At 40.9% G+C, this 288358-nt stretch overlaps 10 protein-coding genes, 2 long non-coding RNA genes and 1 other non-coding gene across 18 annotated transcripts; 5 read left to right on the top strand and 8 right to left on the bottom strand.

Annotated features, from left to right (window-relative positions):
- The first annotated feature begins 4447 nt into the window (after nt 1-4447).
- Nucleotides 4448-5989, top strand: LOC115356304 (uncharacterized). Of its 2 annotated transcripts, XR_003927948.1 has the most exons (4): nt 4448-4509; nt 4786-4988; nt 5097-5114; nt 5151-5989. It is a non-coding gene; the product is annotated as an uncharacterized LOC115356304 (long non-coding RNA). The 2 variants fall into 2 exon arrangements; XR_003927947.1 differs by having other exon boundaries at nt 4455-4988.
- Nucleotides 5990-106970: 100981 nt separating this feature from the next.
- LOC115356332 (uncharacterized) lies at nt 106971-109071 on the top strand. Its single transcript, XR_003927954.1, has 3 exons — nt 106971-107081; nt 107323-107417; nt 108683-109071. It is a non-coding gene; the product is annotated as an uncharacterized LOC115356332 (long non-coding RNA).
- Nucleotides 109072-171546: 62475 nt separating this feature from the next.
- On the bottom strand, nt 171547-173685 carry LOC115356267 (alpha-1-antitrypsin homolog). The gene is made up of 4 exons (XM_030047366.1): nt 173043-173685; nt 172446-172716; nt 172017-172164; nt 171547-171738 (listed from the first exon to the last, which is right to left on the bottom strand). The coding sequence occupies exons 1-4, from the start codon at nt 173683-173685 to the stop codon at nt 171547-171549; spliced, it is 1254 nt and encodes a 417-aa protein (XP_029903226.1).
- A 2002-nt stretch (nt 173686-175687) lies between these two features.
- Nucleotides 175688-177382, bottom strand: LOC115356504 (protein Z-dependent protease inhibitor-like). Its single transcript, XM_030047700.1, has 3 exons — nt 177252-177382; nt 176149-176293; nt 175688-175916 (listed from the first exon to the last, which is right to left on the bottom strand). The coding sequence occupies exons 1-3, from the start codon at nt 177281-177283 to the stop codon at nt 175728-175730; spliced, it is 366 nt and encodes a 121-aa protein (XP_029903560.1). The 5' UTR covers nt 177284-177382; the 3' UTR covers nt 175688-175727.
- Nucleotides 177383-180143: 2761 nt separating this feature from the next.
- Nucleotides 180144-186525, bottom strand: clmnb (calmin b). Its single transcript, XM_030046865.1, has 11 exons — nt 186297-186525; nt 185557-185601; nt 185272-185333; nt 185083-185178; nt 184824-184907; nt 184591-184683; nt 184233-184459; nt 183743-183936; nt 183326-183408; nt 180867-182551; nt 180144-180623 (listed from the first exon to the last, which is right to left on the bottom strand). The coding sequence occupies exons 1-11, from the start codon at nt 186379-186381 to the stop codon at nt 180497-180499; spliced, it is 2781 nt and encodes a 926-aa protein (XP_029902725.1). The 5' UTR covers nt 186382-186525; the 3' UTR covers nt 180144-180496.
- A 2169-nt stretch (nt 186526-188694) lies between these two features.
- Nucleotides 188695-188975, bottom strand: LOC115356710 (small Cajal body-specific RNA 13). Its single transcript, XR_003927990.1, has one exon.
- A 153-nt stretch (nt 188976-189128) lies between these two features.
- prkrip1 (PRKR interacting protein 1) lies at nt 189129-190315 on the bottom strand. The gene has a single exon (XM_030046866.1). It carries the CDS (start codon nt 190282-190284, stop codon nt 189727-189729), a length of 558 nt encoding a protein of 185 aa, XP_029902726.1. The 5' UTR covers nt 190285-190315; the 3' UTR covers nt 189129-189726.
- Nucleotides 190316-190554: 239 nt separating this feature from the next.
- glrx5 (glutaredoxin 5 homolog (S. cerevisiae)) lies at nt 190555-195056 on the top strand. Its single transcript, XM_030046867.1, has 2 exons — nt 190555-190990; nt 193049-195056. The coding sequence occupies exons 1-2, from the start codon at nt 190693-190695 to the stop codon at nt 193219-193221; spliced, it is 471 nt and encodes a 156-aa protein (XP_029902727.1). The 5' UTR covers nt 190555-190692; the 3' UTR covers nt 193222-195056.
- A 729-nt stretch (nt 195057-195785) lies between these two features.
- Nucleotides 195786-208816, bottom strand: ints9 (integrator complex subunit 9). Of its 3 annotated transcripts, XM_030047792.1 has the most exons (19): nt 208719-208816; nt 207987-208227; nt 207491-207618; nt 207271-207331; nt 206372-206434; nt 206057-206196; nt 205407-205493; nt 204988-205108; nt 204683-204817; nt 203927-204038; nt 202706-202886; nt 201433-201493; nt 200892-201063; nt 199165-199289; nt 198226-198393; nt 197807-197905; nt 197508-197645; nt 196151-196259; nt 195786-195998 (listed from the first exon to the last, which is right to left on the bottom strand). In XM_030047792.1, the coding sequence occupies exons 2-19, from the start codon at nt 207993-207995 to the stop codon at nt 195859-195861; spliced, it is 2049 nt and encodes a 682-aa protein (XP_029903652.1). In that variant the 5' UTR covers nt 207996-208227; nt 208719-208816; the 3' UTR covers nt 195786-195858. The 3 variants fall into 3 exon arrangements, with proteins under 3 accessions (XP_029903652.1, XP_029903651.1, XP_029903653.1); XM_030047791.1 differs by lacking the exon at nt 208719-208816 and having other exon boundaries at nt 207987-208485; XM_030047793.1 differs by lacking the exon at nt 208719-208816 and having other exon boundaries at nt 195852-196259; nt 207987-208470.
- pla2g7 (phospholipase A2, group VII (platelet-activating factor acetylhydrolase, plasma)) lies at nt 208798-217076 on the top strand. 2 transcript variants are annotated; one of them, XM_030047794.1, is made up of 11 exons: nt 208798-208936; nt 209553-209680; nt 210111-210261; nt 210366-210459; nt 210574-210642; nt 213518-213689; nt 214044-214157; nt 214916-215007; nt 215365-215535; nt 215774-215922; nt 216035-217076. In XM_030047794.1, the coding sequence occupies exons 1-11, from the start codon at nt 208873-208875 to the stop codon at nt 216133-216135; spliced, it is 1305 nt and encodes a 434-aa protein (XP_029903654.1). In that variant the 5' UTR covers nt 208798-208872; the 3' UTR covers nt 216136-217076. The 2 variants fall into 2 exon arrangements, with proteins under 2 accessions (XP_029903654.1, XP_029903656.1); XM_030047796.1 differs by having other exon boundaries at nt 208813-208936; nt 209534-209680.
- Nucleotides 217077-217343: 267 nt separating this feature from the next.
- tdrd6a (tudor domain containing 6a) lies at nt 217344-232628 on the bottom strand. The gene is made up of 12 exons (XM_030047790.1): nt 232350-232628; nt 223880-229903; nt 223331-223449; nt 222768-222848; nt 222621-222681; nt 219893-219972; nt 219692-219743; nt 219356-219423; nt 219191-219254; nt 218864-218931; nt 218206-218263; nt 217344-218074 (listed from the first exon to the last, which is right to left on the bottom strand). Exons 2-12 carry the CDS (start codon nt 229821-229823, stop codon nt 217965-217967), a joined length of 6705 nt encoding a protein of 2234 aa, XP_029903650.1. The 5' UTR covers nt 229824-229903; nt 232350-232628; the 3' UTR covers nt 217344-217964.
- Nucleotides 232629-236096: 3468 nt separating this feature from the next.
- Nucleotides 236097-238987, top strand: sf3b6 (splicing factor 3b, subunit 6). The gene is made up of 4 exons (XM_030047799.1): nt 236097-236254; nt 237137-237255; nt 237752-237890; nt 238286-238987. The coding sequence occupies exons 1-4, from the start codon at nt 236225-236227 to the stop codon at nt 238373-238375; spliced, it is 378 nt and encodes a 125-aa protein (XP_029903659.1). The 5' UTR covers nt 236097-236224; the 3' UTR covers nt 238376-238987.
- A 1247-nt stretch (nt 238988-240234) lies between these two features.
- On the bottom strand, nt 240235-274864 carry vsnl1a (visinin-like 1a). Of its 2 annotated transcripts, none has more exons than XM_030047798.1 (4): nt 274590-274864; nt 266042-266211; nt 244315-244530; nt 240235-242600 (listed from the first exon to the last, which is right to left on the bottom strand). In XM_030047798.1, the coding sequence occupies exons 2-4, from the start codon at nt 266201-266203 to the stop codon at nt 242403-242405; spliced, it is 576 nt and encodes a 191-aa protein (XP_029903658.1). In that variant the 5' UTR covers nt 266204-266211; nt 274590-274864; the 3' UTR covers nt 240235-242402. The 2 variants fall into 2 exon arrangements, with proteins under 2 accessions (XP_029903658.1, XP_029903657.1); XM_030047797.1 differs by having other exon boundaries at nt 266042-266208.
- Nucleotides 274865-288358: the final 13494 nt, after the last annotated feature.

Here is a 288358-nt window from a genome sequence, read left to right as displayed (position 1 = left end):
GCCATTACCTTCTCAGTATGAATGGTGAGAGACCACAGTCGAAAGCATATGTAAAGGCTCAGTCAGCTAAAGTTATAGTCTTTCTTGTTGTTAGATCATATACAATGTAATATAAATTCAGTGTCAGATGTCCAAATCCTCTGTTTCTGGAAAGACATTTGCTGCTACTTGCTGGGGACCGAGAGTTTTCTCTCCCTGTTCTCCTTTTACTCCCCGGAGTACAAGTGCTTGCCCAGTCCCCATTATTTTTTAGGGACAAAGGAAAAGAACACAATCAAGCGGGACTGTACTCTCTTCCACTGAATCCCATATTGAACTGCACTGAAACAATGAAATACAGAGCAACTTGTGGTCAGTATTTCATTAATTACATTTTGCTTATGTTGGCTATGTTTACACACATAAATAATTCCACTCTTAACCCAGTTACTGGTTTGCGTCAACACGTTAACAGCTGGCTTTCTTCGATATTCTGAGGGATAGCATTTCACGGAAACATCTGTCTCCTTTTACTTTTGCTCTCAGTGTTTGTGCAAACCCTAATATTTACTGTAATGTAAGAAAAAGGCACTGAGCTGTATTTTCTATTGTTACTACCAAAACTGTTGGATGCATCATTTCCTTGCCTGATATTAGAAATGACCTTCTATTATCAAATACCTCCTGGGTCTTGCTCTTGGAAGAGGGCTCCAAGGCGAGGCAAAGCAAGCACCCTGAGCGTCGTTTTTGTTTGTGTTTCCATTGCAACCTGAGAACAGCAAAGTTGCAAAGGAGGCATCTGGTTATTCTGCGTCTCACTGACAAAAGCAAAACAGCAACTATGGAAGCTGTAGAATCTGTCATTATGTTCATGGATATTTACTACTCCACCTCTTTGATGTTGCATTTGGTTTTGGAAAAGAGACATGTGGAGGTCGAAAATGAGTTTGAGGAAGCTAGAAAAGCAGGAGCTGAAAGTAATGGAAATAGAGTGATGAAAATCAACTCTGACATGGCGTCCAGTTGCAAACTGAGATTAACAGTATGTTTTTTTCCTCTCAGTTATTAGCCAAATGATGTCTCGATTAGGGCTGTAGTCAACCAAAGAAAATCTTGGTCAACCTCAGCCACTGTCACTGTCAGCTGTCAACTTTAGAAACTGTTTAGCGCTTCACACAGACACTAAGCCCAATATAATGTTCCTACACTTAGCTAAGTGGCTAGTGGGCTAAGAGTGCTGGGGAAAAAAAAAATATATATATATATATATGCATCTCATAATGCATTTACCTTCCCTATGTGTATTTCAGCCAGTCACTATGCATTTCATTGGTCTTGAAAATGATTGCATCATCTAGAAATGTGCTGTGGCCGTAAAAGACACGCAAAAATACATCAAGTCTCAGGTTTTTGTGTCTTACATTTAATCAAACTTGGATGTTCAGTGCTAAATCTGCACCCCATGACAGTACTACTTCAGTTGGAGGGACAGTTTTGGTGATCAGTCACCCCCAGGCTAGAAGAAAAACAGGCTGGTGCAAAGACACATAAGAGTTCTTGGTTCCTCAAAAGAGTTCCTGTGATCCGTGTGCTTTCTCTACAGTGGAGAAAGGGTGAAAGAGGGAGGGGGAGGCTGATTTAATAGTAATTCATTCTATCTGTGGATGAGATTCCTCAGGTGGAAAGAATATTCTGTGAATTGGGTTATTCATGGCAACTGCAGTCGCAGGGTGACAAAGGTGCATGTAGTACAGACTTGAGAAGGACCTTAACCAGAGTATATCCAAAATACAATGTAGCCGTGGACTATAGCCGCACAGGACAACCTGAGCGGACATATAATGATATACTGTCAGTATTCTGTTTAAATCCTCTAATTTATTGCCATGCATGTCTCATATATTTGGTAACAGATATTTTACAAAGCATTATCAACACTGTGGTTTGGAACAAAAATCATGAGACATTTTTACCACTTGGGAAACAATTTCAACTCTAAAATGCAAGGCTATCAGACCATTAAACCTCTATCTCTCTTTTGCAGCATTGTTTGCATCAATATACCATCTTTACCCCTCTATGGTACAGTGTTAGCTGTGAATAACATCCTCTTCGCTGGCCTTTTACACACACATTAAGCATGTTAAACTTTGATGTAATAGTTTTTCAATGAAAGAGGGACCTTAAAAAAACAAACAAACAAAAAAAAAAAACAATAGGAATCTTAAAATTGGTCACGTGACCCCCCATCCCCCATTTTCACCTTTTTCCTCGGAGATGCCATTTTTGCTCATCAAAAATTGCATTAAATGACTATTTTAGAAAATGTTTTCATTGAAAAAAGAAAAAAAAAAACTTAATATGCATAGATAAGTGAGGATGGATTCTCTGTCATTTATCAAACCTTATATTAAAATATATAGTGGAAAAATTGGTTAAATGTATACTAGCCTCCATTTTCTTATAACCTTGGTATAGTTCTAATTTAGGCAGCAACAGTCGGTACTAAACATATTACACTGTAGTACACTGTACACATACACTTATTTCAAGAATTTCTAGTTTGTTTGTTTTTTTAACTAATTCAGTGCATCATATAGAGATGCCCATGCAAGCTCACACGTGCGCATACACACACACACACACACACACACACACACACACACACACACACACACACACAATTTCGGTAGATCAGCATCTAAAGTTACATCTTCCCTATGACAATACCAGGTTTCGAGGCTTAAAATAAACTGTCCCATATATTATGTCGTGTCTGCATTATCCAAACCACAATGTGTATTCTCTCTTAGCCCAAAAGGATTATTAACATTAGAGACCTTATTAAGCAAAGCCTGAGCCTGGGATGGAGCCTGGGAGAGAAATAGGAGTTTCGGGACAGCAAGGATAAGAGGATAATCCTGACATTTTTCAGGAGTATGCCTATAGCTGCCTCCATCTTATTAATTAACCCAGACAAGCTGGTTTGTTGGTGTTGTGTTCCAGGGTATTTAGAGAGGCTTGGCAACCTGTAGCTTTCCTCCTCATTCTTAACACCTGGCATGAAGCTTGACTTTTTATTTATTCTCCTAGGTGGATGAGAGATGATTAATCGTGTTCATTCTTAAGCAGCTGAGGTTTTCATTGGCAAATATGGACTGCTATTTTCTTCTCTGGGGAGAGGTGCCAAATGAAACGACTGAGGAAAAGATCGCAGGACAGATGTGTGGATGAAAGGATAGAGTGTCATTAACCTTTAAATGTAATGTGCTGCAGAGGTAGGAACATTTCCCATGTTTTCTGAAATTTTAAAGGTCACGTTGTCATTGACACCGGCTGTATGAAGGAGATGTGTTTTAGTGACAGCTTTCTTCATACCGGGCTGGAAAGGTGGAGAGAAGTGTAAGAGAAGCGACTTTCAGCCCTTCCAGCTGGGGAGCAAATACAGGCAAACAACAAGCACCTTATAAGACAAAAATCCACCTTTATACACAACACAATTTTTAAAATCCTAACACATTATGAAAAGACCAGGTATATTACATTAACTGACTGAACAGACAACTGAAAAATTGGGATCACACACATAGGGCTCTATTTTAAAGCTCTAAAGTCTGAAGAGCATGGTGCAAGTGCATTTAGGACATGTCCAAATCTACTTTTGCGATTTTAACGGAAGAGAAAAGTGTCGCTGCACCAGGCGCATGGTTCAAAAGGGTTGCACTTATTCTCTTAATTAAACATGGGTGTGTTCTGAGCAGAATGTGTAATAAACCATTCATAGTGCACACTCCCTTCACTTTAAAACCCATACATACTTGCACCTCGGCAGTTTGCTATTATAGTGGTGCATTTGCCAGGTAAGAAGGAACACTCCTCTGCAGAGGCAACGGATCTGCTCATTGTGGTGGCTGCGAGGTGCAAATCTAAACAGCAAATAGGATAAACACAGCAACAACTCACAAAATACAACTGCAGTTACACAACAACAAATTGCAAATCAAATTAACAAAAGAGGAAACACAATGACAAATCAGAATACAAGCTCTTGTGTTACCATGTATGTAAAGATGTCACCACTAGGAGGCTCCACGATCTTACAGGGTTTTTTTTAACGATTGTAAACACACTAAAATAACACATAAAGCACAATTATTAAAACTGACAATGCGAGAGCAAAACCTCAGCTCAAGTCTCCAAAACTCTAAACACATTTTCTGCCTTGCACTCTATTTTCAATTCAACTTGGCACTTTCTGCAACACACTGCGCATGGTTCTCCAGATAAGCACACAGCAATCTGACATAAAGTCACTTGTTTGACATTCCAAATAACACACCCATGAGCTGATTGGCCAAAACACGTGCCACCTGGCCAAACCCCTAATTGCATGATTGTTGACTCACCGATCATGATGCAAGCGCTATAAAAAGACCACAGGTGAGTACATTTTTACAACAATAATAGACGCTGCAGTGAGAGGAAGAGGTCGATGGAGTGGGACAATGAGAGGGGGAGGAAGAGTGAGAGGTAAGGCTGCTGAAGGAAGAGGAGGAGGAGACATTAGCTGATCATGTTATCAACCATGGATTGACGCTGAGAGCCCAACTTGAGCAGATTTACTGTTTCCTCTGTCATCCGGATACCACAAATCATCAACTGTTTGTTATCTGTTTACTTCATGAATGGCTGCCATGCCATGCATTTTATAACTGTACAAGAATCCTGCACAATCTACTGTGGGAGGAAAAAACTTCTTTAGGCTACACTGGCCATTTATGTACTATATTTTTGGCTTGTCGAAAGGACTGAAAGACAGCAACGAGGTGGTGGAAGGGGCCCAATGCTCAAAGCCACATCATAAGAGATAACACAGTTTTCAACAATATCCAGCAAGTCAGCTTGTCTATTTTGGCCCGTATTCTCCTCCAAAACCAAGAGCACATGGAGCAGCTCGATAGGGCGCCTTCTGAGAGAATGCCCAGAGAATAAAAAAAAAGTTTGTGGAAGTAAGTACAAGATTTGACTACAGCACACTACATACAGTCCAGCATTTTCTCCCAGTGTACTGGACTACACCATATTGACTGATTACTGTAACTACACTTTGTTTTCAGAGAGTACGGGAAATGGACGTTAATCAGATTCCACTTGAGTTTTTCATTGATAAGTCTGGTGTCACCCTCACAAAGACCAGGAGAAGGGGAAGAAACATCACTGGTCACAGAGGCATTGCAGATGTTCCTGGTCAACATGGTGGGATGTTCCTGGTCAACATGGTGGGAATATTACAATGTGTGCCGCCATACAAATAATGGTGTCCTCCACCGCCACGCCCCCCTCGGTCCATACAAAACAAACCACTTTCTCACATTTTTGGATAGACTGCCCAACATATTGAAACCAGCAGACCGCATGGATAATGCACAGGGGCACAGATGTGTTGTAGCATGGGACAATGTCAGCTTCCATCGTGCAGCCCTGGTCCAAACACACACAGTTTCTGGTTCAGTACCTTCCACCCTACTGTCCATTTCTCAATCCAATCAAAGACTTATTTTCGGCATGCCGGTGGAAGGTGTAACACCGAGGCGTGTGATGACACTGAAGTGCCGTCCAGGGCTGGATATGACATTCCCAGTGCTTCTTCCCTCGCTGTCTTGCAATGGAGGATATTTCATGTGATGTGGATGAGATGCTGTGACTGGACCCAGCAAGGTGACAAGATGCAGCCTAAATATTCTTTGCTGTTTTTTCTTTTTTGTGTGTGTGTGTATTTTTTTCTGTACATGCAGTAACATCCCAGGTTTCTTATCACTGTATTTGATAGAGCATATGTTTTTGTTCCTACAACTCTAATGCAGGATGTGCTGTGCATTTGCTTGAAAGATCTGAGTACTGGTGTGTCTGCACATTTCTGTGGACTTGAAAAATTTCTCTCTGTATACAGAGCTATGATGACAAGCCCACCAGAGATGAAAGTGCGTTCGATTGAGCGCAGCAGTGTGTAGTTTGGTGGAATAAAGTCTTATGATATGAATGAAGTGTTTGGCATTCGGTGCAAAAGTTTGATTTGGAGAAGTGTTGATCTTGTTTTGAATGCAGTGCTTCATGTTGCAGCATATATGAGATGTTTTGCCCCTTGGGTGTGTGGTTCTGTGAATTGTGTTATGACAAAATGAGCCATGTTTTAAAAATTGTGCCAAAGCAATGGTAAGAAAAAAAAAACTGTATTCCCATAATGGCGGTCACAGTGGGTCCGTTCTGTCAGTTTTCATTGGCTGTTGATGGGATCCGTTTTCAGATCTGTCGTGTATATCAAACATTTTAGATATAATTGTACTAACTGGCGGATATTAGACTGTGTACCTTTCATACACTTCTCGATTGTCTGTGCCAGTTGTCCACTCTGACTTCAGCAAAGTCTGCAAACTAGAGCTGATTAGCACAGATTCAGCCTGACTGGGAATCGGAACTATAATCAGGGGAAAAGCTGTTTCGTCCAACTTTTCCTATTTTGTGTCCTACTTTGGGATGAAGGGCTGTTGTAGTTTTTTGATGCACCTGTTTTTCACTTGTCTACTTCTAATACAGTTAGCAATTATATATCTCCCAGCATGACTTGCAGCAACCCCCAGAGAAGAACCATGAGCGTGTTCTTCAGCTATATGTATATACTGTATGTAGACACAAATATATCACAAGGGAGTAAGAGTTTTTTTTCCAGTTAAGAAAAAGAAAAATCATAGCCAGAACTTAAAGCACAACATGTTTTGCCATTATATTGCATTCGGGTGTATTGAGGCTACTATTGATGGAAAAATTGGTATCTGTGCCTTTTCTGCAATAGATTTCTCCATGTATGATTGATGAATGTTAGTGGAAAATTGTGAAGCCCTTGCTCTTTGATTTTGAGCGACTGACAGCACAGCCTGACATTTATTGTTGATGTTATAGATAGCTGAAAAATTGGCTGCTATCAAACTCCATTATAGCTCCACTGGAAGTGTCTCTGTGCCTTGACATCTATGTTTCATCAGTTAGCCTCAGGAAGCCGAAAAATACTCCGGCTAACAAGAAAATGGACCCAGAAATGCTATCTATTTATCTATCCATCTATCGTGAGCATAATTTGGTGAACTGGGGGTGCTCCAACCCATAAACCCGCTCACCTCACACCCTCAACCCTCACCTTCCCTCCCTATCTCAGGAACGGACCACAGAGCCAGATCTCCAGAAGCCTGCACTGATGAAGGGCCTCACACAGAGTGATGCAGAAATAAACAGGCGAGACCAATGTGGGACTGTCTGCCGATTGATTTTCAAGAGGCGATCCTTGTATCATCCTTGGCTATGATATCCTATCTGTCTCCGTGTCGGCCCCCAGATACCCATCTGAGATGAAAAAGCCCAGACACGGTGCCATGTAATAGCGCTTTGAACCCGGGGCACCAGGGCTTTTCAATCACACCCCAGATGGAACAAATGCCCTTGCGCGGTGGAGGAGAGGCATCAGCATTATTTATACTCTCACCGATGTTTCATGCCTTTGGAATTGAAAAATGAACGGACAGGTTTCTTATATTATTTCTTTAATATCAAATCACATCACCACACTGTGTCAAGATGGGTCCTTTTGAAGTAGAAAGGCTGACACAATACTAGGAAAGATGGTGAAACTGTGAGGCAGGGTTTCGTTTGTTCGTTCGTTTGTGTTTTTTTTTTTTTTTTTTTTTGGTTTTGTTTTTTTGGGGGGTGGTGGAAATTCCCAGAAGTTCACCTTGATGCCTGCCTTCATAGCTTCAAAGGAAAATTTCAGTCGTTGTTGAGAACTATAATCACAGCATCAGCTTAGCTATAAAAATGTATCATTCATCCTGGGCCCATTTCTGAGAACAGACCATTGATTGCTAAATGTCACGGAAGAGTTAGCTCTTTAGGGAAAATCCCACGATTCCCCTAATGCAACCCAGACACAATGCAACAGCTTACACTGAATTGGATAACGGCTTAAATCAAATTTTGCTCAAGTGTCATCACATTTAACAAGCTTACATTTATAGTCATAGCCAACAACATTATCTCTTAGTTAATCTGCAGGGAAGCAAGCAGAGTTTAATGCTGCAACACTGAAGTATTGGATCACGGGTTAGAGAGCAAATTGTTACATCCCCTCCTTTCAGTGAATCTGTGTACATGTCGCTTTATTGGCTTACAACGCAGTATAATCAGGGCTTGACGGTTCAGCCTTGCCTCATTTCTCACTGCAACCTTGAAGGCGGGTCAGGGATACTTGTCCTGGGGTTTGTCAGGATAGCGGCGCAATATTGCTTCACCTCCCAGTGTCTTGACTTTTAGATGCGTTTTGAATCGGACGGCGCCGTGCCCCCTGCCATCGGTCTACTACGGGGCCATGTCGGCTGATTTTGTGGGAAATCTTTGAAATGGTAATAAGGTGCAGAGAGGCATCGTCTTTCTCTCTTCAAGCACAGAGGAAAAAGGAGGTTGGAGGTTGGGGGGTGTGTGTAGGGGACAGGAGGGTATGGAAGCAGCACTCTGGGTCACAGAGATGTAATGATGGGCAGGGATGAGCCAGGGTTTGCCTGAGGATTACCCTCTGTCTTCATAGTTATCACAGCCCTCCAAAGCCAATGTTTCAGTCTCTGTGGAGAAGATTTGCTCCCACTGCCAACATGAAAATAGCAGTGCTGCATGCGTGCTGCAGAAAAAAGTGTTGTTTTTTTTGTTTTTTTTTTTTTGGTGTGAGAATTGTGTGTGTAGTGCAATCCATCTTTCAAGAGAGAACGAAAAAAATATGCCATTGTAATCTTTATGGTTGAACTTCAGCGATTACATCATGAGGAAAAATGTTGATATTGGCACCCAGAGAAGATATAGCGACTTAATCAAATCTGAATCAGATTCATGTTCTCGCTTTCCCATTTTATCCGTTGTTTTTGTGTTTTCCTGGTGTATTAACTAAGGCTAAAAACCTTTATAGAGTAAATAAAGGTGATTGAATTTAATATAGCTGAAATTACAATAATGAAATTGATTTGAATTCATACCGCCACTTCAATTAAATTCAACTAAGCCGTCGTCTACTGGCTTTTACTGAAACCCGACAGCCGCACAGCCGCAGCTTCTCTGTGCGGGACTGTGTGTGCACAATCCCAGCAGCAGTTGAACTTCTGACCACGATGCCGGTCAATGGGATGAAAAGACAGAGTGCATCCAAACAAGCTGAAGAGGTTCAGCTGTCTAGCAGCAAATGGCGATCTTTCTCCCTCGCGCACTCACACGCTCCCCTGAAAATCTGGAAGTCATCACTGTTCCCTCCGTATCTCCCCCTGGCTAGATATGATGTGAGCTCACATCATAAATATCTCCATTCTGTTTGATTGTTCTCCAAATAAGTCACACTGTTCAAACAAGCAGAGAGCACTGCTCCGCCGCCTCCCATTCTCTGGCTTTGAGCTATTGACGCTGCAGTTGACGATTTATTGTAGGCACCTTTCTCAAGTGACCGATAAGCATTGTGATGGATGCGTGATTTGACTGTGCCAAAATGGCTTTATCTCTTCCCTCCAAGCTACTATCTCAACAGAGCTGATGAGTTGTGCTCACTCTCTCTTCTCTCACTCTCTTCCTCTTCTCCCTCGCTTTCTCTGTCTTTCATCTCCCGGATGGCATCCACTGTGAGTCGAATCCTCCAAAGAGCCCATTTCACCAGGAACAAATGTCTTATATTATTTATTGATTTAGTTATCTATGCACTTTGTGGCTAGTTCCATTCTTTCCCTTTTATTTGCTTATGTGTGCCGCTTTCTGTCCGTGTGTTTGTTTGCGAATGCATGCATGTACAGAATGTGTGAATGCCTGCGTGTTTACAAGCATATGTACAGGCACGTGTGTGTTTTGTGTGTCAGCATTCACGGCGTGTGTGAATTGAGTCGAAAGCCATGTTTGTGTTTCCTCCCCTGCGATGCCGTTTCATATTGTTATTCCACGGTCTAGACACAATATCCTGCTATTTAGAAAACCAACTATCAATCATCTCAATTATTGCTGGCAAACTTCAAAGAGCTTTTGACTTGCTGCTCATTTTCTTTCTATTAGTAACAGTCAAGTGGGTAGCAATGCAGGGAACAGAAATAACACAATGTGGCATGTGATTGTGTGTGTGTGTCTGTGTGTGAGCACTGAAGCATGCACATGTTTGGAGAATGTTTGGAGATTAAAGGTGGTGGAAGTGTGACATGAAATGCCTTCACTTGTCACTTGTCACCAATGTCTTTTCCTCTCAACCTGATGTTTCTTTTTTTCCTATTTCAGGTTGCATGTATGTTGTGACATCTTTGATATTAAACTCACATTGTGTGTGTGTGTGTGTGTGTGTGTGTGTGTGTGTGTGTCTGTGTGTGTGTGTGTGTGTGTGTGTCTGTGTGCGTGCGTGCATGTGGGCAGGAGGCCATGCACATTTTGTCTCTTGGAGTGTATTAAACATGTTGTGCCTCTGCATGTGTGCATACAGGCACATCTCCCTGTGTTTGTGTGTGTGTGTGTGTGTGTGTGTGTGTGTGTGTGTGTGTGGGCGCTCGTGTGTCTTTACCTGTCTGTCTTTGGCAGAAATGCCTCCCAGCATGCAGACGCAAACAGTCCAGAGCAGCAGCATCACTCACCTCGTCTTCTGTCCTCTCCTTCCTCTCCGCGGTATTAAGTATCACTCACTGCTCCTCCAACACTGTCAAACTCAATTTCAAAGTTTTTCATCTGCCAAATCCAGCTGTATTTTCCGGCTCAGATTCTTGATCGCTCTGCGGTCGGGAAACAGAGCCAGGAAGAAGTCAGAATGATTGGCGAATCTCAACAAGCCAGTCTAGCATTTCAAAGTCTGCTATCATTCCTGAAAACATCAGCTCTGACCCATTTTGGCTCCCACTGCGCATAGAGAAGTGAATAAATTCCTTAATTAAGGGAAGGGTTTCGAATATGCTGATCACTCTTGCTTGCTGATGTACATACTGAGATTGATGTTGTGGATTTGCATTTGTTTATATTCCTTGTAATTTCCTGTCATCATCCATTAGTTACAAAGGGGTGTCTAGGTTAACAAAGTGCCCTCTGAAGGCAGTGGGAATGAGGCCGTGTCAATACAGAGAATGGTCTTCCAATTTGCCACTGCTGGAAAATATAATACACGCGCCAAGGCCGCTAATCAAAGCAAGCTGAAGGAAGAATACGTGCGTAATTTATGACATGTTAAATTTGGCTTATGTACTTCCCATTTCCCCTTCCCTCCATATCTCCACCCTGAAATAAATTTCATTCAAGTGGAACAACACAGCTTGGGCCGTAGATTTTTTACCATGAGAAACAATGTTTTTGAAATGATAAGAATATAGGGCAAGCTAGTCTATATATTCTCTGTTTTTTCCACTTGGTGTTTGTCTTGGAGCTGAAGGCTGCGAGATTCCTTCTGACCCGTGGCTGAGATCTCCTTACATGGGGTTCTGAAGGAGCGGTGCCTCCTCTTGACACCACATTGATTAGCTAGAGAGAGAAAGTGTGTGTGCGTGTGTGTGTGTCTGTGTGTGTGTGTGTGTGTGAGAGAGAGAAATAAGTAGAGGGATAGAAAGAAAGACAGAAGGAGAGACAGAAAGGAGGGAGATAAAAGCGAAAATCAGGAAGAAAGAGAGTGACAGATGGGAAGAAAACCGTGATGATTGGGGGTGAAGAGGCGGTTGCCTCATCTCAGTCTATCATCATTAAATCTATTTTATAGTGGACGCCCACTTTTCAGTCACACAGCTGTTCCCCCATAAACACTCAAGTGTCCTTCCTTTTGCCATGTCTGTTCATTCTATCATTTTCATATTTCATGACAACAGTGGGAGAAGGAATATGCACTCAATTTGGTGTACATGCCGCAATGAAAACGTTGAAATGAATACTTTTTATTGCCGTTGCTTTTGATGCATATTCCGCCTTTTCCTATTTTTGGAGCAGTTCAGTGCGGAAGAGCGCACAGCGATTACGATTCCAAAACCGTCCATTTTACTTTTAAAAAATAAATAAATAAATAAATAAATAAATAAATCTGGCAATGAGGTGACTTCAACTTGTTTCCAATGCGGTTTCATCTATTTTAAGACTTATCTTAAAATAGGGAAAAACATCTAGCAGCATCAAGATGTCAGCTGATATTGAATTATTAAAGAAATGCTCTCACCCACTTGGCAGATTGTAGTCATTATCTTATTCTATTTTAAGCTGATTATAAATTAAAGTGTAAGTATCCAAGTAAAGACGGGTTATGATATATAATTTAAAAACCTTTGTTTGTGTACATCCTTCTGAGGCGAACATGGCTTCTTAACTACAGCGATCTCGCAACAATGCAGGGCCGGCCACTGATGGAGCAAAAAAGACTAATTTCCTGTTGGAGAGCAGTTTGACAGGAATTGTTACTCACTTTCAAGTGGAATAAATCAGTGTTGTTTTGTTGTTTTTGTATTTCTTTTTTTTTTTTTCGTTCTTTTGTAGCGGTTTTTGCTGAGTGGCTTCACACAGAGTTCAAGTGGAATAGCAAACACACAAAGAGAAAACAAAGAGAAAACTGCATCTCTTAGATGAACATAGGACAGGGTCGACTGCAGTTGTGTGTGGGTGGGAGTGTGTGTGTATGTATATGTGTGTGTGGTGTCCTCCTCTTAAGCGTAAGCCCGTTTGAGTGTGTGCGTATGTGTTTGTGTTTGTCCGCATGTGCGTACGTGTATTTGAACGTGCGCACAACTGGTGCGTGTGTGTGGTTCTGTGGAGATAAACGGGACACGCTCTGAGGAGCGGGACGGTGGCCAGTGGACACAGCTGAGGAGGCAGCTGTGAGGAGGAGAGGTGGAGGGGATAGGAGGGAAGAAAGAAGAAGAGAGGGAGGGAAGGGAGGAGAAGAACACAGAGCGGAGGGCAAAGTGGCCTGACAGCCACAGGAGTCGAGGAGTGGGACCTCTCCCGGCTTGACAGATGGATAGACAAGGCTACGCCCCGCTGGTGGACTCTGACTCCTGATGCCAGTGTAAATGCACAGACACATCAATGTGCACACACAAGCATCCATGTGTGTATAGACACACACGCACACACATGCAGAAATGCCCCCATGCGGACGTGCACACACAAACACACACACACACACACACACACACACACACACACAAAAGAAAACACTAGGAATGCTGGCATTCAGTGGCAAACGGACACACTCAGCCTTCTACAGGTTGACAGAACAAACACCCATTATATCAGGATACCAACACAAAGATATAGCCTGTTTCACTTTGTTGTGTAGCTGCGGTGGTGAAAGGGAGAGGGTTGTCTGAGGCTATTTGTCAGCAGGAATGAAGGTGAAAAGTCCAAATATTTTTTATTTATTCAGCCAATTCAGGACAGCTCTCAAAACCCAGGAGGTGATTGATGGGCACTGGTTTGTGTGTAGATCAGATAGCCTTTGCTTTTCCATCCATCCACAGTGGACGAAAACGACAGTAGCTCCAGATGCAAAGTGCTTTGTGAAGCTTGTGAAAGTAGCAAAGGGACAGGGGGAAAATTCAATCAGAGTTGACCATCTGCCAGATCAGATGAAGTCGAAGGTGCTATTCTCCTGTGAAATATGACTATGCCCGGTCGGGGTGGCTCACATAGCAAGGCTCTGACAAAGTTTGACCTGAGTTGTCCTGTGCCACACAGACTGAAAAAAAAGCAGACTTCTTGTCCAACATTTTTATGTTTTTCATACGCTTCCTTGTAGCGCTCTGATCTGAGGAATGTGGCTTGTCTGGCAGTGATTCTGGGCTTAATTAGTTCAAGAGGTCTTCAAGAGACGTTGTAGTGAATCTGCTCCACATTCACACACACATACACACACAAACACACACACACACACACACACACACAAGTCCCAGCATGGGTCAATCATTCAGACAATTCCAGATGTCATTCATGATTACATGTTTATACAACTTGCTGAACTTTCTTTTTCTTCTTCCATAATGAATCGTATAGTCTTCATTCAGTTCATCTAATACATTCAGCTAATTGTTTACAGAATCCTATAAAAAGAAATAGAAACATCTTGAGTCCTATAAAAAGAAATAGATACACACATATGTTTGTTAAATATCCTTAAAAAAATTGAGTTTTAATGTAATGACTTTATACACAAAGAGGCATTTCGAGTAATCAAAGGGGGATTATATCTCATCCCACTGGAAGATTTGTTTTTTAAGACAAGCAAGCTTTAAGACTGAATATGAGATTAAATGACCCAAAAAATGACCTGAGAGTTTGTGCAGTCCTCCTGTCGCTCTCTTTTGTTAGCTAGCTAAAAACAAACACGGCTCTTGCTTGAGTCAGGACTCAGTCTCATGTATCCAGAGAGAAGATCGGTGTGATTTACCCGTCCACCACCCAAACCAGCTTCTGCCGTGATTGACTTTATCAGGCTTTATACTGCATCACCGTACGTCTGGCTCCAGGGTCCCATTTGACTGGTTAAGACAGACTGATGGTAGGAACAGATGATAACAGTGGAGACCTACTAACCCGTACCTGTGGCTGATAACGCCCGCTCAGTGGTGTGATAACGGTTGAATCAGGAGGTAATGCCCACTGGTATCAAGAAAATAAAACTCACTTCAACTAATTCTGGAAACAAGTTGATTAGGAATGGACATAAGTGGGATTATCTCACCCTACTGGCAGATCTTCTTTTCACTTGCTTGAGGAAAGCAGGATTTCAGCACGGAATATAAGCCTCAATCACTTGAAGATATCAGTAGTTTTTTTTTTTTGTTTTTTTTTTTTGTGCAAATCTATCTTTCTCTGCATTTAGTAGAGCTCATTAGAGCGACAGCGTTTATATTTTACAGACTCTTTGGCTCATCTTTTCAAATGGCTGCCAATAACGCTGGAAGGTGTTTTATTCCAGCAACTCTGCAAAGTTGGACTCTGTCTGGAGAAATATTACTGCAATCGCACCCTCCACTGCCTCCAGATTGGTCGATGAAGATGTAGGGCAGCTGTTAGGGGAGGACATCCAGGACAGCCATCCCACACAGTCTAGGCAGTCACAAAGGAGCCTAAGAAGAATTATCAATTAGAGGTCAATTACAGTATTATCATAAGTCATGAGTGAGGCCCGTGGCATTAGTTTTATGCCAGGCGTTGTGAATACTTGCTGCAGCCCTGTGGGTAACGTTCAGTAAGAATGGTATAAATTGTGCTGATTTAAGGAGCTCTGGCTGCAGCTATCACAGTTCATTGGGTCTCTTGTTGAAACTATCAGTGCAACTCCAAGCGATGCACAGATATTCCCTTTTTACTGTCAATACCAACTAAACAGTAAGTAGCAGCTGATACTGATCCACTGCAATCCATTATGTTGAATGAAGCCTTGGGTCATTAGTTTGGGGGTAATGGACAGAGCTGCTTGTAATATAGCATTGCTTTTTTTCTTATTTTCTTTTTCTCTGCACATGAAACAGCACAAAATTTCAGTCTGTCTAACCATGGCATAGGTGTTTTACCCCTGCAGGAATTTCTATGATGCCTTATTTTTCCCTGTTTGCCTTTTTTTTTTTTTTTTTTATGTTTTTAATTGAAAAAGAAAGAAAAGCACCTTTGTGATGAGTGATCAACAGTAGAAATCCTGTTAAAAGCAAAGCTGCGTTCTGCCCTTGCCACCACCGCGTACTCTTCCCCCGCCACCGCAGTGATCCACAAAACAGCAGAATGAAGCGAGAGAGAGAGAGAGAGAGAGAGAGAGAGAGAGAGAGATGCTGTGAGGCTGAAGATGAAAAAGGAGGTGGAGTGGGAGGAGAAGCGGAGAAGAGGCGGAGCGGACTTGATACCATTTAAATTGATTCCACGACCTGCGGGCCTGCATCCTGTCATGCTCCTTGCAGCTCCAATCCTCTGCCATCCCCTTGCAGAGAGCTCACATCTGAGGAGGCCCTGCACCATTTTCCTCCCATCTCCTCCGGCATCTCTCTCTCTCTCTCTCTCTCTCTCTCTCTCTCTCTCTCTCTCTCTATCCCTCGATATTTCATAGCTCTTCCATGGTCACCCTCACCCATTCTCTTATATTCCACACCGTGTCACAACCATTCAACTACTGTGGGCTTCAGCAAGGAAGCCCAGGCTGCATGGTTCACAGTGTATTACAGACAGATTGGCGGGGGGTCTTCCCTTCTCTCCCCGTTATCTGTTCTCTTCTTTTGTCGATCATTTTTCCATTCTCACATCACTGGTGTGCATTCTTTTTCTTCACCCCCGCTCTCCCACCCCTCTAACTTTCACTTTTTCTCTTTTTCCCTTTTCCGTTAATGAATTCTCTTCCCCCATCTCCCGTCTCTTCCTCTCCTCCGTCTCTTTCTCTGTCCCTCACTATCTTTGTTCTTGCCATCTTCACTCTCTCTGCCTCCGACTTGAGTGCCATTTGATGAGACCTGGATTGAGAGCGGTGGGGTATCGGTGCTGTGCAGCAGCGCACCCAGGAGAGGATGTCAGAGAAAGAGACAGGCCCTCTTCACATTAAATATCATCTGACACCTAATCTGCTGCACCTTCTGCTGCAGTGATGAGAGGAGGGGGACGGGACCGTTCCCCTGCTTGGAGAAACAGCCTCCGCTTCCTTCATGTATAGTGGAAGAAGAAGTGCCATGTAATTAATACATCAAGACAAAGGCTGCTCTAAGCCTGTCTGGTTTTGAGGACAAGAAAGAGAGAGGAGAAATTCGAACAGGCTACAACTCTGTGCAGCTTTCAAACCCCATGCCCACATCATCATGGAAGGAAATCAACCAGAGACGCAATTATGTCAAAGACAACAATTGAGGCTCCCCCTCCCCTCTCTGTCTCGGGACATCCTGCTATCTATTGCTAAGTTGTCACAATTCTGCATCCTATCAATATATCACATGGTTGATTTGGCAGCTAGATCATAGGTCTGCAGTGGAGATGCGGGGCAGTGGCCAAGAAAACAGCCTTTTTATGATTCAACGAAGGCTGTGGGTCTGTGCTGATGCAGTTGCAAATTGAAAAATGAATGAGAACTGACAAGCATCCCGGGGAAATCAATCCAATGAAATAAGTTCCCAATATGGAAATGCCGTGGAGATGATCACCCGGAAATTGTTGCAGACTATTTCTTATTTTTACTTTTTTGTGATAATGAATTAGTTTGTCATTTGGGGTTAAGGCCCTGCATAATCTAGGAAAAGTCCGCCAAGCAATGTTGATCAGTTTAGTAGTTAATTGGCAGAATAAGAATAATAATTGTCTTCCAAAAATACAATAAAGAGAACAAAAACTCTAATGCTATCAAGTGACAGGTTCATAGTGAAGTTGAGGGTTACCTAGTGGGCTCATTGAAGGCTTGTTTTAGCTTTTACACCTGACTGATTTTTATTTCATGGCAATAAGGGGTCGGGACTGAAAAAAAGGTCCTCGTATCCTCCAACAGTCACCCAGGGTGCTGTCACAGTACCCACAAAGTCAGTCTCCCACTAATTTTCCAATAAAGCAGCGTCATTTGATGACTTCAGAGACTAGAATTTGGGGTCTCCTGTTTCTAGTTCTGGGGGAAACTTGTTCTGTGCTCAAAATTGGCTTAACTTTCCAGGATCATAGGAAAAACATATGTGAATTTTGTTTTAATGTGGATTTTCGGTTTAAGAAAAAATAAATAAAACATTCCCCCTTAGCCATTGCCAGGAAATGGTCTTAATCATGAAGACATCATCCACTGCACTTAATATTGGCCATGTCTGGCCTTCCTCTTTGCTGAGTATGTTTGATGTGATTTGACAGACAGATGTGGCCCAAAACCAGCACTCAGAGGTTACCAACCAGCCATCCTGCCAGTCAGTCAAGTCTCCCACACCCAAAAGAGGCCACTTGACCTGAAAGGCATCAGTGTCTGGGAGTTCATAACAATGTGGCCCAACCTCCATCACAGCCATTTGTTTCTGCCACTTTGGCACTGGGAGAATTGCTCTCAATCTCTTGGAGGGAGTCTGGCATTCCTGCACCCCATCCATCACAAGCTCTCCCTCCAGAGGATGGACTACTTCCCCGCCTGCTTCCCTGCCTGCCTGTCCGCCTGTCTGCTGCTTTCCCCGACTGGATGTTGTCTCCGTGTACAACAGTAGTCCATCTGACTGTCTCCCTGTGCCTGTTGCAATTACCCTTTGCACAGGCATACATCACCCAGGACTTGTTGTGCACTGGTGGACACTGGATTCTTTCTTTTGCTCTGGATTGTGTCATCGCTGATTTGTGGCTGGAAATGCTTCCCCTGAGCAACGTACCACCATGTCTGAGTGTTTCATGTCTCACGTTACTGGAGATGTGTCTCTATGTATGCTACAATTTTTATATTTATGACTAAACTCTAGTAACCCATTGGTATTTTTTGGACGATCCTTGTAAATTAACCACAATTTTTATTTTATTTTATTTATTTATTTATTTTATTTACTAGGAAGGTCCCATTGAGACACAATGTCTTTTCTTCCAGGGAGTCTTGGTCAAAATGGCAGCCATTTTGACCAGGAAATATTTGCTGCTTTTAATTTTTTTAAATTTTTTTATTAGCATTTTTTTCCACGCTAAACTCATGTCAACTGATCAAGTCAGTGATTGACCTACAGTGAGGCTTTCTGTCACTGCAACTATAACACTTGTTGTATTAGAAGCAGCGTTCCTACTTTTTTCTATCCTCTTCACTTTGAAAATAGTAATTGCTAAATTTAAATTTGACTAATTTTAAGAATGCTAAACGACTGCTTATGCCCTTAACTTCCCTAAAAGCAGCAAGAGAATTGATTAGAACAACTAGATGTCTAAACTGTCCTGTTCAGCAAAAACCTCTGAATCCCTTGAATCCCCTTTAACTAACTATTTTTTTTTTTTCTCATCAGCTTGGTTTCGGTCATAATCATAACACTATTTCTGCCATTTTAATTTTTAGTCAATAATAATACTGCAGCTGCATTAGACCAATCAGCCAAAAACCACAGTTGAACGCTGAAAAGACAGTTTCTCTAATGTGATCTAGTGGTCCGCTCTAACTGAAAATCCCTTTCTACCACCCACCTCCATGCAAATCAATATGACCACAGCCCAACAACATGCTAAAAATACATTATATAGTCAATAAATTGTTTCCAGAAGGAGTTATGGTCTCAGTAGCTGATTGCACTTCTTCTGAAGTCCCTGTGTGGTGATTTTACAAATAATTGTGGCATTTAGAGGATATGACACAAGGTTGTTTGCCTAATGATTGACAGGTCACTTCTACATCACTCCACAGTGGTTCTGTGCTGCTGCCCCCAACAATGACAGTATGTTGGCAGTCATAAACTCACTCCCCTGGCTTTGATATGGCTGGTCAAAACTGGTAATATAATGCTCACTTCGCCTGTTGTTATTTACAGGCTATGCATTAAGCAATAGAAAACACTTTTGCTGCTCTTTTTGCAGATCTCTCAAAAGCACTTAATACAGGCCATCACTCTCCGCTTTGGTTCAATAATGCAAGAGCACAATACTTGGATTCTTAATAACAAAGCAATATGAAGCAAACTGTTTGGGTAGATGCATATGGTGGTGTGGGCGATGGTGAGCCCTGCTTAGGGTGAAATTGTACTCTCAGTCCTAGAGTTAATGACAAGTACCACTTGTGGGTTCACACTGCTTCTGGGTAAGATAGGTGGTATAAAATAGTCTTGGATTAGAAATCCAGGTGCAATCCCCAATAAAAACCATCCACCCTGCTGAGGTGTCCTTGAGCAAGCCGCTGAAACCGAACCAGGGCCTGGGCTGCTGTAACTGATCCTGCTTTCTGACAATCAAAGACAGAACTTCTACTTCAGGGATATAAAGCCTGTGCCAAGAGAGAGGGTGCTTGCTCTCACTCTCACACACACATACACACAGACAGGGCTAATGGTTAAACTCCTGCCTGCAGTCGCTCATTACAGAACCCCATGTGTGGATCTCCTAGTGTGTGTGTGCGTGTGTGTGTGTGTGTGTATGAGGGATAGAGAGGGAGGGGTTTGTTGGCTAGTGCTGAGAGAGGTTAAATTATTGCACATAGGACCAAAGTGCCACTTATAGCACATAAACGTCACTTGGAATGAGTTGGTCCTTGGTAGCCAGTATAATATGCAGTCTGTGAGTGTGTGTGTGTGTGTGTGTCTACATATATATGTATGAGAAGCAAATGAGGTTACTGTAAAAAGGTTAAAACAAGAGAAAGATGACTCAGTGAAGCCTCTTCTCATATCAACTTCAATTGTGGAACCTGAAAATATCCAAAGTTAGTCTTTTCAATATTTCTCATTATTTTCTCAAGTTCTCTTGCATAATAGTTTGCAAGTCACTAAAGTGCCATTCAAAAAAAGATAGATAAAAGCAGATAGATAGATAGACATGTTTATTGTGGTATTATGAATATTACTACCTTTGTGTTTTCCCGTGTCTCACTTTGAAGATTAGAGCTTTTCAGCGAGACATTGGATCAGTGAGGCCGGTTGCTCACACAAGCTCTGCACAAGCAGGTGATGATTAAAGGGTGACCTTACATTTAATTAGTGGCAACTGGGAGATTTCAGCGCTTGGCTATGAATCATTGGGGAAAAAAAGCGCCCGCCAGGGAAATGTTACCTAAGTGATTTGGTGAAGGGTGTAAATCAATAGTGCCGTTGACCTGTGAATTGAGTGGCGGGAGAGACTGAGGTGCAAAATGAAGATGGAAAAACAAATGAAAGGGCATGATTAATGCAAATAACCCACTGGTTCTGCTGGCTCATGAACAGACACAGCAAAGGTGTTCAACATGAGTTTAGAAACTGATAGCATGGCATTTCCTCATGTTTTGATTTAATATAAAAGTGCTTTGGTCATTGCTTCTATTGATACGTGTTAGGGTAACATCCTGTACAAATTCTCTATTAAAATGAGTGGTTAACAAGAATGGACCACAGTGCATATCACAACTCAGCATCACAGAGGACAAGATTGCAAGCTGGCAAGTAACAAATAACTGTATTTAATACGCCCCAAGGAAATTTGGGCTCTGTTGTCTTTTTCACACACATTTGAAACTAGCAAATAATCACAGCTGTACAGCAAGGAAGAGGAAACTTGCACTCATCTCCAGCACTCTGGCTGTGATAAAACAATTCATCTTATACCGAGCGCTCCTCCCTTAAGCTGAGAAAAGGGCCAAATGGCTCATTGGAATCTGCAGCTTTAATCTCTTCTGCGAGGCAGTCTGTTCCAAATCAGTAGTTGATGCTTCATTCCCCCTCTCTCAGCTCTAAATGGACTGAACTCTTTTTAATATGTAACCAAGGTCATGAGACACATTAGTTATTCAAGAGTGGAAATCAATAGCCAAACCGAGCCTCGAGAATGCGTAGCCTCACAGTGGCTTACTACAACTTAGCAAGCTACCTGTGTGTTCTCTTGTGTTCTGTGTGTGTGTGTGTGTGTGTGTGTGTGCACGCCATGTGCATGCACGCTTATGTGAAGCCATGCACCACACTGAAATCACTAACTCTATCACCCCTACATGTTAAGTATGTCTGCTGACAAAGGTTGTTCTGGCTCAAGGTAATAAGATTTGCATAGCAGAGGATAATCTGAACACATTACAGTGTTTGCCTTGCAACAATGAAAGGAATAAATTACAGTGGCAAAATGGATTACAGGACTGACTGTTAGACATTAAAACTTTCACTGACGAGGTGGAATTAAAAGGCTCTTTCATGCTCATCTCCAGTAGTAAATGCCACATTTGCAGGCCAGTTTAAATCAAAATCAATTTACCGAATCTGCTTGCAATTAAATACCAGTTCCTAATGCCCCATGAAAATATGGCCTGGGCGCTGGCTGTGTGATTCTGTCAATTCAGGTGCAGATGAGTCCCATGTGGCTCATTTCACATGCACACACAGACACACACACACATACACCTCTCAAAGTCCAGTTATAATTGACTCTATTGAGCAGCAGCAGCATGCGTTCTCATTGCTCCAGCACTAATTGGGTTCTGCGCCCTTACTTTTTACACGAAACACATTTTATGGAGCAATTTAAAATACGTAGTGCTGCATAATTAAAAAGAGATGAGGGAATGAGTGGGATGTGCACCATGACAGCAGCAAGATGAAATGTCTTTTATACACTTTGGGCGCTCACTGCTGAAGAAAAGCACTTGGCTGAAAAGAGAGAAAAAGCGGGTTTGCACAAAAAAAGTGAGATCACCTTCCATTGCAGTGTAAATACAGAGGGGACTGCACTGAGCTAGCCTCTAAAATCTGTCGGGTAAGTAAATCCAAATGGGGTCATCCATAAGTGATTTCGGAAAAGTGGGAGGAAGGAAACGCATTAAGGTAAATAATGATTAGCTGCTGCAAGCATATGCTGTTATTTTCATAAGCTGAATCCTAATGACTTATTTGGCGGTTGTTGTCTTGACCTGTGTGTACGGTGTAATGGTTCAGACACTGAGGTGAGACCAGATGTTTGGCAGACATGTGTACATTCATTCATAAACAACATGCACATGCACAAACACGTACTTGCACACATATGCTTGCACTTGCATGCAAACATGGACACACAAACACTTGCATCCGTGCACAAACACACACACTCCCTCTTTCTCACTCTCTGCACACATCTCCTCTGGGAGTCATTGGGGGAAGAGTCATTTTTTTTTTCCTTCCCCTGCTTGTTGATATTTGTCCTGTCAGCTCTCTAAACCAGCTGCTGGCTCCTGTACAGTCTTGAGCAAAAATATTCAAACACGGATACAAATATTTGAACTTCCTGAGGTCCAAATGATTCATTTTACCAGTCAGCTGAAGAGCCTCCACAACGGAAACATACAGTTATCATGAAATAAATGAACTGCTCTTATTGTCCTTTTGAATTTATCAAAATGTTTAAGACCATTAGAATTTGTCCACATCTGCCGCTACTGATCACAGAGCCCCACTTTTTACCGCATACTGTCTGCTCTGCAACTACACCATCACCTCACCCCTGAGACGACACCTTGAAAATTCAAGGTAAAAGTAATTGTCAGCTACAGTAGAGAGAGGCAGCCATCATTTTACAACACATATATTTTATTCCACTGTGCAGAATTCAAGAAGGAATTTTGTTGAGCAGCTAGGGGTGAATTACCACCTCTGCAAAATCATATTGAGGCTTCTGGAAAGGATCTTCTGTTGTTGTTAGTCAGTGCCAGTCTCATGCACTGCTGCTCCAATAAAACTATTGATGACTGATGCAAGATGATAGACAGATAGCTAGATAGATAAATATATAGATAGATAGATTAAGCACGCAGTGTATAACAAGAGTCCTTGAAAAAGATCACAAGGGAAAAAAATTTCCTAAAATGTTTCCTTATGCAGCACAGACATGTTCAGTATAAACAATGTCAGTGTAACCCAAATAGAGCTCTGTGCAGATGCTGTCTGCCAACACTAGTTACACTGTATCCTGCACACTTTGCTCATATTAAGTCAAGTCAGACAGCCCATGTCCATCTAGTCTTAACTCTATAAATTTGACAGCACTTCTAGGAAATTGCTTTACCCAAGTCTGCAAAATAACCTTTCACCCACTCAGGTGCATGGACTATCCAATTCACAGTCAGACATTTTGCCTGTCTTTGTTTTTGTTTCTGATATTACCCCTATTCCATCCAACTCACAGAAAGCTGTTTTGCCTGTCACCAATCCCATCGTTGTTTTCTTTTCCCTCCATACCTGCTAGCCACAGGGCCACTGCTATTAACAGAAGTGTACCCAAAGAAAAAAAAATGTGACAGTTTAGTTTAGTGAGTGTTAGGCCAGCTGTCTTCATCCCCTGTCTTTGCCACATCAGACTCACTGGCCCATTTATCCTCTTTGTGAAGCCTATAAGACTTTTATGGCATGTGATCTTGTGTGCTCACAATCCTCATTTTATCTTCCCAGCTTAGACCTGGTTAGATCAAACGGGGGACTCACAACTTAGAGATATACCCCCCCTCAACTTTGAAATCTATTACATCATTAGGGCTAATAGGAAAGTAAGGGAGTGGCTGCTCTGTTTTCAAAAAAATTCCCTGTGAGAAAATTGTTTTGGGGAGATCTCAGCTTTTGAAAATCTCATCCTGGTTCTTAAAAGTGATGTTCAGTGTCCTGTCCTACTCCTAAAATGTTTTCCTGGGTAAATTTGCAGCACTGATGTCCTTAGTATGTACAGATCATGAGTGTATGATAATGTCTGGCGAGTTCAACATTCATATTCAATTGCAAAGAGTAAACATCGGCATACTGATTATCTCTAAAGGTCAGCTTTATCTGTCAAATAGGTATTTCTGATTATCATTGTGTGTTTTTGATGCACTTATCCCAGAACAGGCAAGCACGGTCAAAACTGTCATACACTAACAAAAACACGACCATAATGCCTCAGCAGCTGAAAATTGTACTAGTTTAAACTATAAGACAGTGTTGATTTTGATGCTCTTAAAACAAAAAAAAATATTTCTGGCATGCAAAAAGCCTCTTGGAGCTGTAAGGAGACATTAAATGTGTAGAGAAGAGGCTGATGAGGGCTGAGCGCAATTTCAAGCTGCACTTCCAGTTCCACTTGGACGTTTGCAAAGACAAACTGCACAAATACAGCAAAGAAGGTAAATTTATGAGGCAGTCATAATTTTTTTAGGATCACTGGTGATGACAAAAACAAGGCCAAGCCCTTTTCTCCACATTTGACAATCTCATCATTCTTCACTCTCTATTGCCAGTGAGTTTGTCACCGCTATTAAATGTGAAGAATTTGCAGTATTTTTTTTTTTCCCAAGTCAAAGTCGTGCGCTCTAGACAGATTATTGTGATTTTGGGTTCAGCTGAGGTACTTTAGCTCTCCCCCTCACCATGTGTTTGTGAGGGTGCTTAAATCTTCCAACTGTCCCCTTGACCTTAATATTACCTTCTGTCAGTTTGTTTGTAATTGCCCGTCCAATAAAGTCTTTGCTATCATTTTCACTGTTGTTTATAAATTACTGATGTTGAACTTTGTTACTTTTGTTTTGAAGTGTTATACAAGTAAACTTATCATTATTGTTAATATTATTTTAGCAATCACAACTGGTATTGTCAAACCTCTATTGAAGAATGTCTAGATATGGGACCATATATGACAGTTTGCATATATAATATAATATGAAAAAAAAAAATTACTGGGCTGTCATTTCTCATAAAAGAACAGTAATAATAGAAGCTGGACAGATGTGAAGTCTGCATCTGTAGGGTTCATTCCCACTCTACTACCATAAATATGCAGATGATATGCCATTTTATATGTCATAATCCCTGAGTGACCTGAATCCTGTTGCTTTATTAATTGACTTTGTTGGGGAAATACGGTTGCTGATCTGATTTTACAAGCTTACTTTAACAGCTCAGTCACGATAACTCAGAAAAACATTAGCATGCCTTCATCGGCAGGTTAGATTATTGTAGATGAGACTATTGCAATGCAATGCAGCTGAAAATGTTCTCACACCGCCTGAAGAGGTCTGAAGAGTCTTTCTAAGTTACTTTTCAGTTTCAAAGTACATTTCATGATCTTACTTATGGTCTACAAAGCCATCCAACACATTTTCATTCTCAGGGCATCAAATCCCGAACACTTTGTCAAAGCCTTTTGTGTCTCATCCCAATGCCAAAGGGTGCCTTTGATGTCAGGATGAGACACCACTGGGCTGTCTTGTTTTTAGTGTCACGTAGAAGGATTTACCCAGAAAAACCACTTGGTTAAAGTTAGGGCAAGGTTAGCTTTAGACATAATATGTGAAATGTGAAGCAAGGAGTCTCACCTCTCGGTTCCAGTGGGAATAAAACTTGTGACCCATGCTTCAGGGTTCTGTAGCTTATATGGCCGCCATCCAACTCGGTTGCCTGCCTTACCTGACTTTCTGCTTTATACCATACATCACCGCCCCCAGTGTCTCCAGATCCCATTAGAAGCCGAAATGTGCCTTTGGCTTGTAATGGGTGCCTCTGGCGGTGGCATTAGGTGCAGAATGGCATGGAAAACAGTGTCAATATTCGACATCCTGGGGAGGAGAACCCCTAATATCCCTTACTACCTACCAATCCCATGAGTGGATTTAAACCCAAAGAATTTAAATTCCATTTTATGTAATGGTGTAGCCATAAAACTTGTTTTTGTCTTGTTTTTGAATATTTCACTCAGTGTAACTGTGATGTAGCTTCACTGAAGCTCGGCAACCAGCAGATAGAGAATGATAGAGAATATGTGACATGCTCATACAATCTGGAACAAGTGTTTTTGAAGATACTTAAGTGGAAATATATGCTGATCGGCTATGAGAGAGATCTCTCAGGTCATCAGGCTTCAGTCTTTCACACAGCCCTTCAAATACACATGAATCTGGTGAACTGCTCTTCAACCACTAACAGCCCACTAACCACTTCCCTGACATTAAGCTTTTTTTTTTATTCGGCATGGGCTAAATCCAGATTGTATCAGTGATTGTTTGTATCCTGTTTTCATGTGTCTGTTTGTGTGTGATTGGGTTGTAATTGTATCCGCTGTTTACTTTATTTATTCTCTTTTATAAGTCAATATATTGTGTTAGAGTTAAAGTGAAACAGGCTTTTAAATAAACTTGAATTTGAACATTGTGCACTAGCACTGATAAACCCCAGCATATCATGTGTGTTCCATAAATGGCCATGTGTACCATGTTAAATAACCTTATATGACCCTCATGAAGGACTTTAATATTAAAAGCAATGGTAATTATGGCAGTTATTGAAGCCGTATGGCCAGAAAACTGGGCCCACTAATACTCCCTGTTATTCATATCTGCTGTGGTTGCATCTGGTTTCTCTCAGGTTTGAATCAATCCTTGTCATGATTCACCCTGAGAAACCATGCCGCAGAGTGGAGGTCCTCAATGAGCTCATGTATCAGAATCAGCTCTACTTGCCAAGAGGATCATAAGCATAATGTTGAACAGCACTGCAAACTTAGCAAGTGTTGTTTACTTGTGCTCAGAATGATCGTGTTTACTGCAAAGTATTTGAACTCAAACATTCAGTCCTCCCCCTGCAGTGGCAACGCTGCACGTTTCATGCAGTGTTTGTCCACGATAATCAAACGTTCATGATAATTAAACTTGTCAACACACACTTAAAACAAGAGGAATTCTGTTTTTGTGCACACTTCTAAATATTTTGTTTCTGTCTTCATTTTGTTTCTGATAAGTTAACTTTTTAATAATCATCATTTGCAGACTTTATAAGTCCAGAAAATGTTCACTTCACTTGTTTTGCAAACTATCTCGCTATTTACTAAGCATCATAAATATGAGTCATAACAACGGCCCGTATAGTTTACAATATAATTTGTCAATCCTTTATTTTGTTAGTTCATAAAGAGTGAAAGTATTTAACCTGAATAATACAACATTTTAAGGATTAATTGATTTTTGTAGGTCTTATTTAGATCTAATGGACATTGTACATTACATTGTTTACTATTAAATACGAGTGAATTTTAATTAATGATGAATTCATCATTTTATTTGTGATTGTTATTATAAAATGTTAGCAATGCATGTTGATTTATGGTTCTGCATCAGCGTGTCACTGTAGCTAAATCATAACTGTCTAGAGAGGCAAGAGCATTTATAGTCCCAGGCTGGAGGGCCTTATGTGTAGTCCAGCACAAAGCAACATGGCAGTGTCAAATTTTATTACTTAGTTTGGATAAAGTGTACGTAATTTTGTGACATTTGGCAATCGTTATAATTTGTGGGTTCCATTTTGTACAAATGAGCATATTTATAAACCTCCTCAGCTCGCCTCTGTTCAGCTGGCTCCATGCTGTCTTGACAAGGAGTACAAATTAACCCAAAAGAGTTGGGAGGAAATACAAAGAGCGGACCAACACAGTTCTTGCGGTTTTGCATCACCATATGCGTGGGTAATGCAGATACCACAGACACCTATGGCACAGCCACAGCAGTGTTTGGACGCAGAGCGATAAATGTGTCTTTAGGCGCCGACAGAATCATGCCTCGGCGAGGATTTTGAGTATTTCAGTATCACTCTGTGCTTTTCATACCATAGCCAAGTACAGGGGGCATAGCTAAGCTGTAAAAAAAACAACAACAACAACAAAGAAACTTTAGGAAGTTTCTGAGGCGCGTGAATGTGAATATAATATTAGCCCTGAAATTAGTTTTGAATGCCTGTCTGGCGCCTAGAGTGAGAGAAAGAACATGCACCACTCTGCAAGGCAATAACAGGTCAGATTTCCCCAAAGGTTCTGACACCGGCACCAAAATTAATTGCACTGTTCTGAAGATGAATAAAGGCATTTGTGTTGTGATTAAGGAAGCCCAAGTGTTCCCTCCCTGCAGGCCTGAACTAACATTCAATAAGCCCACAGCACTGCCTGCCTGCCTGCCTGACTGACTTACTGCCATAGAGCTGCAAAGCTTGACAGGAAACAGAATGCTGTGCAGGTACACACACACACACACACACACACACACACACTTCCATTTGTGTACATGCCCAACAGAGAAACACTCCCAAGCACGAACACACATCTACATGTTCGCATGTGCAGGCGAAAAGCTCATTCACCCCCCTCTCTTCGCACACATACTCACACACACACACTGCACATATGCCAGTGTGCATAGAGAACATTATACCAAAAGCAAAAAATAAATAAATAAATAAATAAATAAAAATACTGGACTGTCATTTCTCATAAAAGAGCAGTAATAATAGAAACTAGAATAACTAGAGTACCTACTGTATGAAAATATGGGTGTGAATTGGAAAGGCAGCAGAAGCTCTTTCAATGAGGTTGTCAATGACAAGCCCAGATAAGAGAGTGTTTATGATACTGTATCTGAGATCTGACTGGGTCTGTCACTGTGAATGGAGCCGTTGTGTGATTTTAATCGTCACCTTGGGTGACAACAGGCCTGGAGAGTTTTATAGCATCTGGGAGTAATAAAGTGGAGAACAGATAGCAAAGCTATGATGGAAGTTCTGGGAACTGTCTGGGAAGATATAGGGTCGTCAAGCTTTTATGAACATAGCCCTCGACTTTATGATGGGAATATTTCAGAAAACAACATTTAAAGAAGATTTTATTATTTCTGTTAGTAGCAAAGTCCCTGCTGGGGGGTGGATTTCTGTGGCTGTCAGAAAATGGATTGGGAAAAAAAATGCGAAGGACCCACTGAAATTGAGTCATTTCTTCTGTGGACTTTCGGGAAGTTTGCGTTTTAGGAGTGGTGTTGTCTTAATGTTTTATGGCTGTTTGGACTGCTGTGTTTTGATAGTTTGGCTTCTTCTTACCTGGACCAGTGTCAAATCCTAATAGCCTGGGAGATTTACTTTATATGGCCAACCTCTCTAGCTCGACTGAATGCCATGCATTTGATTGGTCTGGTCACTTTTGCTCAGCTGCCAAACCATTTGTGAATAGTTTTGGGTTATTTTCGCTTCAATATTTTTTGTAATTCTCTTTCTCACGGTTGTACTTACTTATATGAAACTAATCACAAGCACTGTGCCCGATTCCTCCAGAATTTTACCAATATTCATTTTGCTTTTTTCACAACTCCTTAACCATTGTGTGACAATCATTTGTAGAGAGCTGCACATCCATTACATGGAAACTCAGCTGTTAAAAAGCTTTTGGCACTGACATCATTGCCACCCCAATATTTGGTAGTTAGGAGAGCATAATATTAAGGAATGCAAAAAGGAGTTAAGGAGTCTGTCTCCTTTTTCAGCTGAGCTCAAGTAAAGGCTAAAAGCATAGCCTTGGGGCTGTGGTGCACTCAAAGGACTGACATTTGCTGACATCCGGTATAATATCCTCCATTTTCTGCTTTTAAGGGTGCTCATTTTCCAACTCTGAAAAAAAAAATAAAAACTCTGAGATTTTCAACTTGGTTTGCCCTTGAATTATCCAATTGATCTCCACCCTTGGATCGTTCTCTTTCTGAGTACACATTTGGCTTTAATAGAAGCACTGCGATTATCTAATACAGCGGTTTTTCATAGACTGTGTTGAGACACAAAGGTGGTTCCTGGGACAAAATGGGCGACTAAATTCTTTTTTAAAAAAACTGGCACTCTAACATGTTGAGCTGAGTCGAGTTGAGTGTAATGTAGTGTAATTTAGTTTAGTTTAGTTTAGTTTAGTTGACTTTACTTTAAAACACACTGAGGGCCATGCTTTCTTTTACAGGTGTTCCCTGCACAACAGCAGAAACAGGATATAATGTAGTAATACAACACTGATTATGAATGAATAAACAAAGATAAAATGGCAATTTTTTGAGATAGATTAAAAAAAAAAACATCTTGTAATTGAAAAGTAGGATGGGAGGTTATTGGCCATTGAGTAACCAATGGCCAATAACCTCCCATCAACAAGGAGACTTTTAAGTTAGCTCAAAATGACTGAGCTCCATCAATAGTATCTGTGTAATTTGCTTTTGTATGATAGAGAAGCCACTTAGGAGAAATACACTCACTGACCTTGTAGACTGTTACACTTATGTTTTCATTTATGGCACATTTTGATGATTTTTTGACGTAAATACTTTCTGCACATGTACTGGAACGCACCAGGGGCGAATTGACAGCACAAGCCAATTCACAGTTAGCTCCAAGTAAGGGGTCCCTTTGTTTTCTCTCTGGAACTACTTTAGTTGCTATGTAGCACCGGGTTCTCGGGCATGGTGTGTGAAAACTGTATTTATTTATTATTTATTTATTTATTTATTTACTTGCTTACTTACTTGCCAGAAAGAGGGATCTCAGGGCTTTACAGCTCTGGTTGTCATAAATGTGCTGCAACTGCTGTTCCTTGCATCTTTCCTCACTTCCAGGCTCCCACTCATGTCAGGAGGAGCTCCACTTAACTTAGCCAGCACCGCTGCCTCAGAGCCTGCTGTCAGCCATGTCTCCTCAACGCTTCTGGTGGCATTCTCTGAAAACAAATTAGAAAATATATATGGTATATACATATATATATTTTATGGCATTTCTTCCTTCCTTACTAGACACTAGAGAGTACAGTGGAGAAAGTGAGGAGAGTGAGAAGCAATAACAACATGCAGGCAAAATGTCCCCATCTTAAAAAAGTCATTTAGTCTCATATTTAATGTTAAAATGCAGTTGTTGTTTTTTTCTTAAAACAAGCGGGAAAAAACATGCCAGTGGGATGAAATAATGCCACTTGTTTCCAATGTTGATCAACTTCATGAATTTTTTTGAATCAAGTGCCATTTTCTTGATTCTAGTGGGCTGATCTGCCTTATTCTGACTCATTTCAATGTATTTCTTCTAAAATTCCTGAAACTGCATTGGAAACAACTGGGGTCATCTAATCTCATGAGCAGAATTTTCCACTTTTTTTTTTTTTTTTTTTTTTTTTTTAGGAAAAACAACACTTAATAACAACATTAAGAGATATAAGAGATTAAATGGTTAAGATTCAGAACTAATAGTATTTGAAATATGTGACCCTTTCCTGGTTAGCCACAAGGTAAAACTTCTAGATAAAGTGACACGGAGTAATGTTGAAAGATATGTCACAAGGCTGAAACACTAAGTTAAGTTAAACATAAAACTGCCTGCATTATGATTGGAACCATAAAGGTGGTCTTTACAAGGTGGGGCCATCTGAGACTGTGAAAGAGGAGGTGTGACAGCAGCGGAATCACTTCATCCATCAGCAACCTGTCGGCCAACCTCGATGATTCATGGCAGCTATTTTGTGTCAAAATCTCACCACAAATCAGTTTCCCACAGAAAGGAGAATGACACCCATTCTGTCTGGAGACAGTCCACACAGGGACTCTCAAATATGTGTGTCAAAGATAGGGGGGAAATCGGGGGGGGGTCGCATTGAAAAAGTGAAAATGGGTTCAAAAGCCGGTACACAGCACGCACACTGAATGCTTTCATTTGCTTGAGACGCCGGCTGCTGTTTTCCTGCAGCTCTTTAATAATTCAGAGCCAGAAGACAGGAGCCAGCCATGTTTGCTGTATTTATCTCCATGTTTGTTACTTCAACACCATGCAATATAATTGTGTGATACTCCCATCTCCCAGCATGGTAACCTTTAAAAATTATTTATTAGGTTTCTATCAACAGAATGGAAAAAAATAAAAGTCCCTTTGGTCTTGAGTCACAATGCCACTCCTGTGCTCTGGCCACACTAGAACATGAAATATTTCCACTGGAAGTTTTTTCTCCCCCGGTTTCTCGTTTTGTTTTTATCACTTCTCAAGTTTTAAGTGTGCGCCGTCGCCCCCGTTTTCCCCATTCTCTCCTCTCTTTTGAAATGTTATGTTGGCAGAATAATGGAGAATTACCCTGTCTATAAAAAGCTCCTGAAGTCAGGAGGTGCATTACTGCCAAACGACACTGAAAGCAATTACCGTATGTTTCAACACCCTTTTCATAGGAAGGGATCTGTCTCGAGGGCCACTCACCATGCGTATGAGACTCATTTGGTTCCCATTACCATATCCTGCCGCAGCACAGTCAAGCCCTGCCTGTCACTGCCTCATCTATTCAGTGTCTTCTGCGTGCCACGGTCATGTCCTTATATCAACAGAGGATAAAGGAGAAAAAAACTTGAATGCAAGCATGTCTTTGTTTTCATTTCCCGAGCATTTCAGAAGTGTTCAAATAGTCGCCACTCAAAGAGTGATTGCCTGCTCCTCTAATGACCCTGTGTGTGTGTGATTCTGGAGCAGAAATATGATTAAAGAAAGGAAGGACATTCTTCTTCTCTTTGCTGTTTAGTATTGTTAGGGAAATGTGAATTCAGCAGAAAAAAGGTGAGCTTCACTGCCTTCCCTCTCAGTGAGAACAAAGCCATTGTTGAATGTCACAAAAGCAACTTGAGAATTCTAAAATAGGGGAAAAGATGGTGTGATTTGTTTCTCTCCTGCTGTTTCATCTCCCTGGATATTTCCACAGCTGCCCCCCCCCCAAGCCCCATACACACCCCACATCCCACAGCCCTCCTCCTCCTCCTCCCTGTCCCCCTCTGGTGCCTGAACTCTGTGTGGGTTTGCTGTTAATTGGATTCAGATTGGAGTAATAATATAGTCTTGTGTACAACGCCACTGGGCTGGGCTGCGTCGGGTTTTCCAGAGCCGGGCCTTGGAGTTGATTCTTTGACTGCAGATAAAGTGGGCAGTCATATAGAGCTGATTGTGTGAGAGAACAGTCTGCTATGCATCTGCTCGGCAGGCGGCACAGCCAGCCAGAGAAGGTCACCCAATCATCGACGCCCCGGGGATGATGTCATCCCGCCGTGTGCCGAACACAAGTCTGTTCCCCACACATGTGTCCCCGTCATCACCGCTGGCCTGCTGAGTCAGCTGGCTGTGAGTGCGCTGTGGCAGAGTGCAACTTGTGCTGCTGTGTTAGTGCTTGCATACTATGTTAGGGCAACAGTTTACCCAAAAAGGAGCATTTTGTCATCATCCAGTCAGCAGAAACACATGTCATATGGTTTTGTCCAGGCAAGACCCTGTACCACTTTACAATAAGACTACCCACTCATAATTAAGTTATTAATTAGGTTCATAGATCATTAATAAACAATTGTAAACAAGTTATAACACATGCAGATATCAGGATTGGCTGTCTAATAAAGGGACAGGATAAAGAAAGCCAATCAACAAGGCAGATCTGAGATTTAACAGAAGAGATGCAGTGCAGCGCTAGCTTTATCTTGCCAAATAGTGAGCTTGCATTAATGTATGAAAACTGTTTTCACTGTTTATAATTGTTTTTAATTATTTATAGTGTTTACAGCCTAATTAATAACCTGATTACATACCACTCATAAATCCTTTATAAGGAGGGTCTTATTGTAAAGTGGTACTCAAGACACATTTTTTAAAGTTTCAAAAAGGGAAAAAAAAAAAAAAAAATGACACCAAAAATACCTCTGAAGCCAATCATTTGCATTCTGAGTGGAAAAGACTGATATTTACAGCATTACAAGAGTTTCTTCACAGGTTTGTAGAGAGTGGAGCGTGGGCGGATGAGATGTGAACGCACCTTAGCATGAGTGCTCTTGCTATCAAAAACTATTGTGACGATTTCAGCTAAATAACAGTGTTGCGATGTGATTATGTGGATTCAAAAGATGTGGATCATGCTGCAAAAGCTGTTTGGGGCAATTTTGTCGTTTTTTTTTTTTTTTTTTTTCCCTTTTTCGACTCTAAAAAGTGTTAACCATTGACTTTATTTGTTTTGGAGAAGGCTGCTACAGAGCCACACTGGATACTTTGCTGCGTATTACGTTGACAAAGAAACTTCACCTATGTTTCAGCTGGCACAGAGATGAATAGATAAAGAGATAGACAGACAGACAGATGGACAGACAGATAGATTGAGAAGGCGAGGTAGAGAGACAGAAAGATCCATGAGAGGGACTGCATTAAAAGCTCCACATTTGTTTTCAATTTCCCGCAACGAAGCCTGAAACCAAATCAGAGCAATTCCATTGGAGGAAAAAATTGGCACACATCATGGTCTCCCCCCCCTCACCCCCGGCATCACCCCATCCTCCGGCTCACTAAAATAATATTTTCTTTCACAGGCAAAGAACATGTTTGATCACCCCTTTTATTAGAGACAAGGGTTGCCTCAGAAGTGCCTCTCCCCCTCCGTTTCTCACCGCTGTCACTGTCTGTCCCGTTCCGCTGCCCCACGCTGAGCCGCATGGCACAGGGAGAGGGGAGAGGAAAGCGGCCCGCGCTCCAGGGCTCAGATGTGGGATTCGGTGCCAAAGCGGTCTTGATTCATCCATCTGAAGGGTCATATTATGCTCAGAGATTGGCTTTCCGCAATGAAGCCGCTCTCCTCCTTGATCAATAAGACAAGTCACCCGTTTGCATTAATCCCACAAGCCGCCCACATGCAGGAATGTGCAACTCAGGGAAAATCTTACAAGATGTAATTTCTTCATGTCTGCAGAGACTGTGAAAGTCAGAAGCAGTGGGGAAGAAACTCGGAAAAGAGCTCCATAACTTTTACAGTTTTTATGTTTCCCCTCATTTCTGCTTTTTTTTTTTTTTTTTTTCCTCAGTGCAGGGGCTTAGTGAGCAAATTCAGCTAAGCGACCTCTCTCCACTGTCAGTGTTGCATTTTGAAGACAAAAGTTAAGGTCTCCTGTCTTTGTTTTCTGCACTCCAGTCAAAGTCCCTGATGATTTACACCAGGGTTAGGTCAGAGCTATTGTTTGAGCATTCCAACTGCATTGTCTGTTTCCTCTGTTTTTGGTGGCCGGCTCGCGCATCTTGACCATGAAGGTTTGAGAGTGCCTGTACCATCGTGCCCAGACGGACTCCTCAGGGACAAGAAGACAAAAGTCAGTTTCCTGGTTCCATTGTCCAAGGAGAATGTCCTGTTTATTAAAAAACTAAATGATCCCCAGAAGAATAGCTGGCAACACCTTCTACATTACTCATGTTTCAAATTAAAGACGTTTTAAGCAGATAAACTGGAGCCCCAAAATGGATAAACAGATGTCCGAAACGAAACAATTACTTTTCTGATAACCAGCCGACCTTCCTCTCCCCTTTGGCTTTTCCTTTGCCTTTACAGAGTATTTTAGGATTTGCTGCAGTCTGCCAATATTAATTCTCCTCTGCCTCCCAGCCATATTTGTTGCATGCTTGTTGAATTGCAAATATTTTTTAATCTTATTTGTAAATAAAAAAAGCCCCTCCCCTGCATTCACTCATGCATCTCACAGGCTCGAGAGGAAGCAAATGTTTATTACCGAGCTCTCTTTTACACTGATGGATTAGCTTGTAGAATTTACAGGGGAACCTATTATAAATCACTGCTGTACTGACCTTTCCTTATAAAATGAGAATCAAAAGCTGGAGCTGATTTCCACAGGAGCTTGGGTGTAAAAATAAGACAGCTTTGGCTGGGAGAGATCTGTCAAGGCATTTGTCGGACAAGGATATTAAAGCACTGATATAAAGCAGCGGATAGTAAAGAAAGTTGTGAGTTATTGCTATGGACAGAGCATATCCTGTTCCCTTCCATATACAGGATTACTGTTATTGACAAGCCCGGAACAGTGTGTTCTCACAGCACTTTCTTGTTGCCTCAGTCTGACGAAATCAGTGGATTTTGTGTCTAAGTGCCAATGAAAGTCAAACCACCATTTTGTGTCATGCAAATGCAGCAGGCTAATACGGCATTTTAAATTTCTATTTAACCACGAGAGATCCCGATCTTCTTCAAGGTAATAAAATCCTCAGATGAGGCAAAATATTGAACATGTTACACCAAAGAGGGGGAAACTGTTTGATAGGAATGATCCAGAGGAGACGCACCGCCAAGCCAGGATATTAAAAAAGGCCGACTTTTCCGCCATGCATTTTTCACGCCAGCAGCACGCAGTAAAATTGGTTACTGAGCCGCTAATGCACCGGTCTCCCCTGTCAATGGGTGATTAGCTGAAAGGGCTTTCATATTATGGCGAAAGTTGCGAGGCTCCTTGCAGACTAGAGTCTCATAAAAGTTCGGGAGGTTCACTTTTCTCATTAGGTCGGAGTCAGCTTCGATTTCCTGTGTGAGCGTGGAGTGGCAGGCCTTGGGTGACTGTGTTCTAAATGTAAATCATGGCTGAATGGAATTACGCCGACAGTCAGACATCTGTATTTTAATTGGCCCCCAGCCACTAACCCCCCCACTCTAACCCCCCACCCTTCCAGCCCATAGCAACAGGCTCCCACAAAAACATTAATTTATAGCCCCTGCACAAAGAATACACACCGCGTGTGTGTGCAGAACACGGGAAAAAAGCGCCTCTAGCCTACATGGCAAAAACAATATTTAGTGGATGAGATCACTGCTACCATCTCCATTGTAGCATCGGCATGAGAAGTCGGCCCGAAAATATTTCGCTTGGCTGGTCGCTGTGGGTTTCTGCACCCTTCGCCTGAATGTGTTTGTTTTGACTCGAGGCCGCTTATTTTCACTATAGGCTATCTGGCCATGGGCTGCTAATTGTGAGGGGATCTGGACAGAATGGTGTGTTTTGAGAAAAGGGATTAGTTCAATCAGGCTATTTCTCTGGCAGAACGTGTGGTGTGGGCTGGCAGTTGAACCAGGGTGGTCGCCGGCCAGTTGAGGGAGAAAGAGAGAGAGAGAGTGATAAGTAGAGTAAGAAATAAGAATAATAGCCAAATAATTTTGGAGATAAAAAGAAAGAGCCTGCTAGAGTCTGCTGTAGAAGAGTTTGCTGTGGTCCAGATGCAAAGTCCGCTGTTTTGTTTGTTAACAGCGGCAGACAAGCGCAAGAAACCACAGAGGGCTGTCTTATTTTGAGAGGAAGACTTGGTGGGGACGGGCTTGAGCTGAGACCTCTGATGGATTTGTGGATAATGAGTTTATTGTGCAAGCTAATTGTTAGAGGATCCAGCCTGCATGGTGCGTTTGGAGAAAAGGGATTAGCCTGATCAGTCTATCCTACTGGTGGAATGTATGGCAAAAGTCCAGCGCTCAGCCATGGGTATATACGCCGGACGGTTGAGAAGCAACATCTCTCAACGTCTTGACAGAGAGACCGAGGCAGAAGAGCTGAGGGATGAAGGAGGGAAAGAAATGTAAAGACAGATTTAGAAGGAGCTGAATGCAAACCCGCTGTCTTCAGAGCCCAAACCCACCGCCTTGTCACTGTAATACCAACAGACGACCACAAGAACAGAAGTCTCCGCAGCGCTGCACAGACGACTAAGTGAGGATGGCTCAAGCTGAGACCTCAGCTGAATTTATTGTGTGTGAATAATTGTAGTATGGATTTTCTCTCGTTCTTTCTTCCTATCTTTTTTTTTTTGCTTTTATTTATTTCCTTTAAGTTTTTTTTCCCTCCCATAATCTGCCATTTGCCGCAGGATTTACGTCCCAGCATTGAGTACACCCAGAGAACCACTCAGTGGAATAAGTCCATTACTCACTCAATTACTGGAACAGCATGGCCTGCTGGGTCGGGTTTGGGAGAAGCAGGAAGGAAGGCCTTGTGGCTACTGGAGGGTTTTCGTATGTCAACGCTCTTGGCTAAATTCAGCTTTCTGTCTTTCTGCAGCTCTCCTTTAGTGACTAAGAGGTGGTACGTGCACCGTGTACTTAGCCAACTCTGATTGCAGATTCACAGAGGTTATTTGTCATTTAATTTTGTGTTACACAACCATGTGGCGTTGAATATTAACATAATATGCCTTTTCCGAGGCACTCTGAAGTTTGCTTTCCTTTTCTTTTCTTTTTTTTTTTGACTTAGATTCTTTAATCACAGAGAAGAAAATGTGATGTATTGGAGAGTTCAGTGCATACGCTTTTCCCTAGGGCACTAATGAACAGCTTGCCATTGTTGCAATCTGTTTGATACTGTGTAGCTAACATATTGGGGTCCCTTCTCTGTGCAACCATATATAGAACAATCATTGGTCCAATTATTCCCTTTTTTATGGGAATCCTAGGAGAAAAGGCACACATTTTTGTATCTCCATCCTCCATCCGGTTGTTTATTTCACCAAGGCAATGCAGGAGTTATCAAACACTATCTCAGCTTTTGCGTTCAGATCATATAGCGAGGACTTCCTCTTGCTCAGTTTGTTCAGACATCTGGTATTGTAGACTTTAGGCTTGGGCCTCAGCTCAGGAGAACTCTGAGGAGAGAAAAGATGAGATTTTAGCATGTGGAGTGTGAGACGGAGAGGGGTGGGGGTGAAGGAGGGAGGTAAAGACAGACAGGAAGGAAAGAGAAGAGGAGAGAGTGAGAGAGGGGAAAGGCAGGCTCGCAGAGACACACGTGCATTCGCACACATGCCGCATAAATCATCACAGATCCAAAGATAATAGAAAATGGCAGTCCCCGCAGTCTGCTAAATCAAGCCGCTGCTTCCTCAGTCTATTCAGTAATTGCAAAGAGTGCTGATCGGGATGTTTTGCGGCTGCTGCAAAGAGCTAAACGAAAACAGGCAGGGACCAACAGATCCAGCGCAGGGCAAAGCATCATCTGTGGGTGAACTTCACACGGGCAAGATGGGAGATTCAGTGGCAGTTGTGGTCGACGGAAAACAGGGCAAGATGGAGAGAGATTGCTCCTTGCAGAGTTTTAGCTGATGAGGTTCTTGCTTGACAGTGGTGGATGCAGACATTTGTGGAATCAGCAGAGGTGTCACGGCCAGGTTTGCCAGGGCCTTGCACTTAATCTCATTCAGGCAGAAAGAGAGCTGCCCTCTTTTTGCAGCTGCAACCTGCCTATAGCCATTTGTAACCATGTTCAGCACAGTGCACTACAATTTTATTAATCATTTTGTTGTGGATTTGAAGGGTTCATCCAGGTAGCAGTCACAAAGTTTTGTACAAGTCATAATTTCAGCCTCCATCTCAAACTTTCAAATGTTGAGAAATCACTGTGATGGCACTGCTTGTCAAATATTGCCTGCTCAGTCTTATTCTGACCTCTGACCACATACAGTCACAATAACCTCATTTGTTGCTTTAATGGCACCTACAGACTGAAATTTCGTCAATCTTATAAGTTTATTGCAAGCCACACTGTGCAACATGGATCTAATAAACTTGGGTACAACATCAGTTTGTTGTATGTGCAATGATCACACCTGCTGAATTTTGTAAGCTATGATACAAATACAAAAGAAAATGTCATCTGCTTGTGTCACCCATCTGTGCTGCTGTAGTGGACAACAGTGAAGCTAAGCAAGAACTGAACTCTTGCAATAGTGATATTCATGTGTTTGGACAAAAATCCAAAACAGAGGGAGAGCAGGAAACTGGAAACTTCTTCTTTGTTGGAAGTCAAACCGTGAGACTTAATTTCTGACACTGTCAGAATTATTCTTGCTCACAAGACTGCGATAATGACCATCTATGAACTCTGTCACAGCGCAATGAAGGAAAACCGTTTTTGGAGCCATGTTTCTTCCACGCTGGTCATCTTTTGTCTGGGACAGCCCAAAATCATGCAGTGTATACCCAGCTTTAGGCAATAAAGGCTAGACAATACTAATTTTATCACAACTGAATGGCATGATATTGAAATAGTACTCTTTGGCCTTTCTCTTTTGGACTCATGAATATGAATCTGAACAAGCTGCTTTGCAGGGGAGCAGATATTTGAATGAATATATATATATATATATATATATATATATATGTGTGTGTGTGTGTGTGTGTGTGTACATATATATATGAAATCTATTCTGAATTCAAATATGAACTCTGGTGCAGACCCATGTGAACATGAGGATTTTATTAGATCTTTAAGGACAAGGATATTTTGATTGTTCTTCTCACCAGCGAGATTCATTGATCTCTTTGGTGGGAAAAAGGAAACTTTTTTTTTTTTTTTTTGTCTTTTTCTTGTCTTCTCCTTTCTCTTATTAATTCTTCAAAGTTTGTGCTTCCTCTTGTTATCATGATTATCATTATATGTGTGTGTGTGTGTGTGTGTGTGTGTGTGTGTGTGTGTGTGTGTGTGTGTGTGTATACATATACATATACATTTCATTGCATTTCAAGTCATGTCATACACAAGATTTGCTCACAGTCACAGCATGGAGTATTTTTGTTAGGAGGACTACTACACAGTTACAGTTATGCTAACTTGTATTAGTACTGATATTAGTTAGAGTCTCAGTCTTGCCAGTAGATAACTCTTTGACTGTGCTGCACATGAAAATGAAGCACTTTAGATTACAAGTTGAAAGAATTAGAAACTACATGTAGGCACTCAACAGTCTCTCTCATCCTTTAAGCCACCAGGGCTTCAATCTCCCTCTCTTAAGCCCAACAATTGAGGCGTCTCAGAATATTCCTTCATCCGATTGAAAGTTGGGACAAAAAGAGCAATGGGCTGGAGTGGGGTTTGCTCCCATTTCATTTACGAGCCTGGATGCAAAGACAATTATCAAGTTGTGGGCACTGTGCTCGGGAAGCAAACCACACTAAGTCCATGTGGGATGTGCTGCCTTTTACTAATCTTCCCTCCCTGAAGTAGGCCACAGTCTTCTCAACAAATTCAGAGGAATTGCAAAGAACTTTGCCATTTTCTTGACTCTGGGAGAATCTTGTTTTTCCTTCTGCTCGTGTTTTCCAGCAGTAGCAGCAAGAACTGAGGGTGGCACAAGGCCATTGCAATCAGTGTAATATAAACACTGATTGTGTATTTGGGACAGCATTATTGCTACTCTTCACTGATGATTATAAAGGATATTACGACAGCTTTTCAAAAGTAAATGATCAGCACAGTCTATTTATGTGAGCCTAAATCTGACCCGTCAGTGGTGTCACACAGAAGGTGATATTACCATCCGCATCATGAAAAGCACTGATTTATTTAATCATTAACTGATTCAAATAGAGACTCAAAGCCTTGTGAAATATGCCAAGGCTGACGACCATCAATTTCCATGTCATGGAATCTTCTTTGTTCACAATAAAGTACAAGCTGATTAATGTAAAATGACGAGCTGAGAGACATGGAACGTGGGTTTCAATTTGAGCAGTAATCAAGAGGGGTGAGAGTGACCCAATGTCCTGGCACCGCAGCAGACAGGCTTACAGCTGCCATTTGAGTTGTTTTTTTAATTACAGGCTAGAATTAATTAAAAGTTTCTGTGACATTTCTTAGTGGCTGGTAATCACATCAATTAAAACACGAGTCCCAAGCCATAATCCCGGGCTAAGAGCAACGTCTTTTTCACAGCTATTGAGGAGAAAATACATCAGCACCATTTATTAGCACCATGTAATTTAAACTACCAGATAAGTTGTTACTTTTTTTTTAATACTATTTTCCTCTTTGAAGACAACTTAATAGTTTGGCAGAATAAGATGCAGTTGTTTGTTATGTCAAGTTGACGTCATTTTTCATGGTTTTGAGCCACATTTAAAAGCACTGAGCCTATTTCAGCTTTACTTACTATCAATCAAGTTTCCATTTTCTAGGACTCGATGCCCTCCAAAACTGTGACTTCATAGTGGAATTACCCTCTGGTACTGTATCCTCAGAAGCCTTTTACATACTTTGAGTGAAAAGTGGAGTCACCGCCTCTAATATTGACTCGTTTTAAGATTTCAACTTGAAATAGCTTATAGTGAGATCTACTAAATAGGCCTCCTCTTATTTCCACACTGCCTGCACAGGACCTAGGAATAAAATTCTCATTTCAAGGAATCAGGCATTTTCAGCCAAGGCACTCGACGCTTCATATATTGGAAATCTGAGCTATTAAAATAAGTCCTGCATGGGTCTGATTTCTGACCCGTGGGATTCCTTCAATATGGAGTCAGTCTGAACATGTGCTTGCAAATGTCTGTCTATCACTGCTCCACCATCAACGATCAGCAGAGGTTTTGAAGTCTGGGCACAGCCTAATTGAGTTAGGTTATTGATATTGTACTTTATGTAGAATAGAAAGACCCCATTATGCTTTTGCCTCCGCTTACTCCAGGGCCGAGGATGCATTACCACAGCCCCATAAATGGCTGCCTAGCTCCAAACACAAGTTTAAGCACACTGTTTCGCTGGGTTTCTTGTTTACCTCTGTGCTGTGGCTAATTTTAGTAGGATCAGCAAGTTGCATTTCACAGAATGTGAATTTATTTGACATGTGCTTCAGTATGTGACACTGGAAATGTTTCTCTTCTGAGCTCAGCCGGTCCCTACCCGTGTGTGTTTTCAACCAAACACCTGCTAGCATAATTTTGTAAAAGCAACAAATTCTGACATCTGTGGTAGAAATGTGACATATACTGTAGAGAAATATCCAAAGAGGCCAGGAAATTTATTTTCAATATATTATTTTTGTAGGGTTGAAGTACAGATCAAAATAGATTTGCATGAGCAGTATATAACAGCACTCAGACACCTCCAGCTATTACAATATTATTTCAGCTCTTCACAATATAATTAGGGGATCCAAACGTTACTGGCCGCAAAGAATTCAGAGATGAAAGCGAGTACGATCGCACAAGCCAAGGGAGATCTCCAGGGAGCGCCGAGGCATAGAGCTTGTGTTAAGTTTAGGCTAGTGTGTAAACAATTTCAAACCTCAAGGGCCAGCAGCCTTTGGAAATAGATGCTTAGCCCAAAGTGAAGCACTCCTCTGTTGATGTACTCCCCGCCCAGAAACACTGGAACGGGCTGAATTAGCGCAAGGATCTTTGACACAGCAATGTAAATAAGAAAGACGATGGATTTACTGTGTACTTTTTGGCTACCTCAAACCACTCAGAGAACAAGAAAGGAAATTTATGACCCCCATTGACGGCAGAGGAAATGCCACAGAATGTAACCGAGTGTGCCTCAAGAGCGGAACACCTTCAAAACCCCCCCAAAGGAAAAGGAGAATGCCTCTTATCCTGTCGATGTCACCCTCCGTAATTAAACAAAACATAAAACCTTCAAAGGGGAAGCCGTAAATGTGCGACGAGTGCCGACAACCAATAAATACATATATTATTCAACATTTGTGAACGTGAACTCAAGAACACACCAGGTTGCACTTCCTAAAAGCTCACAGGGGCAGATCAAGTGTAGTGAGAGAGTTTGAATATATCGGTTCTCTGGATGAATTAGACATAACTGAGTAATAGACTTAATGTACTAAAAAAAAAACATTGAACAGACAGAGGGGAATGATTAGGGCATGTGTGTGTGTGCGTGAGTCGTTGCGTGTGTGTGTGTGGCACTGTGAATTTAGGAGAATACGGGGGCAGGTTGAGAGATGAGATAAATCAGAGTGCTGTACAGTAATGGTGCGTGGGCTACACTGTGCATGTTTTAAGTCAAGAGGGTGTCGGGGTGTGTGTTTCTTTTATCACACGCTCTCAGCTCCCTTTATTTTAAGCCATGGTGACAGGCAGGGAGGAAAGGAATTGAGGTGATGACTCACAGTAAAGGAGGAAAAGACATGAAAGGGCATCTGATGCGTTCTCAGGTGTCCTAGTCATTACTTAGGGACGCGAGGGGACATGAGAGTACATGCATATGCGAGTGCATCTTTCTTTTATGTGTGAATGTCAGACCTTGTGTCCTGAAATTTTGGAAAGACAACATCGTGTGTTGAAATGAAAACATGTGCCCCATGCACAAAGAGTGGAAGAATGATGTTTTCCCAGCACAAGGAGGTATGGATAGAAACAGGTAATTGACTGACACAGAAATAGCAGGGTGGAAAGGAAAGCTGTTCTAACCTCTACCTGTGTGGACATCATATCCACATTACTGTTGATTGTTTATCAAAACTCTGACTTGAGGCTGGCCTGAGCTGATTATCAGCCAAAATTATGCAGTTGTGTGAGGGGTTTACAAGCATAATTGTAATGTTACTGACTGGATCAGAGGCTCCCTGATGTTGAATCGTAAATATCAAGCATGTTTGATATTTACAACTGGAACCCTGTGGTGGAAAAGCAGCACTGACTGAAATCTGAGCTCTTAACCCCCAGTGGTGAAAGAGAGTGAGCTGACCATAGATATAAACCAGGAATCGTCACCAACCGGACAGGCCTTAACTTTCCCAAATGAGGCGCACAGTGGAAAAGGAGGACAAGTTTGTGGAATCATGGCAACAGTATGAGAGGGCTTGTTTAGTGTGTCATGCGAGACGTATTAGAAAATCCTCTAGTGTGCACCAGCCACAACCAGAGGCTCTGGAAAAGTGGAGGTGACGCGGTACTCCACCAGTTTTTGATGAGAAGGCTTGAAACACTAAAGGCAGTGGCGTCGTCAGTGTGAACCACTCTCTAAGATAATCACACTTACAGATTTTACACAATTGTGCAACTTTTATGTTTACAGCAGATTGTGCAAGTTGGGAGCAACAATGCTGCAAGGCCAATAGGTTGATGCAGGCCAGGACAAACCTCATGGCCTCAAGCCCAACCAAATTGTTTTAACTGCCTACCTTTAATCACAGTATTAGTTGCCCTAAAGCTTAAACTTAAAGAGTTTTACTTTCCTATATGTAACTTTTCCTTTAGCCTTTTGACTGGCTAACCCTAAACAAGGGAAAATAGCATGTCCTTTTCAAATGATCCCATTTGAGAGACATAACTCTCACATGATTTGTATCCACATAATGTGCCTTTTAAAGTAATCCAAAGGTTGAAACTTTCTGGCATGTTACATCTCTGGTCACACAAAATCATAATAATATCATAGTGTGGACACTGCCACTGACACCTGATGAAAAATCCTGTGACATCACTGACTGGGTGTTGCCAGAGGTGCAACATGTGGGACACTTTCAACCTTTTGAGGGCACTGCAGCAGAACATTTCTGCCATATGTGATTTTGTGTGTATATACTGTAAGTATAGGAATGCATGCATGTGTGAATGAATGCATGTGCCTGTGACATTGCCTTTTATTGTGTGTGTGTGTGTGTGTGTGTGTGTGTGTGTGTCACTAAAGGTGATATTTGCCTCTCGAAAATAAAAACACTGTTTATACCTTCCTGGGTTTGACCCGCACCAGACAAATAGGAGAGCTATGAAGAGATGTTTTGATGTCATAAATATCAGATGCAGTCTTCTGTTTGAAGTTAGCAGATGTCTAGTCAAGCGTCTCCTTCAGATATTCCAACAGTCTCTGCCTCTCAGTATGAAAAAGACTTCTGAGCACCGCACACTTATCTACTTAATACCCTCAAGCAATTTTACTTGACTAGAATTTCTGATTTGATTTGTTTTCTAATCCATACGGCGCAGTAGATGGGCTATTGATTGAGACTTAATGCAGCAACAGTGTCAATAATGGCCAATACTAATATGGCTTTGAAAACAGACAGGCGGACAGGTCTGCAGAGTTATTAATATCATTGCTATTGAGCTCCCAGGTCCTCCCTCTGCTTCAGATATGCTCGTTAGTATACAGGCTGGTAATAACATTGACAACTGCTGCGGTTTTGACAAGTGAGGCGGCCTGACACGAGGCCTGCTGTTGCAAAATCACCAGTCAACGTCAGCGATTCCCTACAACCAAATACACTCCCCAACCCCAACCTCACCATCCCCCAGCTCCCTAGCCTTCACTGGAATCAGCACTGACATGTAGTTAGAGCTTACTTAAAAACTAATCATTATGTGTGATGAACACACAGTGGGTCTTTTTTGAGGGAGGACTGTTATTATGAATAAACTGCCTGTGCACATCACATCAGAAATCAGAGAGAGAGGGAGGATTACCAGGGAGATTGTCTATTAAAAAGTGTAATGTAATCAGCCAGGAAGGAAAAGATACCTCCTTGGGAAAAAATGGAAAAGAGTATTAGACCCAGATGAGAGTGGGTGGAAGCTCTTTGATACTGATGACACTTAGCTGTCCTCTGTGGAATTACGGGTAGATAAGAGCCACTCTGGGTTTTTTGAGTTGCAATACAATTCCCAGACTCCGACCATGTGTCTTCTCCCTACAGGATGCAAAGGTTAACAATCAGTTCATAACATGACCTTTAGAAGGGCTTAGTCAGCGACATTGCCACATACACCCACCCCCACCCTTCACCTCCCTCTCCATCCCTCCTATCACTCAGACGAGAGGGTTTGGGAGGCCCTCGGTTGTCTCTGATCAAAGATGAAACAATGTTACCACATCCTCCTCCCTTGCTTCCTCTTTGTTGTCTTTTTTTCCAGCTCTTTGCCGCTTTAACTGGCTTTTCCTGTCCTGAACCCTCTTCTCAAACCCCTCACTCCTGCTCCACTCTCCTTGCCTTCCTCCCTATTAAAATGTCTTCTTTTCTTTTTGCTTGTCTTTTTCTTCCTCTGCTATTTTTCAAAAGCCACAGCACTGTACACTGTACTGTACTGCACACCATTCTCTCTCTCCCTCTATCTCTCTTTCTCTCTCTCTCTCTCTCTCTCTCTCTCTCTCTCTCTCTCTCTCTCTCTCTCTCACTCACTCTGTGTGTGTGTGTGTGTACAAGTGGACAAAGGCTGTCAAATCCAGCTGGGTGAGCACAGCTTCCTGTGGAGCACATTAAAGACATGAGGAGGTCAGCTTTTTTGAACTTTGACCTTGGTCAGTCTCAATATCTGTTTCTTGTTACACTGAACCTGCAGAAAAAGGAGTCATTTTTTCACACAGTTTCACTCACGAGTTTTGTAACTGCTGCTTGTTTTTACTTCCCGACCATATCAGTGAATTTTGAGATACGTCTATGGGTTGATTTGAACTTTTGAATACTATTGACTTGTCTCGCAAAACAGATGTGGTATTTTCAATTATTGGTCCATGTCCTTCCATGTGCTCTTTATGTTGAAACAACATATGCAAGATTTTTTTTTTTTTTTTTTTTTTTCTTAAGGTGAGGCGTAAAGTGGAATGAAACACGTCACATCTGGCTCAAAGCTGGCCCTGTGAGAGCCATCCAGGGGTTATCGCCCCTGAAAGCAGCCCTCCAGGTGTGCACGTATTATGACCATGCTGTAAAGACCTCTGTATTTCCACATCTACAAAGGAAAGAGACAGTATTGTTCCAGCCTTCACCCCAGGGGAGTCAGAGGGATCTTTTACAGGCTGTGGTTTTACTGTAAAACATCTCTCTTTCTGCACTCACTATGTGGCAGACAGCAGGAAAGGCTCGTCTGGGGTTTATTGGCAGTTGTGGATCTGCAGATGATGGACGAATGCCCCTGTGGAGCGCAGGTCTTATAAAAGGCAAAGGGCGGAATACCCTTTTAAAATAGTGTTTATTTCTTTTGCATGTCTTGTGTGATCTCTCTCTCTCTCTCTCTCTCTCACTCTCTCCCTCTCTCTCTCTCTCTCCCTCCCTCCCTCTCCACATCTCATTTCTTGTCAATCTGTCTCTGTCTTTGTATCCTCCAGCTGCTCTCTACATTTTTTTTTCTCGCTTTTTTCCTTTCCTCTCTCTGAATGGACAAGGACTGTCTCTGTGGCTCTCACTTGATGATTTGACTTTGACACATGTTATTCCTTCAGGCACTGTTTGTGTGTGGATGGAGGGTAGAAAACACATAGAACTCATGCTCTATGTATATTTCATACATCATGGCCACAGCATTTTCATTCATACATGTTCTAGTCGATTACGGCATTAGAACTGCAGATAAACACTGTCAGCAAGTACAAAGGTCTATACATTTATATCAAATCAGTGTATGTTTTGCCTTTGAGAGTTATATCTGGCTATTTTTAGCATTAATGACTCACAGAGTAAATGTTTAAGGTGCATTCAGCTCTTCCTACATTAACTACATATTAACTGCATTCCATAATGTGCAGTACCTTCATTTTAAATTTGTATTTATCAGGTTACATGATCCCATCTCTTCCCATGTCTTCTTGGGAGTTGGCAGAAATGTACCATCACAATAGTTAGACTGAATGAGCTGCATTCAACCGTGGACCACTGGATGAACAACTTGTAACTAGAGATCCTTCAAGGATACACAAATAGAGAAGCATCAGCTGTAAAAACACACCAACAAAAACTCGCCGAGAACAGCACTGAACAATAGCAAAGCACTTAATGAACTGGAACAGCAGTTTGAAGCCCTTTGAAAGGAGATTTTCCACTGAGTTATGTATAATTCTGAAACGGTCAGGCAAATAAAAAAAAGAAAAAGCCAAAGCTGCCAATGCATTATGAGAGACAGTTTGATATGTTACTCACACTGCATTTTCGTGTTAAGCAAAGACATAACATGATCACTTATTTATGTATTCAAAAAGGGTTATTTTTACAGTGTTGTTTTCAGTTGCCCCGCTTCCAGGGTGTAGTAAAGCATATATAATTTACTAAAATGCAAACTATATTATATTGGTAATTTTTACCAAGTGAGATATACACTACATTTTCTAAGTTTATATGTTTCTTAATTTGTGCTGGACTCCAGCTATCACAAAATGGTTTAGTCGACATGGTCTCCATGGATACATATCACTGGATCCATCTATTCACTTTATTTTCCATGGAAATGTGGACACAGCCCATTTACTTTTTTTGTTTGTCAGGTTGAGCGATTATATCGCTCTGTCAATTCATGTTTTGACAGAGCGGATTTTAATTTTGCTGAAATATGCAAAAATATTTATTTAAGAATATTTTACTAACCCTGTATCATATTGTAAGTTATATTATATAATACATAATACATACATACATATATATATTATATAAATAATGCAAAGAGCTTTTAGTGTCTTGGAAGTGCAAACGTAGCATTGAGTCCTGGCTGACTCTCATGAAGCCATAGTAGACAAAAGGTGCTGGTCTCCAAATGCAGGGTGTCTGAGTGCAGTCCCATCTGAGGGCCTTAACAGCAGAGTGGGGCAAGAGAGGCGTGCTAGGCCCATAACCACTGAATTGAAACTACCCTCTGCTGAGAGCCCACTCCATGTTCTTTCATGTCCACCACTCCTTCATCCCTGTCTTCAATAGTGCCATCATGTATGTAATGACCTCCTGTGCTGTAGTGCAGCGGTTCTCAACCTGGGATCCAGGGACCCACAGGGGGCCCTTGAACGGGTCCCAGAAAAATGGGTCACCAGAAAAATGGCAAATATTTTAATTTCACTATTATTTCATTGACTACAAGTTAGCCCAACGTGAGAAGGTATAAAAATGATTATTCTGTCCATAGGCTTCACACTCTTCACTGTTAATCTGCCAGTCTACAGTATGGACAGTAATGGGATAGGTAAATCTTATCAGATAGGGATCCCTGAGACTACATCTCATCAAATATGGATCTGCAGCCTGATGTGTATCAGTTTGACACCAAAAAGGTTGAGGACCACTGCTGTAATGGACAACATAGTGGTGCATCAAGACGGCTTCTGTTGGTGGTCAATACAGAGCTCTTATAATATTAGTGTTGCCATCATACTTAATTGCAATGCACTTGACACTTCTTCTGATTTACAATGGGTGGGTGTGTAACTAATAATTTGATTGATTATGAGTTGTATTAATCAAAAGGCCTGGGGAAAAAATGCAGTTTATGTCGATATGGATGAGTGGTCAATAACGCTGTTTCAAATCCCTTCTCCTCTACTGTGGTTGGAAGGTCTAAGGGTCATTGAGTTAGTCCATCTCTACCCGATTTACCTGGCAAAACCCTCAAGTATCCATTTATCTGAACAAGTGCCCAAACATAGGAACCAGAAGTCAAATGCATGGACTCTATACATGAGTCACAGCCCTTTTCAGACACTTTCACATCTTTATTGTCTCAGATCTTAAAAGTTCTTCTCCATCATCTTATGTACATCTTCATCTTTCTGACTGGCACATTTTAAATAAGGGATAGGAAGACTGCTTTTACCTGGATTCATGTCATCAGTGTATCTCATGACCTGTATAAATTGACTATGACTATGTATAAATTCTGAATTTTGTAAATGCAGACCAAAAATAAATTCAAAATTTCTAAATTAAAAGAAGAACCCCCAACTTGTTTATCATTTGCAGATGCAATACTGGCATTGTTTGCATAAAAAATAACAGTTGTGATTCATCAACAGTGCACATGTAGAAGTGCAGCTGTAGGTGGATACAAGCATACAAACATTTAGTGCCTAAGACCTGATGAGTATGTCTTATGTCATGTCATGTGTCAGGTTGTGCACACAATTTACTGCCAAGTGAAAGCATGTTTTAATTTAGGCACAAACATGGGAATTATTTTTAAATGTACCTACAGCCTTGTCTTTCCAAAGTCAGATGATGTTGACTTTGGAAACAGAAATTACACGGAAACACAAATTCAAAGGCATTTTCTGCATTAATCAGAGGTAGGGATTGCATTACCTGACTACAATGTATTTTATTTCACTTCATGAGGAGACTGAGCATACACCTTACACTCCAGTGGAGCTTCTGAACAGTCCAGGGTATCACTGCTATTTTCTGCACAATATTCACCTCTGGATAAACACAAAGAGTGCAGTGACAGGAATGATGATGGGGGAGGAAGAAGATGAGGACGACAGAACTCCCCTGGCCAGGTGTGGCAGGTACATCAGGGTTTGAGTGACACTAAATCCTGACTTTTTGGATTTGGATTGCCTATTCACCATAAGGATTATTAAAATAAAATCCACAGTAGAAATTCTGTGTAATATCTGTGAGCTATCTTTGAACAGAAAGTACTAAAAATATTTGATCACTTGGACTATTCACTGGATTATTCTGAAACAATAGATCAAATTTGTTGCATACTTGGAAAAAAGGAATGATGAGCAGCAACTATGTTATTGTAATAAGCGTCAAAATTGTGAGGGAGCTAATTTGAATATCAGCGGTTAATAAATCGCCACCTAAACTGGTAGCAGTTGCACCCTTTTTTCGGACAGGCAGCTGGTTTGTGCTTAATATTTTGTAGTGACCTGTTAGCACCATCGCCTCGCAATTAGGAGTGCTATTTTTTGAGGAGTTTGTATTTTCTCCTCAAGTTCACATGGTTTTCTCCAGGTGTTCTGTTTCCTTCCAGTCCAAAGACATGCGACCTTACCTATGGGTATGAATGTGAGAGTGAATGACCGCCTGTTTATTTGTATTAGCCTGGGATGGGTGACCTCTCCAAGGTGACTCCCCGCTTTCTGCCTAATGCATGCTAAAATAGGCTTCAGCCCCCTGCAAGCCTGAAAAGGATTACGTGGGTGGGGAAAATGAAATAATAAATGGTTAAAATCCTGTGAGCTCACCGCTGTTGGGAACATACAAGTGTGTCTTTTCCATTAGGCACAATAAGAAAAACGAAGGCAGTGCTGTAAAGAGAGGTTCCAGCTGGACACAGCCTAAGTGGTTTGCTGTTGGTTGAGGGATTTAAGGGAACTTGGATTCTGGCAGTTGACGGAGCCATCTTTTGTACCGTTGAAACATAATACTGTTTTATTCACTGTTTTATTTTTACTTAATGGGAATTAACTAGTTATACCAATGGTTGTGCGGGAAAGTATGTGATCATACAGCCCAAGATTAGAAATCTGCCAGAGTAATTGCACAACCATGAGCTTACATTATATCCCTTTAGTATAAAGACCTGCACTCCTCTTTAATACCACTGCTTAAGAGTTCTGGGAATGAAAACAATGAAAGCTTTATGTCAGGACTGGCTTTCAGACAGCATCATCCACCTTTCCACATAAATTATAACACAAATAGTTTACATCAGCAGCACAAGCTGCCATGATGGTCATGCCTTTAAAAAATAAATTACCTTAGTTTGGTGACAAGTAACTAAACCTAGCAGTAATGGAGGGAGTGACAAAAAATATAATCTCTGATAGGCATTTTTGGAGCACCATTTAACTGAATTAGCCAATTGATTGATTGCAGTGCACCCAAGGAAACTCCTACCTATCAGCCATACTGACATTTCAAAATTCCCTGTGCTCTGTGCATTTATATCCCCATCTGCACTGAAGAATAGATGTATCTCCCAGTTTTTTCCACTGCATTTTATCAAGAGAAATTCACAGGAAATTATCCATCACTCATTTTCTGTTACCTCCTTGCGTATACTTGCACAGGAAGTAGCCAGTCTCTCTACAGTCCAAGCATGTTTTACTGGTTAACTACCTCAGCGCCTAATTGCCCTTGCTGTCAAACCTGAGAAGTTCTGATAGGATGGCAGGCTTAACTCTTGATGGCCTACCTTTAATCATAATCCAAAGTAGAATAGTGAAAATACATGTATGCGTTTGAAAATGACAAATATCAATATTTAGTTCAAAATACAACCTGCTACCATTTCAGTAGGTACACCCCCCAGTTTGTGAAAACAGCTCATTCCTCCTCTCAGTGAGTTATGATTCAGTCTATAAAGTGTGCAGACACATCACTTTGATCGTGTCAGAAACATTGTATGTCAGCCAATTATGGTACACTATTATGTCTAGAGTTTATCAAGCATGGTGTGATGAAGAAAAAGACACTCAGTCAGCATCAGTCCTGTGGGCAAAAGTGCCGTCATCGTGCCAGAAGTCAGGGAGGAGCAACAAGAGTCGACAATAGTATGCAAATAACAGCTCAGTGCAACAGTGGTTTGCAATAGGGCATTTTAAAATGCATAACTTGTTGAAGGTTAAATAGGAAGGCTACAGCAACAAAGCTGGAACCCAGTTTTCACAGCTAAAAACAAAAAGATGAAGCCACAGTGGGCAAAAGTGGATGACCGCAGAGTGGAAAAATGTTACCTTGTCCAAAAAAGCAACATTTTCTGCCACTGCCTGCTGAAGGCATCAGAATCTAGTGTAAATAGCATGAATCCATGAATCTTATTTGCCTTGCAGGTGTGAAAAACACAAATTGCTGGTGATTGTGTACTGGTTCAGGGAACATTTTTCTTGGTACATGTAAGGCCCCCTTAGAGCCAACTGGCCCAATTTGGACACCATAGCGTACCTAAATATTGTTGCTGACCTAGTGGATCTATTCCTGGCTCCTCTTTTTCAAACTGATACAGTGCATCCTGTAGCACACTGTGCAATCATCTCAAGATGGTTCCAGAAAAATGACAACAAGTCATCTGTGCCTGAATCATATGCACACAGTCCCCAGATTTCAACCCAGCAGTGGATGTCCTGCCTCAGTCGCCTTTGGATTGAGGTGAAATAGGACATTCACAGCATGAATGTGCTACCAAAGCGTCTTCAGTGACTGTGTGCAAAGCTCCCAGCACCCTGCCGAATCTGCAACTCAAAGGATTCAGGACCCTTGGGGCAAACCCCATCACTGAAAAACAACATAATAGTAATGATTTAAAAAAGGTAAATCTGATTTTTTTTTTTTTTTTAATTTAAGTTAAAATTCAAATTTATTTAAAGCCCAGTATCACTTTTTACAGCCTCAAAGGGCTTTACATGCCCACAAGTTAACAACAAACAGGACAACACGCCCTGACTTAATCCTTATAGTGGGCAAGAGTGCTCCTCCGACTAGCTTGAGGTTGAAATTAATATGATTTGCATTGCAACTGAAAGATAGAATAGAATAGAATAGAATAGAATAGAATAGAATAGAATAGAATAGAGCTTCAAGGGTTCCTCTCAGCTGCTCACAAAAGGATAACTGTGATCAATTTCCACTACATTTATGCAGTATTTTCACATTTGGATTATCCTGTTCTTTTCTGTCTGTTTTTCAATGTTTAGTTACATAGATCAGTTTCCTAATGTCAACACCTACACAAATTTTAAGCATTGCTCAGCTGGGACAATATTCAATTACAGCAGAGAGGCACTATTTCCTGAAAGTGGAATCCAACGAGTTTCATTTCCACCAAACCAATCTGTCAGGAGTACTATCGAGACATTATTACCTTCAGATGGTTTACTTAATGCGTCTTTATCAACATTCACAAAGAGAATCGTTGTATTATTACCAGAAATGTGAATGTGAAGCAGCCCAATAGAACAGAGCCTTTTTTGTATTTAAACCCCTTAGAAACGAAGGTCAATCAGGAATATTAGATTCATTGAAATAGCAAACCACAGCCTTTCTCAAAATACAAAATGTGCATGCACAACCTATATAATCACAACAATCTGCCCAGCCTAATCCGAAGCCGAAATGCCTTTAGCCGGATACATCAATGAGGAAACTTCATCGAGCAGCATGCAGTTAATGGAATATCGTTTTTGCACAGCTGCAAAATCAGTTCCTTAAAGTCATTTGCTTAACTGGTTTGAAAATTTGTGGTTGGGCTAAATGAGCTTTTACTGTATTCCCAAAAGTCTGGATTTGTGTCCTATACTTAATTTACAGTGTGGAACCTGAATGCATGGCTCTCAGCTGTTCACCAGCAGTGTGGAGATAACAGTGGCAAAGAAACCCACTTGGGCATGTATTTAGTTTTCACATTTTTTCATCTGTTTGTGTGTGTGTGTGTGTGTGTGCGTGTGTTATTGTGTGTGTGCGCTTGAAAAAGTCTGACGCCAACACTACAGGGTGCCTGGTCTGTTCTCAAGCCCAATCCCCACCCTCCCTCCTCCCTCCTCCCTCACGCCCACAAGCACGCACACACACTCACAAACATACACACATTTTTCGCTGTGTGTTAATCCCATTGCTATGTAAGTGGCAGTACCATGGGAACTCTCATCAGCCTACCTGTCAGCCCCCTCCAGCTCAGCTCTCATGCGGCTAAATGCAAACACGTAGGAGACCCAGTGGGGAGCTCCACCTGCATCCAAAAGGCCAACGCCTCAGACAACCCCCATGATCTGGGGCTTCATTTTATATGCAAAACAAATGCATACATTCCACACACACACACACACAAGCTCAGAGCCATATGGGCGTTTGGAACAAATTCTGTTGGAAATCAAAGTTTGTCAAACAAATCCACTCTAAAGCTGTAGTGCAGAATTTTTACATTTAAATGAACCTCTGTATGTTCATAGTCTTGCCCAATGATAATGACAACACTACTGCTATTACTACCACTACTATACTACTTCTACTGCTACTACTAGAACTAATACTACTACAAGTGATAACAATAACAATAAATTGTCTTTACATACCACCTTTAAATGCAGCTCAAAGTGCTTTGCACAAAATATGAATAATGCTCAGAGCTTTACAGTGAGATAAATAAATGAATAAAAAAGAAATAAAAGTGCAATAAAATAGAATAACACAATGCATTTAAAAATAATAATAATAATAAATAGTCAATCTCATCCACAACCACTTGTCAACCTAAACATCCACAGACAGAGTCCACAGAGAATTTAATTTTGCAAACTGGCTAGTTAACCAGTCACCTGTTAGTATCAACCATTCAAAAACTGTGTTTTGCTGCAGGGCCACTGTTCACTAACAGCATGACGAGTCCATGACTTCACTTCTCCCCCTTCTGTCTTTCAGTGCATGGGAAGATTTGAGGTTGGCACTCCCATGTAAATATACATCACAAGAACATGTTGAAACTTTGTATATTTAGAGTATATCTCAATGCCAAAAGAGAAAGAGTTCCATACTGCAGGTTTAAAACAGCACCAAAATACAGTGCTTGTGACATTCCTCTGATATTTGACAGCTTAATGAGTATATAAGATGCAAAAAAAAAAAAAAAAAAAAAAACTCTCTCCCTAGTCAGGAGATATGGTCTTCTGATCAAATATGTTACTTGGACAGTATAAAAATGATTGTTTGATTGTGGTTTTACTTGCAAATGCACTTTTTGTTGTTTCTGCACCAGTTGTTGTGCTTTAGGAAACGATTGTGTATCCCAATAAAAAAAACAAAAAATGATCATTCACTATGAGTGAAACCACTACAGGATTTGTTTATCTCGTTTTGGCCTCCTTTCCAATGAAGAGTATGTGAAGGCAGTCAGTGCTTGAGTGCAAAACAAATACAGTGTTTTCCCTCCCACAGAAGCCAATGACAGGAGGAGCAATTGACAGTTTTCTAAATGCCTGCCTCTCCCTCGAACTCTCTTTCTGTCTGCCTCTCTCTTTTGATCCCTCTCTCTGTACTCCACACTCTCTCTCTCTTTTTCTCTTTTTTTCCATCCCACTCTCTTCCTCTCCCCCCACCAGTCTGCAGATGGCTAATGCCATATTAGATGTTTTCTTTTTACACATCAAACCAGAGGTCGCAGCTGCACTACTCCCAAACCAGCCACAGATGTGTCGGCACAGTTACCTGACAACCGGTGCAGATGGAACATTTTCTGAGGCTGAAGTGGAGAGAGCACAAAAAATTGCAGCATAAAAGTGTTGTTTAGCCAGAAACTACTTTGCCTCCCCTGGGAGAGCCAATGAGATCAGAGAGCCATGCAGATAACAGAGATTTTTGCAAACTTTTTGGTTGGAGTTTTGCCAACTAACTTTGTATTTATGGGGAGTTCATGCAATTTGTTGGGAATATTGACAGTGTAAGAAATTCACGAGAGGCAGAGGGTTAACTCTCCTACTGTAACTGCTTAGACAGTGTTGTGTGAAATTGACAAGGCCTCTCTTGGATATTAATGAGGAGTATCATTTATTTATCTTTCGCTGTTGACAGAGCAAGGCGAGCATGCTATCAACCTTGGCCTCTGTGGGATACCGAGGGGAGAAGGCCTTGTCAGCATTATGTTTGGTCTGTCAGACAGATTAACATGTTAAAATATGTACATACTAAAATCACACAACGATTTACATGATCAGGCAGTCCCACGGTGCTGCTCCGAGCGTGATTTCTGCATCTTTTCGGCAAAGAAAAATGGAAGAATGATATGTTCTCCAATACGATGCCATAATGTGATTTACATTCCAGTATTTGCATCTGCCTATTCTGATTTAGGGTATAGCAGGGCTGTGCGTGACTGAGACTCCATAATGAGCTTATTTAAATACAAACAGGACTTTTAAAATAAGTAATCACGTATAGAGGATTTGTAAATTTTTTTTTTTTTTTTTTTTTTTTGGCTTGTTGTAAAGGAAATTCCATTACACTCAACCTCTAATCAGAGCCTGATATCTGATAATGAAAAATATTTACTTATCATAGCCCAGTCTTGGATGTGTAATGACATGTGACACCTCCTGGGGCTGATAGTAACATTAATATTCCTGGTAAAGTCATTAAAAATGCATAGATGCAGCGTGATAGTCATGTCGATAAACACAGTCTTTATTTTTACAAGTCACTTGTCAAGGCTCTCCATTCTCTCTGTTTGGTAAATCGCTGATGGAGATGTCACTGACAGTAGCAGTTTGTGGAAAAGTCTCATTTTGAATAACTTTGACTGATCTGAAAATGGCTCCGTGTTATTCATGTTGAATAGATACTTTATATCATCATACAAAAGATAAGTACCTCACAGTCGGCTAACAATTCAGTGATTTGCTAATGCTCGGTGCTTAAAAAAAAAAACTGAAAAGAGAGGAGCGAATACACAAAGCAATGTAATGGTGAGAAAGTGGATAGACAAGCATGCATGAATGCAGGTGAAAGACTGTCAAGAAAACAAGTGATACTGCAGGCAAAAATGAGAAAACATGTGTAGCCTACTGGATAAGCATGATGTGCAGTAAACAGGCAAAATGTCTTTTTCTTGTTTTGTTTTGTTTATTATATTGTCTGTGTCATTGAGCACAGGCGTCTCTACTTTGATGATAAAAGATACACTTGCTGGCAGAGAGTCAAGTTTCCTGATGGTTCTTTGGACCAAACAAAGACAATGGGCTCTATTTTCGTTCTGGTGCAGATCAAGTGGGGTGATTTAGCTCGGGTGGTGTGTTAATTTTGTGCCTCACCAAGACATCGCCTGCACTGAAACTGGCGGGGAGTGCTGTGGAGGGGAGCGTTGAAAATCTTCTTGCGCCTGCACCATTTCAAACCAGCTCTTAGTGTAAACGCAGGTGTTCTGGGCTATTTCTGAAGGCTGATTCTGACTGGTATCTTTCATCCCCAACTGCTAATAGGCTGTATAAAGACCTTAACTGTTTCTTGACAGCCATTTGAAGGCTGCAGGACAATTGTGTCAAGTTAATGGCTGTGATGGCTCTTGCAAAAATACAGAACAGAAAAACGCTCTATCTATTTCATAAGACAGGTGTATGAGAGAAATGAGTGGATCAAAAGTTGCAAATAAACTCTTGCATACTGTCCAACTTTCAGTGGTACATTTATTGTGATGTTTTAGTACTGGACCATTTTGCCCGATGAAGGTCTAGCAGCGAATGTTGCAAAAACGTATTGACTTTCACACACACCAGTTTGGTTGGTTATAATTTGGCGGGCTTACAGTGCAAATAATGATTAATTGTCATTTCATATCTTCACCAAAAACAGTTTGGATTGTCTCCTTTCCAACAAATATACCAGAAAAAAAGTATCTGAAGAATGGTACTAGACCTGAGGCATGGCTGTAATTGTTCGGGATAAATTTGATGATTGATGGTGGCATGGGAAATGTGTCTGTGTGTGTGTTTGTGTGTTTAAGAAAACTCAAGTTTCACCGGTTCTCTCGGGAAATTGAAATAAGCAGGTTACTTCACTCAGCATTATTATGCAGCGCTGTCCTTTTAGGTTTATACAATCATCTAAATAGCTTTAACAGACTATATTATAATTTATTGGCAACTGTGGCATTATTGTGCACATTTTGTTTAATATATAACAACCTGTAATCAATCCACAAATAAATGAAGGTGCGTTTTATTGTACTACAACTTTTGTCATTAATATTTGTCATTTACTATAATACTACTACTAATAGCTGAAGTTTTCAGTATTGAATTGGTAAAATGGCACTCACTCACAGACACTCACTGTTGACTCACTGTTTTCATCCAAAACAAGAACACCCTAGCAACCATTGTGATATAAGTAGTAGTATTTGAAGTAGTCATTCCGGTACTTGAGGGTGCTTAAAAAGTAGTTGCAGTAATAGCAATGGTAGAAGTTGAAGTGTCTGAAGTACTGGAAGTAGTTGTTGAAATATTTGAATTACCACTGCCGTTATAACTGCTGTTTTACTTCTGTAGGCTACTATTGCTACCTCTAGTGATATCACTCTTAATACTTTTACTACTGCTCATGCTGCTGCCATATTAGTACCACTACTAGTATCTTCAAACAATAAAGCTACTAGGCTACCACAACTACCTCAGCTATTGCAACTACTACTTGAAAATTCTTGAATAAGCTGCTTGAAGTACTTCACATAGTGCTTCAAATACTTTTTTCAACCGGAGGCGAGCGCACAGCTACGTAGACACCACCGTGCACTTATGAAGCCTAATGTCTTCATGAAGCCTAACCCTTTCCTAATTGAAAACAAAGACAGTTTTCACAAAGCAACATTGCCTTGAAATTATTAATATTGGATGTTGCAAAGGGGTGGGTGATTGAGGAGAAGCTAACCACACTTGACACAGACAGTGCTGGACCATGACTGCAGCTGCCACACTGCTTACACTTAAACACCTGTGCTGCACGGTGCACAGGCTGCAAAGAAATGTTTTGCTACATGACGGTGGATTTGACATCATTTGTCTTAAGTGCTGCAAGATTGTAGCACAATTACAGCCCATCAAATGTTCAGTAATCAAAGAAATATGTAATGATCACAGAATTCCAAGTTCTGGATCCAATGAATTTAATCAGCTGCAGACTTATCAACTTATGTTTTATTAATTAACTAATGCATTTATTTATTAAAATTTGCAATTTAGTGTACTTCTCATGAGTCACATCTGTGTCCTCATTTGAGAATATGCTATTAAGAAATGGTATTGAATTTGATATTTTTCTTTCTGTGTTGCCTTGACAGTACCATAGTGGATTATTTGCCGGTCTTAATCATAATGTAGTCAATAATGAACTAACACTTGTTATTTATTGGTGTGAAAATGATGCCTAACCAGTGCCTAAATACTCATCAAGTTTTTACACTTTTTTTTTTTTAAATCACTTGTTATCGACTTTTAGAAATAATGATGCACACGAACTGAGACACACATCGCTGAAGACGTGTATTCATCGATGTCCGATGGAGCCAGACTGGATGTAGTCCTTGACCCTGACAATCCCTGTGGGGTGAGGGTTGGAGTCTGGCCTATTGGAGTTTCCGCGCTGCCAGTCAGTCAACACTGCCTGAGCTGCCAGGAATACAGCTCCGGCTTCACCTCTGACCCCTGGTGCTGCTCTGTGGCCAGCCAAGCAGCCAGTCAGGCCAGGCCTCCAGAGGACAAGGTCTGTGTGGTCTGCATGGAGCCCTTAGAATAGGCTAGGATCACGGATAAAGGTGTGTGTGTGTGTGTGTGCGTGTGTCTGTCTGTGTGTGCAAGAGTGAAAGAGTATATGTGTGTATGCAGTCTTGGTACACACATCAGATATCACATTTGTGTGTGTGTGTGTGTGTGTGTGTGTGTATTCACATGGAGACCTTGCTCCAGCCATGATCATATCTTTCACCGATTCTGTTCTCTCCATCCGTTCCTTCCTCCCCCAGGCAGACTTCTAATTACAACCAGTTTGGTTAACGGGAAATGTGAACCCAGGAAGCAATCCACTGCCAAGCTCGTTTGTCCCTCAGTCTGATCGACCCACTGGCCGATAGGCTGGCATCTATGCTGCATTATACGATGCAGCATAGATGCCAGACGATGTGATTGGTCAAACATGCATTCCAGCATATTCCAATTGTGCTGATAATTCCCTGCAAGCCATTCTGTCGGGTGGTATGACTATTTCTGTGGTAACTACTTGGGGTGTAATGATTAATTTATTGTGCTGATGCACTGATGATAAATTCTATGTATTCAACTGAATCAATCTGCTTAAAGAAATAAATAGAATGAATTACTCTAACTTTGGCCTGAATCAATATGAAATGAACTGAATCATTCCCAATGGTTAAAAAGCAAAATAAATAAATAAAATAACAATGATGAAATAAATAAATAAATAACCAATGATCTAACAGAATGTTATAGATTTTTTTTCTTTCTTTTTTTTTTTTTATTGAATAAATAATGCTAAAGGAATTGAAACACCAGCTAGTGAATTGTGAGTCAGTTTCAATCTATGTTAAAGATTCACACCCCAAATTACCAAAAAGCTACTTTGTAATCTTATGTTCTTTTTTTCCCTTTCATGTGTATATCACTTTCCCATACAAGACAATCTTTTTTTTTTTTTTTTTGTAACTGCATAATATACTGCATAATGGTCCTTAACGTAATTATGCATAGCTCAGTGCTGCTAATGGTACCTGCCATATCTCTTACTTATCACCCTACAGTTGTTACAGTAACCATGGTATTCACTGGCTCCATCGGTATTAGTGATGTCAATGTATTCACTGTGCCCTGTGTGATAAGTGGGAGAAGTTGAGATGGGCTAAAAACCCAAGAGTGACAGTGATGCAGGGACTCCACAAATTTGCCATCTGTATTAGTCAAAAATGAGCGGTGTTATCTCAGTAGTCAGTCTACTCCACATGTGTAATAAGGACTGCTGGAAGCCTTTCAGACTGCTGAGAGCAGCGCGGGCACACATCTCCATCCAGCAAACTTCCAGCTGACAAGCCTTCCCACGCCCCCTTCCACCAATTAGCTTCAGTATTAGCATATGCACTCTATTTGCATGAGCAACGACTAATTCCTGGTGTCATCGCACAGCTGTCGAGCCAGATTAGCCAAACTAGCAGTCAGCGAGATCCCTTCCTTATCTCCTGTTTCTATGCTGGATCAGGATACAGATTCGTCAAAAAATAAATAAATAAATAAAAATAAAGGCATGTACGTACATCATCATCATTTTCATCTTATCAGCCACGGGGAATTTTATTGCCACTTCTGACAAGATTTCAAGTCTCTAGGCATTTGAAGATTTATTCCTGTCAAGGCACACGTGCAAGGACTCAAGTGTGGATTTCCGTAGACATCATCGCTGCAAAGTGAGGGATGTCATGCCGATGCTGAGATAAGGTAAGTGGAGGCTGGAGGTATATCCTGTTTGCTTTTCTGCTGAATAACACTGGCCTGAATTTCTGCCAGGGTAAATATTAACTAAGAAATATTTATGACGATGTCTTAAGTGTTTGTGCATTGCGACCGGTCACAGTGGTTGTTTGGGTCCGTTGGAAGAGGGGGCTGAATGTATTTGAGTATGTTTGTGTTTCCATGGGTAGAGATGTATAATTTGTGCTAGGGTCCCCTTAACACAAGTGCCATAAGAATGTGCCTTTTTTTGATTTCATGCAACTGTGGGGTCTGTACCATTTTTCCATTAAATATTGTTACTCAAAGCAAGTTTCATTTCACCCTCCTTCTATGAATTTCCCTTCCACAGTCACACTCAAATAATACAGGACAGCAAAATATTAATAGAATGTATACACGTATGTGAAAGCAGAACTGCACAGTATGTGGGAGGTATTATTCACCTCTGAGTGTGTGCAATTGTGTGTGACGTCAATCGTCTTTCAAGTGGTATCGATCATTGCAAAATGTGAGCAATGTATATAATTTGCAAAGACGTGCCTTGAATTTATGCTGTAGAACCTGCAAAAGGCGAATCAAACAAAAAAGGATCCATTTTGTTTCCAGTGGTGTAAAAATGAATGTGGATCTAAAATGCTTTCTTTGAATATTGACATCTTAGCAAAAACACTGCTCACCACTGACGTCCATACACATTCACAACCTATAGCCAAATGACCTTGACGGCTATTTTTTAACATAGAAAGGCTTGTAATTGTTTTGTCATTTCACTTTTTTTTTCTAAGATGATTCGAGTTTAAAAGAAGAAAATCATCAGAGCAGAAATTATATGTGTTGTACAAGCAGTGTCATTATTAATAAAGAGCACATTCTTGCAACAGGGCACAACATTTGTTAGAAAAAATATTTTTCTACATTTTATAAATGCCATATAATATGTAAATATCATGTTATATGGTATTTTGATTAATATTACTTAATATGTTTGTACAGCAATGTGACTGGCTTACAGGATTCATAAATCCTATTCATTTCTGCCCCAGGCGAAAAAACATAAGGATCTGGAAGAGTTCCAAAAAGCCACAAAGTGACACTTTACAAGTCTACTGACACAAAAAACATTCTTTTTATTTCTCTCTCACTCTTTCTCGCACATTTCCTCTTTTTCTCACACACGCCCACACGCTTACATACACATCCTCAGTTTTTTTTTTTTTTTTTTATTATTGTCACAACAATAAGGTGTGCAATAAATATGTGCTGTTATTAATGTCAGAGGAGTGTTAAATGTTGCTGTGATTGATGATGTTAATGGCAGGAAAAACAGTTTTCCGGCCAAGGACTTCTCTCAGGAAAGAAAAACAGAGATGTTCACTGAGATATACTGTAATAGAAAGAATGAAAAAAAAAAAAAAAAAAACCTTGGCTGCATCAGCTGCTAAACTGCTTCCTGTGTTTACCATGTTGCTTCATTCTCATCCCATTTAAATAACAGAGATGAAACACTGTTTCATTAAAAAAGCTCTTTTCCTCTGGCCAAAGGGTATTTTTTAAACTTGTGTCTACAATTCTGTTGAAAAAAAAAATTGCGTTATTTGAAGCTGATGCTGTAATATCTCACCTATTCACGGTGTCACTCGGTGACACTGTGAAACTTTTCTTTTGAAAATAGGATCTGTACAGCGTGCCACACAGTTCACCAACAGTGGCAGTACATTCAGCGGCGAGGATATTTTCTCTCCAAAGTCTCAGAGGTCTAACTGGGCTCCAGCTAGGAGAAAATACATATGCTAAATGGTGAAAGTCCTAACAGAAGACAGGCAATACTGCAGGAATCTCTCACTAAAGTAACAGAGAGTCGGAAATGAACCCAGCCTTTGTGTTGGTTAGCTTGATTTTCACTTTGATCTCAATCTCAACACCACGAAGCCACTGTCTGAATGATACAAGAATCATTACAAGGTACGATAGCGTCTCTCCCTGTCTCTTCCTAGTTGCCATCGCACTGTGATATCTGATAATTAAGATCTAATCGTTTCCAGCAGCTCTCACAGCCAGCCCACCGCTGATCAAGATTACGAACATTTACTTTGATTCCCGAATGAGAGAGGAAGAACTGCCATCCCCATCCACTCACATTACCAGCTACACTGCAACAATCTTTTATCCAGCTAATATTATACTTGGCACAAGCTTCAGATAGACATACAAAATAATGAAGGCAGGAAGACAAAGAATTCCTTCACTCTCTGCATTTGGAAACTTTGACTGTTTTCAACCCCAACCCTAGCTTTTGTTCTGGCCTTTGCCTGTTCAATAATAAATAATGCATCTGTTTCATTAGATTGTGCACTCTGAGGTGGACCGGGGAACTCTGTTTCACCTCAAGGTCATAAATCAGGGAGAGAGACCTGTCAGGAGTAGAAACTCAGAGTCACCAACTTGCCTTTGCTGGTTCAATGTCAGATTACAGGGCATTTTAGTAGCCAGATATTACTAGAAGGCATGCCCCTGCTCAATAATGATCAACCCCAAGACAAAAAATGTGTTGGAAATGACTGAAAAACATGAGTTGTGTTTGATTTAGTTGGCTTTGTGAAGCTGTATTTCAACCTCCAAAAGGCTGGCAAGTTGAATCTGGCAAGCACACCTAAGTTTTCCAGGAAGCCCTCAGTAATGATGACGGGAAAGGACCAGTGTAGGGGCAGCTGGGTAATAAAGCTGCTGCTTACATTAGGCGGTTATTTTTCTGGACATTACACTACATTTGAGTTGACCCCATACGTGGGTTGCGAGCAGCACTGCAGGTTTGTTTGCATCCCAAGACCATCAGTGTTGACCGTCTCTGCTTTTCCCTCGTCTCCAGCTCCCCATCTGCTCCCTGCAGACACTTGGCCACTTTGCCATGCACTCATTACTTTCTATTAGGCCCGATATGATGATGCCACTCTTTCCATGGGCCCCGACCGAGCCATGCTGTCGCTTTGGCACAATGCTGGCCAAGTTCTGTGTGTTGTAATGTTAAAAACGTCTTTGGGGAGCCGGCTTTTTCCAAATAATTCAGTTTAAGGAACTCATCTTTCAATTAATTTTTCAGTTTTTTTTTTTTATTCACTCGCCTAATGTGTGGTTGGGACATCGAGCAATGAAGCTCTATATGTGTTCCATTCACCCATCAAGACAGACACTGTGTCTAAGTTCATTCAGTGAGTTACTATACAGTTTGTTGGCTCCTAGCTGTGGTCAGATGACAGAGAGTCAGCCCACATTTTACTGCATGACTAGATGATGCTAGATGATGCCTTAATTAGTCACTATTCATTGAATTATTACTCAAGGTCTCTAAAAAAAGGTTAGTTCAAAATAAGCCGCACGATGGTGTGTATGTGTGTGTGTGTGTTGCCTGTCATTTTTCTGGGTCTGTGTTGGTGGCAGAAGCCCAGGGAGTTTTGCTCTCATTAAAAACATCATGATCTCAGAAAATACTCCATTCAAGACCAAAATTTCTATACAAGAAATGATGAGTGTGTAATAAAGAGAGGACTGACTTGTATGGGAACAGCAAGTTCTCCACAGCAGACTGAGTGCCACATCAGAGTTTAGTGTTAGAAGAATAGAAGAATGTGCTGGACCAAGAAATTGTGTCTCCCAAACTGACTCCTACACAGGATAGCCCTACCATGACTATATTAGTCATAAGTCATAAGTCAGTTTATTCATATAGCACATTTAAATCCAACGTGCTCCACAGCATTGGATGGAGAAAAACATTAGAACAAAACAAGTTAAAAACAAATTAAGCGCTTCAGCACCTGTATTGGAAGTAATATCACTATATTTTGTCATGTACTTTTACAAGAAACATGGATTTGGTAACATCAATGGCATACAGTGCCTGTTTGAACCCAGAGATTTGTGCATAGTACATCTATTTCCACTTTTACATTTTTTTCCCCTTTACTTTGGACAACCCAACCAAAAAAGAAAAAAGAAAAGGTGACACCGTTTACATTTGCAGAAGTCCTGAACAGCATATTTCACCCCCAGGTTAACTGGAGGTCTTCCAATCTGACTAAAACACAGTTTTTTCTCCAAGTTTCTGCCATCGCTCTAATTCATTGTGACTGCTCCATGAACATTACTCTGAGTCTACTCCAAAAGAAAACGATTTATTGGTAATTTATCATATTAGGTAGGTTTAAGTTACGCTGAGGTTAGGATTGTGTACCTAAATTCTAAAACATGTCCTGTATCATTGTGCCAAATTAGCGAGTGATCCGTTCATACCTCTGCCAATCGCAGCTAAAGCTCATAATCACCCAGGACAGTTGCAGGGTTCAGACCGCGGGACTGAAATGCAGGTTAACTTGTTTACACTGAGCTGAAATCCCAGATGGAAGTGGGATTTTAGGTCAGTGTGAAAAGGTTCCTACATGAGCACACACTCTAAATAGCACAAGTGAAAATTATTTCAGACCCAGTGTAGGTGGTGCATGCCGTAATAAGACTTGTGAGACTGTTAAGACGCATGAAGCCTGTAAACAATTTGTTCAGACGCACCCAGAGGGCCCTGGGCAAGTCCTCTCCCCCTCACACTTCCTCTTGAGGCCTGCTGTCAACAAACAAAATGCATTAATAATTTGCTTCCACCTGCCCTTAATATCCTCTCACATACAGGAAAAAAAAAATGCATAGGAAAGTGGGCGTTGAGACACCTGTTGTAGCCCAGTTTGATGCTCAGTACCTGGAAAAAAAAAAAAAAAAAAAAGTCTAACAGGAAGAGCTGGAAAGAATTTGATCTGAGCCAAGCCCATCTGTTAGATCCATGAATTATGGAGCAGACAAGTGGTGAAGGAGATGTGAATATCGACTAATCAGCCTGGTGATTGGATAAGGGGGTATGAGTGTGTGTATGTGTGTGTGTGTGTGTGTGTGTGTGTATGTGTATGAGAGAGAGAGAGAGTGTGTGCATGCTGGAGTTTATATGCATATATGTGCCTATCTCTGTGTAAATGTCGCGGAAAACTAACAGACAGCCTATCAGGCAGACACTTCCATGCATACATCCCCCCACACACACACGTGCACGTCACCGCTGACATCTGCTGCGTGTCACACGAGCGGCTCGCATACAAACTGCCGCCTGTGCAGCTGCCTCCCGTCGCCGCCGTGCCCCCCGTCCGCCTGCCGACAGCAGAGAAAACAGAATTAGTCAAATCAGAGCCGGCGCTGATGAGGGAAAACACAGATCCATATCCTACACATCTGCCAGCCAATCAGAAACAGGCCTGCCCTGGGAACAAAGACGGCAACAGAACAGCAAAGTAGGGGCAAACACACACGCACACTCACACACAAACACACACACACACACACACACACACACACACACTCTTTGACAGAACAGAACAGAGCAGTGCAGGGGCCAACGCATGCCCACACATGCACACACACACACACGCACACTCGATCCAGGACTGAGCCAGATGGGGTGTCGGGTTGCGTCTGGTCGGTGTGTGTGTGTGTGTGCTTGTATCTGTGTGTGACCAAGCCTCGCTGTTCTGGCCGGCTCTCAGCTTTCGCCCCGCTCGGCCCACTTGCCATGTGTGTGTGTAAATGCGGAGCCCTCAGCGGGTCAGGTTCCCTTCTCACCAAAAGACACACAATGCAACGACAAATAAGAGTCTGATTAGTTCCTTCCTTCCTCAGCGGCACAAAACCTGACCTAATCCCTGAGCAAACACGCTGTCTGTGGGCCGCAGGAGGGAGGGAGGGAGGGAGGGAGGGATGGCGAGGTGGGGAGAAAAGAATCTAACCTGTAGAGAGTGTTTGTCTGTAGGAAAAGCAGAATGTGAAAATATAGGACAAATGGATGGATTCATGGAGTAAGGAAGGGAAGCAGGGCTCAGTGATGGAGGGAGAGAGGGGACGGGTAGAAGTAGTGAACAATGGAGGGAATGAAATAGAGTAAGAGGGATGGAAAATGGAAATGAAAAGGGCAGGAGAATAAGAGAGTGGGTACATCAGTACATCAATCAATAAATCGCCCCTGGATTAGCCTGACATGATTTGGGGATGATTCTCAACTCATTAAATGTTCCAGCTGTTTCAAAACTGTGATATTTTAGGCTTGGTTGTAGTCCATTTTCACCATTTGCACCCCTCTGAGGACTTCTCATCTTCAAAAACAGAGGGTCGAGATGGATAGAGTGCTAAAAAAAAAAAAAAAAAAAAAGATGGTGCATGATTAAAAGGCAAACTAACTCTTGCTATCATCAAACTGAATGACGTTTTGTTGAACTCACAGTTCAACAGCATTAACTTTCGATAGACTTGAGGAATCGTAATGTAATGCTATTAGCTTAGTCTTATTTTCTTGCTCTTGAACACTTTCAAGTTGTATTGATGGGAATCTCTCCAACCACTTTCTTCCCCATAGTACATGTCATTAGATCATTCTTGGAACAGCATAGCAGTGAAGATGAAAATAATAATAATGATGATAATAATAATCATATGAAACAGATCAGAAGAATAATATATATTTTGATACAAGACTTGTTGTAATTCAAAATCCGGGGCTAACCACAAATCTCTAGAAATAGAGGTCCAAACATGTAAATGTCGGCGTAACAGAGAAGACTGACTTGTGGAGCCGTTGTGTTTCCTGTGCAAGCGGAGAGAGAATGGGAATGATGTGAGGAGGAGTTGGAGGCAAAATGGAGGAGTGGAGGGGCAGACAGCCGGATGGAGAACAGTGAATTAAACACACAGGAGCCCACGTGGAATGGCATCACTCACGCTGACCTGTGCCGAGGCTCAAAACCTGTCAAGGAAATGAAACAGGACCGGAGCTTGATGAATAGGATTGCTATTTGCTGAGGCTAATACTCCTTGTTCAAACAGCCCGCGGTATGCAGGGTGTGTGTGTTTAGGTGACGGCAAATTCTGAGGGTAGTGTGTAATTTGTGTGTGCTCAAGCGTTTTAGGTATCCATGCGTGTCTGCAAACTGTGACTACTGTGTACAACATAAGCTATCCCTGATATTATTTTGCAAATTGTTACAGTTTGCTTTTTTTTTTTTTTTTTTTTTTAATATATTAAAGAAGGTGTCAAGCGTCCATATGTTGCACACATATCCTCGGTAAAACAGAATGACCCCGCATTCATATTTTCGAGTGGGGCAGGTCGCGGCCCTTATTCACAGCAGCAAATCCAACCTGTCCCTGATATTTCACTTGTCAAAGACGAGTCAAGTGAGTGCAAAGGTCAAGAGACCTCGCTGAAAACTCCATGTGCAGGTGTTAAGCAATCGCAAGCATAGAGACACCAGCCGAGAAAAAGAAAGAAAGAAAGAAAGAAAGAAAGAAAGAAAGAAAGAATCCCCAAATTCCCACAGCTCATCACAAATATGTGTGGAAATAAATCAACAATAATGTAATTTTTTTTCTCCATTAGGCTACAAGCTAAATTTATAAATCATTCAGGTGGAAGCAGTGGCAACAAAGCGGACATGTTTATTTGACAACAGCAGTGGTTGTTCAGTGTCTGTGGGACCAAAAAATGGGACCAAAATTCTTTTTGAGCAGGCTGGCTGATCCTGTCGAATGGAGCTCCCATGTCATGAATTGTTTACGTCTGTTCCTCATGATTTTTCTTTGTAATGTGAACGCCACTATCGGAAAGGAGAGAAGACATTTCTTAGACTACAATGCATGTCCATCACAAACATTGGACCCCAATTCACTCCCGTTCATGTTCAAAAAATGTGAAAAAGTGCATCATGAAACTGAAGCTATGCAGAGGTAAGTCTAACATGGGATCACTTGGCATGCACTTTTGCTAGAGTTATTTGTTTAAAGCTTAAAGGAACTATTTTTTTTTCCAGCCCTATTCAAATTCTATCAGTGGCCCTCTTCAGCTAGGGAACAAAAATAGAAGAAGAAGAAGAAGCTTAGTTTAGGCAAATAAGCAACAAGTGGACCCCAAATTCTCTTATTAATGCACAAATTTTAAGTGATTATAACCCAGTGAACCAGTAATTCCAGTGATACGTGCTGGCAAAGTATCCACAAGATAGAATAATGGTACCTTTGTGCAACTGGAAAGTTTAACAGAGCACTTTTTCATACGCTTTGAACATGAATGGGAGCGAATTGGAATAAGTAAGCCTTGACTTTTAATCAGAGCACACACTTATGCAACTAAAATAATAAAAATAAAATCACAGCTGTTTATGAGAAGCCAGAACAGGTCCGGTGTGGCCCTTTAAAATATAGATATCATTTATTTAATTATTCTTATGCACATTTAATTTGGGCATTATTCTTTTCTCTATAAAAGCATTATTATTCATCAAAACTCTAATAATATAATTGCAGTGAGTTTGATTACAGTGCTTCCAGTGGAAGTCAGTACCATGGTATTTTAGGTCTCAGAGTAGCTTTCTCACTTTCTCTCCACCTCTCTCACTCTCTCCGCTCCACAATCTCTGCTGACCATTATAAACAGGAATTATAATCTTGAGCTGCAGCAGGATGTTGTGCGAATGTGTCCTCTGGGTTTGTGTGTGTGTGTGTGTCCACTAGCACATGTTATATACAATGTGTGTTTATATTTATCCATGTGTTGAGAGTGTGTGTGTGTGTGTGTGTATGGTAGGTGTTAGTCGTTAGCAGAGGAAATGGATAGTTGCCACCATCGTTCATAGTTCCCTAATGAGGTGGCTGGGCCCTTGGTTCTCCTCATGTCACACTGTTTTATACATTATGCCTGGCCAGGACTCCTTCTCATCTCATGTCCTCAGAGCACCCAGGGGCCTCATTACCCTACCGCTATTGTTTATTTGGAGGGAAGAAGGAAAGACAAGGAGAAAGATGAAAGGGAGGTCTGTGATCAAGCGTTTCCTGTCGCAAAGCTCTCACACCAGGCCAGGTTTCCCTCCGTTCACTCAGGGTCTGCTTTAGAAGACCCACCACCCTGTCTCAATGTGTGTGTATTTGTGTGTGTGTGGCGTTCATGCATGCTTTTGTGCGTTTATCTGTCTCCGCATGTGTGATGTGTCTGCATCTATAGTGTGTGTGTGTCTGAGTCCCTGCATGTGATGGAATTCGCTTGATCAGGACCAGACTGTTTTTGTTTTTCGATGTCATCTAATCCTTTCCGAGGATTACCGTTATACTATTTTAAGGAGGTCCAGCTCCCCTCCCCTGTGAAGTCTTCAGAGCCCACCTTGATGATGATGATGACGGTGATGATGTCATGGTTCAAAGCGGAGCCCTCGTTAGGCGCAATTAAAAATGAACCGCTTCTGATCACGTTACAGGATCATATTGTTACAAGAGCACAGGAAACAAGCTGTCAACCTGACAAAGAGGGACAAAGGGAGAAGGAAAAAGGGCAGGAGGGATAAGCAAGAGACTGAAGACAGAGATGGGGAATCACAAGCAGAAGTTGAATACCTCATCACAAAATCTCTTTTCATATCACCAATTTACAATATCTAGCAGTTCAAGAGCATCTGAGGATGGACGTTTCTTTTAATTCATATTTTACAGTGCCTTATAATTGCATGCACATTGTTATTATGCATGCATATACTGACAAGTTGTGATTGTCTTTTTATGCTGTTACAAGAGAAAGTATTGGAGCAGTGTAAATGAATGTCATTGTCAGATGAGATATCATGCATACTGTGCAGATTCACTGTTCAGAGGTCACCTTGGAAAAACAGTAGGACTGATTATAATGATTACCTTCAGTGTGCTGCTGATGACGGCGATGGGCACTGTTTCTGGTGTTCTACTGTTTCACTCAGGTGTAAAACAGCATTAAAGGAACAGTTCACCTAAAAGAAGAAAAAAAACATTTTTTGTCCCACTTATACGTAATGCAATCTATTCATCCAAATCCATCCAGAGTTTCTGTGTGATTTGGCAAGGACAGTCGCTGTCTGTGTCTGTTCAACCTTAGTTAGAGGTATATACGGTTTTTCGACAAGAAGTAGTTCTGAGTGGAACTGCTCACTCCTGAAGGCTGTGGATTATGCCAGGTATCAGTGTCATTGATTTTGGAAAGAGCTGTTGTTGTTGAGTTTTTGACATGTAAATTTTTGATCTCTACAAACGAATATCCAACCAGCCCCACTGTGCTGGGTCGAAGGAAGACAAACTGGAAACTTTGCCAAATCACACAGAGACCAATATGGATAGACAGTTTGTACTAGGGGTAAGGGTGAAGATGTGAAGATATATATATATATATATATATATATATATATATATATATATATATATATATATTTGTATTTTGTGTGAACTGTTCCTCTAAGGACTCATTTTGTTCACTTCAGGTTTTGCCTTGTGGAGATGTTTCACATATTTCTGCAACTTGATTGTGTCTGTAGGTATATACAGAACTGAATGTGAAAAACCCACAACGTTCATTACTGGATTGGTCCCAAGACTGGAACTGACAATGCCAACCATAAGCGGGGATGTCATTGAGTCAGAGAGCTTTACAAATCTTTCCTCCCATCTTTCTGCGATGAAAGCCTCGCAAATCTCTGGAAATGCATCAAAGTATGAGTCAACTCTATGTGATGGAATGATTTGCATTTCACTAGCTACTCTTGTCTCACACCCACATTTAAAACCTTTCAGTGAATCACAAGCCATTTCCATAATCAGGGCCAGGGTAATTGAAAATGTAGCACTGTCACAACCGCTGGCGGATTTCAGCAGGTCAAAATGTTTTAAAAACTCAAAAACTGCAGCTATTAAAAATGTAGCTGATACTATAGACCAAAATTATTCAGTGCTCATTATGAGAGATACTTCCCTGTGCTAATATTAATGTAATGCATTATTGAACCAATTGGGGAAATTGTCTTTTCCTTTGGCCTTTTCCAATGAACAGCCACCGTGTAGCTGGTGGGGAGATAATTACAGATAGATGGATAAGTCAGTGTGCACAATGTAAACTACAGAGCCTGGAGTGGCCACGGAAAAAAAAAAAATGTTTTGCTGTGTTGTGTTTTGTTTCATGCACACAATGTACTAAACCTTGCCCACAAAAGAATAAATCAAGGTTACAAAATCTGTGTGCTCTCAAACTGACTCTTTGAACCTTCAGATTCATAAAATTATCCCCACATTTTGGTTGTATTGTATCCTCATATAAAGGAAACAAGCCCACAATGCAACTCCTATTGGATAAACTGACAGCAATCATCTGTGTGGTTACAGATACAGGTTCTTTGAGTAAGGTGCATTTTGACCAGATTTTGACGTGGGGATGCGTTGCTGAGATATATCGAAAGCTCTTGCCTCTCGTGGTGTTATAGTGAGCAGGAGGCAGACTTGTAGTAGCCAAGTCCAGGACTCGGACTCAGTCTCGTATTTGTGCATTAACTGGCTTTGGAAGCTGTTGTTAAGGACTCAAACTTAATTTTCTTTTTTCTTCTTCTTTGTCTCACAGAGATGTAAAGACTTACTTTACTTCATGAATAAGGTAGCAGACATGAAAATCACTGCTCTCACTGTTTTATACTTTATGCTGCATTGTGTGTTCAACTTCCTCCCACCTGATCACAGTGTGCAGCATTTATCACTATGTTTTGAAGCACATCCAATTAATAAATGACACAGCTGTCAACAATTTAGTTGTCGTTTTTGCTTATTGCATACCTTTTTAAATGTATGTCAGCTCTTTCACTGCAGCAGAGGAGCTACAGAGTACCAGCTTACACATCAGTTCACACAGGTGACTTGGGCTCGGGGACAGGTAATGGGGACTGGACTTGGATGCTGCATAATGGGGACTCGACGCAGACTCAACATTGGCGACTCAGATTTGGCCTTGACTTGAACCCTGACTCAGACGTGAGCTCCAGCAACTTGACTACAACACTGGCAAGAGGACTCCAACGAGGATCCTAAGGGTGCATGGCCCTCATTAATACTGATTTCAGTCGGGTCACTGAATTTATTGTACACCACCTGCAAGATAGATTGCATGGCTTCAGATATACACAGAGTTTAAAAATCAGTGAATAATTGCATAATTTGTTATGTATTTTTGGATAAGCTGGACGCAGCAACCTCCCAGGACACAAACTCAACAGTAGGGTCAATTTAGTTCACAAAAAAAGGAAGCTGTTCATACATTTTAGGACTGGATGACCCTCTTGTAGTATTTGTGAGCACGATTAAGTACACTGTGGGCACAAAATTTTGAAAAGAAGTTATACATGGTTTTCTAGGGCTCCATAGTAAACACACAACATACTTTTCTGCAGTTTTGTGGACTTGATGGGGGATTATGTGTTGGTGCATGTGTGTTTGTTTATTGTCAGAGTTTCCACATCTTTAGGAGTGAAGGCATCATGTCAGCTGTCCACTTTGCCTCCTCCATGCCCTCCTTCCCTACCAAAAGCTTTCTGATGGAAAGAAGCATCTCCCTACCGTTGTGTATTGTTACCACTACCTTCCTCCCTCCTTATTCCTCTCCTCAGTCCTTCCAGTTCTCTTTTGCCTCCTTCTGCTGATATTCTTTGCACGTCCCTTTTGCTTTTGTGTCAAAATAGTATACTGTCTGCAGGTATGTTGGATTGATTTGTGCGTGCTGATTTGCTTTCTCTTCTGCATGTATGCGCCGGATGCACGTATGTGTTTATGGATAATGTGTGCATGTATATGTGTGTGTGTGTGTAGGCGTGTGTGCACACATTGTACATGCATCTGCCTGTGAAGTGGCAACTGAGTGCTCAGCAGTAAAACCGTCTTCTGTAAATCAAGCTGAGTGCCTTGTGACTACCGCTGCCTCTGTCCTGATTTATTCATTCCCCACAGGGAGCCACCTCGCTCTCAGGCTGCAGAATTATCAATAAGCGATACACAAAAAAATGCATGTTTTGCTTTAGGTGCTATAGGAATTCCTTTGTAACCGCAGAGATTAAAGCCTGACTTTTGGCCTGAAAATTCAGGCTTGACCTGACCCAAAAAAATCAAAAACATTCTCTCTAAAACCGATCCAAGCCTGAGGGTAATGGCTTTTTCTCAGCCAAACAGGTCCTGCGTGAGCCACACCCAGGCCAGAGAGTGGGAAATTCAGACCGACCCGACTGCAACTTATCTGTTCCAGTCAAGTCCTGTCGGCTTCGCATATGAATGTCAAGTTCCAGTGTGAATGGCTGCTGAATATTTCTGAGTGTTTCTGGGCTGTTCAGAGAAGCGTGCTGTCCTGCTGGAAGGGCTGAGTCTGGAAACATGTTCTCTTTCTCTCACTGTGCTACTTCGCATTGGGAGGAGGATGGAAGCAATTACCAGCGCCAGCAGCTGAGAGACGGCCAAGCCTCTGCACATCAATCAGTATTACTCCACCGCCACTGTGCATGCGAGGGAAATCATGTGAAAGAGCGCCTCCCAGTGGTGACATGTTTCATAACATGCAAGCAGCAGGACACCATCACAATCACAATCTCTTAAATCTGAATAGAAGTCTTTTTCCCCCCCTCTAAATTAATTTTCACCACCTAATTGCTATGTTCATTACCAGGGTACAATAATGTCAAGAAAGCACAGTCCTGATTTAATTTCCATGGCTGAATGCGAAATGAGTCGGAAAAAGAGGCAAAGCTCTGCCTCTGCTGCTTGTCATTTGCTTCATGTTGAACAGCAAAGCAGAGGCAATTTGGGTTAATGTGGAATGAGGGGGAGGGGAGAGGTTACAAAAAACAGGGGTAATTTGGTGTGTCAAATTGTAGAGTCATCTTTTGTTCTGAGCCCCTGACTGACAAAGAAGCCAGCCAGTATTAGCGTTAGTGGAGCGGGAAAGTGTGCTGGCACAAATTTGTCTCTCTGTCACTCTCTCACACTCTTCCTCTCTCTCACTCTGTTGTGTAGTTCTCCCATGTTTAGCTAATTACCGTTCGACTAAGCCTGAGTGTGTCAACTGTGACATTTTCACTGTTGGCTTAGCAACATTAACGCGGCACTGCCATTATGTCCGCATTAGGAATATCTCACATTAGCCAAACTCTCCTCTGGCTGCACTTAACTGAACAGGGGGTGGGAGGGTGGAAAAAAAAAAAATCAAAGCCCTTTGACTGCCAAATGCTTTCAAAACTTCCTTTCTCTTCTGAATTCTGCAATGGCACTTCATTTAATGTCCCTAAAATTACACTGCCGAAAGGTGAGAGGGAACAATCATCCTTCCCTGATTAGTTCTCTGCTCTTGGAGCATGGTTACCTTAGCGCCCTCACCTCTCATGCATACTAAATCCATGAAAATAACTTATTCTGCTTTGTGTCTCTAAGGTAGAATGAGTTCAAATAAAAGTCTGTGTTTTTTTGTTGTTGTTGTTCTGGGCATGTTGTCTATAGAGAATAGAGGAGAGCCGAGGGTGTGCGCTATCGTATTCAGGTCGCACGTCAAGGCCAAATTGGAGCGAGATGAGAGGGGGAGAGCAGGGACACTCTGTCCCGTGCCAAATGATTGTGAGATATAACTCACTCCTAAAGATAAACAAATAGCCCTGAATCTACATGGGATAAATTAATTTGAGGATCTATTATCGAGACGATGACAAGACAAAGCAGTCTGTAATAACACCACAGTCGTCTCCCCCTGAATTGTGTATTATTTGATTTACCCCTTTATTTAATGCTTATTATGCTGTTGATTGTGCATTATATATTATGATTTGGAATACAGAGCACTGAACAGTGTGTGACAAAATCCTTAGGCTTCATGCAAGAATTGTAGCTTTGTCACATTCATAAATGAAAATGCCAGATATAACTACATGCCAAAACATGTTTTCATATATTTTGTGTCAGCACGGACAAGCAAAGTGACTTTGTGTTGGCAAAGAAGGTTTTTTTTTTTTTTTTTTTTAATCATGCCTGCACCCGGTCACTAATTTTGTGGCTCACCGGGCTTGCTTGAACTAAAATGCTTATGCTTGCACATAAACTTTGATATCAGATGATGGGGCTGTACAGTATATGAATGCTATGGGTTTTGTGTCTCAGAATCACAATAACCATTTTTGTATATTTTCTATCTTACTTTGGCATAATGTCTCACAATAATAAATTACAGGCAACACACATGTATCTGCACATGTTGTTATTGTGTGAATCATTGTCTTCCAGGGCGAGCACACAATGTGAGAACCTCTGCTCACCAAATTACCAAAAATGTGTTGACAACACCCAAGTGAGCTAATGCTGTGACTTTGTGCCAGTGCCTGCATATTCCTAACACTTCACTACACTTAAATGGCAGCATGCAGCGCTGGCAGGGAGGAGGGAGAAGGAAACACCAAAAACACACACACACAAAAAAAAAAAAAAATCAGCTAATGAAAAATAAGGCATAGTAGCTACAGGAGGAATTGTGAAGCTATGTGTTTCCCTAAAACATCTTATATAAAGATGGTCTAGAAAATGATCCTAGATCTACAATAATGTTGATGGCTCAGTGTGTCCTAACAAATTCACACACAAGCAGGAGTCATTTGGAAACACATGTTTTAGTGTGTGAAGCTGTGAATAAAAGTGGTTTTTGTTGCAATGTCACACTCCAAGTTTACATTTATGTGTGATTGCGCCCTTAATGTAATGTAATTTACTTGCTCAAATCAAATATCCAAAATGACATTAACACAGTCTACATGCTCTTGAATGACCGTCAGTTTGCAATAATATTCATGCAACTAACAGTTGGGCTTCTCATGTGTTGCTCAGGTAGGCGATATATGTGTGCAGCCATACACTGTTACTGCTTTCCCCTTATTCGTCATGCAATATGGAAACATATTGCTTGACAGATAGCTGACTCAGCGTATTTAAATGGCAACTCTGGAAATTGTGAGTTGGGTACAGCCCTAAACCTTTCGCTCTAAGAAAGTCCTCTTCACCTCTAAGATTAATTGTGATCAGGAAACAGATTGTGATCGGTGATGGAGGGAAAGAGAAAGCATAATTGTTGAGTGCTGAAATTTCACAGAGAAAAATACAACTGTAGCTGACTGTAGGCAAATTTATTCAGACGTTTCTTGTGAGTATTTAACGACCTTGAAAATGATGTGGGTCCTATTGACATGCAAACAGCGCTTTTCAAAGACATCATGCCGCATGAAGCAACTGACACCCATTCAGTGAGCTTGCATTTGCTCTTCAATTGCTGTCCTTTCCCTTTTGCATCTCTTTTGTCTGCTCTTAAGCGTCACATGAGTCATAAAAGTAGTTTGAAAGAACGCTGCAACCTCTTATCCCATCTCGCTCTCCATATATCTCAGTGTATATTCCCCGCTACTTACCTCTTAGAGTAACAACTTCTGAAACAATGGCCGTAGCTTGACAGAGGATAAAATGTACTCTTCATTTGTCATCAGCATGATTCATTCTGTTGTTCTTTACCACCCTGGCGAACAATGCTCCCTGGTGTTTAACCCCTTATTCAGTTGCATCGCCTCGAGGCTCTGATCACAGTCAATGAAATAACACATCAGTCATCATGTTTCCTTAAGGGCAAGGTCTTAAGTGGAAGGACTCTGAGACGGAGAAAGCAAGAGCCAGAGAGAGGGGGGAGGGCCCGTATCGCTGACTCAGATGCTGGAAACGACCTGCGTCAGCTTGGCAAGGTCTTCTCACTTAGCATACACATATCTGACATCGAATGGCGCTCTGGGAAATGTCCCTGGTCAGTCTCACTCATTCTCACAAGAGCCAGTGGAGGGGACTATAAATGTGAATCATCTGGTAAAGAGCTGTTCATTCCCTGGCGATATCGCTGGCCTAAAAATAATGTCACCAGAGGTGGTTTTTAAAGATCCTTTTGAGGAGTGATTTGTGGCTGAAAGAAATGATGAAGCAAAATACACACCAAAACAGAAAGAAAGAAAGAAAAAAAAAGACAGTGAAAGAAAGAGCAAATATCTAAAGTTCATTCCACTTATGTAGAAACACAGTGAGTAAGGCTCAAGGGCCCATTCTGACAACCTCGAAAACTTTTAAAAAGACTTTTGATTACATCTCACGTTCTCTGCCAGACTGCACAACACGGCCCCGCCTGCATCTTGAACTGTGGATGCTCAGATCACTGTAATGCTGGCTTGCTTTGGAAAAGTGAATAACTCAACTTGTGAAATAAAACACAAGCCCTCTAAGATATGACAAGATGCTATTCTTATTGAGAGCTGAGAGTGAAAATATTGCAATCGCTTGATACAGTATGCATTCAGCTTGTCGATGTGCACTCACGCTGGGTTTACATCCTGAGCTGAACCTCACAATGTGCAGAGATGCTGTAATGAATCTAAAAATTGATGCGACGCAGTCACAAGGGACCAGTTTTTGATGCTTGTTAGCATTGTAGACCACAAGGAAAATGTGGAAAATCTGTGGAGGTGTACATAAAAATGTTATATTATACTTGTCTCCAAATGTAGCTGCACATGGTGGCTCCTCTTAAAGATGTTGGAAGTAGGCATGAGTCCAAGTTTTAATAGTTCTGCAGTTAAAATTGCTTTAGGCACATCTTAAATTGGGATCTATATCCTTGAACAGTTAATGTACAAGAGGGAGAAAGACAGAGAAGGTAAAGTGTTGCGAGTAAAGATGAGGTTGAATGAGGACAGAAGATAAGGAGTGTTGGAAGGGGTGTGTCTGCATGTGCATTTTCCTGTGCGTACATGCAACCATCATTTCCAGCCTGAGTAGCTCTACAAGCAGCAATATCTCAAGGAAGAGAGGGAATGTTTTGTTCCACCCATCAGCAGCTTCACAGACAAGAAGCAAAGCAGGAGATTGAGAACGGCCCCTACTCTCTCTGAGAGAATCTTTGATGAGGACTCTTTTCATATACATGTCATTTTGAAGCTCTAGTAGATATATCAGATATCAAATGGAATATGTTTCTGTGATGCAACTGATCTAACATCAGACTCTGCCCATGCATATCATCAAGTAAAATGAGATGCTGAATCAAGATGAGATATGAGACCTTATACTGTGAAAATACTTCATTTTTCCTATTACTTGATTTGTGGTTGTCCCTGCACAGCCTGAGACAATTTCAAAACTACTGAAAGAGTATTGTGAAATGTCAAAAATGCAAATGCATTTTAGCAGAAGTCAGCCCATTTTTCTCAGCCCCTGAAAATCTGACCGAGTAGAAGGTGTGAACAGAAGCAAGTCCAAAGTGAGGACTACAAAGCAATGAACACAATATATCAAATAGGATTGTGTCAGATCTTTTGCCTGATTACATTTGATCTAACCAGGGCCAGACGAAGAGGCTTTGAGAAAAATAAGGATGGTGTCAGAGACAATGTGGTCTTTTTTAGTTCAGCCAAACCAACACCAGCTTTGTCTTTCAGTTTTCTTTGGATTCTTTCAGATCTGTTTGGCCTCTATCTTTCTGTCTCTAAAACTCCATAATTTCTCCAGTTTTGCTCACAATTAGATTAGATTAATATTTTTGGCTAATCAGAAAAAGAAATATCAACTCATTAGAATAAGAATAGTTAGATTCAATTTTACTTTCACCAATGTTTGTGTGCTGAATGGTGGCCCAGCCTTGGAAAATGCTCTTTAATACCCTTACTAAACTTTGAGGACAGTGAATGGTTTTTAAATATAATTGCACAGGGACAGGAGGCAGAGTTGGTTATCGTCAGAAAGAATAGGAAGATAGATATAGTCTGCCTTGTGGCATGGTTAAATTCTATCACCATTTACATAATGTGCGATGGGGCATCCATCAATTCTGATTTGACTTTGGGCATAAAGGCATAGCTCAGACCTAGATCAAGGCCATGTATTCTGCATTCGCATTCTACATGTATGTGAACTGGTAATATTGCATGGACACACTCATCTCAAGAGGGACTTGAGCTTCCCTCAGGAGACATAATTAGAGGGGAAATTTATGACGATGAGAAATGCTTCCAGGGAGATTTTCAGTGCGGGGTATACGGGATTCACTGTACATTACATGGGCATCTAATCCATAGGCACACTAAGCCAGGAATTAGCATGCATGATTAGCGTTTTAAGCCGGCTATTAGATGAGAATAATACTGTAATCCACCTAAAATGACTTGCAGTCCTTTGACTGCCCTATAGCCTGCGCAAGCTGTTCCTATAACCAGTAGTGGAGGAAAAATGTAGATTCTTTTCTTTAGTATGAGTGGGAAAATCCTGGGGCAATGATACAGGTAAAAATTATTTTTAAAGTTTGATTTATCCCAGGATGACTGGCTGAGCTTCCTTACTATTTTTCAGCCAAAAGTTGTTTCTCACTCACAGTTATGCATGTGCACATCTGGGTGCCGCCCAGTAAAACCAGTCCTGTATTGTTGGCTACTGAACAGCTCCTCAGGAGCAAATGGAGGTTATTGATGGCAGCTGTTGGGAGAGAAGAGTATTTCTCATTCACTTTCCCTGCTCAGTTAACCAGATGGTCTGGGATTTGAAGTGGCCCCTTTCTGGTCACAAGCCCACTTCTCTATCTTCCAGGCTACTGCTGCCATTATATAGGAGGATTTGTGATAAATGTAGGAAAGCAGAAGAAACAAAAGTCAGAGTTTATATCCTTTATTGAATGCTCATATCTCAGGGTGAGGAAGTGCTCCATCTTCATCCCATTAACCTCAGTGGATCATGCTTAAATCATTGCTTGTCCATTTATGCTTATTCTGATTGATACCTTGTAAGAGCTAGCTCACTAAAACTCAAAAAGCATCATTTTTGTTAACTGATCAGATTTTGTAAGTGCAAACGTTTTTTCTTGCTTCATGAAATGTCACCACTTTCAGCTGCTGTATTTAAGACTACCTTGAGGTTCACTCTTTTTCCCTTTCAAGACAGAACAGTGACTGTCCATAAACAGCCAAGTCAATGAAATGCATTGGCATGACAATAAAATGAGTTCATGAAATTCAGTGATAATATAGACTTCAGCTTAAAAACTTATAATGGAAAACTTACAGTTGAAAAATAAAATCAGCATTTTTTTTTTTTTTTTTAGAAAAACATCAACTTTTGTACAATACAGGGCATTTTACATTTAATCCCTACTCAAACACCATGTACAGCTTTTCAACTCTCACAACCCCTCCTCCATACACACACACACACACATACACACACACACACATACACACACACACACACACACACACACACACATCACTCCACCTGCCCACCACCCCCCCCCTTCATTCTGCAATATTCCTGCTATCGCTTCAAGAGGAGAGTTAAGTCCTGCAGCCTGTCTCTTTAAGAATTCATCCCCCGGCCTCCGTGCTCTGAGTCTCTCTGAGTCTCTCTGAGCTTGTCTTGTAGGACCCCTGTTCTTGAATCAGTATTCACAGTCTGAGCTCGCTCTCCCTCTTGCTGTATGATTGTGTTCCTGTGCAGGGAATAAGATCTGATGCAGCTGCCTGCAGGTGGACCAGCAGTTCCCCAGGGTCTGGCCACCAGAGCTCAGTTCAGCCCTGACTCCTAACATTGGATTGTGGAAAAAGGAGTAGGTGGTCTACAGTTGTGGTTTTTGTGTGCTTGCATGTGAAAAACAACGAGAAAGAGAGAAAGAGAGAAAGAGACACATGGACTGACAAAGAGGCACACACAGATCAAAATCATGCAGAAATGTTTGGATCCAGATATAGCAACACAAATGTGCACACACTCCAACAGGCAAACGCACAGAATGTACAAACATTTGGATTCAATCATCCATAAACACACAGACGCAGGGACACACAATCACAGATCTGCCGCCATAAAATCACCACATTACACACAACACAATAATTAGGAGGGTTTTTTTTTTTCTATCGCTCAGACACCCTCACCCTCTTCAACTCTGGAAGTCTCATCGGTGGTTTTGTCATTGCTGTGTAGCCAAGCTTTGTTCAAGCTCACAGAACTTTATTTTAAATTCTGGTGGAAATCCCAAGGCTTCCAGGGATACCAAATATACCCAGCTGAATTGCAGGGAAACATGTATAAAATGATGCACAAGACATCTAGATATTTTCTAGTTGACAAAGCGGTGAAGCTATAAAACCATGGCATCTTGGGTTTGAATCCTTGACTCAATATAAACGTGTTGTAGCGCTGGAACTAACAGATACTATGACATGGGAAACATGGCCCCACATGCTCATAGGGTTGTCACTTAGATTGAACCATAGCAATTTTAGATGGTGAGTGTGCCTTTAAGAAAATAAAAGACATATCGGCCAGGCCCCTGTAAACCATAAGCCACGGTCTGTAATTAACCATGACAACACTATACTGTCGACTGAGCAGCCTCCTTCCGTGGGCTGTTTTCCACTTGCTGATGACACTGTCACCCTTTAGCCAGCCACAAGTGGGGAAATTACACAGAAAAAAGCCACCAAACCATTTGCCATCTATATCTTGAAAACATACCGAAATGCTGTGAAATTAACTGACTCCACCTTTAATCACAAGTGGACTGAGACACTACTTTTGGGGAGAGAGGGATGACAGTGTGGTTGTGAGTAAATGTGCTCTGTGTGTGAGAGAGAGGAAGGCGCAGGGAGAAAGAGAGAGATCAATGTGCTTTTGACCACACTGTGTTTAATTACATCCTCAGGAATAGAATATGAAGGCATCAATTATACGCACTCACCTACCAAGTCTTCGACATTAGGTAAACGGAAGAATACGGTTTACTCTTGACAAATGCGCTCCAGAGAGCATGAATAATTGTGAAGGGCACAGCCTCTGCCTTACAGAGATTAATATTTAAGAAGGCAATTTTGTCTTCTAATTCTCTCCGAGAGCTGCGCAATACCCGCAGTTTATAGGTGTTTATTGCAAAGAATCGAGCCTCTATGGAGGGATATAACACAGTAATTCAAATGTTTCGGTTTTCACTCTTTATTTCCTACTTAAAGCAGGTCTGTGCTTGCCCTTTGCTTGGCTGAATGCCCAAACCGAAAATGGATCTAAGCTAACATCACCTTATATTATGTGAGACAAGAAACCCTGTCTTTCTCTCTCTCTCTCGCTCTCTCTCTTTCACACACACACTTACACACACATACACACACACACACACACACACACACATCCATGATGCACTGCTGAATACTCCTCATGTTTTGTCCTAAATCAGCTGTAGCAGCACATTATTTCAACTCTCTTGTCTATCTACATCTGTCTGTTGCTCAGTCTTAACTTTCTGGTATGGAAGTGAACAACTTTTTACCCATAATTCTCAGAGCTCATGCACTATGTATGGCATCGATCAGAGAACAAACACAACACTTCCATTCCTCCTCTTGGTTGCCCCTGGAGACATTGTTTATCTTGTTTATATGTTGGGCCAGTTGCCTGGTCTTGGTGCAACTTGTTCGTTGTTTGTTCCCTCCCCTGGCAAAATCACGGACTGTGAAGCGCTGAACCTGGGCATGAGCAGATCTCATTTCCTTCTCACGGCCGCGTTTCAGTCTCTCAAACTGCCAATCAAAGCATCCTGATAGAAAAACATCAAGTGAGCAGGTGAGGACAAAGGGATGGGTAATGCCCTTCACTGAGAGTACAGTAAGGAGAGCTCTGGATTGGGAGGGAATTTGAGTTTGTTTGTTTTTTCCCTGTCATGCTGGCAGGTGGAACAGGTTGTTATACGCTCATTGCCAGGCTGCCTCTGCCTCCCATCATCCCTCAGGTCAACAGTAAAATGCACACCTACACATACATACTCACACAAACACAGGCAGTGTCTCTCTCTCTCTCTCTCTCTCTCTCTCTGCTCTCTAAGGCAGAAGTTCAGATTTCATCGCCATATAACTCCTAGACTGGACCAAAGGAAAATATATCATCGGGATCACTCGTAATCGCTTTGTAATCGCAAGTCGTGGCATCACATTTAATTCCGTCGACATTTTTACTACAAACTCCAACATGTAGCACGTTTGGACCTCCCTACCCACTCTAGAATTAACAGCAACATCAAGCCCCCCCTCACCCCTAACCCCCCAAATCTGGGCTCCCCACTTTCGTACATCCGTTATTACAATCCAGGACATCCAGTTCTTTCATGGAGCCCCACGGAAAGTACAAACTATGGAAATCTTCTTGATGAATTGAAGCTGCTTTTGTGCTTTAAGCTTTAAAAATCCCTCTCTAACTCATATCACCTGCTGCTCCTCCAGGGAAATCAAGAAGGGATTGTGGCTTTTACCTGGGTTCATCTCATCACAATAAGGCAGATTAACCCACCGGTATCAAGAAAATGACACTTGACTCAAGAAAATTCTTGGAACAAGTTGATTAACATTGGAAACAAGTGGGATTATCCCATCCCACTGCCAGATTTTTTTTCTCACTTTTTTTGAAGAAAAACAAGGTTTCAGCTCTGAATATGAGACTAAATGACGTGTTAAGATGGAGATTTCTTGCATTGTACTTTCTAATTTCCTAGCCTGGCATTGCCCGACCAATTCACTGCACTCTCTCAGTACATTTCTGATTTCCAAGGGGTGCTATCAACAGTCACAGACCAAAATGCCTCTGAACGCAATTGGATAGACGCATGTAGCACTGAGCGACCGCTCCTCTGTCAGTCATCGCTTTAAACCCCGCCCCATATCAGATAAAAGGTTGTGATTGGCCAGGCTCGGGCCAGGATCGATGGAAATCTGTCTGAACAGGCCGGGAGCCAGACCAATCTGCTAGAGCAAATAACATGAGCTCGCAGATTCGTCTGGTTCCCAGGCTACTAATTTTCAGTATTCACATGACAGTTACTAATAGTGTTACTTGTGTTAAACAGAGAAATTCAAAAGAATTATGACACAAGGCAATGAATTAGAACAGCCAGTACTGAACTTTTTTCATCTTTAGCTCGGGGGATGTAAACAAAATAGATGTGCAGTGGCAGAAAATGCTGCTTTGATAAGTGGCGGCACTCTTATTATGTTGAAAGGACATCCGTAAGGAGAACAATATCACCGTAAAATGTAAGTTATGTCCAAGTTAGAAACACCCACTCACAGCTGCAAACTCGACAAGCAATCTGTCCAAGCCCTTAATCAGACAACACCGCCACGTAGCGAAACGGTGAGAATGCCTCAGCCCCTCCTGAACAGGTAAAGACTGATTGTCCTTCAGCTCTGCAGGTAACACAGGGAGGCATTAAGAAGCTTGTGGCAGCCAGCATAGTGGGAGAAATGCTGCCCTTGTCTGGGGTAGAATCACCATCTTTCAGACAAATTTAAACAAAACACCAGGAGGAAGTGCCAGGCAGAAGGAAAAAAAAAAAAAAAAAACATTTGCTATTAAAGAAATGTTTTGAGAGCTTTGAGAATGTAGTACGTGCTTCTGCAGATATTTGAATCAACCACAACAAAAGTTTTCAGCACTGGAAGGCATCTAAAGCCTGTAAAAACAAATACAGTGATATAGCTAGTGAAATAGATCAACCTCATTCAAGTCAGTTTTGTGCTTTATAAAGCCTGAGATAGGAAATAATTTGTATCCATCAATGTACAGCACTCTACACAGTGGAGAGGATTAAGAATGACTTCAGAAAGTTTCTTAAAATTAAATTAGCAAATAATGTGATTACTTTAAAAGCTGATTGCTTTGTCAAGTGATTTCCCTAACATTGGTGAACAGTTGGGAAATTTCTGCAATAATTATAATTCAGTCTACCTTCAATTCAAATGGATACTAAGGAATTATTACACTCTTCCCTAAAAACTGAAGCCTGACTGTGAGTATGTCACATTTATGTCCAAGGCTGTCCTAGAATCCTCTCCACTGCAACCCAAACTCCTAAAGTTTTTTAGATGGTTAGCAGCTCTTTGAGGCGAAGTGTCTATAAATGTAGAAATTCAAAATTATACCCACCATTCAGCAACCCTCTCTTTACCAATGACTGACAAAAAAGCAAAAGTAAAAAAGTAAACAACTGACTAAATAGTGACTTACAAATGTTTTCCTGTTTTATTGAAATAAATTGAACTTAATGCGTTTCCCCCCTAAATTGATGACAGTGTTTTGGAAATGAGTTCATGAAAAACAAAAAACAGCCCACACTGCATTTGCACTTTGAGGCAGAAGGGACCCAGTTTGAAGGATATAGACTTTAACAAGCATTACTAAAGAATACGTGGGCCGTGTTAAATGCTTACTCATATACAGCTCTTCCTGTCTTAAATGTCTTAAATCACAGGCATCTCAGCAGCAGCTGGAAGTCGCTTCTATTCAAATGCTGCAGCTCCCCCGAGCGCACATGGCAGATTGTTAATTACGACAAGTCTGGGGGAAAATTACTTTATCGATTTGCATCAGGCCTACCTCTGAGAGAGAATACAGAAGAGGTGAGGCAGAACTTGAGAAGACAGAATCAGATCTTTATATAAACTACCTCTTCTATCCAAGCTGCCGCAGCTTGCATTTTATATCATCTGCGACAAACTCACTTTGCCTCCCATAACTTCTTTATCAGCTGTGCATCGGTGGCAGTTTGCTGTGGCGGAACGGGCTGCAGAGGGGGGAAGTCGCCCGGCTAAGGTGCAGGGCATGCCTCCATATTTCTGGCGCTGTTTGATATGGCTCTGCCGGCTGTTTGGCAACAACACCTCTGGGAGTGCTGTAGACTTTCAGAGAGGGAAAAGGGGAGGTTTGCAAGCGGGGTTTAGTGGTGAAATAGAGCGCAGTGAAAGAGGAAAAGACTGAATGGAGAGAAAGAAAGAGGTGGAGTGAGACAGAAAGAAAGAGAGTTCAGGAACCCAAGGGAGACACACACACACACAGAGAGAGAGAGAGAGAGAGAGAGAGAGAGAGAGAGAGAGAGAGAATCTAAGGCGCCAGGGTGAGATTGACAGAGCTACTCTGGGCAATGGAGACATCAGGAGTGACAGAACTGGCTGCTGTCCAGGTGAGAAAAGGCAGGCTGTACGGGGAATTAACTGAACGACCAGGGGCATGGCTTCAACAGCCACGTCAGGAGAGCTGACAACTGCAGATGAGCCAAGAGACACTGAGGAAATATGTCAGGCAATCAACTACAGCTGACAAGCGTAGTCACGGTTGCTAAAAATCTATTGACTCTGAAGGAGCTGACTGGCTGATATTTTTCTCCAGGAATGTTTTGGCGAGGTGGGGGCAGTGTGGTCATTCCAATATCATCTCTGTTTTACATTTAGAATGCCACCAGGATTCAAAACCCCACCCAAATTTGCAAATCTGTGTGAAAGGTAATATCATCGTCTTCCTTTACAGCTGTGCCTGACGTGCATGCACATCGATTTCCACCTGCCAATTTACACGGTCATGCACAAAGCACACACAGATTAACCCTCACACACTCATATGCACATTTATTTTCCCTGTATAGTTTTAGACATGAATCAATCACATCGTGACATGAGAGACAGCATGTTAGAGAAAACAACCAAACAGCCCAGTGTTATTAATTTATAATTGATCTGATATGGGAGTGATATTTTGCCCTTGGCTGAGAACAACTTCATCATTTTTCTGACATGGTCTCATTCAGTTTCCAAGAATGAAAACATTTTTTTCCTAGTTCTTTTTTCTTTCTTTCTGTTTTAATTCATTTGATGAATACATATAGCATAGCAGGTGTAGCGACTGAGCACTTTCACAAATGCCTCAGAACAAAGGAAAGAAATTCAACAGATGTAAAATGCATGATCCAGATGAAGATGTCAGCATTAGAAAAATTTGAATCAGGCAATTATATTAGACTGTGAAAATCTCACTTTTAACCAAATGGAGTCCTGCTCTCTCTTTCAGTGTTACATCTTGTCTTTGTTAAAATAAGAATAAGAATCTGCCCATGAGGTGAGATAATGGCAAGTGTTTCCAATGCTAATCAACTTGTTGTCAGAATTTTCTTAATTCAAATGTAATGTTCTTGATCCCTGTGAACTGATCTGCCTTATTCTGCCTTCTTCCAGCATTTTTATAACAAGTGAAACTACTATGGAAAGTGGGATTATCTCATCCCAAAGGCAAATTTTTTAACCCTTAATATTAGACTAAAAAGGTTTGTTCAGATGGGTATTTTTTTGCATTAAATTTACCACTACTAGTGGCAGCATGACCTGGCTGACAAAATGGTTGCTTTGATTTTTGTGGATAGAATTATCCATTTCTGAAACACTGTTGGATGAAATTTAGCTTGCAAAATTGTGTCATTTATGGAAGTGTTTTGGACTGCCGACAGCATCTTGTGCCCTTGTTAAAATTCCAGCAGACGACCCCTCAGCACTGTGAATGTTGATGAGCGCTGATTAAACACGCTCCATGCAAAAACACCTGTGACATCCGCTGATATTCACTGGATGTTTATCTACTTCAAAGCAATCTTATTATCTCATTATCCCATTATCTCGGCATTCCGGTGAACCTTCATTTGCTGCATTGTGCTAAATGAGTCTTATTAACTCCCGCCTCTGTCCTTGAGAAAAGAGAGGAAAGACAGAACAGGGTAACTGCAAGGGATAATCTCCACTCTATCCTGTCTTGAAGTAGTGATTTGTTCACATTTTAACAAGGATGTTCCTGGTAGGGCATTATAAGGCACTCTATTCATAATAAGCACATCATGAGTGGATTTTAGTGCGGGCAATCAGTACGTGACAGAAGTTATTGTGATAAAAACAAAACTCTCAAGGTTGAATACCTCCTGGAGTACCGGTATAGACAATTACAACCTCATAATACAGTCTTAATGTGCTTTTGGTATTGATATTGGGCAGTAGGCTTGCACTTGCATTGTTCATTTATTGAGAAAGGCAGACACAAAGCTGGAAGCAACACAGAATGGGGAAGACTTGGGTCCTGATGGAATTTGAGCCTTGGCTGATAGGGGCCCATTTATGTCCAGAGAAAGGGGTCTTAAGCACTACACCATTATTAGATCTGGCATAATGAACCTCGATGCAGTCCAAAATGCATGATAATTACCTCAGCCAACAGAGTTGGATGGTAGTTTTGTTTTTGTCCCATTCCGTCTGTTTTTCAGTTTGTCTGTTGCTTGGCAGGATATCGCGAAAAGTTATGAATGAATTTGCATGAAACTTTGTGTATAAAAGGTCATGTGTCCGGGAAGAAGTGCTTTTTTCACATTGACTGGCCACAGTGTGACACGGGATATGAGTATGGCTGTCGATTAGGATGTGTGTAACTTCCTAACGGATTCAATATCATTAACATCATTAAACTGGTTCAATCAAACAATATTAGGACAGTGGAGGGCCCTGCTGAGTCTCAACATGCTAATTTTATAACATGGTACATCAGTAGAGGGACATCCCTAAATTCCACCTCACACACACCTCAATATAGCACTAATTAATCATACCATTATCTGCTACCATGCTTTGAAGTGGCTAGAATTTGAACTGGCATATCTCATATATCATGTCAGGTCTAATTTTGATCGCTTGATGTGAAACAAGTTAGTAATGGGGCATGGAATAAACCACTTACTTTTGAGGAAAATCTGATATGTAGAACTATATCATCTTGACAAATGCATAGCACTGGCAAAGATGAAGTTATACTGAGTCTCATCAAGTAGTGATATAATGTAATTTCTCTGTAATATCACAATGTGATATAATTAGGACAAACTGTGAACATATCTAATATATAAACATAGCTTATCATTGATGTTTGATGCCTCAAAGTACACACTTGTGTTGATATATCATTGACCATATCATTGATAAATAAACCATGTGTGTGTGTGTGTGTGTGCGCGCGCGCGTGCGTGTGCGTGTGCGTGTGCGTGCATGTGAGGAGCCAACTTTACTTGATCAGAGTTTGTGGTGGCCTGCCTACCTCTAGTAAGTCGGCACTCTGCAAAGATAGAACTTATAAAAATGACGTGACAGAAGTGTTTCCTCACGCCTACCCATCTATAGAATAAAACACGGACTACATTTTGTCCACTTCATTATTTTGTGCTTGCAGATGAAACATTCCTCCCATAACGTGTGTCTGTTTACGATGGCAGGACGTCTATCCCAAGTCAAAGTTGTCAGCTGGTGGTGGGAAGACAGGAGGGACAGGGGATTTGAGACTCTTACTGGGAGAGACTTCTCTATTTGGGCAACCTGATTAGACTGAGCCCCCAGTGGTTCCTGTATTCAACAATGGAGAGAGAGGAGAGAAAAAAGGGGGGTTTGGTGGGAAGGGATGCAAAACCTGAGACAAAGCAGAAAGGAACAACTAAGGTGTGCCTCAATACTTAGCTGTAAAACTTCATATAAAAGAGTTTGGTAAAGTTTAAGATAAAGGTAAAATCTGGTTAAAGTAAAAATTCCATATTTGGTGTATGTGTAAATTCAGAGATAGTAGTCACCTGATACTCAGCTGAGATAAATGTTGTTGACAGTCAGCTGCCATGTTGTACAGTCAGCAGCAGACTCTCAGAGTGAAGTGTTACTCTGTTGCCTTGTTCTGCCAGACACAATACATCCACACCAGCACACCATCAAACCAGGCCTCTGCTATGCCTCCCTATTTTCTCCCACTACATTAATGTTGATTCAGGATACTTTGTTAGTGCTGAATAACAATGCATGGCTACTCAAGGATTTCTGTCTCTGTAGGCCTGCTGCATTGCTCTCACTCCTCAAAAAAAGCTATTATTTTCTCTGATAAATAATCCACCAAACTAGCAAGAATCATTGTAATTAAGTATTGATCATTAGGGTAGATCAAGTACTCAGTGACTACTAAGCCTTGTTCTCTGGACAGATATTTCTCTAGAGGTTTGTCTAATGATCTACCTTGATTTTATCCATGATTGAGAATATGAGGATTACCATTTCAATTTGAGCTCACAGTCTTGTGTCTATTTGATGAATTATATGTTTAAAGAATGAGTGACTCTGTATATCCAAGGCTAATATAAATCACTGCCAATGAATTTTTCATTCTTGCTAAATCAATTTCAGTCCCTCTAAATTGTGCCAGTGCGAGTGTCTTTGAACTGTGTGCACTATGTAAAATCTTGTCTGAGTGTACAATATTATATCTGCACACCAGAGAAGAGGACAGTGAAGAGGAGAAAAAACACTTATGTAGGTTTGTGTGTGTGTGTGTGTGTGTGTGTGTGTGTGTGTGTGTGTGTGTGTGTGTGTGTGTGTGTGTGTGTGTGTGTGTGTGTGTGCGCACGCAAACACCGTCAAGTACTGTTGTCTGCTACGACCCTGTTTTTATAAAGGCTGTATTTTTTGTGAGTGGCCTTTACAGCATCTTCATAGTTAGGGAGTGTTTTACTGCTGATAGTTTTGGATCCCTCTTCTCTTGTCCCTTTACAGCTTTACACCCCTCTAATTTGGCCAGCACGTACTGATACAACAGACATACTTCAAGATTATCCTTACAAGCCCTGTAATATAGTCTCACATAAATGTTTTCATGGAACACAAGTTTTTGTTGCCCACTCAAATAAGGAAATAAGTGGCTTCAGTCTTCACTGTTGGGTGAATGTGAACTTTAGCAGCGAAAGACGAGAGAAGACCAGAGAAAGAAGTTCCACAGCCCCGCAGGACAGGACAAGCACTTTGACTTGAGGCCTTAATACGCTCTTAGTCATTATGGGAGCTCACCTTTTCCCATGGATTCAGGTTAAACCTTCTCTAAAATGAATCTTGTGCAAAACCCACAGGTGCAAATACAGAATTGCTGTAGCATGAAAAAGAGCCCTGTCGCTGTTTTCATACAACTAAACTGCATTCTCAATTATCATTCAAGAGGAACGTATCTTTGTCATGGATTACATTAGTTTGTAACGTATCGCAAGAACGTTTTTAATCACCTGGTCTGAAGACTGCACTAGGAGGCAGGTGAGGTGATGAATGGGTCAGACAACTGATTTTCACACAAGTCACCCAATGTCGATTCCATCCTGAAGTGATATAATGGTGTTCATTTTGTGCAAATGTTATGTTCCATTATGTTACCATAACCTTCTATGCTCAAACCTAACCTTTTCCTAACCTGAACCAAGTACTTTTGGTGGTGAGTTCAATCACCCCAAACAACCCAAAAGTACCCAAAACAACCCAAACGTTCCCTAAACCTATCAGCGCAGATACCCAAAGCACCCAAAACTACCCAAGACTACCCAACAAACAAAAATAGCTGAAATGCTGCCCGACACAATATACAAGATATGTTGTTTAGAAAAATATGTACAGTCTGTTTGATCCAAGAAACTACAGCATGTTGCATTTGTTAACAAGATGCCATTTAGAATGTAATAACTTCTCTCCAAAGGAATGGAAACTTTCAGGCATGTTGATCATCTGGCCACACCCAATCAGAGATGGCAAGGCAAGTATTTTGCCATTAGCTGCTTCTCAGAGCCTGGACTGCAGCCGAGGGGGGTGGCATTTCTCGGCTGCTACATAACCAAAGCTTTTACCTTTCCATTTGGAAGGGTGCACTGAATATAGCCGAGAAACACAACTTTCACTCAGCTGTTTTCCAGGAACTTGTAAAATGCATCCTTCCCAGCTGAATGCATCCCACAATCCTGAGCACACTCCAGAAGCAGAAGTCCATTTAAAAAAAGTAAAGTGCAGGATGGCAGAAAGAACACGCTGCTGCTCTGGTAGATTCTGTCCTTAAATTTAAGTTCAATTACACATTATGTAAAATTGTATTTCTGCTATGTTTTGTCAATATGCATAATGCCTGAGACATTTCTAAAAGGCCGTACAAACACGAAGAGCATTGACATTTTCGGCCATGCACTTTCCAGTGGTGGATGTATTTGGCCTTGGTCGATCATTTCAAAGGAGAAGCTTTCGTAGGATTCATGGTGAAATGCTGCTGAGGTCTTGTCTTTCGTCAGCTGCAGCCTAGGCTTTGAGAAGCAGTCATAAACAGAGCTGGGAAGGAACCAAGACAGTTCAATCACTGGCTACCTGCATCATCATTTCCAGAAAACAGCATATGTCAATGCCAAAAATGTTTTCTTCCTCTACCAGTAAAATTACACAAGCCTTATTTGTTTGAGCAGCATATTTGAAATACAAATTATATATATCTCTCTCTCATGTTTTAAATTGTAGTTTAATGTAAGTTCAATCAGGGAGACCACCTGCACTGTTTTTACTCACTCATTATCATTCATATTGTGTCTCATTATCCAATCAGGAGCTTCTCTGCTTCACACACGAGTCAACTTATTTTCCCACGGGCCCATTCATATTTTCTTTCCATTCCTTTTAAGGCAGTCCCCTCTCAAGCTTACTTTAAGGCCATCTATCAGCTCATCTGCCTGTGAGTTTGTCATCCAGAGAGCCAATCAGAATCTCTGCCTCTCACTCACCTAATTTCAGGTCTGATTCATCGTTTGCTCCTCCACTTCCCCACCACCACCACCCTGCAGCCTTTCTCAAGGGATCATCCTCTCTCCTTTTGAATGATGCTCCCATCCGCTGGAACCTACTCCCAAAATCTTTATTCAATAAAATGTGTCATTTCGCTCAGCAAGTCTCTTGTTTTGCTCATTCAAAGTAGTCTCTCCTTGATTGAAATAACAGTTGGTTCAGTGCTTGAGGCACAGCAAGATTACACCATGCTGTGCCAAGGACATTATTTGGCCTATTTGGCCAGAGGCATTATTTGGGTAGTGTGCAGTTCAAACAATGGGCAATACTTATTTTTGTAACAGTCATAAAAAAAAGAACCATTTCAGCCCTACCTTGATACACCCAGAAATGCCCCATCTTTTCATTCAAGTTCTGAAAGTACAACACGAAGATATGCCTGCATTGCACCACTGAAGAGCCAATGAGCTCATAAGCAACTGTAATGTATTTCTATTTAGTACTTTGGTCCAGCTCTTTTGAAACCAGACAAACCAGACATGAAGCAAATCCAACAGGGAGGGCAGAAGCATTGTCTTGCATGGCTGTCAACTTGGGTGTGTGAATGTGTGTGTGTGTGTGTGTGTGTGTGTGTGTGTGTGTTCCTACATTATATACTGTACTGTGTGCGTACATTATTATGTAGGCATGATGGTGTCTGCAAATGTTTGCATGACTGTGCTTGCATGTACACTGTACGTGTGTGCGCCTGTGTTTGTGTGTGTGTAAATGTGGAGAGTATTAGAAGACAGACTGCTTCCCTGCTGTTCCCCACAGAGACCGTGATTAGCTAATCTCCCCATGACAGAGACCTCAGCCAGCATCTGTGTTTGCTGCTCTACAACCTTATTGATGAGCTATGAGAAGTGTGCCTTGTGTCACGGCACGCCTCTTGTAGTGGGGGATCATGGACAGAAACAAACTTTTTTTTTTTGTCAACAAGCCACAGTGGCAAGTGGATTAAGAATAAAGTATATAGAAGAGGATTTGCTTGACAAACTCATAATTGACCGGAAAAGATGATTATACCCAAGCTGGACACGTGCCAAGAAGCCAGTAAGGCTGTAACTTGAGACACAGTTTGGGGTTTGACTAGTGTCTGCCTATTAGAATTCACACAGGTAAGACTTATGGAAAACCACTGAACCATCAAAATCAATGGAACAATAAAAACGTTCAAAACTATGATTGTGACCAAAATCATCATTATTACGATGATTACGATTATTTAAATAATTACTAATTCACAGTGAAATCCACTTGTTTCACCTTGTTTTGCATTGAAAATCACAACTTAAATTTTCAGCTACCCATATTTAAAAAGTATACCACCATATGCCATATGCTAAGAAATAAAATACAAAACATAAGTGCACAGTTGTGTACATTTGATTATGGTTTGTCTTAAAACTGGTTATCATTCAGTCTCTAACCCCTTTTCATTCCTTTTGATAGTAAATTACAACTACAAACTTGTATCCCTTCCCCTGCTGATTCAAAACAATTTCTCTTATGGGTGGAGCAAATATACAGTAAGAGAGCAGCAACAGCGGAAAAACAGGCGACATGTTCACCCCCGTTTACCTTTCCCTGGCCATGAAGGGAGGAGGGGCGCTCAGCTGGTGGAAGATTAGAGTCTGCAGTCTGCTGAACCACAAACAAACAGGAAATTGAGGTTATATAAACAAATCCATAATGAAAAATGGTATGCACTGCAGAAACAAGAATGGTTGTCTGGTCAGCTCACACTGTCACGCAAAAACAACGTCGCAATGTGTTGTGAAGTACTTTTTTTTTTTTTTTTTTTCACTCCATGTGTTTTGGCATTCAGTCACACACTATGTAAATGGCACATGAGGCCACTCTAGTTCTTGGTAGGGAGCAGCTCTGTGTTGAAGTACGATGTGTCTAGTGGGATGATAAAGGGACGATAGCATTAGCCCTCTATTCATCCTATGCTACTTATCTGTCCATGCATGTGGATATCTATTCCCACAGCACAGCACCTCTTCTGTACACACAGTGGACATTTTATCTGGGAAGCACTGTCTTCACAGAGGCACAGATGATAATATCAGCCTATTGTATCCCTCTGTTCTCCTGCCTGTATAAAGAAGGGTAGACAAAGGAACGCAGTACATCTGAGCAGGAATAAATCATCTGGCATTTGCTATTGTTATTATTCAGCTCTACTGAAATGGAAGGGCAGCTGAATGGATGTAGTCCACTGGCAAAATATTCTATCATGTAGGCCTAATGACTGCAAATATTCTCGTGTTAGTATTTGGTTTATTTTTTTGCCTAAATTGGAGTCTTAAATGTTGCGACTGATATTCTTTTGTGACCGTGAGCACAGATTATGATAGTTTCTTTCACCCCGTTGTCACCAAAGTAAATATTGGACCCATTTTTCAAAAAACGCAACATCTTCTTATTCTGACACTAATATGGCATTTTTTAGACAAACAAACCTGGAGAAAATGAACTTTGTTTTAAGACCTGTCGCTGTCTCAGCAACACGGTCTCCTAAGATCTGGTGACACATATCTCCCCTCTCTGCTGAGCTGTCTCTGGTTTCACAGCAGTGCTGCTGACGTCGCTTTTTCTACTGGATAAACAGAAATTTAAAGGGGCTTATGAGTGAAACCATGAATTCATAGTTAAAACTGAAATAGAATTTGTGTTTCATTGCTTAAAATTATTAACTATTATTACTATTATTTAACTGTTTTTGGAGGAGAAAAAACAGAATATTATTACTAATATGAACTTGCACAGGGCTGATATCAGACATTAAGCTGGTAGATAAAAACGAGCTGCAAAATAAGGTGCAAATATTAAATTTACACTCTACCTAGTGTTGTATTGTTTTGATGTGGACAAGCAATAGTCCGTCAGTCCATCAAAAATGCCCAAGCTTTGTGCAGTAACAGGCTGCGCAACGTTCACACAACATTCACCACACCAACTGTCCCTGACAACACTTCCAAACAAGGTGGGCGGGGGGTGAGGGGGAGAGACAACCACTCCCATTTCGGAGACAGGAAGTGTGTACCATTTCATACAACTGGCATGGCTTGCATTACATCATCTTTTGGCTAAAGCGTCTTTGGCTTTGACTGGATGCAGAGCAGCTGTGCAGCACGGAGGCCTGACTCCAGCACACCTGAACACACTCAGACAATGACACAGGGAGACACAGTGAGAGAGACAGGTTCGAGGCTGAGGCGCACACCATGACACAAACACGCCACTGCAAAGAACGGGTGTTAAAGAAAGGAGATGAAAAGGGGTTACTAATCCTCTTATTAACACAAATTAGAAGATGCAAACCTCCTTACTTTAAAGAAAGGTAAGAGTGTAATTCCTTAACCTCTCATTATTCCCTTTGTGAAATGTTAATAAATCAGCCACTGCACTGTATGTTGATTCCAACTTCAAATGAAAGGCTTGTTTTCTAATTTAATGCTGTTGCACATCTTCCAGTAAAAAACTGTAGCTTGCCAAAATGAAATTTGTTAATATTTTTTCACGCCGTATTCAGATTTCTCAAGGACAATGAATTCCTCTTAACAGTGATTCCTTAACTGATTGCCTCGTATTACAGCTGGCAAAAAGACTGAATGTTATGACAAGGAATAAATAAGCAACCCATTTAACGGCCTTCTAGCCATATTTGCCACATTCATCATTGTGTGCTTTACCTTGAAGCGAGCGGTTGGTACAAGATATACGCAGACACAATAACGCAGACACAGGCCCACTTTACATAAACAGAGCCACAATGTTGATGCTTGTTTTCCCGATGGAAAATGCAGCAGACCACAGTGACACTAAACCTGGTCGACTTTGAGAACAAATGGCAGCGGGAGAGTGTATATGCGCAGCCAAGGTCCTTTCTGCCCCTGTGGCTGCTCACTGATCGCGGATGATAAATGGCTATACATGGCCAAATCCTCATTTGGCTCTCACGGCATCAGGTGATAAAACCAGAGCCCTTGTCAGAGATGGAGTCTGCTCTGCACTGCAAGGACAAGGCCTCACACCCACTGAGACACTATAGGAGAATGGACTTAATATTCACTGCAGGCAGCACATTAGGGAGCCAGTGTAGGAGTGGAAATGCAGAGGATCTGTCAAGATTGTGTAGCGCACTTTAGAATGGACTGTGATCATTGTACTTATACTGTGGAGTTACTATATATGTGTGTGTGTGTATATATATATATATATATATACAGTACAGGCCAAAAGTTTGGACACACCTTCTGATTCAATGCGTTTTCTTTATTTTCATGACTATTTACATTGTAGATTCTAACTGAAGGAATCAAAACTATGAATGAACACATGTGGAGTTATGTACTTAACAAAAAAAGGTGAAATAACTGAAAACATGTTTTATATTCTAGTTTCTTCAAAATAGCCACCCTTTGCTCTGATTACTGCTTTGCACACTCTTGGCATTCTCTCGATGAGCTTCAAGAGGTAGTCACCTGAAATGGTTTTCCAACAGTCTTGAAGGAGTTCCCAGAGGTGTTTAGTACTTGTTGGCCCCTTTGCCTTCACTCTGCGGTCCAGCTCATCCCAAACCATCTCGATTGGGTTCAGGTCCGGTGACTCTGGAGGCCAGGTCATCTGCCGCAGCACTCCATCACTCTCCTTCTTGGTCAAATAGCCCTTACACAGCCTGGAGGTGTGTTTGGGGTCATTGTCCTGTTGAAAAATAAATGATGGTCCAACTAAACGCAAACCGGATGGGATGGCATGTCGCTGCAGGATGCTGTGGTAGCCATTCTGGTTCAGTGTGCCTTCAATTTTGAATAAATCCCCAACAGTGTCACCAGCAAAACACCCCCACACCATCACACCTCCTCCTCCATGCTTCACAGTGGGAACCAGGCATGTGGAATCCATCCGTTCACCTTTTCTGTGTCTCACAAAGACACGGCGGTTGGAACCAAAGATCTCAAATTTGGACTCATCAGACCAAAACACAGATTTCCACTGGTCTAATATCCATTCCTTGTGTTTCTTGGCCCAAACAAATCAATCAATCAATCAATCTTTATTTGTAGAGCACTTTTCATACATGACATATAGCACAAAGTGCTTTACATGTTAAAAACACCCCCCGCCCCCCTCCCCACCCCAACCTCTAAACCCCCACCCCACGATTCTCTCTTATATACACACATAGATACACACACACACACACAGGCGGGGGCGTAGCGCAGATGCGCTTCGCCAACTGGGTGTGGCCAGGCGGATTTTCCAAGTTTGGCACGCCGTGCTCGGTGGCGCAAGTACTCCGCCGTCCGTCCTACCGGCGGAGGGGAGGAGAGAAGGCATGGAGTGGGTTTGACACAGCCGATTCACATGTAACCAATCAAATGAGCCCCTGTCCTTGCCTTTAAAATGCGCTGCGTGAAGGCGTAATGAAAGTTTACACAGCTGACATGGAGGTCTATTGCCGCAGGCGGAGCGGAGCTCAGGAGACAGGCGCGGAGCGGAGACCGGCGAGCAGTGCGGACACGTCACCAAAACCTCACAGGCAGGCTTCCGGAATGTCAGACACATGAACGATGCAATAAATACCGAAAAAAACACTATTCAATGCTACGATCACAATCAGCACATACATATATCTCCATATCAACTGTCCCGTCACAACTGATGTCAGATCAAAGGAGATTGGCACCGTGCTGATTGTGAGGTTTTGGTGATGTGCGCCAGCCAGCCAAACTTCCACTGCGCCAGCCCCGCTCCGCCTTGCGCTGAAAGTAGACGTGGTTTCAGATGGCGAGCTTTTGGCGCACCTCGGCGAAGCCTTTTGGCACGAAACTGTCACTGCACCAAGCCGAATCTGTCGGCACCTCCCCCCGCTGCGCCGCCACTCCCATCTCGGCGAACCTCCGCCTGCGAAACTTGGACACTGTCCGCCTCTGCCGCTTCGCCGGTCGAAACTAGCTCTGCGCGGGGTTCGCCTCACTGCGCCACCCCACACTGCGCCGGGAAACTAGAGCCCATAATGTTTGTTTGGCTGAGTACAGAGGAACCAGGTCAGGAAGCGCTGCCATCTGCGCTGGGGACTGCCCACGGCCCAGGCCAGGACGCCACAGCTCAGGGGCCCACCAAACTACAGGTAGGCAGAGGACCCATGGCACTGCAGCGGGGCACCGCCACAGAGCCACAGAGCCCCCACCCACCCCAGCTGGTGTGCCCCACGAGAAGAGACATCCCAGCCCCAGCCGAGAACAGCCCCCAGCGCAGAGGGCCCCCACTGAGGAAACACTGGATATATGGGATAAAAGTATGAAAACATATAAAATAAGAATATAAAAAAGTATATAAAGAAATAAAAACATATAAAGTAAAAATATATAAGAACATCAGTAAAAGCTAAAATAAGCATGTATAAACATATAAGAACATTTAGGTAAGAGCCAAAACAAAAGGTATAGGGTATAAAAAGAACATTAAATAAAAAGTCAGGTTAAAAGGAAGAGCATATTAAGAGCATGGGTTAAAAGCCAAATTAAAGAGGTGGGTCTTGAGCCTATTTTTAAAAATATCCACGTTCTCTGCGGCCCTCAGGTCCTCCGGCAGGCTGTTCCACAATCGGGGGCCATAAAACTGGAAAGATGCCTCACCGTGTGTTCGTGTTTTAACTCTGGGAATACATAACAGGCCGGTGTCGGAGGACCTGAGGGTCCGCGAGGGTTCATAACGTAAAAGCAATTCAGAAAGATAAGAAGGCCCAAGACCCCTAAGACATTTAAAAACTATTAAGAGAACCTTAAAATCGATCCTGAAACATACAGGGAGCCAATGCACTGCCTTCTGGTCCTCGTCAGTACTCGTGCAGCTGAGTTCTGTAGAAGTTGTAAATTTGTGATGTTTCTTTTAGGAAGACCAGAAAGCAGGGCATTGCAATAGTCAATATGACTGGAGATAAAAGCATGCATCAACATCTCTGTATTTGCCCGAGAGAGAAACGGGCGGACTCTGGCTATGTTCTTTAAATGATAAAATCCTGTTTTTGTAACATTTTTAACGTGTGGAATCAAATGTCTTCTGCTTGTTGCCTCTCCTTAGCAGTGGTTTCCTAGCAGCTATTTGACCATGAAGGCCTGATTCGCTCAGTCTCCTCCTAACAGTTGTTCTAGAGATGGGTCTGCTGCTAGAACTCTGTGTGGCATTTATCTGGTCTCTGATCTGAGCTGCTGTTAACTTGCGATTTCTGAGGCTGGTGACTTGGATGAACTTGTCCTCAGAAGCAGAGGTGACTCTTGGTCTTCCTTTCCTGGGTCGGTCCTCATGTGTGCCAGTTTCGTTGTAGCGCTTGATGGTTTTTGCGACTCCACTTGGGGACACATTAAAAGTTTTTGCAATTTTCCGGACTGACTGACCTTCATTTCTTAAAGTAATGATGGCCACTCGTTTTTCTTTAGTTAGCTGATTGGTTCTTGCCATAATATGAATTTTAACAGTTGTCCAATAGGGCTGTCGGCTCTGTAGTAACCTGACTTCTGCACAACACAACTGATGGTCCCAACCCCATTGATAAAGCAAGAAATTCCATTAATTAACCCTGATAAGGCACACCTGTGAAGTGAAAACCATTTCAGGTGACTACCTCTTGAAGCTCATCGAGAGAATGCCAAGAGTGTGCAAAGCAGTAATCAGAGCAAAGGGTGGCTATTTTGAAGAAACTAGAATATAAAACATGTTTTCAGTTATTTCACCTTTTTTTGTTAAGTACATAACTCCACATGTGTTCATTCATAGTTTTGATTCTACAATGTAAATAGTCATGAAAATAAAGAAAACACATTGAATGAGAAGGTGTGTCCAAACTTTTGGCCTGTACTGTATATATGAAACTCATCATGAATGGCATCGGGTTACTTTTTAACTTGGATAAGGTCATGCTACACTTGCTTATCAGGGAGACAAATTAGCCTACACTGATGGTGACTGGGGGCAGAGTGGTGAAAATACCCCATTTCACAAGCTGATATACTGCCACACTGTTTATGCCTGGTGATAGATATTGAAAATGGCAACAGTTTAGCTGTTTACAGTCCAACCACTGCAGCAGAAAGGGCAAGGCCGCTTGGCGACCACAGCGTACTTTGGAAAATGTTTAGACAGCTGATTAATTATCTTAGCGGGCCTTACCAGGCTAATCACTTATCAAACAGCCTTGCATAATACTAATCCAATCCAACAAAGCAAAAAGGAAAATCTTTTAATTAAAGGAAGCAAGCAAATAAAGCAAAAGCCACGGCTAATTATATTCAATCAGTTTGCAATCATAATGTTGCATGTCTCAATTATAGGATTTCAATGCCCTCCTCGCTGTAATCACACATGGCGTGTTTGGATTTGAACAGCAAGCCTACTCTGTATAAAAATGCCCACCCAGCTTCCTATTATAGCCTGCTGCCTTTGTGATAATTGATTTGGCTTGATTTAAATAGAAGATAGTGGACAGGAGGGTCTCAAAGGAAATAGGACTGTCATCCGCCTTCAATTCTAATATAACACATCGTACCGTCACCTCAATCTCCTGATCTCTAAAACTAATGAAGCTGTATTTGCATACAGACTGGTGCCACATAATACACCAGGGTTGTTGTTGCATAGAGGAGACCCTTGACAATGATTACCCTCTCTTCAAGAAAACATGCATCTTTCCCCATGACAAATGCTGTTGTTGTCTTGTTCTGTCATGATGATAACACAGAGATCATATAAGTTAATAACAAATTCAGAAAGATACCATACATATCTTTTCAGTTTTCAGATAACGAGTGATGTTTAGCCATCTGATCCAATACATTTAAGTTTGTAAAATCCAAAGTTATTTTCAGGTGATGTGCAGAATTCAACCTCCCAAATCATTTGCATGTACAACTCAAGAAATGTCAGGGTGGAACCGATATGACTATTGAAGGCTTCAATAGTTAGTTGGGTTTACATGGAAATAGAAAAAGATATTTGACTGTGTACCAACAAAAAGAATGGTGTACCTCAGCTAGCACTGAAGTAATATTGCATTTCCCATCAATTACACAGGAAAATAGCACAGACTGCTGGTAAAAGCATCTGACACAGTCCAGTCAGTGCTCACTGCCTGTATCACTAAATTATTGTACTTTAATGTCAAGAGAGATGGTTTAGTATCAACTTAAATATCTTCTCACCTTTAAGTATGCAACATTTTCATATTAAAAGCAGACTTTCGCGGGAACTGAATTATAGGGTTTTTGTGAAAGTAATGATTTTCAGCTGCCCTGTTGAATGGCGTGTTAACCTTTCTAAATGTTGCGGTGCTTTTTAAACATACGCCGCTCTTCACTTGTGGTCATTTGGCAAATGCATTTCAAACTCAAAAACTTTCAAGGTCGGGTCATGAGTGAATACAACAATGGCATTTCAAACATAATATTGCAACATGTGTCTTGAAACTGTGTCTGCATATGGCATTGCTCATACTGTATCACGGTTCAACGAAAATAATGGACTTGTTAAATATTTGTGTGGTTGTTCTGGTTTTCCTTCTAATCCACTGGCTTCTCTTGTAATCACTCATTCACAAGTTATCGAGACACTAACTTCTCATGCCAATTTTATCAATGCTCTAATTTATCCCCAATTACACCATTGCACTATGCCCAGTATTGGCCATCTGGCATGATGGAAGGGTGCGGGTGGGGGTACAAATCAATCCTAACTGCATAATAAGGATATAATTGTGAATGATGTTTAATAGGCAGTCTGCTGAAGCTTTTATCAGGTGGAATTTCTATAACTCATTATCCTACAGGTTTAATAACTGTAATCACCCACAGAGAGGAGCGGTGTAAATCAAGGCTATTCATGTTTAGAGGATATACGGGCCCTGTAACAGTTGTTTATTAATTTATGATGGATGGGTGTGTGTTGGCTTGTCACTGGTCTTCTGGTACGAACCGTGGGAAAAGGGGGAGAAAGAAAGCCACGCCAGTCTAGAAAATTATGTTTACTCTAGTTATTATCGAGAAATCAGTGGATAGAGAGATGAAAACAGACTGCATGAGTGTGCATGTGAAGAATTGTGTGTGTTTGTGTGTGTGTTATGCATCATTCTCATGAACACATGAGAATGATGCATAATGATCTTAAGGACAATTTTTGATTTTAATTAAACCTGGAAAAGCTTACAATGGATTCCGTCTTTAAGTGTTTACATAAATAGGCCACATAATCATTTCATGTGTTACACTACCTACTATATTATCCTGCTATCACTGAAATGCCAAAGTGTGCAAGCTCAGCTTTTTAAAACTGGAATGAATGAGTATGTGAGAGATCAGAGCAAGAGCGGAACATAATTTTGGTTTTTGGTTTCACAGAATTTCTCCTCACAACCGTCTGACATTCCCATACTCTGACTAAGTGCTCACATCCAAACTCTTTCCCATTTGACTCGCAGTCACTAATGACAGATGTGAACATTGCCTACAGAAATGCAGGGATTATGCTAGCATAGTCCTATATTAAGTTTGACATTATCGATCCAGCATCCTTTATTGTAATAAAGGCTTTGCAAATTGTAATCCTCTTATTGAGCCGAATGGACTTGCCAAATGTAACTAAAAGGCAGTGCAGCTGATGTCATGCGGCTGTTGTGTTTGTCTGCACATCAGGTGACATTTAGATGAGTCATATAAATATAATGCAGCAATGCCATTCTTTAACAGACTCTCATTACTCAAGAGGCAGGAATAAAGCGGCCAAGTTGAGCTGAGCTACAGTGTTACAGGAAGTTAAGGGGAAAATACTCGTGAGGTCCGAGTTCAGTTTATGTCGGCTTGGTGGTGACTTAAGTGGACTGTCATTTTCTCAACTTTATTGCCACTTTGTTTATTCTCAGTTTACTCTCAATAGGCTGATGAGGCGTGGCCCTGTCAACATGATTAACACCACCAGTTTATTTGCTGGCCATTGAGTCCAAAGTGAGTGCATCTAACATTAAACACTTACTGAAAATACTGTAAATGGTTGTGGTTTACGTTTCACAAGGATGCAACTGCTCAAGCGGGCTAATGACAAAAAGGAGAAGAAAAATGAGCAGAAAGAGATAAATTGCATTTCAGCACTAGAATTTATATAGGTGCTGCTTTTCTGTGATGGAAAAATGTGGCATTTTTTTCTGCTTGACCAGTGAGTTTTTGATCCATTTTAAAATCAGACAATGGATGTTGTTCTGCATATGAAACATTGCTTTACTTAGTTATCTGTCAAGCATATATGGATATTATTGTGTCAGCCTTCATCTGCTTCATGTAGCAGGAAGATGACTGTCTTGTTGACAAAATTTGATGATAAAAGATAGTGGTACATTGCTGTGTTGCTTGCTTTAGTTGCTGGAATGCCAACTTTGGCATAGAGAACAGGCAGAGGGAGGGAAGAAGGAAGAAAGATTTTCATGTGAAATTTCATTAAGTGGTAACTTCATTTCCAAGTCATACTAAGCTTGCACATTACATATCCCTGGTTCTGAAAAGGTTAAGGAATCAGTGGTATGCTGACAACATTTGTCTGCAAGTTGCATTATATGTTACAAATATCTAAAATAGTAAACAGAAATTCAACAAACCATAGAAGCGTATGTAGTGGGGTCAGCAGGTCCACCTTAAATGTCACCCCCACCATAAATGAACCACACCTGGCACCCGCTGGAACATGATCAGGCTGACTTAAGGTGGGCTGACATTTACGATGGACCAGCTAATCCTACTATAACCCTGAAATGTTAGCCCACCTTAAGTGAGCCAGATCAGGTTCCAATGGGCACCAGGTGTGGCTCATTGTAGTAAGCCTCCAGCTAACCCTACCACACATATAATGGCCTAATCATTATTGAAATATTGTGTAGCCTGTTATCTTCCATCATAGAGCTGGTGGTTGCAGATGTGGCTCCGGTGACAAAAATATAGACCTGCTGCTGCTTGAGTCATTTAAACATTGCAGAGCGAACACAGGTAAGCGCTCCCTGAGACGTGCACTGGTGAATCATCAGAGGAGTTCAGCATAAAGCGTACTGGATTGTACATGGCTTGACATTCAACTGATAATTATAATGAACCTCGTGTCAGTTCATATTTCAGACTGTGTTGAATAGCACACTATTAGTGTAAAGTGCAGTCAGAAAGTACAGAACTTAGTTTGTGCTTTCGTGGCCTTACACTGGCTGATTGTGTATTTTCCCCGTACATTCTTCAGAGTGGAACATAAAGTACCTTCATGTGGATAAACTCTATTGTAGATATGGCCGTACAGAACACCTTGTGCATCAAACGACAAAGAATAATCCAAAGGTAGGATTATTTTTCTGTGCTCCATTATATGAAAATGTTACCACGCTGTATTTCATCTTCTTGACGGGCGCCACCTCTGCATTCGAATCCTTTACATTCAACGACACATGTGGCTTCTTAACTCTTCATACCTTTAAAATCAATTTAAAATCAAAAGAGGCCAAGAGGAGGAGGCATGGTTGATGCACTTCAGTCAACTTTCCACATGTGTATCAGTGACAAGCAGCATTCATATTTTCATGCCTCTCATATACAGTTAGTTCCACTTGCAATGACATTCGTAATAAAAATGCTTCCACTGTAGCTGTATAGTTTTAAACTTGATTTTCAGGGATGTGCATGGTGGCAGCCTGAGGAGCTTGAAATCCACTGTAGGTAATACATTAATGCTATTGTGTACCAGTGACAGTAATTCTGTATCTCTTCATTAATGAGGGCAGAGATGTTAATTGTTCCCAATCCTGTTAATCCATTAATCTGTTTAATGCTTTAAGAGGGTACTTACATGACAATTACATAGAAAACTTAATATTATGTTAGTTATAATGTTAGATTTGTGTTAACCTGGGCTACTTACTGCATGTTTTCTGATACTATAATGTCACGACTGTTTCATTTCAGACCACACCTATATGCTTCACTCAGTTGCTGGAAATAAATTAATCCTTTCTTAAGAAAAGAGATATTTCTGCCGTGTGCAGACCCATAGCCCTAACTTATCTTATAACTTACTTACCAAACTTACTTATCCTTTAGAGTGAGCAGTGGTCACGCTTTAATTTACCTAAATTGTTCTCATGCACACGCTTTACTCATGTAAAGTTAAGTTAATGTAAAGTTCAGATCTTTGTGTATTTGATGCCATGTATTACTAAGAATCATATTGTATATTTGATTCTGATCACAACCATAGTTTTTCACCATTAGCAAATCTCCACAACAATGATAGTAAACATATTTTGGTAATTTTGTGTTAACATGCCCTTTTTAAAAATAATTCCCTGAGACTGGGAAATACAATTCATAGCGCTGATCATAAATAATTTACAGTTACATTGACAGTTTTTTACAGCTCGATGAACCAAGCACACCTCTAGCAGCACCATTTTTAAAATTATATTCCAGATGCATTTTAGGATCAGTTCTGTTTAATTCCTCTCCTTACTCAAGTAAGTTTATAAATTTGAGCTCCAGCAAGAAGCTGACATTTGTATCACTTCATTTGAGAAGTGCTAATGGTAATTTCATCTCTTCCCCTGATGCAGGAAGATCTTTAATTGCAGCAGCATGGTGGCCTGTGAGTGTATCTGAAAAGCAATGAAGCGGCAGTAAAGCTCCGGTCCGGAATTAATTTTGCTTGCGGAGCGCAGCAGTTGTGCGGAGTAGTGCAACAACACAAGGGAGTGTTGGTTTGCATCTGCAAATTTATAAACTGGAGGACAGGAGGACGATTCCATTGTGTTGCTGTGATCAGGAAGAGAAAACAAAGCCTCACGAGGGGATGGGAGAGAACAAAATGTAATCAATGTAATCACAGAGCTATAGTCAGTGTTACTGTAATCTCCGCCTCCTGATCAATTACAGCAAGCTGTGCTTCATAAACTCTGATCCGACAAGAAAAAAGGCAAGTCTAATAAACTGCCTAGTGAAAGCAATGAAATAAAATACTGGCGTGGCAATGCAAGTTTTGTGCATGTTGTAATCTGACTGCACTGCTCTCTCTCTCACTGCTTCTCTCACCCTCAGTTTGGGTAGCAGATCTGTAATTATAAACATGGAATAATCAAGATTGTTATGGGATCACTGTAAATGAGACGATATTGGCTATAAGGAAACAGTCCGTAGGATCATGATGGGACAGGACTGGACGAGACGGGAAAACAATTTCACCCCCATGTGGCCCTCTAACCCAGTCCACTGTATATGATTTGAATTTACTTTAGTACAACAAACAGAGAGAATGGCAGCTCATCACTCTTCAACTGATTAGCGCTTTTCAGGTTTAAAGGTTGACTTGTATAATGCCTCTCCAATGTTGATTTGACTTTGGCTTTATCCTGTATAACTTGGTTTGTAGTGCTTTTTTTCTGCTGTAGGATTTGAGTGGGACATTCCTCTGTTTTGCTATCATCCTGGAGTGCTCTGTTTACAACCTCTTCTTCTTCTTCCTCACCTTCTTGATGTGCACTGGCAGCTGGCAAACAATGAAATGGTTGCCGCCACCAACTGGTGTTAAGTGTGGTTACAGGCCTGTCAGCTGTGTGTGACCCGGTGAGCTGTTTGTAAACCCCCGCTCCCCCAACCCACCCTGAGATGATCCTGGGGCAGACTGGGAGCATATAGGGGCTGTCGTTTTCAAATCCCCGATCGGAGCTTTAACCTCAAGCCATTCTGCCTCGTAGGCCACATAAAGAGAACAGGGAGACGGGGTGATGACATGGAGAGAGAGGTAGTAGGAAACATGATGGTGGGATGTGGCAAAAGAGACCAATCACAAGGTCAGAGGCTGAGATTAATTGAAAATGACCAGCCTTTGACATCATGGCAGCTGTTAAGCTGATAGTGTTTGGTCTCTGGGGGCTGATTCAAAATGGCTGGGCACAGCACTAATGTTAACTTCCTGTAACACTGTAGCTCAGGTGCTTTGTGAGCCATTGTAAACATGAATTCCACGCATATATTTGCTGTTATTATGCCATAATCATATCAAAAGTGTTACCCTAAAAAGAATTCAATCCCTATTGTCATTTATAAAAAAAGGTTTATCATAAGAGTTTTGCACAGAGTAAGCCATTTCCTATATGTAATCACTGTTAGAAGTATTGCATCACTGTAGTCCGGATCAAATGGCTGCTGCCTATAGTTACATCACATGCATTGATATTGGCGAGTGTGCTGCTGGTTTGCTGCAGCACAGTAGCTGCTGAACTGAGCAAAGTATGCATGGAGTCACAAAAGTAGCCTATATGAAAACACCACCATGTGGAAAATGTGGTGACACAGTGAGGGAGATCCTCTGAGATCATTCTGAAAATCCGCTCACTCGCTTGTCCCGATCATATTATTTTTGAAAGATATCGATTCTCAGCAGGGGAAATGTAATGCAGCAGCTGAGTGTGGTGGAGGGTTGATCCAACCAGCCTTTCCCCTCATTTTTATTCCTGTCCTCTGAAGGCGATAGGAGCAATAATGTTACACAGCCTATAATCCATCCATACACTAAAAGATTGATGAAGTCACACACACCACACACCACTTTAGAAGATATTTCTGTGTTCATCTGAGCTGTCTTCCGAGTTTGCTCAACACTGCTGCAAATGCAACTACCATCAGTAATGTTGAGAATGATCTGGGTTTTAGCAAAAGTAAACTAATTAGTAATCTAATTGCATTTAGGGAGAGTAATTAATAAACTAATTAACATCTTCATCAGATAACCTTTTTTTGAGCCACTTCCTGTGTCTAATAGAATACACCCTAAAAATACATGACTATAGAAATATTTATTCACATTCACTGCAGAAAACATCGGCTAAACAGAGAAAATGTTATTTGATAGAAAGCCCTATCACTGCTAGAATCTAATTTTGTCCCCCCAAGCAAGGTTGCAAGATGATTACGACATAAGCAAAAGAAAAAAAAAAAAAAAAAAAAAACATATTACTCTTTTTTTTCAGTTTTCTTATGAGATAGTGAGTAGTTTTAAAATGTGACGCCTCTTCTGATAATTGGACAAATGAACCAACTTGAACAAGTGGTCACTCTTGAGGTGGGCTGGTCAGCACTCTGCATATGCAGCCTGTGAAGGGGGGTCATGAGTAGGCATTGACTGGTTTGAAGGGGTCCTGTCCCCCCAGACTGAGAACCATTAGGTCTAGACCAATTAGCGCATACATCCGAGGGTGTTTCAGCATTAATAATGCATTGTGTTTACTTCCATAGGGTGTGTGTGAGAGAGGTCTGGCGGCGCCGGCACTCAAGCAGGCAGGGAGGCAGTGGTGTGAAGCAGAGGCTTGACAGACTTTGGTCCACAGCCATTTTGTAAAGCAGTGTAATCGTCTCCTGGGCTGCTCCTGAGGACAAAGAAATCCTATCAATTGTTTTAGCACTTTCTCACTTTAGCAGCTATCTAACTGTCTCTACTGCGACAGGGAATGTGGTCCAAACCTGTCCATCATGATAGAATGGCAGGTTGATTGGTGTGTGTGTGTATGTGTGTATGCATGCCAGCACATATACCTGTGTGAGCAGATTGATTGGCAGATTAGTGTCTCGAGGGAACACCACAAAACTGTCACTCCAGTTGGTGCTCAGACGTGTGTTGTGCAGACGGGAGACGGTTTGTGCTTCACAGACTGGAAGACGAGGACCTAAAGTGTTTGGTGGGTTTGGTGTGTGTCCATCTACTGTTTTAATATCAGTGATTGATGATGTGAACCAGCAATTTCCTCTTGACATTTGTAATATCACTACAAGCTGGCACTGCTGCTGGATAGGTATTGATGTCATATGATTATTGCATATGTTATACGATGGCTTGTTTTGTGTTGATGTGATATGCGCAGCTTGCAGCCACCCAAGTTAACCCCTGTGTCTACCGCTAATCCCATTTAATGCCAAGGGTTTGGATAATGCACTCAAATGGGTGATTCTAAATAATTCACAAACTAGTTCAGTGTAAAAATTCATATTATATAGATGTTGCCAGTAGAAATTTAAATGTCAGGAATGTGTCTGATCTGTAAATAACAATCCACTTTCATCTCAAAGAGATTTCAAAGTCTCGTCTCTTCCAGCCTAATTATCTTTAGGAAATAAGAGCATAAGCAATGAGAGCAGTGACATTTTTGTGAATTTTCAATTTGTGCTCACTCCAAGTTTCACTTCTGTGCCTTTTGAGGAAAAGTTCACCCAAAATGAAATGCAAACAGTCAAAAAAAAACTATTTTTCCAATTATCCCTACGGCAGTGTATCCATCCCGATTGTTTCCTTGTGATTTGACACAATTTTCCACTGTGTCCCCTCATCCCAATACAATGGGACTGGGTTCAAACCTGGAAAGGATAGGCTCCATTAGGGGATTAGTGTTTTATGTTTTTTGATTGATTGGTTGATTGATTGGTTGGTTGATTGATTAAGCTATTCCTTTAAGGTCAAAATAGTGCATGTTTGGGTGTAAATGTGCTCTTCAGGTACTGAGTGTACCCACATGGCCTGGACATGAGCCATGAACCTGAGACTGCAGTGCGTACTGAGGCCTGTGTCAGTTTGTTATTTCTACCACATCATTCGGTGTCTTCTTGACGAAGGTCTGACATCTTTTAACTACACTCATAAAGACGATTTGGATAAGCAACAGGCAAACAAATGCTTACCTTTGTACAATCCAGTGGACTGGCATTACTTCTTTTGGCCTCACAGACCAGTTTTCACAACATTTCACTCTGTATTTGAAACAGGCTGTGGAGAGAGATTATCATTAATTTATTATAGCTGACAATTTATTATCTTGTGATATACCAATTTATAAAAACAAAGTAGTGCTACATTTTTCTGCTATTTCACGAAGTCTTTTTTTTTTTCCTTGGTGCTGCTGTCAACAGGGTTGAAGAGTAATGGATTCCAGTTGATGAAAGCACAACGATCTGATTGTAAAAGCAAATTAAAATCTCTGCAAAAACACTGCAATTAAATTAGACATGTTTGATAGCGCAAAAACAATATTTTAAGGTAAAAAGGTAATATAATGAATGGTATTATTGTTGATGTAAATTTGATGACAACACTATATAATCGTATCATTTATATAATGATTCTTATGTAAGCTACAGCCTATAAATTAGATTCAATTTTGCACTTAATTTTGTACTTTTTTTTTTTTTTTACATTGTTTTCTATATTTTCGAGGACAAACTCCTTCAAAAGCAAGGCTGATCAGATTAAATTTCTAAGAATTTAGCATTACAATAGCCTGCTTGCAAGCTTATGTAGGTGATCAGTAAAGTCTAACGATTTTCATTTTGAAAATAGCCCCCTCAACCCCCGGCTGTCAACGTGACAGAGCTGTGTACCTGCTCTCTGGTGTCTGTCACTATACGCTGATTGGCAGGTTGCGTTCTGGAGGCGAGCCATGAAGCTGTCATCTCATCAGGCGCCTGGGGGCCCGGCTGTAGTGATATGATTTATGTAGGCACTGATTGTGTCAGTTGCTCTGCAAATTGATCGTGTCACTTATTCCTGTAAACCTGTGCCCTGCCGCGGCTCTCTCAATGCAGCAGTGAAAACCTGAGACGGGAGTTTCACAGAGAACGCTGGGACCAATTGGGGCTCCTTCTCCCCAATTAAAACTTGTGATTTTTTTAAAGCGATGTTTCAAAACCTTGACCGCAGTCTCAAATTGAAATTTTTACTCTGAGGTTATTGGTCATCAAAAGCTAAGATCAATGTGTCCGTGTGGCTTAGAGGGAAGCAGAAGCAAGAGAGCACCATGTAACCAAACACATGGTTCATCAGGCTGTTCAATCTCTCATTTGTCTCTGAATCACTCAACTCGTGCATCAGGCGGCTGCAATCAAGGGAAGAGAATTTCGATGAGTGCTCCTCTGGCCCTCATTTGGTTTTATAATTCACTCAGAGGACATCTGCTGTGGGAGAGGAGAAGAATGTGTTTAAAACATGAGTACAGGTTGATGAGGCTGAGAATCATGCCAGATCACAGACCCAATTTGGGTTAAATGGAAAGGATTACATCTCAGCCGAAATCTGGTTTTCTGGTCTTGACGGATTTCATGAGCACAAATATTTCACTACACTTAGGTAACATGTTTGGACATGTGTGTGTGTTCCTCCGTAATTGGGATGCAGCGAGTTGCCGACTGAATATCAAAGCATCACCTAATTTCGAAACTTCCGAGGTGTGGTAGCAAATTATTACAGTTATTACATTCGAAACTGAAGAGCCACAAGCTGTCACTGCAATTAACTTGCATCTACTTGCATCCTGGGTCCAAGTGCGACCAAAGCAACATCTTGTAGGAACTCTTGAGGAAATCCTCATTATACCGAGCATGTATTTGTGAAATATAGATACTCAAAAGTCTATGTAAATCAATCCATCATCAAATAGACCAGTCCTAAAAATAAAAAATAGCCTTATAAGGTGCACCATTATGGCCTGGTATAATAAGATTTGTATGTTTGATTGTATAACTCATGAAATTTAGATGCCACTGCGACACAAAACCCTTTTGTAATAGGGCTAAACCACTTCAACATGGAGTGTTTCAGAGACCTGCTAAGATGATCGCACAGACAAAACTGAAGTCCTGAGAGTCTGTTTTCCACATCTGTTTTTCCTCCAAGGGCAGCAGCTACATGTTGAGGCTGATGGAGTTTTACCCAGGACCTTGCGTAATTTTACAGCCGTAGACGACACCACTAACTGGGTGACTGTAAAAAATGTTACTGTATGAATCTCACCTACGACAACAAGCCAGAATTAGCCACACCACTGAGGAATGCACTTGCTACCATGCAGCTGTCACAATACCCACCTGATGCATCATTATTTCCACGAAGACAGCCCCTCCTCCTGCAGACAGAGTTTGATAAATGTTTATGCTGAGCTGACATTTCAGAACCAGACCAGCCAAAGCCATTTGCATTCAAGAGTCAATTTGCTGGACAAAGAAGGAATTGATGCAAAATGGTATAACAGTTTAGCTGTCATGTCCTTGTTTCTTAAAACTCAGTATCATGTCAGCCGAGAAATTCTGTGTGTGTGTGTGTGTGTGTGTGTGTGTGTGTGTGTGTGTGTGTGTGTGTGTGACATTAATACTTTGCACATTGATGATTTAACCCAGCATTATTTAAAAGGGCATTAAGTAGCACCATCTTGCGTCTTTAAGCGTCTAAAAATGCCAGAATGTGGGGATTTGTTTCCAAAACAGACTATGGGCCGCAAAGTGGGTTTTGAAAGCCAGAAATCTCAGCGCCTGGCAGAGTAATCTCTGAATCGCTGGTATTGATCATCAACACTATCAAGTCATTTTGTGCTATGGGGCAGATAAAAAGAATCTTACTCAATGCACCTTTAACAGTACTAGATGAGCACCACTTTGAAAACAGGGCTCATTACCTCAAAAGGCTGGGGGTTCGATGCCGGCTTGATCCAAACTAGAGGCAAAGTGGGACTGGATTCTCTCTGCTTGGCATTTGGAATTGACGGATAGAGACTAAAAACTATTTTCAAAGCAAACATGTCATTGCAGGGGCATAAATTAAACCTCCACTTAAAGCAGCATGTCTTATGTCACAGACTCTTGCTTCAACCTGCCTCTGCTGGACTTGCCTGTTTTGTTTTTTTGACACGACTCTCACCTATCAATAGAAGAAGAAGCGCCGCCACCACAGAATGTCCCGGACACACCCTGACAGCACATCATGTGTGAATAGCACAGACATGACAAGTGTGTTTCAGCACAGTGCAAGCTCTTACAAGGGTACTGTGTCCAGCATCAGCTGTACAAACCAAGGCTGCTTAAGGACATATACTTAGTCCCAAAGTGCTGCTATATGACCCATGCTGCTTCAAGCAAGCCCCACTTTCTACTGAATAATAGAACACAGAAAAGGCCAAAGTTCAGTCGCATAACATATTGTGGCTGTCAGCCTCTATGTCTATATTTGTGTATTCATGCCCTATTCCCTTGGTTCTCATTTGGATCCCAGGTAACCTTTGCAATATAATTCATGTTTGGGGCTATATTTCCATTGTTGTAGCAATGCTGCCAGCTTGGCTCCTTTTGAGACTGGTTTTGAGGAGTATTTGGGTCATGCACACACTACCTGTTGTTCCCTAATTTGTTTTCCCTTGAGGTATATGTCCATGCTGATAATGCACTCCCTAGAGTTCTCATCTCAGTATTCTTTTTTTTTGTTTTTTTTTTTTTTGAGACATTCAGGAAAGCAGATACTTTGTTTGAGAAGCTGCATATATATATTTTTAGTGGGAAGCAGCCTAACCATTACAATGCTGTGTTGACTTTGAGTTTTCACAAGCTGTTTCTTTGCTGCATTCTTACTGCTGTCTTCCTGATGTCGGTATGCAATCAAGATAATTTCCAAAATCAGAGGGTTTTGCTGTGATTGGCTTGATTACATTACCATCTCCAAGCAATAAGAACAAGTGAATTGTAGAACCAAGACACAGAGCAGTCACATTTCACATTTCCTTTTCAGCTTTTCGGGAAAGTTTGGTAAAAAGTGATGTTAATTACGTGACTCCTTTCCAAAATAGTAAAACACTATGAATCATACACTCACACATACATACCTACATGAGATATCACACTTGTGATGAGCATCGGGGCTGATTCTGCAGATTTTGTCAGTCACATATTACGTGTCTCCCCTTAATATTTCTGTGTCATCGCACCACATCCCACACTGCAGCCAGCATTTCACGACCTGATATCTTGCCCACACACTGTCACATACTTGTCAAGACCTAAATGACTGCGCTGATTTGTCACAACACTGCAATGCATAATCCATAGGGTTTGTCGGTCATGTCTCGGGACTGTTTGCATGATGTAAAACTAAGAAGCTATAAATGTAAGAAATGCCCTCAGGCCGCTATTTCAGAGGCGCTGTTGTTTTATAATGGAAGTAACATTTTGGTGCTAGGGAAGATTAATGCCTCAGGCTGGCAAAGCAGTGCCATCTAACAGGATTCAACTTCATTTTGGAGGCTAAAAAACATCTTCCACATCAGATACCGTATATGTATTGCTTAAATGTATTGTTAGAGGGTTTTTTGGGGGCAATAAATCTCTCTGTGTCAGTCTTTCTCTGTGAATCTCCATCCTTTTCTTCTGGATTTTTCTCTCTCGCTATCTTCCCGCTAATCCTCTTCTTCAACAACAACCAAAAAAATTCTGCAAAGCTCTTAAAATATAGAGCATGAAGATGACGAGAGGGATTGGCTTGCTGTACATGTCTGAGAAACAGCAAAAGAAAGAGGACTTGGCAGAAGTATCATCCCGCTGCAGAAATTCAGCATGCAAAAGAGGAAGCAGAATTCATTTGGCTGGGGCCAATTAGACCCAACATCAAAGAAAGAGAACAAATCACTCACATGAATTCATCTAGAGCTGCAACAACAATGTCCCTGTGTCACCGATGTCAGCTCGTCGAGCCGTGTAATTCGGCAAAACTTGACTAAACCTGTGAAAACTCGCTCGCATCTGGGCCACCGTGGGAAGCAAAGAACAGGAGACAAACTCATTTGAACCTCCGCAGACAGTTCCAGGAACCTCAAAGCGCCTCAGTCCCAAGACACCATACACAATTAGAGAAACAGAGACATGAGCACACACACATATATATACACACACACACACACACAGGCTGCACCGCTAAGCTGATGAGAAGCTCCCGATGGCCAGACCTGAGGTCTCATCAGAGGCGGTGTTGCCTGGCTACATGCTAGGTTGCCTATTACTGCGGCCATGTTAAAGCACCGGTGGAAAGGTCAGCCACAGGGTCCTGCCAAGTATTTTATCAATCACACAGCAGCGTGACTGCGCAACAGAGTGCTAAGGTTGGAGAGGGAGTGTGTGTGTGTGTGTGTGTATGTGTACACATGTATATGTGTGCTCTGCAGCCCACTTTTGAGTGTGAGTGCGTATTTGTGAGGATGCGTCTGTAGAACGGGTATGTTGGTGTGAGAGTGAACATTTGGAATCAGTTGGATAGAAGTGTGCCTGCCAGAGTGTATCCATGCGTTTGATGTTTTCTTTAAAAGCCAGCACTTCCGAGGCTATTCCTGTTGCTGCTATTCTCAAAAAAATACATGCCTGCTCCAGCCATGACCGACCGTATTTCTTGCCATCAGTAGGAATTAGCTAATGCTGTGGAGGGAGAGAGAGCAACAGAGACGGAGAAAGAAAGAGGGAGTTATTAGGGGAACAGCCCCATGCAGTGTGATTGTGTTGAGACCGTAAATCCCATCAGCTTTGGGGCTTTAGGATCCAGCCCTCCTCCGTTCTCTGATTGGAACGGCAGAGTCCTCTGAGGTTTCAGGGAGAGACATAAGATAGAGAAACAGTGAGAGAAAAGGCAGAGGAAGAGAGTGAGAGAGTGAGAGAGACAGAAAGAAAAACAGAAAGATGACGTGTGTCTCAGTATATGAGACTGAAGCAGATGTGAGGACACAAACAAACAGAGATAAGCCTTTGCTGCCAAATCAACATAGAGATGGCATAAGTGGGTTGCATTAAATTGTGCTCTGTCAAGTGTGACATAATCATACTTGGTGTCATACTCTAAATAGCACACATCCACTACCTGTTTAACATGGGAGCAGCTTTATGATAAGTATGTGGGAAGGTGTTCATGTTGCTGTTTTAAAGATCTTTATTAATATGATCCCTTCAGCGCAACGTTATGTGTGTTTTCAACAAACTGGCAAATCCGAATCCTCTCACAAATGAACTCTGGCAGTTTCAAGGTCTCCAACTCAGGAGTCCTTCAGAGCAGCAGGGGTCCTGCCAGTGAGTGCTGCAATAAGAGGACTCATCATTAACTCAGTATCAAAAGAGGAACAGCGGTGTGCCGTTCAATAAAGCTGTTATGGCACTTGAGTAACCTGTCAGGATATTGTAAAAATGCTAATTTTAGTCTGACACAGCTATCCGACACTCGCTCAGGAGCAATTCTCTTTTTTAAAGTGCAAGGATCCTCCTTAAAGGTACACTGTGATGGAGTTATGGAGTTTTAGCACTATCTAGTGGCTAATCCTGTCTGTGTCTCTATACACACTCAAGAGGGTATAGGTTATAAGAAAAATAGTATTATTTATCATAATTATAAGCAATATTTTTTTTACACCACAGCACAAGTCAGGCTTACATGTAATGTCAAAATGTTCCAAATGTTTAAAGACTAACTCGACACGACATAACATAACACAGAAAACTGCTGCTGCACTGCCCTCTAGGGGTTGAAACTTTCAGGCCTGTTCCACTTCTGGACTCAACCAATCAATGATGTGGTAGCGGGTATTTTTATGTCAATGGCATGGCACCTGCAGCTCCATCACTGATTGGGTGTGACCAGAGGAGCAACATGCCTGAGGGTTACAACCCCTAGGGGGCAGTGCAGCTGACGTTTTACACTGGCATTGAGTCCCTCTTAAAAGGAGCTGCAGGAAGACTCAGGTCAGGAACCAGCCATAGAAGGTAAACATATATCTCAGGCTACAACAAGTCATGGTGACCTTGCTTGCTGTTTTGAGTGTGTTAGGGCTTGTGTCCACCTTGTCCACCTAGTTTTCCTTGTTATGATATTGTCTGTCTGACAGGTCAGGGTGACCCAACACGGCCACAACAAGTTTCTCCTCTATTTTCCTGGTTGTTCAAAGTTAACTCTGTTGCCTAAGTGACGAGTTGGTCCCGGCGACCATATGATTGGTTGCCTGAAAAGTCAGCATCACCTTTCTGAAAAGTTTGAGATTTTCAACTGGAGGTGCTCGCAAAAAAGTCAGAGTGCTCTGAAAAAAGGCGCTGGGTGCAGTGCTTTTTCTCTAGATGGCCACATGCTGCCACAAACGCTGTCTCCTCAATGTGGACAGTTGGGAAAAAAAGGACACTGGCGCTCAGGGAAAAAAAACACTTCTTTCGAGAGATACAAGCCCTTACTTGATATAAGTTTATAAATAGGATGAGAGCAAAGGAGAAAGCAGAAGCAATAGTATGGCTGAGGAGATTCTTACAGCATATGTTCCTCACCTAAACAACAAATGGAGAAGCCGGCCCAGTTTGGCCACTTGGAGAGCTCAGAATCTCAGCAGGCATCGAAGTTAAAAGAATCGACTGGTTCTGATCGTCAGCACTTGTGAACCCCTGCTGCTGTATTCTGGTCATTTGTGGTTCGTAGATTTCAGCAAGTAAATTACATATTGCACCTTTAACTCGGAGCACAATTTGGAGCTCATTATTTTTTTCTTTCAGCTGAGACGACCCAAAATGCTCCTTCCCCCTAACTCTCCCATGTTTCATTGTACGTGTCTGTGCACAATGAAGTGGCACTACAGCTAATGCAAGCTGTTCAGTTCCGCAAGCAGCTTGGTAAACATTCATTCACATTAGTCACCTAACTGCTATTGTCTCAAATCCGTTCATTTTTTATGACTGCATGCGTTAACAGCAATGGCACAACAGACGCCAAGGAACGGGAGACTCGAGAGCAAAAGTGCACAGCTATTGAATAACCACTTTCTTGCATGTTTGGCAGATATAGCGCTTGCTGAGAACGAGGAATGTGAGAAAGCATGAAGTGTGACATTGAAAAGGCATCAGAGAGATGATATGACTCAACTGACAGCCCGGTGATCCCTGGAATACTCCATTGATGTAGTCTACCTTTTTTATTCTTCGATTTCTGTATCGCTCCCCGCCTTTGTTCGCCCCCTGCTTGGTGTGGGTTTGCCTGGCATAGACCCCACGGTTTTCTCTATGAATATGTTTAGAGAAGCCCCTCTTTGTGAAAATGATGGATGAGGATGTGGAAATGCTTTACATTCGCCGCTAATGTTTTCTCTTCACACACACTTGCTTGACCCGTTCTTATGACACGGTATATGTCTATATTTTGCATTTTAATGGGGTTTGGCAAAAAAAAAAGAAAGTAAGAGCTCTCTTTTCAGCGGTTGACAAGCAAATGCGGTTCTTAACAAAAGAGGAGCGCTCTGTGCATTTTCATAAACACCATCCTTCTCCCTGGAGAGAGCCCAGTCTCCCGTGGAGGGGGAGGAAAGGGATCGACAAGCAATCAGCCGAGTCTGAGAAGTGCTTACTTAGCCCCATCACTGTTACTGAACTGTGGTGGTGTTAATACAGCTCAAGGGGTATTTAAGAATTTTGTCTGTGTGTGTGTGTGTGTGTGTGTGTGTGTGTGTGTGTAGGAGTGCTTCAGAATAGTTTTTGCCTCATTGTCTCCTCTCCTCCTGTGATGTTAAGCCAGTCAAGTGAGACGTTAGTGGGGGCCAATACGTCTTCAAGGCTTCAAGGGTGTGACGGTGTTCGGGAAGACATTTATCCATCAAACCGAGAGCCACCTAAGTTAATTTTATTTGACTTTATTTTTCGTCAACCGGCAGTGTTCCTGTCATGCTCTCGTGCATACAGTCGAATGTATGCGGTGTAAAACCAGCCTCCAAAATGAATGGTCAGCACGTCTTTCCAATGCAACAGAGAGGCAACAACAGATGGGATGCTGTGTGAGTTGAGATATTAAAAATTCACAGAAGACTCCTTGAATGAGCCATGTTTCCTGTTGGTAGCAAGTAATTGCGTCAACATTCCTGTCAAAATATGCAAACTTTTCTTTTTTTTAGTTTGTGTATTAGATGTTTTTGCACAGAAGTCTACAGCAGATATGTAATCATTTAGAGTTAGCACTGAACGTGCCCTGGATAACACTGAATAGGGTTACATTTATATGTTGTGTATAGGGGATACATTATAGAGCTTTATGGAGGCTCCATGCTGTTGCGTATGTCAACTGTGAGGTAAAGACACCCTTTCCTTTAGTTTGCAGAGTTTATTTAGAGAATCAGAGGGAGTGTGACTGCAGCACGTCCGCTCCTCATTTCTCTTTGCAGTGGATGGATGAAATCTCCGGTTCCATTAATGTTACTGTGGAGAGCTACCTCTTCACTGTGCGCAATCCTTACAGCCATCTTTATTGGTCTGCAGGGAGGTTGTGGCGAGGAGGTTTTGACTTCAGACCAGAGGCTTCAGCAATGAGGGATAGGTTGAGAATTCATTAGGTGTTCTGCGTTTGCGTGTGTATGTGTGTGTGTGTGAGAGAGAGGGAGAGAGAGAAAGAAAGAGATTTACTATCCTTTTGCCGCTGGTACAAACAAGTCACTGAGTTGTGTGCCTCTCTCTGCCCTTGACTCAGAAAAAGGAACAGCAGTTGATCAATCAGCCGCTAATACAATCATTTGGGTCACGCATTGTCATTCCATCTGGTCGACTTAATCTGTGAACCAATGAACAATTCAATCACACTTGACTTGAGGTGCTGCTGATAAGGGATTATAACACATCATAAACTCACGATAAGAAGATAATAAGGACATTAGCATTGTTATAATCAGATCATTATATAATATTCGTAAAATATGCAAAACCCGGAGGGATTTAATACTTTCTACAGCAACAGCAAGGCTAATAACATTTACATAACACTGTCTTTCTGGGTTTCTAATGTTTCATCATGGTGCGTGTCATCTTTTCCATGAGATTGTAATGGAGTGACATTCATATGTGCTTATAATGGACTTGTGATATTCAAGTGAGGTGTTAGATTTCACACACTTATGACATTGTAACTGTGAATAGTCATGGAAAAGTGACCGTGTGTTGTAGGATGAAAAATGACACTGCTTTGGGAGATGAAATCTAATTAAAGTCTGTATGACCTGATTGAGGACAAAGATGTAGAGTAATTTACTTAAAAAAATATCTACTGATGAAGACCAAGCACTGAAAATTTTATGGCTCCTTTTTTTTTTAAGAAAAAAAAAAAAAAAAAAGGAGAAGATGTCAGAAGCAAAATAATGAAGCAGAAAATATAGAGGCTTTTCTTCCCTGCGCTCATAAAACTGGTTCTGTCATCGCAGATGGTGATGGAGTTAATTCACAAGGCGTTCTCTGTGCATAATTGGGTCACCTAAGCAGTTGAACAGTGTCTTGATATGGGCTTTAGCAGACAAGCAGTCCCAGGGAGCTTGAAGTGCACAAACATTTTATTTGCCCATTAACGTGGAGGATGTTCAGACAAAACTTTTACAAAACAACGCTCTCCCTTTTGTCCTATGGTGGTTAGTGGAGAAGGAGGGGAGATTAGAGAGGCAGTGGGGAGTTTTAATTTAGGAAGGCTCATAAACACAATGTGTATCCACTGGTGTTTACTTACTGTTGCAGCTGCTGCTACTGCAGCTGCCTATCTCAACTAGAGCCTGTCTTTGTTTAGCCTGAATAAATTGGGGAAAAGGGATTAAGCAAATCTGCCTATGAGTTTATCATTATAATCATATTCATTGTTCATTGTTCCTCGTTCATTGGCATTATCATCATCACCTGTGTCATCATCTGTGCCGGCATGGTCAATTTAAACATTCCCGTATGATGATGATCTGGCTTTCTCTTCTTCATCATCTTTTTCTTCTTCCTCATCCAACTTTCTCACTCGCTGCTGTTCACAGATTGATTTTCTCAGTATAACAAAGGACTTACACACTGGACCAAAAGCACTAAAAGGCTTGTATTGGCGATGAAATCAGTGGTAAATGCTGAGCTCTCAGACATGACTACAGCAGAGTGTTACACATTGTCTACACTTACAACAATATCTGAGGCCACCTGCAGGGGGCAGCGCACAGCGCTAAAACTGGGCTAAACAGAGTGAAATGAACAGCAGTCTTTGGGACTTTGCCACAATATCAGCTCTCTAAATTCTTATTTTATTTTATTTTTACTTTGGTGAAAGTCTGTGATTGATGAATGAAACATGGAACCTGCAACCAGTAAAAACCACATAGTGTCAACACTTGTGGAAATCTTCTAAAGGTTTACAAACAGTGATTACACATCAGCTTACAATGATGTCTTCATTATAATTAATTGGGAAGTTTAACAATGACAGTAACAGTCCATTATTCATAAATACTCTGAATCAAATGGAGAGATCATTTTATTGCATTTCACCTGCAGAAATTTTGTGGGGCTAGAAGGGTTACTTGGCCATTTGGCTTGCACATAATACAATGGCGATTATGGTTAGTTGCTATGGTGACAATGCAAGTCAGTGAGGCTATGAAGTGTGTCCCATTCACTTGTGAACTATGATTGTGTTTAGACTACTGTGGCTATAGTTTAAAAAATGGATAAAAGTAGGGTGAACCTTTGAACATGTGCACATTTGAAATCATCAAATGTACCTTTTACATAACATTACCTGTGAAAACTGAAAATGAAAGATGAAAACTGTAGTTTAGCCTATTTTATGTGGAGAGGAAAATGTTTGTTAACTTTAGGACAACTGTGCCTTAATTACAGCAGCTTCCTGCAAGATAAAAATGGCTGCTGCACCAACCATCCAGTGATGCTGATTTGAACAGGAATGGCCGCTCTACTCCAGTCAAGTTGTGTAATTTCACCTCATTGACTGGAAGTATTCTAAGTGCTTAGCACTGCCCCCAATGGCCAAAAGAGTGTACTGCACTTTTTTTCCTGCCTCACAGCAGTTGCTGCCCCTGGTTTATCTTTCTCTCTCTATAGCCTTTGGACCACAGGTCAATTCTGATTTGGGCATGTGGGCACACTTTGTCAAAAAAAAAAAAAAAAAAAGAAAAGAAAAGAAAAGGAAAGAAAAGAAAAAAGAAATGAGAAATTATAGCTGCTGTGCAGCGATGGGTCGGGTCCGGGCATTTTTAGGCAATTCTAAGCAACAAGCAGAAGAATATGAACTTAAATACAAACTGAACTGATTGACACACCTGGTAAGAAAGGGGCAGGACAAAGGCCTGGAGGGGACAGATGATTGGCCGGAACACAACAAAGACATGCAACACGGGGGCGGGGCTAATGAGACAATGCAGGGCAGGTGTTAGGACAAACAATCTGACAAAACTATGGAGGAACAATAGGGACAAAATGAACACAGCAGACTGAAATACAATAAACGTTATAGCTGCTGCGCAGCAATGGTCGGGGCCAGGCAATTTTAGGCAATTCTGAGGAACAAGTAGAGAATAGGAAGATGAAAAGAAAGGTGGTGTTCTTATGTGCATTTTGCATCATTTGAGAATTGAACTCATAGTTTCTGGCATAAAGGACAAGGCTTTAGCTCACTGAGCTAATTGGCAAGTGTCAATTGATGTGAGGCTTCACAAATTGACTAAGCCAGTCACATGATAGCAGCCACTGATGCATGGAAAGGCAGATTTCAAACCACTGTAAAAAAAAAAAAAAAAAAAAAATCAGTGATCAAGACAAAAATCTGACAATTATGATCTGGCATGGGACTGGACCTTTGTGCAAAGTTTGGTGAGTTTTCACACATGGGAATGTTGCACAAGCTGAGGCTTGAATTAACAATCTTCAACACTGAGGACTGGCCTCTATCTCACTGAGCTAAAACTTCCCATGTGGCTTCACAAACTGACTGAGCCATTCACTGACGTGCAGGACAGCAGCCATCCATGCATGCAAAGGCAGATTTTAAACAGCTGTCAAAAATTCAGTTATTAGGAAAAAAATCTGAAAATACACATATTGCATCTAGACAGCATGGAGATGTTGGTAATTTGTTTGTAACAATGACTGATTTGCTCCATAAGTGAAAAACTGATGTTTAAAATTGCCATTTTTACATTGACTCCAATTGTTCACATTTGAGCAAAATTCAAAATGCTGTCAAAAATTCAGTTTTTGAGATAAAATTCTGAAACACATCATCTACCATGACTCCAAAATTTTGTCCATTTTTTTCATGAACATTGAAGATTTATTTAGCATGAATTTGCATGTGTATGTTTACAGTGCCATTTACAGTCAAACATTTTGATGCACTGGAGGCTCAATTTTTGATAAATCAAAAATCTGTGTGGATCGTTCAGAACAGTCTGAAGATGCTCTGTAGCAAGTTTGGTGTCAATTGAGCAAAAATTGTGGAAGGAGAAGTTTTACAGTTTTTGAAAAAAAAAAACAGAGTGATGAACATAATTTTTAATAAGTTTAAATGAACAAAAGTTTCTTCAGTATTGAGGCTACAGTTTGATGAAAGTTGCAAAGCTGTAGCATGCATGGTTGATTTGTTATGAATTTCCAAAGTTTTTAACTTTAGAGGCTTGCTGTAGAGCCACCATCAAGACTATTGGCTTCAGTTTGCAGCTGAGGTAATCTGGCATGGGACTGGACCTTTGTGCAAAGTTTGGTGAGTTTTCATCCATGGGAAGTATGATTTCCTCAGAAGAAGAAAGAAAGAAAAAAGAAAGAAAGAAAGAATTCCTGGAAATACAATAGTGGCCTGGCAGCTTAGGCTGCCCAGACCCTAATGAGAAATGCTTGTACAGTTCGTACGTCAAACATCCCTCTCCTTCTCAGCAAAGGAAATATATATTTTATTATCTTGTTATCATTAGGAATAGGTTTTGGGGGATGGATTAATCTCCAGTTGCTGCTGCAATGGCTTTTTTGTTGTTGTTTGTTTGTTTTAAGCCTTCAGTGCACTTTCCTGTTTATTTTGTGTTTTAACAGTGAAAGACTGTTTGTTACTGCACTTTTTGTTTTGTGCGGACCATGACTTAATGATTAAGGACAAATGTGGACCCTGAAGCTAGACCAGCTGTGAACCACTGCCTTACAACATGAGCCTTTTCAGAGCACTGATTGCCCGCTGAATATTGTGATAAATGTGCTTGCAAGGCGAGTGCACTTACGCTCTTACTCATACTTAATGTTATGGATCGTGTCACCTCATCGCACCTTACAGTCTTCACACCGCACAGAAATATAGCACATCAACACAGTCATCTCGCTGAAGAGCAGGTTGCTGCTATTTTTCGAAACAATGCCATATATTGTTTATAAGACATTTGCATTTTGTCACACCTTATTTTCCCGACATGAACACAAATTACGTACACACGCTGCGCTTTCTGCAAGCACATATGACTTTAAGTTACCCCCAGATTACTGAGTATGCAAAATCTATTGAATGAATTTGTTTATCAGCCATCAACGTGTTTCTGAAACCAAGTGGTGGCCAGTTTCTGCAAAAGTATATGAGTAATCTATTTATTGTAGGGGATGGGATTTTCAGCAACTGTAATGATTACAGCCACAGTTTTTCTTTTTTGTTATCAGATTACTGTAATCCTATTAGCCATGCATGTATGGCTACAATAGGTGGAGATCAGCCATTGTGCCGTAAGCCAGCTCCAAGGAGGACGGCTTTTTCTTTATATATTTACTTTTATTGAACCTTCATGTAACACCCTGACAGATGCTTGGCTCACTCTATGTCTGACCTAAGTTCCTCTTTCCTCTCAGCGGGCACAACAACAAGCTAATCTCCTTCCAGCTAAGTTGTCCTCACAGCCCATTACAGTCGACTCACAGCAGGCCGTGCCACTGGGCCCAATGACAACAGGCCTGATAAGCTATGAACATTCCTCTGATTTTGTCAGCCTGATTGCCCGTCTGGCCTATCACACCCTTTCAATGGATCAGTGCAGGTTGAGCACCCGCAAGAAAATCTCTCCCCTCTCCGTTGATTTTCAAACTCACTTATATTTTCTCATTACTCACCCGTGGCTCATGCGAGGGTAAAATGTCTGTCTTTAAAGTGGCCAATATATGGCTGCAGATTGAAACAGAGATTGCCAGGCTTAGCATCTGCGACCCCGTCCTCCTCCCCCTCCTGCTCCCCTTGTCTGTTTTGAAGCTATCCCATATTTCTGGCTCCGGGTATTTATCTGTGGCCCAAATATGCAGCTCGTGTCATGCAGGGCAGCAGGCGTTTCAGCGACACCACAAAGATGGATTAAGTCATGCGTTAAATTGCCTCTTTGAAGGAAATGAATAAATAAATTTGAGGAACTAATTCCTTGACTGTGCACCAGCTCTTGTGTGAATGTGATTGCATAATGCCGGTTTAAATATTCCCTCTGTTCTGTTCTGTCCTGTTCTGTTCTGTTCTGTCCTGTTCTGTCCTGTTCTGTTCTGTCCTGTTCGTTTCTGTCCTGTTCTGTGCTGTGCTGTGCTGTGCTGTGCTGTGCTGTGCTGTGCTGTGCTGTTCTTTTTAGGTCTGTCCTGTTCTTTTTTGGTCTGTTCTGTTCTGTTTTGTTCTGTTCTGTTCTGTTCTTTTTAGGTCTGTTCAGTTCTGTTCCTTTTAGGTCTGTTCTGTTCTGTTCTGTTCTTTTTAGGTCTGTTCAGTTCTGTTCCTTTTAGGTCTGTTCTGTTCAGTTCTGTTCTTTTAAGGTCTGTTCTCTTCTCTTCTCTTCTTTTAAGGTCTGTTCTGTTCTGTTCTTTTAGGTCTGTTCAGTTCTGTTCTTTTAAGGTCTGTTCTCTTCTATTCTGTTCTGTTCTCTTTAGATCTGTTCTGGTCTGTTCTTTTTAAGTCTGTTCTGTTCTGTTCTTTTAAGGTCTGTTCTCTTCTATTCTGTTCTGTTCTCTTTAGATCTGTTCTGGTCTGTTCTTTTTAAGTCTCTTCTGTTCTGTTCTTTTAAGGTCTGTTCTGTTCTCTTCTGTTATTTTTAGGTCTGTTCTGTTCTGTTCTGTTCTTTTTAGGTCTGTTCTGTTCTGTTCTGTTCTGTGCTGTGCTGTGCTGTGCTGTTCTGTTCTGTTCTGTTCAGTTCTGTTCTTTTTAGGTCTGTCCTGTTCTTTTTTGGTCTGTTCTGTTCTGTTCTGTTCTGTTCTGTTCTGTTCTGTTCTTTTTAGGTCTGTTCAGTTCTGTTCCTTTTAGGTCTGTTCTGTTCAGTTCTGTTCTTTTTAGGTCTGTTCTGTTCTGTTCTTTTAAGGTCTGTTCTCTTCTCTTCTCTTCTTTTAAGGTCTGTTCTGTTCTGTTCTTTTTAGGTCTGTTCAGTTCTGTTCTTTTAAGGTCTGTTCTCTTCTATTCTGTTCTGTTCTCTTTAGATCTGTTCTGGTCTGTTCTTTTTAAGTCTGTTCTGTTCTGTTCTTTTAAGGTCTGTTCTCTTCTATTCTGTTCTGTTCTCTTTAGATCTGTTCTGGTCTGTTCTTTTTAAGTCTGTTCTGTTCTGTTCTTTTAAGGTCTGTTCTGTTCTCTTCTGTTATTTTTAGGTCTGTTCTGTTCTGTTCTTTTTAGGTCTGTTCTGTTCTGTTCTGTGCTGTGCTGTGCTGTGCTGTGCTGTTCTGTTCTGTTCTGTTCAGTTCTGTTCTTTTTAGGTCTGTCCTGTTCTTTTTTGGTCTGTTCTGTTCTGTTCTGTTCTGTTCTGTTCTTTTTAGGTCTGTTCAGTTCTGTTCCTTTTAGGTCTGTTCTGTTCAGTTCTGTTCTTTTTAGGTCTGTTCTGTTCTGTTCTTTTAAGGTCTGTTCTGTTCTGTTCTGTTCTTTTTAGGTCTGTTTTGTTCTTTTCCGTTCTGTTCTGTTCTGTTCTGTTCTGTTCTGTTCTGTTCTGTTCTGTTCTTTTTAGGTCTGTTCTGTTCTTTTTAGGTCTGTTGTGTTCTGTTCTGAACAGATGGGGGTGATGGGAACAAATACATCCTATCACCCCGATTTCCAGTACAGTTACACATTTTTAGACTCATAGTGGGGGAGTATTAAATAACAGAGCAATTACAGTGATTAGATTACAAGAACCTGGAAACTGCAGGTGTTTGCAGTCACTGGGAGAAGTCAGCGTTTAAACTGTGCGTTGATTAAGAGACTGACAAAAAGCTTGATTATTTGTTGAGATGAAAATGTAAAGAGAAAGAGGCATTTGGACTGCAAGATACGGTGATGGCTGGCAACAATGACAACTGGTCAGTTCTAACATCCATTTATCTTCATAAGTTACACATGTGGGAGGTCAGAGAATTCAGCAAATTCAAAGGCAATGGATCTGATGGGACAAGAAAACCTTGTTAGTATATCTGCAGGGTTGACTGACTGGTTGGTGTTCAGCAATGATTCAACAGTTTCTTCACCATACGCTGAACTTTCTGGTTTACAGAACTCACTCTTCCATACTCTGTTTTCGGAAGCAAATCGCCCTACTCACCAGAATGTCAAGTCGTTCCCAATTTCTTCCCACTGGCTTTCCTTTTCAGCAACCTTTGATGGAGAATGGTGTTGCAAGTCTTTTAGTCAGAGTAAGTGAAATGCACACGTGTATTAATAAAGTGCTGGCTGATGAAAAACAGGTTAAGAACAGCTGCACATGTACAGCTCTGATGCGATAATTTACTGAGACATTAAAAAAGTTTCAACAGTTAAGTTGTCATCATCAGGGTTACACAGTTCATTCTAAAGCTAACTAAACAAATGATGAAGTAACATTATTATTACAGTAAATTGCATGGTGATTTATTTCCTTTTTTCCTCACAGCATTGGTCACCAATAGAGGGTGATAAAAGTTACTCATATTTTAAGAGAGAGCCAACACTAGGCAAAAAAATTCCACTGTACTGCCCTCTAGGGGTTGAAATGTTCAATCAAGGACCAATCAATGATCCCATAGTTGGTATTCTGCGATTGACAGCTGATGGATTGTACCTGCTATGGCATCACTGATTTTGTTGAGGTCAGAACTGCAACACGCCCGGAAGCTTCAGGCCCCCGGAGGGCAGTGCAGCAGAGGCTCCCTGCCATATGTGATTTAATGCTGACTTACTCATTAATGTCCATATAACAGAGAAGATCAGCAGCTTCAATCCAGGTGCCATGAGGTGCAGAGGGTATGCAGGTTTTTATTCTAACCAAAGACGACACTGGCTGATTAGTTTCTCCTCTGTGGGTGAAGGTGTGCTATCAGTGAAATCACCTGGTGTTCTACAATATTAACCTGAGTCATGCAAACATGGTCAAAACGACCACAGTTCTTCGATTTATCTTTGATGAGTTGTTGTTTTTTTACTGTCTGTTTCTATCATATCCCCTCATTTCTCAGTCAGTCACCTGCTGAGAAAGTATGTCATTGTCATTTGCCAAGCCAGTGGCCCCTTTGGTCTCAATTTAGTCACCAAAAAAAAAAAAAAAAAAAAAGAGTCCTCTAACGCTCATAAACCATTTTAGGGCCATGTGCCATGTTAGGACCCTATGTGCACCCAGCAGGTTGAGAGGCTGGTTAGGGGGGCTGCCTAGGAGCAAAATGTTTGCCAGCTAAATCCCAAGCACCAACCATGTGCAATACTTCCACAGTAGCCCCATAGGCAAGCCATCTGAAAAAACATCTGGCCAGGTTTGAGAGTTTCAGCTGCCTAGACAGTAGAGAGGGCAGAGAGATATCAACAGCTTGGCCTATTATCTGGTCTAATGGAGCCACTTCTGTTGGAAACAAAAGCCTTGGGTTGTTTTGTATCAACTCCTCTGATGATTGGCCACCAATCGTCCCATGTCGATGGAGTCAATTAAAGGCTCCATCCATCAAGCGGCTCTGGCTGCTCGACTAAGCCTCGATGGGAAACGCTGTCACTGTATGTCCCCTTTCTTTCTGTCTTCCTTTCTTCCTTCCTTTCTTTCTTTCTTTCTGACACACATGCTCCAAAAAACAGCAACACACCGTCTCAACCCGCTCTCTCTCTCTCTCTCTCCGTAAGTCATCATGCCTGAATTCCAAAACCAATTTCACCCTCCCCATGTTGTCACGCTCTGTGTGCCCACGTTCCTATTGTCTGGTTTCAATTGTAAATTCTGAATGGGAAAATTTCAATGCATAACCTAAATATACAGTATATGATGTATTTAGAGGGGCGGTGGCTTGAGTCACCAAACGTGTGAATCCTTATACTCATCAAAAAATGGCCTTAAAACAGAAAATTAAATTGCTGCGACCGTACTGTACAGTGAGAGCCATTTAGCGGAAATAAGAGTTATAACAATGGGCTAGTAAAATTCACCTCCACACATTTGTATTTCTCCCTAAGAGGATTAGGAGAGTTGCTCCTGCCAGTTTTGTGATATTTGGGATTAGCTCCAGTATATGCCTGCCATGGCATGAGAGCTCTAGGCCTGCATTTTGATCATGAGATGAGAGAGTAGGAGGAATTTGGGCAGATAAGAGAGAATGGCGGCTATCTATGTGCCCTTGTTAGTCCCCCCAGATTTCCAGGGAGGAAATAAATAAATATATCAGCAGCTGGTTACCTGTCAAAAACTGCAGTCAAAGGTTTTATATTATGGCCTTTAAAAAAAAAAAAAAAAAAAAAGAGGAAGTTAAATGACCAGAATTACAGAATATTGTCTTTAATCATAAAATAAAGTTCAGGTCATGCTTTTTACATTTGGCAGCATTTTTGCTGCAATAGCAAATAAAAGTAAAAGGGCAAAATGACAAAATGCTCTCAGTGAAAAAGTCATGTTCATGATAAAGCATTGCACCACAAAGTATTGCCGTCAAGTACACAAACTAATATATGATTGTTTTCAGCTCTTCAGTGCATATCTCAGTGACACATAGACAGCATAATCTTCCTTCTGAAATCCAATAAAAGCATAAAAATACAGCCAATTGCCAGTTTGACCAAAAAAAAAAAAGTTTTATTCAGGAAAACATATCCCTTTTGAGTAAACACACAAAAAATGACTGTAACTGAGATATCAGTGGGTCAACAATTTCATGCCCAATCAGTGAATAAACTTGTCCACAGCTGAATCTCTGTGACGACAGTGATGGGAACAGGAGCAGGAAATCATCTCAGCTGACTGCCAGCCTGACAGAGACACAATACACTTCAGATAGATCGCTTAACACAGCACAAGCTGCAGCAATGGCAACTTTGAGAGGAAAAAAAATCTCGCCCACATATATTTTATTTGCCTGTTGAAATCTTCTGAGTGAACCCTCGTCAGATCTGTTGCCAGTCTTCTGACATGGCTGCTGAGGCTTTAGGCTGCAGCTTTCCTATCTGATACCGATGCAAATACAGTACAACACAAACTACTTCATGTTTATATGCCAAGAATAAGTTCAATTTTTCAACCAAACCATTTTTTAAATCAGCACAGATATATGACATTAGCAGCACAGGCATTGCGGATAATTTACGTTTCGACAAAGACCCATGAGAGCAAACGTTTGCAAATGATTTCCCTCCAAAGCAGTCATTCTTTTCCTTTAAGTTCAGTACCATCAGCAGACATTTCTCTTGTGGCTCTTGTCAGAACTGTTTCTTGGTAAATTGTTATGAATATTATGATTACAAATATTGTTGCAAAATACTATTTTATGTTATATATGCATGCAAGTCTGTGTTTGCCTATATGAAATGGTCTCCCTTCCCTTTCCCTTCCGTTCCTCCATGCCTGTGTGACTCCACTCTCAGTTTAATATTCAGTGTAATCGTGTTTTATTAACAATAGCCAACAGAAATCAGCGAGAAACATGCTAAAGACATAATAGTGAAAGTAGACATAATTACATTTCTTGATTATATACAGTGCACAAGATGCTATGATCAGACAACTATTGAAAACAAATTTAGAGCAAGGGGTAAAAAACTCAGGATATTAATAGAAATTAATGGACATGAACTGGTTCATATTGAAGCAAATCAAGCCAGAGTCTTGACATGCTATGAGATTGCACATCATTTCCTCAAAAAGTGGGTTGATTATATTCCCTAAATCATCTGGAAACACCTAAAGGACAAGTCGGTCTCGGGAAGACAGTGCCGTGATATAAATCTCACCCTATTTCCCCTCTGATACTTGGCAACAGAGTTTAAATTGAGTGCATGAGGCCCATTCATTCTGACCGGCCCCAATCATCAACTTAAAAACTATATGAGCCCCATTGATTAAGTCCAACATTAGCCTTGTTAACACAGTGCCTGAAAAATGGAGGGACTGCCGTCGGGTGAAAGTAATTAGATGAATTCGAGGTACTTTTGAGTGAGAAATATTGTCCCGGAATTTGTAAGACTTCCCGCCCAATATCCACTTTGCTGACGGTGAAAAATACGTTCACTTTAGCTGTAATGGCTGTTTACAATACAATAGATCATGATGCTGGAGGGAGGGATGAAATGAGAGGAGGGAGGAACTGTACAATACTCTTATCTGGCATCATTATTATTGTGCATTGTAGTAGCAGCTGCACTAATAATAGTAGAAACTGTAGTAATCTTTATACTTAAAAGTATTACTTGGTATTGGTATTGTTTTAGTAATAGTGATATGCAAATTCTTTATAGAGTTAATTCTTTTTTATTAGCAGCATTTATTATTAGACACCAGAGCGCTTGGCAGATTCGTGACCTAAAATCCAAGTTTTTACAAAACTGAAAGCATGCATACTCCTGAGACTTTCGCACCGCCTGTTTTATAAATTTCAGTCGTCATCAAACTGCACACATGCATGAGCACAACACCACTCCAACCATAAGTCAATGTCAGGCTCAATCTCTCCTCACTCTCACAAACTGAGAGCCATAACAGCCTATTGATTGATCACACATGAACAACTCTAATTTATGATTTGGTGTGCGCTTATTGTTATTGGGTGAAAAACTTGTCAGCCTATTCACTCATACCAGAATAAAAAAACATACTTGTAGAAAAAAGGGGGTTTACACATCTAATTGTGCAACTGTGCTGTAGAATTCCTATTAAATTCAATTCAATTAAAGTAAATTTTATATGAAACTCTACTTAAAGTTAATAGGTTTATTACTGTACATGAAACTCTAGTGAGACATAATGAGGTGAAGAGATTAAAACTCCTCATGCTATGTGTGGGTGAATACTCATTTCTGATTGGCTGGATTGTGTGTTCAAATTAATGTGTAATGCACACATATTCCAGCTCAGCTTTAGTTACTATTCTAAATTTGCATGTTGCTAAAGTTTGGAACCAACATTAATCCACCTGTTCGTTTCCAGCCAATAGAGAATCTGATATGTTGTGATGCTTCACGTCCATCGGACTGCATCACAATCAGTCACAAGAGGGTTAGGATCGTGTTTGCTGTGGAGCTAGGACCGCTGCTCATATCAGCAGCGATGAAAAAGTGTTTGAGTCAAAATTGAAGCCATGAGGACAGCCAAGCAGCGAAGCACCCGGAGGACCCAAGAAAACCAAAAAACTCCCTCTGATGAAAGAGTGAGCCGCAAGAAGGCATGAATGGTAAACCTGTCCACAGTAAACCAAAAAGAATATTCCAGCATGCACCAGGATACAGGGATTGACACTATTTTATTAATAGATTACATTAAAACAGAGGGGCCCCTTTTGCTTTAATGTAATCTATTAATAAAATAGTGTCAATGCTAGTATCCTGGTGTGTTGCTGGAATATTCTTTTTGGTTTACTGTGGTTTACCCTGCAACAGCTTGTACCCAGGAGAAGAGCCCTGCTGTGCACAGGGTATCTTTGGTTTTTTGGTAAACTTGTCCATGTTGGCTTGGCAGGATGCTAAAAGCAAAGGAGCCACATACAGTTGCAGAGGAGCTCATATACCTCCACTTGTGCTAATACATCTCATTACTGGAGTGTCCTGAAGCCCCTGCCATGACAACAAAAAGCTCCCTGTTCTTAGAAATTGTGTGAGAAACAGATACACATCTCATTCACTTACAACAGAAGCTGCCATGATTGTAAATAGCAAGAAAAGACCAAGATCTGATGTAAATCAAAGGCTCTGTGCTTCTGTGATGTTTTGAAGAAGAGGTATAATTGCTATGTAGTGTTCTGCAGCACTGTGGAGATAATGCTGCTCCCTAAAATTAATTATCTCCTTTATTTTTATTGTCGGCAAGTGGCCATGGTATAAGTGGGATAATCCATGACAAGATGTAGGTTAAATGGTGTATGCACGAAGTGGAGGCAAAGAACCACCCAACACTTGGAGGCTGGTTCTTTGGGTTCTTTGTAGAGAGGGGTTTATCACTTACAAATAACGACGTAAAGCATGCATAGAGATACGCAGTCCCAGACCATATAAATGCCAATTTCTGTTTTGCACACCTCATATGAACACCTGTTTCCTATAGCAATAATGATAAGTCTCTAATAAGGAGTCTCATCTTTCTTTGCAACATTTTTTGTTGTTATGTTTTCTATGGCGCCATGCCTTTGGTCCAGTAGCCGATTATTCCAAAACTCCAATAGTCTGAAAAATGTCCCATTGGACCAAAAGCCCATTAGTCTAATGGCCCATTATCCCAAAGACAAATGCGAATTGCTTGGGAGGCCTATTGCTTTGAAAATACACACTCTGGAGTTGTTGGAGTTTAGTGACTGCGGACTGTTATGCCAGTTTTGCATACATGCCGGGAAATGCATCCACCCCTTTTTACCCTAATCTTAACCTGAGGAGACCCCTGCCTAAACTTAAACAAATTTAAGGAGTGGACATCTTTGGGCTATTGGGGTTTCAGAATAATGGACCTGCAGCCCAATGGGCAGTCCCTTTTTCAACAAGGCCCACTTGAACAGGAGAGCTTGCAATTTAATGGCCATCTGTGGTTATAAGGCTTGAATAGTAGGAAATAGATCATAACACAGATGTTGGATACTATCATCAGGGTGTCTTTTATCATCAGATGTTAAATATTCCGCAAGACTGTTGATGTAAGTAATGTGTGTGCTGGTAAATGTCTCCAACAGAGTGGTCTTGTGACTGGTGTGAGCAGCCAACATTTGGGAATGACCATGTGACAGCTTGAATAGACAGCTGATGGATGTAATTCATCAGAGCCACCACGGACTAGCATGGCAACAGTATCCAAGGCTGGCTCAGCCTTGGATCCTGCTAGTAAATTGATGGCCAGGTTGTCAAATTACATATGGCTGATGGTTGAAATGACATCCTAGATCATCAGCTGTTTCAGTCACACGGCACGCGTCTCCTCCCAGCTATGCACCTTATGTGTTGGATGTGTGCATTTTGGGGCGCTCCTATGGGGCCTCCAGATAAACTCAACTAAACTTAGCTATGCCACATTTCACCACAGAGAGAAAAACAACCTAGACAACCTACAGTGTAGATATAATGCAATATATAGTGTATTTTCTTGTACTTTGTGGTGTTTCTATGTGTCTTCCCGCTCTGAAACATGGAAAAAGTAGGAACTGACGGCAGAAAAAAAATATCAGGATGGCTTTTATTTGATGGGAATCAATGATGATGGACAAAGATTTTCAGAGCAATGCAGAGTATGTGTGTTGTCTCCTAGACAAGTAATGAACCTTGTTAATTCTTTTGTTTTTAGATGTTGTATATGATTTTCATTTAGTGGCACATTATGTTGGACATAAAATATTACAAAAAAATGTTCAAAAGTTTTAGTTTTTGAGTGAGTTAGCCAGTGTAAAAACCTTTTCCCATATTCATGTCCACAAAACTAATAGAGACTTTAATTTTGCATATAGGTGCAACAGTTTGCCAGTGTTTTACCAAAATGGTAATAAAGGTATCATATGGCCACACTAATGACCCTATCTCATGTGTAAGTCGTGATACAACAGTGCAGTCTAAATAACTTTGTAAAATGCCAAATAAAATGACCTCATCATTTGTTGATGTTGTCTCAGATGATGATGATGACTGCCATGTTGCTACATTCTGCCTTGTACCATTAGATGCCGCTAAAAATTGCACACTGTTACACACACCTTTAAGTGGAAACCATCAATCCTAATATGTTAATGCTCACTAATCATGATCTTTGAGAAAGAGTCACACCCATCAAGGAATATTTCAGGCTAATTACGAGGCATTTACTTTGACCATTAAACTGACTATTAAACAGTCCCATCGACCTGCCCTTTTCTATCATGGAGCACTACTCAGCATTAGCCTTTCTGCATCTGTAAACATTAACCTTTGCCAGTATTACTGCAGATGCTAATCAAGTTAGCTGGCTCCAGTCAACATTTGCTCTGTCATTTGGCTTCAGACTTCCTCACTGATTTAGTGTGCAGGTCTTCTCTCTCTGCACATACACCTAAGCACACATGCACTGTGCAGACACACGTGCACACACACACACACACACCAGTACATTTAAGCATGCAGTCTGTTGGTTCTGTGCTGAAAAAATCATCATCTGATAGCCTTTGGACTGTGCTTATCTACTTCAGGGTCATCAGAGAAAAAAATTCTCCCGCTGTCACTTATCTTGGCTCTCCGCAGCTATCCATCAATCCATCCATCTCTGTGTCCCTCTAGCTCACTCACTCGCAGGCTCGTTCACTTTTAACTGGATTTTTACATTAGAAAGAAGTGATTTCTCAGAACTAAAGAGTGTTTAGTGCTGCTTTTAGACAGTGGTGGACAAAGTGCGCAATGCCATTACTTGAGTCAAAGTGTAGATGCTCCAGATCAAATATTACTCCACTACAAGGGAAGGTTGCTAAGTCAAATTTTTACTTGAGTTAAAGTAGCTACAAGAGTTCTTGCTTTAAAAAATGCTTTGGTATTCAAAAGTGCATTTTCTTTTTACTATCAAAGCATTGCTGTATTGCTTTCACAATGCAATTACATAATACACAACCTCTCTGAAACAAATTAATGACAAGTTTGCTTGCTAAGGACAAGGCCATGAATATGAATATGAGCTCGATTGCTAACTAGCTATAAGTTACCTCTATATGCTTTCTCAGGTTTGACGGCAAATTCCTGTATGCAGATAGCGTGTTGGTCTGTTGTGAGCACAATAAACATTTTAAATTATGAAAATGGTTTTTGATCTCCAAAAGTGTGAACATGGGCTTCAAATATGGCTGTGGGTGCTCTGGTGGTTGGGAGTCCTCTGCAGAGGAAGCAGGGTTTTTTTTTTTTTTTTTTTTTTTTTTTTTTTTTCAACTTCGTCATCATGGTTGGTTGACTGGGTGGCAAGCAACAGAGCACAGGGTTCAAAGAATAGTACTAGAGTCAAAAGCACATTATTTGTCTTTGAGATGTAATGGAGTAAAAGTCATATGTTTCCAAAAAACAAAAAGCAAAAACTTAAATAAAGAGCACATACTCAAATGTACTGCGCACCACTGCTTTTGCAGCAAGACAATGTGTAATTTCATGGTGTGCTGTGCATGAACATTACTGATGTGCAAACATTTGAAGGGGCAGAAGCCCAGCATAGTGTGTAGGAAAACTGTGTTTCAACACCATTAACAGCAATTTTGCATTCTTTCTGGCCACTGTGCAGTTCTGAAATGGCAAAAAAAAAAAAAAAAAAAAAAAAAAATGTGTCAGAGAGGAAGGATTTCTGGTTGGCTTTGATTGGGATAGAGGAAGAGGAAGTGAGAGGTTTTTTTGTTTGGTTGTATTTTTTTTTTAAATCAACATATCTTGTAGGACAATTGTCCTTGAACATGGGTGCATCCCCACCTGAGTATTGGATGCTTATTTCACCTCACGAAGGGCAAATCGAGCCACATCTAGTGAGATAAATATGGTGCCAGTACATTTCCACTAAAATGTTAACAACTAAGTAGTACTTAATACCGGTTTACAGCTTTAAAAAAGTTTTTTAGTGTGGAGTTACTTTTTAAATTCTTGTATCGCAAGGATCTGCCCTGTCCTTGACACTGAGGCAGAATTCATAAAGCACAAAATCTGTAGCACGGTAATTTGAGGTGACTCATAAAGTTACCGTGGCGGAGGCTACCACTGCACAGCCACTTTATTGTGTTGTTATTGTCTGTGGTGGCCCATCTGAAAACCAATGAAAATCAATACGTAACACCCTTAATCATCCACGGCCATGTGCAGGCAGACCTCCAGGGCCGTATTAAGAGAAGAGATTGTGTCACACAATGCCAAATTTATTACCCACTAACAGCTATTTTACAATAACAGCACTGAAACACCTTGGCAAAACATAGCTTTTACATACATTTTGTCTATTAATGAAACAAGCATATGCTATTTTGTTGCACTTAGGGGAAATGCAAAAGATTAGAGGTTTGGTGCCAAAATAAGTCACACAAGCAGTAAACCTGCAGAGGGAACAGAGAAAAAGCTACTGTTTTGCTGTAAGTCCTGCTGTAAGTTTGCTTTAGGAGTAGCTGCACCCTGTCCAGGGTTGGTGTTCTGCTGCTGATCCTGACCTCTGACCCCCATGGAGGAACAAAAAAAGAACAAAAGAACAAAAGAGCAAGAGCAAAAATACAGTTTTCCTGTAGGAATGAATCAGGCGTTATTTCCTCATTATATTTTCCATTAAAAAACAATGGGTTCACATAAAAAATATTCACATTAGAGTTCTGCTGTGCAGGGCGGGCAGGCTTGGGGGTCCTACAAGTGTCTTGGTGAGCAAGTTTTCTTTCATTTTTTTCCTAGGCAGCAGACAGGCATGTTTGAAAATGTGCTCATGATGGCTTTTCACAACTCCACATCAAATGAACCCACCTATGTCTGTCATTTGATTGTGTGTTGCTTAAATGAGACCCAGCTCCGCAACTGGGTGGGGTTCTCCATTTTTTCAGTAACCAGTTTGTCCAGTGAAATAAAGCCTGCAGTCCACCATGTCCAACATGCAGCACAACCCATAGCACAATGTGTTTTGAATATGACGCATGACACTTTTTTCAGTAAGAACAACACATTCTCTGGCTGTTAGCCGCTGTCAGTGTAGTTAAAGCTCCCTCCACCTAAGCCATAAAACTAATGGCAGGCAATTTTCCGGGGTTATCAACAGTCATTCTGGGAAACATAAAATTGTAAACTGCAGTAGGACAAGACAAGGCACATTGAGGGAAGATGAGTACAACAAAAATGATGGAGTTATAACACTTCAAAAAAAAAAAAAAAAAAAACCTGAATTGCACTGAGATTAACAGGCTTGAATGTGTGATTTTCAAAAAATGTAAGAATCAAAAAATATTATAAAAAAAATAATGAAAAATATTATTGACACAAAACTTCAACTTATTATGCTTTTGCTTAAGCTAAATTCTAAATTATATCCATTACAGTACAAATTTTGAGTGCATTAAACATCAGAAACTGCACCAACATGAAGTGGTAAATTGTGTGATATTGTATGATTTGTTGTTTTTATAGTTACAACATCTGGCTGGAACTCTGCTGTTGTCCTTAACTTTTATTCTGAGAACATTTTAAATGTGCTACTTTTTAACTTTCGCTTAAGTAGGATTTTTTTTACGATTTAACTTTACTTCTACTAATGTAAAATTTTAGCAGGGAATCAGCACTTCTGCTTGATGAGGATGTTTCAGTTCCCTCTCCACCCCTGCTGCTTAACACTCCTCAGGAAAAGCAAGTGGCTTACTCTCTCTCTTACTCAAGTCTCTCACTTAGTCAAGTCTGACCCTATTTCCCATCTCCTGTCTCTGCTGTCCAATTCTCCCTCTCTCCCTCCCTCTCTCGAGTGGACTCAGACCTCTCATTCACTCCCAGAGATAAAATCAATGGTCTCCTGCAGAGCTGCAATCAATAGCCTGGCCTCCACTGCAGGGACAGAAAGGGCTAGCAAGAGCCTCCTCATTATCTACTGTATGTTTGCATTTTTTTTTTTTTTTTTTAGGGGGGGTGAGTGTTGTGACTCTTGATTGACTAAAAAGATCATTTTCAAGCGCAGCAAGATTATAAGATTAAAGAAATAGTCTTTTTTCTAAGTCGTTCAGGGTGTGTGTTTTGCAAGCCGTACTTAACCTTGATGTTGGATGTTAAAATGCAGCTATGAGTCAGGAAAGAGTGAGGTGACAGAAAATCTGTACTGGGCAGAAAAAGCTTTTCTCACTATAAGCGACTCACTTTAAAAGTAACTTAGTTATTAGTGCCTTGAAAAAAGTAAATGTGCAGTATCTGTAGGAGTTGGACTATCTCTCATATTAATGTAAAACACTTTATCACCTATGTTTTAGGGTGGTGCTATATAAATAAATTGTTTCTTATTTATGTACTTACTTACCGTTATTATGTCTCAATGATACTGTACCTCCTCCTATTTTCGATACCACACTGATGGAGATTAATATTATGAGTTAAGGATTGATCTCTGCAAGACATTTCAGCTATGAAAGCTAATGATCCTTGCTCTCAAACCAACATGGTCAATAACAAATTCATATGATTATTACAGTATTTCAGACAATGATATTTTAACGTTTCCCAGAAGATTTTTGATGGAACTCTGCTCCACTTACTTAGTTTACTCACATCTACTATGAAGATGTGGCTTCATCATTAAGTCAGTTACAGACCACTTTGAACTTTGCCACAGTCCTGTGAGTGGCATTGCATGTCCTTGGTTGTTCACATACACTTTAGTCTTTTTGCTCTGTGGCTTTTGATGATTCAATTCAAGTCATTTAAAGTCCTTTTTGACCACAAAGTTGGTGAAAAGTTGTCGTTTTGCATCTGTGTTAGCTCTGTGTGAGCATCTATGAGCCAAGGAGGTTACAGCTAATTATTATTACAAGAAGCAGGATATAGTTTCTCAGGTAGAACTTTTGAATAATTCAACTGCAATGTGATATTTCATGCTTGAATCTTAGACCTTTTCCAGTAATAAATTATTTTATTCATCTGGATGGCGGATTAAGGTTACATAATACCAACCGGCATCACTGCAATTAAAGAGGCTCTCCATAGATCACTATTAAAAATGTTTGACCTTGTAGGACAAAGGTGGGCTGTGTAGTTGAGTGCCGCAATCCATTTGGCATACCTGCTAGTCTGCTGAAAGAGCTTACACTCATTACACTGATTTTTACTCAGCCCCAGAGCTACAGGGCATGCACTCCACCAGGTGAGCCATGACATTTTTGTGTAACTTTATTACAAAAGTAGCCGTGATTGAAAATAGCTGCGGGATGCCGTTTTTACTAGATTGGGAGCTGTTTAGCTGACAGCAGTCAAGTGGCTGCTGCAACTTCTTTGTTGTAGCCTGATACACATTTTAACAGCGCCGGTGGGGAAGTCGGGGAAACACCAGATTTCAGCTTGTAATCTGCTCAACTAGCTTGAATGAGTAATTTTTAACACCCGTTTTTACTCGTGTATTTCTGGAACATTTGTTCTCAGTATCAACATCTGGCAAACCTCTCGAGGTACAAGAGGAGATGAAAAGGCAATCCAGTTTAGGCTTGATGCCTTAAAGATTTAAACTCTGCTGATGTGCACATCGTTGTGAATATTATTATGTGCATACCATAGACTATAAATAACAGTGGACAAAGTCAGCATGACCCATATGTTACTGAGCGGTCATTGTGTTTATGATGGCTGCCATGTTGTTACCATCATAGCCAGAATGAAGAAAAAGGCAGAGCCAAGGTGGGCTGGTTAATCACTCGGCAAACACAGCTTGAAACATCCCAGGGTCGGCCTTTTAGTCCCACTTTACAATGAGACTACCCTTATAAAGTGGTTATGAGTGGTTTATAATCAGGTTAGTAATAACGTTGTTATAAATGATTAATTAACAATTAGAAACAACCGTTTTCATAGATCAGCGCATGCTCACTATTTGGCAAGATCAAGTTGCTGCATCTATGTTGTTGAATTGCAGATCTTGTTATAGCTCAGGTTTCTTTATCTTGTTCCTTTTTCAGGCAGCCATCCCTGGTATCTGCCGCACAGTGTGTACGCATACCTGCATGTATTTATACTGATGTGTGCCGATAGTATTTGTGGATATTGAAATGATAGTGAGGATGCACTGAATCATTCTTTTTTTTTTTTTTTTCTTTTTGTGAGGTGTGTTAATCTGTATTCTAGTTTCTGTGCTTTTATCTGCCCCGTGGAGGGCTGGATGTTTTGTGTCAGTCTGGCAGTGCTGTGTGTGTAACACACCCCCCATGGAAACAACAAGACATACAAGGTGCAATCTCCTCAGGGCAAGGCTGGGGTCACGCTGCTGCAGTACAGTCTATTTTTCTGCAGTTTACCAAACCTAACACACTTCAAACTCTGGGCAAGCACAAAAGTCTTTTCTATGTGCATGACACATTTAAGCATCGCCCTCTGTGGTGATTCTGTGTTTCCATTCATGGTACAAAGCCCTTTTTTGTGTAGTGCAATATTTATTTGGCCTAGTTGATGATAATCATTACTTAAGCACCAAAATGCCACCCTTTCCATATATTTGGTGATATATTTGAAACATCAACATTTAACATCATTTTTGGAGTTCTCCCCTTAGAATCAACCAGCAAGAGTGCCTTTCTAGAGTCACCAGTTTGCACTGAAGATCAGACGGGCTGGGTATTACAATGCATGGGTCACAATACAATTTGTATCACAATACATTGAAAACCTTTACAGCTGACAGTTTATAAATAGAGCTACACTACTCACTCTGAAACATTTGAGAAGACTAATGAAATATACAACATACTATATAATGAACTGAGTAAGAACCTAACTCAAAACAATTTAATTTTAAATTGCCCATCCAATTTATTAAAACAGAAACAGCACAATGCACTTATTTACCATGATACCAGTCTAAAATATAGATGTCATAACACATGAAATTGAAATGCATAAACAAACATATGGAGACAACAGGGAATAGAATTGATACAGTATTGTGAAGAGCAATATTGTAATACTCAGCTGTACTGATTTGTTTTTTGTTCAGCTGTTACCATACAGCAAGAAATCTATTGTAGACGAGGCAGACACCAATAGCCTCTTTAGTCCATAATTCAACATGGTCATAAGACGTTTTGCCTCTTGTTTAGGAACCTCTTGCTATTACGATGCAATCACTATTTGTCACTGCTCCTACCTATAAAACCAACGGCTGAATATTACATTCAGGTACATGCTTTGGAGCTTGTTCTAGAAAATGTAGGAAAGCTCTAGCTGAAGTAGAGGGAAATGAGGCAGCTCAAGGCTAAATCAGCACAATAAAACATTACACTACAGCATTTAATATTGAAGCACAGTAGCTGATACTGATACCTATGTAAAGGTGGAATCTACCTTTAATTCCAGTCTAGAGTCCTTTACCAGTATTTTGATCCCTGTCATTGTGAATATCAGCAGTGTACAACGTAACTTTGTCTTTAGACCTGTTAGAGAGTTCTTGCAAACCATCAAAATGCACAATTTGCCTTGACTTTTGTCCAGCTGTGACAGAGCATGGAGTTTCCAGCTAATGAGCACAGTGGGAAGTACTGAAGTAATTAAAAATAGCACATAGTCATATGCTGTTATACTCGTTACTGTTATAATATACGTGTGAAAAAAGTAATTCTTATAATTGTCCCAGAGGATGGCTAGAAATTAGTGGTAGTTGTTATGATCAGTAACGTGGAGTGGGGAGCGGAATGTGTGATGAAGGTACAGGTGACCCCAGTCACACTGATACTTGAAAATCTGATCCTGTCACAGTGAGCACATTTACATGCACCATATTCCTGTATTTTTCGGAATATCCTCAATATTCCGGTCGTGCACAAGTCATGTAAACACGCACCGAACCCGATTAAGGTCATATTCCGGTTGGAGAATATTCCGAATAAGACCCCTGGCATATGCCTGTTCCAACCGGAATACTGTGGCATGTAAACACCTTAGTCGGAAAATGCCCCGTACTGGAATATTCAGTTACATCTGCGCATGCTCGATTCACAATGAATCCTGGGGCGTCTTTGTTGCTATGGTTACCTGCAAGCGGGGAGAACGACATGGCGAAAAGCATGGCGAAAAGCAGCAAGAGCCAGCATTTTTGGATTGAGGAGGAGACTGCAGTCTGCCTTCAGCTAATGAAAGACTTTAATATCATGGAGTATATCGATGGGAGAAAACACAGAAACACAGACCAGACGCCTATACGCGTGCTGCTGCCCCCCCCCGCAGCTGAGTGTCGCATTATGTAAGAGAGCGGAATACGCCGAAACATGGGAACATGCCAAGTAATATGTAAACGGAATATTCCAGTTGCCGCAGCGCAGTTACCTTAACCGGAATATTGACCCAAACCGGAATATGGTGTGCATGTAAATGTAGTCAGTGTAATCATTTACTCTGTGGCCTTCCTATGTGCTGGTGTACATTCATGAGCTGTGAGGCAAAACGTGGAGCTGCATACGTGTGTGTGTGTGTGTGTGTGTGTGTGTGTTTGTGTGTGTGTGTGTGTGTGTGTGTGTGTGTGTTTGTGTGTGTGTGTGTGTGTGTGTGTGTGTGTGTGTGTGTGTGTGTTTGTGTGTGTGTGTGTGTGTGTGTGTGTGTGTGTGTTCACTCAATCTCCTGTGAATCCTCCATTCAATTGGAAATAAATTGCATTAAATTTGTACATTCTTGTGGATTGAGTTGTATAATCCGTGAACCCAGGTTGAACAGGTCGCAAAAGGAAACCCATTCAATGGATGTTATTCATTTCAATTGGAAGTATTGTGTCACGGCATAAAGAGCTATGAAGTCTGTGTAAGGAGGCAGGTGGAGGGCAGGTTGCCTCAATCAAAGACAGGACTGTCACTCAGAAGACTCAGGAGAGTTCATTTCCCACGGAAAGCAAATGTTACCTAACATTACATATTACATACCACATATATATGTTTGTGTATATGAGTGGCCACATGTTCTTCATAAGTGGCTCATTTGATTAACGAGTTCAGCAGAACAGATCATCAGGTCCACTCTTCAGTCAGAGCATTACATCACTTGATTGAAAAGTGTGTGTGTGTGTGTGTGTGTGTGTGTGTGTGTGTGTGTGTGTGTGTGTGTGTGTGTGTGTACTTGTAAATGCTATATAGTGAGGGGCAGAATGTGTTTTTTAACCAACAGAGTCGGGACAGTGTTGGGAAGTGAGGACATTTTGGCTTGTCCTTACACCTATTAATTAAGGTTAGGATTAAAGTTAGCCTTATGTTTAGATTAAGGTTTGGATTAAGGTTAGAATTAGTCTTTGGTTAAGGTTGGGGCAGGAGTTTGACTTAGACAAGCCAAAGGCTGTAGAAGGCTATAAAAATGAATAGAAGTCAATAGAATATCCTCACAAGAACGATAGAAAATTCACTTGAAACAAGTGAAAATTGTCTAAAAACAAGTTATTACAACAAGTTATCTGTCATGTCTGGATGTTTCACACGTCACATCAGTAACAATTTGCATCGACAAAGAGTTCGGTAAACAAGTTCTCTACCTGTGCACTTGTCTGTAAATGTCTGTGTAGGGTACATATAAAAATATGTATAAACAACCTCATAATATTGTACATACTGTAGCAGAGTTTTGGTAATTAGTTTCTGTTTTGGTGACTCTCCATTTAGCTATGACATCTTTTTCATTGTCAGTGATACACAACAAATTAAGTCTCACTCCCTTGGTTGTTGTATTTATTTAGGGCCTCATCAGCACAAATCCTAATCTGCAATTATCTCATCAAACAAAAGCCATGTGTCTCTTCTTTGTCTGCAGATAACTATGACTGAAGAAACAATATTTTTAAGCTCGCTTGGACAGACGAGGGTGGCAAGAAAATTGCAATGTGTTCACTTTTAAATCACCATTAAAAACAAAATCCATTGCCGGAAGGTTTCCGAGTTAAATGGCCTGTATTATTACTGGGCTCAACTTAAAGCGGAACTGAACTGTGGTAGAGAGCTGGGCTGTGTAGTTGCCTGGCTGTTACGTGAGTCCACACGGTGGTGAAATATCCTCATTAGATGCTCCCTGCTCCCCTCGGCTGCTCATCCAGAATTATTTGTATATCTCCATTCACTTCCATAGTGGAGCAAAACAGGTCCCCAGAACAGCACTTTTTTTGCATAAACAAAACCCAGCAAAGCAGATTATGCCAATATAAGAAACAATAAGTCCCAATACCCTTTGCTTTCATGTAATTACAATTATTTGTTAAAGTACCATCAGGTTTGTTTCTTCTTGGTGCAGTGCTACTATGCAGATGTTTCCTGCAGATGCTACCTGCCAGATCTACTTTCCAATTCAAACAGGAAAACTGCAGGAAAACAACTATTTAATTTCCTCAAAAATGGGTATAAGGACTTGTTATTTGCTATATTGCCATTCCTCTGTGAGCTATTCCTCTGTGAGCTAAAAGTGTTATTTTCTATGTTGAAAAACATTAAGTTGGATGACACAAAGGAACATATTTTTATTGTTTTAATATGTTTTAATTAAACATGCGCTGTCCCTCTATGACACTAATTGGCTGTAAGAAAAGTCTATCAAAGGAATGTCTCTAACTACAGAACATGTTGACTTTTTCTTATAATGATGATGTACGCAGAGACCACCAGGTGATTTGTTTTTTTCGCTTTGGAAATAACATTCACAGAAAGTTTCTAGGTGTTTCAAATAATAAATTCCATATGTTATGTAAGACCTCACACAGTGTAACATCTGTTGGTGTTGAATGAAAGATTACTCAAAAGAAAAAGAGGAGAAAGGCAACAATGAAGACGGAGAGAGAAGGTGCTGTCAAATTCATTAGGTCGCCTGTACACAGAGTCAGCTAATTAAGGACCTTAGCGGCAATACGTGCCTTTGAATTAATGTGGCCTCATTAAAGTGGAAAAGCTTGTCGCTTTTATTTCCCGATTTTTCTCTCCCAAGCTGCTTCTCTACATCGTTTCATCTGTGCATAACCCTCGCTTCGCACAGATTTTTTCCCCCACCTTGTGTGTTTATTCATTGTTTATCCACCCAATTTAAGCTGATTTAGGTCCGATCATCCTGTCGCCATATATTGCAACTGATTGGTTTATGCAATTGCAACTTGCCGTCAGGATGAGATGTGTTTCGCCAGGTTATGTTTGTCGGCATGGAAAAGTAAACCAGATTTGATCAAGGCAAGGGATTCAACTGTTTGTTTTCAGTCAAATAAAATTGTTTGCCTGAGGTCAAATGACTTATCTTGTGTCTTGTTAGTTCAAAAATGAGGGTGATACCTCTGCAAATTCCTTGCAGTGAAATTACATCCATGAGAGCATATCATAAATTGGAAGAACAAAGTGAAGGCAGAATGAAATGAATGAATTCAGCACTATCAGCCGGAAGAGATTTGTCTGACCTCCACTTATTTTTGCCCTGTTCTCCTCTGTTCTCACTTTATGCGCCCTCAAGCTTCACTAGTATCATTTTGAGAGCACAGTCCTCTGGCAAGATGAATCTGTATTCTGCAGCCATTTGAGCTGGTATAGGAACACAGTGATTTTTTTATTGGTCCAATAACACTGTGGCTTAATAAGTGTAATCTGTCCACTGGCCCAGAGGTTAAAGCCAGGCAATATATCAGTGTCCTCCCGTTATATTGCTGATATTTAATTGCTTTGCTGCTGGCTTAATTGTTAAGGTGTACATAGAGATCATTTGGAAATGATCCATCACTTAGTAGTGTAATAATGAGTTTTCAATGGTTGGTTGGGCTGAAGTTGCCTCCCTTGCTCCCCACAGAGGGAATTGTTGAACCAGAGCTCTGCAGACTCCTCACTATGGGGTGAGATGCAGCAAAGTGGAACTGAGTGTGTGAGGAGGGTTGGGGCTTGGATTTGCTTGTTTGAGTGTGTGTTACTCCCCGCAATGCTCCTAATCAAACCAGCCCTGCCCTCTGATTGCAAATACAAGCCTGGACGGCACAGAAACCAAGACACTGCTGATTTGTAGTCCATGAAGCCACATCACTTTTTATTACTCAAACAAGAGGCTGAAAATGGCTGTATCTTGTTGTATCTTGTTGGCTTTTTCTTTTTTTTTCTTTTTTTTTTTTTTTTTCTTCAACTTTTTCATTTTCTGGTTGTGTGTGTTTTTGGGGGGTGGGGGTTTCCTAGTGGTGAGTTTAAATAATCATTCATACTTTTTTGTATTCTGATCATTTCTACTGAGTTAAGTCGTTGTGAATTTCAGGTGTTTGTTATCTTGCTGAAGGTCCCGAAATTCCAATTTGAAAATCACACACCATGAAACTTTGACTAGATTTAGCTTTGCTACATCTTGTCCCCTGTTTTTCCCCAATTTTTATGTCTCTTTCTAATATATATTACCAGAGAAAATATTTAGGTAAAAATGCTTTATTAAACAAGAGAAAACTAGTTTAGTGTCAGCCAGTCATGATGCTGCCTCCAAAAAGCAAAACCCAACACACAGATGCTTGCCACTATAAGTGGCTTGCCTAAAAAAAGAGGCCAACAACTTTGAGTATCCAGCCTCGGGGATGCAGCTTCAAAATCACTTCACACCAGATGCTGCTTTCCACCACTCACCCAGTGGACATACAAAGCACTCCAATTTGCAATTTTCATGTTTTAAATGTCAACCTGCAGTTGATTATGCAGTCTGCTCTGCCATGAAAGTGACTTTTGAAAGGAATTTAATGTACTTGGGGTGCAAAGGTTACAAGGTGTGTTTTTTTAAAAGGTGGCCATTATCATAATAAAGAGCACTTGCAAACAATTTATAATATCAAACAAGCCTGCTGTCACCACTTGGCCCCCCGCACATGCTGCAGCAGGTCCTGGGGGCCATTCGGAGATAGCACTACAGCAGAAATTTCTGTTGCGTCGATTGATGACTGAGAGAAAAGCACTCTTTTTTTCTTTTGGCTGGAAATTCATAACATGATAACTAACGATGGATGGGATGTCAGAAACAGAGCCTGCTGCGTACAGCTTAGGGACAGTTGATAGAAGTTGCTGCTGTCATTGTGAAATATCGATATGAGACACCATCTTCAAAACCTGCGGTATCTCTGGTGAATTCCCAATATGAAGTTATAAAGTTGTCTGTCTTGTGTCTACTCTGACTGAAACAGTTTGTTGCCTAGATCTTTCCCCACCACGGTAAAAAGGCACACTGTAATGACATTTTCTGTTTTTTGTTGTTGTTGTTTTTTTTTTTTTCCAACCAAATAATGAGCAGCATCTGCTGTCTCCACTGTGCAAAATATATACCAAGTGGAGCTTACAGGGGTCACCAGAGGTGGTGCTAATATGGTGTGATGCAAAAGCGGGATCCTTGCAGGTAAGTCAAGAGACAAATACTGCAGGATCGAAATAGAAGCAATAGATAAATGCACCTTAAAGGCAAAATAAATTTTTTTCCCCATTATCCTATTTTCTCCTCTATTTGTTAAAGGGTGAGGTAACTAAAATATGTCTTCTCTTTCAATGCAGAGAGAGGCCTAGCCTATATAGCGATTCCTTCTGACTCAAATAAGCAGTTTTGCAGGGGAATGATTAAAAAAATGGTTTTCATCTGGAAGAGTGGGAGCGATCCAATCAGAACACACCTTCAGTTATTAGTCCTCCTGCCGCAGTTTGATTGACTTCATCTGCTCCTGCTGTTCCGCACAAGGCTCATCACATGCTAGTGAATAACAGCAGGTCAACAGTTAGCTCATTAGGACACAGATTTTATGCTGTTTCTGCATATAAATCCACCATATTACCGAGGATTATTTCACCAACCTAACATTATGTCAGGGGAGGCGAGGGCTTGTGTTTCAAGTGGGCTCGACAGCAATTTTAAGCTAGAAAAACATTTGCTATTTCAGTTGCAACAAGCAGGATAGTCTCACTCTGCTGGACATTCGGTGGCTCTTACCACAACTCAGATAATATTGTTCCCCTCAAGCACACTCGACGCTGCTTCAATGTATTACTGTAGAAAATGCAGCCTTAAAACTCTGTTTCATTAGAGTTATTGACTTTTGGGAATGCTCAAATCTTACTGTACGATGAAGATAGTACTCAAGAATAATGTGCATTTTAACTGTGTTTATGAGCCCTTTAAATCAAAGTCCCATTACTGTTAGTCCCTGGAAAACAGGATATTTTGAGTGGTTATTAAAAAGAGACAATGCTTTGTTTGTCCCGGGGACAAACAAAAAAAAAGCTTTATTAACACTTGCATATATCATCTAGAAGCATATATTACTACATTACAGTGCATTTTAAATCAATGCTCTCCACTTGCATTTACTTGTACCACTGAGCACTGCTTAATTTTGATACCACAGGGTATGCTCTGAACAAGTCATTTCTCTGTACAATTCAAACTGTCTCATTTCTCCCCTCAAAACTGGAGCTATCGAATGAGTGATTTATATCTTCCTTGTGTGTTTCTTCCCTCTCCCTCCTCCAACTTTCTGACAGCCTGAAATTGCTTTATTATTCCCCCGGAGTCTGTCAAATCCCTCAGCAGCCCCAAACTCATCACCCATCACTGGCTCTTTGTCTGAGAGGAAATAAAGTGTTGGGATTTCCTGGGTGACAGATTTGTGTAATAGTCCCTCGTTCAGACAGGGAGAACAACCCAGTGGACAGAGGAGGAGAGCAGAGGAGAAAGGGAATGAGAGAAGGGCTGGATGCAGGGAGGGAGGCAGATCACTTCCCTTTTTTTTTTTTCAAGTGAAAATTGAGTTTCTTTGAACGTGGAGACTTTCAGGCACCGAGGGCCAGAGACCTTTCCTTTTGAATCTCGAAAAAGGAGAAAAGGCGCCCTTCCTCACCTCAATTCAAAATGTTATTATGGTTCGGCCAACAAGAAAAGAGAGGGAAGCATTCACACTGCTGATTCTTTCGCACTATTCTGGGGCATTCCACGACTTTAACCAACAGCAGAGGCATCAAAATATCAATTTGGATGTTTTATGTGGAGAACACAGTGCACTGGCTTTGTTAGTTTCAAGTGATACCTTAATAGTTTAGGCTATTTATCGTATTTTCTCACCTATTTTGTCTATAACAGAGACAGACAGAGGCAACAACACGGAGAGAGAGAATGTTCTCTCAGTTCAAACTGATTGTACAATTGTCTGTTGGCCAAGACATAGAATTAACTTCCAGTGCTATGCAGTTTTTAGCAATTTATCATCTTTCATCCACTCTGCATAACTTGATGTACTGTGCACAATCTGCTGTGTTTTGGTTTGTAATGCATTGTGACTGGCTGTATTCGCTTAAGAGCAATCTACTGCAAAAATTAAGAGTAGTTTGTAGTTTGTGACAGCCAAAGGCGCTAATAGTGCACACAAGGAAAAGCAGGTCCCGGTTGTGCTTACATAATATGGCGATGTAAACAATAAAACTTTTTTTCTAATGTTGCAAAATGTGGATTCACAAATGTCTTTTGAGGTAGAAAATGAATTCAGGACACAGTGACACAAAGAGGGGAAACAAGTGTGTAAAGCTACATTGGGTACCTTTAATTTGCATTTCCACTGTGAGCGGCTGAAATGGTTGGTTGATTCCGAGTGACTTTTGGTCCAGATGTAGTAAACACTGACCAGACTCTGCTGGGGTCTGTGCGGGCTAAAATGATGCAGTAGCAGACCTCAGCAGACATCTGCCTCGGTATGTCCGCACAAAGCTCAGTTTTTGTGACTGCGTTTACCTAGTCTTCACAGATCGGTGTCACTGAAATATGGCTCAGCATGAAACTGTTTCACATCAACATGCATTTCATGTGGCAACAGAAACACGCTGCTTGCATGGAGAAGGAGGTGGAATACACAAGCCAGGCAATGCCAGGTTTTTGTTTTCATCATCTTTAGACAGAGCAGCTCCTCTTCCTCATCTGTTGGCGACACCATGCTGTTTACAGTCTGTAACCTCCGACAGAAAAGAAAACTGACATGCAAACACAACATTTGCTTGTTTGATTGGCAAAATTTGTATCTTGTTTCAAGCTAATTTTTACTTGTTGCAAGTGAATTTTCACTTTTTCCACTGGCAAATTTTGCCAATGAAACAAGCAAATTTTCACTTGTTTCAAGTGAATTTTCACTTGTTTCAAGTGAAAATTCAAGTCACTTCTGAGTTACTTCTGAGGTGATCATGTCTTATTTTAAGTGTAATGAGATATTTTGACTAGAAATAAGACATTTTGACTTGAAATACAACAAATATTCTTGGTAAGATTCAGAGTTTTTGCAGTGAAGATTGTTGGAAATGTGGGCCTTGGGTATGCTTTGGTACTGTCTGTCACTGGTCCATCTGCATGGTGTATGCATCATTTACCTCAAGATTATTAATACACCTTCACAGTTAGCAGGAGCTAATTAGGCATCATTAATCAAAAATGAGCAAAAAAAAGACCTCAGCAACATGACTTCAGAGCTAGCCACTGACCAGCCGTGCTCCACTCCCATTTTGAGACATTTGTTGTAAGTCTGAGAAGCTTTAAATGGACCTAATCAATTTTTTATATGAGTGCCCTTGTTTGGAAAAACTGAATGATTTGAATGCTGACAAACGATGACCGCAACATTTCTCAGCCAACAGGTTCGCTGACCGTCCACACATCAGCTGAGCTGCCTCGGTCACTCAGCTCTGTATGAAAAGAATGGACTTTGCCTCGTCATGTGAACACAGCATTAACTGCTAAAGACTGTGCATCAGATTGTAAAGGATGACCTACACTGCCACGCTTCTTAATTCCCTTAAAATAAACTCACTATACACATTTGAAGAAAAAAAAAAAACACAGGCATCGCTGTTAAACAAATTCAGACAACACAGGGCTTGAACTTTGTAAATAGATACTTTCCCACAGAGTAGTAGTTGTTTTTTTCACTTGTCTCTAGAGAAGGCAGGGATTCTGTATCTTGTTCAGGGGTAATTCAGCAGGGTCAGTGCTTACTCACGCAGGGTTTGAACCCAAGGAAACTGGCTGAACAATGGGCTTGCTGCTTAGTGCATGACTCTACCTGTCCAGTTACCATACTTAGGAGAAATATCACCGAGGGACCCTGCATTTAAGACGGTCTGACTTAGGGAGCAGTGGACCCAGAGGGTAATGGTGGTCAGACAAAAGACAACCTGCAGAGAGGCTCGGGTTGTGCTCGCAGTTAGCTGCAGCCGTCTGCATTTGAGGAGAATAAAAAGGCCAGAGGCTCGACATTATTTGGGGAGTGACTCGCCCAGAATTCCCTTCATATGCAGTAAAGAAGACTGAAGGTGGAATAGTGGTCAAATCAATGAGTCAGGGGATAAGATAAGATATGCTTATGTTTCTTTTTAAGTAGATAATACATTTATTTATTTTGCATGTTAATTATTTTTTCTTTTGCTTATCATTTAATCCTCTTGCAACCCTGAGAAATTATCTCCTGACCCCCAGCTTGACAACCACTGGGATATCCACTCATTTTGTCTCAAGGATTTGTCTTCAGTTGATGCTTTACACCCCGGGATGTGATTTTAAATGGAATTGGTATGGATGTTTTGATTTTTTTTGTTTGTTTGTTTTGTTTTGTTTGTTTGTTTGTTTGCTCTTTTTTCCAACATGTGTGCAACATCACATGCATATAAAGCATGCCGTACATTTGCTCTTCAGTTTCCCTCTAATGTGTGTTACAGCAGTGCCATCGTCTCTTCCTGGAAATCAGGCCACTCATGTCATGACCGTGGCTAACGTGCATTTACCAAAAAGAGGCATCGTCGTCTCTGCTCTGTGCCATCTGTCTCCTCTTTCACATTTCATGGTAAGGGACGTTTCCATTTTGTTGGACACAGAGCATACATGTAGGACTGGAATATATCAACGCGGTGACACAATGCACTGTGGTGATCAGTCCTGTTTTGTTAACTTTTTACTTTTTCATGGCACTCAAGCTGATATACAGAAAAAGCACCATCAGTGCCCTTTTCCAAATGAGTGGATAAAATAAACCAAGGGCAAATTATTTCCACTGAATTTCATAATTTATGCCTTTTCTTGATTATTGCTTTATTCATGAATTTATTACCTTTGTCTGCACAAACAGCTAGTCCGGCCCTATTTTTCATTCGCTTCTTGTTTGCTTTGTATTTTACTGCGATCCATCCTGCTTCCTCATCTCATATTTCATCCTGGCAAATTTCTCATATCTCATATTTTTTTTTAATATTATTATTATTTTGATTCTGTATATTCCTATCTTCCTTGAAGCTCCTTAAAACCAAAAAAATCACATTTAGATCTGCAATCAAAACATAATATTGAAAGGACTTTAAGTTTATTTTTAAGTACATGAAAATAAATTTAATAAACACAATTGTTTCATCTGAGAACAAACACAATAATTCTAATCTGTATGCATGCGATACACCCAGTTTTCACAAAGCATTTGGCTGGCTCGATACCAACACTGATAAATCATTTCCCCATTTGAGGATGAGTATGCCCCTAAATTTAAAATTAGATTAAAATGAGTTGCCCTGTGACAAGATTTGCACTGCTCTTGTCTTCTCCTGAAAGGTTCACAAGAGGAGTCTGATCCACCAACTCGGTTTAATTACGCTGATGTGAGAACCCAGTGAGAGCTTGTTAAGCCTCTCTGATTGTTTGTTCTCCTCTGGAGCCCTTCGCCTATGTTTCCCCCGACGACGACACTGCCCGGCATTACACAAGCTCAATTATCTGTGAAATATTCTCCCACACGCGTCTTAAGATGACGCATGACTTTGAGAACGACTCTTATTGTGCTTCCTCTCCTCTGCATGAACATCAGGTGATGTGGAAACAACCGGAAGGCTGATTGCTTTATGTCACTCGCCTTTCATTTTCACTATGTTTGTTGTTTATTCCCTTTAATTAGCAAGCTCATGATGAAGTGTTTGGTGGCTGCTTTTGGCCTGGTTCCCTTTCCCTCATCAGCACGAATCGGTGTCCCACTGGTCACTGTTACCATGACAACAGCAGGGACACCAGCGACTTGTGGGGAAGTTTGCTTTTCATGGTATAGATTGGCTCTATTGTTGTCTTTACATTGCAAAAGGGATTTTTTGGGGTGTCCAAAAATACAAACGCAAGACAAAAATAAGTTTTGCTCATCTAAAGTGCAGCGGGATGTGATATGAATGGCATTTGTAGAAATTTGAAGTGATCCAGCTCTTTGTCATTCACCGCCAGATTGAGCAGCACTCAGATAGCACAACTCCAGCCTCATCTTTAATTCATGATTTACCACTTTAAAAAAAAAAAAAGCTTTTTTCAAAAATAATCCAGTGCTACAGAAGCCATGCATTTGAAGCTCCAACTAAATCTCCCTCTGTGTTTAAATCAAGATGTTCCTTGCTGGAAGAAATAAATAAAGAAATAAAAAATGAGCGAAATAGCAAACGTAGCTGTTGCGCGACAAAAGGTTTTGCATCAAATGGAACACAATAACGCTGCCGGCAATCACGCAAGGCGCACCTCTGGAGATTGTCGGAGGCTGTCTGTGCTGACACTAGGACTTCACAGCCCATTCATCCGCTGCTCTCTCTCAAGACGACACAACAGGACCACCGTGCAGGGGCGCTTTGTCGCCAGAATGCACAAACACACACACACACACACACACCTCGCAAGGTAGAAACAGCAGAGACATGCAGGGGCACTTTGTCTCTGGAATACACAAACACTCTGCCGAGGCATGGATCCACATTCAGAACTAAATAAACTGAGACAAATACAGACACAGCTGGCACATGCACACACACACACACACACACACACACACATGCTGTCATTACTAAACAGTCAGAGTGTTATTGGCGTTTAAATTTTACCACTTTAGCTGGCAATCGTTGACTGTGGCTTTGTTGATTCTTAATGTTCTGATGCTGAAAAGGAAAGGAAGTGGAAGCTAATGTGTGCAAGAGCAAAATGGTTGAGGAAATGACTTGTGAATTATGGTCTGTGTAATATCTGTCAATTTCTCCGTAACACACACACACACACACACACACAGACACACACACAATCAAACAGACACCACTTGAGAAAACAGAAGTGGCAGTGCTTGAGAGAGCAGAAATTACTCAGAGCCATTTCAGAGGTTAAACTGATATGAAAGTTTAGTAAAACACTCGTTTATGTTCTTGAGCTCAGATCCGGTTCACTGGATCTACTTTCTGGATCACGCTTACAATGGGTGAAATACTCAAACCCAACATGTCGTTGTTTTATGGCTGCATCATTACATCAAATTGAAAATCTGTAGATGTTGTGCCTCATTATATACACATTTTCCTGTAATTCTGCACGACATATTTCCTTGGAAACCTTGGGATCCTCACTTGAATTTAAAGTAAAGCTCTGTGTCTTTGAACAAAGCAGTATGAGCTTGTAAGGACAAACCCACAGATGGGACCGACAGGGTTGAAGAGCTTCCTCTCTGTCCTTGTGCACTGCTCCATCTCGACTTGAGAAATATTCTTAAGTGGCAGGGACGCTCAGAGCATATAAGGCTGTACAATCACTTTGGGGGATCTTTTTTTTTTTTTTTTTAATTCAAATCATTGAGGGTTTTTTTTTTTTTTTTTTTTTTTAAGTCTCAGACCGATCACCTCGCATTGTTGAAATATTCAAAAACATGAGCACATTTTAATTGAATTTTGCTCTCGTCTAGTTCAGAGTGGATTTTCTCTCCTCGCTGTGTTTTGCTATGCTTCAGCACGCTACCTGCACCAGGAGGAAAGTCTGGCTCAAGCCCTTATCGGGGAGGAATTATGGCAGGGAAAAAAATACATTGTGTTTACTTCTTCAAACAATCACCAGGGCAGCGCTTAAAACCAGGATATTGACGGACGTTGTGTGTGCATTAGCTAATCTTTGTTTACTGTTGGACCCACATGAAACACATGACTGGGTGTGATACAAGGAGCAAGATGTGGGTCAGGGGGAGTGATGGGAGGGAGATCAATCGGAGTTGACCAATTCGTCAGATTGAGAGCCAAAATGGGAGCGAAATCCCTGTTGGTTCAAACCAGGAGGTCTGCTCTTTGCCGAGACTGTTGAAATGACTTCTATTACCGTAAAGATCTGAAACATATTACCTTTCCCTCTCCTGGGAATGAGCTTGAACTGATTTTAGCCATAGATATGTGTTTTCGAATTCCTCACAACCAGAAAGATCCATAGATTCGGCTGCCTTAAGTCTGGCACGGAGGTGATCAAAGAGCTCATCATTAAAAACACGATCTGGTTTATATGAGGTGATGCAAAAATATCAGCATCAGCGGAAGTGGATGAGGGAAAACAACTGCATTTACATCAGCAGTGATGAAATTACAGTTAAATCAAGAGCTGCTAGGCGGGAGGAAGTGAAAGTAAGGTGAGCGTTCGGTGCTTTGTTTGCTTTGATGATCATATTTCTGCCAGATATAGTGTGAATCCATCTCCAGAAGTGTAATTGAAAGTGAGCATGAGTGTTTGAACCACACCATCGGTCTCAGTCTGTCACACTAATAAGCTACAATCCAGCTTTGATGTCGAAGTGTGTCACCTTCTCAGGAGAGGAGCAAAAGGAAGGACTCCCCCCTCTCTCTCACCCTTGCTTTTTTATCTCCGCCACTGGCAGCTATAATCTGTGAATCTGCGAGATGCCATCTGAAGTGAGGACACACACGCAGACACACTGTTCTGTACATCAAATTATTAATCATCCTAACAAGGAATCATCAGCAGCACCCACAAACTGGCGCAGAGGAAAGTGACAGTTCCGAATGTGACTAAAGGAGAGATATTTTCATAATTTATTCGCTGCAGATACGCGGAACAGGCAGCTTACATGAAAAATGGCTGAGGATAAAGGACAGACGTAACCTGTGAACAATAAGACTGAGGAATAAAAGTCAACATGTGAAATTAATATTTCATCCTGTTGTCAGAGAGGCAGCGCTCCTCTTCTACTTGACAGTTGACAGATGTCTTCCACATCTATGTCCTCTCATCTCTCATTCCCTCTCTCCTCACTGTCTCCCTCATTAGCGCACTTCTCAGTCCTGACATATAGATGACATTTAAATATAAATCACAAGAATTAACATTTATAAACATCAGGGTATTATGATGTCTGGTAATGAGGTATTAGAAATCCCAGGCCTACAGTTCACACTGACAATGGATATAGAAACCAGCAAGAGCACTTTAACAAGGACTGGAGTTAGACTCTGCCATCACACACACGATCAATACCTGAGATCCACCTGAGACACTAGACAACTGATTTATGTCTCCAGACTGGAGGTAACACGCATACATACTCTAATTTATAGCTTGTCAACTCATGCATTTAAATAGTTGACAACTTGAGTAAGCCCTGACTGCAGTCCGCAGATCAAGGAGTGGCTCAACGTGGGTGGAGCTAAACATTTGACTCCGCCCACTTGCTCAATAGCAAGCGACCGGAAGAGGCTGCTAACCCTAACCCTAACCCAACCCTAACCCTAACCTTAACCCTTCACCTAACCCTAACCCTTCACCTAACTCTAACCTTAACTCTAACCTGATGGCGCCCGGGCGAAGTCAAGCGTTTAGCTCCGCCCACATTTAGCCCAACTCCGACCTGCTAACTGTAGTCACCACACAGAGTCAAACATTTAGCTCCGCCCACATTTAGCCCAACCCCGATCTGCGGATTCTCAGTCAGGTGCAATTGGACAACTTTCTTAACAATGCATGACATGGTGGTGGTATGATATGGGTTAAAGTTATATTCTGGTACCACAAAAACAATGCCAATGCAATTAGGACCCAAATGACCAGTCATCCTGGTTTGTGAACTTACACATACTGTATTATATACCAAATGTTCAGCGATTAGGCTGAATCTAATGGAGCCTGAGTTGAAGCTTCTCTACTTTGGATGTTACGACCCTCAGAAACTGGCAACATCATGTTCAACATAGATTAGCCTGCAGATGATGTTACAGTCAGCCATTTAGCAGATAGGCTGCACTTGTACACACAGACAAACACCTTGCCTTTTGTCTTAAAAGGTATCTGACAATCACTACATATGTTATATTATACCAATGCAATTCTTGTTTTGTGTTTACTAGTGTTTTTATGCAGTTTTCAATTATGTTTTTGTGGATTTGGAGAGAAAAAACAATTTTTCATCTGCTGAGGCGCTGTCCATGGTCCCTAACTGTGCTAAAATAATTGTCCCCCATCTTCATGAAAATGTCTATGGTACATGCATGTTTACATGTATGTGAGCATGCATGTGTGTTCAGTGCAGTTAAAGATCCCAGTTTTAGGGATCTTAAAGTGCACGATTGATGTAAGCATACTGATGTAAGCATAAGGTGACAGCACCAATCTTTACCTTCCCTAAACTTAGCAAAGTCATTTTAGTACTAAAATATAACTCGTTGGTGGCGGAAAGTCATTTTAACCTGTGGTGTTGACACATTTTCTCCTAATTGACTCTGTATTGGTATTGTTTTCATGTAATGGTATTGGCATTGTTTTCATGTATTGGTATTGCATTTCATGTATTTCTGTGAGATCAATTTGCAGCTGAAACAGACACAGAGCAAAAACAATTTAGTACCCTAATGGAAAAGAGGTATAAAAGGGAACTGGACAGTGGAAAAAACAGCTATAAAGGACAGTTTGAATGATGCTTGAGCAAGGAAAACCATTATGTTTCGGTCAATAGCTGAGGCCAAGCAGCCGGAGTATTAAACTGATCATGACATCAAGCCAAAGACAGCGAGGCCCTCCGAAGACCTCCGACTGGCAGCGCAACATTCATCTGCACCAGAGCTTTTTCATTAAACACTAGAGTTTTAGATGATCCATTGATCCTTTTTTTTCTTTCTCCCCGTGTCTCACTCAGATCAGAGTATTTCCATAGACAAAAACTCTGCTGCCTCTCAGAGCTTTTCTCTGTAACGACCTACCGCTGCAATCAAAAAGGAACATTCATCTTTGAGTATAGTCGCCTCTTTAAGACACAGGAACCGGCCCTGTTATGTCTATTCATCATGTCACTGTCTGCCTTAACAGCACCTGGGGTGGCTGTAGATCACAGACTGCAAGGCAGCGGTTCCCAAACCCTCTGAAAACGCAAAATCCAAAGGTACGTATAATTAATTTTTCACAGATGTCACATAAAGCGTGTGATGAGGTTAAAGCAGGGGAAGAAGGTGAGAGGAGGGATTGCGTTTCGCCTGAAGCAGTTCAGGTTATTTCCGGACAGAGGGAGTGACTCCGCAGCCCAAACAGCTGTGGGAAGAGTTATTCTTGTTGACAATGACACTGTGTTGTCTGACGATGATGTCTTTTAAATGTGAGCTGAATCTCAAAGCACACTCGAGCTCTCTCCACAGCACACTGTTGAGTTTTGGAAACTGCAGAGTCACAGCTATCTTACAGGTTGAGGGGCAGTGTGTTTTGAATCTTTCTGCTTTATGCCTCCATGTTCCTACAGAAGCAGCATGTGCATGTTAGTGGAAGTGCAAAATGATCATTGCCACGTCTCAAACACAGGATGTTAGGTTAGTATTTTATCAGGAGCTGCACAGTGTATTCATTTTCATGTGTCCCAGTACCAGTTAATTCAAATATGAAGTACTTACTTATGCCTTTATTTTTTAATGTATGTAAAGTGGTATTAGTTTCCATTCCATGAAAAATAGGGTGTATTTGACCCAGATGGGGACATCACCTGCCGCCACAGACCTCTTTTCATCATTAGAAGTCAGGCTTCACACAGATTTGGGGTTGGGGATTAGTCTGTACAACACACACACACACACACATATATATATATATATATATATATATATATATAGATAGATAGATAGATAGATAGATAGATAGATAGATAGATAGATAGATAGATAGATATTGGTCCTGTGTCATTTAAATGTGTTTAATCATTACAAAGATCTTGCTTTGGATTAAAGTAATCACAAAAGATTGCGTAAGAACTTTTACTTATGTGTAAATGACATGGATGGATTGTATGGATTTTATTTTTGACTTTTTTTAAGAACATAAAAAAAAAAAAAAAAAACACCTGAGTTGGGGACCACCAAAAACATGAGTCAGCAAAGCTCATGAGTCACACAGCGAGGCCTCATCAAGCAATGTCAAAAAAGGCTCCCACACCTTCTGGAAATAGTTTTGTGAATTCCCTGCGCTAAAACGAATCTGTTCCATCTTTGCAGTAGAGAGCATACCGTCAAGCCACCTCCTGAAACATGAGGCCGGCTTCCAGTTTAATATTATTTTTTTAGCTGCAACCAAGGCTGCCTTGAGAGCCTGTTTTTGGTGGGAGGGAAGAGAGGGAGGAATGTTGCCAAATTATAATCTGGCTGAATGTTTATTGTATATTGTTTGGAAATCCAATTAAATAAATTAAATGCCAGACCAAAAGTTACCTAATACTGGACAGTGCCAGAATAAGTGTGATAGATGGTTCAGAAATACCACATCTATCACATATAGGAGAGACTGTTTCAAATATCGTACGAAACATATATGGATTTGTAAAAAAAATAAATAAATAAGCAGTTTTCAGCTGGTTTTGCATTGCATTCCTGTAATAAATTCTGATATTTGAAACAATATCAGCAACACACTTGGCAGCATGAGCCATGAGGATACAGCATGTGTTGAAGTAGGCAATGCACAAGCATCCACACACATCGAGTTACTTTGAATGAAGAATAAATTTGTAACTAATCACCGTTTAAAGTAAATATGACACTAAAGTAACTCACTACTTTTCAAAGTGACTTTCCCCAAGACAAATTCTAACACGTTTCAGTGTGTAATGAATAAGCAGCACTTTGACAACTGATCTTTGCCAGTGTATCCTGCTGCGCTGCACATTTTGCAGCCATTTTTATTTGATTGCATTATTGCACTGTACTCATAATGCTGTGTTGTTTACATAACTACTTGATCCTATTCCCTGAGGTACACTCTTGCCAAATGACGCGTGCAACTCTGTGAGCAGAAAAGTCTTAAGCTCCTTCGTATCGGTGCACACGAGCACACCTCAGGGAGGAGAGGTGTATTTGGGATGCTTATGTCAACACCTGTGGTGTATCCATTATGATTTTGTAAATCTTATCTTTAGCAATTGCTTTTGTGTGTGTTCGTGTGTGTGTGTGTGTGTGTGTGTGCGAGCATGTGTGCGCGTGCGTGTCCCTCGCAGGCCCGCAGCAATTTCACTGCACATTAGAGATGATGGATCAGCTAACTTGCCACACAGCTTACAACTGAGGTCAACACATGAATCAAGAAAGCGGGGAGGAACAGTGGGATTCCTTAAGGCTGATGTGCAACGACACAGGAATAATAATGAAACATGTTTGCTGTCTCACAAGTGACCTGGATTGATACATTCACATACAGAGGCAGTCAATCCTCTCACACAACGGGGTGTCTGGTGAAACGTGTCGCGCCTGATCCCATTTATCAACAGCACAGACAAACTTCGATTTCATAACACTGAAGAACCTACAGCGCATTCACACACCTCTACAGCCACCCGTTGCCTTTCAAAACAGCATTAACACACTGTAACACTGTGTGTGTGTGTGTGTGTGTGTTAACATCTGTGCACATAGGTCAGTGCAGCTGGTGAATGATACGCATTGTGCTGTCAGCATGAATTATAGTAATAAGGCATCACAGCAAAATCCTGTGTATACACTCTCTCCTTCTTATTGTGAATTTTGAGTTTATCCTCTTTCCGCCGCTGACGCCTTGACATAAAAGATGTTGGTTTTCTTAGTGTGAGCTCCGCATCAACTGTACACCTCTGTTTTCTTTGGAAAGGCAGTGTAGACATAAATAATAAACATTCTCAAAGATTACTATTCGTCATTGTTTCTCTTTGATGCAGGAGCAGCCTCCTTCTGTCAGCCAAGCTACTGCCTTTTTGGTTTGGCTTTGATTCACATTTAATGAGGTTGTATCTAAGCGTTCTATATACTGGATCTGTGTTCGGTGCTTTACGTGCTTTATGTTGGTGGATTGTGTCATTGTCACTGCTCAACTCGGCTGACCCGGGTCCACTCTTGTGTAATCAGAAACCATTGTGTTTTGTTATTAATGTGCCATTGTCCTCCAAGCGGCTCAAGGGCTCTGGCTGATTGCAATGCCAATACATCCGTGAAGAAGGAGTTGAGTTTAATGTTTACTCCAGACGAGACTGTTTAATGGGAAATCCACCTGAAAACAGAGCTCTAAACTATTACCAATATGGTGCTGGATGGTTTAATCTTGATTCGTGCAAACAAACAAGGCTCTGTGGCTGTTCGAGCAAAGAGCCAAGATGCTAATCTTCTGTCACACTCTTTTGTGCTCTGCCACAGACACAAATTAGCACCGCGGGTCTCTGGACTCCTGCTTCTGGAGAGGATTGTACCTGTTTCAATAATGTTTACACAGTCTAAGTTTATTGAAGAAAAGTTATGCCCTTTTTGGGTGGATTTCCCTTTTTAATGCCTTCTCTCTGACTGATACTGCTGGCTTTGTGGTTCAGCATGCAGATGATAACAGATGACGCGAAAGAGAGAGCCTTTCTATGACCTTCCAAGCATTCAACTCATTTGACTTTGATGTGTAAAATAGAGCGATGAATGGAGGGGCGGATGTGCTTTAATTTTGCACTAAATTACAAATCCAAATGAGAGCAGCAATAACTGAACAATAGCAAAGGTGCAAGGGCCTTCCTCTCTTTTTTCCTATAACACAACAGTGCCACCTGCTGGTTCCTGTGTGTGCATGTGTGTGTGTGTGTGTGTGTGTGTGTGTGTGTGAGTGTGTGTACGTCCATGTGGCTGCACTCACCTGTATCTAGGCACTTGAACAATGTATATAAAGCTGATTTCCGCTCTGCCTCTGCATAAATCACCCCCCATTTCATTCAAATTCCGCTTTGAACTTTTAAATAAAGACAGCAGAGAGAAATAAAGACCTAAAGAATCATGAGGAACGTTGAAAGACAAATCTGAGGAGCCCTGCTGCAGCGGCTGCCAGCTGTACCTCAGCGAGTCTCTCAAAGCTGTTGCTCGGTCGCCCAAATTGGACTGTTGTGTCCTCATCCATCACTGTTACAGTAACAAAAGGGAATGCATGCAAAACACTGTGGTGACATGTGGGGCACCAGCTACTCTCATTCCTTTTCAAAAGCCCGCAGATTGCTGGTAAAATATGATTAAATTATGGTGAATCAGGTCTTCATTGTATCCCCCATCACAGAGTGATTGAAAAAAAAAAAACGAAGGGAAAACTCTGGATGTCATCAGGGAAGAATCTCATCTCTTCTCTATTCATACTACAGAGGCTGCTGTAACCCCTTTATTCAAATGTTTTTAAGTAGTGCTGAATGGGAATGCCATAACACAAGATCTGATCCTCTAAGTGCTAAAATGTGGAATACATACAGCCGTGATAAGTTATGTTTTTATATCTTTTTCTGCGTCTTTTTAGGCCGATCTCTCCATCAGATCCAAGAGAATGAGAGGATCTTAGGCAGTCATGTGAGAGAGGCAGACTGAAATAACTGGCTCCACTCGCATAGCCTCGACCTGATGGTGTATGCATTATAGATGCCCACTTCAAGCTGTGTGACATCATGTCATGATTTGCATGCGCACCATGCATTTGATCTTTTTTAAGCAGGAATAATAACCAAAGCAGAGAGATGTGAGAGATCTTCAGTGGTCGTAGAGGGAGCACTGCGAAGCTTACCGCTAATGAACAGAGCTTTGTGCCACGGCTCAGAAATGATCTGGACTTTGTGGTGTTTCCTACAGGGTGCCGAGAACTGCAGTGCACACTAAACTTTCCTAATGTTATTTTAATTTCAAAAAATTTTTTGGAGAACAACTGGGTGGCCCAAACATACTTTTATGTTGTCAGTTTACATAATAACTACTTTTTATAAGTAAAATCCATTTTTGGTAACACTTCATAACAACCATCATTATAAATATTAAATTATTAGTTAATTACATCTTAGTTAATAGTTAATTTTAGCCAATTTAACAGCCAACCAATTAATGTTTACAGACATTTTACAAGCCAGCAAGTGTTATAAAATATCTGGTCCATCTATCTAAGTAATGTTTGTGGATGTTTTACTTAAAGGTTCACAAATCATCAGGAAATCATCAACAAATACTTAATATAGTATATGAAATGTTATAATGTTTGAAGAGTAAACTGTTAAGGAGTAGTTTACTTCATAATAAGTTAGCATTATTAATGATCATTCATTGTTTGTTAACTGTAAAACAACAATTAACTAAAACTTAAACTATCAACTTAGTGTTTATTAATGATGGTTATTATGAAGTATTGCCTGTTTTTGTGTTTGATTGCTTGTTTGTTTGTTTGTTTAGATCTTTTAGCTCTTAGCTGACACCTCTGACCAGAGAAAACTTATAGTGCAATCCAATCAGACTATATTAACATTTAGTACAACTGCATATCCACTAATTTTCCCATTTATAGATAAATACAGGCTGTCTGCTGACTCAGGATCAATGCCTCTCTTTAAGACTGTTAGCTGTGTGTGAGTCATGAACAGAATAATCAATATAATCTGAATAAATGTAGCACCAAAAACTCACATCATTTTGAGTTTTCACAACATCGTGTCACATTTGTTTCACAGCTTTTGCTTCCTTGCCTCTCAATGACAAGCGTTTTTAGACATAATGTATTATTCAGGATGCTTGTAGGGCATTCAGGCATTTAGTAGCTTTACAGTATGTGTGAGCAGAGCAACTGGAGGCTGGCAAAATGTGACAAAATTGTGTTTTTATCTTTCATGTGAGTTTTAGGGTAAAACCTCTAAAGTGTGTCTTCTGAATAATGCTCCTGAATAAAATGAAAAAGGTGAAATTGTCTTTATGTAATGCAGGACCTCAAATCACCTCCTGCTATGTGAATGAGATCCACTTAAAAGTTTAGTGTGAAGCACCAGGCTCGTAAAAGTAGGCTTATCAGTCCAGTTTGTCTGAATTCAGTCCAGAAGGAGCATGGTTTTCAAAGATAATAAGCGAAAATAGGTGAAGATACTTGGGGAAAATAGTTTCTCTGAGAGCTTTAGCGGTTTCTGCCTTCATCTGATCATAGATCAGAAACAAAGCTGTTTCTGGCAGAATTTGCCGCGGCTTGGGCTGCATTTAAAATTTTCAACACATCTTCATGGGCTGCCCACTCTTTGTGATTCAGACGTTTGTCACTCATGTCACTCTCATGAGTCAGTGTGTGTGGGGGCTGATAGGGGAGACAGAGTGCATGTGTGCTGATTGTGTAAACGCCTCAGCGGCAATTTGTCTGTTGACAGGTCAAAGGGCAAGAGGTCATGTGAGGCCGATGGCCACCAGGTTACACAGCTTCCTTCTGCTGTATCTCTGCTGAGTAAACTTTGTCATTAAACTGCCTCACTCAGGATTCAACACTGTATGTTATTTGCTGAGGGCAGATTTACAGCTAAACTATGTGGCTGGAATTGCAATGACAAATTAAAATGAAAAATTACTGAATTTCCCCGAATGAGCGCAACTAATACATGATTTATGACCAGCTGGGGTTATGGCATCCATCAAGTCAACTATACTGATAGGGAAATGAGATAGGACTTGGAAAATATGCAGAGTGTCATGCAAAAACAAATGCCTAATTATATATATATATATATATATATATATAAATATAATATAAATATATATATATATATATATATAAAAAATATATAAAAAGCCTTTATAGTATTCTATAGTATTCTGTGTTTGATGAAATGAAGATGGTATGCTGTTGGCATTCTGTTACACTACTGGAAGTCTCTCCTGTTTTAAAAAAAACTCAGACATGGAAAAAAGAGAAATTTTGCACAAACAGTTTTGTTTTTTACTTCTATTAACAGACCATATGTCTCACAAAAATGGAATGTAAAATGGAGTGACAGTATTTGAACTTGGAGGAACAAATATTTACTGGATATGCACGTCACTTAATCCTTTTTTGGGGGGAAGAAAGAAAAGGAAGAAATGAAATGAACACCCTCTGTGAATCATCAGAATTCACTGATGAGTGTGTGACAGGGTGTGAGCTGAATGACAGATGTGATGCAAACTGGTCATTTTGAGGTAAGTACTTGCATATTAAAATGACTTTGCCAAAATAAAATCAGACATGAGACACACTTTTGAATTTGTGTAACAGCTCCTTACTTCCTTCAACAGATTCTTATATGTTAATGACACTATCTTCTCCCAAGTTACTCGGGCACGGGCGTGCTGTATGTTACCGCCGAGAAGAGTGAGAGTCGATGATATTGATCATGACAGGATCATCATGATGACGCTGCAGTCGTAATTATCCGTTCTCTCGCCTGTTCGTTTACTTGGCTGCGGGATCGCTTTGCTTTCCCATGAAGAGGCTGCACTTGGTAGAGTGCTCCAGGACAAAGACAAGGAAGTGTGAAGGTTGAGTTTAATGGTGTCAGGCAGACTCGCTGGCACACTTGTGACAGTGGTGGAAGATGCTGCCTCCGTTGGTGCTCAGCATGGGCTTGTAGGATGCCTGCAGAGGAACCAGGGGGAGGTCATCAATGGATGCGAGTGTTTTGGATCCATTTTCTTGAATGTTTTGCACATATGATAAAGCTGTGGAAGCTAGAAAGCCTGTTGAAATGCAACATTTTGGCCCCTCTGGCAGGCACAGCCTCACGATGGCTTTGTTGGTCCATCCATCTATCCACATGTCTGTCTGTGTCCATCGGTTCAACACTTTACACACTTTACATAGACAACTTTACATGATTTCCATGCAGTTTGATGAATAACCACATTCATGATCCCCACAGGATGAACTGTCAGTTTTGGTGACCTTCCCTCTAGCTCAGAGCCACCAAATTTGGAGCCTAGGGGCCACATTTGGTCCACACTCCCTTTGTTTTAGCCTGCCATGGCATTTGACAAGCTAATGCCTATTCTCCTCTTATTTTGAAAGTGCTGTAAAATCCTAATGACTATGAAATATAAATGTTGCACAGCTAAAAAGTACATCATCTGAGTTTTATGGCCATGTGCAGCATGGTGCTGTTGAGCTTCCCTATTAAATTATGTATGTCTATTCTATGAAAAATTATGGTATTACTTTTCTATAAAATGTAACACTTTTTAATGTACTGCAATTTCACATAACATCAACATTTATGTATTATTATTATTATTATTGTTATTATTATTAGTAGTAGTAGTAGTAGTAGTAGTAGTAGTAGTATTTAATCCAACTAGATTAAGTTTTGGTTCATTATAGGAAAGACTTTGGGCACCTCTGTTTTTGCACCACTGTTAGGTTTGTCTTGTGCACCATATCTCAAAATCTATCAGGATAACCATGGAATTTGGTGTGGACTTTATTACTTTGCCTGTAGGCCAGAATGTCCAAACCCTATCCTCCCACTACTTGCATTCTCCTGACATGCAGCAAGGCAACAGGGTCCAGCAGTGGGCCTGCACTTGTTTGAAAATCAATCTTCCACTGTAGGATACCTAAATATCAAACAGACATTACCTCGTGGCTCACAGGCTTTTAAAAATGATACAGTGGCAATATTAAGGTGCTTTAACTAACCAAAAATTTTGAACAAAGGACGAAGCTTATCGTCAATGTCCTCTTTGCCTGAGACAGTTTGGCAGAAGCTCTGTCATTAAATAGCTCCAAGAGAGTCAGCTGACCGGTCTATTAAAGATTAAGCAGGCCCAGTCCCCACTCCCTGTCCTGTACATGAGATCTGGTCTGGCTATATCTGATGCAACACAGCTCACACAGCACTCAGGGGTAAAGAACTGCTGGTGAGGTAGTGGGTTTTGTTCTGAAAATGTGGGTTAAGAATCTGCTGCTTTTTTATTTTTATTTTATACAGAATTTCATTCCAACATGTACATCCATTTTGGCTTATATGTAAATTTTGCATTTGTTACCATGTGCTAAAATCATAAAAACTGTCATGTAATTTTTACATATTATTCATAAAACCGCATGAATGAGTATTCTACATCATACAGACAATAGCCAATAAAGTGTTGGGTCATTTTTCTGTTGCCTCATCTTGAAAACAATGAGAGTTTAAAGTTTAAAGCAAAGAAAAGAAAGTGTCAGCTTTTCATGATTATGTGTCTTTACTTTGCTCCCATTTTAACAATTCATGTACAGTGAAAAAGTGACATACTATATTTTTTTACACAACACGTTTGTGTAAAAACTTTTATTAAACAACCATATTTCTCATAAAAATGGCAAAGTATTTGTAATTGGGGAAAAGAATATTTACTGGACGTACACATGGCCCTCAGTCCTTTTTGGAGAAGAAAAAGAAAGACAAGCATTGACCAGTCTGTGAAGAGGTGGGAGCTGGGTGACAGATGTGATGGAAAACCATTTTGAGGTAAGCAATTGCATATGAAAATTACCATGTCAAAATAAAGTTGACTTTTCAATGTAAAAGACAAACATGTACAACTATACATGAACACACACTCAAACACACAGACACAAACACATTTGTATTTGACTTTGTGTAACAGCTCCTCAGTTCCTTCAACAAATTCTTATATTTTAATGAAAATAACTTTTTTAATGTTACTTCTTTTGTGAAGTCAGCAAACATTCCCCTGCTAAGAAAGATACTCGGGCACAAGCATACTTTATGCTAAACTGTAAAGGGTGGTCGATGAGATACAATGGTAATCAGTTCCCTCGCCTGCGCCTTCACTCGGCGGTGGGGTTGTTTATCTTGCCCATGAAGAGCACGCTCTTGGTGGAGTGCTCCAGGATGAAGACGAGGAAGGGCCTGTCGAGTTTCATGTTGTCAGGCAGACTCATTGGCATGATCTCGGCAGTGGTTGCAGACGCTGCCTCTGTTCCAGTCTCATCCACGCTCAGCACAGCTTTGTGGGACACCTTTGAAGGAGCCAGGAGGAGGTCATGAATGGATACAGGTGTTTTTGCTTTATTTTCTTTCATAATATATTATTATTTCACAGCGTAAAGCTGTGGCAGCTAGAATATAGTGAAGGGTTTAATACAGCACCTATTTGATTGGGAACATATTGATGTTCTTCTGTCAAATCTGATATTTTTACGAGGCCTTAATAATCTACTACATGGTGCCGTAAGCATTATTTCCATGTTCATAAGGCCTCTTTTTTCCCATATGAGGCCACACTTCCCCATCCTACCTTTGAGACTTTGAGCTTGACCTCCTCAGAGATGCCACTGAAATCGGCTGTGTCTCCGAATGCGCTCACGATGCCCATCTCTTTCAGCGTGTCAGCCAGGGAGGCATCGGCTGAGATGGAAAATTTAGGCAGGTACAACTCCACTGAGCTGAGAAAGAAAACAACATAATCAGTGACAGAGGTATCAGATTTACTTTAATATACAGTTTGCTGGATTAGATTGGGCTGTGCTGGTTCTGTGGACGCATTACTTGCAATTTCAAAGTAAGCCACACACACCACATGTGCTCTAAATTTACTTGATCACAAGTTCACCCAGTCAATGGTTACACTGTCTGTGTAAAAAAAAAAAAAGAAAACACTGCACCTAAAACCTATTTTTTTATACAAAATATAAAATCTTCAAAATAAGTGAAATCCCTCTCTTACCTCCTGAAGAGTGAGTCATGCCAGTGCCTGATGTAATCCTTGTTGATGTAGCCCTCCACCTCCGCCATCTTGCCCTCATCGGGCAGGACGATCATCATGGAGGTGTTGCTCTTATAGGGCAGCATGATGACGGTGGTGTGGTTGTCCTGGTCCTGGTAGAAGTCGTAGCGGCCGGTCCTCTTCATCATGTCCACCTGAACAGTTGTGGCGTCATCCACGTGGAAATCTGCCTTGTGTGTCTGTTCGGCATCGAAGGGCTTCTCCCACTTCCCTGTATGAAATGTTGGAAGGTAGAAATGGATATAGCATTCATAGTAACATTTAATGATTTATTATTATTTGTTGTCAGATTTTGTGGTATAGTTAATGCTCATCATACACCATATTTACAACATTAAGAGTGGGTAATATTGCATATGACTGGCCATGTTGTCAGCTGTCAGTGTACAGAGTTTGTGTTTACACAGCCACAATGACACCCTTGATGTATTTGTATGCATATACTTGTGCATGCGTGTGTGGGCATGAATGTCTACCACTCCTCCTAGCTGGCTATCTGTGTGCATGCGAGTATGTGTGTCTGTGTGTCCCTCCTACCTCTGAAGAATACATAGTTGATCAGGACCATGGCTGTGTCAGGGTCCAGCGAGCTCAGCATGTTATCGATCTTGTCGTGTGTCTTTTTGGCAATGAAGCTGTTGATCTTCGTCACGGCGGTATCAGGGGTGTTGAAGTCAACATCGAAGGTCTCTCCAGAGTAGTAGTCCTTGAGGTCCTTCATAAACTTCTCCACGGGATTGAAGCCAGTGCGCAGGACTAGGGCATTGCCAACTTCCAGCTGCTGAGCCTCCTGGCTGTGACCGAGCATGTGGAGAAGGTGCTTATACGCTTCGTTGACCTGGTCTTGAGTCATGCTGAGGGGGCTGTAACCCAGGGTGGTGAACATTTCGCTGTGGGTGGCACCATGGGCCCCCAGGGACAGCATGGACAGGACTGTGGCGATGCCCAGCGGGGAGTAGAAGATGTTCTTTCCGGCAGCGGTCTTGGCATTCAGATTTTTGTAGAGGGCAAAGGCAAAGTCAGCATTGGGAGGGGATATCTTGTGGCAGATATCCTCTCCCTCATGGCTGTGGGCCTCTCCAGTGGCACTATGGCCATGGTGGTGCCCCTCATGATGGTCAGCCCATGCTACTGACAGCAGCAGGGCTGCAAGCACATAACTACCAGAAATACCACGCATCTTTATCACCTGTTCAAATGGAGGCAAAAAAATAGGATTTGATTTGTTAGTTGAACCAGATCGACTTTACAGTAGGTCAAGGCTGTAGTTTATAATCGATTTAAATCATAACTAGAACTGGAAAATGCAGCAATAACAGTGTAATTACTTTGAATAATAGGGAGAACATCTTAGCATATAATATTGGGTACTGATTATAAATATTAGTTTGATAGCTACTTAGGATGGAACATTTTTTAAAAAACCATGTCATGTAAAAAATAAATCTGACATTAGCCTGTGGCTCTCAAGCTTTTAAAAAGAACTCAGTGGCAAGATTAATTTGCTTCTGAACAGCTTTACACTTCCATCACTTACTATCATACATTTTGTCACCACGTTGCAAACTTTCTAAAATTAACTTGTTCCAAATTTAACTTACTGAAGTGTAAATCATCCACAGATGAAAGTTATGTAAAATGCTCAGCACGTTTGAATAAAGGGCGAAGCTTACCGTCAATGTCCTCTTTGCCGGAGACAGTTTGGCAGCAGTTCTGTCATTAAATAGCTCCAAGAGAGTCAGCTGACCGGTCTATTAAAGATTAACCAGGACCAGTCCCCACTCTGTGTCCTGTACAGTGAGATATCTGGCCTGGTTATTTCCACTGATGCAACACAACTCACACAGCACTCAGGGGTAAAGAGCTGCTGGTGAGGTAGGGGTTTTGTTCTGAAAATGTGGGTTAAGAATCTGCCTGCTGTCTTCTGTCTTGCATCATATAGCTATAGTAATCAAAGATTCGAGAAACATTTTCAATTGTTGTGATCTCACCATATAAAACAACAAATGATGGACCAGAAATCAGTGGCCTTCGACTTGTACTGTGCAGAGATATGAAGGGTTTTATTGCAAAATGGGAATTCATTTCGACAAAATTGTAAATGCATTTGGATTTGTGATATTTTATTCATAAAATTAGTGACATTTATTTAGGGTTTTTATGAATGGGAATTCTAAATTATATAGCCAGTAATCAATACAGTGTTAGGTCATTTTGCAGTTGACTCATCTTGAGTATATTGTCAATTAAAATGTTGAAAAATTGAACTCTGCACGCTGAGTCTTTTTCCCCTCTATGTTAAAATCATGTTGAAACAAGTCCAACTTGGCAGTAGATGCTTATAGTACAGTACATATACCAAAGCCTTTATTCATTGTATTGTACAGCCATCAGCTGTATTCAGTATGTGACATATTTACATCTTTGAACACCTAGCCAGGTTCGCCTCACTCTATATTAGGCTCCTGACTGGGTGATGCTGGTAATAAATGTGTCATGGTGAAAGGCTGGGAGCAGATTAATAGGCTGACATTTCTGTTACTTGTGATAGATCTGTTGTCTTATTCATCAAACTATCTGTGATTCATCATCTCCCCATTGGGCTAAATATCACTGTGACATCTCCACAGTGTTGTGTGATGGGGAAGTAAAAATGAGCTAATGTCCCAAAGCTACTGAACCTCACAGCAATGTGAGAATGTAAAAGTACATTATGGGAGTTTTATTTTTTGACGCTGAACAAGTCTCGGTGTTCTTTCAAAGCAATTTCCTATAACTGCGTAAGGTGATAAAGCAATGTAAAGCAGGAGTATATAAAGGAGTATATAGAGGAGTATATAGATTGTAGAGTGAACAAAACGACAAAAGAGAAAATGCTTTTGTAATGGAAGAAAAGTGTTTATGTTTTAGCTGGAAAAGAAGCAGAGATTAAATCACAGAGAGTCAGATTACTGCCATTTAAAATGTCCTCCCTTTTCATCATTTTGTGAAAATGCAGCAACAAATGAGAGACTTATAAATCACACTGTGCTTGGGATGTTAAGACATGAAACAAAGCACACTCTGTTATTTGAATGACGTTGCTTGAAATGGGCAATCTCAAAAGCAATTTTTCCTCCCCCAGAATTACACAACATATCAACAGAAACAACAACTGTGACATAATGAAAGTGAATGCACCACCATATAAACAGCTAAGAAAAAGAGTTTGATGTTCACTGACTAGATGTCTTTAGGATTAGTAATTTTCCCCATTAGAAGAATGAACCTTGTGAGTTCATCGTAGATTATGAGCAGGAATGGTCTGTCGAAGGTAACCCGCGGTGGGACAGAGAAGTCCAGGGTCACGTCAGATATCCCTCTGTCCTCTGACATGGTCTCGTCCACCTCCAGTGAAACCTCTTGGAGAGCCTGAAAGTAAAGAGAGAGAAACAGGGGGACTGAGGAAATGGAGGTATACAGATCATAGAGCGAAAGAGTGAGAGGAGTGGAAGCAAGCATATTCATCGCAAATGGTCAACTCAGTCCATAATATGATACTGAAAATAGATTCAAGGGTCTCAACCTTTTTCTCCTGGTAGTTTCATGCTACAGTTCCCTTTTCTAATAAACAGAAATGGGATGTTTTCGGTTCTTTTCCGACCTTGACAAGTCTCACTGTCCTTGGCGACACCCCCGAAGAGTCGGCTGAGTTGGAGAACACAGATGACACCCCAGAGCTTCTTAGGAGGCTTTTTAAACTGCAGGACTTCCTCAGCTGGAACTTGGGGAAACGGATTTCTGCCCGCCTGTGAAAATAATAATCAGTGTGTTAATGGATTTGCTATAAGCTGTCTTGTTACAACATGTGGGACCCATGCCGCAGGCTTTTGCTCACTGATAAATACAGAGCCGTAATTATTGCCGACTCAGAATTCATTCAGCCCCATTCATCATGTTACCGCACAACAGAAAGCAACAGAGAGCAACGCAGTTGCTCTGTACCATGACGTGGATCAGTATATACGTCCAGGGATAAGCAAACAAACACTCATAGAGGACACACATACGCACATGCACACACACACATACTGTATATATATTTATATATGAACTCTAAATCAAGCTTCAATCTCAGAATCCTCCGCTACACACCCATACAAGCTTCAAATGTTTACCTCTTCACTGATCTTACAAGGCACCACACCACAACCACAGCGCAGCATTTGTAAATTATCTGTGCTACATTACAACCGCTGAATTTTCTCAACAACTCCTCCTGGGCATTTGAGAAGTGGCCCTTCAAGTATAACTACACAGTGCCATTTACTCTCACTTGATGTCAGAGCTCCCATCTGAGACCATTTTTCAGCAGCTGCTCTGCATTCACCTTAGCAGGAACATGGTGTAATTCAGCTACAAAAGGGCACAGGTGAAATCAGTCCATGCTCACTTGAGGCTTGATGATGTTGAGAGAAAAGTTTATGCAACCTCTTAGAGAAAGTGAAATGTGACAGATGTGACAATTTTGTTACAAAGAATTTTTTTTACAAACTGAAAATAGCTTCATTTTCCCTCGGTCCTATGTTCCCTTAACAAAACATGCATGGACATTAGTCCTCTTTTATGTTGAGTGAATGTGGCTGTGTTCAGTTTGAAGATTTTATTTTGAGGGAACATAGGACCTTGAGAACATAGGGTGAGACCCTTTCATGTTGATTTGGTTCGTGCCTCATCTGGGTGAGCCAAGCGAACATCCCCACCTACCCGGGCTTCAGGTTTTTGAGCCAAAAGCTCATGCGAGTGTCAGAAAGGCAGTCTTCCAGGGGCCTCAACTCTGCTTTAGGTAGTAGTAGCAATGAGGCCAAGCTTCCAGAGTAAGGCAGCTTCACCACTGTGGTTGAGCAGTTGGTATCGTACAGCATCATCACTTCAGACGAGTCGTCCCTGAACATCATGGGGACCTCCACGCTGGCCGTAGCATTCATCTGGAAGCTGCGTTGCACCGTGTGGCGCCGCTCAAATGGCTGCTCCCACTGGCCTGATTTATGTGCAGTCAACAGAGGGAAGAGGTTATGGATGAAATATGGAGGTAAATTGGATAAAAGTAGAGGTTTCAGACCTGCAACAAGCACCTGCTGTGTAAATTTTTGTTGCCAGCTGTGACATATTGAGCATCCATTCTTTCTTTAAAAAAAAAAAAAAAAAAAGGCTAAGAAGAAGAGCAGGTGTGCTGTGGTATGCTCCGCAGTAGATGGTAATGAACCAACACAATCAATACGTATTTGTAAGTATACAAACAATACATCTTCAGTTTTTCTCCAAAATTCATTTTCAATTCAGCTTTCACTTCATTCCAGCAAATTGCTTTGTTTTGAAGGTGCTTGTCTCCACACTTTTCCCAAGAGGTGAAGTAAACAAATTTTGGATCCATGTGATGGTTCATACCACCAGTACACAGCAATACATTCCCAACCATGTATTGAGAATATCAGCATTGATGACCAAAATAGTAACTGCCACTCCAGACAAAACACATCCTACAACAGGAAGCTACCTTTGAAATGTGCATAGCTGATGAGTGTGAGTTTGTCAGAGTCTTGTAAATCTTTCATCAGCATGTCAAAGCTGATGTTGAAGGTGGAGTTGGCAGGCCTGATGTTCAGTGGGTTGGTCAGGAAACTATGGTAGACCAATGAGCGTTTCCCATCCACATGTAGGCTGTTCCAGACTCTCAGTTGGACCCCAGCTCCAGTTACAGCCCCCTGTGCGTCATTCCCAGCTCCAGTACTCCGCATTTCTCCCCATTCTCCCCTTGTCCCGTTTTCAGTCTGCTGATTGTTAGCTCCACCCTCAGCCTCAACAATTTGAGGCCCATCCTCAGACCCATTTCCAACCTCTGGCCCAGCTCTTGTGTCAGTATCACCCTCTGCCCCAGCTGCTGCCCCTGCCTTAGCCCCAGGCCCAGCTCCTGCCTGTGCCCTCTGAACCTCTTGCCCAGTCCCTCCCTCCTGCTCTGTGAGGCTCTCTTGCAGCCCTGCAGACAGAGCAGATATGGTGGCCGCCACAGTCTGCACTGAAGAGTTAGCTGCCAGCCCCAGGGCTTCCAGGGCCTGGCTCCGGCTCTCAGACCCAGAGACCTGGGACAGCAGGGCCAGAGCTGATGCCAGACCCAAGGGTGAGAATAGGAGGTTATGTTGTTGCTCTTGTTGAACTCCAAGTTTAGCAGAGGTTCTGGTGGCGAGGTCACGGTAAGGTTCAAAGGCTAAGGCTGTGTTTAGGGCTGACGTGTTAAGCTGCTGCTGCTGTTTGACCTCTCGCTCCTGTCTGAGAGGCTTGTTGAAGAGCTTCTCTGGCTTTGGTAGAACAGACCCATCCGCTGAGACGCCTGTGAGAATAGCTAACACTGTTAGACACGTAATACAATACATTATGGAGATCATTGTTTCTTCTCTTGCCACCTGGCCTGGCCTGATCCGGAGATGCTGCAGGTTGATCTCATGTAAGACCGGCCAAACTCCAGCTTTGGGGGAGTGTTGTTCTCCCAGCTCCATGCGGGGGTGGTGGTGGTGTTGAAAGGATATTGATCTCCGAGGCTGTGCTGTTGACCCATCGGCTGAGCTTCAAGTAAACAACATCAGTCTGCTTTTTTAGTTTCTCAGAAATCCTACAGCTGTGGGTGTGTGTGTGTGTGTGTGTGTGTGGTGAACAGAGAGGACAGGACACACTCAATCCCCCCTCAATACATAACCTGGTCAACACGGATTCTGAACTCTTATGTAACTGATGCATACTTAAATAGCCATCTTGCTTTACTGAGTGCATTCTGGCTCTTACTCTTTCTATTTGAAATTCTAACATTATAAAACTGGTCTAATATGCCCATGACTAATATGTATAAACTGCCTCTTACTCTAGCATTCTTACACCTGATGCTGTTTAACAGAAAGAATCAAAAGATATATGTCCATATGCCCACATAACAAATATTTCGTTTATTATTTATATCTTGCTGTCATAAAAGCAGATAAAAAAAAAAAAAAAAAAAAAAAAAAAAACATAAAAAAAAAATTACTGGCAAGCTTTATCTACCTGAGATGAAAATAATGAAACAGGATATTTTAGGAGCAGCAATTGACACCATGAGAATCTGTGCAGCGACAAAGAACTCATTAAATGCTATCAGCTTAATTTCACCACGCTTAAACAGCAGATTAGGCTACATGGGATTCTCAGTAGTCAATAGGATGCAATATAAAGAATCAGCAATCTGCATGTCATGTAAAAGAGCTACTGCAGTGATGCCATGATGCCACCATGTGGCTGAACTGTAATGCAAGTGTGAACGAAGTCTGTGTAGGTTCTCAGTCATCCAGGTCATGGTTTTCTCCACGTTGGGTTGAATCAAGATCAACTGGACTATTTGTAGATTCCTGAAGATGTTTCACTTCTCATGCAAGAAGTTTCTCATCCAAGAAGTTTCTCCAGCTCAGAGCCAAAGAAGCTTCTTGAATGAGAAGTGAAACATCTTCAAGAATCTACAAATAGTCCAGCTGAACTAGATTCAACCCTACGTGGATAAGTTTGAAAGAACTGATTTTGCCTTATCCTTTTTTTTCCCTGTGAAAAGAGAAAAAGTAAGCACAGGGTTTTGTGTCTTCACTGAGTATAAACTCAAGTCAAACTCTAATATAGTAGTTTGTGCATGTGAAAGTTTAAGAGCATGCAATCGCAATTCAGAGGAATAGCTTAATAGTGGTGCTTACTAGACCAACTAAAACTCTGTATAACATGAGGATAATAGCATTATGTGTTTATGTGAAAATACGGTCCAGGTAAGAAATCATTTCTGCTGGCAGTAAGAAGCAAACATAATCATTAATTGTTGTCTTGGGGGAAATTTAGAGACATAGATAAAGCATGAGTCAGGCCCTAGGTGTCCCTGTTTGGCTCATTAGTGGAAACTAGGCTAATGAGCATGTCTTAGCAAGAAGGGAACAATGGACTGGAACTCAAGGGTTCATTTGAGGTAAGATGAAGTAGCAGTAGAGCAGGATCCACAGGACTAAGAGCAACTCCAGCTCTAATGGGGTTACTTCACAAGAGGCTGCCAAAGTTTGGAGAATCACGCCTCCCTCACTGTTGGAAAGCAGATAAAACACAAAAGTATTGGATTAAGACCCATTAAAGCACATTACAGAAATATGAGGAAAAATAAATTACATAAATGTGATGAAGCCACAGAAAAAAATGCAAGGCTACAGTGACCTATTTTAAGTTTGCGACACTGAAAATTATTATCTGCAGAAACTTTGTGAATGCAGCAAAGAAATACAGGTGTTGCATGTATTTACTGTGCAGTAAAGGATGGTGATAGCCTACCTGAATGACTGAGGGGTAGCACTGCATGCAGAAGTCCAATCTGGATTATTTTTACCATCATTTTGAGGATGAACACCTGTCTTGGTGAAATTCTGGATGACAGGATGACCTGCTGCTGTTCCCTTCTCCTCTGTTACAGTCCTGTGTTTTTTATTTTCCAGTTCCCTGTCCTTCTCCACTGTAGTAATGTCCTTGAAATCCTTTGCGTTCATAACTTCATTATAATGTTCCTTTTGCTCTACATCTCCATAGTCCCTGCGTACATCTTCTTCCTCCACCTTGGTTATATCTTCAGTTCCAGCAGCGGTTGCCTCACCTGTGTTAACCCTAACCGCAGTTGTCCCTCTGACCTCATTCACAGACTCATTTGTGAATGTTTCCTGGTTTTCCATGTTGAAACTTTCCAAACTCATAACTATCTGCTCCTCTGCCCCCTTTTCCTCTTTAACATTGTCTTCTAACGTCTCGTCTCCCTCCTCCCCTTTCCCTGCCTTTCCATCCTCCTCCACTTTTTTGAACTTTAACAAATGTTGTTCCTCCGCCTCTTTCTCTGCTACCCTCATTTCCCCCGCTTGTCCAAAATTTTCCTTCTCCCACCTCGCAACTTCAAAATACTCTTCATTCTCTGATTTTTCTAGCGGTGTCTCTCTTTCACCATCACCCTGCCTAACAAATGTACCACTTTCTCTCTTCTCCTCCTTCACCTTCTCTTTCTCCTCATAATTGGCATCATTATTCTGCTCCCTCACAACTCTTTCTCCCTCCTCCTCAGATGCCTCTTTGCTTCTGCCTTCACCCTCTGACTGTTCTTCCATATCAAACATCTTTCTATTGTTTTCCGTCTCAGTGGATCTTTTGGCCTCTCTAATCCTCCGCCGTTCATTCTGAAAACTATTTGCACTTTCCTCCATGTCGGTGCTCCCCTGATCCATTAACTTAGCCGTATCCTCAGCTTCCCTTTTAAAGTCGCCGTTCTGTGTATGCAACTTCTCCTGATTTCGGAAGCAATATTCAGATCCACTGTCCAGTAACACCTTTGATTCATTTTGACGTTTTAACTCCCCTGTCAGCTGTGGTTTTGAGATCACTTCTTCTGTTATTCCCCCTCTAAACTTTGGCGCTTGTCTATTAAGTTGATTATACGATTGGAAAACATCTTTGTTCAGATCCAGGATGTAGTTGTAGGCATCTTCCTCATCTGAGTCCAATGTTGACAAGCTGTAGATCCCTTCCTCGGAGCTCAGGGAAAAATTACCCTCATCTGTTCTCTGCTTGCTGGATCTCTGATCTGCGGAGGCTTTCTCCATCCACAACCGGATGTCCTGGTCAACATTGCCAATGTCCAATGGACTGATTGGTTGGAAGACACCAAGAGACCCCCGTTTTTTGTATTGTGAGGTGGTGGTACGATCCACAGTTTGATCAATGCTGCTTTGGAGATTATGTGATGACATTGACAGATCAGAAGTAACTGGCTGATGAACCAAGGTGGCACGGGGTCCCCCTGAAGATCTTCTGGACCAGCGTGTCCACAGTAGCTGCTCACTGTTTTTTTCCAGATCTTTCAGTATGGCTTGAGCTTCTGGGGCATGAGAATCGGTCTCTCCAAAGCTGATCGACTCAAGTGATGAAAAACTTGGGATCCCAGGAATATTTGCTGTCATTTCAATATCTGTTGTGTCATCCTGCAATTTAGGGGACAGTAGTATATGAAATAATATTTTGAGGTAATGTCCAAAAAGAAAAATAAGGTCCTTTGCATAACTGTATTTATGTATGCAATTGTCCCTTTCATTAAAGTCCCCCTCCACACAAAAATGTGTTTTTACATGTCTTACATTCGTGTACCTTAAAATGTCTGACCTTGACTGACTTGTATCTGTGCAAAGTTTCTCACTACAGAGTTGTTCTCACAATCCTCTACTGAAGGGAAAGGTTACTGGGAAAGCCTCTAAAATTCAGATGTACCCCAGGCCAGCTAGATTTGGCATATCACAAATCCAACAGCCAATCCAATCAACTGATGGAGTTGTGCTTTGCATGCCATTGGCTCCCCCTCTGTTGGTCGTGGTGCTGGTGCTGGGCTGCTGGTTGTGTTTTCTTTTCAAAATGAAACCAACAAAACCAACTCAAAATGGTTGCTTCATATGAAGAATATTAGTCTAACCATGACATTTGCTGAAAAATATTCATGGTTAGTTTATGAAACACAGCACAATTTTCCTGAGTGTCTCCGGAGAGGACTTCTATGAACAGAGCTCTGCCACACAAGTGTTTCATTTTCGAAAAAAAAAAAATCAACAAGACCAACTCGAAATGGCTGCTTCACATGATATAATACACAATATTGGTGTAACTAAGAGATTTGCTGAAAACAATCATTGATGAACAAAGATTTTTAGGGGCTAAATTAATGACTGGATGAGGACTTTAAGATGAATAGGAAGAAGTGTACCAACCTCATTAACAGCTGAATAATGCTGCAGGAACATAGACACATAGGTAATGATGGACCGCTCATCTGGTGAAGTGCATGTCACATCTGTGGGAAGAATTCACATGTTTTACATAGCAGCATCTTTGTGAATACAGAGACTGTTCTTCAGTCAGTGGTCTTGTTTGAAACACAGTGAGATTAGCGCTCATTGCTCATTTGTGGTGAGATCGAGCTTGAAATTGGAGTGGGATCAGCGCTTCTGATTAACTCCTATGGTCTTTGATAGGTGGTATCATTACGCCCTGCTACTGCATCCCCACCATCTGGTGAGTATAAACACAATCATAAAATTGCTTGGCCAAAGGCACTGGTTGCTTGTCTTTGTGAAGGAAAACGGACCGATGTGCAGCACTTTTTTTTTATTGAGTATCATTCTTACCTTCAGGCTCGAGGAGAGGTGGGATGCCAAAACTGTGCTGAGCTATCATGAAGGCTTCTTGTATGATCTCCCTGGGTTCTCTGGTCAGGCTGCCCCTCAGGTCAACCAAGGCTGGGTCTATAGACTTGATCAAAGCTAGGAAGGCCAGTCCACTCCTCCAGCTCTTCCCAAAGTCACGCACCTCCACCCCAAACCTGGGAATTTGAACAAATAGTCCAATGGAAAATCAAAACAAAGGTGGAGTGAAAAAAAATCTGTGTGATCCTAAGAATTCTAACTGAACTTCTGGTCCAGATCCTGTGAGGTTTTACACTCTTTTTCAGGATATCAAATCCAACTTTGGATTCACTACACCTGATCAGTGAAGCAGTATTAAATCTTATGCTTGCATGCGTTCACCACTCATATTCTGACAATGACCTGAAAATTTCTGGCAATGACAGTGGCTTGTTTAACCAGATTACTTTTCTCATTTTTCATTTTGACTCACTTTGATGTGCATCTTTGGACCCAGAGCAGGAGCATCTTGATCACTTTCCCATGGTACTTATCTGTTCTGGCAGCTTTTCTGCCTTTAGTCGGCAAAGTGCTGCTAGAATACGGGCTGGTGTTGATGGACAAAGGTGAGAGGTCACCGGAGGAGTCGTAACTGCTCATGGATAAGGAGGAGAGGCTGGAGGAATAATGTCTCTGGAGGCCTCCTGTCGCCTCCTTTATCTGTGTTGGAGTAGAATGGGTGTTACTTAATGTACAGAGAAAGACACTGGCAGGAGGGAGAGATGAGGAAAAAATGACAAAGTGAAGAATCAAGAGGAGGTGAGATTCATAAATGGTGAAAAACACACTACCTGGAAATATAGAATAATGTTCCAGACAAGGTTAAGAACAACAGAGGGGATGCCATCAGCAATACCAGAGGCATCAATGCCAAGCAACTTGACCTGAGAAACAACAGGGAAGAGAAAAATGAAATTACTATTTTTTGCTGGATCTAAAGAGCTCCAAAAATACAAACACAAAATAATAGTTGTCAGAACTGCGTCAAGTGGCTGCTATTAAAGCTTTTGGCTGACAGACTTACATGCCGATCATCCAGGAAAGCCAGCGCCTTGGCAATGTTGTTCAGTCTGAAAATACGGTGAGATGACGGCCTAAACCTGTAAACCTATTAAATTAACAATTACTGAGGATGTGTTTCTAATCAGTACTGTCATATCAAGCCTCATATCCCTTCTTTTTTTTAAATAGCAGTGTATTTTGAATGGTAAAAAGATATGCACTAGTGACTATACATACAGAAATACAGAAAGAAATATTGCTTTTGACTGGTATACGCTTACTAGTTTGCAGCCTGATAATTCCTCCAGCAAGGCCATCAGCACTCTGCCATCCTGGATGTCTGTGAAGAGGTCATGCACCTCAACCGGAGGCTCACACTGGGAACACCAAAACATAAACCTCAACGGTGATTATATTTGTGGGGTACGGTGTGAAAAAAACTAAACCAGCATATTATCACAGTGCCTTACTCTCTGCAGAAAGACAGTCATCCATCTGGTGAAAGTTCTCTTTTGTACAGCTTCCCGATAACCTGTGGAAAATAAAACACGGCCTTGGTGAGAAACACAAGGCTGCACATATAGTATTGCATCAGTGTTTTCAAAAGGCCTCCTTTTTAAAATATATATCATATAGCTGATTTAGTGTTTGCTGGGCTATGTCAAGCACGTAAGAGCAAGAATCTGTCAGAGCCTGGGAAATGTTGATGAATGTGTTTCCCTCACAGAGGAATGCAGAATTGGAAAATATCTCACTTTTATTAGGACTTCTTTTAGCCAGTGGCGACTCTTCCAGGGAGCCTGAATTTTAGGGAATAATTCAACAATACAATAAAAATAAAAACAGGTGAAAAGTTATTACAGGATGCATTCATAGTAAAAAAAAAAAAAAAAAAAATGCATTAATGTGTTACACTTAAAATACTTCAAAGACAAACAGAAAAAAAAAAACTTTGTCAACCTTCTCTTTTCATTAAGTGCAAACTTAACTAAAACAATGCATCACAAAGGACACTCCATAACCCAGCACCTATATTACAATATCACCCTTATTTCATAAATTACAGATTAGTGATTAGTCCTAGTACCAGGAAATAGTTTAATACTCTCCTGGTTAAGATGCTGGTATGCACAGATAGCATGATCCATAGAGCTATTGTTGCGTAATAGGATTTTTTTTTCTACATTTGCCCAGTCCCATAAAACAAGAGTTTTGCAATGCACCAGGTCCGGTTTCACAGGTAAAATATCAGCATGTTAAATTATAGTTACTGACTGATGAACCAGATGCCTCAAAGCCTGGGGCAATTGCCTAATAAAATTAAAAGACTGAAAACTAAGGAGGAAAAGGGCAACAGAATAGAGTCTTCTGTCTTTTTCCACTTGCTGTGAAAGTCTGACCTGGGTGTGCAGCACATTCCTTCAGCTGATCATGTAAATAGCAATCATCGGTATCAGAGAACAACTTCTAAATATTGATCTGATTATTACTGTACCTTCAGGGCACAGTGCTCGTGGATCATTGATCTCTCCCACTGATTTCTCCTGCCCGTCCAACCTGGTCTTGTCCTGCATTGCCATGGATTCACTGGAAACTGTGGGACTGAAAGCTCAGCTGCTCTTGGTCCATTGAGGGTGTTGGAGGGGAATGCAGCTTAAGTGTAATGCAGTTGTAGTAATTTGAAGTTCATTACAGAGGTAAGATGAGGAAATGGCAGCGTGAAGGCAGTGTGTCTTGCCTGAACATGCTGACACCTCCCTCTGAAGTGTTGATCAACATCGGCACCACTCCCCCATGATCTGGGAACTCAGCATGAATCTTTGTGGGATAGGCTGTGGATTGTGTCTCCTCACCATGGAGACATTCATACAATGCACTGATGGTGTTGGATTTCTTAATACGTGAGAATGAAGAAATCAGCTGGCAATGTGTTAGGTTACAGGCTGTGAAATTTTCCTGTAGACAACTCCCACTGTGCAAAATTTCATAAGACTTTTCAGTATAACAGAACTCCATTGATTCTGAGCTCATTTGTACATCTTTTACAGCCCAGAAAATGTCCAAAGGATTTAATTGTTTTGCATTTTCACTTTGCCTTTTTTTTTTTTTTTTTTTAAAAGAAATTGTTATCCTTAAGTGTCAACAACAAAATGCTTCAGATGTTTCACTGTGCTTTTATTGAAAGTGTTTTGGCCTTCTGCATCATCTGCTGGTGTGCAAATGCCACTAGGACGCAGAAAAAGTCTGTTAGAAAAATGACTACAACAGCCAGTAAACTGGATTACGTTACCAAGTATAGAAAGCATCTGAAGAGACAGACTGATGAATAAGGCAAACAACACTGTGGGCGACAACAGGCACCCTCTTGCCGTCTCATTTGAACTGTTGCCATCTGGATGATGATATTGCCCCCTGCTATTCCCTAATAACACATCCAAATTTGTATTTATCCCACAAGCCATTAAGTTTTTAAACAGGCAATGCTTATAATTAATAAAGCAGGATGGCCAGCTGGTCTGGGTAGGAGTTTGCCCCATCTTCACCATGGCTCCCTTGTTTCTTCCTTTTTGCTCCTCACCTGTGAGGTATTGTATGGATGTGTGTATGTGACTTTGTGATGTTGTCATGAAATGCCTTGTGATTGTGCTGCAAAACAATTTCCCCACAGGGACAAATAAAGTGCCAGACCAGACTCATCTTGCTATGATCACCTTATCAGATGACTTACTGCACCTTTTCACTAAACCCACCATGAAAAGACAGCCACAAAACTCCACCCAAACTGTATCCCTAAGCTTCACCTCTGAGGGTGTATCAGAACTGATAATACCACTTGATGCAATTAATGGGTAAAACACACTGTATAATTAACTACAATGATGCAGTGTCGCTCTTTTATTGTTATTCTCTGACAGATCTTCATCAGGGGACTTAAACCCCACATCTTAGCCAGTCTCTGACACACCTCTGGACAGAACTCACAATCAATTGATAAACATGCATGAATGGTTCTTGGTAATGATGCAGGCCTAGAAAACATTTAACCAACACAATAGCTCCATTTTGATAGTGGTGGTGCAGTTTGTGACATGATGATTCATTCATAAAACACAACACCAGAATAAAGCAAACTAATAAATAATACTTTATTTTACCCATAGTGCAGAAATGGTGTAGAATCAAAGTGGCAGATTCCTAAGAAGTATTAAAGTGTTATACTAATATGAAACAACACACAACTGAAGAATGTTATTGAAATATAACTAAGAGACTCCTATTGTAGCATCCATGTTGTTTCCACGTGCACAAGATGAATTTAAAGGCTTATTTGTGACACATTACTTTAAGATTAATCTGTGATATAAAATACATTAAACTCACACTTGCAAAGTCTGTAGCCTTAGATTGAAATATCCTGATGAACTAATCCTTCACCTTTTTATTTTCATGAGCTATATTTCCATTAGTCCTTTGAAATAAAAGTTTTACATGGGCTGGCAAGAACTGAACTAAGGTGAGTAATCAATGAGAGGTGCATTTTTTTTTTTTTTTAATTTTGTTGAAAACACAACTTAAGGAGTGAAAAAACAAAAGTGAGATGGGCCAATAAAAAATGTTAGACAAAACAAGGTGTTCATAGGGCCTGAACTACAGTTGGTTATAACCATGAGGCAGCTGTTAAGGGTGATTTTTAATCTGCTTTAATCTGCCGATACTGCAAACTGAGCCAGTTTGAATTTGAGGTACAATCAAGTGGAGCGCTTGATCAATGACAGAAAATTAATAAAGGTTACCAAAGCTGCACTAGTGTTTAATACTCCCAGTGCAACAAACGGCTAGCACTTCCAAACTGACATGAGCAATGTTATGTTAATTACAGATTGAATGCAGTATTATGTGACAGCTGTAAGTGTCTGACAGGAATAGCTTTCCCTGTTGCAAACAATATCTGGCTGCCAGGTTTTGCTTTACCTGCCTCAAGAAAGGTGAGGGCTACAGGAGGAGAGCCTCACCACCGTGGAAAGCAGGCCTTTCTCAAAGTCTATCCAAGGAACATCGCACATGAAACTCCTGATCCTCCAGAAGTCACGCCTTTTCATTCCTTGTGTTGTTCTCCGCAGCCTTGTTGGGCCACACAAGCAATCCTCCTTGCAAGGGGCAGTGTCACAAAGCTGCGGTGAATGACAGTATCATGATGGGTCAGCTGTAATTTAACCAGTCTTCATCAAGACACAAGACCTCATAATGTCATTTAGTTAAGTAGTGACTAGTGTAGAGCAGGCAATTTAGCTAATGAAATGTAATTAACTTGCACAAAACATGCATATCAATGTATTTACACTTTTATTAAAACGTATGCATTATTGTTTAAAAAATATAGGATTAGAATTGTCAAATGTAACACCCCACTAAATCTAAATTCAGGATGACTGCTGTTTTCAGACATTTACACAGAATCAACACTTTTTAGCAAATTCAAGAAACCCCTGAACATGACAGAATCCCAGGCCTGCTAACTTAAACAGGAAAAAGCATACTTAAATGTGGTTACCTATATTAAAATCACGTATTCATTAATATACAACAAAGAACCAGTATTGTTGAACACATCTCGTTTTGCGTAATTTCAGTCTGGGACACAATATTCCCCGTGTAATCATTTGGTAATGGATTGGCCGCATATTAACTAAGCTGTTCATCCTGTTATTCCTGGGCAGTTCACAGGGGAATATCAATATCCAAATGCATTTTCATCTTGGCAGTGCAGTGAACTTTTGAGTGAGTTTGTCTGGACTCTGGCACTGGTTGTCTTTTTGTTGCCTCTGGATGCGGCTCTGTAATTGTTAGGTGATCTCTGGTCTCTTAAATCTCCACTTGCTGCCCAAAATAATCACTTGATGTGTCCGGAAAGCAGGGCCAGCAGTTCATTTCCTCCCCATGACGAAGCTAGGCACCTCAGCATCATCATCAGCTTCCCTCTCCTCATCTTCATCTTCACTGCTGGACGAGCTCTTGTCGGCGTCGTCTGTCTTCTTGGCGTCTTGTTTCGCCTTCTTCGCCATCAGCTTTTTCTGTTTCAGCTTCTCCCTTTTCTTCCTGCGCTTCGCCGTCCTCTCCTCCGCGTTCAGCTGGTTGCTCTCCACCTTGTCTAAGTATTCCTGGTCCTTCTTCTGCTTCTCTGACATCGCGTCCAAGAAGTCCTGTCGCTGGTACTCTCTGCGCCGCAGGTGCCGGTAAACATGAAACTCCCCGCTGCCGGCCCCTGCGCTGGAGCCCATCACGTCCCGCACAAACTCCGGCGGAGCCCGCGGGTTCCACTCTTTCGGTCGGTCCGGGATGGGAGCTGGTTTATCCGGGTTGCGCATCAACCTCTCCAGCTTTAGACGTTGCTCCTCAGCCGGAGTTTTGGCTATTATCAAAGGTTGCGCTTCTTTTCCCCCGGGTTTCCCTGCTTTGCCATTTTTCTCCGTGTGCGCCGCCATCTTTCAAAATGTTCTTCTTCCTCGCCGTACGCGTCACACCGGAAATTAAAGCCTCTCTGACCTAGAAAACGTTTATCTTATTTCTATTTTTTTAATTTGTCGTTTAAAAAATGCAAATGAACTATTATATTTGGAACACAATTGACACGATAACAGTTATTTCTTGCAGCAGCACTGTTCTAAACCATTTATTTCTTGTGTAACCGACGTGATTGACGTGTGGCTCGACCAATGACAGAAGGGGATTTCCGTTGAGAGGCGGCTGTCCAATGAAGTTTCTGGTTCTTTCGATCTCGTAACACCCAGTCTGTTGTCACCGTGACTTGAAGTGTGCTGGATTTCCCTCTCTCTGAAGCAAAACAGGTTCATTTCGTTTCTCACCAACAAGCTAAAACAAACCGAAAGACTATGAACAGTCTGATTAGGTCGACGGCCAGGTGTTTGCGGGCGGGCGTGGCGGTCTATCTGCCCGGGCGAGCCAGCGGACCGGTGTCGCTGGCCGCGGCCCGGTACCTGTGCGCGGCGGCGGACATACAGAAAGACCTTGGCGAGATGGTGAAGAAGGACAAGGTGGTAGTATTTATGAAGGGGACGCCGGCACAGCCCATGTGTGGCTTCAGCAACGCCGTGGTTCAGATCCTCAGGATGCACGGGGTGGACGACTACGCTGCGTACAACGTGCTGGAGGACCAGGACCTCAGACAAGGTCAGCGACAATCATGCTGGCCAGGAATCATGACAGCAACAGCAGTAATACTCTGAGAAAAATAAAACAAACTTGGAGCAATAGTGGTACTTTTATTTTGGTCAATGAACTACATGACTTTGCTGAATCCGGTTCTTAGTTGTGGCTCCTTGACCAAAAATAAATAAATAAATGAACAACTATTTTTCATCAGCTAATGGCTCTCAAACAGTGGATGTGTTTGTGAAGCTACTCTTTTCATCTCCCAGTCCAAAACATACTTAGTGGCCACTGTATCAGGTCCACCTGTACGATCTGATGCAATTCATTGCAACTCTGCCATAAGTTCCACCTTTTAAGAAACTTTCTGATGTTCAGTTTTTGTTGACATTGTGGAGAATGTGTAAATTTCATTCTGTGTTTATTACTGAAGTTGTAATTTGTAGAGGAATTGTGCTGGACTACATTATACAGAGAGGTGTTTCTAATTTTTTGTCCTTCCTATTTATATACATGAAGGGGGACAGAATATTGGAAACACCTTTCAGTAAAATGCAGTCCAGCACAACAGCAGCCCCAATGCCAAACATAGAATTGAACTAAAACCTCTATTACTGTGACAAAAAGGAAACCTGAGCATTTTAGGCATCATAACAGGAAACTTTATGGCAGAACAGTTGTATTGGATTGTATTAGTTTGTGCAGGTGGACCTAATAAAGTGGCCACTGAGTGTATAATGAACAGTCAGGGTTGGGTAAGGTCAGGGTGTACTTTGTAGGGTACACTGTGTATTGAATGGTTGATTTTTTTGCGGTTTGGTTTTACACCTGCACATCCCAACTATACCACCAAGAGCAGTGGACTGTCACTGTGCAGTGCCTGGGGACCAACTCAGAAACCCACAAGAGAATTACCTCAACATACATGTTTGTGATGGCGGGGGAAACAAGCGAAGCACCCGCAGATGAACTTTTATCAGTGTTGTGCAGCAGGACTAACAGGGTGTGGTGCTTCCAGGCAACGTTGGACCATTATTTTTGCCGTGTGGCTCTCTACAGCATTTCTACTCCAGCTTATTGTGCTTTGCCACAAGCAGCTCTTTTTGTTAGATGTTTTGTTAAATGTCAGTAAATGTGAATGAGTTTCAGGAACAAGGAAGTGTTTTTTTCCCCCCACTTACATCACCAGTACACATTATAATGGGATTTTTGTCATCGCCGCTTATCCTGCCACAGCAGCACAATACTAACTCGTCACACACAGAAAGGAGGCTGACAGAAACTGTAATCCCATCTAGGCTGATGTGTCCAAACTCCATTTGATTGATTTAGGATTTAAATTGAGGTTTAATGTGGAGTTCATTATGTTAAGAAATAAAAGACACCACCATATTTTTTGTTGGTTATTCTTCAGTTTTGTGTTTAAATCTGAGTGGAACTGTGTACTTTTGTGTTCAGCTGTAATTGTGGCTGTTACTCATATTAGCTATCCAATTCTTATTCACTTTATTCCAAACAAACCTTTTTCGCTGCAGCTGGATCGCCTCTTGACTTGTAGATGATTTTTCCAAGCAGTGCTTACTTGACATGGGGCATTCAGAACACCACGCGTAAAAGCTTTCATGAACTGTCATGGAATTTATGGAAATTCATGAAGTTTTGAAGTTTATTCCAGGCAGGGAATGTCAGGGAGTTTGATACTTTCTTCAGACAAGTCATGGGATATTACTCTGTTCATGAGTTCACTTCCCCTGAAAGGTAAAACAGTAATAAACCCCTGAATATAAATGTGTTTAAAAATTTGGTTAATGAAGAAAAATGTCTTCTTGCAGTTGTATAGGTTATGGAAATTCAACATGTTAGACATGGAAAAGTCAAGGAGGTCTACATTTGACATTGTGCAAGAACTCACTGTGTTACTTCATTTGGCAACAGAGTGTTGCACAGTAGGCATTTACTTGTAAAAAAAAAAAAAAAATTCTATAACTTTCGGGAAATTCTTTGATAATTCCCTTGACATTTGACACTGCATCCATTTTGCTGAATTTCTCTTACCCCAGCTTTACTTACCTTCCACAGGAGTCAAGGTCTTCTCCAACTGGCCGACGATCCCTCAGGTGTACTTCAATGGAGAGTTTCTGGGAGGCTGCGACATCTTGCTCCAGATGCACCAGAACGGAGACCTGGTTGAGGAGCTGAAGAAACTCGGCATCAAGTCTGCGCTGCTGGATGCCGAGAAAGAGTCCAAGTAGAGGACCAGGGGTAAACCTCAGGCAGCTGACAAGACAAGAGGATACATTTAAAAGGTTCAATCCCCCTGCGGCTGGCGCAGAAAAGGTCACTTTCTAGCCGGCCACTGACAAAATTGACTCATGCTTTCCGAGCTACAAGGCGCACCAAGAGTCCAGATCTGAGAGGAACTGATAGGTGTAAGCAGTTTTTGTGAAAGCCCTGTATCGCATGTCATTAGCGTACGTGCATTACTGTGTTACAGTGTGAATACAACCGGCTGGGCGAGAGATACGGAGCTCTTACTGCACTGCTTACACATATCCAGCCCTACAGGATTTGCACAAATGAAGTGCCTGGGAGGTGAGGACTTGAGTTTTGTGGCATATGAAGTGTTGGCTTGGTGTCTCTTCCTCAACCCAAGCCTGTGTAACACCAGCACATGGACGGGAAAAAGAGTGGACAGTATTGTCAGTGTGGCAGGTTTCCAGAATTGGGAGTATTAAAGGTTTTACCCAGACCTTTATCCCATTTCTGTGTTTTGATCCTTTTTTCCAAATTTAATAAGAGGAAAAGATGATGGGGATGCTAAATACCTTTTACCTATAACCCTTTAATATTCCTCGTAAACATCCAAGTTAAGCCCCCAGAAATTAAATTCCTGTTACTTAAACTTTCTGAAAAACAGTGTCTTAGTAGGCGTAAATAAAAATTTCAACCAATTGAGTCCTCACAAAGTATTTTTTAACAATCCCCTCCCTCCATGCAGTTCATTAAAACAAAACGGTTTCTCTCTGAGGAACATCCTGTTCTCACAGGAAATAGATCAAAATCAAGGAAATAATAATAGGGGGTGGCATGTTGATTTTTGCCTGCATATCTTCTGATCCTGCCCTCCAAAACAACCCTGTTTCCTCAACTGTTCACTTTTTTCCCCCCTAAGCCACAAGCTGTTCAAGACCAAATCAGCCTCAGCTCAGCTGGCACCCGGAAGTGATGTTATCATCACACCGGAAACCCTCCAAATGCACTGCCTGTCTTTCCACTTGAAGGAAGAATGAAGAGTGGGCAATACTGTCGCAGCCAGTAAATACTGATGGTACAGTGCATATGCAGTGAAACCAGGCCACTTGGTCATCACACATTTTCCCCATAATAAGGTCTAAAGTGGGTGCACAATGTGTGTCAAAGGTTAATAATGCTGATATGGGAACCTGTTCACACAAATAGCTTTAATTTCACGGTTCAGATGTCTGTCCAGGTCTGTGCAGTTCGTGAATGTGTGCCTGGTTTACTAGCCTGTCATGGGGAGGAATGTCTGAGAATTGGGTGCAGGCAAAATGTCCCTTATTTGCTCTGCACACATTTTATATCAGTTCTAACTGGTTGCGACAATATTGTCTCCCATGTACTCCTCCACCTGGTAGCCATGTATTGTCTACTGCTGAAGGTATTCATTTACAAAACACGTACGCTCACTTTAAATGTACACACCCGCTCAAACGCAACAATGTTTTCCTCCACCTTTCTCTGCTTTTTCTTCCTTGAAGATGACTGATTTACATTAGTGTGTCTAGATAAAGAGCTTCATCTTCAGCTTCATCAAGTGATCTATCAACAGATCAAGTGTCTATCCAGGTCTGTGGTATTTGTGAATTCCTCAGTGAATGAAAGGGAGTTTTTCTTTTGTTTTGAGCCGAATCCCTGACACTTACCAATCATAGCAGTTCCTTCTGCTGTATACAGTTGTATTATCAAAGCAGTGCTCATGTAGTACACTGTAAGATATTGTATATTGAAAGTATATGTATTTTAGCTGCATGTAATGTATGTACCAATTAAATATTTTGCAACACAACTAGTGGCCTGAAATCTTGATCTCTAATGGTGCTGAAATTAACCTTTTCAAAGCTGTGAATATGCTCAAAGTGGCACAGACGAAAACATTTAGCCAACGTTTAGCTCTAGGTTATTCCAAGTTGGTTTGTTGGCACAAGTTGGTCGTCAGCGCCAACTGTTGGGACGTTAATCTCCACTTGTTCTCATTGAACAGTAGCCAAACTGGCACCTTACACATACTTAGGCATGAAATGTTGCTTTCTGTTGCACCAAATGCAATTTAAGTATTCAAGATCGGTGAGAACCAAATATGTCCTTCAGGTTACCTTGGGTGTTACCAACCACAGGCATTTTAAACTTGAATGAGGGCCATTTTAGCTCCAGAAATAAATTGTTTATCCCAGAACCACTTGGCTTCTATCAGACCTATAAAACATTGACTAACACAGCTTACAAACCCTTATTCTCAATTCTTACATCTGATAACTTCTAATGTTGCAATGACAGCCACTTCACAGCAAACCTTGTAATACACAGATTGCAAATGTTATTTAACGGAACTTGAGAAGCTTTGAAATGTTTACAAGTTGAACTGAAGCGACCCCCTTTTTTTTTTTTTTTACCTCGTTTCACAAACCAAGCAGCTGTTCAATTAGCCGTTTTGTTAAAGTGCATGAGGTTCAGTCTTATTGCAACAAGATCTGACTTCTTCATGACAACTCAGTGTTAGTGTAGCCACAGCCAGGTGTTCTTGAAAACAATCTGTTTTAATACAAAATACTACAATTTAATACAAAATACTATTTTACAGCCACTCAACTTTACAGTAACACTACTGTAAACATGACAAAGATAAATACATGTAAATGGTTGCGGTGGCAGCACTCCATGGCACAGTAGATGAAAGCACATTTCACCATTGAGTCTGTCACGCTCCTCCTCCTCCTCCTCTTTCCCTTCACTTGTGTCTCTATCCACAGTCCAATAAAGCAGAAACACACTTGTCAAAGTAATAATCAAGGAGGACACGTCGAGAGGATTCAAGTCAGAGTTTCTGCAAGAAGCGGAGCACCAGGTCTCGCAGGGTGGTGCGCAGTGGCTCATTGTTGTCACAGACGATGTGCGTCCCATCCTCCTCCAGCTGGATCAGTGTGTCCTCTGCCTGCAGGTGCAGGATGTGTCCGTCCGCCGTCTCCTCCACCTTCACCTCTGTGATGCCATGCTGCGGAGGAGAAGGAGAAAAATGCACAATCAACTTCCTCCACATGATGAGGCACTTGATGTTCATTCTGACCATCATTTACAGCTGTAAGATAATCAAAACCAGGCAGGGAAATAACCACCATCCAAATGCTGGCTACTTTTGATTATAATTTAGAATAATTGGAAATTTCATGGATCCCTGTGGGGAAATTGTCTTATTTCTTGCTCCCCCTCCAGAGCAAAGATCAAGGTCAGCTACAGCGAACAAAGGAATCAAAGCAATAGCTATTTAATGAATAAGCCATCCTTGCTTACTTATGCCTCATTTTTAAGTGCCGTCAATTACTCCTGACCCATTGCACATCCATAACTGTCATTTCTTTCAGCGGACTGTAATGTGATGATAAGAAATCTGCTCAACGCTTTGTCGTTTTAGTTTTTACTATCAGAAAAGCAACCTTGATGTCGCAAGGTTTTCCAATTGTGGGCAAATGCAAAATACAAATACAAATACAATACAAAAACTATACGATGGCATGGATGCAGTAAATGCAGATAGCCTAAGATATGACCGAGTCATTTCAACATGAACTTTTTCACTGATGATGAAAATATATTAAGGGAATTGGGGACAGAAAAAAAAAAATCATATGTCATTCGTTTATAGCTTTTTTCTGTTCCTTGTAGACGTGCCATCTGCTGAATAGCAAAAGACTAAGCTGCTACTGTTACATAATTATTTTTAGGACATCTGAACACCTTCCAGTTTCAAAACAACCCAAATGTTCAGGAAGAAAAGGTTCCCGACCCCTGGCCTAGTGTGTTGTTCGAGGACACTTCAGCTGATTCTGATTCTCTTGCTGATTCTCTTTAAGTAGACACAGTTGACAGGCCACCCTGCTTCCTTTTATGTTTGTGCTACACCCTGGAAAGTAAGAATTGTTCACTGTTATGTGTTTCTATTCTAAAAAGTAAATGAGGATTTTTTTTGTTTGTTTGTTTTGCTGCTCTAGTATAAACTATGGCAATGTCATAAAGCCTCCATTGCTTTGTAGACTCAAGAATCTCATTTCAGGTGGGATAAAATTCAGGGCTGTACTCAGTTACCAGCTACAATCACCAGACCTCCTTTGGTGCTACTAAAGCAACAGAGAGTGACTGATGCTTCTTAGATCAAGGAGGGGGAATGTACACACAAGTGAAGCTGAACTGCTGGCTGGTCTCAACATGACATTGGGGTTCGCATTGGTGCTGGCACATGGCTGACCTTGTGTAATGTGGCCAGGAAAGCTTCCAGGGGCACAGCTCCACTAAGCAGGGGCTTGGGGGCCAGCACCTCAGGGGGCTCCTCAATCACACGCTTCCTCTTCTTGGTTGGAGGCACTGGAGGGGGTTTAGGTACCGACTGGCAATACATAAGAGAAACTGTCAGTTGGCTGTGCAGATAAATCAACTTCAGTCAGTCTTGGTGTTGGCAATATGTTGTGTTTGGCTGATTTTATCTCACGTTATATACATCAAACATATTCATAGGACAGACACACACAGATACACACAAACACACACCTGCAGTGTGTGCTTGTTATCCTTGGAGTGCAGCACGGCAGACACAGTAGCCACAGAGATGCCAGGTTTGATCTCTGAGGGCACTAGGGAATTGGCCAGCTATGAACAGGAAAATCACACATGAAGTTGCTTAGACATGGAAATTTTCCACCTGTTATTTGACAGGAGTTTGAATATCAATCTTTAATTCAGGCTTTCTAAGCACCAAAATGCACCACATCACACTACCATTCACCCAACAACACACTGAGAAAATTTGAGATGCATGTGCTCACCATCTGTTCCCAAAGGTACTGATTTCTATAAATTATTCCAACAATGTCAGCTGACTTTACTGAGCTCTTTAACCATACGTGAAGAGGACATATTCGTACTCATGGGAACTAAACTATACTGGCTACAGCTATTATGTGTCTCACCTCGGGCAGCAGGTGGATGCGTTCGTAGCGCCGTCTGAAGGGCAGGCTGAGGACAGAGCAGCGTCGGTAGGGCATGGGAGGGGGCTGCAGCTCCAGCATCAGATCCGAGCGGTGGGACTGGGATGGTGGAGGCTGGGTGTACTGCTCTGGGCACACCACATGGAGGGGCTGCAGGAGCGACAAAGGTTAACTCCTGTAGGGTACACTAAAATAGACATTTAACAAGAACAAATTCACCTGGCTTTCACAGACATTCTGAAATATGATTTGATTCTGCTGAGTTGCAGAAGTGATGGTGAGAGATTTTGAAAGGATTACTTTCTTATTTTAATGTACAAATTTTCTGCAATATATTTCAGGACTTCCTTATTACGGCTAAAATAATGTCATCAGGATCTGCACTATGTACCTTGATTTGCCTGGTCTGTTGTGATCAGATCAATGCTTACAGACAATCTGTCAAAGCACTCTTCTTTGGTGCTGGCACAGACCACATCTGCATGTATGTTTCTTTAAAGTCGTCTCACTTTTCTTTGTTTTTCTGCCAATTCACAGAGCGCAGTCTGGCTTCTTAATTCATTTAAAATTTTGCAGACTTGGCTGGGCTTAGCTATGACACAATGCACTAAAGTAAACACAATAAGTAAAGCAAAATGGCCCTTTACCCCAGTGTTATTGGCTAAAAGCCATTGTTTAAAAATGAAAAAAGGATCACAAAATAAAACAAAATCTGGAACAGTCTGACTATGCCAGACTGGAATTCATTCAGTCTTCTTATTGAGTTGTGTGGCTGGAACATGCATACGCTTAATAAAGGACTCATCAAAATTACTTATTTTTCCAAAATAACGTTGACAGGCACAGCAACATGCAGGAATCAACAGAAATTCTGATTCTGTTCCAGCTCTAGATTACTGTCAGTGTGGACAGCACACACACCTGGACCTCCTTGAGCAGCTTGGACACCTGGTGGAAGTTGAGCCGTGTGTCTATGGGACAGTAGACACACTTCATAGCCAGCGGCTGGTAGGGAGCCAGGGCATCCAGGTAGGAGAAGTCTGGCTCTGAGATCGAGACGGAAAAATCAGAGGCTTTTACAGAAACACGTACCAATTTTCCATTTCCAGTATGCCAGCATCAGCCATACTACTAGATTTGTTTACACTCTATTGTTTAGAAATACATGACTGATTTTTTTTCTTTTAAACTAATCTCCTAGTTAAACCTCTTTCACAGCAGGCAAACATAGATGTAATGATTTAAGTAATGAGGTTAATTAAAGTTGTGCTCCATTTAGGTCTCACAGAGCCGGGGCTCTGGTGTTGTGAATGTTAGCTCGCTGGAAAAACTCAGCTACACTTAATCAATGTTATTACTAACACCTGTGCTCACTGAGCTAAATCATCTCAAAATGCCTGCTGAGAAAAAGGGCTCTCATATAAGGTTTTGAAATACAATCTAACAGTATGTTATGACTACAAAGTTTAACAGCACATGTATTCTTTGACACTGGAGCAAAGCAGACTTCTATTTAGAGTTACAGAAAGCTGCAAAGTTTATTTTCCATCTGCAAATCAAAAGAGTCAAGAACAGAGGCAAAAATGCCTTCTGGTTTACATTTAAAAGGTTAGAGCAACTTTTGTTTATCTCTGTTTATTTGCATACATGGATGACAATCACTCTGAAGTTGTTACTGCATTGGGGTCAGTAAGTTTACTCTTTATCTTCTGTATTTTATGTGATAAAAGAAAGAGAACCTAGGGTACTCTGTTCTTGCTGATGGGAGGGTACATATAGTGAAGTAAGTGTTATATATGTATAGAAGTTGGCATGGCCTACATGGATCGATTCATCTCGACCCACAGAATCTAGGAAAAAAAAGACTTGTTTCAGAGCGTTCTGGTTCAAACACAAAGTTCAGTATTATAGTGCCACCATGTGGTCAACTGATGTTTTTTTGTTTGTCTCAATAGTTGGTGAGAATTCCAACCTGTCTGCCAAGTTTGAGCATTGCACCTGTTACGGTTTCTGTGATCACATTTAGCAGAGAAGTAAGAAACAAAAATTTAATCTGAAGATTAGAGGGCAGTATGTAGACATGCTTTGACTTATACCAGCTTGACATGGTATGTATTAGAAAAACAGGATTTTGTCTAGCATTTTTTAAGAGGTCATAAGGTCTCCTAATTGGAACAACCTGCCTGTGGAGTTCATCCCGGCTAAATGTATATCATCTTTAAGACCCATTTCTGAAGACTTATGTTTCTAGACTTGCTTTTATGCGATGACCTGCTATTATTGTTTTTGACCTCCACTGTGTAACACTTACAGTTCTCACCTTGTCTTTTGCTGTAGATTTTCACTGTTTTTAACCTTAGACTATTTTTGCTCTTTGGATTGTTGCAGCTACACCTCAAAGAACAGACCACACAGAGTAGTAGCTGATCACTAATGACAACTTCTCATTAAACAGCTCAACAAAGGTCCATTTCAGGTGGTTTACAGGACCCACAAAGTTGAGATAAAAGCAAAGATTCACCAAGCCACTGAAGCTTCTGGGCTACATGTGTTTCTTACCATCCCAGTTTTCCATCTGAAAACAAGCAAGCTGAGAAGTAAGACATAGAGGCAGGTAGAGAATGGCTGCGGCGTGCTTCATTCCTCACCTGTAAAGATGATGGTGTTGAGGCTGGACTTGCCCCACAGCTCCATGAAGTGAACCACATCGCCGAAGCGCAGGGAGGGGTGACCAGTGAACACCACACACGGCTGACGAAACTCGCTGCTGAAGTCTCCGTGAATACTGGGGTAGTGCTTCAGCTTGTTGGTTTGGATCAGCTGAATCAATAAGCAGGAAGCATAAGAAACAAAAGCGACATCAGTGATTCTTCTCTGATGACTCAGCAGTGGTGGGCTAGCTAGCTACACTTCAGCTGCCTCATATGATACTGACATTTAAACACCTGTTATTTTATCTGGAGAAAAATACACAATCCATTTTTAGAATAGAAATTTGGATAAGAGAAAGAACCATTTTCACACTAGAACAAGCACCACAACATTACATCTCCAATACTGACAACTTGTGTAGAAGTGTTTTGTTTTCATGCTGAATGATTTCTCTCATACATGATAATATGAGGAGAGTATGATAACTGACTGATACAAACAGGATGAATATTATTGCTGCATCCCAGTCACACTTACCTCTGCATGGGGGAAAGGAGGCTCTGGAAGGTAGACCTTTGATTGCTTGTTGTGGCAAAGCCTGGTGGAATGATAAAAAAAAAATTTTTTTTGAACTCTGAGTAGTTTTTATTTTCTTTTGCTGTCTTTTGTATAAAGATGCACAACCCACTTTAGCTTAAAAGACACTATTACTTTAGAACAAAAACTGACAAGTAATAAATTCCATAACATGATCACATCGTTATCAGCTAACTGTAATGAAGGACAGCCTCAGCCAAAAAGCATTGTTTTTAGCAGTGTTTTCCCTTTTCTTGGCTGTCTGGAAATGCCTGTGAAATAACATTAAGATCGTGTGAAAGCACAGCTATTCCAACATAACAACATTGTTGTCACAGTGTAGGGTATTGTCAGAAAACAAGGACAATATCCTGACAGTCCCCTGATCAATGTGGTCAAATTATCAAGGTATTTGACTTCAGCACTAATACCAGTTGCTGTATCACTGCTCTGATATGATAACTGACCAAATAAAACAATAATGTCTGCCTGATGAGTTTAAAGTGAACTGCTGGTGCTACTAGTAGACTTGATTAATGACTTGGGGTGCTGGTCTCAGGGTGAAATCACAAGCAAATGATCCCAACAAACAGATTCACCACTTGCAGGGTTAACAATTTTAAAGGCATAAAATTGGCAAAAAAAAAAATTGACAACAATCTTTTTCTGTACATCTCTGTTCGGATGCTCTGAAGAAGACTGTTGACTAAAAATGCATCTGCATTTTCTGCCAACAGATTTACCTCTGCAAGTGGTGGGCGTGTTTGTTGGGAGTTCAGGACTACTTTTGTACTAGCAATATTGTCTGTTTAAACCATTACTTGACAAAATCGATGCAAGCAAAGTGTGTAAAGAATCAAATGTATACGATGATTTGCACTGTTTCTAAAAAAAAAAAAAAAAAAAATCATTTTAAGATCTTTAGGGCAGTTTTATGTTGTTTCAGGATATATATCAGGGCAAATATGATGCGTCGGATGAAAAAAAAAGGGATGTGGCTGAAATATTTCTTAAATGAAGCAAACAAAATAATATTCCAGCGCAATATGAGTACAGTACAAACAGAATGCAGTACAAACGGTATAATCATAATATATATTTTTCTTTTTACCTGGGTCTGGCTATAAAACAAAATCCCAACAGTGATGCATGTCAGTATTTGACTTTATCTTATTCTATCTCTGTGTAGTTGTGCTCTACCTTCCTGAGAAAATTTGGGGTAATGGTTCCTTACCACTCAGCAAAGATCTGAGAGAACTCCAGCGAGCTGTTGGCGACAGGTGAGATGAAGTAGAAGGGCGTGGTCCCCAGGCTGGCACTCTCAATGAACTGGTACAGACACTCCAGCAGGTCATATATCACCCCTGAGGAGTAGCACGGCACCAGCACATTGCCTCCTGCACGAATCGTCATGGCTACAGAAACAAATGTTACAACAGCCAATATCATTCCTCAAGCAGTCAAGCATTACTTTAGGTAAACATGCGTGATTATGGGCAAATCATGAGAATCACTGTGAAATATTACAGTTGTTAATAATAGGTAAATTTGAAGGCTTTACTCCAACAGGCATTACCAACTTGGATCATTTTGCTAGATTTTGTCATCAAAATTTTAAACTGTCATGACTGTTTAGATAAATTTGAGAAAATTATAATGCACATCTATACATGCATAATGGTGCATGCTGGTGTCCTCTAGACTGCTAGCAGCATAGAGGAAATGTGATGAGGCAATTTTCTTTCAGTACAAACTGCTACCCACTAACTACTGATAAAACACATAATATTAATACTGACTCCATTGAATGAATCTAATGACTTTTGACTATAGCAGAATATTGTGATGGTATCTTTTTGATGATTTGTCTGAATTTAATGATGAACTGAGTCCAATTCAAATGTGTCCCTGGTACCTACACCACCCTGACTCGTGGACAGGGACATTTGTGTGCTCAGAATAAAAAACATAAGCTGTAATGGAATTTGCTGGCATCTGAGAGAACAGCTCTCACAGATGAGATCATGACTCGATGTGCTGATAAAGGAGAGGCTATTGCTGTTCAAGATACATTCGCCTACATGAAAGAGACAAAAAAGAAAGCTATCTGATAGATCAGTATACACTGCAATTGAAGTTGAACTAACTTACTATTAAGTTTGGACAAGAAATCAAAGGCAGTCTTAAGCATTATGCATGTGATGGCTACTTTACAGACAATTAATGTAGAAAGTCTCTGGCTCAGTCATTCATCAGTCATTTCCCAGTTTGATGACTTGATGATTTTTGAAGAGACTCAATCACTGTGGTGTTTGTTCCACTGATATGCTTTGTGCCTTGGACATATCAAGTCTACATTCAGAGGAAGGGTGTCTTGCCCTAAATGTCTATGATGAAATAAAGACAGCATTATTGGAGTGTTCTCCTGAACTCTATTTCTATATGTAACACCCACCCAGGTTACTGCAGAAATCCCCCAGCATGCCATCTGGGTTGGCGGTGGGCATCTGAGTGAGGCCCGTTAAAATCAGAACGTCACTGTTCTTCAGAGAGCTTTGGTCCATTGGCTGGGAGATTGTGGAGAGAGAGAACACCAGAGAATAAGATTCACACCAAACCTGTGAAAAAGTAGCTTCACAGGACAGACTACCGTGTAAATCGATCACAGCATGAGCCATGTCCGGCCTCTTGGTCCCTTCCAATTGTCTCTAGGAAAAGCTCACAAACATTATCTAACTTCCAAAAGGATCATCTTCCAGATTCACCTTAATCCTTGCCTTGTATCGACAGGGAGGCCAAACGTGTCACACTCTGCTTAGCGTACAAGGTAATCTGATTTACAAGGCAGCTGCAATATTAGTTGAACACTTTTTGAATTCTGCCATTAAGTTTTTCAATTAATACATAAAAGGAGAAAAAAACATTCATCTCATTTTCTCAAAAATTTGTAAATAATTACAGCAAGTACATCAGGTAATGGGTCTTACTCCGGGCAGCAGAGCAAGGGCTGCTGGTAAATTATTCGCAAATAAAAACTGAAATACATGGAGGGTTTGATTCATCTTCCAAGAGTACTTTACACAGATCAAACATTTAATCAAAGCAGTTTTCTAATTAAAACGCTAGCACCACATAGATTGATAGAATATTTTTATAAGGTTAAGCTTAGACTACTAAGGTCACACCAGCCCCATGTGTAATTTCATCCTACCTGTGGATGTGTAGTGAGGAGGGACGAGCCGGACACATAAGCAACTTTCTCATGATGAGACTGGATAATCCAGTTGGAGCTGCCCAGTGAGTACCCAGAGCTAAGAGGGGAGACCTGGACAGCCCCAAACAGCTCCTGGAGAACAAGAGGAGTTTCAATATGAGAGAACAGCAGAAAAACTAACAAAGAGGCAAATATGTTAGACAGTCTGTGTAAAGGCAGAATGATCCTGCATTTGTTGCCTACATGTAGCCTTTACATATCCCCAGGCAAAGACTTTAGGAAGAAAAAAAAACACTTCTTACCACTTTCTGGGAGTAACCCACAAGCTGCACTTTGCTGAGGGCAGAGTTGACTTCTTGCATACTGTAGCATCGCTTCCACGTCCAAACCTCCACTGCATCCTTCAAAGGGCCAGGAAGCATCCTAATATAACATAACAAACATATCTGTATCAAAAACAAACAAAAACACTGTTCACGTGTTCAAGTGCCTAATCAACTTAAAAGAAATGGCATTATCATAAAATAATGCAAAACAAGTAACATTACATGTCATTTTATGTGTAGTTGCTTATATGTGCAACATTATTATTATCATTATTATTATTATTATTGCTGTTGTTGTTATTATTATTATGCATTTCGTCAAACAGAATGAATAATGTCAGTTTAAGGACTTCAGACTTCTTCCCAGAGCAACAGACAGACTACTTCATGCCTACCTCTGTATTTCCTTGTTCTTCCAGCAGGTGGCAGACTGGGCTTTGGGTACTCTCTCCATAAAGTTGACCAGCTCTTCCATCAGCAGTCTGAGTACAAAGGAGCACAAACCAGGCAACAGTTCTTAAAATATGGCACCCCAGCCACTTTTGTTTTGGGCGACCAGAGTAAGAGGACATAATTCAATAAATAACAGTCATTTGGACCACTAGTTGAAAACTGAACTAATGAAACAAACAAACTCATAACCAAATATGACTAAAAAAAACTTATAAGTAGGTTATCATTTCCTTTCACTGAACCATGATTTAAAAAAAAAAAAAAAAACATTGCCATGCACTACTCCCTATAAACAAATGCCTGTGTTTCCCTGTGTTCAATAACAAATTATGCAGAAACACACCAATCCTTTGTTTAAAAAGAATGATGCCACACAGCTTCACAAAGTAACACTGAGCAGGAATCTACCTCTATTCTTTGTTCAGGCAGTGAGAAAGTGGAAGGAGAGACAGAGTAGGGGAGGTAGAGTCAATAAAGAATTCACTCCTAGGCCACCAGGGAAAGATATGTGGTTCCAAATGCAGGGAAATGTAATTTCTCACCTACAGTAAAGATATTATCATGGATGTTTTCTTCCCTTGAGTCTCCCTACCTGCCTATCTGCAGCGTGGGCTCTGTGGCGTACACGGTCCCAGTGAAGCCTGTGTGCTCAGTGATGTAGGGCAGAGCCATCATACAGTGGTAGTTGGAGATGAGGATGACGTCAATGGTAGACAGATCCAGCAACTCTTTCTACGATGCATATCAGTGGAAAGGACTAGTTTAGATATTATTATTTTCTGGATTTATTGTAATTATCATTATTATTAGTAGTGGTAAAATTGTAGTACAAGCACTGATCACAGTAAAGTACAACAGTGTTTTTAATCAAGAAAACAAATGTTTGCAGTGAAATTCAGTTTAGTACCTCAGGGAGACAGAATTCTGGTTGTGAGTCCACAAACACTCTTCCTGCACACTCCTTCAACTCCTTCATAATACACAAAATCATATTTAATTATTTAGTTAAAAGGTGTGGCAATTTTAAGGCTGACATCCATATTGGTTATTAGAAAACTCACTGAACAATAGCTGGTATTTTCCAACAATAATCATTAACAGTAAATGTAAAAACATCAGTGTTTTAAATAAAAGCATAGAGCTGCATTTTAATGCGCATGCATGTATATATACGCATAATGCATATGCTAAATATTTCGAAAATATTGAGTGTTTATTTAAATTCATGAATATCAAATTTCAGTATGGATTTATTTCCCAGTGGGCACTACACTAGAGGCAGGAGGGAGCAGATCTATGCCACTTTTTTTTTTTTTTTTTTTTTTTTTCAACTCTCTGATGCATGAATTATGAAAACCTGAGTCAAGATTTTTTTTCTTATGTGTTTTTACTCTTCTTAGGGCATGAACATTTCTATGAGTCTCCATACTTCTTCAAGGATGCAGGACTAGTATTACCATGTCATGACAGTAGTATTAACATGTTTTCAGCAACAAGAATTGACAGTCTCTGCATAAACCTCAATGGAGGGGTACAACAGAGATCATTCTAACAGCTGATATGCAATTCCACCATAGAAACCATTGAATTTAGGACTTTTAAACAGCTGTCCACTGTAGTGACCGCTATGCGCCAGGGGGTTAAAGTGGTCGGCTTATTGGCGAAAACAACCAACACTGAAAATCTAGCAAAGAGCAAATAGTGGAGCCGATAATCTACCTCAGACAATAATCGGTCTATCCCTAGTAGCAAGTCCATGGATAAATGTTTCACATATCAGAGAGACCACAAATTAGATTCCCATACCTTCTCTAGGTTTACTGTTCCATCCTTAGAAACCCAACCAGGAAGCTTGGATAGTCTTGGGCTGAAGGACAAAACACAAGTCTTCAGCATAATACAGAAAAACGAGATGTGAAATACTAGAATATTCCATTTAGATCTATATAATTCAAATTGTGTGTGTGCATTTTCTCTTTGAGAGGCAATATGCAGTATGAAGCGCCAGGTGCTGCCACTGACTCACCTGTGCACCAGAGGCAGGGGCAGGAAGTTGAGGACTGAGGTAGTGTCCAGCCCACAGTCCAACATGATGGTAGTGGATTTGAATTTGAGGACATTGCAGGGCAGGGTCGGGTGACCGGACAGACAGTACTGCAAGGCATAAGAGGAAAGGCAGAATTAAACACAACACTGGAGAGAAACTACTACAACTGTGCAGACAAGACAGTAAATGTCTAACTAACACTGAGTGCAGGGCAAACCTAAACAGCACCTCACATGTGTTGCAGACAAGAGTGCTGGTCAGTGTGTCTGATGGGTATAGCAAAGGAGAAACTCACATCACATTCATCATCAATTTATATTCTTCTGGCTCTGTGTTAAGGACTGCCAAGTTTTGCTAAGTTGTTAGCTGCTAAGCTAACGTAGCAGGTGCTGATTTATAAAAGTAAGGAATAAAAGGAATATTGTCGTCGGTGAGAGTTATTTAAACAGTAATACTACTAAAATGATTTACTCACCAGTTTCATTTTTGACACCAACGGGATAATAATGGATAAATCGGGTTTAGCTTGTTGGCTTTGCTAGCATAGCATCACATCCTCCTGCAGTGGTTTGGGTTCACACTGTCCTCCGCGGCGTTGTCACTGCTTACTGCCCCCTACAGTGCTGGAGTGTAACGTTTCCGATACAGGACATACTCCCCCAAACCACGGACAAGCCAGACACGGAGCGAACCACCAAATGTTTGCTTGTCTGTCGCTACACAAAGAAAACCAGCGGGCAACACAACAAAATGCCAATCAAAGCGTTGCTGACGCTGTCAACAAACGCACGTGCACGCTGGCTGCCTGTGGCCCCGACAGTCCCACACCCAGAGCCGTACATCCGAGAGTTTGGTCAAGTCCAAGTCAGCCAACTTAGCTGAGTTGAAAATAAAAATTACAAACGAAATAACAACAACAGCAAATGAAAAATTCTAAACTTTAATAACTTTGGGTGACAATACTAAGTGTAAAGCTCCAAAGTGTCGGCTGCATGCAGGTAATGTATTTAACACTGTAACAGCGGGATGCCAGACACCGTAAAGCCAGACTAATACATGTATGAGTTAAACTCCACTATAAACCCCTGCAGTGGCCAAACTCTGCCTACCGGCGGCTCTGCTGCTGCTCCGTGATGCTAGCTAGCAGGCACCATGGGCTAGCGAGCTGTCAAACCTCTCTTGAGTCACATATCAGAAGTTAAATCACCTTGTAATGTTGCGAAACTGATAATTGTTACGTTAGCGCCGACCACGCTCCTTTACATCCGGTAGGCGTTGTTTTGTTCTTATATCTGATTTTTCTTGGCTGTTGAGCGGAAAAAAGTTACCTAACTAGCTTGCTGGTCAAGCTGTGGAGGTCGATGTTTTCTAATGGAGGATTCGTACAGTTGCTAGCCAAGACGATTTACGCGTGGACAAGGACAGGTAAGGATGAGCCCGTTTACATTTCATGTCAGTGCAAAAAAAAAAACCCAAGGTCTGACGAGCCCTTTGTAATGAGTGACAGTGTAACTGAGCTTGAATTCTGAATTTGTAAGTGTGAACAGTCTACTGACAACCTACAACAAGAGCTGAAGGACTTAATCTAAGTTACATCGTAGCCAGTTAGCGAAATAAATCTCTGTGGGTGTCTCTGGGCCAACATAAGGCTAAAATAACCTAAGTTCCACATGTCAGACATCAAAACAAAGCCACTTCATCTTCTAACATGTCATTATAGTTAGAAACTGATGGTATAGAGGAAAAAATACACATCCTCATCCTTGGGCTTTTTAAAATCATCCCCGAATAATGGTCTGTGTCTGACTGGTCAATTAAAAAAAAAAAAAAAAGAAAGAAAGAAAGAAATGGATTAGATATGTGTTCAGTTTCAGCTCACATGTATCATTTGCTACCAGGAATTAGTGTTGACAGTGCAAATGTGGGTATAAGTCACATTATGTCTTGCCATCCCTGTCTAGTCACCCGCATGACATTACAGTTGTGTGATCACTGGCTTTGCCCTTTTGTGTGTCACATAAGCGTCTTCGTCGTTTGGTAGATCAGAGGAGGTGCAAGCTCTGTGTGTTTACCATGGGGAACGCTTGCAGTAATAACCTGGGGATCCCTCCAGCCAAAGGCCCCAATGCTGTTGGATGCACAGACTTCATGATGGATCACACCACACAGGTAAAGCTACCCTGTTTCAGGTGTTAGATTTCTAACATCAGGGTCTAAAGTATGATTGAACTGGAATACCACAGCTTGGGGTTTAAAGCCTAAAGCTGTCGGCACGCACAGTAAAAATTAAACACCTAAAGAGGGCAAGTCTCAGAGTATTATTGCATAATTCCCCCTAGTTACAGCTAATATATTGCCATAAATTGCAGTGATTAAAATAACACTCATCTGAGGACAACATTGCCCTGTTCACTCTGGCAGCCACACCAAACAAGGACAAGGGTTCAAAGTTCAGCTTGAGTTGAAACAGGGACCATACAACAAAAATTGCATTCAACCATTCTATTTCAGCAGCCCGTTTGGTCTACACCACTGTTAATCACATCACAGTAAGCAATAGTACTCGGTTTTCTGAAGTTTTTATCTGTCCTGCCAACAGGGCACCTTCTTCCGGCTTTACTATCCTTGTCAAGAGTCAGAAAGTGCAGAAAAACCAGACTGGATCCCGTGCAGAGAGTACTTCAATGGTCTGGCAGACTTCATGAAAATCAACAGATCTCTCAGTGAAAAGATTTTCAACTACCTCTTCGGTGAATATCCCCACTCAATAATGGACACAAGATAACAAGTGAAACATACTTACACACACGTCTGTTGTTGAAACTGATCCACATCAACTCTCTGTTTGTTTAAGGATCCTTTAAGATCCCAGCCTACTTGGACGCTCCATTTAAAACAAATGAAAAATGTCCAGTAGTGATTTTCTCTCATGGCCTTGGAGCCTTCAGGTACACACAACACGATTATGACTCATCATGTTGTAGTATCTACATACTGTTATAAGCTAAGCTCATTTATCACTCATCCAGAATAGTCTAATTTAAATCTCACTTGTTTTCCAGGACTTTGTATTCAGCTATATGTGCAGAACTGGCTTCTCAGGGCTTCATTGTGGCCTCGGTGGAACACAGGTATTTCTACATTCATCACAGTTAATGCTCCCCAAGTTTGCATATTATCTTTCTATCTATTAATGTAATGATGTATTGGAATATGTGTCAGTGTTGGTGCAAAAATCAAAAGGGCTTCTTTATAGTACTCAAATGAAGATAGGATCAATCTGTAATCATTACTCTGAGCACAGTATACAATATATAACGTATAGGGTGTAATTAAGTGTCAAAGTCATTAACTAATGGAATTATAAACTATAGCTTCATCTGCACTCAAACTTTCAATCTAACTCTACATGCCAACCGGAGGAAATTGTAGTTAGCTGTACAGATTAAGCACACCATACCAGAGGACACTCTCCATAGACAGGCGGTAGTCCCCCCCCTCTCTTCTATAAGCGGCTGTCTGTTTATCTGTGGAGTAGGAGCGGAAAGGGTGTGCAGACAATGGTACAAACCAGGTCATCACATTTCTTTTCAGTATAGAGTGCAGGGGACCATATGGAGATGAACATAATGGCCTGCACACAGCTAGTCGGTCACTCATGTTGATTGAAGTGGAATACCACTGCAGGTTAAAGTGTAAAGCCACAGAATATGTATGGACAGACAGGGCATATTGGAATGTATCAAGGTAAACGCCTTGGTTACAGCTAAAGTGGTTGCCCATAGCATTTTAATTGTGTTTCTGTGGAAACACGGCCAGATGCAGGAAAGTGCTATACTAAGAATTTTTTTCTTTTTAAATTTTTGTTCATATCCAGGATTTGTTCTTACTTTGCCAGTATCCACTGATTTCTGGGATTCACCATGTTTTCTTATTTTTGCCAAATGGTCAAGAGCATTTTTACCAAGATAAGAAAAAGCTTTCTCATTGTCACAGTCCACAGAGTGTTTGTCCAGCACATGGAAACTTTCATTTTAAAACTGAATAACATAAAATAATGCATTAAATGAATATAACTTAATCACATTTTGATAATTTTATGTTTTGAGTAATTCTAAGAATTTGAATATTAATAGCAAATTAGGAATAATAAATTAATTTTAGAGCATTTATACAGATAAACTGCATCTCTGTCAATGTCAGGGCTTCATAAACTGTTCTGCCTTCTTGCAGTTGTCACCATGGAAACACTCCGCTTGGGCAATGCATTTTTTGGTCTGCATTTTAATATCAAACCATTTTTATTGTATTTCAGCCACTGTACATCCCTCTGCCAAGATAACAGTCACAGCATCACAGATTTTTTTTGCCATGGTTGGCTTTTTGACATTCCTGTAACGATTTTCTGGAAAGTCACATTTTCTATTCTTTTATTATTATTATTATTATTTTAAGTTCATTTAGCAGAACTTCAGTTTCATTCAGTTCAGACCCTTATTGAGGTAGAAGTTGAAGTAGAAGGGAAATTTGACTTGGCTCAGCTCAAACCACACAGTCACAATCAACTCTGTTTTCAGCTGAGGTTCTCTTCCTTCCTGCAGACTTGTTGTTTGATGGCGTCTCCTGTTCTTGGCCATGTGCCAGAGCACTTTGCACACGGCACAGCAGCCCTTATATAGAGTCAGAGGGCATTACCTTATGCTAATAACAAACACTGGGACACGCCTCCACGTTGTGAGCAGGTGTGATTCATCATCCAGTACACCTGGGAAAGAGCAGATTTGGATGGTTAAGAACGGCTGGTGCATCTGGAGTTGACTTCTCTTACTTTTTCTCATAACAGAGAAACAAGAAAATATAAGAGAAATTTAAGAGAACGTTGCTGCATCTGGCCCGTTGTTCCACATGCCTGCAGAAGATGAAACGCTGGGCTGTTCACGTACTCACGACCAGTGGTACCCTTGTCACACTGATAAATTAGCTTGCTTCGTCTCTAGCAAAAACAAAACAAAACAAAAAAATAATTTCCATTTAAAGCATTTATTGTGAACTACTGCAGCCCTTGTTCACTGAAAGTTCAGCACGAGTTGAGGCAAACTAAACTATGTCTCTCACACAGACGAGTAAGACTAATGATTAATGTGCAGATCATCCAACACCAATCATTCATCAGATAGGACTTTGAAACCTGTGTACCATTTACAAATACACCAAGTAAATTCTGTTCTTTTTGCTTTTGGATTCAGTTTTGGGGAAGAATAACGGCAAGAGTCACCATTCAAAACTGAAGCTGTTGTACCAGCAAAACAACCGTGACTTCCTGTCATCCTCAAACATAAAGTATATGACCAGCATACCATTATAAGCAAAATATGACAATTCCGGCAACAGAAATCAGTGTAAGCGTGATCCCACAAGTCAGCCTTTATAGTCGTGATGGGCAGGCTACCTCCTCCTCCTCCTGGAGATGAGGAGGGTAATGGCTGCAGGGATGAATTGAGTCTGGACTGAGGAAGCAGGAGCCAGAGGGTAGTGTTAGAAGCTAATGATGAAGCGGTCAGACCGGATGGAATTTGGCCTCTTTACCACCTGACAGTTAATACACAAGACAGGCTAGTCTGCTGCACACCTATAATTTTGCTCCTTGTATTCACTGTTTTAACCACTGCCTTCTTGGGTTTGACATTTAGACTGCCATACCGACAGATGAGGAAAAATGATAAAACTGATTCTATGTACAATTTGTAAAAGAGAGTCATCAGGGACCTGTCAATGTGAAACTTCGAGTTTCCATAGGTAGAAAAACCGTTGTTGATTTCTCCTACAAACCATTTCAGGGTTACGTTCAAAAGTGAGATTGCTATCAATGATTGATCTGAGGTATTTATAGCTGACAACAGATTCCATCTCTTGACCGTCAGTGATGGTGCTCTGAGTGGGAAGAGGGTGTCGCCTGAAGGCTGTACACATGATTTATAACCGTGTCATGTTGTCTTTTCACTGCAGAGATGAGTCTGCCTCGGCTACGTATTATTTCCGTGAAAAGTGTGAGTCAGAGAGGAGAGATGAGCCCTTGCCTAAAACATCAGTGTCGGCACCAGACAACCTGGTGGAGGAGTGGATGTACTACAGAGCTCTGCAGCATGGAGAGAGCGAATTCCCCCTCCGAAATAAACAAGTATGAATTAAGTGTTTTCATCATTTTGGGAATAAAACCAGTGAAACAATGCTCATTAATTTAATATTTCAGGTATACTAAAGAGCCCCACTAGAACAAAATGTTGCCCTGTTATAAGCACTGTGAAAATAATGTATGCTGTGTTATTTGTTTGTATTTTGAAAAAAGAGGCTCACATCTTAGTTTTAAGCTGTTTAATTTCCTATTATTATAGACATTGATCCCTGCCATTTTTAGTGTTTTGAAATATTTCATCATATTGAGTTTGCGTTTCAAAACTGGGATATTATTGGAAATATGTCTTTTTTTTCTCTTCCCATTTGACCCTATGGTATTCTTTCTTGTTGTTTCCAGGTGAAACAGAGAGCAGACGAATGCATTCGAGCTTTGGATAAACTCATTGAAATCAACTCAGGGATATCAGTGCAGAATGTACTGCAAACACAGTTTGACTGGACGACATTGGAGGTAATAGATTCTCATCTTTATTCTTTGAAGATAACATTCATTTGTTATATCTAGTCTTGGAGAGGATTTGTATTTTGCAACAGAAAACTGGCCAAGGCACCAGTAGCACATTTAGACAAAAAAAGAACAAAAATATTTAATATACAAGATTTGCCTAGTTGTGTTCAATTTAATATAATCTAAATTATAGGAATTGCCACAAAATGACAAAAAAGATATTGAGATAAACTCATGTACACTTTAAATAAACAGAAGGAGCCAAGAAAAGGCACATATCAGCACCCACAGGAGGAGGAAGAAGACTTGCAGACAAAAGCAAAATGAAAAAAGCAGGGAAAAACTGTTGTATTAGTAAACAAAATTACAAGAACAAATTTTAAAAAAGTGCTTCCATCTGTATCTTATAAGTTGAGGTAGTATAAATTTCCACAGTGGACTGGCCAAAACTGACATTCACTTATGATACTTGATGAGAAAAATTGAAATGCTGGCAGCTAAAGTTTGTATAAAAAAAAAAAGGCATCGGTAAGATTAAGCACTGGACTGCACAGTATCAGAAGATCAGAAGTATTTCAGTAATGTGTGATGGTCATACAGTGCACAATTTCTCATCAAGACTTTATCTGAGCTCCTTCCATCAGTTTAGTCAGTAGTTGCATCTGATTCTGTGTCCAGATGGCAGAACTTCCACTTGATCAAGTCAGTCACAGTAGCATCTTTTCATCATCCTGTCGCTTGCTGTCCCTTTCTCCCAACAGAACTCCATGGACCTGTGCAGGATAGCTGTAATCGGACATTCCTTCGGGGGTGCAACAGTGATTGAAGCGCTGTGCAAAGAGGTTAAATTCAAGTATGTACATTTCAATGGTCATCCAGGTCTCCGTGTTACACCAGAGCTGCAGTGCCAAAACATCAAAACACAATAGGAACATCAAAAAGGAGCTGAGACAGGGAATTAACTTACTTTTTTTCCTGAGCAAAGTTATTAAAATTTGCCGTTTTTTTTTTTTTTTATGGTGTCCTACAGTACAGTAGTCAGAGGTGAGCTAGCCTAGTCCTGACCTTGCACCTTGACTGAGTCTGTATGGAAGTCTGGTTTTCAGCATGTTTCACAGACATAACAAATACATAAAATCATCTTCTTAGAGGCTTCAGAGGGTTAAACTATTTTTGGGCTAATCTCTGTACCGTCATGCTCTGTAATTAGGTGTGGTGTAGCCCTGGACGCCTGGATGTTCCCTATAGATGAAGAGATCTTTCCCCGGGTGAAGCAGCCCATCTTCTTCATCAACTCAGAAAAGTTCCAGTGGGCAGGAAACATCAGCCGCATGAAGAAGCTAGAGTCAGCCCTCATACAGAGGAAAATGATCACCATTAGGTACAATAATGACAAGTGGCACACTCCCAGTGCCATGTTTAGACATAATGGAGCCTGATGTCAAACAGGATTGGGGATTTTAGTAGCTTGCAGCAGTGAGTGCACTGGATAATTAGCTAAAATCCTTAGTTTTCATCTCATGTCTAGATGTTGTGTATTCTCATTCATACGTTAAGTCCTAAGGGTTTTTTTATTGACTTGGTGGTAATGTTTGTTTTCCTTTGTGTCCCTTAAACAGAGGTACAGTCCACCAGAGTTTCCCAGACTTCACCTTCCTCACAGGAAACTGGATCGGAAAGCTGATGAAGTTGAAGGGAGACATCGACCCAGAGATTGCCATGGACCTCTCCAATAAAGCCACTCTAGCTTTTCTGCAACGCCATCTTGGTAAGGGGAAAGAGAGGGGGAAAATAATACAACGTTGTTGTTCAGTGGAAATCTGCATTATGCTGATATTGTCATTCAAGACATGAAGGGAAAACCTCCTTGGATCTTTCAGGTCTGGAGAAGGACTTCAATCAATGGGACCCTCTGATTGACGGGAAGGACGACAACCTCATTCCAGGAACCAATGTCACTGTGCTCCAGTCTGCCATCTAAACCAGTTCTGCCTCAGACGCTGCTGAAATACCAGTGACCTCCTGGCCTGTGGTCAGATGATCTCACCTTGTGTTCTGTAGTCCATGGAGTGACTTTATCATGACAAATTAGGCCTACTTGTCATTTCAGGTAGATATACTGTCTCTGTCAGTCAGGATACTTTGCATCTTTGTTCTCAGATTTCTCGACTGAAGGGTCAGGCCAGGCAAATGGGTATGAAAGCTGATCCCCATCTTGTCAGCAGTGAAGACTCGACTTCTGCCTGGATTTTTTTTTCTGAGAGAATCAAATGACTGCCAACATCTTGACAGAAAAATACCACCTCATTTAATGTACTATTTGTTTTACTTGGCCTTGAATGTTGTATTGGAACAGATAAACTAATGTGTAATTGTTGAATCTTGACCGCTGAACATTATACAAGTTTTATAGTCTCCTAGAATGTAGATAAAACCATCTTTAAAATACTTAAGCTTGTCAATCACCATTTCCCTGGAATATGAATGTCTCTTGACATGATACAAGCTCCATTACAAACAACTATGGGTGCAGTGTGGTTAGGATAAGCCCCTTAATAAGATACAAATCCATCCAATGGGTTAGGATTGGGTTTGGCTTTAAAAAAGAAAAAAAAAAAAGTTAATTTCTTTTATATATGATCTTAGAATAGTAATTTGATTGTATACTCAATATTTAACTTAGTCGCAGTAATTTATTTATGCATAAGGCTCATCAAAAGGATACCAACACTCAATTACAGGAAAAAAGGTTAGATGTTTCCTGGGTGTAACAGATATACAAACATAATGTGCCTTAACTCACAGTACTGTTCATCCAGGGTTATTGAAATGTAACAGCTTCTCTACTTTTATACACTAAACTGTCTGAGACACTTGCATTTGTACATTACTGGAATCCAATAAATCTGGTTTCTATAAAAATCTGGTTTCTACTTTGTTTCATGTTAAATCATGCTGTGTAATCTCACTTGGGTGGCTAGATCTTCCAGCAAATAATTTGCCTGCATCTCAATTGTTGAACTGAAATGAAGTGACTGCATAGATCCTGCTATATTAGGGGGGGAAAAAATGAGGAAAAAAATTACACCCACACAAAAATTAGTAATTAAAAGAATAAATCTTAAGTGTGTCAAGGCCATTAAAATTGCTCAGGAGGAGGGAGCTGGATGGAGTAAAGGAAACTAGTGATCATGTATGGAAATGCAGTATTATTTATTGCGCCAACATAAATTTCTCTCAAATATTTCCACAAGTAATATAGGATCAAACATCTGAGCATTCTTGAAAATAAAATTCTTGTTTTTCTCATTCTCATCTCAACATTTGTCCTGATTCAACGATGCAGATCACGCAATTAGTATTCAACAAAATTTTCACTACTTTGAAGACGTTTTTAAACATTAAGGGGCAAAACAGCCTTTCAAACAAACACTCAACAGACTGATCCTACAATGGTTAAATTAGCATACTGGGGAAGCACCAAAATACCGAGATCAAATTCAGTGCTTCACAAAATCAGGGTGTGACATTCACTGTGTTCACTCGATGTGCTTTACTAACTTTACCAACAGGAAACAATGAATAAGCTGTAACACCAGACGACATGTAATGTCAACCTATTTAGTGAAGACTTTGTCAGTAAATATTGTGAGAACAAACAAAAAAATGTTAACTCAACTTGAACTTGTTGGACATATTCTGAACTCAACTTGAACAAAAGTAGACGATAAATGTCCATCTGAGGCATCTGGCAAACGTGAAAGAAAAGTGGATCTGGCGAGGCCACATCCCAATCCTTTGCTGCCAGTTCTAGTGTTGCTGCTGCTGAAGGGACTGAGTCTCTTTCAAGCACACGACAGTATCATCAGAGCTGTTGATGATAACTAGAGAAAGATGTGTCACAGTTGACAACTGGACCCCTGAAAAGGAAAAGTGCAAAAAATTAAATACTCAATATGCCAGGTCAGTGCATATTGCAGGCATAATATAGCAAACACTACAGACTCAAATATGGGTGCAGGTATATTCCAGCAGTTGAGAAGTAATTTACCGAGACTACTGTCTGAAGAATTGGACATTTCTTCCGGAATGACATCATCTTCTGAATCCTGGAAATTCGGCAAAATGACAAACTGCAGAGCTGTCGATGGTAATGTCAATCCCTGTTCCTAAATATTCCCATTTCAACTTTCCAAACACACTCCAGACTTTAACTACTGACTAGATTTGTACATTCACTGGGATCAATGGTTGTTGTAGCTGGGCACTGAAATGACCAACCAAGCCACATCACTGTACAGCTAAAACTCATTCTTCACACCAAAAACAAGAATGTGAACACTCAGGTGGAGGAATCTATGCCTGAATGGTGAAACTGTGTTGACTTTATTTATTTATTGAAAAAAAATGATAGCACAGCATTTTTGTAACCACTACATTTACAAAACTGTGCAGCACAGCATCCTCAAACTGGCTGCTGCATGAGTGCAAAGATCCTGGACTGTTGTCCAGCTTTTATTAAGGTACTGCTCCTGTGATTCTAATAACTGTGAAACGATTCTCAAACTGCATAAAATCCACTTTATACGTACTATATAACATTCATGTTTCTTATTCAGACTTTACAGACCTGTCTTAGGAACCCTGTGTGTTTTCACATCAGATGTCTCCAAGTTCAATTTTCTATGCATGACAGTAAATTCTGTTACCGTATCTCGTGTCGGGGTTGTGTGCAACAGCTGCTCACTGCCCACTGCCTCAGCTCCATGTTCCAAATCTGGAAGCACAAAGGGATATCAGAGGAAAAATAGGCTTACAACACAGCAGGACAACATGGTCTATATTCTGTATTCAAAAAACAAATTGTTTAAAAAAAAATGGGTGCTTTTGAGATGGATGGATTTGTTGTTTGGCCATTAACAGATTTTAATGGATAATAATGAAATCAAAGGTATAACCCCAGAAATTGGAGGGAATGCCTGACAGATAGGCTGTCAGATTTGTTTATTCTGTTGCCACAAAATATGGTTTCATACCAATGCAGACATCTGCCTGACAGGCCTCTTCAATAGAGCTGGTGCCCTGTCCAGCCACATCATCCTAAACAGTAATGCAGAGAAGATCCACCAGTTAGAAAATGTGTCGTTTGGCAATTTTGTTGTTGTAGGATTTATTATTTTTTTAAAACTGAATTCCATTACCATCTTCTGAGAGAGAACTATGTCGGTATGCTGCTCACTAACTGCTGGTTCAGTGTCAACTAGCAGGGCTGTGGATATAAAGACAGATAATAAAGTTGCTGAAGTGCAGTGTTACCTAGGTTTCCATTTAAATGTTAAACCCAATCAAACTGAGCATAAACCAATAGAGTCACAAGAGTGAGGTCAGGATCAAGTAATAAATCAAATCTATCACTTCTGTTGGAAAATCATAAATTTACTGTGTATACAGATGCAAAAGGAAAAGGTGTGGGAAAGGGACTGATGTTTTCAACAATTCAGTTTGCCATAATATGAATCAAGATAGTGACAACAAACCGAGGTGTTTATCTTCTTGATGGGCCAGGGCGTCATCTTCAGTCAAGTTATTCTGTAATGGAACAGATAATTGATCACTGGGACCTGAGAACTTCTGTCTAATATAGACCACATCAATAACAACAGATTGGTATGCCATACAGTGAGCTTTAAACAATATTTTTTGTATCGAATCAAACTACTATCCATCTGCTCTACTACCTTGCCATATGTGGGAGTACATGGTGGCTCCTCCTGTGGAGCGACTTCTCCAGTTTCATCTTCCTGTTCAATAGTAGCACCTGTAAAAACACATTCACAGTCAGACTCCATTGTTTGGGCATCAAACAAACTGTCAAACCAAACTACCCTTTTTCCCTAAGAGGACCAAATTCACAATCAAATTTATTTCCTGACATAAAATGATGGTGTGCTTGATATGAAGATTTAAATATTTGCACTGGGCGTTTTTCCTTGCATGCCCTGGGGTGGTGGTGCCAGGAAGGCAAAGCTGTGTAAGATAGACAGACTCACTACATCCTGCTGAACTTGCTATTGCGTGTCTTGTGCTTTGTTTTTCTTTTTTTTGGTTTGTATTGCATCATTCTGTTGGATGACTGTCTGTTGATAGGCTCATTCTTACAGTTCTGTGACATGTTTACAATGACAAGATATACAAATTGATTCACCAACTTGCATTAAAATGTCTAAATCAAGTTTAAAAAATTAACAACTTTACCACATATGTATTGTAAGGATCAAAATTCAACTATGCTTTCAATCTTACAAGCATTCTGGAGAATATTATTATACATTCACTAGCTTTCTATACCATTTGACTGGCATGTACCCCATTTTCAAGTAATTAGCAGCTGTAAGGACTGCATTTAAGCAAAGTAAAGGGGAGGCTTAAAAGAAATAGCTGAATATATTCCAGAGATTTTTTTTTTTTTAACATGTGGTCAAAACAATGTTAACATTCAAGTGGTGCCTAGTCTGTGGTGGGTGTATTCGGTATACTGTTGGAATAATTCAGCATGACAAATTTCATAAACTACATTGCTTTACACCTGTTATTTTAAAACTGTAACCACACATCTGCTTGAAACTTGCCATGGCTGGTTAAATAAATCTGCAACTATTTATCATTTTAGAGCCAGATGAGTGTGTGTTTTGGTGAAAGCGGCCACCATAGTAATCAAAGCAGAGGTATTAAAGCATCACTAATAAAAAGTAAAAAATAAATCTTCTCTTATCTAAAACAATGTACATTCACGTATCCATACTAGGATCTGAAGAATTAGTTCTTAACCTAACAATATAAAATTCTGATAATTCTGCTGGAAATACAATCAGCACTGTCAACTGGGGCCTAAAAAATGACAAGAAGAATCCTGACATAGTCCGAGCATTAGGGCTGTAGTCAACCAGAGAAAATCTTGGTCAACTAAAGTCCTGGAATTTCGACCAAAAGTCGACTAATCGGGGGCAGCGGGAATACAAAAAATAAATAAATAAATAAATAAATAAATACTATTTTTAGATTAATTAACTGGACAGTAGCCTATCTGGTAGCCTTGTCCGCCTAAATGAATTCTAAATAAACATAAACAACAAGTATTTGCAGTATATTAAATTGTTTTTGACCTAATTATTTTGCACTGAATGACCATACTTGCCCACTCTCCCGATTCACGCGGGGAGACTCCCGATTTTTAACCCTACCTCCCGCAATGCTCCCGGTCAGTAATTTCCCCGCTAATCCCCCGATTTTACAGTGAAGGAAACAAGTCAGATTGTGGAGGGTATTTGTCTCAGTATCTGGCCATAGCTGCCAACACTCCCGTTTTTCCCCAGGATTCTCCCGTATATTAGACTCATCTCCTGCCGCCCTCCCGTTTTGTCTTTTCTCCCGGGAATCTCCCGTAATTTACAAGTCCCAATTTTGTTTGTTAATAATAATGAGAAACGCACAATAACAAAGGTTTTATTTTGAAAGCTGAGACCATAAGCCGCCGCAGCTCCGTTGGTTTAACAGAAGCTGAAACACACGGCGAAATGTTTAACTGTAAATAAAAGTGCACATTTTCCAGCCTGTGTCAGACAATGCCGAGTTTACCGATTAATTATTAAAAATCTGGATGTGTTGTAAATTTTAACCCGCTCGGCAGGCACTAACATCCCCGCACATCTTTTGCTGCTCCCCACCACAAAAATCTCCCAGATTTTACTACTCAAATGTTGGCAGGTATGTGAATGACACACTTGAGTCGGTCGGCTCTGACAGCGTTGCATCACGTGCACCTGCGCAATATCATAGCCTATGATTTCCGTTTATGTCAAGCTGCCGTCGTTGCGGGTGTGCGCCTGCAGTTATAAAACGATTAGACTAAAACTTTGAAATATGCCAATTCTGATATGTTTATACTCAAAACTGACGGAGCAACCTAACGCAGACATGTTAGCTTACCGTTTTAGGTGATATGCCATGTTGGTTGTTGAGCTGTGATACGCAAACTGTTGTTTGCAAAGTTTGCATTCGACTTCTTTTTTTCCATGTATTTTGGTAAAATGCTGCCACACTGGCGACGTCTTTGACATGGTAGAGGACTAAATGTTCATTAAACGTTCTTAATTAAGCAAATAGTCGGAAAACCAGACCTAATTTTTTCTTCAATTCACAACATACCGGCCTACCTATCTGTCTCCGCCAGTGGGTTGGGCTAATCCAAAATTGTGAAAACAAGGGGGATGTTCTGAAGACAGACTGTTACCTGTGAAACAGGCTGTTCTGAAAACACCCCCATTAGCACTTAGTGCTTTATTCCTGATAAAATTAACACGGCAAATAATCGACCAATCAGATTTTGGTCGACCAAGAACGTATTGACCAATAAATCAACCAGTCGACTAACAGACTACAGCCCTACTGAGCATACTGCCCACTTACCAGCCTGAGACTCGTTATGAGGAAGAGCCCCATCGAGGTCAGGACTGTCATCATTATCACACTGAAAATAAACACAAGATAATCAGTGAATGAACTCAAGAGATGATACACTGCAGGCAACATTTCTGAGTGACTGATTTTACTGACCTGGTCAGACTCTGGTAACACAGTGTCAAAGATACTGTCAGGGTCAACCATCATCTCAGAGTCATAATCAACAAGCAGAACCTAAAAATGAGGAGAAAAGTTAGTGCCCATGGTTTTTTTTTTGTTTTTTTTTAAGCCGACAAGCAAGTCAAGTTCAGTAAACACAGCTGTAAAATATTTATTCATCTTGACAGAGCAAAATACAGGGAAAGCAATATTATCAAAACCATGTGATTTAAAAAAAAAAAAAAAAAAAAAAAAAAAAAAACTTTTTTTAAAAAAATATTTTCATTTTGGAACATAATTATTATTTGTACATTTCTGGGGGCTTATCAAATATAATTCACCTATAATTTATCCTACAAAACTTTCAGGGGAGCTTATAAGGACACAAACCCTTACTTTTTAAAAATAATATGATGATTAACTTAAACATAAAATTAATTTTAACAATTTGGGAACCCATGTTAATCTTTGCAGGACCCACTCTGGTGTACCAACAGAGCCTTTGAAAACAACCAATTTAAACCTCATTGAACACTGAGGGGGTTCATGCCATTTACCAGAGTGCTGTCTTTAAACTTCTTCAAGATCCGTGCTTTACACCACGACTTTACAGGTGACCAGACCACACAGGCCGAATTAATGGGGAGAGATTCAGCAGGTCTCAGCAGACCAAACTCTGTAAACATAAAGTACATGGAAAATAGCTTAATTTCTGGTTTATATGTAAAAGTTGCTATGATGAAAATCTTTCCACTATATCAGCCGAATGCTGACCAATATTCATGCAAACAACAATGAACTGCATCTAGCAGGTGAAAAAAAACATGCTACAATTTCATGCAGACAATTTTTCAGCATAATCAATTCAAACCATACTGACAACTAAAATGCTAATACATGTTGCATTATTTTATTTTTCTTCGCTTTGGGATTCAGTCATGCCATACGACATTACAACTCAAATTTTATTTTGTTACTCTACTTCTACATTTTTGCCTTTATCATTTTCAAATTTAATACTGTAATACAGCCTGATGAGCTGGTAAAATACCATACTGTGTAGAATTTAAACAAAGACTAAAGGACAAATGTTATGTGTAACTTACCAGAATCTTTCACGATGTCAGCATTGTCCTGTGCATTGTGGCTATCCTGCTCTTTGGGCAGACACTCCAACTCAGCAACCACCGTCTGACACTCTTCCTCATCCACACATTTCTCCTCTTGGGCTACCAATGTGTCTGTAGTGGTTGGAGCAGACTGTGTACTCTGTGGCCCAGCCTCAAAGCACATCTTATTACATACTTTCTGAGTTTGCCTGGCATATGGGGCCACTGCCTGCTTGAGCTCGTCATCTGAGCATGGTGAAAAATTTGTGTATTCTGGGCCAACCAAGCTTTCAATCGTTGATGCGGCCTTCTTCTCAAAGTCTCTGCCACTTTCAAATTTCACAGTGTCTTGTTCACCTTTATCAAGCAGAGGTAACATGGTTTGATCCTTTCCAACATCATATGACAAACAGTCACTGTTTGGTTCTGCTTCAGACATCACAGTAGCTGGTAGTGACTTTACCACTTGTTTGGAAACCTTTTCTCCAATCATCTCCATCTCAGTCACCGAACAAGGTTGGACAGTCACACTGGACTCCGACAAAATCTCATCAACATCCTCCTTTTGGGCATCAGCAGAAGACTGAGATGGAACAGAGCCATCACTCTTCATGAGACAGGATAATTGTGAGGAATCACCTGCATCACAAGGAGTATTGAGCTCTTCAGTGTATTCCTCTTCTTTCTGGTCTCCCACAGACTGACTGAAAGAAACAGCAATATCTGTTTCTGGGATAACAAGTTCCTTTGGTGTGTCTGAATCAAATGGCAATTGTGGTGCTTTGTATGAAGAGGACAGATCAACAGCATCAGGGTTGTTGTTGTTTGTGAAGCTCCTCCACTGGGCCCTCATTGTCTCATTTATCACTTGACCCTCACACTCCATTTGGACAAAGCATTTGATCTTGCCTTGTTCTCCTCTTGTTACTCTATTAACAGTGAGCAGTAATTCTTTATCTGTTATAAGTTCTGATAATGTATCTATTGCACCATCTTCCCAGGAGCCATGATAAGCTTCAAAGCCTTCAAGCTCGCACAGAAAGGCCTGTGGTGGAATTTCACACAGTTCAGGTTGCATTTGCAGTACATCCCTTGCACTGACTTGAGACTTGTTTCCATAGTCTACAAAAAAGACGGAACGCATGTCTTCCTCTTTGCTGATGACCTCTGCACGATACCATACCTCATCTTCTGCATAACGGGCAATGCATGGACTGCCGGGAGAAAGTGAGTCTGTGTTAACAGTCTTGTGCTGTGACACACTTACTGTGATTTTGTCAAGTTCATCTGAGTCAGCAGACTGACACCAAAAGCTCTGATCATCATTTATGGTTGTGACATAAGCCATTAACTGCTGGCCCTCTAGAAAGTCACGCTCAACATAACGCAGTGGACAGGGCTGCAAACTAGATTTCTCAGTTGGCATCTGTCCACTAACAGAGCTTTGGACGGGCTTTTCTTCCATTTGTCCAAGTTTCTCTGCAAAACAATCTGAAGCAGCAGCTGGACTTGTAGTAGGTACTTTACACATGACATTCACCCCGCTGTCCTCAAGACTGACTTCCCACACAGATTCAGACTGCCTGATAAACCGGCACTTTAGCTCCTTGTCTCCATTATCACCAATGTCTTTTTTGAAATTTGACACAACTTCTGGATCCAGCGCTAACTCTTTTCCAAGACTTACACCATCACTCAGCATACAGTGTGTGCTGTATGTGGGAAATTGCAGGAGGGATTTGTGGATTCGGCATATCTTAGAAGTTGATACTACTGCGGTATTTCCATAATCAACAAACTCAACAAGCGCCATTGAGTTTCCATGAATTTCTCTCACAACTGCACGGTACCATGATGAATCGTCTGGGAACTCTGCCTGAACAAGGTCACCTGGATGCACATTTTCCACATCAGTGGGTTTGATCGCTGTCTGATAATCATTGAGTTTTCCAACAATGGAGAATAGGTTATCCTCCTCTTCAACAAACTGCACATAGAAACTCAGTGGGCTATTGCAGTGAGAGACAAAGACATCTGCTTCCATACCTGATGTTATGGACTTTGAGGGCAGGTCTGCAAGTTTAGGGAACGATTCAGGCTCATGATCTGTTGCCACATAGCTTTTCTTCTGTGATTCTGTGTCAGGTAATTTGGATTTGATTACCTGTTTTGGGTCTGTGGGAATGTTGTGTTTAATGTTTTGTTTTGATTGTTTGGTGTTAGCATCTGCTGGCTCAGAGCCATTTCCTGTGCTGGTTGGCATCGTGCCAGATAGCTTCCTTTGTTGTGGAGGTCTATACAGTTTTAATGTGGGAGCTTTGGCCTTATGACCATTTTCACCAACGGGGCGTATAGGCTTGGGAGCAGACCGCAGACTGCCTTTGGTAGTTTTCATGTCATCTTCCATTTGACATACTGGTTTTGGAGAAACCCTTTGGTTTGTCTTCAAGATCTGTGCATCATTTTGCCTTTCTGTAACTTGCTGTGGCAAAGCATTACGATTCTTTTTTGCATCATTTGTAAGAACTTCAAGTGCTCTCTTACCATGGAAGACAACCTGCTCTTCACTGTGCATCTTAATCTGAAATTTCTTTTTTATCTTGGAATTGACCTGAGTTTTTCCAGAATACAGCTCAACCAGCAGTTTACCACCAGGTTCTTTGGCGACCACTAGTGCCCGGAATGTATGTTCTGTCACACTATTTTCAAACCAGCTATTCACCTCACTTGAAACACTGGCAGGTATGTCAGAAAGACCACACTCAATAGCTTGTACTGGCACCGAAACTATGTCACCAGCTTCTGTGGGGACTGGAAGCAAGTCTGATTTGTCCACCTCAAGGGTGTCACCATAATCCACAAAGTGAACCAGGATTGATGGCTGTGTGGCCTTGATCTGTCCTCTGTACCAGAGCCCATCAGTGTATTTTGCAAAGCACACAGTTCCAAAAACAGCTGGGAGCTTTGCAGTCTTAAGCTGGTGGCAAAGACTGTTCAGTTTTATCACAAGGTCTTCCATCACGTGAGCATTCCTCTCAAGCTGGCAGTAGAACTGATTGACACTGTTCACATATGTCACTGTCACCATTTCCTCTGTCCCTGTTTTTATATTGTGAGTTGAATAGTAGTACGTATCCAGACGGAGAGGGGATCTGGAGGCTTTCTTGGGAGGTGAACTGGCAACACTGGCCATAAGGGTGCAGACACTTTCAAAGGGTGTTTCTAGATCCACAATGTTGTACACAACCTTCTGCTCACTATACATGATGGCATATATGGTGCATTTCAAAACCACATGGTTGGATGCGGCAGTATCCACAAAGTCCTGGAACTGAACTACTGCTTCCTCACTCCAATCATTGATGGTTGATGTGGGGTCAACAAGGTTGTACAGACTACATCGAAAAGCCTGACCTTTCAGACTTAGGAATTCAGGGCATATCTTCCTTAGTTCATAGAGAGTGACTGTCTTCATCTGGCCGTAGTCAACCAACAACACATCAACTTGGGGTGTCACATGTTTGTGAATTACAAGGGCTCTGTACCACATTCCATTATCTGGATGCCGAGCGACACATGCCGATTCTAGAAAAGGCTGGTACGCACTACTTGCATAGTATGTCTGCATGTCTTGCATAAGCAATTTCAGGTGCCCTGCATTTTGTACAAGTTGGCACCAGAAATCATTGGGGCTTTCAATGTAACATACACTGACTTCAAGGGTACTTCCTATGGGGAACATGTGTTCCTTAAAGGTAGCACTTCTTTCATTGCTGGTGGGGCCAACAGTGTTTGGGTGTTGTAGAGAAATCCTACCCTCACGGTGTAAAGGTGTGACACCTGGACCCAGTGCTGCAGGGATGACGGTAGGCTGCATGGTCATCCTGCTGATGGGCTGTTTCTGTGCTTGATCCTTCTCAGCAAAGCCAGAGCTACACATCAGCTGGCTAATGTCTCTCTCTCCATGTGCTGCTGAATCTGTCATACAAACAACATAACCACCATCATATTTTGCTGTCACATTAACATTAAGGACTTTGTCTGTGACTGCCTTAATGAAAAAGTCAGTGGCACTGTGACTCCATCTCTTATCTTTTGGCTTAATATCAGCCAGCTTACATTTCAATACAAGCTGGGGCAGCTTTTTGAACTTGTCAGGAATGGCCCTTATGTCACTCCTATCAACCTCTTCAGTGCTTCCATAATCAACAAAGAACACCTTGACTCGTGTCTCACTGACTTCAGACACAACTGCTCGATAGAAATCACCATCATTTGCCTTGGCAGCACAGAACAGGCCAACAGTTGGATTTCTTACTTTTTCACTATTTGAATCCTTGTACAGATCATAGATGCTATCCATCAGTTTACCCATCTCATCTGCATACTTCTGTGTTTGGATCCAAAACTCTGACGGACTGGACACATGTTGCACGACAGCCACATGTGAGGAGTTGAGAGGAAGGTCTTCAACTTGCAACTTCTCCATAATTCCTTTCTCATCTGTTCCCTTCACAGCCTGCAGGGAAGTAGACACACTTCCTAGGCTTTCTTTTCGAACCTGTTGCTCGTATCTGTGTGCAGTACTGTGGACAGCATAATCTCCAAGGGTTTTTTCACATTCAAGTAAGCACCTCTCCCTTGAGCCAAACAGGTTGTTGATATTTGTGTTTTCATCACCATAGAGTGTAACATAGTGAACACCCTCTGAGATGCTTTGATACTCAAATTTGGCGATGAGTGTCTTATACAGGAGAAGGGCCTTGAGATTGTCAATCTGGGTGGCTGTCCATCCCACACCTCTGTCAATGATTCCATGGAGGGCACAGATGTAAGTCCCAACAGGCATCCTGAAGAATTCGGCAGCCAGTGGCCTTACATTTTCCACTTGAACAAACTGCTTTCTCCCATAGTCCACATTCAGTACTTCAACCACCTTGCCGGTCGGCAATACCTGCTGTAAAACAGACCGGTACCACCTACCGTCACTTCCTCTTGCAGCACATGGGGACCCAAGCATATCAGGACTTACAATGCAAGTGGCCAGTCTGCCCTCATAGTGCTGAGTGATCTGCTCTGTCAGTTTCTTCAACTCTTGTGAAAAAACCTTTAACTGGCAGAAAACCCGCTGTGGATTTGTTACTTCTGTGATGATGACAGTCTCCACAGTTCCTGTCAGCCGCTCTGGGTACATAAAAAGCCCTTGTTTGTGCAAATGATCACGTGGTCCCACTGGTTCACTTCCTTTGTAGTTCGGCCAAGTCTCCAGGGACATTGGAGCACCATCACTGGAGTGGGGTGTCTCTGGGGACATTGGAGCACCACTGCTGGACTGCAGTGTCTCAAGTAGAAAGTCCTTGAACCTGTCAGCAGACAACTTCCTTGCAAATCCCATCTCATACATTTGCTTGGATATGCAGGGGATGTCAAGGACAACTGCTCTGTGGGGCACCAGTACATCTTGGACACATGCCTTCACACATTTCCCAGAGAGAGATCTCAGAAACTCGATAGCTATTGGAGACCACCTGTTCTCAGGTGCACGTGGCAAAATATTAGAAAGCACACAGAATTCCACTTCAGGTGGTAGGTGGAAGTGCTCTTTCTTACCCCATGCCAGCATATCTGTGGTGACACTATGCACCAACCCTTTGTCAATAAGGAACACACTGTAATTTGAGCCATTTTTTGAGACTATGCGAGACCTGTACCAAGTGTCAACCACTTTAACCAAGCACTGGTCACCAGGATTTCCTTCAGACTCATGAAATATTTTTCCAGAAGACTGAATGTCTTTTGCCAGGCACTCATAGTCTGTTTTCCATTTCTGGCTAAAGCTGCCCCAGATCTCCACAAGCACACAAAGGGGGTTCAAGTTAACCCTGGTTATTAGGACTGTCACATCCGATCCTGGTGCAGGAAGTTCAGGGATCGAAGACATTTTGGAACTTTTCAAGAATTCCAGTTTTCATCTGTTGTCAGCTCTCATCAACAGAGCTTACATGTCAGCCCTGGATGCATCTGCAAAAACATGGATGTACACCACATACACACACACAATTAGCCAATTGCAAAAAATATACTATATCTCTCAAATCTAGTCACTTGCACTTTAAAGTGACACACACATTATTTATTAGCTAATTACACTGGATTTTTCCTCCATAAGGAATTTGAAGGCGGTTGCCCTTCTCAAATTTTGTGCCATCTATTGGTCCCAGCATGGCTAAACACATTTTTTACATTCATAGTAATGACCACTGTTCTTTACACTAGAATCTACTAACTGGACTGGAAAGGCGCTGCTGACGATTACGATGACCTGAGTGTTCACAAACCTAAGAGACTCTAACTACCTGGTTCCTGCCAAAGAGCTATAATTCCCATCATAGCTGTCATCATGGAGGCAATCACATACCATTCAACTACACATGAGCCCAATAATGGTTTTAGGAAAATGATAAATGATGATGTGTTCCATGTCAAAGTGTGAACAATCTATTCAAAAAAGTCCAATGAAAGTGTTTTGTTCCAAAAATAAATTCTAATTCTCAATATTAATATCAATATTAAGCAATAATTGTGATTATTATTTTGTGCAGCCCTAGTTATGGCCTTCACTCCTAAATGTTTTTAATTCATTTAAGAAATCACATTTTTCTAGCAGTTCAGTATGACAAATTGCACTTAATACTACACTATCCATGAGCATCAACAACTATTATTATGGTAAAGATGCCAGACAAATCCATAAAATTAAAAAAAAAAAAAAAAAAAAGGAAAAAAAAGTTCACATCTCTCTCACACAGATCTGTAAGTATCTGATTTCTGCCTCAATAGACAATACAATACAATGGTTGCTGAAAATACCTGTGTGGGTATGGTTAACTCCTGATAACAATCCAAATAACTTAACATTGGCCGATCAATCAGCTTTTTCCTGTTCCAAGCCATCATTATCATATCAGCTTTTATAAATCCACTGCCAGTCACCCCCTAGCAACCTTCAACATCAGAAGCTTAATCATGGCCCCATATGACCTATAAAATAGAGTACAGAACAAAATAGCAGACAGACATGCTGATATCTGTGTTTCAAACAAACAAGACATCCACATGGACTTTGATTGTAAACTGTTATAATAACAGCTGCAACTTTTGTGAAAACAAGCTTTTTATAACTATTTTTAAATTCAACCTCCATTCCTTAAAAGACATTAATCCACACATCTCCAGCCAACACAACACCCACAGGCCAGATCAGACCAGTGGCACAATTATATCCAGCCCACATTATTATAAACTGGCCCAGTTCCCTATTTCCCTCAACGCAGACACTACAAACCCCAGCAGGCACTGCACTGCCCTGCTCTATCAATACCACCAAACACCTGTGTGCCTCTGCCTCCTCCTCCTCCTCCTCCTCAGGAGTTCATCAGCAGCTTAATAGACAGTTTGCATCAACACAGTTACTAGCTGGCAAGCAAGCCAAAGATAAAGCTGATGTGCCCATAATCAAAAAATATAACCTTTGAATAAATTATGAAGCAGTTTAAATTATGTACTGTAATGTTGCTTTTGTTTTGTTTTGAGGTTTTTTGCAATCATGAATCAACCTGCTTATATTTGACCAAATTATTCATTAATTATATTTCTCTTCAGTGAAATGAGTTTTCTGGTTATTTTTGTTTCCATGTGATGAAACTGTCCTTTGAGAGGATTCAGGATAGGCTTGCAAACACAATATGCCAGAAAAAAAAAGAGTGATGCAGTTTCATATTCAATTCAATTCAGTTTGGCTTCAGATATCCTTGTTTTGTTTAATACAAATACATGTTTGGCGTTGAATGTTAAGATAATTGTGAAACTGTGTTAATCATTAGATTTACGCAGGGCATATTATGATCAAAAGAATGACCACTTCGGGTCAAAAGCGTTCAATTTTGGCCCTGTTTTACCTTCAAACTGGCTGTATTGATTGAATTTAACACCCAATTATCGAGGGTCAATTTGTGCATAAACTGATTTGACTTTTTATTGAAATCAATCGCGATGATGGTAAATGCAGAGAAAGAAGCGCCTTTATCTAGAAAACTGTCCATCCAGTGAATAGCTGAAGCAAATAGACAAACGCAGCATAGAGATAATTCAACACCAAGTTAAATTAGCCAGTCGACTTGATGGTTGGACACAATGTGAGTTTTACCGAGTACAAATCATTTATTTTACAACTAAATAACCTCAAAACTAAAGGCTTTACCTGCCTTTTCACCACAGCAGCGACATGAATGCGGGCTTTTTGAACGGTAATTAACGTCATGCGCTAGCTACTTTACTAATGTTAGCGTCTCCTCGGTAATTTTGCCTCTTAACTGGGTCAAAAGGTGGCAAATAAAGACATCATGCAAACTATAGGCAACTTAGGCTATTATTTCTGACTATTTAGAGCAAGCAAACAGTGACTCACCCGTTTGAAACCCCGCGGTTTGGCCCGGTCTTGTTGAACACCGTCGACATGACGAACTTGACCAGCTAGCTAACCTTGGTGACTCCAACAGAGCCACGCCGCCGAAAATATACACACTGCGTCACTTAAATGAAAATGGGCTTTTGTTCGGCACTAGACAAGTCAAAACCAATCGTGAAAACATTAAACAACTCCACAGCAAAGAGGCGGTAAAGGTTAGCTGTAGCCTCTAAGTTCAGGTTAACTAGCCGAGACACGCGTGTTGTCCAGAGTGAGGGATTTGACTGACCCAGCCGGAAATGTGGCTTCAGCTACACAATTACATGCTGCTGAGAAATCACACCAGTTTAGTTTTACTTAACATTTTTACTTTACACACAGAATTGATTTTTTAGTTTAGTATTGATTTATAGTGTGTAATTTATAACTACATTGCCCATAGATCACTTAGGCTGTTTATCCATAAAAATGATATTTTTTGGCTTTTAAATACATAGGTGAAGTAAGAAAAAAAGCAAGGAAAAAATAAGTATCCTCAGTAATAGAGAATTGTCCAGTTGGCCCCATGTTATTGAGATATAAATATAGAAAGTCAATGTCTTCCTTCGACCTAAATGTCTGTTTGTCTATCTATATATCTATTTATCTATATCTATTAGGCCCACCTTAGATTCAAGAATAAATGATGGCATGTCATCGCTTCATGATCAGCTCACTTCAGCAATTTGATCATTTTCCACTTTCCACATTAAGTCCCAAATCTGGCAGTGTTGCTCTCTTTTCTGAGAGTAATTCCAGTTTTATCTGATAACACAGGGGCAATGAAAACTTCACCGCTCTCAGGATGGCTTCATCCTCCTTGCAGAACATAGGCTGGTGACAAATGGCTATATCATAGTATAAATACAATAAACTAATTAGGTGAATATTGGCCTGTACTGTTGATGATTTGATGCTGGCCTCTGCTCAGAAGTTTTTTTTAGGACAGGCATCCATTGTTTGCTGCTGTTATGATGGCCAATGAGAATACCTCAGTGTCCAAAACAGACCAAACTATTCTGGCTGAAGCGACTGAACATCTACCCTTTGGCATCAAAAAGTACGATTTTGAAGCATGATGGTGTTGAACTTGCCTGCCTCTTTATCTAATGACTCAACAACACCACTGCTGTTCATGAGTTTGCCAGCAATGCCACTTGTGAGCACTCTAGTTTGATGATAATTGATCATATAATAATAAAATATCTGAATAACCACAAATCGATGGGCAGCGGCAGGGTCAGCTGTAGATCTTATGAGGTATTTGAAATCTTAATGACTGTCAGATGGTTAATATTTTAAATTATAGTTACATTGGTTTGTAAGAAATAGTATCTCATTCCCTTTTAGAAGTACTTTTACAGAGTACAGAGTACTTTTATTTCAGGCATGCTAAAATGTAACAGTGGATAAGTTGTGTGAAAATGTCTCATGTAATAAATCTGAGCTTTTGTCACGGTAGGTCATGAAGAGCTGGTGCGGGTGAAGCTGATGCCATGTTTGAATCTGCTTTTCCCAATTAACAGAAAAGAGGACAAAAATATCAAGAATCCTTAAACTCCACATCAGGTAGAAGATATGTCCTGATGGTAGATATATTCCTAAATAAGCAGAGGGACAAAATAACCAAAAGCCAAAATGAAAAGTTTTAAATCTGCTTTGAAACGGGATCAGCAATCAGGCATGTCTCAGGCCATCTGCTCTGATACAAGATCATGTGTCATAAAATCAGTTTATTTAGGCTCAGTCAAGACTCAAGCTGCAGCAATTCTCAATGAGCTTCACCCAAAGAGTTTCACCAAACACCAGGAAAGGACATTGCAGCAATCGTGTCTGCTGGTGGTAAAAGCATGAGCACATTTTTTCCCAGTGTGATTGTCAGTAAAGTTCTGTCAGTTTCAGTATTAATCCATTTGAATTTCATTTTTTTTTTTTAAAAATCATGAATTAAACAGAGCTGATGCTACACCAACACATTGAGTTTACAATAGAAAATATTTCAGAAGTCTCACAAACTGAAAATGTACATATCAAAATACATTAGGTACACATTACTGATTCATTTAAACAATAGGGTTGGACAATGAATGAAATCCAGATGTGTTGCTTAAGTTGTTGAAAAAGTTTAGAGGAGGTTACGACGCAAGTGTTGTGTCAGAAATTATTTCACCAAGACTTTCCTCCATGCAGACAGTGTGCAGGAACGGACACGTCCAGTGGTGTGCACAAGTTTGGAAAAATATCACTCATTATATGCTGAATCATCTTGCTTAGTCATGATTCATACAGGAGAGCATGGGCATGATTCAGCATCGAGAGTTTATTTGGAACTAGCATGGTCTTCATTATATTGAATAATACATAAACGGCCTTTTGACACAATTGTCTTGCATAACCACTTCCACTACCTTTTGGCAAAAATAGTGCTGGCATTGATCATCTATGTGCTTGTTGTTTTTTGTTGTTATTTGTTTGTTTTTTAGCTGATATTCTCATATTTAATGTTTACATAGCAACATATAATGTGATGCCCACACTGATGCAAATGCACAACTGAAAATATATTAATAACAAAATTTCTAAGATGTAGCAATTATAAGGGACACAAAGGTTAATGTTTTACATACATACATATAGGTGTATTTGAACTTATATATGTTAACATATGTTTTATGTTTTATTGGTTCATGACAATAATGAGTTCATTAAATTTATTTTGTATTGTCTGTTTTAAAGTCCTGATGAAGACCTACAGTTGTCGAGAACATGTGGCTTTTTAATGTTTTAGCCACTATAATACAAGCTTTTCACTAGTCCCTTCCTTGCTGTTACATTTTCTTCATTTTAAATATTTGAGTTAATTAACAAGAAGGGGAAATATAAAGCCCAGCCTGACCTGAGAGTGGTATGCCAGGCTGTTTTAACATTTATTAGTGTGACTCTGTTCACATGCAGATATCTTTAATGTGAAAGACAGATGGAAATGAAACAGCTGACAAGGCATGCGAGACTAATGCAGAGAGGGAGAGGAGCTGTCAGTGGCCTATGGAAGATAAGAGTGCCATTGTCTCATTAAACATGGGATAATAAGAGAGTGGGAGAGGAGAAATAAGGCAGGTCTTTTTACCCAAAAGTCATGAGGCAACAATAAACTTTGGTGGAATTAGGAGGGATATGGGAGGGGGGCATAGTTCAAGTCTCAAGGCTGAAGCTGGGTCATTGCTGAGAAATGGGCTGGCTTTGGTCAGAAAAATCCAAATGGAAAGTGTATGCTGAGAACTGGAAGGGAAACTGAAATGTGCTCCTTTTGAACGTGGGAATGACAAGGATGGATATCGGCGGCTTTATAAAGCAGTTCTTGCTTACTGTATACTTTAGTTTACTCCAGTTTTCAATAAGCAACAACAAAGAAACACACAATACACTGAACTTTGTATATAATCTGTAGTACACCTAGAACCTGTAGGTTTGTTTAGTAGCGGCAGTCATCCTGCAGGGGGCAGCAAAAACACGTCGTCCTTGCAGCCAGATTACGATAAAAGCAAACGAGGAAGAGGAAGGAGACGGAGGAGCGAGTATCGACATAATCACATTTAGATGAAGTATAAAAATAAGAGCATACACAGTACAGGTTCATTCAAAATAAAATCAAGTTACCTTGTTTTTGTCAGGATAAATGAAGTGCTATATTTCTCCATGACGACCCGGAAGCGGAAGGTGGTCATCAGCTGGCGACTGCCTTAGCTGCGTAGCTGCCATTTTGACGAGAAGCTTTTGGCGAAGCACCTGTGTGTTTGTTGTCTGGCGGCCTGATTTACACATAAACATATCTCATCATGGCTATGCAAGCAGCGAAACGAGCTAATGTAAGTGTATATAAGTTTGTCGTTCTGAAATAGTTACGGTATTGAGAGATAATCGGCTTGGTTAGGCTGGCTAATAGGGAAGCTGTCGTTAGCATAACGTTAGCCAGTGAGCTAACGAACGGAAAACACGTAGCGTTAGCACAATCTAAATTAAAACCTGCTTTACGCTCTCACCTTATGTTAAAACGATTAAAACTGGCAAAATTAAAGCTCTGGTCTCGCGGCAATGCATTTAGAACAACAGCAGATTATATATTTATTAGAAATGTGGTGAAGCCCTTAAAATGCTACCGTGGTATTCGTGAAGTCTGATGTTATTACTGTTAGTGTAACATTTTAGCTAATATAATCCGTGGTTTTGGAGGCATTTCCTATAGGAAAAGCTAGGTAACGTCGTAGTTGGCAGAAATGAATTTGCCCCTGTGTTTCGGGTGAATGAGGAATTTTTATTTCAGGTTTTAGAGAGTAGAAAGCCAGTGTTTCCTCTGTGTTCATCTGCACCAACGCTTCAAGAGAAAACATGACCTTTAAATGTAGCCCTAATGTTATCTTAAAATAAACTACGTGTAGTGCAGCTCGGTTCCGAGGTAAGGATAATAATTAAAAACATTTATAACACGAGGATTTCAACTTTAAACATAACTTAGACGCAAAAAGGGACTAATAAACTGGTGTTATTGTCCAAAGCACTGATCATAGCTGTAACATTACAGAGAAAACACAGATGAAGATAATAATGTTGGGCCAGCAAAGATGTAATGTTTGAGAAAGATGGAAATGAGCTATTATTATTCAAGATGTAGCTGTTACTGATCTGTCTCTGCTCTCCCAGTTTGGTGTGAATGAGTTAAACTAATTCTTCTGTCTTTGTGTCCGCTGCAGATCCGATTACCCCCTGAAGTCAACCGAATCCTGTATATCAGGAACCTGCCCTATAAGATCACAGCCGAGGAGATGTATGATATCTTTGGGAAATATGGACCAATACGCCAAATCAGAACGTAAGTGCTTGTGTACTGTAGACTGAAGAGTGTTCACATCGACTCTGTTAATGACAGTGACAGATTTTGCAGTATCACTCTGAGGCATGACTCTAAACTAAAGCAATATAATTAATACATTTATACCTTGAGTTAAAGTGCATTTCATCATGCAATGGAGAAGTGTGTTTTTAGCATAGACAGTGCACCTTTCTTTTTATCAGTGAATGGTTTCTCTGTTCCCATCCCTTACAAAAAGACAAGATCGATTTGGATGGAATTTGAACTGGGATAGTTAACTGTAAAAGCACTTATGATATATTGTAGTTATTAAAGATGTTCCTAAAATAATTACTGTCAATATAACTGCGCTGATAAGAGTCAAGTATGTTATTGTAGTCACCATTACTGTCTCAAAGGGCTTCACAGTAGCAATAAACACCAATAACAAATTAAAAATAAAAGAAAGCAGCAGGTGTTGATGTTTGTTTATTTATTTATTTATTTTTCCCATCAGAGGGAACACACCAGAAACAAGAGGAACGGCCTATGTGGTGTATGAGGACATCTTTGATGCCAAGAATGCCTGCGACCACCTTTCTGGCTTCAACGTCTGCAACCGCTACTTGGTGGTCCTGTACTACAATGCAAACAGAGTGAGTGTCATGCAGCCGTATTCATGGCCAAGTGACAGGGCAGTCCTCAGGCTCCCTACACCTTGTGGAGAGCCTCTTCACATATTTTCTACTTTGACACATAGAAAACATAGATTTTTTTTCTCTGGATAATCAGAAGACAACAGGTTGTTTTCTCTATATTCATCAGAAATAAATATTAGGACTTATTCATTACCATTCTGTCTGTACCCATGTTAACATTCTAAATGTGATCATCTGATCAAAAAAATCATGCAGTTCCAATATTTATGCACCCTTTGTTGGCTGATGGTGCACTAGGATTTATATTTCTGAAGATATATCAATTTGTAGACAAAAGAAAAAATTACTTGATCTCATTCTTCTTTCTCACTTTTGCTTTTAATCTTCCTCAGGCTTTCCAGAAGATGGACACAAAGAAGAAAGAGGAACAGTTGAAACTTCTAAAAGAGAAATACGGCATCAACACGGACCCTCCAAAGTAATGGCCTGGAAACTGCGTCTTTTCTCCTCTCACCTCCGTGTCCAGAATGTGTTTGCCCATATGTACAAATTCATTTCTTGCTTTGTTGAATGCCAGCAATATTGAGTGTAATAATTTTTTTCTGTTAAAATATCTTTTGGGCAATATATTTTTACATGTGTAAACGCTTTGATATATTTAGTCTGATGGTTTTGTCCTGAGGAGTTCTCATCATTTTTTTTTTTTTTTCCCATCAACCACAATACCTGCTGTATCTCAAAATTAATCTACCAACTAGATTTTTAGAATTGAAAAGACTTAAGAATTATGTGTCAGTGGTTGGAAAATCCAACTTAACAACAATGAAGCAACAACAGGTTTGACCAGTGTTTTTATAGTAACTGGGTATTGTTTCCCACTGTTGTTAATGTACCGAAGTCTGGTCGTGTTCATTGTTTCACAATTTTGTTTGGCCTGTTTCAATTTGTCAGCATCCACATTTTCTCTAATTAATTTCTTATTGTTAAAAGTTGAGCATAGTCTGGAGTAAATGTTTTGAAATCCTCAGCTAATCAGCCCTGAGATTGTAAAGTGTACTTTGTAAAATAAATGTTCCTTTTATACAAGCTGTTCACTGTGTGTGAGTGAAGCAGAAGCATTGTCCTCTGTGTGAACCCCTTTAGATCAATAGACTGCATTCGTTTTCCACATTTGTGCAGGACAGCAGGGCACCATATTCTTATTTTGCCTGAAGCCTCAAATCATGTGTGATGATGCAGTCCCCGGAGTTTAATTTATTGTTGTATCTGCCAGCTTTTATGGTGAAAGCATCAGCCTTTTCATGAACCCTTCCCATAATTAATGACTTGAGGTTTTGTGCCAAACGACTAAACAAGGCTGGCCGTCTCATTGGTATTTCCCCTGTAGCAATTTTCTTTATATAGTAGACAAGATGTGCTGGAGTGAAATAAGTCGCTGGCCTTGTGTACAAACCTGGAATACAAATGTTCATGTTAAGTTTCAGGGTCAGAGGAAGGCCAGTGGTACAACTTTGACAGACCATGTTATATTACACGCTTAACTGCTTTACATGGTTTTGTGATATATACAGTATTTAGGTATCCTGTAACCCTGAACGGAAGCAAATAGGTGTGGTGGATATTTAGGTACACTGCACAGTATTTCACTTAATTTGTATGCTGTAGTATTTGTCTCTTGTTGAGTTCCTGGAAAGTATTTGTCCAACAGCAACATCTGGTGGTTGTGCAGGGTACAGCACTCTACTTAAATGCCTCCCTCACAATCCCCCAGTTAGACCTGAACTATTTGAGCTGGACAAAGAAATTATTGAAACACTTTTTTTTTTTTTTTTTTTACTTCAGTTAAAGCTATAACGCGTGTCCATGAGTGAGCAACACAGAAAATTAAGTCACTTTTCCCTCTGACTTGTACAAGTTTCTCTAGATATCAGATTTTAATTTGACATTTTATTTTTGCTTCTGTCACCCTGTTTAAATGGATTAACACACTACCTCCCACCACTATCAGTGGTGCTGCCATTTTACTTTTGTATGTCTCTTTTCATATTGTAAAGCAATGCAGGTGTGTCGCAATGAGGTGTGACACATGGCAAGGCCCATTGTATGGTTATGAATCACAACTGCATGGACAACCATTCCCAAAGATGTCCTTTGTGAGATTGCAAAGGCTGTCCAGCAAAATAAGATATATATTTTGGGGAAAATGTGGGGATCCCTGACTGTGCAGGCACTCATTATCAGCACATGAATGTTTTTATGTACCAGTACCTTAAGGCCAGTATGATGATACAAGAGCTTGTGCAGATAATTCCTACTTGCTGAGTCACCAGAGCAGACAGCGGCCCATAGAGTTCCTTTTATTAGATTAAATCACAACACAGGGAGTAGTGCAGCCATGTCATTGGGGACACAATACATGCTACAAAAGAATCCTTGTACACGGTTGCCATTGCTTACATTTGGTATCTTGATCGTAATAGTAATAACAGAGTTGTAATTAGAAACATTTTCTGGCCAAACATGATCATGTAAAGAAGTTCAGATTACAAACAGACCGGGACAAACCTCACCGTCGATAGATGGCAATGGACTGGTAAACTATTATTGGCATTATTGCAGTGTGGTATATTAGGAACATAATGACTCATATAGCCTCCCAGTTTGAAAACTGCTCATAAAACAAGGGCACAGTAGTCTATCAACCTGCAGTAGAATTTATACAGCTGGGAAAGGGTCAATCAGGGCCAGGGGAATAATCTTATTAACTATTTCCAGACTCAACTGGACTTATAGCTTCATTCCAAATCATTTTAGAAGGGCACCAATCTTGAAAGGAGACACTGAACTTCTCTACATGTAGTATGCATCAGTACGTGTACAATATGAGAGAAGGGAGTAAAAAAGTACAAAAAGATTGACTGATTGGTAAGAGGAGAGAGAAATACGTCATGGGTTGGGAGGGCGAATTGTCCAACCTGCTTAACACATGGCTTTAGGGGCTGTTCTCTAGTTACAGTGTGTAATGAAACGCCATTCACTGCTTCGCTCACTATGTTATTTACTTTGACTGAAAAAGACAACTGAGAGTTCGTGTTGCACTGGACTTATTCCTGTGTTTCTTCACGATCAAAGAGTGTTTAAAAAAATTCCCCTACGGATCCAGCTTATTGATATGCAACCTGTATGCTCAATGGAGGAAAAAAAGCTGTATGTGATGGTGAACTTTTATAACATATGCTTAAAACCTCTCCACTGTAGATGACCACTCTTTAAAAGCTAATTTAACCATTCACCACCCGCGGTTGGTTCCAACAAAGGGAAGCATCCACTCGTTTCTACGGGGGAAATCCCGATTTAATTGCTTGATCTCCTCTACCTCATATCCATATGCCTCTATTTCAAAAATGTGTTGACTTTGCCTTATCTCCACATTCATCATCTACCAATTCAAAAAATAGATTTGTGAGAGTATATGCACAGGGGCGGGGGAATTAGTTCTTAGCAACATATATCCTACTATAGCTAATCTACAAGGAAACATGCTCCCACAGTTATAGCAGTCAAAATAAAAAGTCTTGACAGATCACAGAAATTACATCCCATACGACAATACTTGTAGAAGGATCTACTGCAGTATGATTTTTTTTTTCCCCTAGTCATTAAAAATCTTTTCTCACGGTTTAAAGTGTCACCGCGTTTCTTTGATAAGGCTTTCTGTCTTCGATTAATCTTACAGGATGCAAAAAGAGGAGATCTTAAGGCAGAACCTAAAGGCATGCAAATTAACTACATTTACAGTTTTACCGACAGTACAAGCATGTTTTCGTTAAGGAAAAGTTGGACAAACGCTAATCCATCTCTTCGTCTATCCAGAGCTAACATTTTGGATGAAAGGATCGAGTGTTTTATTGGAGGCAGATACATTATCATAGGAATTTGGTTCGGTTGACATTACTCAATATTATGAAACACATATAGCTAGCATCAGTAAACTTGGAACAATAAATAGAGTAGCGGCAATTTTAACGTAGCACATCACTGATGCGCAAGCTCCAGTAGACTGAAACTGTATGGAAAATACTTTGCACACTTCACATTTTGGCAGTTGATCTTTAAATAATTTAAATATATATATTCATATTTATATATCTATATATATATATTTATATATTTGTGCGAGGTGTAAATATGTAGTAAGTGATGTGTGTATTTGTGTGTGTTGAAGTGCATGTAGTGTGTGTGTGTGTGTGTGTGTGTGTGTGTGTGTATGGGGTGAGTGTGCACCCGCACTCTTGCACTCGCACACTGTTATATGTTACGTGTAGGTCTTTTTATAGCAAATAACATTCTCATGCACACGAGTGTTTCAAACACAAGAAGCGGATCCATTGAAAGGTAGTCCAAGCATTTTTTTTTTTTTCAGTGGAAATAGCTGCAAACTGAATGGAACATGAAATTCTTTCTGTGCAGTCCGTGGCGGCTGGTGGAGCGCTTGACTGGCCCTCCTGCCTATTTCTGGAGGTCACACTGCAGGAGTAATACGATGGAGGGGTCACTCTTGGCCGCCTCTTTGAACTCCTCCAGTGAGATCTGGTCGTCGTTGTTCTTATCCATCTTGGAGAAGATCTTGTCCACCCTCTGCTCAGGCGTCAAGCCGTCCTCGTTCATTTTCATCATGATCACCGTGCCGACCATTTTGTAGATCGCCTGCAGGGAAGAGAAGCGAGACGATTTGAGCTTTGATCATCAAGCAGCAAAACAGAGATAAGAAAGAGAGAGAGGAGCACACAAACTAACCAACACCAGCTAAGCACCCCTAAACAGACTTCTAATATGGGCTCTGGGCGGCTGTGTGTGTGTGTGTGTGTGTGTGTGTGTGTGTGTGTGTGTGTGTGCGTGCGTGCACATGTGTGTGCATGTGTGTGTTTCACCAGCTCAAGCAAATTCCAAAAAACTGTGCTTGAGTAAATCCCCATCTAGGAAGGTCAAAAAAAACTCTAGCAAAACAGATCAAACAGATCTAAAATGGACTATGACAGAGTGAACATGTGAATATGTGTGTGTGTGTGTGTGTGTGTGTGTGTGTATGCTCATGCACGTATGTGTACACTCCTTTATTCAACCTTAACTCCCCAAATCCTACTTGAGTAAAATCTGCTGTGGGAAAGTCAAACCAGGAGTAAGAAAACTGCAGCAAAACACCGTAAAACCATCTGTGTGTGAGTGTGTGTGTGTGTGTGTGTGTGTGTGTGTGTGTGTGTGTGTGCGTGTGTGTGTCACGTTCTCAAGCAACATAAATTTCCAAATTCTACATTAAAATTCTAATGAGTGTCTGTTGCTCTAAGTGTGCAGTTTTGCTTCTCGTTGCGGATGTTTTGTTTCGTTTCGTTTTTTTGTGTTCATGAATAATTAGTGTCCTGTTAGCCCACACAGGCTCGGCACTCAGCCCTCAGGTCTGTGACCTTTAACTAAGTCAAAAATTCAAATTTGCTGCATCCTGGTGACTCAGCAGGTTAAACAGCACACAATGCACTTGTGACAACTCATGACCTGCACAGCAACTTCCCATTGTCTGCTTTTTAAAGACTAAGTAAACACTAAACCCATGTATCTGTGAAAAGCCTGCCATCTAATGGTCGAAGCATGCTACTGACATTGCCATTTACTGCTGACTTATTTGTGGGGCCAAGTGATGTCACCTTCTAGAGAATACAACAGGAAGTGACATCACCTGGTTTCAAAGATCAGCTGGACTTCAGCTTCAGCAAAGGAGCATTCAAAACAGTATTTAATATTTAAACAGCAATAATCCAGTCAAGGAAAGATGTGATTCTTCAAACTTGAAAAATCAAGCAACCTATACCACCTCATTTTACTCAATACTATGGAACTTGCCCTTGAAATAACCCTATTATCTCCACCGGGGATATTTAATCTTACATATGTAGAAAAGACAAAAAAATGACAAGATAATCCACAGCGCTCGAGGGTGAAGAGTTCTGTTGGGAGTTACTTCCTGCCAAAGAACACCAGCAAACTGTGTCTATCCGCCCCCAAACAGTATAAATTAGAGGGGAAAAAACTCTTCGTGGGCTATGCGGGGTATTCTTGTCATTATATTTGGATGGAGCTGCTGCTATTGAGTTTTTCACTTTTACATTTTTGACAGTTTAAGCTTGACAAGGAACACCCATCCGCCTATTGTATCAGAGTGCTGGGAAACAACATTTTTTGAGGGGGGGTATTTTTGGGTGAACTATTCATGTAACACTTGAAATTCTGTGCACTTGCTTATATTTGAAATTGTACTGTATCTGTATTTACAATTAGCCTCATACCCAGTGCAGGTTTTAATATTATTAGCATCGTTCTAATCTGAATCGAACATTGTTCTTTGGGAAACAGTCCTCTGCTCTGATACCTCGATAATCTCCAGCATCTCCACCCGTGTGATCTTGCCGTCTCCGTCCAGGTCGTACATGTTGAAGGCCCAGTTGAGTTTCTGCTCAAAGCTGCCTCGTGACGTGATGGAGAGTGCACAGATGAACTCTCTGAAGTCAATCGTGCCATCACCGTTCTTGTCGAAGGTCCTGAAGGCGTGCTGGGCGAACTTGGACGCGTCGCCGTAGGGGAAGAACTGGAAGGAGGAAAGGGAAGAGGAGGACGCAATCATAATGTTTTTTTTTTTTTTTTTCAAGAACAGCTGATGCAATGTTATTCTTCTTTTCTAAATACAGTCATAAACTCCCCTCTAAGAATCATTATCAGAACCACAGGAATCTATTTAACGAGACAATCTTTTACTTTTTGATAGCCTGTAGCTGTATGTGATAAGGCATATCTTACAGAGCCAACTGAGGCAGATAATTCAAGTGGCCGTGCATCACTCAAGCTAAGTGATGTGTTCACAGGCTTGTGAGTAATATTAATCAACTCTGCTCTTCTGAATGGGGATTTAAACCAGCATCCCTTACAAGTCACGGGCTTGATTTTACAGCTGGTGCCAGAACCAAACTTTTATTTTTTTTCCCTCCAAATTAAGGATAAAACCTGAATACAATGAAGCTGTCACATGGTAACAGAACGACGGATTTACTGCCATTAAATAAATTCAGGTGTACCAAGAGGCAAGTAAAAAATGTGTCCATATTCTTACTGCACACATTCATTCACCCTCACCTCAAACCCAAATCGTTCCCTAACCTACAGTCTTTCCCTGAGCTTAGTGACGTGTTTTAAACTCTCCATGAGTTACAGGCAACAACGATGCTAATGTGATCTTTATTGATCCCTGAAGGGAAAGTCTCTTTACTCCTGCCCCTCCCTACTAGTGAGGTCACAGTCAGCCACAGGAAAACAACCCTGGAGCTGCTGGTGATTCAGTGCCTTGCTCAAGGACACTTCAGCGGGACAGATGCCATCTGTCACATGGGCCAGAAACCCCCAGATGAGGATGGTCTCCCCACTCATTATGTCACCCCACTGCACCCTTCTACGTGTTTCTACGTCAGCACAGACCTTAAATGTTGTAACCCCACAGCCCTGAAAATCATTCAAAAATGTTACATAACTTGAAAAATGCATCAAATTGAGGCTAAACAAACTCCTGGGAAATTCAGCTTGAATGAGTCCTCTGTGGATTAGTTAGTTTTAAACCTCATTATACTCTGGTATCAAACTGGATCCTGGCTCAAGACCTTTATCATCACTCTTTCCCTCTAAAGTAAAGCAGGGATGACTAAACATAGTGCTACCGAGGAAAACGTTGGAAAGAAGGGAATATCTTTCCCCATGGCATGAAGACAGCAACAACACACAACCTTAAAAAATATCATCACCATCTACTTTCAACATCTTATCAATGGTTCCAGATAATTCTAAGGGGCTCTGGCGGCAGACACAAAGACTTCAACGCTCACATCACAGAATGGCCAACATAGGCGCCTAGAAATTATGAAATTTAGGTAATATGGTAGAGACTGTTAAGTATAAGTATAGATTAACATATCTTAAGACACAGAGGTCGAACTGGTGCTCAAGAACATTCTTGTTGAGGCCAGTACCCGGATAAAACAGGGTATCAGTACTGGGCAACTTTAACTACAATGAAAATGAAAACAAAGGATGCTTTCAAAGACGAAAGTAACATGACTTGATTAACTACCCTTTTCACATAAGGATTGGTGCTGAGAAAACAAACTCTATCTATCTCTCTCTTTGTTGATTGTTTCTCAGTATTGGCACAAGCTCCTCCGGGTACTGGCCATCTGAATCGCCCCTGTCATCGTTCCTTCCCTAAACCCGCTATGTACACAAGTTCAGGGGTTAATACAGTAACTCTGTGGACGAGCCCTGAAGCCTTGCTTTGCCTGTCATCTAGCCCAGAAACCCCAGGAGTGGCCGAGCGATTCATTACATACAACCTTCCACTTGACCTCCGTGGTAAAAGCTGATGGGTAATCTAAGATGAGCTAGGCTGCCCTCTCAGAGGACTTGTATAAACAAAAGAGACTTGCAGATGCAGTAGTAGACACTATTAGGAAAATGGAATGTAAGTCTAACGTATTTCATGAGGCACTGTCCCTTGCTTGTTTTGTGCACTTTATTTGATTTGATTTTGTAGAGTTTATACATAGAAAGTATATATATAAGCTTTACTAATGCTGCCAAGTAAGACAGGTAAAGAAACTGAATGGAAAAGAAAGAGCGATGCTTTTGCACTTTATCTTGTCAGTCAGGTTTTGTCAGTCTAGCAACATTCTGTTCAGATTCAGTGAACGCTGCAAGCATGAATTAATAAAGTCATGGCAAGTCAGCTCAGAAGAAATTACGCAGGTTCAGCCTTTTAATACTCCACCTTTGAATGAAGAATTACAGCAAATTCCAATAGTCTTGCACCCGCTGACATTTTTGAGCTTAAATGATGAGAAATGAATGGCCAAGGAACTGTACCTACTATAGGATGGACTTGTTGGCCAAGACCAAAAAGCATCCAGCATGACACTGGGCTCAGTCCCAACTAATTTCTGACACATTTGTTCACATTTGATTGTGAAAGTATGACTAGATTTCAGTAAAATGCATAAACGGAAATAGACCTTTAAAAGTACGGTAAAATAATACATAGAGGTACATACGCTTTTGTTTCAGGGTGTGAACGACTGTTCTACATTGTGTCCTTGCTCGCGTGGTGGCAAACAGTCTCATTGTACAGACAAAAAAAAAAAAAAAAAAAACCTGAAACAAAACACGAGGCTCTAGCACGCACAAACTGTCTGGAGTCACGACGGGGAGGAAGGAGAGGCCATGAATCCTAATGGGAAAGGGAGCGAGTGTAATGGCGGTGGAGACAATGAGAGAGATAAAAGAGAGAATGGGTGAGAGGTAGAGATAAAAAGATGAGTAAAACCAGGGGGAGGAGAACAAAAAGGCAGAGAGACCGGGTTAGATGGAGAGAGTCAGGTTAGGTTGTGAAATTGCCCATCTGCAATGAGGTCCCACCCATGAAAAATCTGCTGCAGTAGCAAACCGATCAGACTGCAGTAAGAAGTTAACGGAGAACAGACAGAAGGGGAGAGAGAAAGAGAGCGTGTGTGTGTGTGAGAGAGAGAGGGGGACAGTAATGACAGTGACGCAAAGAGATGAGGAGGGATAGAAAAATGAAAACAGAAAAAGAAAGATGCAGAGGGAGATGGAAATGAATGTGACAGAATAGAGGGGGACAGACTGAGAAAGTGTGAGGGAGAGAGAAAGCGAGAGAGTGAGAGAGAGAGTATGTGTGACAAAGATAGAGCTCTGTCCCTGATCCAGGTCCCTTCTGCCCTTCTGCTCCAGAGAAGCTAAACTAATTTGAGTAAGGAAACCCCTCGGGACGTGGCTGGCATGAAGCTGCCGGGATGCACAGGACGCTGCCTGATGCTTTCTGCACAAATGCGACGTGGCTCCTTCCCATGAGGACAGGCTCCTGCCCCTGTATGGCCCCGCTTTGGCTCATCTGCCCATCCTGAAGGAACAGGAGGCACGTGGATGGGACGGCAGGGAAACAAAAAAGTTGTCATGGGGATGGGGAGAGTGAGGGAGCGGGAGAGTTAGAGGGAAAAGAGAAGCCAGGAGGGAAGAAGGGGAAGGGAGGGGAAGGATCTAGAAGGAGATGAAGTGGAGGAAAGGGGAGAACTGCAGAGAGGGGATTGAGATGAGGAGCAAGAGAGGGGAGGTGGGGTTGCTTTGGGAGAAGTGGTTAAGAAGGGGCACAGAGGGAGAGGGGAAAGGAAAGGAAAGAGGTGGAGAGAGTGCCATTGCGGCTCCTAGACAATCTGGCAAGTTATGAAATGCTTTGTTATGTAAAAACTGAGAGAAGAAGAGAAAGAAAAGTGGGACAGGGTGATGAGGCTGTGAAATTCCTCTACTTGTGAGCTTCCTTTGCTTCGTCTTTTATTTGTCAGATGCAGGAGCATCACATTGCTGGACGTCACAGAAATCAATGGCAGGAGAGACGGGGACTGTCGAAGATGACTTCGTGAATGCTGCACTGAAAACAAAACCTTCTCTGGATGGCGCAAAATTGCCATTTAACAACCAAATGACCTAGTCAGGACTTAGAGCGACAGTTTCCTCGGCTTTGCAGCAACGGGTATTATGCTGTTAACATTTCCATTAAGTCTTATTCCTCTCCTGATTTGGGTCCCATTTGCGGTTATGGCTGTTTGATATGGTTATTTGGAGCCGGCCATCAAAGGACAGGCTGAATGCCAGGCGTGTTTTGTTCGCTCATGGAAGGGCCAGGCGGTCGGGCACAGCTGGCCTAATAAAGGCTAATGTCAGTGCATGTATGTGTGTTTGAAGGGTTGGGGGGAGGTATGTCGGGTGGTAATGGTGATGCTCCAGCCAAGAGACCCCCCCCCAAACACACACACACACACACACACACACACCCATACACACCTCCCAATGGACATAGCCCAAACCATCCTGCTGTTAAGTAGAACATAAAAGCTTCCATAATCAGCGAGCAAGCTGCTACTGGTGCTAATCCAAAAGCTGAGAGAGAGAGAGAGCGAGAGTCAGAGAAAAGAGAGAGTGTGACAGAGAAAGGGAGATGAGAAAATGAAGGAAAAAGGCGGCATGGAAAGAAAGCAAAAGCGGACCAGAGTTGGAGGAGAGAGGGACGTGTAGAGGAGAGAAAAAGAGAGTAAGACTAAGCAGGAGAGACACACGCAGGAAAAGAAAGAGGATGAATGCGATGGAGTCACACTTTAATGGGGGCCCATTTCACACCAGCAGGATGCTTGGCTCTTTAAGCAAGATTACGGGACACAAGAGGGTTCCTTATGAGCAATAGATGTCATTTTCAACATCACAGTCTATGCATTAGCTCTGGGATCTGCTCCCCAGTTTTAGACTAAGCTATAAATACATTATTGCATATTTAACCAATGCATTAACAACTGTGAATATAAAAATATGCACAGCTTGTGCACAACAAATCCATATGTGCAAGATAATGCTTTATTTTTGTTATTAATTCCAGAATAAGGGGTCTAGGACATAGATGCCTCTTGATATCTAACAAGGACCTAATGTACACTTGCTCAGTGGGTTACAGCTTAATACAGTGTGTATTTTCAGGAAATAACCCACGCCACTCCACAGTACATCTAAAATGAGAAGCTCTTTAGTAAAAGGAACAGATGACTGTAATGAACCGAGGTTGCTGCCAAATGCCTTGCTCTTTAGGTTAGGTAACAGCAATTTTCCACTGTGCCTCTATCTAGTGTTTGGTTGCCCTGCGCTGACAACTCTTCAGATAGCAGTTAAGCTGGACCGACATCTTGCAGCTTAAAAGCTTCCAGTGATGAGCTCAGAGGGGTCAGGATTTAAATGCAGTCAAGATTTATTCAGTACATGTAAATTCGGTTGCAGCTGGGTAGTTACAGATTGCATGTAACTGGATTACTGTTATCTGATTACCCCCCCAAAATAAAAAAAAAATAAAAATAAAAAACTGGTAACTGTAATCTTTTACAGATGCTGTAAATCAAAGTAATCTCCAGCTGCCAATGGTTTGCGAGAGCTTCTATAAAGTGATGCATAGTCTTTGTGGCTGCAGTATCCTGATAAATGTTGTTTGTTTTTTGTTATCACTGTTTCTGAACTGGCTCATGAAAATAATGTCAGCATATTGTATAGAGTTCATAGCCTGTAAGTCAAGATTATTCAAGTTTAATTATTGAGGGGTTGTAACGAACAAGATTCTCACAAAGTGCTTTACGGAAACCCAAGGACATACATACAGATAAGCATAATGAAGTCCATCAGACATGATCTCTGCATCTTATGCATGTCCTCTGCCTTCTGATGTGTAGGTCAGCGAGTCAAGTACAACAGCACAAGTTCTGTTTAGAGCTGCTGACGCTACTCATTTCCTTCCTAGTGCATCCATATAAGACGTGTGGACACACATAGCGATACAAACTACATCTTCAACACCTTTTCCTGTCTTATAATAATTCTACTATAGGCCAATAAATAATGATAATCTGATACTGTCCAGGGTTTCAAGGAACTGAGGGGAAAACCAAATAGGAGTGTTGTTTACAATGGATGAAAACATAATCACAGGGGGATTTTTGTACTGTATCATATTAAATTGTTCCAAACAGAAAAATAAACTTTGAATTTTGTAAATCTTTAATATTATGACAAATTCCTAAACTATACACATTAGTGCATGTCACATTTGAATGATAAAGCAATGGAGCAATGTGACAGCTCGTCGTGTGATATATTTTTTATCCAGTTGTTTTATCATAGACATTTCACTTGAACAGGTGAACACTAGGCCTGATAACTTTCTATTTTGTTGCATTCAAGTCATTTAGTTATTTGCTAAGGCTGAATAGCTAATTCCAAACTTTTGAATAACGAATGCAGCCCATACATACATTATGGCATTATATAGAAAACCAAGGGAATTTCTTTTATTTTTGGCTTATTGTATCCATGAATGTAAAAAAGAATGCTGTTAGTTGGCTTGGAACAACAAAAAAGATAAGCCTTGCATACAAGGATAGTTTTCTTTTTGCTTGCTCTCTGTTCAGCGGCGGGTCACGTTCAGCTACAGAGCAGCAGCCCAGCAGCTGGTAGAGACTGAGTGTCTTGCTCAAGGACACTTCAGCAGGGTGGATACTTCTAACATAGGATCTTACTCACTAAGACAACCTTCTGTCATAAAACATCATGAATCAATTCTCCCTTCTATCTGGATCACTATGGCGACCGGGACCTGGCTGCCATCCAGGCTGTGATGGATCTGTCCCCTCTGTGTGCTGCTGTCAATATACAGACCTGACAGGTCCAACAGACAGGAACTCTGACAAGCTACAGACTTGCCCAATACATGCCCTGCAGCCGCGGCTCCCAGAGGCATGACCCACTGGGTGATAATACACACATTCACCATCCTATAATGCCTGCCCTGGACCGCTGCCATCACCATACTGTACTCTGTCATGCACACCAACATTCCTCCTCCTGTCCCATCCTTCACCATATCTCTGTCCTCCCACACGCACACACACACACACACACACACACACACTAAAAACATGAGCACATACACACACACTTTTGGGAGCCTCAGAGCTCATTTGTTCCTGAGTTCCCTCTCCCTAAGCAATATGGATGGTTCAATATCATTTTGCCCCATGGATGAATGTTATCATTACAGGCAGGACCAGTGACAAAAGAAAAATGGCTCCATTGTCCCCATTGTTCAGCACCCGCCAAACAGAGCAGACTGGAATAGAACAGAACATAATAGAATAGAATAGAATAGAATAGAATAGAATAGAATAGATACAGGATGGGAGGAAAAGAAAAAACATTTATCTGGTAGGTATTTCAAAATAAAGGCATATGTCCAATTGAAAGTGAGGTATGATGCATATCAATTAAGAATTTGCAGCCTAAAGCCAACAATGACACTTCCATTCCACTTTTATAAAGCCAACAGAGTAATCAATCGTCACTTATGGAGCCTGCAGCACTTTGTGCACTTTTATCATCAATAGGTGGCAGGTTTGCCCCAGACTGGTTAATGCACTGGCATATAAGCATGTTTTAGATCAGAAACTGCACTTTGCGCCTCAAAATGCTCAGTTTCTGCATATGGAGCCTGTTTCTGCCTGTCATTCCTCTCTGTCACAGCTGTGTAAATAACGCCTTACATTTCATGCATCCCTTTCCCAACAATGTCACTTGCAGTCAAGCCTATTTTGAGACACAGTAGCAAGGCCTTGGGTTGACAACACGAGCTGTCACTGCATATGGCTGTTTACGTTGCTTCGCCAAAGCACTGCGTAGATGTTAGTTCACCAAGCAGAGAGGAGTGGCTTGAGAGGGAGAGAGGGGGAATACATGCATTATCCATAACTGGGGTATTTACAGTGTGTGTGTGTGTGTGTGTGTGTGTGTGTGTGTGTGTGTGTGTGTGTGTGTGCGCGCGCATGCTGTGTGTGCTCTTACATAAACCCTCAGTGACATGCCAGGCAGCCAGAGAAACCCAGCCAGTGCACTGCTGTTGCTGCTACTGCTTCCAAGCCTCCAGGGTGTGCACAGTTATAAAACACACACATACACACACACACACACACACACACACACACACACATACACACACACACACACACACACACACACACACACACACACACACACACACAAGCTAAACAACTTAGTGGTTATTGGTGCCTGGCTGCTTTTTGACAATAAAGGCTAAAAAGAGCACATTGCAGATTGTAAATCTGTTACACATTATAAATAAGCACCTTGACTAAAGTCTGTAACACAGAAGCACCACACTGCGGAGATAAACTATACTGCTTTCAGCAAATGAGACAAAATCCACATGGATGGAAGCACTGAATAATAACAATGCAATGAAAAATATTTTTGGTCATACCTGTTTTACATTACAATTGCACTAGCCAATATCAGCTTTTCACTGGTATCAGTCCAAACTTACTTTCATTCTTGATATTTGGCTGGTTGTGAAATTGGCACATGTGTGACCTATTCTGTCTTGGATTGTGCCACTTAATGCAGCTGTTAAATTCAGAGTAAAACTGGCACAGTTTTTCTCTTAGGATCATTTAATTATCTAAAGACATACCTGTTGTTTTTGCACCTGCATCTGTATTATGATTCTTACAAAAATGCACATTGGCTGTTAGAGGTGGTAAGATATTGGATATTGGTACTGGCCTCAAAAAACATGTTGTCGCATCCCTAAAATGTCTCCTCATCACATCATAGCTTCAAAATCTCACAGGTTGGCAAATGCAAATTCCCTTAGTGAGTAAGTTTGATTTGCCTCTGCCACCCTCAAAGAAGCTCTATGCTCTTCTGCTGCAGCTGCACACTAAGATGCTGGAGCAAGACGACTGCAGTTGGTATTTGTCGTTAGCTATTTCAGCGTAATCTAACTGCATTAATACACATGTGACCTTTGTCTCCGGTCAAGGTCTATGGAATTGTTTTGGTCTTGAGGGATGAGCCTCTGATTCAGCCTGACAATAGGCTTTGAAGAAGAGGAGCCACTTAATGGAAAAAAAAAACTCTCCATGCAGACTGACAGCAATGTTCAGTGTGGCTGGTGCTGCTCTAGGTGTATACCAGATCTCTCTTTCTCTCTCTGTGTGTGTGTGTGTGTGTGTGTGTGTGTGTGTGTGTGTGTGTGTGTGTGTGTGTGTGTGTGTGTGTATGTGTGTGTGTGAGGGAGAAAGAGAAAGAGAGAGAGTTTGTGGCATTTGGTGGATGGGATTCCCTTTGCCAACAATAAAAAATATACTGCATGCCTCCTGTTAACGATACAGAAGAACATTTAATGAGGCCCCATTAATTACAGCCCACTGCAGCAGGCTGGACCACAGATTCCTGGACGACACAGAAACGTTCAGCCTCTGATTTAAGAGGAATTTGAAAGGGACCTGTCCCTAACCCTGGTTTATCTGTGGTTACAAAACACCCATCTGGCAGCGCTAACTCTGCACAATGAGTCTAAGTGACAGCGCAACAGCAGATGGCACCATTGGGTGTGGTAACATATTTCATGGCCCAGAGGGCAGTGAGGAGGATAGTTATTGGCAGTGGGGACAGAGAGCGAGAGGGAAGGCTGCCACAAAAAGTACATTCAGCTAGGGCTGGGCGTTATGGCCCAAAATGTTATCACCTATAAAATTCATAACATCAGTTGATTCCAATAGAATTCTCTATGAATGCACAAATCCATGATTTATGAGTAACCAGGATATGATTTTAACTATCCTTTCTGTTACTGAGATGATATTACGTGTGCATCAATTTAATAATTGTATTCCACAACTATACCCTTTTCTGGCACTTTAATGTGATGTTAATCTAAGTCAGGTGTGGAAGTAGAGCCAGGAAGGCGACTGTGACTCACTTCTGGTTGACAGATTTGCTGCCAGGTAGACCCGAGGGCTGCCCTGCGCAATTCAAACCCAGTCAAAATAACGGAAAAAAAATTGGGACTGCTTGCCTTATCTTATCTTGCCGGAGAGTCCCCATAGGATGGTCTGTGAATGCTCGGCATAAATCCAGTGTAACTTGTGCATTTGCAACAGCTGAAGCCGTCTTTTAAAACCCTATAATCAGCCTGCAAGCTTCCCACTCAGCCGTGAGAAACTGGGAGAGAGGAGGGGAAGGAAAAGGAGAGAAAAGGAAGAAGTAGGGTGGAGGGAGACAGAGGAAGAGATGCGTGTGTGAGGTGTGTGCAAGAGAGAGAGAGGGAGAGAGCGAATACAAAACATACATCCTCCTTTCCATTTCCTCTGGACGTCTCCATTAGGCCTTCATTATTTACACTGTGCCTATATTCTACACGACTCATCAGCCTTCCCTCATTGCTGCCACTCTTACACACGTGCTTCTGTCCTCATATCTGCGAAAGCGCATATGAACAAACATGCGCTTCCAAATGCATATGCAAACATGCATGTGTTTGCAGTCCCTCCTGTCACTGCTTATTTCTATCCTCCGCTCTAAGCAGCGTTTATTTAAGTGACTTGAAGAGAGCCTCGGCTGATTTGCTAAATCACCCACGAGAAGTCTAGATGCCTTGTATCTGCTCTCATGCCTGTGAGGACAATTTTTCAGCTGTGGACCTAAACCGAGTACATTCAGTGTAACCCTGGGGTGCAGTAAAGCATAGAGCCGGTTGTGATGAGGGGGACCGGTGGACACAGACAGGTCTGCAAAACGCCCGCTTTCACCCTGTTTAGAAAACCACTTTATTGTTTGGTGGACCATCTGACATTTTACATAGTGTATTAACCAACTCTCTGAAACCTCTAGCAAATTCCCTTTGTTTCCTGAAAAAAAAAAAAAAAAAAAATACTTCTTTGTTTCATGAAGGTGCAGGTTTTTGTCAAAAAATACAGACTCTTGTGATTTATTTAAAAATAATGTATTCTTAATTTTATGTGAATATTTATGTATTTATTTACTTTTTTAAAATCTACTTTTACTTTAGGTATGGGGTTAGTTTTTTCCCCAACATTTCAGTAACAACAAAAAACGTGATAATTCTATGCAGCAGACAACATTAAAAAGTGTGTTGTGTTTTGATTCAGTGATTGGGTATGGATGAGCTTACACAATGAGATGCCTCTGATCAATTTTAAACGGAAAAGCCGAAACAAAATCCACTTAGTTTCCACTTATAAATTCATATTGTGAAGATGGAAGCCCAATTACCAAGCAAACTGTACCTGAGGCTATGAAATTCAGATGCCGCTGATTATGAGCTGCTCTAAACGTAACCACAAATTGATTTACACAACTCAGCTAATATATTTATACAGCAAGTTAAATCATAAATGTAGCCAAATGATGACACCATCTGAACCACAAAGCCAAGCTGTAATGTTATTGATGTGATACCAGCACTAAAACTGTCTTTATTATGACAAAATTATCTAAATGACACACTGCAGTGAACAAAACATAAGGAAAACAAAGAATTACCGGGAGACCATCTTTCAAAACTGAAAATCCAATCCATGTTATTTTGCTAAACAAGGACTCCGATTACCTATTATTTCTTAATAACTCACACAAACTGTTTCATTTTAGTGGTATTTGTTACCTTGTTCAATAAGTCACTGTGAACAAAACTCTTTAGACCCCGATGAGCGTTTTGGAGTTTTACTAGATCTTACATATGCATTGATAACAAAATATACTGTTTTCTCAAGATCCCAGATAAATTGTCAATGAAATTAACCCAATCCCTCCCCATTCCCATCTGTGTCTTCACTATCAAGTGTGACAGGTGAGAGGACAGCTCTCATAGTAATTCCCTAAAGTAGATTTTTTCTGGTTATTTAGTGTTATTAGGTCATCTTATATCAGATGGACAGACAGATAGATAGAAAATGTGGTAGAGACAAAAACTGGGAGGAACAGCACAGATAGAAAACACAAAAAGAACAGTGAGAGAAAATGAAATTAAGAACAAGAGAAGGGGGAAGCCGAAGCAGGCTTCTGTCTCCTGTGACTCTTAACCTAATAAAAGCCGACTCTGAAGCACTGCGAGCTGGGAAGGAGATGGCCACTCTATTGATTACCGAGGGCTGATTTATTCCCTTTGACAAATGCGAGGCCAACCTTGCTCGACCTTCGGCGCGTATTTAAAAGCACACAGATATTTTGTTATTAGTCACTCAGGTGTTCCACTTTGAGTTTGCTCTTGTAAATGTGAAATCGGATCAGCTCTTGTTATGATCAGGAGAAACCAGAGCTCGAGTTCACCTGGTGACATTGAGGCATGTACAGAAATGATCCTGTTTATAGTTGTTTTTGTTGCCTGTATTAGCTCAGTTTCAACTGTAATATTTGGAATAGCCATGATAACGTGATGCTTCGCCACTTGCCCAGGATGTGACGATGGATATAAACAGCTCGAGCCAAATAAGACTTACCCTCAGGACAAGCCTCGTACTCTTGCTCAGTGCATCTAAATGCACTTTCGCTTGCTGACTTCCCGTTTCCCGTTTCTCACACAAGGAGACTCTGTGAAGCCAACAATTCACAACTGCAGGGTCTGAAGTTATTCTGCAAACGTCGCGCAGAGGCCAGAAAGCGCCAACAGACATCAATCAGTATTAATCCACATATTCATCCATCAGTTCATCATCCATCTTTCTTTCTTCCTGTCCACCTATCTGTGTTTATGTCTGTGTTTATGTGTGTGTGTGTGTGTGTGTGTGTGTGTGTGTTTTCTGATTTCAGACTCTTGTTTGCCATCGCTGACACCAAGACAGAAGGCAATTAGCACCAATGTCTGTTCTGAAAGACTGGAGAAAATTCACAGACAGAAACAAAAAGAAGTATTTGTCTTTGTCCAAACGACAGCCTCCCGATTCGGTGTGAGAGGCCCGCGCCTGCAACCGGAGTGAGGTTTCCCCATGTCAGGCGCTACTGGCTCCCAAACATCTTGAACTGCTCGATATCGTAATTAGTGACTCATTTGTCTGTGGCGTCTCTCGATCTTTCTTTTATTATTCAACTCAAATTCTCCCGAGCCCCAGGGAAGCCACTGTAATACACAGCAGCTCGTAGAATACCCAATGAGCTCATCAGCGCCTAATGGGAAAGTACACAGGCAGGATTGTTTCTATATTTTAGTGAAGTGCAACTTATAAATAGAAGTTTGCAACTGAGCACAAGGCGTTTGATGTTGCTGAAGACAGCCCCCCCCCCAACACACACACACACACACACACACACACACACACTTACACACAAACAGACTTTCTTGTTTCTCAGGATTCATCATGCGCCTTGTGTAGGTGTGTGTGTCTGTGTGTGTCTGTGTGTGTGTGTGTGTTTTGACAACGACGGAAAATAGCATCATAAGCTATTTTTAGTACATGGCAGCTACAACCTGGCTTGGACAGAGAGGAAGGGAGATGAGGAGTTGGTGTGTGTGTGTGTGTGTGTGTGTATGTGTGTTATAAAGTTTGTGTGCACTTGCTAATACTCTGATAATGGTGCATGTCGACAACTCTCCAACCATCTCTCACTTCTTCTTCTCCTCTTCACAAACATGCACACAAACACACAGACGCACACACACACACGCATAGGAATGTGCACATATATACACATACACACACACAAACACACACACACACACACACACACACCACCTTTTGCTCTAAAGAACCCTGAATTTGTGCCACTACAAATGAATGTAAAACAGCCTTTTGAGTTTTCTGCCAAGGGAAGATACACCACAGTCATTTTTCCAGGTTCAATTACAGGTTGCAACCGTTCTCTGAGTTTTGTTTATGACATGTTTATTCCTGTAGTGGTTTTTCCTTCTTGTTAACTGTGCAAACACTGGCCAAGTTTCCCTGGTCACTCAGCTCTAGCAAAACAAACTGACTAACTAATGACATTCATTAAGGCTCCATTTCATTCCAGTGTAACAGAGTCCTCCCAGCGAGCCGGCATGAACAATAGCAGGACCATGACTCGGTTACCCTTAAATTCAATGAAACCTTAATTAATATCATCAGGAAAACCTGTGTTTACCTGCTATTTCATGTCAAAATGGCTGCTGTGAAAAGCTGCTGGAAATTTGGGTATCATTTCAGAGCTCCAGTTTCTCTGATTTGAGTTCAAGCGACGTCAGAGCACAATAAAATGGCAGAAAACAAGCCTTTTATAGTTTACAGTAAGAATTGAATTAATTTATGAATGTTAATGTACTAATTAAGCAAACTGCCTCATGCAATTTTAGTTTGCCCCCTGCAGAAAATAGAGTTTTGTCTTCTTTTTGACACCGTGCGTGTAATATTGTCACGGATCTGAAATTTACAAGTCAGAAATTCCAGGTTCTGAGTTGAAATGACTGCAGCATATCACACATATACTGTGGTAGCCGCTGTAGAAGCCCAGCGCAACATTACCCTAGTTATTATGTTAAGGTTTTTTCACAACAACTATTGGAAAAAGTGGGACTTTTATAACTATTATTCCCTGCCCATCTAACTCTCTGTCTCTATTTTCTGTCTCTCTTTTGTCTCCAGTGATTAGGCGACATATGTTTCAATCTGGGTCGGTGGCTCCCGAACACAACGCCGGCTGCAGCCCAGATGATGTCAGGGTCAGTCTGCCGCTCCGTCTACCCTCCTATCTCTCCGGCTGACGGTCTGTCTGTCTCTCTGTCTGTCGGTGAATGGTCAATGGTGCACACACACACGCACACACAGACACACACAATCCACGCCCGTCCACAGCAAAAGCCTCGAGGCCATGCAAGCGAGACGCACCAGAGCGAAATCCATCCATATAACTATATCCAGGTCAGCATCTGTGTCTGTGTTTGTGCATTGTTAGTGGGTGCATGTGCGTGTGTCTCTGTGTGTGTGTGTGTGTGTGTGTGTAGGTAAGTACCAGAGGAATGCTTCAAATCTCCACTCAGGCTCCTTTTCAAGAAAGCTTTAGTGTGCATTTGTTTTTTTAATTTGATTTGTCTCAAATTCCTGATTGGATTTCAACACTTTCATGTGTATTTATCATTAGCTGTGCTGATAATAGTGGGGCAACTTTGACTGTCAACTCCAAATTTGCCAAGTAATATTCAAAGGAATTTTCCATTATGTTTTAAGCTTTTCTACACCACACAGAAGCCCTGACATCAGTCGTAAATTTCAGTATAACATTTTAAAGCTAAAATTCGTAACTATTGCCATGTTCCCCTGCGTGGTGGCGAGCAACAGAAAGCTCAAGTCATTCTGAGTGAGAATGACATTGAACAAACCAGGTAAGGTGAATATATTATTTATAGCAGTGTTTAATTTGTAAATGAAATAGCATGGGATGATGTAAATATGCTGATGTGATAGCCGGTTGACAGTAACTAGAGCTGGGCATTTCACGCAGGGTGTGAAAGATAATCTGAGAGCAACTGGAGGTCTGTGGTTGATTCATCTGGTTTATAGGGTGACAGCAGGCCTGTGCCATGAGACGATAGATATCATGGAATGGGAGAAAAATGTCTATCCATAGAGATTTTCCTCTATTGTTTTCCTCTGTAGATTTTCCTTCCTGTTGTCCCCTTTACGTCTGTATTTTACCTTGAGCTGGAGTTGCTAGATGGCTTGAATACCATTACTACACGAGGGCTCGAATAACAAACAAACATGGAGGAGTGTGACACAGAACAAAACTCCCCACAACACTGTGGCACAGAAGAGGATCCAGCCAACCAAAACAAGACGAGAGACTGGTACCTAAACAGGGTGGTGCTTCTGTCGTGTGGATATAAGAAATACGTAACCGACCAGAAAACGGTGCTTTGCCAAGTGTGCCACAGAGGCTTTCCCGCGTCAGACTCCAAAACAACAAACCTCTTCTTCCACTTTACAGAGGAACCGTGAGAGGCAGGACAGGGGGAGCCGAAAGATGCGAGCGACATGGAGGGCAGGGTTTGAAAGCAAAAGCAAACCTCATTTCTGTTCAGTGTCACTTTCAAATAAAAGGAGTGCCTTTTCATTTGTGTTTGTGAGTTCACAGAGTTATCAAAAAGTAGTCACGTGGTTAGTTTGCAATTTTTTCATCAAATTTACAGAGAACACACTGTACCGTGAAATGTATCATCATCTGATATGACAAGATCCACACTGTGATAGAAGATTTTGTCCATACTGCACAGCCTATAGATAACAGCTCTGTTCTGACAGGTGCGACCGGACAACCTGATGGATACAGTAAATACGCCTGTTTTCCTCTGGCATGCACATAACACAACAATATATTAATAATTAAATCATATTGCCAATTTCAGCTTTAAGTACAAAAAAGATTTTTTCCTCTGTTGTTGTCCGACCTTACAGAAATCAATGGTTAATGTGCATTCTCAATTTCACTGTCTTTCTCTTCATTATAGTGCATAAACAGGCTTCATTTATACATGATTGGGTACTTCAGCATGGCCACTTACATTACAGAAGCATCATGCCCATAATTTTTCTCTCTTCATTCGACCAATTACAGAGTAATATATGTGAGAGAGAGAGAGAGAGAGAGAGAGAGAGAGAGGCAGAGAGAGAGATGCTGTTCACAGCAGAAACCATAACTAAGTCCATTACACCGATGTTACAATGCTTCCTCATCACAATAACAACAACACAGCACCAACTGGCAGGAGACCAGCAGTGACAGATGCTCATTTGACTTTACTGTCAACACACACACACACAGATAAAGACACCATGGATACTTGAGATGTGTTCATGGGGACTAAATGTCTTATTATAATTATTATAATTACTAGTAACAATGACAGTAATAGTAGCAGCAGTAACAGTAGCTCTAAGTAGTAGCTGTAACAGAAGCAGCCTTCTAGTAGTAGCCTACTAGTAATAAGCCCGCAATATTATTGTTACTTACCATACTTTGGCTTTTATTACAATATGATCTTATGTATTTTATTTATTTATAGATATGTATTTTGGTTCCATCAGTGTTTTCATTCCTGTTTTATATCGCAAAATGAATGAATGAAGGAATCCTAAGTTGTGTGTGTATGGATGATTGTTTAGTATGTTTTATCATGACTGATTGTGAATGCTGTCCCTGCACGTGTCCAGTGTGTGTAAAGGGAAAAATCTAGGGACCGGTCTATTGCCTTAGCATTTCAGGGTGTGTCGTTATCCTGTTACAAATGGCTCTCTCAGTGGTTGGCGTGTCAGGGAAGAGAAATTTCACACACCATCGCATGCGAACGCTGGAGTGTGAATTATCACGGAAAGCCCTCTTTCATTTTTTTTTTTTCTTATGGATCGCCGTCTGGCATTTGCCACTAACGCTTAAAGGGAAAATCCAAAAGACAAAACTGTGGCACGTCAGTCTTGATTTTGGATAATTTTGTCAGGATTTGTGAACAAGCCTCTCAGAAAGCCAAGAGCAAGACAGACAAGATGTCATCAAGACACTTATGTGGGAGCTGAGCAGTGTGACAGCACACGGGGTGATTTTATGAAAATGTGGTATTTTTTTCGTGTTCTTAGCTCTTAGCGTTTCAGTGTTTTGCTTCGAGAAAACCTAATGCAACAAATCTCAGAGGCACAGTTTTGATTAATTATACTTGGATGAATCTATCAACATTGGTGATGGATGTACCAGAGCAAAAATTCAAACATGAATAAATACAATTAAAAACGGTTTAATTAAGCTTTTTCCCCTAAAGGTCCTGACCAAGCAAGGACTGAAATATATTCTGTTTCCATCCATCCATGCAGTCCCCTGACTAGAGTGGCAGATTAGCATTACCTTACCACATTCACTTTAAACATACTTTATTCCAATTTACATTTTGGAATCGTTTAAATTTAGTGATTTCTTAAAATAATAATATTTCATACAATTCTTCACTTTCGAGCCCTGATCACAGGAAACCATTCGTAGGACGGATATTGGTTGCCACGCACACAAAGGAATATAATCTACTATTCACTACAGTAACAAATACGAATATCACAGACATGCCCTTAGATATGCACACCCATTATTTCCAGCTGACACGCTACACCTGCCTCCTCTCTCTTCCTCTCTTTCTGCTCTCGACTGGTGCGCTCGCTTCCCAACCTGTCTTTTTCCCTTTGTCTCCCTCTCTCTCTCCCTCTCTCTTACACAGCTTGAAAGATGATTACTTCTGAAAAAGCATTGGGAATTAAAGGAGCAAGAGACAGAGAAAAAAAAAAAACGAAAAAAGACAGAAGGAGAAAGAGCAGTGTTTCTGCGTCCTGTTAAAACAGCTACATAAGCTCCACGAAGCTGAGGTGAGGTAACACTGGCGGAAAAGGAATCTGGACAATTGGCACAGGTGCGCTGGTGTATGTGTGTGTGTGTGTGTGTGTGTGTGTGTGTGTGTGTGTGTGGAAAGATCTGAAGGCATGACAGGAGAGCAGGAGAGCAGGAGAGTAGGAAATGGAGAGAGAGAGAGAGGGAATGAGATAACACAAGCCAGAGATCAACCAACCATCCCCCATCTCAGTGCACAGGTGTAAGGTGAACCGTGCCTATCTCATGCATGCATGCACATGGAGGGTCATAAGCAAACACACATGCACACCTACAAACACACACATACACACACAACTCCTCCTGCATATCTCATCGCTCCATTGTATGACTGTATTTGCGCTAATGACTAATATGAATAATGTATATCCACTTTCTTCCACTCGCTTACTTTTTCTGTCTCCGTCCCGCTCTCTTCCTCACTTTCACCGACGCAAACACACTGTTCTGTTCCCTCTCCTTCCCACCAAACATATGACCCCCGACACACACACACACACACACACACAAACACATATACAGACAAAAAACGCACACAGTCACTCTTCACAGGAACAATCTGTCCCATTAATGTGAGGTCGCAGCAGACTGTTTTCCCACTTATCAGCCCTTTGGATTTAAATAAAGCCCTATCACTGATATATTGTTGCCTAGAAACACAATAGGATGCATCAATAATAGGATTTACCCAGCAGCCTACAAGACCCCTTTAGATCTTGGCTGTGTTGCCCCCTTTGTGCAGCTGCAGATTTTCTACCCACTGTTGCTTGTATGCTGTCAAATTATAGTGTAAAGAGATTTTAAGGGATGTTCCATCTAATTTATTATATTTTTTATGTGTGTGTGTGTGTGTGTGTGTGTGTGTGTGTGTGTGTACATGTATCCATATGTATCCTTATTTACCAGGAGTCTAGGTTATTTTTCTAGCTCAATTTTAAAAAGGATTTTGATGCTTTAGAGTAGATTTTAATGAGACGAATTGGTCCAAATGGAAAATGTCACTGTCGGTGTTGACAGATGTGCTTTATGCCTATGTTTTTTTTTTCTTTTTACAGCATCCATTTTTTTCCAGTACTTACACTGTATTTTTTTTTGTCAGTGTCTCCTCCCGTCTGAGCTGATGCGTGAGCTCCATTGGCATTTAGAGGAAGCGTGCCCATGACCTCAGTACCCGGGTGTATTTTATGTAACTGCAGCCCCTCTGGTTATGAGGCATTTCCTAGCACCGATGATAAAAGATTAACGCTGGCTATTCTTGCACCACTCAGAGAGCTGCGCTTGTCGTAGCCTCTTGCGAAGTCAGCCTCGTTTAAAGATACAAGGGATCTGAAAGAGGAAGACGTGAAGATAAGCCTTTTGTAACGCAGTGAGGGACAGATTACAGCGACCAGGTGTTAAGATCGTATCCGATTAGTGGTTGATTTTGATTAAAGCAGCCCAACAGCGCCTGTAATTTGCGGGTTTAATTATGAATATATTTTTCCAATGGCAATTATAGCAGAAACTGTAGTAGTAGTAAAGAAGCACAGAGCAGAACAGAAGCAGCGGCAGAATGAATATTAGTTATAGTAATCTGTTTTTCATCATGAAACGGTGATTATTTTGCTGATGTCAGTGTATCTCTCCCTGTTTCATAGGAATGAATGAATTTACACTGTGCTATTTAGAAATCCTGCCTCAAAAGCTCGATCAGAGCTAATGAGATACAGTCGGCTACATATTAGCATGAACAGATAATCATCTGGGCTTCTGATGGTTTTCTGCCCAGATACAGAGAGGGACGAATGGGAACATGGCAGGATGCCCGCGTAAATCTACTTAATAACAGCAACACAATTTTAGTTTCACAGTGGTGGTGATTAAAATACATTTATGTGGCCCCTACCAACCATGCTGATACCAGTTTTGGAATTACCCAGAGAGAATGTATTGTGTTGGTCTGTCTACAATTTGTAGTAACTAATATTTGATATTTGGCACCTATGCTTCTCCATTTTTGATGCTACTGCTGCAGCTACTACTATGAGTGGTACTGCTATGACTACGACGGCTAGTACTACTGTTAAGTTCACCACTGCTGCTACTTACAACTATGTCTGCAGGTGATAACACTAATAATAGGCTTAATGCCACTGCTGCTATGACTACAACTACTATTAGTAACAGAACCACTGCTCTAAAGCCCCTGACTCATCAAGCCGACAACCGGCCACCAGACCTCGATGGCCCATTGATGGCCTTCTGTGAATGGTGATCGCCTATAATTTGTGCAGTGTGTCGTGTACCACCACTATCAAGCATCACCTCTGTGGCTTACGTGCACATACACTTTTTTGGTTTGCGTTACCTTACAATAAATTTGCCCTCTCTTTTGCATTACCTTACAATAATTTTCTACATCCATTTCCAACTGGGAGCAGCAGAGCACAAACAGTCTGTTTCCGCTCAGCTGCTCCCAGTGCATAGGTCTCTTGATCTGAGAAAGCATATAAGTTTACTTTCACTAATCACATATCACCGAGCCTATTGAGCAGTAGTGCTATATCAGCATAATTAATGCCCAGTTCAAAGTAAAATTCAATGAGCTCATCCATACTGGGGTGGTTTACTGTTACGCTGGGAGCAGCGGAGCGAAAATAAGACATATGGCTCAGAAGGAACAGAACTAGAAGAGTACTGCAAAGTACTGCAAAAGTATTGCAAGAGAACACAAAACTATAATGAGAGAAAAAACGATTGCGAGAAAACCCAAAGCATATTAAAGTAACACAAACTAACGCAAAAGCAGCACAAAAGAAAAATCTCTGCATGACTCCTTGGGAGGGCCGATCCTACAGAGCGGCATGAAAATGACGGGCTGGCACTACCTTGCTTCGTGATTCTCTGGGTTGCTTTTGTGAGACTATTGCCCCCTGCTGGTGTGGAGGATTATTTTCTCTCATGCAGGTGCAGAATGTGCTGCATTAGAGTTGTGGTCTGCAATGTGTTCATCGGCAAGTTTTATCAGGAGAGCTTTGGCCTTAGCTTGACATTAGCTTGGTGTGTCCCGGGCCTGATGCTACTTAAAATTTTCTGTCTATTCTTGATTTATTGTATTTTACTCTGCTCAAATCGACTGTGCTGCAGTCTGCTACGCTCAGCTCCTCTTTACTCTAATCTGATACATGATATTCACTCTCCACTACAATCTACCCTCATTTACTCAGGTAAGTCTGGTGTGTATATATGAATGAGTGAGTGAGCCGAGTCTTTACCTTGACATAAAGCTGCTGGAACTCCTCCAGGTTGAGCCGGCCGCTGGGACAGTCCTTCAGGAAACCCTTGTACCACTGCTTCAACTCGTGCTCGTTAAATTCTGTACTCTTCACCAGATCCTCCATCACTTCAGGGGTCAGCTTGCTGTTCTGTTTCCCCATTTTCTCTGCTGAAAAGCACAGCACAGGGCACACACACACACACACACACACACACACACACACACGCAGAGACCGGCAAGTGCATGTAGATGCACACACACAGGAATGAGCGTGCACACACAAAAGCAACCATCCATACACAGGTGCACACACACATACACACAAAAATTGATTATGTTCGGCATTTCTTTTTTTTTTTTTTTAAATCATCTCACACAGAACATAAAGATGAACGTCTTTAGAAAATAGGTGTTATGGACCTGAAAGTGAGAGAGGCTTTTTGAAGTGTGATTCATCAGGCCTGAGAAGCAGAGATTGTAGAGAACAGCAAACTAAAGCTACATCTAAAAATAATCCTCCGAACAAATGGAGTGTAATATGAGGCACCGGAAAAGTATCACATCTACGAAATTAATACGCTGTTTTCTTTTTTGTGTTTTTTTTTTTTTTCTTTGTTCAGGTCTAAGTTGAATGGGTCACACTGCAAGCGATAAAATGTTCTCTTTACTGAGCCTGTCTAAGCAGCTTAATTAAATGTTTTTGCTTTGTTTTGTTTTGTTTTGTTTTGTTTTCGAAAAATCTATTAATTTGAGCAGCAACTTTGCACCCTGAAAATCCTTCCAGTTGGTTTACATCATTTCACTCAGGCTGGAACTCTCTCCCAATGAGGATTTCATATTATGAATGTTTTGGGTGTGCAAGCTTATTCTTCATGTTCATCCAATAAGTATGCCATTAAATAAAGTATATTTGGGGAAAAAATGGCAGATGTATCATAAATCACTATTATGAAGCATTTTTTTTTATCCTGAGGTGCCGCATTGGAAAAGATGAAACGTGAACAGCCTGAACCCTTTCATCATTACAGTCCTAATGTTATTGCAGAGTGCTGTGCCGTTCACCAATGGTACATCTTAATGGGTTTAACAGTGTCATAATGGACTGGGCACACAAAGATAGAGATGTTCGGTCTTCACAGTTCATCTCACTGTGCAAGCAGGTGTTGAACCCACTATGTTTAATCCTTGCAAACTGAATTAGGACAGTTTCCAAAATACTACATGTCTGCTTGGGGGAAAATCAGTATAATCAGTGTAATCAATTCAATCAATAGTGGGTTTAAAACTTTTATTGCACAATGAGATGATTTGTGAAGAGCAAACATCACTATCCTTATGTCTTATGACACTGTGTTAAACCCAACTATCTGTATTTTTCATTTTTCATATGTATTATATTTTCATCATTATATCTTACATTTCTTACATTTCAACACTTAAACATCTTATATTCTCAGGCGACTTTATTGTATATACTTAGCCCTTATTTTCTTTAGTGTATATATTTTGCATTTTTAGTCTCTATTGTATATACTTTTAATTTTAATTTTAAATTTTATTTTTTGTTTTTATTGATGATGCTGCTGTAACGTGTGAATTTCCCAGTCTGGGATCAATAAAGTATACCAATCTATCTATCTATCTATCTATCTACCTATCTATCCAATAATATTCCCATATTCCCATATTCAAGCAAGATATAAGTTAGCAGATATCCTTGTAAAAGTGCCCTTGTTTGTTCTTCCTTACTATTAATACTTTTTTTCAAATGGTGGGTATCTCGTTGACAGCTGAAACTCTTGACTGTTGATGTTTGGACACTTTGCGCAGTAGGAAGGGTAATGTTGACGTCAAACCCTGTTAAACTAGTTGGTCCTTTGTGTCTTTTTTGAGAATCTCAAGTGTGTTGTGGCGTTTAATGTCCCCCAACTTCTCTGCCCGCAGCTGCTTGCATCCAGCTGTCTAGCAGATCTATCAGCTCGGTGCTGCCGCTGCTTTACTGGCACTTAGGCCTTGATTAGTTCATTAACCAACCCCTAATTACCATAATTAGCAAAAGATGGTTAGACTTTTAGAACATTTGCACTCTTTCTCTTGGCTGAGACGCTTTATGAATCCCATTTTGTGTGGGAAGGCAAAGGCAGTACATAGGGATGCACATTGGTATCACTGCCCATCTGTCTTCTTTAAAGTCTTTTTTAAACGAAGGTGGTAATGGCAAAAGGGGACCATTCAAGAGGTACCGCTGTGGGGCACTGCAATGCAAATCTGGTGGGAATAAGGCTGTGTACTGTTTCAATATGACAGATGATTGTGCATGTCCCTGTCAGGGTCTGCAAGTATCAGAGAGATCAACTTTTTTTTAAATTTATTTTTATTTTAAGACAATCCTTAACAAAATTTAAGACAATTTTTTGCCAGATTATCTTCTTTTTTCAAATAAGCATTGTATGTATTTATTTTGTTGTTTTGTTGTGTTTATTTTTCCTAAGATATATATATATATCTCCTAGTAATGATAGGTATATTTTGTGTAGCTTACTATTATTCCTGTGAAATGTGTGGATAACATACTGCTGTAGCACAAGAATTTCCCAATTTGGGATCAATGAAGTACATCTGTCTATCTATCAACCTATACGGACTGCAGGTTAAGTGTAAAGGTTTATAAATGCTATACTCCACTGCAGAGGTTTTTTTTTTTAAGGTAGGAATATGGTAGATAATTTACTAGATGATTCTATGAAATGTTATTATAACGGTTTCCTTTAGAGACAACAGCAAGGTGGTAGGATAATAAATCTATTACATTTTTTTCACAGAACTTTGTCAGTAGAAGGATTGCAAAATGTAAAAGAAAGAAAGAAAGAAAGAAAGAATGTTGTCTGCTGCAGAGTGGACATGGGTCAGACATATACTGATAAAAAAGAGATACATGGACACATAGAATTAGATAAATGTTATTAAGACAAAATCAAAAATTAAAATTAAAGATTACTTAAATTTGATTTTGAATGTCTGATATTTCTACATTTGAATTTTAGACATCTTAAGACTTTTCATGGACCTGAACACAGAGCTGAAAATATTGCAGTGCTGCTAGATGAAGGTGTGTGTGTGTGTGTGTGTGTGTGTGTGAAAAGCAGTGTTTCCAATTTGGTCTGTGGCACTTGAATATATTTACATATGTGACATCATGCTTTTGTGAAGCCTGTCTAATGAAGCAGAGGTCCCATGCAAAATGCTTTCACCCAGGCTAATGATGACCAAAGTTCGCGAGTTTCTGAATGTGCAAAACCAAAGGCAAATTGTACAATGGATAAGGTCATATCAATTAATTAGACCCCCATACTGCTTGCAAACAAAATGAGAAATATAAAAAATATATATTTATTTCTCATTACAAATGAAATCACCAGACACAAATACTCCCCACATGGTAACAAGACTTGCGGTTATTTAATTAGACTGTGAATTTCCAATCACTCTCCGCACAGAGATACACAGAGAACTGATTAGGAAAAAAAACAATCCAATCATTTCATGGCTTATGTAAGATAGAGATGAAGATCCACACCTCCATAACCAGAGAATGACAGAGAGATAGATACACAGAGAGAGAAGGCGAGGGAGTTAGACTGAAGCTGCCAATCCAATAACCAAAACCCACAAATACAAAGCCATCCAATAAGATTGGCAATGGCTCACCGAGTCCCTGGCTACTCTCGGCTTCAGAGCTGCTTTGGATGTCATTCTGTCTGATGTATGAAGTGCGATGGACACTCTCTGTCTTTGGAGATGGCCCATGCTGCTGAGCAGCCTTGTCCCCCAGGACCAAAGAAATAGGCTGGATGGATGCCCTCACTATCAGCTGAGCCCCTCAAAGGCATGAACAAGCCTGATGCTCACAGAATGCTTTATCGGCATGTGGGACGCCAAACGCTGACCGCCACATATCTCACTGAACAGGTGTCCAGAAATGTCATATCTAGGAATGCAACTAACTTTGATTAATTAATTGATAGCATTTTCAACACTGTATCTAGTGCACATGTGTAAACATAACAGCATGACATCTCCATTTGTGATCATTTGATTTCAGATAGTCATGTTATCACCTGCATTTACTACAGTATATTCAAATCAAAGCACTGTTCTTATCAGTGTGTGTAGAAAAAATGCTTGCATCAATTGTTCAGGCTCCCAGAAAAACAGCCTTGTGTTTAGCTTGGCCACCCAGCAGTTTTGAGTTTATGGTCCTTCAATCGAAATTTAAACATGAAAATCACCAAGAGTGGCGTTACACCCTACAGTGAGAGTGTTAATTAAGCATCACCAGTGCAAGAAAACTGCCAATGCATCGAAACAAAGTGTGAAATAAATGAAAAATCCTTTTTAATTAGTCATATTTTTTCTCTGCAAAAACACACAAATGGCAGATAATTGCTTTCATTTGTTTACTTACTTATTTATTTATTTGATAAATTAAAACAATGCTACAATATGCAAAAGAGGAGCTAAAACAGGGATAGATTCATGTACATTAGTGGTCCTTATCTAAGTCTTGTGACGTTGTTGAGTTTTGTTCTTGGTTCTACATTTTGTTTCGTCCCAAAATCTGGTAATAAGGCTGGCTGTCATGTTAAAATTGATGCTTTTTGGGTATTCTGTAATATTGCAAACATTAGTTTTAAAAATTGTGTCTATTCATTTTGTGTGTTTGAAGAGCAGAGGAGCAAATGACGGTGTTCCTTTTATTTTTACCTTTCATTTAAGTACAAAATGTTTACTTAATGCAAAAACTGGCACATTTCCAGCTATGGTGGCCAGCCGCTGCTAAAGGAATCAAGAAGAAACATTCATGCACACTGCAGCGTAGAGAATGCTAGCAGATGATGGCTACACTGACATGCAATCAACCACTAAGCAACACCAGCATGACCACTACAAACTGGCGTAGCTTCTTGGCCTGTGAGCATTCGGCAAAAAGGAACAGCCGATGCAGCCAGCTATTGTGTGAAAAAGAGTCTCTCAGTGATGCACTGACACAGTCACAGGAAGCAATACACTCTGACAGCAAGTTGCTAACACTTTTCTGTTACAATACAGGCTGTCAGTCAAGATGGAATGAGCCTCAAGACAGCAGCTACAGCAGGAGACAGATGTGTCCCAGGAGAGCCGTGAGCTAAAGATGCATCACAGCCTCACCATCCATTTCAGTGTAGAGGTGCTCGTGCATGTGTGTGAGTGTGTGTTTGTGTGTGTGAGAGAAAGAGATAGAGAGAGAGAGACTGCATGTGCATTCGTCTACAGTGTGTTTCTGAGCACTTGTGTTTGTGCTTGTCCGTACTCCGGTGTGCTTGCTGTAATTAATCATGTCATTGAAGCTCGACATCCTGTTTCTTCTCACTTCTACATGGGGATTGAAACAGGCATGGTACCTACTCAAGGTAACTTGTATTATTACGGAAGTGAGACGAAACCCAGATCCAGAATGTCAAGACTCGTGCACCTCTTGTGTGGACTTTGACCTCTGACCTCTGTGAACGTATGTGTCTAATTGCTAGCTCCGAGTGTATGTTTACAAATCTTGGTATCCTTGGATCCTGGATGAGAAAGATTTCACATGAGAGTGCCGGGTGCGCAGCTGTATCGGTGTGCATTTCTACTCCTCTTTTAGATTAGAGCCCCACTGCAACATGACACCGCGCTATAAATTACCCAATGTAGGAAAAAAAACACAAGGGATTGAGTGCTTCTTGTGGCAACTGTTTCATTAATAACAATCTCATAACCAAATCGCAAACACTTCATCATTTGTGGTAACAAAAGTACGAATTTTTCACATTTGCTTGTATTTATAATGTGCGTATAATGGCTCACAGTGCATCCTAATGCAGGCGGTGCTTATTAATCAGTCTTCCTTCATTCACACAGTGGGCAGCAGGGCCATAAGCTGAGAGGTTCGTGTACACCTGTGAGTGCACCTCTGTATTCTCTCTGCAGGTTTTAAAATGTTTTGTACTCGGGGTGACCTGGCTTGAAGACAAAATTAAATTAAAAAATGATGCTCTCATCTCGTTCGCTCATTCTCTATTTTATTATATGCCCTAATTCTCACCTTGGTTTATTCTCATATTTTTTCATATTAAAATTCCATTAGCTTTACCTCCCACAAAAATGCATATTTTAGTAGTTTAGTATCCAGTGTAAAAATTCCAACCAACACCATCACAGATTTAAAACCTTCCTCACAAGTTGAGACATTTGTGGCCGCCTAATGCATTTTGGGGGGTTCCTCATCCAAAACCCTGTATCCTTTTCCTGATGTTGTCATTATTTGTTACTAAATCATAAACTATGCTTTAGGGTCAGCTGCAGAACACTGTGCTTGGTTCTTTTAGAGATTCATTGTCTTGCTCGGAGGCACTCCAGCAGGGTGGATGCTTCATCAGTCTGGGGTCTTGAACGTGGGTCATCTGGTGGTGGTATGGTTCCCTCACTACGCTGCCATCTCTAAATCTGACATGGTTGTGACGTTGTGGCTTTGAATCAGGCTACACATTTGTCACAATATCTCTTTCCACATTCCCCATATCAAATTTAGGATCGTGATATGGTGGTAAGTTGGACTGCTACACTCCTGCTACTAAAGCTGAAGGTTATGCTTCACAACGTGTGTATTGGGACAAAGCAACATATATTTTTAGACACTTTTTTGTGCTATTTCCCAATTTCCAGTTCCTCTATCTTCCTTTTATTTCCAATGTAATTCCAGTGTAGTTCCAATACTGTGCATTCAACATTTTCTAGACCTCAAAGGAGCCCTGTCACTGCCTCATCTTGCTCTTCACTCTCTACCATTAAGTATCTACTAAAAGAAAAATGCAGTAAAAACAATCTTTTAACATAAGGTAACTGTGAATAAAACCCCTCTGCCTCTTGCGGTAGCCCTGGTCGAGTGCTGGACACTCAGGCCAGACCCGATAATAATGAAATTCCTTGCCAATCTCCAGCTCATTCAGTTCAATTTTTAATGTTTCTACAAATAGTAGAGGGGAAAGTGCAGTACTAGTAAAAGGCAGAAGACCTCTATCATAAAATGTTCCAAAAGTGGGCATTACACAATTGAAGAGGATGTGATTTAAGAGGGATGCGGAGGGATGACACCCCTCGCGAGCACACACTGTAGAACGCACCACACCCCCTTGTTAATTCTTGATTTTTTTGCATGAAAATTTCACATCAGTTACTCATATCCTCCTAAAAACAGACGTCCATTACATAATCCGCTGATGTCAGTGCCTTCTATCATCTTGAGAGAAAAGACCCATATAGCACTAAATCAGGCACAATATGCAATGAGGTCTGTCTGCAGTGCATTGCAGAGCATCATGCTGACTTCAAACCTGAGTCATAGCCCCTTTGTCTTGAAACCCACTGGGGCCACATCAGTGCAAAAAAAAACAAAAAAAAAAAACACCACCACTCACAGCTACAGTTACATATCAGTGGTCTGGAATAGACTGTCAGTGATGCAAAGATGTATTCTCAAGTGAGTAATTTCACAGCCTTGTGAAGAACCAGCAGATCTGCCCCTGAGCCAGGCGTATTATGTAACACTGTGGCCATTTACCATCATTTTCTAACAGGGGGATGACCTTGAGAGGCAGAGCCCCGGCAGAGCACGACACCACCACATAGGGATGGTGCAACACCAGGATCTGATTCAGTACTATGGCGTGGCTTCTTTGAAATGCAATTCTCTAAGTCATTTCTTCTTAAATGTTAAAAAAAAAAAAAAAAAATGTGAGGTGGGTGCAAGGTGGTAAAAGAAGGTGGGGTTGCAAAATAAAAGCCCAGAGAGGTGTCATGGGTAAGAGCCTGTTCATGCCTTGATCTGCAAAAAAAAAAGTAGCCCATGGGTGGCAATGCCTCCCGTGAGGATGCTGGAGGTTAAGGAGACACCCCCACCCACCACATCCCCCTCCACCTCCCTCCCACCCCCTCCTCCAACATCAGCACCACGGACAGCGCCAAACTACGAGGATATGACAAACCACATCCTTCCACATCGTGCCAAAACACACCCACCCACGCAACATCAACCCCCCCTTACGTGGAAACTGCACTGATCACACAAATGAATCAACAAATTTCCAAAGCGAGTGACCATCGATTGCCTGTTCACTTTTTTCGTCACTGAATTGAACGCCTCTGTGTGTGGAGGCTGGAGACTCAACTCCGTGCGAGATCCTGTTTATTTAACGCTAATTAACTGCAATCTCGCAAATGGCGAAAGGTTAACTCTGCAGAGCTGTACAGTCTGCATCTGACTATGATACATTTCATTTTACTTTAATGTGCTTGCAATCATAACCATGTCGATCCAATAAAATGCACATCCTGATCTGGTGAAAGTAAATGCACGGTGCACCATGCTGTGCTGTGAGGACACCACACATTAACAAACTGAAGTCTCTATGTTAGCCGTGTATTTTTCTCCATGCACTAAAATGATCGCCGCAAGATCCAGAGCATCCTACCTTGCAAGAGTGCGAAGTCAGCGGGAGAAGTCCGGTCTGTTGCTTGAAGTGGGTAAAGCCTGCGAGGACGGAAAAACAGACGCAATTTAAAACGTTTGGAGATGCTCTTCTGTCGACCGTCTTGTGTTTTGAGATTTGTTTTTGGATTATGTTTACGACTATTTTTCTTGTTTATCTTTGCAGGAGAAAAGTCAGCCCGGGCGAAAGTCAGCGTTGCCGTCCGTAAGATGCTGCAAAACACACTGCTGCCGATACTAAGTAGTCCAGAGAGGAGTGAGCATCTCTCTCTCTCTCTCTCTCTCTCTCTCTCTCTCTCTCTCTCTCTCTCTCTCTCTCTCTCTCTCTCTCTCGGTGATGCAGTGAGGAGACAAAAGCGCTACGACAAGAAACACAACACAAGCGCAACTCTCGTAATAAAACGTCAAATTCAGCTGCCTTTATCACTGCAGTGAAAACACGGACAATAATTCACTAATCTATTTTTAAACAGAACCAAATGCACTCAGCCTCTAGAGACCAAAACCCGTGAGCATCAGGGCTAAAACAACAGGCAAAGTGGGGGCCCGGTCCTAACAACAAACAATACCGAGTTAGTGTTATCTCCCGCCGGTGTCAGCAGCACTCACCTCAGGCAGCAGGAGCTAGTTAGACCGCTACGGCGCTGAACTGGATAACCAGTGTAGTTTAATAGCGTGTCTGGCTACTTGTAAATGGTAAGCAGGAATAATAATTTAAAAAAGTAATTAAAACAGTTTTTAGACTGTGTTTTAAATGCTGGCTTATTCGTTAACGACCGAGTGTGCCTCAGTCAGGGTGACGGTTGAGCTGAACGGGGTTTAGCTAGCCTTAACTAGCTCACAGATGTTATAATGTTTTTCGTTTGTTTGTTTTTTTTCGTCTGCCATATCCATGGAGTTCGTCATGACACATAAGTGATGTAAGCCAAGTTGCACAAGAATATTGTCTTTAGGAGAAACAGTAAACGACTACAATAGGCTAAAACTGAGATTTTTTATATATATATATATATATATATATATATATATATATATATATATATATATATATATACTCCTATAACCTTGCTGGCTCTCGTTAGCTAGTTAAAAAACTAGCATGTTTATGTCAGCGATGCTAGAAGCTAAAGTTAACGTAATGCTGACACAAACTTAAAATTACATATTAAAACTCATAACTTACAAGATAACGAGACATAATAGAGTTGTGAGAGTAGAGACTGAATCTAATATTTATTTAATAATTTGATATTTGCAAGATAATTCTTTTTGCATCTGTCATCATAGTTTTAAAGGGGTCTTCACAGTACTTGAAAGCCACTGAAAGTTTGCAAACTTGAGAAAAATTAAACAAGGCCTTAAAACACGAAATGAATAAACTATTTGTACTGTATGTGTTTGTAAATTTGTATGTTTTTTTTTTTTTTTTTTTTTTTTTTGGTTTTTTTTGTATTGTTTTGTTTTTAAATAGCACTCCTTAATATTTTACAGCTGGTCCTTTCTTCTCTCGAGGATCATCACTTGACAAGACAATTAGTAGAACATGGAGCCTCTCTAATGTTTTAACTTTGACTGGTGTCATGTCCCAAACCTTGCCAATGTGGACTCCTTAAATTCCACCAAAGAGGATTATAAAAGTCACTGAAAAGTCAATTGAATTTGGTGTTCAAGGTGACAAGGTGACCTAATGATTAGAGAGTCTATCCACAAACCGAAAGGTTGTGTTTCATCTCATCAACACCCATGTGTCTTGAAACCCTCCCTGACCACTTTGTTTCTAAAAATGTAAACCTTTTACATCCTCAAAATACATGGAATTCACAGTTTTAGCTGACACATATTATCTCAAAGTATTTCAAACATATGATTGATGCCTTTAGTTAAAGCTAAACCATTTACATGCTGAGCTGTTAAAGTGAGGAAGTAAGGCAGAGGTGCTCGCAGTGTTAGTCTTTAATTTTTTGTGTAATTTTCTATTCTGCCAGTTAGTGTCATGAAGTGAACTGTAACATTCAGCTGAGTTATAGTAAAGTTATATTGAGTTATAGTAAATCCACTAACTGAATATTATGCTGTTTGGTTTTTTTTTTTTGTTTTTTTTTTCTTTTTTCTTTGAAGGTCCACAGAGGGATTCCTTCCATGTGTTAGAGACTCTGCTTTGGTGGAAGGTGAATTACTGTAGTTTTAATGGACTCATACAAGAATAGAAAAATGTCACTATGATTTGAAAATATGTTATATAACAAAAACAAAGCTATGCATTTGAGATTGTCACCTCTTGATTGCATATGAATAATGTTTAACAATCTGAGGAGTGTGGCAATCAGATGAAGTGCTCACTGTTTTGATTTCAGAATTACCAGATAGAAGGCAATGGATAAAATCTCAGAAGAAGTTATTGCACAAACTGAGGGTGAGATGACTTCACCACTCTCCCCCAAACGACCAAGGACCGATTGCATGATGACAAACCACTTTAGCAGGAAAGGCAGGTTTGAGTTTCCAGAGCTTCTGACGTTTGGAAAACATGAAGGCCCCGCTTCATCGCTCAGTGGCTTCCAGAACATGGGCTCAGTGTGCACAGCAGAATATGAGTGTGGGGATATACCATGTGAAGAATATCAGCACAAAGACGCTGTGTTGAATGGCACCCCAGTTACTGAAGTGGCTACGTCACACAATGACGATAGTGCAGTCACAGGATTGTCTAATGTCTGTTTCATCATAGCTGAGAGACACTTCCTACATCTGGGGAAAGTTGAGCAGCTTCCAGTTATTGAAACAGACAAGCTCAGCTCCTGCCCAGGAGATGCTGCTGAAGGTGTGTTACCGGAGTCTCACACTTCAAATGACACAAGAGCAGATATTTCAGCTTGTCATGATTACGAACCACTGGGGAAATCACTTGAGCCCAAGCCCCCTGGTGGTGGCAGCCTTCCTTTTGGAAATGATGAATATAGACAGCGGGGGCAAAATGATTCCCATCAAATCCATGCAGTAGGCTATATTTTAAGTGAACCTGGGAAGGTCATATGTCAGCCTGATTGTGCTTACGAAGATGCACCACATGATGAAGGCTTTTATAATACAAGCAGCCAATCTGCTGAAGTTGAAGAGAGTAATCACAAGGCAGAGGAGCTCAGTTTTTGTGAGAATATCCTCCTCAACAAGGAGGAGGAAGCGGCCATATCACCCAGTGATTATAGAGGCTCAAATTCACCCAACTCTAACACTGATGCAAGTTCTTCTGGGAGCTTGGCAGAAGCAGAAAAAAATGCTGAGAAAAGGGGGCAGAGCGATGTAAAAGAAAACGTTGCTGTCTGTGATGGGGAAACGAAAGAAAAAGTTTGTGAAAAAGGAATGAGCAATAACGGCAACCCCACTGCTGCTGAATGTGCTGCAGGATCCATTGTTTTATTTGATGTGATATTAGCAACAAATATTATCGGTCCTGGAACTGAGGCCAGCATGAATCGTGAAATTGATGACTACTGTGGCGCAAAAGGAGGAAACGCTGCAGGCAAGATGATAGCTGAAGCTGGGAGTGAAGCGGCTGATCACACAACCAAGACTCCAGTGCCCGCAAGAATCAGTCAAGAGCCTATTGAAGGAGATAATGATGCAGGCCCTGTCAGTGCAATTGACCCTGCAATCTTGAGTCAAAGTGACAGAGAGTTTGAAGGGAAATGCTGTAACTCAGAGAGCACTGCAGGTGTGGAATTATCTCCATCAATAACAGTATCCATGGTGCAGACTCCTCTTGCTGATATCAAGCCAGAACACAACACAAAGGAGCTTTCAGCTTCTGACCAGACTGTTCATTTTAATAGCAACATCAAAACGCAGCAGTACAAAGGTGAAAAAGAGGACACATGTCAGTCATACACAGAAGTGCAGCCTTATTCCATCACCACAAATGAGACACATGACATGAATGACAACGAGGGCATCTGTCATTGGAAATGCAGTCCCAGCAGCAGTCTGTGCAGGCCTGTGAAGCCTGTTCCTGCTGGGGACAGAAGAGAAGAAAGCCCTGGTGTTACGGGACACCTGTGGAAAGAACAGGATCAAGCTGGCTGCTCTCCCGTCAACATAGACCACCCAAAGACACATGAGGTAGCATATTCACAGACTCAATTTGCCATGATGGATGGAACAGCAGGGGGGAAGGGAAATGAGCAACCAAATCAACAACACAATCAACAATACAAAACAGACAACATTACTGAAATATCAACTGGTGACTGCGTCAGCGACTGGACAAGAAGCGAAATCAACAAATCAACACTACCTGTTGAAGACGGACAAGAAAACCTCCTCGGCCGTTTCACTGATTGCAGAGCTGAGACATTCATGCTTGAAAATAAAGATGAACTTTTGCCCTCCCTCACTTCTCTTCCACCTAGTGATGCAGTTGTGCCAGGTCTGCAAGATTTAAGCCAGAGACCCTGTTCAGAGAATGCTGATAACCTCACAGCTCAGCACTGTAATGACAGATTTCCCCCAGTGCCATCTGCCTTCGTTCTCCCGGACCGTGTGCCTGAGGGTTTTGACACTTTCGAAAAGATCCAGCTCTCACCAGATGATGATACTGATGACCTGGGCCACAGCCCTCTCCTCACCAGCTTGCCAGAGCAGCTGTTGAAAGCATCCCAGCAACAGCCTCACCACTCTATGCCAGGGGCAGAAAGTGATGACCATAAAGTGATAAAGGAAGAGGAAGAGGAGGTGGGAAAAATTGAGTGCCCAGCTGAGAATATGGGATGTGAAGTCCCCAGTTTTATTTCCACAACAGACATCCACACTGTTGAGGAAGAGTGTAGTAGTCAGGTAGCCCCTGATTTCTATGATCACTACCAGGCTGACTTAAACCCTCACTTTATGCACTCCACTGTCCAGTGCTGCCCTGAGTTTGAGATGAAGGAGCAATACAACATGGTTTTGGAAGAGCTGAGCATGTATTTTGAGATTAGTACAAATGATTTTCCAGACAGCAGGGTGTCATCACCTCAGCAACACAGTGTTACAACTGAGGCCCAGAGTGGTAACGCCTCAGACTGCAGACAGATCCTCAGCAGCCCTGCGGTGGAGAGCCACAAACACATATTGTCAGGTATCTGTGCAGAAATATTAGTCAACATTTACTCTACAGTGTGCAGTGGGTAAAGCAGAGCCACTCACTTTGATGTGATTGGTTTTGCTCATTCCATCTGTACTGATAATCTGCAGTGATAACATGATTCATGGCTGGAATGGGTCTAACAACGAACTGTAATATGCTTGTTTTCTTATTATCTATGTATTTTTCAAGCTAGATACACTATTTTTGCAGCCCTAAATGCCACAGTACTCTTGAGGACAGTCTTTGCTCTGATAATGGTGCTTGGTGCTGCGAACAGGCCTTTCACCATTGTACCCAAAATCAAAGTGAAGAAAATCTCCTCTATGTTCAGCAGCAGTTTCCTCTGCCTGCTAGAAAAATGTAATGTCAAGACAAATGAGTGCTTCATCATTAAGCGTGATTACTCATGAAAAAAGCAAAAAATCTGCGGATAATTCCAGTACAATCAATCAGACATGACATATAACACAGTATGTATCCAAATAACAGCCATTTTCAGTGCAAAAGGTACTGAAATGGACAGTGGAAACAGATTTGGAAGCAAAGTGTACTTTGAGAAATGTAGAATGAATACACCTGTAATCTGCTATTAGCATATTTTAGAGAGACCACTGTGCTCATGTCATTGGGACAGGATTTAGTGTACTTTCAATTCAGCTTTCAATTCAGCTTAGGAAAAATAGACCTTTCTTAAAAAATTTGATACTGAAAACCTTTTTGGCATGAGAAAGTTATCATACATAGTTCAGAAGGATCATCTTTATGAATTAAGCTGTACTTTTCATTTATATTTTGAATTAAGTGAACTGAAAGCGAAGTCCTCACATTTGCAAAATACAATGTGATACGGCTCAGCTAAAGTTAGTCTCTTTTGCCCTTTACTCATCCATTGTGTAATAAGGATTTCAAATGAAAACATGACCATGAGGCAAAAGAGCAGGGTGCCAATTTTTTTTGTCATTTTTATTGATACCATGCTTGCCCATATTGAAACAATAACACCAGCAAAAAAAGACCAGACTCAACTTTCTGTCTGAATTACTCTTTAATTCATTATTTGATGATATATTGTATATTGTGTATGTATGGTTGTGTGCTTGTCATTTAGATGATGAAGACGATGTAGAACGCAGCCTGGAAGTGTGTGGATCTGATCCAGTGGATCCATGTACAACTGGAGGCTGTGACCGTGAACAGGAGGTGCCTCTCAACTGCAGCCATCCCTGCCAGAAAACAGCTGTGTGCTCTTTAGGGGAGGACAGAGGTTTGTTAGAAGAAAAAATCAACCAGTTTTTAAAAATACACTGTAACATCAAATAAAAAATCTTGACATGCCCTGTGCTTAAACGTAAACATTTCCCCGTAATTCAACAGGACATTTTTGGCATCTTTGGAAACATTGGGATCTTCACTAGAATTTAAAATAAAGTTCTTTGGGTTTGAACAAAACTCGGCCATGCAGCAATGACGAACCCGCCGATGGGACCAGCAGGGCTAAGATCTTTTAATATTCACTCTGAAAGCAAACAAGTACAGGGCCAATGTTTACGAATGGGCCAGTTATTATGTTATATAATCCAGAGAAGAATGCTTGTTGAGTGAACCAGATGAAAAATGGATCCAAAACAGTGACAGATGTAGAACCAAAACCAGACTAACCGTGGCTGTTATGCTGGCAAGCACCTCCCTTCTGAAGCGTGGCTGAGACACACTGAACATGTACCAGGCCCAAGGTGCTGCTCTGTAGCTGAACTGGCCCTCAACAAGATTTCACATCAACAAGTATTGATGAAAAGGGGAAAACTAAACTTACAATGATCAAATGGCATGCTCAACCTCAGAACTTTATGAGGTCACCCGTCAATTCACAAATGAGCAGAATGAAAAATACCTTGCAGTCCTGTGAAATGACTAGTCTGCAGTGTGAAAGCATTTGCTTTATTTTAGTCGGAGTAGCTGTTCTTTTGTTTTTTGTCATTTATGCTTTGCATGACTAACACTGTTGTAGCAGAACATGTTTGATGATAGACTTTAAAAGGTCAGGTGGGCTTTTTTAATAAGGAAATACAATTACCTCTATTGATCTCTCTTTTCAAATTGACAGAGCTTTTTCTCATTAAGAAAAAAATATTAATTTACCTACTTCAATAAACTGCTACTGAATGATAACACCGCCATGAATACAAACATTTTGTTTAGGGGTAAACAGAGCAACAAATAAGACAGAATTATTCAGCATGTGCTGACTATCACTGACTGTCTGTGTGTGTGTCTTTCAGAGAACAGGGAGCTAGAGCAGAAAATCAAAATGTGGGCTCCTTCCTTCATATTTCCATCATTTGTGGAGCAACTGAGCAATGGTAAGTTTCATATTGCGAGAGCAGACAAAAAAAATGGAGCTTTATAGAGACATGGATAAAAACAACAGTGAACTGCATTGAGTCATAAAAAACAATTTAATCATGTAATTGTGGAACATCCATGCACATGCATAACTTCCTGCTTTCTCTTAATTCTTCTGGTCTTCACTGCTTTTTAAATCAAAGTGTTTCAGAATATTTACAGGAGAGTTAATCTAATAGTATTATTACATCCTGCATACCTGGAGATGCCACATGTTCATCCTGTCAGTTTGGATAAATAGTCAGTCTGATAGCATGGCTGCATCCTGTTTACCTTGAGAAGCATTGTGTTCATCTTGTCAAACTGGGTAAACACGCTTAAAGCATGGTTACATCCTGCCTGTCAGGAAAGGCATTATGTCAATTTGTGGGTTATTAGACGTCTTACTTTGCCAAAGTGTCTTCAAAGCTCTTCGTGATATAGCGGAAAACAAATCCCTGAATGCTCAGTGGGGCTTTGGGCCAAGGCTGATGTCTCAAATACCACTTTTACACCAAGCAAGAGGCTTTTATACTGGGTGGTTTTACCTGGGACTACCCGTTAAACTGCATATTTCATATTTCATCTCGGGGTGCATTTGTGCCGCAATCTTCTGACCTTACTGAAATGCAGTGTTATCTTAAAGTCCAATCTAAAAGAACGTGATTTATTGTTATATTACATAGGTACACTGAGGTTAGCATTGCCCACTTAAAATTTAGAGCTGTCCTGTATTGGTGCAATAAGTGTTTTGCAAATTTGCAGCTGACCCTTTCACACTTCTGCCAGTCAGAGCTGAAGCCAATAATTACGCAGTACTGTTGAAGGATTCAGAGTTCATTCACACTGAGCTAAAGTCTTAGATGGTAAGTAACATTTTAGATCAGTAAGGCCTTGTTCAGACTGCAGGCAAATTTAAGTTGTTTCTCATGTCAGATTTTTAAGACAGACTGCTCTTAATGTTAGTTGCAAGTGATCAGATCAGATTTGTGTGTCCAGATATCACCAACCTATCTGCATGGGTTGCTGTGGTAACGATGTAGGCATCAGTAACTATATATGCTGGTAATGCAGCTTTCCAACACAGAAGCATGAGAAACGTACAAAATCACTCTCAAAGTGCCGGCAGACAATTTATTTCAGCGTCTGTACGCGGATTGTTGCTGACCTCCATACCTCTCTGCTAGTAGCAGCATGCACTCTGCTCAACCGCTGTGATGCAAGTCCGTCTCTCTGGATTTGATGTCCTCATTGTGTGTCATGTTGCGATTGATACAAAAGACACTTTGAAATCCGATTTGAGCAGCCACAGCGTCTGGACTGAGATGCATCTGTAGAAAGCCGACTGGATTTGAATTTCAAATCACCTCCAAATGTGGGTAGGATCCAGTTTGCAAAAATCATATTTCATGTGGTTTTTGGCTGTTCAGGCTGAACTTGGGCTGCCATCCTGAGGAAGGCCTAAAAGAGTAAAGGGTTATGAGAAGCCATTATGAGTCAAGGGGACATAAGTGTCAGCAAACTTGCAGTGATGCTGAATAGGGCTTTACATTTTGTGTTGTTTGGTTGTGTGCAGGGCTGCCAGAGCCACCCAGGAGACTAGAGCCTCTGAGAACCTGCACACGGCCCATCCGGGTCGGACTTTCAAAAAGAGCCAAGACCAAACACCTGCACTGTCCCCACCCATACAAATGAAGAAGATGGCACTGGAACATCACCACGGTGGTTTCTGAGTCATACTGAGGATTCAGATTACACTTTTCTTGGTGGCTCTTGTAACAATTGTCCACTCTTCTGGTATGTAACTTTTTTGTTTTCCCACATTTTAGTTTTTCTTTTGTCTGCTGCTTTTGTTTGTTAATTTTTTTAAATTTCTTTTTATGCACCATAGTTTTAGGGATCCAGTATTCATCCAGTACAACAACAGATTCTACTCTATCTACCAAGCAGCTCAGCAAATAAAAAATAATCCAGTTTTGCTGCAATTCTCCCTATTAATTTATTATTATCCTTTTGTCATGATCACATCACCGACTGGACTTCAATACATTTGAATGTATGAAATATTTTGCTGCCATACTCATTCAAACTCAGTTGAATTTTTATATGTTTGCATATTTATACGTTACTGTTGTTTGCTGTTTTAAACTATTTATACCTTACTCTTAGAATTATACGTAGTTTGACTATTTTTTCCACTATTTATAAAGTATGTACAGGTTTAATTGTTTTTTTTTACATTCAACTGGTTGTGTGTTGGCTGTGTTCATTAACTACACTCATGTTAAGTGTGGTAGCCTGCAACCAAATATTTCATGTACGTAAGATTGTATATGAAATATTTCAATGCAAACAGGCATTAATTTGCTACCACATTCATTCTAACTCAGTTGCAAATATTTATTCATTATTGATGGTTGCTTTTTTGACTATTTATATCTTCCTCTTAGAAGTAACTTTGAGAAATTGTGCACCATTTAAAATGTGCATCTAGTTTTTATTGTTGTTTGTTTGACCCGTCATGAGTTTGGCGTGTTCATAAAGTGTGCGGCTTCCTCTTGTTTTGTGTGGGAGTGTGCAGTCAGGGTAAATGAGTGGAGAATGTTATGTTGTGTGTTATGTTTTTACCGTTAAATGGGCTGATATGTATGCAACATATCCTAGAGCAGTTCTGTGGGAGGCTTCCAAGCTGAATTTCAAAAAGGCATGTTCCCCAGAGAATAAAATATTAATTGCACATAACAATTGTTTTTATTACACATACATGCCTCTGTCTTCAGGCCAAAGTCAGATACACATTTTTGCTGTAACAAACTGAGCATTTACTGTTTGTATTGATGTTGTTGCATCACTCAGGAAAAGCAATGATGCTCAGCACTCATATGTCTGATTTGTGTTTGTCAGCTGTAGGCCATACTTCGCCTGCCATATGATTCTGAAAGCATTCTTGAACAAGACGTGTTTTCTTATTCTGTTAAAGACAGAGTATGTAAGATCTATGTGACATAGCTGACCCTGAAGGTACAAAACTTAAGTGTGTAAGAGACAACAAAATCCTTGCACACCCTGTCACCAAGGAATGAAACAGTCCATTTTCAGATGTTTCATGCCTGATGACACAAATCCGCAGTATATTTATGTAAAAACCCTAAGAAATTATTTGGGCCATGTGGCATGACTTCTAATACAGTTGGTAGAAACATGGTTTAAAGTGCAGCACCGCTGAGAATGAAACACTAATAGCTCGGTGTCACGACCTGGCTCAAGGGAAGGACAAAATGTGGAGACCACACATGACTTAAAGTAAAAAGAAATTTATTTAAATAAACTAAATTAATTGTGCAGTCAGTAATCAGTAGTGTAGGAAGTGTATGGATGAATGAGGATGTGTGCATGTGTGTGTGTGTGTGTGTGTGTGTGTGTGTGTGTGTGTGTGTGTGTGTGTGTGTGTGTATGTATGTGTATAGAAAAACAATAAAATAACTCAACCCAAACCAACCAAACCAGGCAAACAAAAGGAGGAGAGAGAGCTCAACTCTCCAGGCACCTATATATATATATATATAGGGGCAGCCCCACCCCAATCTCAGGTGCCAACTATCTCCCTAATAGACCACTCTGCCACACGCTCAAACATACAAAAAAAAAAACTCTACATCTTTCTCATTAAACTTCGGCACCAATTTCAAATTACCTGCAACATCACAACATGAACCAGTGTTTCCTTCTGTTAAAGTTGTAGACAGTTTCCCTTCCTTTATCAGTGCCAGTTTTTGTATTTCCAAATCCACTTTTAATTGTTCTTGTTTATACTTCAGCTTTTCCAATTCTTTTTCATGCTCAAATCTCAAAGTCAGCAATTCTTTTTGTTGTTCAAAGGTTAAACCAGTCATTTCCACACTTTCACCACTCTTACCTCCTCCTTCCATTAGAACACCAGATTCTCGCAGGTTGGCCTTTAGTATACACCTCACAGTTTCCTTTGTGCGTTTGGGCTGAACTGCAACCGAATAATGTTGGGCAATCTTCAACAGCTGGTCCTTGGTGCACTGGTCCAGCAATTCATCACAGGGAGACTGAATGAAATCTTCAACAACACTACTCATAACCCCCAGCCAAAATAACCAAACAAATTGAGGTAAACTACCAAAATATTACACCAAAAGGTGGCCAAACTAACTGGAGTTCCCCCCTCCTAGACTAATACAACCAACTACCTAAACTCATCCCTAGTCTTCGGACAGATACTCGCAGCGGGTACTTATTCACTATAACCCAGTGGCACCAGAAGGCAACTGCATAAAACAGCGACCCCCCAAGAAACCCTGGACGTGATCCCGAGCCAATTGCTCTAACTGCTTTCTCCGCCACACTAAAAAAAATCCCTGCAACAGCCTCTCTAATAGAGCCTGCTGCTACACCTCACAGGGGAGAACACCAACCAATATAATGCCACCCACAATTTATTACCTTACCTTACCAGTTTACCCCAGAACAATGAGCCAAATGGATTAGATTAATACTCTCCAATCTAACAAAACCACTACTGCCATGTGTGATACTCCACCCAAAAGTAACAAAGAAACATTCAAAACTACCAAACCAAAAGGACGAGCCCCCATTTTGTCACGACCTGGCTCAAGGGAAGGACAAAATGTGGAGACCACACATGACTTAAAGTAAAAAGATAAATTTATTTAAATAAACTAAATTAATTGTGCAGTCAGTAATCAGTAGTGTAGGAAGTGTATGGATGAATGAGGATGTGTGCATGTGTGTGTGTGTGTGTATGTATGTGTATAGAAAAACAATAAAATAACTCAACCCAAACCAACCAAACCAGGCAAACAAAAGGAGGAGAGAGAGCTCAACTCTCCAGGCACCTATATATATAGGGGCAGCCCCACCCCAATCTCAGGTGCCAACTATCTCCCTAATAGACCACTCCCAGCCGCAGCCTTCCACAGCCTCCTCACACAGAGGGAGAGGACCTAAAGGCCAAGGGCCGTCACATCGGGATCAATGGAGTTTACACTCTAGGACTTGTCAGATATAGACTGTTGTCATGAAGGCTAATAATTTTGCTACAGTACATTATCTGGACCAGATATTGATATGTGATTTTGATATACATGAACACTGCTTTCATGTATTGACAGAACATAATACAGAAGACTCTGTGAACTGCACCAAAGCAGTCCATTCACAATTTGTAAATATTTGGCTAAATTTAAACATCTCAGATAATAGGCAAACAGCAAGTAACATTAGTAGCATGCTGCCATGTGCTACAGTGGTAGAACATAAATAAAATGTGAACATGGTTAGCTCAGTATATACAAGAAACATGTACATGTAACAGCGCATTTGACACTACAATTAGCCTTGGGCTAAGACCCCATTAGCCCTGGACTTCAGGGAAAACAACAACAACAGACTAAATGGCTAGATGAATAGATTACACATTCCCCCTCCATTATGGAGGCTAAAGCAAAGTGAAAATCTTACATAGAAAACCTTTAATATATTCACTTCTGGATGCTTTTTTAGATCACTCAGATCTGGTTGAATGCTTGGCTCTTGACAGTCAGGTATTAGTTTGAGGCAAGAGTCAACATGGACATCCAAGTCACACACACAACACTTCCTTTGTGTGACTTTTGGTGGCTTCATTAGCACTAGCAGTAGGCACTGGAGTAAACACCTCAGGTCAATTGATAAAGATGGTATTTGGTGCACCAATAGGGTTTCTTTGCCTACCATACATTGTTCCTTAAATATGAACTGAATAGATTGCATATCACTCCTCTCAAGCTATTCACCAGAGTATTTTGGAGATAGACCTGATGGACAGAACTGATGAACGTAGCAGTGAGTGGTAACTATTTGAAAAAAAGTGAGCTGTGGTATAATCTGCACACCGCATCCTCATTCATTACTTAGCTGGTCTTTATACCAAAGAACTCCAAAGGGACGAAAGAGGCAACAGACAGTGAGTCCAACTTCCTTTGAAAGGACTCTTCATTTGCTAATGGTTAAGAGACTTTGTATTTGACTCAATAGCTTTAATTAGTTATTTTCAGTGAATGGAGAATTGCCCATACCTGATAACCAGAGTTTGATTTGAGCAAATAGGACGATTCAGATTCTATGATCACAGGCAGAGCCCTTGGGCTCTGGCTTAACCGCTTGTCTACTGACTGAGTCCGTATGCTTCAATAGGCTTGTGCTGATTGGCCGCATGCATG

This window comes from Myripristis murdjan, chromosome 24, assembly GCF_902150065.1.
Source record: "Myripristis murdjan chromosome 24, fMyrMur1.1, whole genome shotgun sequence".
Taxonomy (NCBI): Eukaryota; Metazoa; Chordata; class Actinopteri; order Holocentriformes; family Holocentridae; genus Myripristis; species Myripristis murdjan.
This window is presented reverse-complemented; position numbering and strand designations above follow the sequence as displayed.

What these genes read in the sequence shown, in the direction of transcription:
- prkrip1 (XM_030046866.1), bottom strand. Translation starts at nt 190,284, where the DNA reads ATGGCGGCGCACACGGAGAAAAATGGCAAAGCAGGGAAACCCGGGGGA.
- sf3b6 (XM_030047799.1), top strand. Translation starts at nt 236,225, where the DNA reads ATGGCTATGCAAGCAGCGAAACGAGCTAAT. An exon ending in AAGCAGCGAAACGAGCTAAT is followed by an intron (nt 236,255 to 237,136) that starts GTAAGTGTATAT and finishes TGTCCGCTGCAG; the next exon opens with ATCCGATTACCCCCTGAAGT. An exon ending in CCAATACGCCAAATCAGAAC is followed by an intron (nt 237,256 to 237,751) that starts GTAAGTGCTTGT and finishes TTTTCCCATCAG; the next exon opens with AGGGAACACACCAGAAACAA.
- LOC115356267 (XM_030047366.1), bottom strand. Translation starts at nt 173,685, where the DNA reads ATGCGTGGTATTTCTGGTAGTTATGTGCTTGCAGCCCTGCTGCTGTCA. An exon ending in CAACTATGTATTCTTCAGAG is followed by an intron (nt 172,717 to 173,042) that starts GTAGGAGGGACA and finishes CATTTCATACAG; the next exon opens with GGAAGTGGGAGAAGCCCTTC. An exon ending in TCAAGCTCAAAGTCTCAAAG is followed by an intron (nt 171,739 to 172,016) that starts GTAGGATGGGGA and finishes GCTCCTTCAAAG; the next exon opens with GTGTCCCACAAAGCTGTGCT.
- clmnb (XM_030046865.1), bottom strand. Translation starts at nt 186,381, where the DNA reads ATGGCAATGCAGGACAAGACCAGGTTGGACGGGCAGGAGAAATCAGTG. An exon ending in AATTATCAGGCTGCAAACTA is followed by an intron (nt 184,908 to 185,082) that starts GTAAGCGTATAC and finishes TTAATTTAATAG; the next exon opens with GTTTACAGGTTTAGGCCGTC. An exon ending in ACATTATTCTATATTTCCAG is followed by an intron (nt 184,460 to 184,590) that starts GTAGTGTGTTTT and finishes ACTCCAACACAG; the next exon opens with ATAAAGGAGGCGACAGGAGG.
- pla2g7 (XM_030047794.1), top strand. Translation starts at nt 208,873, where the DNA reads ATGTTTTCTAATGGAGGATTCGTACAGTTGCTAGCCAAGACGATTTAC. An exon ending in GTGGCCTCGGTGGAACACAG is followed by an intron (nt 210,643 to 213,517) that starts GTATTTCTACAT and finishes TTTTCACTGCAG; the next exon opens with AGATGAGTCTGCCTCGGCTA. An exon ending in TTGACTGGACGACATTGGAG is followed by an intron (nt 214,158 to 214,915) that starts GTAATAGATTCT and finishes TTCTCCCAACAG; the next exon opens with AACTCCATGGACCTGTGCAG.
- LOC115356504 (XM_030047700.1), bottom strand. Translation starts at nt 177,283, where the DNA reads ATGAGCTTTTGGCTCAAAAACCTGAAGCCCGG. An exon ending in CTCAAAAACCTGAAGCCCGG is followed by an intron (nt 176,294 to 177,251) that starts GTAGGTGGGGAT and finishes TTATTTTCACAG; the next exon opens with GCGGGCAGAAATCCGTTTCC. An exon ending in GGACAGTGAGACTTGTCAAG is followed by an intron (nt 175,917 to 176,148) that starts GTCGGAAAAGAA and finishes CTTTACTTTCAG; the next exon opens with GCTCTCCAAGAGGTTTCACT.
- glrx5 (XM_030046867.1), top strand. Translation starts at nt 190,693, where the DNA reads ATGAACAGTCTGATTAGGTCGACGGCCAGGTGTTTGCGGGCGGGCGTG. An exon ending in GGACCAGGACCTCAGACAAG is followed by an intron (nt 190,991 to 193,048) that starts GTCAGCGACAAT and finishes TACCTTCCACAG; the next exon opens with GAGTCAAGGTCTTCTCCAAC.
- ints9 (XM_030047792.1), bottom strand. An exon ending in TCTCAGATCTTTGCTGAGTG is followed by an intron (nt 201,494 to 202,705) that starts GTAAGGAACCAT and finishes TCATTCCACCAG; the next exon opens with GCTTTGCCACAACAAGCAAT. An exon ending in CTCCTTTCCCCCATGCAGAG is followed by an intron (nt 201,064 to 201,432) that starts GTAAGTGTGACT and finishes TTATTGATTCAG; the next exon opens with CTGATCCAAACCAACAAGCT.
- tdrd6a (XM_030047790.1), bottom strand. Translation starts at nt 229,823, where the DNA reads ATGTCTTCGATCCCTGAACTTCCTGCACCAGGATCGGATGTGACAGTC. An exon ending in TCAGGCAGATGTCTGCATTG is followed by an intron (nt 218,932 to 219,190) that starts GTATGAAACCAT and finishes TTGTGCTTCCAG; the next exon opens with ATTTGGAACATGGAGCTGAG. An exon ending in CAACCCCGACACGAGATACG is followed by an intron (nt 218,264 to 218,863) that starts GTAACAGAATTT and finishes CCGAATTTCCAG; the next exon opens with GATTCAGAAGATGATGTCAT.
- vsnl1a (XM_030047798.1), bottom strand. Translation starts at nt 266,203, where the DNA reads ATGGGGAAACAGAACAGCAAGCTGACCCCTGAAGTGATGGAGGATCTG. An exon ending in TCCAGCAGCTTTATGTCAAG is followed by an intron (nt 244,531 to 266,041) that starts GTAAAGACTCGG and finishes TCCTCCTTCCAG; the next exon opens with TTCTTCCCCTACGGCGACGC. An exon ending in AGATGCTGGAGATTATCGAG is followed by an intron (nt 242,601 to 244,314) that starts GTATCAGAGCAG and finishes TCTTCCCTGCAG; the next exon opens with GCGATCTACAAAATGGTCGG.